General features: G+C 37.2%; 2 long non-coding RNA genes and 1 pseudogene across 2 annotated transcripts, besides 4 other annotated features; 1 reads left to right on the top strand and 2 right to left on the bottom strand.

Annotated features, from left to right (window-relative positions):
* Positions 1-76,318: 76,318 nt before the first annotated feature.
* LOC105369890 (uncharacterized) lies at positions 76,319-268,466 on the bottom strand. Its single transcript, XR_001749246.2, has 13 exons — positions 268,370-268,466; positions 267,439-267,541; positions 260,954-261,208; positions 255,380-255,572; positions 252,621-252,786; positions 251,415-251,515; positions 199,319-199,384; positions 167,052-167,088; positions 121,449-121,612; positions 119,766-119,819; positions 87,767-87,905; positions 81,861-82,032; positions 76,319-80,880 (listed from the first exon to the last, which is right to left on the bottom strand). It is a non-coding gene; the product is annotated as an uncharacterized LOC105369890 (long non-coding RNA).
* Positions 96,927-97,529: an enhancer, noted in NCBI's record as "NANOG-H3K27ac hESC enhancer chr12:90484856-90485458 (GRCh37/hg19 assembly coordinates)". NCBI's record gives its function as "activates a minimal SCP1, AML or CMV promoter by ChIP-STARR-seq in naive H9 embryonic stem cells {active_cell/tissue: H9 hESC(naive)}" and the evidence as "EXISTENCE:reporter gene assay evidence [ECO:0000049][PMID:30033119]".
* Positions 222,147-222,687: an enhancer, noted in NCBI's record as "OCT4-NANOG hESC enhancer chr12:90359698-90360238 (GRCh37/hg19 assembly coordinates)". NCBI's record gives its function as "activates a minimal SCP1, AML or CMV promoter by ChIP-STARR-seq in primed H9 embryonic stem cells {active_cell/tissue: H9 hESC(primed)}" and the evidence as "EXISTENCE:reporter gene assay evidence [ECO:0000049][PMID:30033119]".
* Positions 228,148-228,377: an enhancer, noted in NCBI's record as "active region_6714". NCBI's record gives its function as "activates an Ori minimal core promoter by ATAC-STARR-seq in GM12878 lymphoblastoid cells {active_cell/tissue: GM12878}" and the evidence as "EXISTENCE:reporter gene assay evidence [ECO:0000049][PMID:35858748]".
* Positions 238,882-240,915, bottom strand: LINC02399 (long intergenic non-protein coding RNA 2399). The gene is made up of 3 exons (NR_135019.1): positions 240,856-240,915; positions 240,360-240,447; positions 238,882-239,133 (listed from the first exon to the last, which is right to left on the bottom strand). It is a non-coding gene; the product is annotated as a long intergenic non-protein coding RNA 2399 (long non-coding RNA).
* Positions 268,363-268,862: an enhancer, noted in NCBI's record as "H3K4me1 hESC enhancer chr12:90313523-90314022 (GRCh37/hg19 assembly coordinates)". NCBI's record gives its function as "activates a minimal SCP1, AML or CMV promoter by ChIP-STARR-seq in primed H9 embryonic stem cells {active_cell/tissue: H9 hESC(primed)}" and the evidence as "EXISTENCE:reporter gene assay evidence [ECO:0000049][PMID:30033119]".
* BRWD1P2 (bromodomain and WD repeat domain containing 1 pseudogene 2) lies at positions 268,695-269,387 on the top strand (annotated as a pseudogene).
* The last annotated feature ends 18,971 nt before the right edge of the window (positions 269,388-288,358 follow it).

Here is a 288,358-nt window from a genome sequence, read left to right as displayed (position 1 = left end):
ATACGAAAGCACATATTTGTTTCACTGTGCTTTAAAACCCCATGAAAATAAATGTATAGATAAATACAAATAATTTTTAAAGTGGGATACTGCCTACATAATCAAAAAAACATGAGAGGAGAAAACAGAAGAAGAAAGATGACAACAAAATTTTAAGTATTGAAATAGTAATTGACAGCAGGGTGACCAAAGCTGAAACTAAGTACTTGTATTTATCATTCACCAAATATTCACTGAGCACCTAGTATGTGCCAGGCACTGTTCTAGAAAGAAGCAAGAGAGCAGTGAACAAAACACAAAAACTGTGTCCTCATGGAGCTTAAATAGAAGAATCCAATCAGAAGAAATTTAGTTTGTGACACAGAGAAGCTGAAAACAAATTAAAGGCATATGGTAGCTCTGAAAGTGTAAGTGAGGAAAGGTGCTAAAAATAAAAAGGAGAAAGTAAAAATCCGTTTAAGGGGCAATCAGACTGGTACATCCCTTCTCCTATCCAGCACACCCATGACTGCTCCTCCCTCACCTGAGAACAATGTAATTTACTCTCTGAAGAAACTGAACAAAACAAGAGTGGAGGAGAGAAATGAGATGCCCTACTGAAAGCAGAGGAATTAAATGATCACACATTAAACTGGGACACTCACAGTTATGAATGAATTGTGTCCCCACTCCCCAAATCCATATGTTGAAATCTTAACCCACATTGTGATGAGGCATCTGTGAGGTGATTTTCAATAAGGTCTCATGAGGGTGGGGCCCCATGATGGAATTGGTGTCCTCATAAGAAGAGACACTAGAGAGATCTTTCATTTTCTCTCTGCACAGTCACAGTGAGAGGTCTTGTGGTTATACCATGGGATAAGAAGCCATCTACAAACAAAGATAAGAGTCCTGGCCAGAATTCCAGCATGCTGGCACCCAGATTTCAGACTTCCAGCCTCCATAACTGAGAAAATAGATACCTGTTATTTAAGCCACCCAGTCTATGCGATTTTGTTATGGCAGCCCTAGCAGACTAAGATACTCATCCTCCCCTAGCTGTCTTTCTCTGATTGAAGAGACAGACCACAGAAGCTGTGCTTCTTTTGAGAAGCTGAGTACATTTCAAGACATTGAGGATGTGAGGGAACTTCCTATGAAATAATTACGTATGCACCAACATGCATTATCTATATACTTGGATTCCAATCAATTGTAATGTCTTCTTAAATGTGAAGGGACAGTTGAGAAACAATGTGCTTTCAGAAAAAGACTCTCTCACAAAGATATTTTTTAAAAGCAGAAGAGAAAAAAATTGAGAAAAACAGAAATACTAAAAGACATAATCAATGTTGTCTTACCAGAAATGTGAGAAGATACTGTGTCTTTTAAGAAAAGAACAAATGCCTGAAACATATTTAAAGAATAAGGAAAAACACTTAGACATTAAAGATATAATTGTATAAATATAAAATTCAGAGAAAGAGGGAAGAAACAAAGAAAGTACTTAAACCTCTTAGTAGGCTGAACAAGAAGGTAGAAAGAATTACAGAATCAGTTTAGGAGTTGTAACTTTTCATTAAGAAGTGCAGAACAGACCAGTAGAAAAGATGAAAAAAAATAAAATAAAATAAAAACTTTGCATAATTGAAAAATTGAGTTTCCTGATTACAAAGGATCGCCAAATGTCTATTACAATGAAAAATAAAAGAAGCACAACCAATTATACCATATCAGGGATAAATTTCAGAGAAAAAGTACATACCCTAAAAACTTTTAAAGATGAAAAAAATGTGACAGACATTCAGAAACCAGAATGCCAATCACAAGTCAGAATGGCAAGAGATTCTTGATAGAAAAATTTAAAACTAGAAGATAATGTGTAGTGTTTTCAAATTCTGTGGGAAAAAATCTATTTCTAAACTAATATTGTATGCCCAGGCTTCAATATCAAGATACTGGGGCATAGATATTTTTGGACATGCAAAACTCTAAAAATTTACCTGCTGCATCATCTCCCTGTAAACTACTTGAAGAGTACTCCACCAAAATGCATATATCATTTAGGATATGATCAAAAAGTCAGAAATGTTCTGTGTGATATAGAATAGAGGATTCATTGTAAATATTAGAACATAACATTTTAGGAACTGTTGAAGTAATCTTTGAGGCATCTAATGTTGAGCCTGAAGTTGTATAAGTTAACCAAACCAGTGGCTAGGAAGGAAAGCTTATGTGGAAAAGGAGGACAATGGAGCCAATGAGGATAAATTGGAAGCCATGAGGACAGCTGGAACCTATGAAGACAAACGAGCTTGCAAAGTGAAACCAGAACCCACACCTGGCACTTAGCACCTCCAACCTCTATGCCTTAGATGACCTGCAGGAGAAGTTGGTGTGTTTTGCTATGGAACTCCACTCATGCTAGCCCAGAACTCAAAGATGTTGAAGGAGAAGCCTGGGGGGAGAATTTGTGGCACCAGGCATTGTTCCATGCCACTCAGGTGAGCCAGCATTAGCAATAATATGAAAAGATTCCACAGTGCCTGGTATCTTGCACTAATTCTCTCAAAATAAGAAATAATGGCTCCTGTTTCACTTCCATCCTCCAAACGTTCACCAAAATATCCCATGAAGCCAATGCTAACTTTGAACCACATTGGGAGGAGCATTCTGGGAAATGCAGCTCCACTTTGTCTAACTCAACGCAATACAAAACCACCATCAAGAAAGATTTAGAATTCAGGAAATAGGGAATCCAAGTAAGGAGAAAAGGAAGAGTACTCTGAGAATGATAATGAAAGCAAGCAAATACAAGACAAAACTCAACCAAGCAAAATGCCTAGAAAGAAATCAATCCAATTGGAGAAAGAGGACAGAGAGCTCTAAGAAATATGAATTCAAAAAAAAAGTGAACTAATAGATTAATTGGGGTGTTTGATTATAATTAGAGGTGTTTTTCAGTTCCTGCTGGAGAGTAATTAAAACTACAGAAAAAAATGAATAGCTGTATAAAAAATAAAGAGTAATCAAAATATGCTACACTGCTCAGTTGATAATGATATTTGCATCATTATAATCATCTCTACATTGAACAGTGATTTAACAAAAATGAAGAAGAAATACATGGAGACAGGAGGAAAGGTAGTATGAGAAAACTGAAACAACCTTATTCATAGTGGGAAGTCAAAACAGAATGTGAGGTTATTTTAACCATTAATAATAGAATTTATTTTTAAACAGTTTTAGATTTACAGAAATATTGAGTGTACATTACAGAGAGTTTTCAAGTAACCCTCACATACTTAGTTTTTCTTATCTTGCATTAGTGTAGTACATTTGTTACATTAATGAATGGAAGGTAGTATATAATTATTAACTGAAGTCATAGTTTACATTAAGGCTTACACTTTGTGTTGAATAGTTCTATGGATGAGGGAAGGGGCTAAAATGCATAATTTTATGCATTCACCATTAAAATATCATGGGGAATAGTTTTACTGTCTTAAAAATTTCCTTCATTTCAATTATTTGTTCTTCTCTCCACTCTCTAAAGCCCTGGAAACCACTTATCATTTTATTGTCTCTATATTTCTGTCTTTTTCAGAGCGTCATGTAGCTGGACTTATACAGCAAGTAGCCTCTTCAGATTGGCTTCTTTAACTTAGTAATATTCATGTAACATTGCTCCATGTGTTTTCGTGGCTTAATAGGTCATTCCTTTTCATTACTGATCATTTTATTCTGTGCATGTACCACAATTTGTTCGTCTACTACTGAATGATGTCTTGATTGTTTCGGTTGTTGGTGATTATGAATAAACTTGCTATAAACATTTACTTGTGTGGATGTAAGTTTTCAACTTATTCAGATAATATTTAAAAGAGCAATTGCTGTATAGTATGGTAAGATTATGTTTAGCCTTGTATGGAACTGCCAAAGTGGCTGTACCATTTTGTATTCCTACCAGCAATGAATGAAAACACCTGTTGATCTGCATCCTTACCACTATATGATATTGTCATATTTCAGATTTTAATCCGTCTAATAGATGTGTAGTGGTAGATAGTTGCTTAATTTTCAATTCTCTTATGACATACAATGTTTAACATCTTTTTATATGTATATTTGCTATCTGTATATCCTCTTTGGTGAGGTGTCTGTTCAGATCTTTTTCCCATTTTAAATTGGATTGTTTTCTTATTTTTGAGTTTTAAGTGTTCTTTTTATATTTTAAGTGCAAGCCCTTTATCAGATATGTATTTTGTGCATATTTTCCCACTCTGTGGCTTGTATTTTAATTCTCTTAATAATATCTTTGCAGAAGTTTTTAATTTGAACAAATTTCACTTTTATGGTGTGCTTAAGAAGTTGTATCTAAAAACACAAGGTCACCTATATTTTCTCCTGTTACAGAAGTTTTAGACTGTGGGTTTTTTATTTAGCTCTATGATCCATTTTGAGCTAATTTTTGTGAACTGTGTAAAGTCTATGTCTGGATTCTTTTTTTTTCCAATGTAGATATCCAGTTGTTCCAGCATCACTTGTTGAAAAGATTATCTTTTCTACAGTGAATTGCATTTGTTTCTTTGTCTAAGATCAGTTTACTATATTTGTGTGGGTCTATTTCTAGGCTCTCTATTCTGTTCTATTGGTCTATGTGTTAATTCTTCCATAACATGCTGTTTTGACTATTGCAGCTTTATAGTAAATTTTCCATTTGAATTGTGTCATATTCTTCTTTGTTCTTCTTCTTGTGTATTATGTTGCCTATTCTGAGTCTTTTTGTATTTTAATATAAACTTTCTTGTCAATTTGTTGATACACAGAAAATAACTTGCTTGGATTTTAATGGGAGTTGCAATGAATGTGGAAATTAAGTTGAGAAGAATTGACATCTTAGCAATATAGAGTCTTTCCTGTCCCTATACATAGAATATCTATCTAGATCTTCTTTGATCTCCTTCATCAGACTTTTGTAGTTTTAGCCACATAGATCCTGTACATATTTTGTTTGATCTATACTTAAATATTTTATGTAATCAATTGACTTTTGTATATTAACTTTTTATCCTACAACCTTGCTATAACAGCTTATTAGTTTCAGGGACTTTTTGCCAACTATGGGATTTTCTGCATATAAATCATGCAAAATATGCAATCATGTCATCACCAAACAAATATAGTTCTATCTATGCCTTCCCAATATGTACACCCTTTATTTCTTTTTCTTGTCTTATTGCATTGGCCAGGCCTTCCAGTACAATGTTGAAAAGGAATGGTGAGATACAATATTCTTGCCTCTTTTTTCATTTTACGAGGAAAGCATTCCTTTTAATAGTAGGCAGTCAGAATATAATATGTAATATTTTTAAAGGCAATAAATAGACATCTAAGTGAGTTATTTTAAAATTGAGAGTTTAAAATCAAATAAAACTAAAAGAATTTAATAGTTTGCCTCTGTATCATGGAATGAAGGAGTTAACAAGAGCTGATGAGAGAATCTGCTATTTGTCACTATATCTTTTATTAGCATTTGACTTTTAAAATATGTTACAATGAATATTTTAATAATTTTCTTCATAATATAATGATAATAAATAATGATAAATATAAATATAAATAATGAGAAACTATAAATAATGATAATATTTTGAGGATAGCTAGGATAAGTTATGTAAATCAATTAACATTGTTTCTAGCACATAGAAATTAACCATTGAATGTTGTTGTTTACATAACTCTCCAAAAGAAAAAGATGAGGATATTTTGAAAAGTAAACATATTAGTATTACTTTCAAAGGGAATAATAAGTAGAAAGGAAAAACATAGTAAGTTGAGATACAAAGGTGAATTTCAAAGTGCTGATGGTAAGTGGTTAATGGTTGCTTAGCAGATTTATGCAAACTTACAAAAGACTTATTTATATGACTCGGTCACGAGAACCTATCCTTATTGAAGCAGGTGGACGTTAGCTCTGGAAAGACGGAGGAGTAAAAAGAAAAAGAATAGAATTCAAAGAATATATGGAGAGTAAATTCTTACGGTAGTCATTATGAACAAATTTTTTTAGCTCTTTCCAGTTAGTGTTTGATTATATGTAATTTCTTTAGAGCTAAAAAATGAATTGTCTTTTTCCTTTTTTCAATTTCTCTTTTTGAATATTGAATCAATATAAAGTCAATATGTTAACAACATAAAGTCAATATAACTTACCAAACATCTTTTTCTCATCCAAAACTGCATTTTTTTAGTCAAAGTCTTTTCTTCCAAGAGAAAGTAATATGTTCTTTAGACTCTACATGTCAACCACAAAACACATTTTTTTCTCATTTCAATTATAAGAATTGAATATGAGAACTTCTTCTTATAAAAGTAAGGCAGTCTAGACACTCTGAAAGACCATCTTGCTCAAGACAACTAGGCTTTTGATAAAAAAAAATTAATGCACTTTGGTTATAAAGCAATTAATAGAAAATTTTTATCACCTCTCAAGTTTCTCATCTTAAACACCACCAACCTTTTATGTCTTTCCTAATCCTTTTGAGAGAAAAAAAATAACAGCTGAAACAAGGGCAGAGAGGAGTGAAAAGTAAGCCATCAAAAGGTAGGCTTTTTATAGACAAAAAAAATGATAATATCAGGCTTCGATTTTCTTTTCTATGCTACATAACAAATTATCACAAACCTAGTGACTTAAAGCAAAATACATTTATGACATCAGAGTTTCCATTATTTACGAGTCTTAGTTTAGCTAGGTCCTCTGCATGACTGCAGTCAAGCTGTCAACAAAAGCTGGGTTCTTATCTAGAAGCTTGACTGGGAAAGGTTTGTTTCCAAGCTCACTAGTGTTGAATGAACTTATTTCTTTTTATACACTTATAAGACTCATTGAAGCTTCTTTCTTCAAAGCCAGCAATGAGGTCAAGACTTTAGAACAAGTCTGCTAGTAAGATGGAGTCTCATACATTGAAGCACAATGATAAAAATACCATCCAATCACCCTTGCCACATCCTAGTAGTTAGAACCAAGTTGCAGGTCCTATACATTCTCATCGAGAGGGAATTATATAAGTTTGTTAACAGCAGGAGGCAAGACTTATAGTGGCCATCTTAAAGTGTGTCTATAACAAGACTAATATAGACCAAAACTAAGGACAATGAAATGAAAGAGAGTGAAACTTCAGATTGCTTTGTTTAGGCGACATCTCGAAGGGGCCTAAAGAGGTTACTCACTGTTTATAGCACCATCTGGCTTCTTACAAGAGATAAGCAAGTCTTTCAGATGTTTACCTACATAAAACTTATGTTTCCATGTTATTTCCAAATACATTTCATTTCTTTCTTTTCTTATGAGACAGAATCTTGCTGTTTCACCCAGGCTAGCATGCAGTGGTACAATCACTGCTCACTGCAGCCTTGACCTCATGGGCTAAAGCCATCCTCCTGCCTCACCCTCCCAAGTAGCTGGAACTGCAGGCATGTACCACCATGCCTGGATATATATATATATATATATATATATATATATATATATATATTTTTTTTTTTTGGTAGAAACAGGGTCTCACTTTGTTGCCCAGGCTGGTCTCAAGCTCCAGGCCTTGAGCAATCCTCCTACCTCAGCCTCCCAAAGTTCTGGAATTACAGGCATGAGCTGCCACACCCAGCCTCCAGATATATTTCAAATCTATATATATTTCAAACCAGCTTGTATTTGAAAGTCATCTCTGGATGATAGCATTCTCCATTTAGGTTTCTAGACTTAGTATATACTAAGACCAATAAAATTTAAATTTACCATTTAAAAAATCAAACACACAAGGAAATAAAAATAAATGAGAGTCTGAAAAAGTAACAAACAGCAGCATTATGGCCTCAAGGCATTCAGATATTACAGTTATCAGAAATTGTAAGTTATGAATTAAATGTCTGAAAAGTTAAAAAATGAGATTTCATTTTAAAAATATTCAAAGTGACATTAAAAATAACAAACAAAATTTTAAAAATAAGAAAGTAAATGTTTCAAATATAAATGAAATTGTTGAAATCAGAATTAATGAAGTTAAAAAGCAGATTAGAAACGCTGAAGAGATAATTAGTACATTGGAAGATAGATTGAAAGAAGAAACACAGACTCCTACATAAAGAGAAGATGAAAATGTCAACAAATAGCTTAAATGATATAGAAAACAGAATGAGAATTTTAAAAATACATTTTACCAGAGTCTCAAGAAGAAAAGATAGATCATATGAGGGATAAGTGAATTTGAATAAGTAATGGCTGAGGTTTTGCAGAACTAAGAAATATCAATCTACATTTAAGAGACCAAATTAATTCTAAATAGAATAAACAAAAAGAAATTCATACTGCTATCTACTGTAGTTAAACTTTGGAATATCAAGCTGATTTTCAAATGTATGTGGATGAGCAAAATCCTATTAGTTGTTAAGATGTTGTTCAAGATGAAGTATAAAGAGGAGCTACTTGCTTTACCAGATACCATCTTATTACAATGCTATTGTAAATAATACAGAGGATTAGTTGTGCCGGAGTAAAAAAACAAATAACCTGTGAAACAGAAAAAGAAAAAAAAAAAACAGACAGAGCCCCAAATAGGACCACGTATATATGCAAACTCAGGATATTACAAAAATTACCTTGAAGATTATGACGGAAAGAAGAAAAATTTAATACAATTCATTTATACATATGGATAAAATCAAATAAGATTCCTACCACATACCATAGACAAAAATATATGCAAGATAGATAAATCCTTAAATGTAAGAGGGAAAACTTTAAAATTTTGATAGAAATTACGTGAGAACAAATTTTAAATTTGGGTTAGGGAATTTTTTTAAATGCTAACCATTAGAGATAAGATTGATAAATTTGTATTAAAATTAAGAAATTTTATGTATAAAAAGGCACTGTGATGAAAGTGAAAATCAACCCATTGTGAGAGACAGTATCTGTAACATACATAGCCAATAATGGATTAGCATTCAAAGAATAAATAACTTCTACAACTCAATAAACAGAATAAAATAACCCAAGGAAAAACTGGCATAAAAACCAAGAGTAGGAATATCACAAAATAAGAAGCATGAAGAGCCAATACAAATACAAATATATTGTCGTGTAATTACAGAATTGTAAATTAATACCACAGTGGATCACTGGTTGAAGTATAATTTGACATAACTGCATTGGAAACAATTTGGTCCCATCTTACATAGATGAACATTTCAAAGTTCCCATAGCCCACCCATTTTACTTCAAGGGATGATCTTAGGGAAATCCTTGCATGTACACACTAGTAGGCATGTACAACAATGGTTATAATAACATCATTCATAATAAAAATAACTATTTGAATGGAAGCAACACAAATATCCATCAACAAGAAAATGAATAAATCCTGATGAGGAAAATTATGCGACATGTAAGACGACATTTAGAAACATAATGTTGAGTTCTAAAGTCAGTCACAAAAGAGGACATTAAGATTATTATTCCATTTTTGTAATGCTCAAAAGCAAGCAAAGCCATACAATAGATTGCTTAGTGACATATGTATGTCACTAATAACAATGATGATAATAATAGTTAACAATTAAAACTTACACACTGCCTACTATTTATAAGGCCTCCTTATGTATGCTACAAATATATTAAACAATACAATTCTTACATGAGGAAAATATAATGATCATCAAAATACCAATTTAGAAACTGAGGCAAAGAGGATTCAAAAAACATGCTTATTGCAATTAGTCTGGCTCAGACTGCATTCTTAACCATTATGGTACACTACATAGAAATTATAATTGGGAGGCGTGTGTTAAGGCAGAGAGTTAGGATGAAAAGGAGCACACAGATTGATGCAAAGGCACTGGTACCATTTAAGCTCTTAGGTTCAGTGATGAGTTATAGGTGTTCATTTTGATACTTTCTACACACACACACACATATATAAAATACACATTATTTTGTGTTTTCAAGTTGTATAAAAATATTTTTGAAAGAATACAATATAATAATTAGGTTGTCTCACATGAATGGCTACTTCTAACAGCAAGATCAGATCTACCTTTCTCTACCATTCTACTTAATGATGGGTCTCCTGTAAGTATCACTAGTTTGTTATTTTCCTCCATACTAGCATTGTCCGAAATATTCTTTATGGATTCATTGTCTTATTAGTTACGATAACCCTATGCTTTAGATATTTTTATTCTCAATTTATTGTTGAAAAAAAGTAAAGCGCAGAAAGAGGTTAAGTATAGCAACGTGACACAGCTAGAAAGTGCCCTAATCAGAATTTTAACAATTCTGACAAACCTCTTCTCTGTGAAGCACAAGTTAGTCTCATCCACTTACAGCAGAAAAAGAAAGTAAATTAACTATAAAATGGACTATCTCAAATTCACATACCTGATTTTTTGCTAGTATTAATCCCTTATGCCAGTGGTTTCTAAGCATGAATTTATTTACCTTTTGTTCATAATAAATGTTTACTGAAGCCTAATATATAAGACTGATAAAAGCAAAACTGCTCTGGTTAGAACAAAGATAAAGATTTACCTACATAGACTTCCCAGGGGTTCTACTAAACATATTTAGAAAATTTACAATATTTTATTGGATAATTGAAAGGTGTCAGTGATAGACTGAATTATTGTATCCATTCTCCTATCTCTCTTTCCTATGGAAATGTAACCCATGCAATTGCCAGGATGCTTAGGTATGTCTCCTTTAAAACAGGCAAAGTATATTTTCTCTCCTTGTTGCTGTCAACATTAACCATGTGACTTGCTTTGGCCAGTGGAATAGTAGCAAATGTGACATGAGCACTTTAAGTGCTGTTATGTAATTTGACTTGAATTTTTGTGCTTCCACCATTACAGTTAGAAGAGCATGCTCTAACTTGTGCTTGTTCTACAATGGGATACGTGGAGGAAAGCCCAACCTGAACTGCAGATAAGCCCCCAGCTGAATCCAATCAAGTTCAACCAAGCTCAGAAAAACTTCAGCTGACCTACAGATATTTTCACAAGGAATAAAAATGGTTATGGCAAACCACTGGAATTGGGGATTGTTTGTTATGCAGCATTATTGCAGTAAAAACTGTCCAATACAATAACTGTGTTACAATTCAGAAAACATTGTATTAAAATAACAAAGTATGGAAGTCCAAAATATACCAAGTTCCTCCGAGTTTAAAACACTTCCATGAGACACATTACCACATAGTGAAAGAAGCATGACTTGGCTTCCAGTGTCTGACAGACTTGATTTGTTAGAAGGGAATCTGAAATTACTAAATATCTGGACCTCAGGATTCACAACCAACAAACAAGGTATTTGTCTGGATTAGAAATTATATATAGAAAGAGTTTAGAGCATGTATACATTTTACAAATGGTAGTTTATATTTATTACTACACGTTCTATTAAGCAAGTTAGTGGAAACCCAAGAACTGTTACAGAAAAAAAGCACCCTGAAAGCAGAGATATCTTATATTTTCCCTTGTTTTATTTTCCCATTTCTTATCTCAAAGAAAAGAAAATGGAAAACTCACTATGTCTATGGCATATGTACAAAATAAGGTAGTAACTAATGTAAAATCCCTTTATTTGAGATTTCAAGGCCAAAATTTCAATAATTAAGTTCCTACTATATTCTTTGTTCTGTTTCAATTATATTTTCTCATTTCATCTTCACAACATGGTTAGTCTTTAGAAAAAGCATAAGCTACATATGGTGACAATAGAAACACTCAGAAATTGCTTTGTAACCAGAATATACCTCCCACCAGAGAATTTGAAGCATATTTTGAGTTAATGCAAATATTCTCAGAAGGGATAATACTTTAGGTTATATTAATCATTTCTACATTATGATGAATAATTTTATCTGCTCTATTTATAAAAGCAAAAAGTAATAATTGGAAGTATATAATAATGGAAAAATTATAACTTATTAGATAGCAGATTGTATTATGAAGTAACAATGATCAGAAGGGTGAGACACCAGTGCCAAAATAGAAATAAAATACAAATAGAAATCAACACATAAATCATACAACTGATAAGAGTTTAGTGAATGATAAGTGAAGCATTTTTAAATCAGAAAAAAAAGTAGCGAAAAATTTTGGCTAACTACAATGTGACAAATTTAGATTCTTAGCTTGTACTTCTGTTGTTGCTGTTAGGTAGAGACTGCATTTTGCTATGTTGCTCAGGCTGGTCTTAAACTCCTGGGCTCATGCAGTCTTCCTGCTTCAGCCTCCCGAAGTACTGGGATTACAAGTGTGAGCCAACACATCTGGCTGACCTTGCACCTTAAGTCAAATTAAATTCCAAATGAATTAATGATTTAAATGGAAAAAGTAGAAGGGTAAAAGTCCCAGATTGAAAAAAAAGATAAATATTATATATCTCTGTGTTAAGGAAAGCTAAAAGGTAAGCCAAAAATGAAAAATTAATTGATCTAGCCTTGAAAAAATATAAAATATCCATCAAAAAAGACCCACAAAGTTAAAGACAAGAAACAAACTGAGAAAAATATATAAATTGTGTATGATACATCAATGAATTATATTACTAACACATAAAAAGGTCTTGCAAATGGATCAGAAAGATAATACCACAAATTCAAAACTTGGAAATGCCTGTGAGTAGCCAGTTCATGAAAGAAGAAAAGTAAAGGCTAGGCCTGGTGGCTCATGCCTGTAATCCCAGTGCTGCTTTGGGGGGGATGAGGCAAGAGGATCACTTGAGGCCAGGAGTTTGAGACCAGCGTGGGCAACATAATGAGACCCTATCTAAAAAAAAGAAAAAGAAAGAAAAGAAAGAAAGAAAGAGAAAGATTAATTATCCAGAAAGAAAGAAAGAAAGAAAGAAAGAAAGAAAGAAAGAAAGAAAGAAAGAAAGAAAGAAAGAAAGAAAGAAAAAGAAAGATTGATTAATTATCCAGGGATGGTTGTGCATGCCTATAGTCCCAGCTACTAGGGAGGCTGAGGACGGAGGATCGCTTGAGCCTGGGAGTTTACTATTGCAGTGAGTTATGATCTTGCCACTGCACTCCAGCCTGGGCCACAGAGAGAGACCCAGTCTCTAAAAGAGAGACTCATATTAAAAACAATAATAATTTATCATTTATCACCTATCAGATTAAACAAGAACATAAGAACATAATAATCCCTACTATGGAAACGGATACTCTGCATGGATGTGTCAATTAATACAAACTTTTTCAAATGAATTTGAGCAACTTATATCAGAAGGACCATGACCCAATGGGCCACAGTTTACAATTTATCTGAGGAAAATATCCAATAAAGTTAAATACTTCCACCTCATTTATAATACCGAAAACATGGAAAAAGCTTAACTAAATTGTGCAATGTTAGCCAATGCCTTGATTAAAAATGAAAATGGGCATATATGGATTTAGAAAGCTACTTAAGTGAGCAATATAGGCTACAAAAGTGAGTGCAAAGCAAAATGTTTGTGACTACATATACACAAAAAGCCCAGAATATTATATGCCAAAATGTTAAGAGTAGATATTGCTGGCAATTGGATCACAGATAATTTATTTTCCTTTGCTTATCTGCATTTTCCTGTTTTTTTTTTTTTTTAACAATTGCAATTGCTTGAAGAATCACTTTTAAGATAATTCATTCACTGCAGTCCTGATGAAGCTTGGGAGATAGAAGGGTAAAAAGAAAATCAATTTCCAATTAGTGGAAGCACAAAAGGTGAGAATGCAAGAAACAAACTTTACCTAACTCACAATTTGTTTATAAGCCAGTCTTGATCCCAGAAACACTGTGAGGTGATAGGATAAACCCAGAATATTTCTCAATGGCTCAAGAGCTTCTTCCCTTTGCTTATTTTTTAGAGTGTAATGCTGGCAGAGCAAAGAGCTTTGATTTTTTTTGAACCTTGATTATTAAATGGGGATCCCACAGTGACTATTTAATAACAAACATTTAAGTTTCCATTTTCTTATTGTTTAAGATTCTGAAGATGCCTGACATTTGTTGTCAAAAATTTATTCATCTATTATGCACCACTAAATCTGTGTGGTGTCCTACATTTGAACTCATCTTCTACAACACACAGAACCTGTTGACAAATGTCTGTTTTTTCCACAGCCTTCATGATATGATGACTCATTCCCCGGTGGGTGGTAGGTAACTCTGTCCTTGGTCACTAAGTGAATGATTTGGAAAGCCTTTGTGGCTGAATGTATTTGAGCTAAATGATGCAGTGGGAAAGATGGGGTCACAGAAAGAGCATAGCACTGCAGATTGTCAAATGGTGCATGGCAGGCATCAGAAATGTGGTGCAGATGGAGAAGCTGTGAATACATTTCAGGTACTGCAGCAATTAGAGCAAGCAGAAATCCACACCGGTTCTCCTTGGATATTGGAATATACTGTTAGTGTTCTCAAAAATACAGATGGTGTTTTAATACACATAATAGCCTTAACTCTCACCATCTGGACCCAAAAGAGACTTTTCTGCTTGGATTCCCTAATCAGTGACCATGTTTTACTGCATTAGGAGCAATTAGAAGTGACATTTCTTTATTTCTGTTTTTTTCTCAGCTGATAACCTTAGCATTCCCATTTTTTCTCTGATTTTTTTCCCTCTGCACCCTGTTACTTATTGCCCTCTCTGCTCTGAGTTGATTAGGACATCTGATTCCAGGCAATTCTACTCTGTCTCTCATTCATCATACACAAGCAAATTTATAGATGGGTAGTTTGAGCAGAACTCATTCTCCAAGGAAAGGTGACATGCTCATAACTAATGTGGTTTTGTCAACAAGCAGAGAAAGAAACATCTGACATGGACTTTTATGTTGTCTCTGTTGTACGGTTGGAAAGAGAGGCACCAGTTCCTGAGCTACAGTGAAGAAAATGCAAAGCAATCACTCAAGATACCATTCCATCACAGTGACAGGATAATTTTTTGAGATGCTGATTTGTGTCTTGCTCTCTTTTCCATTTTAAGAAAGAATTGGAGCCTCTTTTGCACACCGTTGCTTCAAAGGACATTGGTATTACCAGGCTGATAGCAGAGGTTACCTACAGACACTTTTATTTCCTACAACTGATTTTCTGAAAAAAAAATTTATAGTGAACTGTTTAAAGTGGAATAGGAAATAAAAGTGTTGTGGTTGAATTGTGTCCCCTAAAAAAAAGATATGAAATCCTAACTCCCAATACTTGTAAATCTTACCTAATTTGGCAATCGTGTTTTGGCAGTAATCAAGTTAAGATGAAGTCATGTTGGATTGGGGTGAGCCTTAAATTCAATAATTGGTATCCATGTGAATACACTGGGACACAGACACACCCAGGGAGAATGCCACATGATGGTGCATGCAGAGAATGGAGTGATGCAACTGCAGGTCAAGAGATGTCAATGAGTTCCAGCAACCAACAGAAAAGAGAGGAAAGAACAGGAGAGAGGGAAGGAGCAGATTCTCCTTCAACCTCCAGAAGAAACCAATCTTATCAACACCTTGGCTATGAATTCTACCTGGTACCACTTCTGCATTCTGCCATTGTATCTAATATTTGAGGAATCTGTGATTTGGTGGGCAGCAGCTTATTAAGGGGAACCAAGCTAGCTTAATAAATAAGACTTGGGAAGATATGTCATTCAATTATGTAAAAAGGTTTTTCATCTCACCTGCATTTACCTTTCTTGAACTTTTGCAGGTGCAAATGATATCAGATTGTACATTGAGCACTCACTATTGACACAGATGGCTTATTTTTAGCAAAATAGCTCCCGGAATACTTTATAGCACCTACACACAGAAAGAAATCTACATCTTGAAAAAATACAGCAAAGCTGTCAATTTGAACATGCAATTGCGTAATCAACGCTATTAAAAACTTATTTTGGGAAGCAGGACTGTACACTAAGAACTTTCCCTTGATGTTTTTCTATTAGACCATTTTAACAAGTCAATTTTTTCCAAAGATATCTAAGTGGATATATATAGCATTTAATATTTCTAGGCATGTACCTAGTATATGTGCCCAATGATTATAGGAAATTTGATGTTTAGAAAAATGTTTTATGGGAGGAAGAGACTGCAACTCTTAGAACTGTTAAGGATGTGATACATTTCTGACCTAAAGAAAGGCACAATTTAATCAGGAAAGGTAAGCACAAATGGCAAATAACACCACAACAAAACATCTACTGAGCTTGTTTAAAGTCATTCTGATATTTCATCTCTTAAGACTTCTGAGATCTATTTGAGCACTTTCAAACTGTGTGCAAATAAATGGAAAATGACAGCTGAAGGGCAAATAGTTTATGTATTTCTTTGAATTCTTTTTAGTACTCCATACCCTGAACCAAACAAACTCATCTCCATAGACAACACCTAGAAAATATTAGGTCACTAGACTGCAGTTGGAAAACTTATACAAAAATACATTTCAAAAATACACTTGGAATTGGTATCTTCCCCTTCACTGCCTTGAAACATTTTATAAACTTAAATTCTAAGAATGTCTTTTCCACTCTTCTCTGAAATGAAAATCCAGCTGATAAAAGAGAGCCCAACTTACTTTTGATTCTTCTATTTCCACAAAACACACATCAAGTTTTATAATGAATACTTCTTATAGCTCCTCTTGAAATTTCCAGAAACTTTGTTCCTTACCCATTCAGAAAGAAGTCAGATTCTCTTGGTTCTAATTCTCAAAGTTTGGTACCTTCGGTTCATTTCCATTTCTTTCAAGATGAGCTTTGCAGTCAGGGAAAATGGTTTCCACTTAATTTTCACTCAATCTATTAATAGGATAAGGTCTAAGCTACTGTAACAAAAACTCCTCAAAATAAAGTAGTTCAAATAAATGGACAGTTATTTTGCCATGTTGTAACAGTTAAAAGGGGTTAAGAGGGTCTGTTCCACAGAGTTATTCAGGCACACAGGCTGATGCAGCAGTTCTGCCATCTCCAAGGGGCCTCCAAGGTTGCTCTGTTCATGGTCTTTCCACCATTAAGATCAATATGAACCTACTCCTGTTTGTCCATTGCAAATGAGGGAAAGAGAAAGGGTCTAAGTCTCGTGATTTTCCTTAGGAATGAGATAAAATTTATGTACATCACTTATGTTGACTCCTCACTAATGAATATTTGTTAATAAGTTTATTTTTATTTTATTTATTTTTTATTTGTTATTCATTAATAATAACATTTAACCTAAGTGGCTACAGCTAACCACTTAGGTTAATACCACTTAGGTTAAACCAGTTAGGTTAACCACTTAGGTAACCACTAATTTAACTTAGGTTAAATGTTAAATAGCCTCACAGGACAGTTATGTGCCCAGAAAGAAAGAGAGAACAGATTGCTTGGAAACAAGAGTTTTCACACTCAAGGGTTACAAATCGTATGGTTCATTTATTTTTAACTTTGCCCACCAAGAATTACTAATAGTAGAGGCAGGTTATTTTGTTAGTTTTTCTTATTGAGGAGAAAATTAGAGAGTACCTCCATGAAAGAATAAAAAAGGAAGGAAGGAAGGAAGGAAAGAAAGAGAGAGAAAGAAAGAAAGAAGAGAGAGAGAGAAAGAAGAAAGAGAAAGAAGAAAGAAAAAGAAAGAAAGAGAAAGAAGAAAGAAAGAAAAGAAAGAAAGAAAAGAAGAAAGAAAGAGAAAGAAAGAAGGGAGGGAGGGAGGGAAGGAAGGAAAGAAAAAGAGAAAGATGAAAGAGAAAGAAGAAAGAAAGCAAAGAAAGAAAAAAGAAAAGAGAGAAAGAAAAAGAAAAAAAGAAGGGAGGGAAAGAAGGAAGGAACGAAGGAAATTGTTCACAAGAAGGTAAACCATAAATCTTGGTACTATTATTGTTCCTTTCTCATTCTGCATTTGCTAAACCAACAGAAATATTTCTAGTACCAGTGTATCAAGTGCTATCAAGTTATTTGGCTGGAAAAAATGACAGAGATTTCTTGCTCAATGGTCAAATTTTCATCTTGTAGAGCTCAGTGGGCTTGCTTGCTCTTATTATCTGCTGAGAACTGAGAGTTCTAGATTCAATTCAAAGAATTAAAGGAGGTTTAGTGCCTACAAATATAAGTTAGACAGATGTGGAAAACTAAACATGCTACACAAGAAAACTGTCACACTAAAGTTAATAGGAAATAAAATTTTTGAATATCTCAGAGGAATAAGAGATGGTCTTCTAAAGGGAAGGGAGAAAGCTAGTTGGGCAAATGGCTAAATATTTTTGAAGAGAGAGAATGACTATAAGTTCAATCTTGTTTACCCTGGCTAGTTCTACCAAGAACAGTGCAAAAACTTGATAGGAATAGTCTGAGGCCATCCACCTAGGGAACCCTATTTACTCAACCCTCTAGTTTTAATTTCTAATAATATCCATGATCTCATACTTGTACTCTGCCAACTGTGGCCCTGGGCCTTTAACTGTAGCCACTATTTCCACTCACAATGGTAGTGAGCACCTGAAATCCAAGAGTCACATATATTGTATGCATGTATTAAGACCAGCCTTTAGCTTAATTTCTGGACCCACTACTCATACTAGCATCTCCATTGCTTGGTGCTATTCTCCGTGCTTATCATCTGCCTCTGTCCCTTGTTCTTGGTTTAGTCTTTGTAGACTTTTATCTCTGGCACACTGTGGGTGACTTTACAAGGCCTAGGCCTGAAGGCATCTGATTTGTCAGACTACTTCCCACCTAACCATCTTTCTTCTACTCTGCCCTGTCCTTCAGGAGAATTGGATCTGACATTTCAGGTTCTGCATTGGCAGAATTGGGGAAAGTAGATTTGGGAAGATTCTGGAAATCTGATAGCAATTAACATTGAATAAACAGTTGTAGTATGTTCTGCAAGGTAATATGAATAATATGAACTGCCATTCCTAGATATACAAGCGGCATATAGTCTAAGTGGAGAGACAGCAGAACTGTGCAAAACACATGCAAATTAAACAAATGTTTACCTGGTACTCACAAAAGCAATGAAAATAAATTTTCTCTGTAATTTAAACCAACAACTCCTTCCTACGATTATGAATAACTAAGTCAGAAGTGTATTTGGGGATGTGAATGATTCATATAATGGTCGAAATATCTTACTTTCAATGCATAAATATATACAGCTTTGTAATAGAATTACATTTTCCATGACATACAATTTTCTATGGTCATCCTATTATCTTCAGGCAAAATATTATTTCCCTTACCTCTTTACTGACACTAGGGACTAAAAACAAATGTGAAATATGAAATAAAATGCTGAAAGTAAGTAGTGGTGCACTGAAGGCACTGATTTCTTTTCAGTCTTTCTCTAATGCATTAGTTTAAATAATGGGACAACACATTGAAGCATGTCCTTGATTTGTCATAAAGTTTAGCATTCTAGGAATTGATTTTGGAGGTACTAATGGAAACAAATGCCATCAAGTATGATGGCCGTGTGTTTATCTGGGAAGTCACCTTATACTTTCAAAAAAAACCAAAGAACATGTCTCTGGTAGTGAGTCAGTATGTTCACTTAAAACAGTAGACTGAACTTGATGTGGGAAGAAGGGGTTGTGTCTGATTATTGTTTTTACTGCAGAACCCAGCATTGTACCTGGTAATTCAGAAGTGCTCAAAAAGTCTTTTTTAAGCTGAGCAGGACTCAGAATAGTTGTGGTAGGCAGAATAATGCCCACCGAGGGATAGGTTTTAATGCCTGGAATCTATAAATAAGTTAGATTATATGGCAAAGAATGACTTTAAAACAAGGAGATTATCTTGGATTATCTGAGTGGGCCCAATGTAATTGAAAAGATTCTGAAATAGAAAAGAAGCAGTCACAACTAAGAAATCTGCAAAAGCAATAGTCCCATACTATGGAGTCCACCAATTGAGTACCACATTGAATATGGTTTGGCTGTGTCCTCTCCACCCAAATCTTGTCTTCAATTGTAGTTCCCATAATCTCCATGTGTCCTGGGAGGTTCCCAGTGAGAGTTAATTGAATCCTGGGGGCAGTTAACCCCATGCTGTTCTCATGATAGTGAGTGAGTTCTCACGAGATCTGATGAATTTAAAGGCATCTGACATTTCCCTTTCTGGCACCCATTCTCTCTCCTGCTGCCCTGTCAGGAGGTGTCTTCTGCCATGATTATAAGTTTCCAGAGGCCTCTTCAACCATGCAGAACTGTGAGTCAATTAAACCTCTTTTCTTTATAAATTACCTAGTCTCAGGTATTTCTTCATGGTAGTGTGAGAACGGACTAATACAACATTCTTAAGATAGAACCCAGTAAGCTTGCTATTCTCTAAACAAAACTACCTACCACCTCTCACATAGCTTCCCAGATGTATGTTCAGTCATTCAGGCTGTCTCGGTCTGCTTCGGTTGCCCTAACAAAATACCATAGACCAGGTAGTTTAAACAACAGAAATTTCTTTTCCCCGCAGTTCTGGAGTCTGGAAGTCTAAGATCAGGATGCCAGCATAGTCAGTTCTCGTGAGGCCTCTCTTCCTGGCTTGTAGGTGGCTGTCTTCTCTCTCTGCACTCCACATGGCCTTTCCTCAGTGTGTCTGCGTGGAGAGAGAGAGGGAAATCTCTGGTATCTCTTCCTCTTCTTATAAGGCCACCAATTCTATCAAATCAGGGCCCTACCCTTTGTGACCTCACTAAAAGTTAATTACCACCTGAAAGCCCCATCTTCATATACAGTCACATTGTGGGCTAAGGCTTCAAGATAAAATTTAAGGGAACATAATTCAGCACATAGCACAGTCTCACTCTCATTTACATTCTCTCCCAGTCTCCCTGGCTAGATATAAATATTTCCTCAGCTACAAGGCTTTCTATTGTGTCCTGCTCCTCCTTAGGCATGCCTGCCTTGAATGACTGAATACTTGCCCGCATAGAGAAATCAATCAACTCTGTGGTATTCCTCAGCTCAGAAAAGTGAACTAACTGAAACCCTGTAGTATGTAGCAAAAACAGGCCTTTCATCCGCAGTTCTCATAAAGAAAGTGGATACGTCGTTCCAGACTTGTCACTTGTAATAAAATATGCTCCTCTCCAAGTTATTAGGAATCTCCTCTCAGCATATGAAAGAACAGACTTTTGAATACAGAAATTTTGATCCCTTAACTTTTTTGAAATTATAATAAATTTTGACTGGAAGACAACTTGATCATGGAGTATGAATTATCTAATTTCCAAGGTATTAGACCTTCTCCTTGATAGTTAAGTGTAGCATCATTTTCAGGTAACCTCACAGTGAACATTCCAAGAACATTTAACATGTTCTTATTATATGTGTTATAATAATATTATTATTATATGTGTACATGTAAAGAACATGCAGAATATTTAAACCCAGCCCCTAAAGGAGCTGCAAATGATAGGTCTTATGTTTGCTTTACTCTTGCCAAAGAGAAAGAAAAAATAACACATACACAGGAGAGAGCAATTTCAGATGATCCTGCCTGAAGCTTCACAATCAATTTACGAATCTAGCAAATATTTCTTGAACACTTACTTCAATAGAACTGGAATTATGAAAATTAGAAAAATGGAAAAACATCCATTCTTACTAAAAAACATAAATAAATGATCAACCATATAATGAGCTCTCAATCTAGTAAAGAGAGAACTGTAAACAGACAGGTACAAGATCAGAGCTATGAACAAACTGTGACAAGCAGGGACAAGTATGAACATTGGAGCAAGATACCGTGAGGCTACTAGGTAACCAAATATTTTTTTCAGAAGAGATAATAATTGAGTGTTTCCCTTCTGCCCATAAGTGAGGAGAGAAGCTTCTGCCCAAGCTTCTGTTTTCCTTTAGCCGTGTCTTAGCAATTTTCTAAGGAAATATTGTTAATCTTATTAGTCAAATCTCAGAATATTCACTGGAACCTACTTTATAGTGGGGCAGTTCCTGAGTTGTAAAAGGCATAAGGCCATGCTCATAGTCTACTCTTCTATTTCTTGCTTTCACTTCCTGCTCCTGTGAGATAAGCATAAGAATGTAGCCACTCTCATCCATGCAACTATTCTGATACTTCGGATATTCTAGATTACATAAGAGGAGTAGGAAGCACCTCTTATGCTGGTCCTAAATCATATACTATATCATAGCTCACCAGAGATTATAGACAATGGAACAACAGAAAGTGCTTTTCTGGCATGTAAAATAATTATAATTCCCCATTTGGCTATAATTCCTTGGTTATAAAGCTCCCTTACTTTCTAATAGGGAACTTCAAGGAGGAGGATGAGTGGGTGTTTGGATTCAGGGACGAAAACTGCATTTTCAAAACTTCATCATCAAAAACAGCTTGAGCTGAGTCTTAAATGATAAGCAGGATTTTCTAAGTGAGGGGTAGGAGGTGGGGGTAGGAGGTATCTGAAACAGGCAGCATAAGGAGAGCATTTGAGAGCAGAGCAAACAGCATCAGCAAAACTGTGATACAACTGCAACATAGATAGGGTACATGGAGGAGAATAAAAGATGGCAAGGCTGCATAGGACTGGGTCCAGGTCAGGAAAGCTTGGTGATCATGCTAATATGATTGGATTGTATTCTGTAGACTGTCAAATGCAATAGAAGAAATTTAAACAAAAGAACGACATAAAATATCAGTATCATTGAAAGGTGTCTTTGGAAGTAGAATGGATAATCACTAGGATTATGACAGCAGCTAGGAGACAATGAAATAATGCAGACAAAGGAAAGCAGTGGCAAAGGAGGAAAGAATGAAGTAAATATTTGAGTGCCTTTGAGATAGATACCACTGTTCTAGGTATTTCATAGCCATTTACTTCTATTTCCCCAAAATAACCCTGTGAAAATGTTGAGACTGAGAGATTGCACGGTACTTACCTCAAAGTCTCAATAGCCATAAAATAAGAGAGCTAGAATTGGAAGCCATATCTGTCTTATTTCAATTCTTACTCTCTTTTTACAATGAACTGTCTTATACACCAGAGAGAATAAAAAAATCAATATTGAGACAAAAGAAACTAATTAAATGTGGTAGAGGGAAGAAGATGAGGGATGGGCCAGTTGATTCATCATTGAGACAATAAACTGAATAGAGGTTATCATGGAACAGCTAAGCGGAAATGCCCCATATAGTTGAATGTTCAATATACGGAACAGCAAAATGGCCTGTGCTATAGGTATAGACTTGAGTGTCACCACCACACAGAATAACATTGCCCAGGGAAAAGAAGACAAAATGAGAAGAGAATAACAGTAAAGATGGTTGTATATATATCAGAAAACCAAATCAGTTTTGTGGGTTTTTTGTGTCCTTTCGAGCATATAAAAGTTAACATAAAGATTCTTAAATTAGTATTGAAGTGCTGAAAATGTCAAAATGGAACACTGTGGTAAATATAGAGGTAGCAATAGCACAAACAGCTGCCAGCACTAGAGCTTAGAGGGCAGGAGAATTGGAGGTTATTAAAACATAGAAGCTTAAAGAATGGATCCTGAGGAAATATAATTTAGACCTCTGAAGAAGATCATGCTGGGTATCTCCAAGACTACCCTCACAATCAATAATTAGCTAGAAGGACTCACAAGACTAAGAAAAGTTCTTATACTCATGGATATCATGTATTAAAATGAGACAATACGGATGAAAATCAGCAAAGGGAAAAGGTATATGTGCAAAATTCTCAACAACTAGGTACAAGTTTGCAAGAGTCTTCTCTGAGTGGAGTCACACAGATCCACTTGATTCTCCTAGCAACAATATGTGATGACACATGTGAGATATTGACAACCAAAGAAGCTTACCTTAGCCATGTGTACAGGGTTTTTATTTAGTGAGTTGGCCCCCACCTCCCTAAAAGTTATATCCAAGTCTTAACCTGTTAGTGCCTGTGTGTGATTCTGAAATAAGGGCTTTGCATATATAATTAAGAATCTCAAGATAATATCACACTCTGGAGGCAGGGCCAAGGGTGTGGAGGACACAAGGCTAAAAGATAGTAGATGTGTGGCTCCAAATTAGTTGGATCATATAAGGTTGATTGGATCCTATCAATCAACTGAGAAGAATCCAGGAATAAAGATGGGATTATCCAGGAATGATCCGTGAAGGAACCTTTGTTCTAATATTGTCTAATGTGTGGATCCTCGTGGCATGTATGGGAAAGCCGCAAGGGTTTGAGAATGCTATCCCACCAAAAACACTTTCAGCTTAGAATGAAGGGGACAGAGACAGGATGAAAAGAAGGAGGGCTGTTGGATATCTGGAATTCTATAGGCAGGAAATAGGCTGACAGTCCTCCTCAGTTTCAAACGTGGGTTATCCTTCAATAAAACAGAAGAATAACACAGAGGCAGGACTGCCATTGGCGAGGGAAGCTTCCATGGGCCTAGAGGGCAGAATAAACCCCTTTTGCCACAAGGGGGTACTGCGTGGCTACTGCTAGTATCTTGAACTCAGAGCCCCAGGCCTCTGGGGAGACAGCAACAATCAGTTGGTGCTGAGATCCAAAAAGGGAATGGTTAAGCTAGTGTGTTAGTTTTTTATTGCTGTATAACAAAATGACTACAAACATAGCAGCTTAAAACAGCACCCATTTATTAGCTTAAAGTTCTGTAGGTCAGAATGGAAGAGTCTGCTCAAAAGGCTAAGATTGAAGTATTGACCAGAGCTACTATCTCATCTGAAGCTGGGTGTTGCTTTTCAAGTTACTTGATTATAGGCAGAGTTCACTTTCTTATAGTCATAGGACTGAGGTTGTCACCTTGCTGGTGGTCAACTGAGGATCATCTCAGCTCCTAGAGACTGTCATTATTCTTTGCCATGTAGCCCCTTTCATCTTCAAAACCATCAACAGAGAATCTCCCTTGCATAAATCCCTTTTAAGTTTCGACTCTTTCTTGCAAGAAAGGATCACATTCTTCTTAAAAGCTCATTTGACTAGGCCAGGTTCACCAAGTGTAATCCCTCTATCTTAAGGACAGCTGATTTGGGACCTTAATTACATTTGCAAAATCCCTTCACAGTGACATCTATATTATTGTTCACTTAACCAACTAAGAAAAAGTATGTTTACATCAGAGGCCAGAAATTTATGTATCAAACAGTAAGAAGCAAGTCCCTTCCCCATCCTTTAGCCTTCCAGTCTTCCCTAGTCCCCCCACTGGTGGCAGAGCCTACCATGAATTTTCTGGCAAAGCAGAAATGTGGTTTGCAATGTCCTGATCCCAGCCTTACCAAACAGGCTACAGCAGCAGGGGTGTGAAGCTGAGAGAAAATAGTTTATAACTACCCCAGATAGTATGCAAGGGAACACAAGCATTGTTGGTGAGGTTGGAGAGAGAGTATGAGACAGAGAAGACAGGATGCAAGATGATTGGCAGAATCATTATTTCCTCAACATAATCAGAAAATTCTGTTGATTTGCACACAAATATGGTTTGGCTCTGTATCTGCACCCAAATCCTATGTTGAATTGTAATCCCCTATGTTGGAGGTGGGGCCTGATGGGAGGTGATTTTAACATGGGGGTTGTTTCTAATGGTTTAGTACCATACCCCCTAGTGCTGTGTCATAATAGAGTTCTCAAGAGATCTGGTTGTTTAAAAGTGTGTAGAACCTCCCCCTTCACTCTCTTCCTGCTTCCACTATGTATGATGTGTTTGCTTCCCCTTTGCTTTCCACCATGATTGTAATTTTCCTGAGGCCTCCCAAGAATCAGAAGCCTATATATACCACAGAATTGTGAGCCAATTAAGCCTCGTTTTAAAATAAATTACCTAGTCCCCAGTACACCTTCATAACAGCACAAGAATGGACTAATACAGAAAATTGGTACCAGAAGTGAGTTATTGCTATAAAGATATCTGAAAAATATGGAAGCAACTTTGCCACTGGGTAATGGGCAGAGATTGGAAGAGTTTGGAGGGCTCAGAAGAAGACAGGAGGATGAAAGAAACTTTGGAAAATCCTAGAGACTTGTTGAATGGTTTTGACCAAAATGCTGATAGTGATATGAACAGTGAAGTCCAGGCTGAGGTGGTCTCAGGTGAAGATGAGGACTTATTGGGAACTGGAGTATAGGTCACTCTTGCTATGCTTTAGCAAAGAGATGGGTAGCATTGTGCCCCTGCTCTGGGGAATCTGTGGAAATTTTAACTTGAGAGAGGTGATTTAGGGTAACGAGCAGAAGAAATTTCTAGGCAGCAAAGCATTCAAGAAGGGACCAGGCTGCTTCTAGCAACTTATTCTCTTATGTGTGAGTGAAGAGATGATCTGAAACTGAAACTTACATTAAAAGGAAAGCAGAGCATCAACGTTTGGAAAACTTGCAGCCTGATCATGTGGTAGAAAAGAAAAACTCATTTTCAGGGGAAGAATTCAAGCCAACTGCAGAAATTTGCATAAGTAAAGAGGAATCAAATGTTAATAGCCAAGACAATTGGTAAAATGCCTTTAAGTCATTTCAGAAAACTTTGTTGAAGCCCCTTCTATCACAGGCTTGGAGGCCTAAGAGGGAAGAATGGTTTTATGGGCCAGACCCAGGCCCCCACTGCCCTATGCAACCTTGTGACACTGTTCTCTGTGTCCCAGCCACTACAGCTCCAGCCATGGCTAAAAGAGCCCCAGATACATCTCAGACCACTTCTCCAGAGGGTGCCAGCCATAAGCTTTGACAGCTTCCACATACTGTTAAGCCTGCAGGTGCACAGATGGCAAGAGATGAGGCTTGGGAGCCTTGCCTAGATTTCAGAGGATGTATGAAAATGCCTGGATGACCAGGCAGAAGTCTGCTGTGGAGCAGAGCCCTCATGGAGAACCTCTCCTAGGGTAGTACAGAGAGGAAATGTGGGGTTGGAGCCCCCACACAGAGTCCCCACTGGGGCACTTCCTAATGGAGCTATGAGAAGAGGGCCACCATCCTCCAGACCCCAGAACGGTAAATCCACCAACAGTTTGCACCATGTGCCTGGAAAAGCCGCAGTCACTCAATGCCAGTCTGTGAAAGCAGCTGCAGGAGTGGTACCCTGCAGAGCCACAGGGATGGAGCTGCCCAAGGCCTTGGGAGCCCACCCCTTTCATCAGTGTGACCTGGATGTGAGACATGAATTCAAAGGAGATTATTTTGAAGTTTGAAATTTGGGGCTGGCAGGCATCCTGTAGCCCCTTTGTTTTGGTCAATTTCTCCCTTTTGGAATGGGAGCATTTACCCAATGCTATATCCCCATGGTATCCTGAAAGTAACTAGCTTGTTTTTCATTTTACAGGCACATAGGCAGAAGGGACTTGCCTTGTCTCAAACGAGACTTTGGACTTGGACTTTTGAGTTAATGCTGGAATGAGTTAAGAGTTTGTGGGACTGTTGAGAAGGCTCGACTGTGTTTTAAAACGTGAGAAAGACATAAGATTTGGGAGAGGCCAGGGGCAGAATGATATGATTTGGCTCTGTGCCCCTACCCAAATCTCATGTTGAATTATAATCCCCAATGTTGTAGGTGGACCAGGTGCTAGGTGATTGGGCCAGTTGTGAGGTGACTGGACCATGAGGAGCTGTTTCTAATGGTTTAGCACCATCCCCACAGTCCTGTCTCATAATAGAGTTCTCATGACATCCGGTTATTTAAAAGTGTGTAGCACCTCCCTTTTCAGTCTCTTCCTCCTGCTCCCGCTACGTAAGACATGTTTGCTTCCCCTTCGTCTTCCACCATGATTGTTAGTTTCCTCAGGCCTCCCCAGAAGCAGAACCCTGTACAGCCAACAGAACCATGAGCCAATTAAACCTATTTTCTATATAAATTACCTAGTCTCAGGTATGTCTTTATAGCAATGCAGAAACAGACTAATTAGTTTAGACATGTTAGTTTATTTTTCTATTGCTATAATGATCCAAAGTAACCCTAATTATCATTATAAAATGAAAATAGTTTAGAATGTTTTCTTTAGATTTCCTACATAACTTCAAGGTAGAAGGATAATCTGTTTATGTTCTTATGTGAGAGGCTCGAATAACACAGAAGTCTTTTAAATGATCAGAACAAAACTGAAGAAGAATATAAAAAGTTGGGACAAAGATTAAAAGCCAAACTAGAAGCAGAAAGAAATCTTAATTCCCAAATTCATTACAAGGTAATGGAGCACACTTTTTAAGGGAATGACAAATTGCCTTTAATTTTGTTATTTTATGTAACAGTTTAAAGCAATAGTTTTTGAAGTTCACACAAATTGTGATTTACAGAGGTTAATATACTTATAGAATACAACCAAAGTAGACAAAGGTATGAGCAGAAAATGGAGAGACATGGAATAATATCCAGGGAAGAGTACCACCTTTTAACATTTCTACTTAGTCAATTTTTAAATTACATGCTTAAACAACCTACAATAAAAGTGTGAAACTACAGAAAAGCTTTGGAGAGCCTACTTCTAATTCTAGGTATTAAACTTAAAAATTGTGCATATCATGATGATGTCACTTTCACCTGGAGATTAATGAATTCCCATTCTTAAGAATTTTTAGATATGATCAAGAAGAAATTCATAAATTTATATCTATTTAATCTTCTACTAGAGTGAAGAAGAGATAGTTTTTTAAGGTAGCAATGTGACCTCCAATTATTTAACCTGCCTTGCCAGGGACAAGTGCTGTGGAACTAAAACGCATCTTTAGATGACTGATTTGAAAGAAAACCACTGGAAGCAAAGTCAACAGTACAATCAGCCACTGATAATGTGATTAAAATCCCAGCTTCCTAGTGCAGATTGTTAGAAATCAAAGATTATTTTAGTGCTTCTCTGATCTTGCCCCCCTCCCGCATCATTGCCTACTCTTTTCCCCAAGAAGAATTAATCATCCTCAGCCATAGTAGCTTCCCTTCTTTTTCCAAATACATCTAGCATGGTGATCTAATGGTTAGGGTACAATGCACTCTCTCAGACACATCTAGCAGACCCTTGCCTCATGGCCTTTGCATCTGTTGTAAGATGTCTGGAGCACATGTAGATTCAGATCTTTATGTAAATGTCACTTTTATACATAGTGCTTGCATTATTATCCTATGTAAAATAGTTGCCCCACTCCTACACTCCTCCCATTATTCTTCATTGTATCACTTGTTAAAGTTTTCTTCATATGTCTTATCACTACCTAACGCATGCCATAGGTTTGTTTATTCATTGTCTTTCTCTTCACCCTAAAATGAAAGTTCTAAGAGGGTAAGAGCTTTTTTGTTTAGTCAATTGTTTTATTCCTAGAACGTGAAATAGTGCCTAACCCTAAGAAGTCCTTCAATAAATATTTGCTGAAAATTGTTCACATGATCTCATTATTATTTTAATCTGTTTCAGCCTTTGTATTTTCCAAAGATCAAATTTAATGCCTTGATGATTATAACAAAGATAGTTAGCTTACCCTTATTAAGGTCTTGCTATGGGTGAAGAACTGGGTGAAGCACTTTGCAAACATCTCACTCCCTACAAGCCTGTGAAAGGGGGTATTAATAAATATTTCCATTGTATACAGTAGAAAACACAGCCATGGAGAGATGATTCAGTTGATCAAGGTCACTCAAGGATCTCAGCCCAGTTCTGGCTGACTCTAACCTTTTGCTTTTTGCACTTATAACGGAATTAAATTCCATTTTAAGTAAATACAAATACAATCATATAAACGCTGTATTCTGTCCTACAGGTCTAAGTGATGTTCTTTATGTGCCTTTTCTTTTCTCAAGGCTTCTGCTAGTCTATATGGCATTTTGGTGTGATTTGCAAGAAGTACCTTCTGGGTGGCCCAGGTGGAAAAAGGTGTATCCAGTGGGCGGTAACAGCCCTAGGAGTAGAAAACACTTTCGTGAAAAGAGAAAGGTGTCCCTTTTCTCCTGGCTGATCCAGCCCTTCTCTAAGAAATATGGCCTGGTTAGTAGCACACAGGTTGGATTTCAGTACCATTTGGCTCTAAGACTGATGCTTGTTTGCACAGCACAGATGCACAAATTCCCACCACCTTCTTCTACCTTTCCTTCTTCTTGACTCTGCTGTGTCTACACTTTCCTTTCTCTTGTTCCTTGAACACTCCAAACCTACTCGCCTCTTAGGGCCTGCACAGTTGCTGCTATTGTTCAGGAAATCTCTTTCCCCAGATACTCTCCTAACTCATTAGTCTCTGTAAATGTTACTTCTCAAAGACTTCTCACCATCTTACATAAAAATAACATACCATAGTCATTTTTTTTTTACATTGTGCTGCTACATTTTTCTTTTAGATAAATCATCACTATCACTTGATATTATGTGATAGGTATTTGTATAATTCTTTCATGGGAGGCACCCCCATGTTATTTTAGGGGTGAGGACCCAGTTCTGCTAACACATTTTTCTTTGTAAACTTTAGCTAACTGATCTATAAAGCTATCTGTGAAGTGATTTAGCTTTCAATTATTGCAAATACGTCATCTATGCTCTAAATTGACATCAGTTCTTGACTCATTAACATAGAAAGTGGAAATAAAATAAAAATAAACTTAGAGTCATAAATACAAATGTACCTGAATATGATAGGTATCTATATAAAGTAGGATGTACTTAAATTAATTTTTAATATCAACATGAAAACACATAATTGTAAAGTGTTCATCAATGACTTATGGATCCCCTCCTCTTAACTTCCCGACAAGAATATATCACATCTCAGTTTTTAAAATACTATCTTTCAGAGTTTTCATGAAGAATAAGAAAGCAAGTGATTGGAACATAGTAAGTGAACAATAAATATGAGTCCTTGGCTTTATTCCCTATAAATTCCCCCCCCCCACACACACACACACATATCATAATATACGTTTACATTTCAATTGATCATAGACCATATTTTAGGAAAGGCTGGCTATTTTACCTCAATGATTGCAAGTCTGTGACTAAAATAATTAAATAAAGCCAGAAATGCTGTCAGTATGCTCAGATATTTTTACTTTGTAGCATTTATCCTAAGGTTATCAATTCTATTTCTTAGTCAACTAGTCAGTTGCTTTCATGTTGAATTCATTGCTTCTAGGTTTATCTAAAAAGAATATTAAAAAAAGGCTATTTGAAATAGCATAAAATTCATTCTTTATTTCTTATATAATAGTGGGAGAAATTTTAATGTAGTTAAAAATAATATAAACAAAAGTTAGACAATATCTGACAAATAAGTTGCTGCATAGCATATTTTTATATCCAATATATCTCAAAACATAAAAACTACATTTTCACAATTTTATAACTGTCACAAATTGGACCAGAGTCTTTTTTTTCCAGATAAATGTAACCCTTTCCATGGTTTAAATTACAAGAAAAAATATGCAGAATAAAGACTCTTTCAGAAAGTTTCTAGAAAAATAGAAAATATTCTTCTAAGAGCACAAAAATATTTTGCAGCTGGTGATGGACAGTTAAATGTTATTATTTCTCATATGTTTTCTGCAATCAAAATCTTTGATTAGCTGATTCTGAAATAATTACCAATTAGTCAAAGACATCAGGACCCTTTAATTATTTAGAACAAAATGGGTTTATGACTTCTAGTGTATAAGCATAGACTTTAATTTTCTGTAGTTTTTGCTGTAATTCTAATGCATTAAAAACTGCAAACATGAATTGTAAAATGGCATCTGGGGAAAAAGAGAAGAGATACATGGAAAGAAGCATAGTTCATAGTAGAATATAATTACTAAATCTTCATTAACTCCCTGAACTAAAATTAATTCTAAGAATAAAACTTACTCCTAGCTTTAGTCATTTACAACAAATCTCCATGAAAATGTTCTCTTTGCACTTAAAGTAAATTTCCATATTACAATATACATTATTGTCATGAATAGTAATGGCACACTTACAAATTTTATCTTGGTAGACAAGCATTGAAATCTAATATAACCAATATTTCAAAGGAGTTGTGACAAATAACTAGGGATGAAGATAGAGTGTCTTGGACCATGTACTACAGATATAAATCAAACCAAGTATTTCTAACTCTTCCTCAGCGGGAACGATACAACTTTTTTGTTTCTGGTTGGAAATGTAAAGAGGAGTTACATTTCATTTTATATAGTCAATAAATAAAGCGTTGTTTTAATGATTGACAATTATATATTATATTTAATACATAAAAGTTATGTTATATATTTAGAGATATATACATGTAATATAATTAAATAACTATATAATATGTTATATATATATATATAAAATTTTATAACATAAGATACCCCAAAATGCAGTGTCTTAAATATGATACTTATGTTTCTCTCACATGGTAGTTCAGAACTGTGTAGATTTGGCAAGGTAGTTTAGTTCCGTAAGGTTATTCAGGGATACAATCGCACTATCTTGTGCCTCCACCATCATCATGAACATTGTCCTTATCTGCAAGGTGGAAGCTTGCCACCCTCACATTCCCATTCTACCATATGGAAAGATAAGAGAGAAGGTCCAGGAATAGAGGAACATCTTCTTTCAGCAGATTAATTAGAAGTTGTTGGTATCACTTATACATGCATATACTAAATGTGATCCCAAGGCCTCACCTAGCTGCAAAGCAGACTAGGAAATATCCATAGCTAAGTGGCCATGTGTCTGTTTTAACTTGAAGGATTCTATTACCAAAAGGAAAGAGGAAATAGAGGCTGCTGATCCACTGTATTTATAATTCCATATATACTTGCACAGTCTATATATGTATAATTCCATATATATGTGTATGTGTGTGCATGTGTTATATATATATAATGTATACAAATAGCTTTCTTGAAAACTATGTATATATGTATATGTGTATGTATATATATATATTTCAAGTCAAATTCAAGAATTAGCTAGTGAAATGTAACAAGGGCTTTAACCTAGAAAAAAAAGTTTTGAATAAAAAGCCATAAATTTTATATTAAATTTAGAAAGTATAGATTTTATTTCATAAAACACATCATAAATGTTTAAATTATGACTAGATCGATAAAGGTTAAGAGATAGGCCTAAAATCCCTGAGGGGCCAAGAAGGTCTACACCATTTATTGAAGCTGTCTTTCACTGAGTCACATGGTAAAGTGGCAGAGCTTTGGTGTTCTTGTCTGAAACCTGTTACACCTACCCACCTACCCTGAGGGATTTTGCGAGAATTATCTAGAATTGATTTTAAAAAACACATCAACAAAGGTATATGTATAATATGTATCTACCCAATGCAATGCCTGGCACATACTAGGTTATCTTATAAATGGTAAAGACTATTATTAGCATTACTTTGAGAAAATATTTCTTTATGAATTGCATTATCAGTCTTTGATATTTACTGATGATGAACAAACATAATAAATATTCCACAAGCACTCAGAATGCAGGGGTAAAGCTAATCAGGAAAGTAAACAATTTCTCTTCATATTTAGTGCTTCTTTCAGGAGCTCTTGCAGGGCAGGCCTGCTGGTAATGAAATCTCTCAGCATTTGCTTGTCTGGAAAGAATTTTATTTCTCCTTCACTTATGAAGCTTAGTTTGGCTGGATATGAAATTCTGAGTTGAAAATTCTTTTCTTTAAGAATGTGGAATATTGGCCCTCAATCTCTTCAGGCTGTAGAGTTTCTTCTGAGAGGTCCACTGGTAGTCTAATGGGCTTCCCTTTGTAGGCGACCTGGCCTTTCTCTCTAGCTGCCCTTAACAGTTTTTACTTCATTTTTGACCTTGGAGAATCTGATGATGATGTGTCTTAGGACTGATCTTCTTGAGGAGAATCTTAGTGGTTTTCTCTGTATTTCCTGAATTTGCATGTTGGCTTGTCTTGCTAGGTTGGGGAAGTTCTCCTGGATAATATCCTGAAGTGTGTTTTCCAGCTTGTTCCCATTCTCCTTGTCTCCTTTAGGTATTCCAATCAATCACAGGTTCATTTGTTCTTTTTACAAAGTCCCATATTTTTTGGAGGTTTTGTTCATTCATTTTCATTCTTTTTTCTCTAGTCTTGTCTGCATGCCTTATTTCAGCAAGGTGGTCTTCAAACTCTTACAACCTTTCTCTGTTTGGTCAATTCAGCTATTGATACTTGTGTATGCTTCATGAAGTTCTCATGCTGTGTTTTTCAGCTCCATCATGTCATTTATTTTCCTCTATAAACTGGTTATTCTAGTTAGCAGCTCCTCTAACGTTTTATCAAGGTTCTTAGCTTCTTTGCATTGGATAGAACATGCTCTTTTAGCTCAACATAGTTTTTTATTACCCATCTTCTGAAGCCTGCTTCTGTCAATTCGTCCATCTCATCCTCCATCAAGTTCTGTGCCCTTGCTGGAGAGATGTTGTGATAATTTGGAGGAGAAGAGGCAGTCTGGCCTTTTGGGTTTTCAGCGTTTCTTCATTGATTCTTTCTCATCTTCGTGAGTTTGTCTAGTTTCCATCTTTGAGGCTGCTGACCCTTGGATGGGATTTTTGTAGGGGCTTTTTTTGTTGTTGATGATGCTATTGTTGTTGCTTTCTGTTTGTTTTTCTTTCAATGGTCAGGTCCCTCTGCCGTAGTGCTGCTGTGGTTTTCTGGGGATTCACTTCAGGCCCTATTCATCTGCTTCACTCCCACACCTGGAGATGTCATTCAAGAAGGCTGGAGAACAGCAAAGATGGGTGCCTGCTCCTTATTCTGGTATCACTGACCTTGAGGTGCACCAACCTGATGCCAGTAGGATCGCTCCTATATAGGGTGCCTGACAACCCCTGTTGGAGGGTCTCACCGAGTTGGGTGGCATAGGGAACAGGATTCGTCATAGGGAACAGCACTTTGCCCCTTGGTGGAGGGGATGTGTTTCACTGGTGGGAAACCCACTTCTCTGGGCTGCCCAGATTCCTCAGAACTACCAGGAGGAAAGGCTAAGTCTGCTGGTCCGCATAGACTGCAGCCACCACTTCCCCTAGGGGCTCAGGCCAAGGGAGATCCAGGTTCTGTCCCTGAGCCTCTGGCTGGAGTTATTGAAGTTCCTTCAGGGACGCCACACCCAGTGAGGAGGGATGAGTCAGGGTCAGGCCTGAAGACACTCTGGCCACAGTCTGCCACTGCTGGTGTGTTGTGCTGTGGGGGACACGTCTGGAGACCAAGTCGTACAGCCTCCCTGGCTCCAGCAGGGGAAAAGCATGGCCTGGAGCTATAAAGATGAATGCTGCCCTTCCCCCACCCAGGAAGCTTAGCAAATTAGGCAGTTGTGAGTCCCAGTGCTGGCTGCTGCCCTTCCCTCAAGGAGTTCAAAGGGCCTAGACAGCACGCAGCTGCAGCTGTGGTGCTGGTTGACACTCCCCACGTGAGCTCAGTAGGCTTAAGCAGATTCCAGCTGAGAGACTGTTGAGAATCTGCATGGCTCTGGGGTTGGGAAGCTAGGCCACAGGGGCATGGGCTCACAAATGGGATTTTCTGATCTGTGGTTTGCACAGTTATGTGGAAAAAGCACAGTTTCCCCGACTTGATAGCCTGCTCACTCACCGCCTCCCTTGGTTTAGGGGTGGGGGCCCCCCTGCCCCGTGTGGTTCTCAGATGGGCTGCCTCACCACACTGCTCTTCCTTCCTCTCTGTGGATCACGCCAGCCTCCTAATCAGTTCTGATGAGAGAACCTGGATACCTTGCTTGCCGGTGAAGCAGTCATACACTTATTATAGTTCTTTTCCATGGGTGCCTCTGATCACAGCTGTTTCTAGTTGGCCATCTTGGCCCTGCCCCCACTAAACATTTACAATTAAAGGTCTCCTTGTTAAGCCTTCTTTGATGCCAAGCTTCAATTCCATTGCATTGTTTGCCAACCTCTGCCTTGATTCCCTGTTTTCTATCAGGATTGTCTTGAGATTTACCCAGTTGCCTGCAATTCACAGGGCTCCACAACAGGGGCTCAGGAGTCTGGGGTACTGCAGGGAACTGGGGATTTGTTGGGCCTAACCAAGGCAGTCAGTCAGTGTGCAGCCCCGCACTCGAGGTCCAGGAGGGAACGATGCTTGATATCAGGACGCAAGCCGCCTCCAGCCCAAGCAGCCCCTCTAGATATTTTATAATGTATTTTAGCACTTTGGAAATAGATATGCCTTTGCCGCTCAGTTTTTTAAAGTTTACTTTCTTTTTTTACATTAAAAGGAAATATTTCATATAAATATACATAAGTACACCTATGTTTTCAATGTATATTTCTGGTAGTCTTAACCAGCCTTAGACATTAAACCAGACCCTAAAGATAAAAGCGTGAATGTAATCAACATAGTTACAGCTTTCATGGAATTAATACCAAAGGGTGGCATGAGATAGTTAGAAAACAGTTAAAACTATAAAAACTAGAGCTAATATCTACATAATTGAGGAGTCTAGCTCCAGGCCATAATCCTATGTGTGATCTTTGAGGCTCAACCATAGGCAATTACAAAGACTTTACCTGGCAGGCCTTGAGAGGGAGAGCTGCCTCCCAACTCCAGACTTCATGCACAGTCATCATCTTTCCGTCTCTGGAAGGAGTTGCAGTCAGGGATTCAGGCTCCTCCAGCTGGCAATGCTCTTAACGCACATCACATTGCTAACAAGGAGCCTCCATTCAGAGGCCATGGCCTTTCCCAGGTGTCTCTGCTTATTTGGGGAGGCTTGAAGACACATTTCCCCACTCTGACTCAGTATTCAGTACTTTCCCTTTCCTAGTCCTTCCCTCTCTCTTCCTTAATCCCCAGCTCCTATGTTCATCACATGGCAGAAGTCTTTTATTTGAGCCAGGGCATAAAGCCAAAAAGTCAAGCTCCAGGACCCTCATTCTTTCAGCCTGTAACAAGAGGCCGAGCCAGGGCATAAAGCCAAAAAGTCAAGCTCCAGGACGCACATACTTAATAGTTATGTTCCACCAACATTTGGTCATTCCAAGAGTGATGGGTGCCATGTAGAAAGTGTAACAGAAAAAAGTGAGCAGCATTACAGATAGTGGCCAAAGAATGGCTCTCTCAGGATGGGACATTTTAGCTAAGATGTGAGCAACATGAAGTAACTGAGACTGGGAACATATGGAAGAAGAATGTTCCAGGCGAAGGGAAGTACAAAAGGCTCTAAAGCTAGAATGAGCCTGGTGTACTCTAGAAACAGAAGCTGGTGGGTGAGACTGCAGCCTGGGAGCACATGATATGGGAAGGAAAGATGGGAGATCCTGGGATTACAGAGGGCCTTGAAGAACATGGTAAGGAGTTTGATTTTATTCTAAGTGCAATAGAAAGTCACTGGTAAGTTTAAATAGGGAGTGTCAAGACATAATTTCTATTTATAACAAGATTACATTGACTGCTGTGAGGAAATTGATGAAATATAAAAAAATTTATTGTAGGGACATCAATGAAATTGCCCAGGAAGGAGAAAAAGGAGGATGCTCATGTTAGGCAGAATAAATGCAACATTCAGAGGCAAAAAGCCAAGAAATAAGCACGGAGAACTGAAAGAGACACAAGCCCTATGGAATGGCTAAATTATTGGGTGCATGCTGGGGAGTGACTAGTGGAAAGGCTGAGAAATTGATCAGCATCCATCCAAATGTGACCCATGCTTTGATAAGGAGCCTGATCTAAGAACAATGGAGGCCCATTGATATTTAAAAGAAAAGTAAAAGTTTCTCACTTATGAAGTCAAATATAGCTCTTATAAAGGGACAGAGAAAATAAAAACATATAGCAACATATAGGTCATATATTTAGATACCCAGAGCTACCCTGAAGCCAATTCCTTATAAATTGGACATTGCCACCCCTGGTCCAGAATTTCTAAAGTCACCCAAAACAGTAAGTAGATGAGCAGGTCTTCTCCATTCAGAGAACCATCTAATCCTGAGCTAGCCTGACAGGATGTTAAGGGTAGATGGGGTGTGTCATGTACCTGGCTGCCCTTAAACTGAAAGTTTGGCTTTTCTGAGGCAAACTTCATACCCTCGTGCATATAGAATTTCAGGCTCATTCCCAATCCTTGCCATGTTTGCAAAGGCAATATGATAAGGCCTCTATCTTGATTTCTCAATTATATTTGCTTCCTCCACTGGGATATAAGTCTTGTCACAAACTTCAGAAAAGGAGAAAGGACTCTGGCCCTGAATTTCCTCTCTGAGGTCTGAATTCTGCAGATAAAAATCCTCCTTTTGTCTAAAGCCCTGTATCAAAACCCATTGTGAAATCACAGTGCTATCTCTGATTCCAAGTATCTCTTCACTGTCTACGTACTTTGTGTCTTAGTCCATTCAGGATGTTATTACAAAATACCATAAACTGGGTAGCTTCTAAGCAAAAGAAATTTGTTTCTCACAATTCTGTAGGCTAAAGGCACTAACAAATTTAATGTCTGGTGACTGCCTGTTTCCTGGTTCATAGATGATGCCTACTTGCTGGAACCTCACATGGTGGAAGGGGCTATCTTTCTCCCTGTGGCCTCTTTAATCCCATCCATGTGGGCAGAGCCCTCAGTACCTAATAATTTTCCAAAAACCCCACTTCCAAATACTCTCAATTTGGAAATTAGGTTTCAACACATGAGTTTCAAGGGGACAAACATTCAGACCGTAGCACACATTACTTTGTACTCTTTAACCCCAAATCAACCTCTTTATACAGCCTTATGTTCCTGTAAATATTCCCACCATTTCCTCTCTCCCCATGAGCTAACTGTTAAGTCCAAGCATTTTAAACAGCAATGCCCCTCAGTCCATTACATTAAGCTGATACCTTTAGAGAATTAAGTACTAAAGAAGTTCAAATCCTTTTCTCTTTAACCCAGAACTCATTCCATTTCCTGGTGGTTTGGGACTTTTAGATATCACAGACTTTATTTTTGGTAACTACTTTATTTGGCATACTTAAAAATAAAACTATTATCTAACCATAAGAAAAAAAATTAGACAAAACTAATTGAGGGACATTGTACAAAATACTGGTACTTCTCAAAACTGTCTAGATCATCAAAAATAAAGAAAATCTCAGAAATTGGACACAACTAAGAGGAGCCTCAGAAGACATGACAAATAACATAATGTGGTATCTTGGATGGGATCCTGGACCAGAAGAAGGACATTAAGAAAAAAAAACTGGGGCGATCTGAATAAAGTGTGGAGTTCAAGAACAATTACCAATATTTGTTCATTAATTATGACAAATATACTAATATAACATGTAAGTAGTAGGAAAACTAGGTGTGATATATAGAAATTGTACTAGCTTTGCAAAAATGCTATAAATATAAAACTGTTTTAAAATTGTTATTAAAAATAAACAACACAATTGACAATGATTCTATATTTTTCTTTATTCCAGAAATTATACTCCTTGCCATGAATTTCATGAACTTAATTTTTAAATTAAATTTAACTCCCTCTTTTCTTTTTAAGAAATAGAAAGATTTCTTTTTTCCTGAGCATTTTGATGAGGTTATTTAAGGTCAGGTTATGTATAAATATTACAATTGGTCTCATTTGGAGTTAAAAGGAGAACACCAAAAACCATTTTTGTTAATTATTTATTCCTAAAGCTACTGATTCTTTCTTTTGTATATTGATTTATATGAGCCAAGCAAAGATCTTGACCACTTTGTAAAGGTTTCATTATGTTTCCTTTCTATATCTCCAAAATGTATATTCTTAGCTGACCCATTTTCTATCATCTAAACACTTGTAGAAAGAAGATAATGCCCTCATCTTCAGCAATGTTGATAAAGGACCTTATGGTAGACTTAGGAAAAATAGATGCTCCCTCCCTTAGTAGCTTTTTGACCTTGGACAAGCTCTGCAATTTAGTTTCCTCTATATTTCCTCTAAAGCAGAAATAATAGTAGTAACTAACACATTGTGTGTTATAATGATTAAATTAAATACTACATTTAAAATGCCTAGCATAGGACCTACCACATAATAAGGTCATAGTAAATGGTAGTAGAGGGAGAAAAGAAGTACTATCTTGTTCTCACCCATCACAAGGTTCAGGCTGAGCCCCCTATAACAAATGGCAGATTAACAAGGAAAAGTATACAAATTTATTTAATGTAAATTTTAGGCAACACAATAGCCTTCACTAGGAAACAAAGACCCAAAGAAACAGGGAAACCTGGGTATTTTTATGCTAAGGTTAATGAGGTCGACAGTTGTGGGAAGTATGATTGGACAAAGGAGGTATGATCTAATGGTAATAAACCGGGGACTTTAACAATGTCTTTTTTTCAGATTCTTCTTGGCACCTCTGTGGCTTCAAGGATAAGAATACTTCTTTTCATTGGGTACAGGGGGCAACTCTAGAATGAAGGTTTTATGACCTGCTTCAGGGTGTTAGTGGCAGTGAATCTGTACGGTTCTGCAGCAACCTCAATTCTTGCCTCCTCAGAAGAAATAATTTGACCAATGGGACATAAGGCAGAGTGAGAGACTGAGGCAAGTTTTAGAGCAGGAGTGAAAGTTTATTAAAAAGTTTCAGGGCAGGAATGAAAGTGTGTCTGGAATTTGTTCCTTCCGGTGGGTTCTTGGTCGCACTGACTTCAAGAATGAAGCTGCGGACCCTTGCGGTGAGTGTTACAGTTCTTAAAGATGGTGTGTCCAGAGTTTGTTCCTTCAGATGTTCAGATGAGTCTGGAGTTTCTTCCTTCTGGTGGGTTTTTGGTCTCGCTGACTTCAGGAGTGAAGCTGCAGACCTTCGCAGTGAGGGTTACAGCTCTCAAAGGTGGTGCATACGGAGTTGTTTGTTCCTTCCGGCAGGTTCGTGATCTCACTGACTTCAGGAATGAAGCCGCAGACCCTCGCAGTGAGTGTTACAGCTCATAAAGGTAGTGTGGACCCAAAGAGTGAGCAGCAGCAAGATTTATTGTGAAGAGCAAAAGAACAAAGCTTCCACAGCATGGAAGGGGACCTGAGCAGGTTGCCGCTGCTGGCTCGGGTGGCCAGCTTTTATTCCCTTATTTGGCCCCACCCACATCCTCCTGATTGTTCTATTTTACAGAGTGCTGATTGGTGCATTTATAATCCTTTAGCTAGATACAGAGCGCTGATTGGTGCATTTACAATCCTTTAGTTAGACACAAAAGTTCTCCAAGTCCCCACCCGACCCAGAAGCCCAGCTGGCTTCACCTCTTAAAAGGAAGTAAAGTACACTTGGAAGAGGGCCAAGTGGGTGACTTGAAAGAGTTAAGTGCCTGGTTTGACCTTTGGCTTGGGGTTTTATATGGTGGCATGCATCCAGGGTCTTGTGTTATGTCTCCCCTGATTCTTCCCTTGAGGTGGGCTGTCTGCATGCACAGCGGCCTGCCAGCACTTGGGAGGGACTGCATGCATGGTGTGTTCACTGGAGTTGTGCACATGCTCACTTGAGGCGCCCTTCCCTTACCAGTTGAATGTCCCTAAAACTTCATGTACCAGTTAAACCTTGCCCTTTTGCCTCTTAGTGCACCTGCTTGAGCCCACTTGCCCAACTCCTGAGATCTTATCAGAAAGCTGCTGTTCACTAGTTTCAGGTTTTTTTCTATCTATTGGGAGACTGCCATTCCTTAGTGCCAGCTGTGACCAACTTTTATTTTGGAGAGACAGTGTAACAACCGCCTGACCATCACCTGATGGTTGCTTGACATTCCTGGTTGTGGAGGGGAGCCCTTTCTTGCCCTGCTCATATCTGCCTATTACCTACTGTAACAAAGGGAGAAGGGTAAGGGGAAGGTGAGAGTGATCTCCCTGTTTCTGCTGTTTGCTCCAAAGCCAAGGTGGCATATTTTAGGGTAGTGTGTCCTGAACCCCATCAAAGGTTATTGTTTTTAGGGCTGTGACCTCCTATGAACCCATGTGTGGCAGAGAATGCAAACCACCTTAGGTGAAACACATGAAATGTATATAAATCTCTGTCAAGGTCTAGATATTCCAAAGACTGGGAATTAGAACAAAACGAGAAATTAGAGAAAAGACCAGACATTGACTAGGCAATGATGGTGATGCTGCAAAGTCAAGGACATATATGGAAGGGTAGAGCAGCTTTTGCTAGGGCTTTATGTCTCTGCAATGCACAGGAGATATTCCTGGCTTATTATCTCTTCATATGCGTAAAGAGATTGCAAAAGTTTAAGAGAATTTCATTATTTTTGAGACTCTGTAGAGGCTAAAGCAAGTCCACTTTGGATGCTAATCCACCATGTTGGCTTCTGATTAACCCTAGTTCTGGGAGGGCCTCTAGGATTTCCAGTTTATCTATGGTTCCTGTGTAATACCAGGTACTTACTACAAATCCTGTTCTTAGGTCAAACAACCTCGAAGTTATCATACTTCAGTTGTCCTATACATCCCTTCTGAACAACCCCTTCTCTGTGGTAGATAAGTCCTGGTTCTGAGGGGTAATGGCATGGAGATCCACCATCTTGTCTCACCACTGCTGGAGACACAAACATAGCTCTTGTTTGTAAGTCTCTGTTAAGTGTTTTCTCCTAAGAAACTGGGTTTGTCAGCCTCTTTCTTCAGCCTTTCAGCTTCCTCAAACTTTGGTGTAAGGTTTGCATAGACCTGCCCTCCTTGAAACAGACCTCCTCCCATAACTGGGGAAGAGAAAAACAAAAGAGAAACAAAATGTCACTATTGTGCATACTAGTTCTCTCTGGAGACCATGGGAAAAATAAATATTGTGTGGGATTATTCAGTAAATAAGTATTTATTGAATAAATGTTGCAAAAGAGGCAACCAATGTTTTTTTATGGAACATCGCATTGAACATTTTATTGAACATTATATATGTGACATGCTTTCTACATATCTCATCTTGTTCATTGTTCACTACAAACCAGAGGTAGATTTGCATTGCCCTCATTTAAAAAAAAATAATACTTTTCTCATTTTAGAGAGCACAAGAGATTCAGTAGCATGTCCATTAGCAAGTCATTAAACTAGAAAAAGTCATTGGATGCCAGGTCTAACTCCAGACAGACATTGGAAGACTTATTCCTTGCACAGGCACTAGAAGTATAATTGCATGCATGATAGAACTCCTGCCCTCAAGGAGCTGACAGTTCTTTGGGGAATACAGATGGAGTAAGTGATGTGTGGGTGCTATGGGATCACATAAGCAAAAGCCCTCACTCAGAATAAAATATTTAGCCTTTATGACACATACTGAGCCTTTTAAGCATAGTGGGAAATGTACTTTGCTCAATATATGAGCAAAGCAATCCTTGCAGCTAAAAACCTCCCATGTCTGAGGTTGTTTTTAGCTGCAAGGATGGCGTCTTGGGAGATGGACCTGGAAGGTTTTTAGCTGCATGGACTGCAGCTTATCTGTGAGCTACACCACAGTGTAAGTAGGTTCAGTACACCTGCTTCAAAGAGAGTACATGGGCCCAAATCCACTTAACACCATGTGACTTTTGGTATTCTGTGCCTCAGCTTTCTCATCTATTAAAGAGAGATGCTAATAATTATACTATTCCTAGGAAAGTATCTTTACAAGGCACTTAGAATAGTGCCTGTCACATAAGTACTCAACTATATATTTGACTTCTTCCTCTTGCCAGCCAGCATGCCTGGCAACAGCAGGCACTCAGTCAATGTTTCTGAGTCAAAACAAAGGTTTTGGAAACTCAGAATGTATTTTAGACAACCCTGTAAATAAACTCAGACTCAATGGAATAAAAAGCCAATCTGGCACAAAATAACTAAAAACAATAAAGTAAAAATATATAAATAATCTCTTCTTCCAGTGCCTGAAGGTGAATGTGAAAATCCAGGCAACTGCCAGAGGCATATATATGGCAGAATTTTATGATGATGCTATCAACCAGTCTTCTTTCAATTTCTTTATCTATGGTTCCCTTCTGTTGCCTCCACCATTACCATCTTACTTTATTCTCAGTTTTGGTAAGGCTGGAACATGCTCCTCTCTTGAGTAGGGATGCTGGGGGTGATAGTTATTGGTCTCCACTGAAACAGATAATTGCCTTGGATATAGGCAAGCAATTCTATACCTGCTGGCATATTATTTAGGTTTCTGTGGATATTTATCTATAGTTAATTGTCTTTTAACTTCTCAATAAAGGAGACCCTTTCTATTCATTACAATAGTAGGGACCAAGAGAAGTAGAAGGTACTGAAATCAGAGACATCTGAATTTGGGAGTTTCATTAGAATAACAGAACACAGTACAAAATCACTTACAAGATTAATTCTCAAACTTCATTCAAGAAGGAACTCGGAAATATGTTAATAAGAAGCACTGTGATAACAAACCAGGATTTTCCAAATTGACCTAGAGGTAACAACAATATAAGAAAAATTTTAATATATCACTTTTAAAATAATAAAAATGATTTCCTTTTCTAGAATGACCCAAACTCTAATTTTCCGTCTGAGGCTCATAAAACTAATCATAATGAATTCATTTAGCATGATTATGGGGTGTGGTACAGCTCTTCAGAAGAAATTTTGTTCTATTATAATTTTATTCCAGAGCACTATATCATTAAAGTGAAATATTAATGATATTTTTATTACAATTGTCAAGAAAATTATGGACAGGATTCCAAAAACATAAAAGCTTGTAATTGTTTTAAAAACCTACATTTTTAAAATGTGCTATTCAAAGACTTTCAACTTCTTCAGAAAATAATGCATAATGGCTCTCATTTATCCTGGGTATTTATTATTCCAAAATTATATAAATGCTCAGTTGAATCAAAGAGCAGCAGTAAAAGAATTTATATGAAAGATTAATTAGAACAGAATATTTCCCTTTGGAACAATTCTAAAGGAGCTCAGTGTGTTGGTGTTCATTTTAATTAGAATGTTCACTTTAAAAAAAGTAATACTTTTTTTACAACTGTATCTACCCTGAGAAAAAGAATCCTTTCAAATCACGGTTCTTTGGGGGATATTAAAGTCGGGTTTTGGCTTCCAAATGACTATGTGTAACCTAAACCACGAAAATGTGTCTTGTTTTAAATTCCCATGGACAAAATTAGTATGAGTCTTGAACCACCGTTTCCTGTGGAAAATACTAGCCCACATTGGGAATAAATTTTCCCCTAAAACCTTGCTGGTATTATGGAACAATTTTGACAATAGTCTTGCTAGTAAGTAAAGATTTTTTTTTTTTTTTGGTTTATTATTATTTACCACTACAAAGTTCAGTAAAGTCATTACCTTAAATCTTGGATGAAAATTTATTCAAAAACGTATTTCAATAATAATAGGCTAAGGGAATTTTGTGGCAAAGGTTTATTTTTCATCATTATTTTTGTATTTCTTTTGTCTTTCTAAGAGTATAGCTAACAGATGAATACAGTAGGTAGATTAAGTAGGTAAATTTTAATAATGGAATGTTTCTCCCAAGGAGACAAAGTTGGCCTCAAGCTTAAAAGAAAAACATACACACTTATCAATTAAGTCAAGACTTGTTGATTTAAACATTTCTGACTTGCTCAGAGTTCTTTTGTCTAATAGCACAAAAGGCGAGCATATAGCTGAAATTAACAAGGAAAAAAATAAAGTATTTTAGTTGTCACAGAATTATTTTACTTAATCACACATAGTCAAAGGGCACCATTTCCGGACTTTTCTCACGGTTTTTTTTGTTTTTTTTTTTAACTACGTTTTTCAAACACAGCTCAAATCATGTGGCGTTACGTCATCTGGGCTATGAAGAATCCAAATGGTGATGGGTGCCGTTTTCCTGTTGTCCAGGATTGTAGAAAAGATGAAATCTCTAGAAAAGGAATCCCAAACAACAACAACAACAACAACAACAAAGGCAAAAGAAATTTGAGTCCATTTAATGCATAACCCAAGTGTTGCAGATCCTCTCAGTTCATGGAAACATCAACCTTCTGCCGAATTGTATAATATGGTATTAGAATATAGTCAAAAGTCTTGTTTAACAGTTTAAGAGTACATGAGATGATAGTTATACTGATATGCCTGAATAAGCTCCTATCTTACTTGACCCCACTGAAGGTAGCATGTGAAACTCTAAGTAAAATATTTCTTAAAGCATTATTTGAATGCATGAGAATAAAAAAATAGGCAGATTCTGGAGGGAATTTGAAAGTTGAAAGAATGGATTGCAAGAAATGAGCTGATGGTTTTTATAACATGCAGCACTAAAATGCCATAAAAATGCCAATAGAAAATCTGTAGTTTTTCTGACTTGAAGATTTAGATAAATCAATTTATCAAAAGGAAAATGATGAGGAAATCCCAGAAAGAAGAGTCGTAGAGAGTTGGAATTTCAAATTTTGTGTGTAAATCTTCCCAATTATCTGACCAATAAGCCATGCATGCATAGAACAGATTCAAAACAGTCCAGGTAAAGATTTTTAAAAATGAACTATGATCTGAGCTCCCACCTACAAAATAAAATTTGTAGTTTGATTCCTAAAAAGTTACTTGCCCAGTAAGACAAGAACAAAAGTACTCTGAAGAAACACATAGTATAACAGAATCCATAGTCTTCATAATATAGCATCAAAATACCTATGATGCAACCCAAAATTATTTGACATATGAAGATCCAGAAAAATGTGACAAATTCCAAAATCTGAGTTGTTTCATGAGGAAAGACAATCAAGACTACTATGAGATAACTCAAATTTTAGAATTACAAGGCAAGAAGTTTTAAGAATTTCTTATACTTATTGAGGTAAATGAGAAATGCTTAAAATGAAGAAACCTCTGTAGAGAAATATAAACTATATTAAAAGTGGAAATTCTAGAATTGCAAAACACAAAAGATAAAAGAAATATTAGCTCGATGGGATTAATAACATAATGAGGATGACATAGGAAATAATTCCTAAATAGAAAAATAAATTAATAGAAAATATTCAACCTGAAGAATGCAGAGAAAAAAAGAGAGAAAATTAGAAAGCTCTAGTGCCCTCTTGGACAATAACAGAAAGTCAAATAGAAATGAACACTTCAATTAAAAGGTGGAGATTATTAGAATAGATTAAAAAGCATTAACAAATACTGTCAATAAGAGATGCATTTTAAATATAAAGACAGATAGGTCTAGAGTAGGTACCTGGCAAAAGATATACTATGAAAATAAACCTAAGATGGATGATTGGTCCAAAATAATATCAGACAATGTAAGCTTTAAGATACATAATATTACCAGAGGATTACTAGAACATCTAGGAGAAAACACTATAGTTCAACAGAGAAGTCTGGGAAACACCTAAAGCACAGGAAGAGAAAAAGGAAGCAGCCAGCTCCTCCAACATCAGCCAGGAGCTCAGAGGGGCTAGGCATTTTAGGGGAAGCATAATTGAGAGAATTTCAGCAGTCCACATTTCCACTGTAGACTGAAGCAATCCAAACCATGAGTGGGCTCCTCTACCCACCTGAACTCTGCTGTAGAGAGCAAGAGAGTCAAAGCTGTGTTCTAGGACCATGGATGGCAAACCCACACCACAGCCACCACCAACACCAGTGCACGCCACTTAGGACCCAGAGGGTCATTCCACAACTGTTACTGCCATTAACCACACCATGCTGACTTCCCAAGGACCAGGGAATCCACTTACATGCCCAGCCCATAGTTGCCGATACCAGTATCCAAGCATACCATCTGGAGACCCAAGAATTAGCCCACCTGGTCCCACTAACACCAGCACCAGCATATGCCACCCTGGAGCCCAAGATCAGGCAAACTCTGCCTATTGCTGCCACTGCTTCTCAGCCCAATAAAGATGGGCAAACCTGGCATCCCTGTCCCAAGGAAAACTTCACCATGACCTCCACTAATAATTACATCCTAAACCATTGAGGAAATCACAGATACCACTGATATTGTTTACAGAAAAAGGAATTATAAGAAATTACACTACCAGTTGCACCCCAAGTTAGTCAAAGTGCCACACCTTACCAACGCCATTGAGGCATCCTCAAGAGAAAATTATCCCTGACAAAATCAAATTAAAAAAACTGAAAGAAGCAACTATTACACCAGAGGCGTAGACATCAACAGAAGGACACAGGAAGCATGAAAATCAGGAAATATAACACCTCCAAAGGAATACCATAATTCTCCAGAAACAGATTCCAATTAAGGAAATTCAGGAAATCCTAAAAAAGAAATTCAAAATTGTGAAACTAAAGAAGCTCAGGGAGAAACAAGAGAATTAAATATACAAAGAAAACAATTGCAGAACACTCAGAATGAGAAATTTGCCAAAGACACACATTTCAAAGGAACTACACACAATTTTAGAAATGAGGCATTCCTTGAATGACATACAAAATACACACAAAAGCTTCAACAATAGACTAGGTCAAACAAAAGAAACAATCTCAGAACTTGAAAACAGACCTTTTTAAATAACCCACCCAGACAAAAACAAAGAAAAAAGAATTTAAAACCTGAACAAATTCTTCATGCTATATGGAATACCATAAAGCAACCAAATATATGTGTTATCATCATCCCCAAAAGTGAGGAGAGAATGGAAGTTTTTCAAAACCTGTTCAGTGAAATAATAGATTAAAAAGTACAAAGTCTAGCAAGAGACTGAGACATCCAGATACAGAAGACCCAGTATTCCTAAACAGTACAATGCAAAAAGGGCTTCTCCATGTCACATTATAGTCAAACTGCATAAAGTCATTGACAATGAGAAAATTCTAAAACCTGCAAGAGAAAAGCATCTACTCACCTATAAATGAGCACCCATCAGATTAACAGTGTACTTCTTAGTAGAAAACTTATAGGCCTGGAGAGAATGGGAGGATATAATCAAAGTGCTGAAAGAAGAAAACTGCCACCCAAAGATACTATATTCAAGAAAATTATCTGTAATAAATGAAGGAGAAATAACTTCTTTCCCAGAAAGGCAAATGCTGAGATAATTCACCACCACTAGACCTACCTTACAAGAAATGCTCAAGGGAGTCCTAAACCTGAACGTGAAACGATGCCAGTTACCATCACAAAAACACACAACAATACAAAACTCACAAACAAAGCAAACACACAAATTAGAAACAAATAGACTCAAATGGTACCACCACAGAAAATCAACAAACCACAAGGACAGACAGTAAGAGAAAAAGACAGGAAAAAGGAGTATAAAAAACAAACAGAAAATAATTAAACCATATGACAGGAACAAAACATAAGCATCAATATTAACCCTAAACATATATGAATTATATTCTTCACTAAAAAGTTATAAACTGGTTGGATAAATTTTTTTTAATAATCCAATGGTATGCTGCCTACAAGAAACTCACTTTGCCTGTAAAAACACATATAGACTCAAAATAAAGGGATAGAAAAAGATACTCCACACAAATGGAAACCAAAAGCAAGCAGCAGTAGCTATACTTATATCAGATAAAATGGACTTTAAGTCAAAAACAGTAAAAACCAAAAAAGACAAAAAAGTTCACAATGTAATGAATATAATGATAAAAATACCAATCTATCAAGAAAATATAACAATTCTAAATACATAGGCACTCAACACTGGAACATGCATATTTATAAAGGAAATATTACTAGATCTAAAAAGATATACTACGATACAATAATGTAAGGGACTGCAACACCCCGCTCTGAGCATTAAATAGATCACCTAGACAAAAAATTAACAAAAAATTAGACTAAAAGTGAAATTTCTACCTATGGACCTAACAGACATTTACAGAACATTTATCCAACACCTGCAGAATACATATTCTTCTCATAAGCACATAAAACATTCTCCAGTACTGAGCATATGGTAAGCTACAAAATAAGTCTCAGCAAATTTTAAAAAATTAAAATCATGTCAAGTGTCTTCTCAAACCATAATAAAATAAAACTAGAAATCAATTTAAAAAATGAAATTTGGAACTATGCAAATGCATGGAAATTAACATGCTACTGAATGAAGAAATTAAAGTGGAAATCAAAAAATTTCTTGGAATAAATTAAAATTTAAAAACCAACATACCAAAACGTGTGTATCTCAGCAAAAGCAGTGCTAAGAAAAAAGTTTTTAGCAATAAGTACCTACATCTGAAAAAACAGAAAGACTTCAAATAAATAATTGAATGATGCACCTCAAGCAACAAGAAAAGCAAGAGCCCAAATTAGAAGCAGAAAATAAAAGACCAGAGCAGAATTAAACAAAATAGAGACTACAAAAATTAAAAGGATGAACAAAATTAAAAATTAATTCTTCAAAAACATAAAAAATTGATAGATCACAACTAGACTAAGTAAATAAAAGAAGACTCAGATAAATAAATTTTGAGATGAAAAAGTAAACATTAAAACTAATACTGCAGAAATAGAAAAGATTTTCAGACTCCATTAGGAACAACTATATGCTAAAAAATAAAACCTGGAAAATCAAGAGGGAATACATAAGATCCTGAAAATATGCAATCTACCAAGATTAAATCAGACATAAATAGAAGATCAGAATAGAACAATAGTGAATAATGAGATTGAACCCATAATAAAAATTCTCACAACAAAGAAAAGCCCAGGATATTGGATTCACTACAGAATTCTACCAAATGTTTATAAAAGAACTAATATCAATCCGCCTCAAACGATTTCAAAAAAATTAAAGTTCTTCCTAACTCATTCTATGAGACCACCATTATTATGATACCAAAACCAGAAAAGGACATAACAACAAAAACTACAGGCCAATATCCTTGATAAACACAGATGCAAAAATCCACAACAAAATACTAGCAAACCATATTCAAAAGTACATCAAAAAGATAACACATGATCAACTGGGATTTCATTGTTGATACAAGCATGGTTCAACATATACAAATAAATAAGTGTGATACATCACATAAACAGAATGAAAGACAAAAACCACATGATCATCTCAATACATGCAGAAAAAGCATTTGACAAAATTCAACACCCTTCATGAAGAAAACTCTCAATAAACGATGCATAGAAGGACCATACATGAATATCTTATGTGGACAGTCCTGTAGACCTCACTATTTCCTTGATGTATGAGGCAGAAAACAGTTTTAGAAATACCTCAGGAAGCAGTTTGAAAAGATTATTCATAGTCCACAAAGAAACAAACAAAAAGAAGCAGACACATAGTCCAATGGAACAGAATAGAAAACCCAGAAATAAATCCATATATTTACAGTCAACTGATCTTCAACAAATCAAGAACATACATTAGGGAAAAACTGGATAACCTCATGAAGAAGAATGAAACTGGACCCCTATCTCTCCTCATATATAAAAACCAACTCAAGATGGATTAAAGACTTAAATGTAAGACCTGAAACTATAAAAACACTAGAAAAATTATAAAGAAAACTCTTCAGGACATTAGGCAATTATTGTACAGGTAAGACTTCAAGAGCAAAATCAACAAGAGCAAAAAACATAGACAAATTGGACTATATTAAACTAAAACAGCTTCTGCACAGCAAAAGTGGCAATCAACAGAGTGAAGAGTCCATCTGTCAAATACGAGAAAATATTTTTAAGTAGCTGCTCTGACAGGAGATTATATCCAGAATATACAAGGAACTCAAATATCTCAACAGAAAAAAAAGATAATCCCATTAATAAATGAGCAAAGATAAATTTCCACATAACCAGAGAATTCTCAAAAGAAGACATACAAATGGCCAATAGATATGTTAAAGAAAAAAAAAAAGCTCAACACTGCTGATCACAAGTGATGTGGTTTGGATCTGTGTCTGTCCAAATTTCATGTTGAATTGTAATCCCCAGTGTTGGCGGTGGAGCCTGATGAGAGGTGAGGTGATTGGACCATGGGAGCAGTTTCTCAAGAATGGCTGAGCACCATCCCATAGTGCTGTTCCCATGATACAGTTCTCATCAGATGTGGTTGTTTAAAAGTGTGTGGCACCTCCTCTCTCTCTTTACTGCTCCTGCTCCTGCCATGTAAGATGTCTGCTCCTGCTTTGCCTTCCATTATGAGTAAAAGCTTCCTAATTCCTGCCCAGAAGCAGAAGCTACTATACTTCCTATATAGCCTGTGCAACTGAGTTAATTAACCTCTTTTCTTTATAAATTACCTAGTCTCAGGTAGTTCTTTATAGCAATGTGAAAACTGACTAATACAATGAGGGAAATACAAATCAAAACCACAATGAGATTTCATCTCACCCTGATAGAATGGCCATTATTAAAGAGACAAAAAATAAGAAGATGTTGGCAAGGATGAAGAAAAAATGGAACTCTCATAAGCTGTTGGTGGAAGTGTAAGTTAGCGCAATTCCTATGGAAAACAGCATGGACATTTCTCGAAAAGCTAACAGTAGAACTACCATGTGATCCGGCAATCTCACTGCTAGATATCTATCCAAAGGAAAAGACAGTATATCAAAGAGATGCCTGTACTTAGATGTTTATTGCAGCACTATTCGCAATAGAAAATGTATGGCATTAAACTAAGTGCTCAACAACAGACAAAGGTATAAGACAAATGTGGTATATATACATAATGGAATACTATTCAGCCATAAAAAAAATGAAATTATGTCATTTGCAAAAATATGAATGGAACTGGAGGTCATTGTGTTAAGTGAAATAAGCCAGGCAAAGAAAGAAAAATACCGCATATATTTTTCCAAGATTGTGAGAGAACAAATTTCTATTGTTTTAATCCACCCAGTTTGCGGTACTTTGTTATGGCAGCTCCAAAAAATCAATTTCCTTGTTCTTATTTCTGACCCACAAAAAGTGAAGATAATAAAGGTTTGCTGTTTCAAGATGCTATGCTGAGTTTTAGACTAAATTGTTATGCAGCAGTAGATAACTAATACACATATTGCTTTGAACTATATAAATGTGTGACAGTTCTAAGAGTAAAAGGTAAGGGAATGATACACAAATTTCAAAGTAGTGTTTACTTGTAGGAGGAAGGCAGACATGAGATAGAGGGGAATATATTTAACTATAGTGAAGATATGATAGCTCTTTTTTGCTTGTATTATTTTTAATTGACACATAATAATCATACATATTTATGGGATACAGTGTGACATTTCAATACATGTATACAATGTGTAATGATCAAATCAGGAGAATTAGAATATTCAGCACCTCAAACACATATCATTTCTTTGTGTATGGGACATTCAAAATTTACTCTTCTCACTATTTGAAAATATACAATAAGTTGTTATTAATAAACTGTAGAACAATATAACCTATTCCTCCTATTTAGTGGTACTTTTGTATTTGTTAACTTACCTTTGGCTATCCTCTCTCCCCCTACCATTCCCCACCTCTAGTAACCACTATTCTTCTATTATACTTCTATGAGATCTACTTTTTAAGCTTCCACGTAAAAGTGAGAACATGAAATATTTGAGATATGCTAATTCTTAAATTTTTGCAGGGTTCAAAGGTGTCCATCTTAATGTTATGCTTTATAATATAGATATATTTATCAATATCATGTTGATTATGTCAATATTAAATTTAAAAAAATGTAACTATGTTGTTTAGAAAAATTAAAAAATTTAATACAGAAAATAACAAATCCTCTCTAGCCACCTGCTTTGTTTATAAAATAAAACTTGCTACATCTCAATTAGTTACTGCATATTGATTCTGAGTACCACAGAAATTAGGCACCATTTCTTATTCATAATGTGCCAGCCTGACTGAATTCCAGATCCTTTAAATATGATATCTGGAATGATTACCAAGATGATAATAACCAATAGTTATTTTTATGGACTCGATGTTTGTGACTACCCAAAATTCATGTGTTCAAGCCCTAAACCCCAACATGATAGTATTTGGAAATGGGGCTTTGGGAAATCAATTAGGATTAGATGATGTTCTGATGGCGGGACCCTGGTCTGATGGAATTAGTGCTTTTATAAGAAGAGACACCAAAGAGTTTCTCCCCCTCCCTCTCTCCCTCCGCCCTCCCCCCACCATTTGAAGATACAGTAAGATGAGAGCCACCAACAAGCCAAGATGAGAGGTCTCATAATAAAACCTACCTTGCCAGCATTTGATCTTCGACTTCCAGCCTCTAGAACTGTAAGAAACAAAAATTTCCATTGTTTAAGCCACACAGTCTGGGATATTTTGTTATGGCGGCCTGAGCAGACTAAGGCAGTTATCCTTAGCCTACACATTATAGATGAAGATGCTCATGCTCAGAGCTGGATTTGGCCAAGGCAACATATTCACTGTCACTGGAACTCCAGCTCAGATCACTCATCAAAGCCAAAGGTCCCCATGGAGCCCTACCCCGGAACCAATATTCAACTTGACGGTGCCTGAAGCATGACATTTCTCCTTTACTATCATAGTTTATCCTTAATTTTGGAAACATGAGACATCATTTTATACAACTGCAGAACAAGTGTAGGAAGGTTCCTGGGTGGACTTGGATATTAAATGTACTTGGCCTTTTCTGACTCTTCCACCCAGGGCCAGCGTCATGGGCATGCAACCAGTGCAGCCACACATGGCCTAGAACTAGAAAGAATCTCTGCACTTGGAGTTTAATACTTTGTGGTCACTATCTTGAAATTCCTAATAACAATTTTCTGTTGAATTTGTGTTTTGTAAGTGAAATCCAATGAGACAATGGAACATGCATGATGGGCTTGGAGCCTTGACTACACACAGTTTGGCATTCTGGTCCCTTCCACCTTCCTGGAGTAGGCTTTGAATAATCCACTTCCACATATCACTCTAGCAACTGCTGCGAGTCTTTGCCTTTGTGGGGTGTTAGAGAGGGTTGAGGTCAGATATTCATGTCCTGAACAGCAAATTATAAGACATGATGTGTGTGACAGTCTATGTCTGCTATGCAAGTATCCCTGTGCTCCAGGAAGGGTGATACTAGAGCATGTAAAAAACACAATGACAGGCCTAGGAAGAAAGAAAAACGCTTTGTATTTTGAACACGGAACCGTGCATTTCTATTCTGCACTCAAGATTCTATGAGTCTCTGATTCAGATTTTCTAGTGCTAAAGGAGACATGGTTCTGTCACATAGAAGATATTCAATTCCAACACAACAGATTGCATTCTAACTTCTGTTTTGAAAACTCTTTGTTTGTATACATGATTTCAGCTCTATCATTTGAAGCTTACACTGTCCAAATGGACAACCAGGAGGCAGCTTGCCAAGATGAAGAACATTCTATCTATTTAATTAGTGCTGGTTGCCAAAGGTTTCACATTCTCTGCCACTTCCAGACCAGGATAGTGTACTTTCTGGTCTTCTTATTCTTGGATTGGAGCATTGGACTTCTTTTAGCCAATAAGTAGAAGATTGAAATAAAGTGCCACTTACAGGATAAGTATATGTCATTGTAATAGCTCTCTTTTCTCTGTCATGGCAACCAGCAACACATAAAACCATGGTAAATTGTATTATTGTGAAAATAATTGTCTGTCTCTTACAGAGTCCCTCCTTAAAGTCCCTTCCTATTAGAGGATTAGAAGTCCTCCCTAATGACGTCAAGCTTGAGCTGAACAATAGCCATGTATCAGTGAAATGTGAGTGGAAGCGATGTGTGCCCCTTCTGAGAAATAGCTTTAAGATCAACTACTTTGTTCAGCTGTTCTTTCTTTTTCTTCCAGGATATTAGCATGCCCAGATTCAAGGTGCTCCTTTAGATTGGGCGCTGGAATGAAGACAAGATGAAGCAGATTATAGTTGGCCAAAATAAGACATTAATGTGAACAAGAAATAAACTGGTTTGCTGTAAATTACTGAGATTTTGAGGATGATTATTACTGCAGCATAATTTAGTGTATACTAACTGATATGAAGAGAGTAGTCATTCCACCCACCTGGATTTCTTAGGATCAGAGTGCAACTGGGGAGCCATGATGGATATGTAGCATAAGCAAGAATAAGTCCATGTTATGTTAAATCACAGAGATTTGGGTTGTTTATAACTTCTGCACAATCTAGATTAAACCAATGGTTATATAATCCATGATGTAAATGGCAATACTTCCATTTTAATAATGCTGCCTTATGAGAAAGTAGAAATATCCACATAAACATAATTATATATAAGAGTCTCAAAAGAAATGACCTACTCTCATTCCACAGGAATTTTCCCAGTGATTTTAAATTGTGCAGCATAATAAATAGGCAATTTTCTTTTCTAAATGAAAGCAGAGAAGAGAAAAGAAGAGAAAGGCAGAGGATGACACAGTATATCACTTATAGTAAGGATAAGTAAATACTACTTTGTGAAATTTTGTTTTAATTGTACATATATGAACAAGTGTGTATATATGACATTACAAGGTAAAGGGTATCTCTTACTGGGGATCATGGTAACGCTTGAAAACACTGATCGTGGATTACAGTATATTTAGACTTTATGTCTGGGAAAATTACAAATTAATAATTTTTTTCTTCTTCTGACTTGATTTCATCTTCTAAACATTAGACAATGAATATGTACTAATTCTGTCAAAAAATAAAGTATATGTAATTTCATGTACATCTTAAGTTTTTGATTACTACATTGCCATTTAGATTGCATCCCTCTTCTCCAGCTTCTCCTCTCTCCCCAATTTAAAAAGTACTGTTCTTGTTTTTTCTTTTATGAATGAAATGCTGCAAAGCATATTATATATCTTTAATCTGTCACTTACCATGATATTGCCCTCTGACAGCATTTATACTCAGGTGAAAAGATTCAGAGCTAGCTACCTAGAGTAACAGATCTCTAACTAGATGTGATAACTCTATCTATTGTGTTCAGATCAGTGGGAAAGAATATAGTGGAGTTACAGCTTATCTGCCTGCAATCACACACATCTTTCAACTGATATCTATGCAACAGTCCTAAAAAGTTAGAAAGTTATCATTCATGTCTGTTGCAACAAAAACTTACTATCATTATCATCATCATCATTATTTTGCTTGGATTGGTGGGCTTAATTTTTATAAATTTGTTTATGGTTAAAAAGAAAACCCTATTCTCATTTGCATATAGTAATCAGGTGCTTGTTCTACTGCACTATCTGAAATACAGATATGAAAAGATGCCAGCATATATTTTTTAAAAAATTGGTCTTCAAAAGAAACTAACTAGAAAAGCACTGACCCTCAATTACTTGGAAAAACAAACAGATATGTCAGTCTACATACTATTGAGAGATGTTTTATGTCTAAATATTGGATAAAAGAGCCAAGTGTCATGTCATAGAGGCAAGAGAAATGAGGAAAGAGATAGATGACTTTTTTGCAGCACTAGAAGCAGTGAAGTGGTGGGTAATAAGCTGTGTATATTGGTTGTTCTATTCATAGCTAGGAATATACACAGCGAAAACAAATCCAGATACACAAAGTTGCAACAGAGCCATTCCATTGGACCAAAACATGCCTTCACAGCCTTTACGACTTTAATATACCTTCAAGAATGTTAAAAAATAATTCCCATATAGATTACTTTTTCCTTTGAGGGGAGGGCATGGAATGTAGTAACGTATTGGTTCATAGTCATCGCTACAATCCATGAGAAATTCTTTTCTGCACTTCTCATCTGCCCACATAATTCAGCACTCTATTTAAACAATCTCTCTTTCCCCACTTGGAGAAGATCCTTGAGTCTTAGATTTGCCTTTGAAGCTTTCAAGCAAGTGATGTATTGAAAAGATATATTGAATGCTGTGTTAATCAGGACAATTTTGACTGCAAAAGACTGAAAGTCAGCCGTCCTCTGGATGGGCGCTAGGCGGGGCAGGCAGGTAGAAGCCACTTATTGGTTCAGGTTTGACTTTGACTGACTGGATTCAGCATTTCAAACGTGTCTCCTCTTCTTTGGTCGTGCTTTCCACATGGCAGGCTGTGCATCTGCAAAACGACTTAGCAGCCCAGGGGTGCTATCTGGCCAGTTTAGTAATACCCTCAAGAGTATTCTTTTTTCCTTGATACTTTCTGCAACTGTGGCCTCGCTTAGGTCCCATGTGCTCTCAAAACAATTACTGTAGCTGAAGGTTATGATTCTGTCATTTACCAGGTCCATCGTCCCTTTGACACCAAATGGCTTCAGACCCTCTTGAAGAACATGTGCCAAGATTGGGGGCTGGTGATTTACCAAAGGAAAATCCTGTTGCTCTTATCAGAATAAGGGCAACAATAATACTAGATGTCCTCCACAGTTAACTTACAACGTTTGAGGCACTGTTTCATCTCTGATTACTCTATTCCACAATCAGCTTGACACTAGCATTCTTCTCTGGATGAAAATCAAGACAAATTTGGCCAGTAGCCCAAAGATCCTTAGAATCAAGGAGCTGGAATAGAACTTTCTCTGGCTTGATCCCTTCAATTACCAATAAAAGGACTGAGACCAACAGAGGTTAAGTGACTTACCCAAAGTTATAGACTTAATTTATCAGGGCTGGGCCTAGGCTTCTACATCTTTTGACCTCCAATCCTCAGTCTTCATCTTTACATTATGTGCAGTTATCACAAAACCACTGGCTAATTTGAGGGGATATATTGGAATGGAGGCTGACAATTGAAATTTTCATAGAATTGGTGAATATTAGATGTGGGAGTAGATGGGACCTAGACAGCTCTGGGAGGCCAGACAGCACAAAGCACATAAACCATCACATAACAAGAATCACCTGGCTCATACCTGGCCATTAAGATAAGTATATTTCAGACATTTTATGCCCCTGTGTCACTTGCTCTGCATTCACAGTCTTGAAGAAAGTTTCCAGCTGAGCAAAGGTAAATCATTTTCCTTCTCCTAGTTGTACCAGGCAGATGGAGAAAGAATTTTGGCCTTTGGACTTCCAAAGGAGCTAAGTTATTTACATCTGGATTTACCATTCTGTAAAAGCAACACAAACTGCAGGTGGGGTGGTTCCCCAAAGGAAGCCGAGGTATATACTGGGATATATGCTGGGGGCCCTCAATCCAACATACAAATGTCCTTTAAAAGGAAGTGTATGAAGAAATAACAAAAATGTCTTTGGTATCATTATAGATCAAAGAAATCAACACTGTCAATATAAAATAAGGAAGTACCTCCCCAGGAACTGACAACTTACGTGAGATGGACCGGCTTTGACTTCTTCCTCAAATTCCTTTCATTAGAATTCTAGGTGTGGCATTCAGCAATTCATGTACAAACAGAGAGGATTAGCAAAAGCAAAGCTTAAATGAAACCACCCTATGCACTCTTTTTTTTTCTTAGAAGCCTTAAAATATTTTGCTTTGGCTACCAGAAAATTTTATTGAGCTGCTCTTTTAGTTACACGCACATACATGCATGGAGTTGATAACACTACAGCAATGAGCAAAAAAAGTAATCAGACTGGTAACACATCCTCCCATCTTAATAAACAGTGTGCTCAAGTACAATATAAATCATTTGTTTTCACTGTATTTGCACAGAGAAGATAACACACATCAGGATTATGCTCACTTCATTACACTGGAGTGAATCTTTTCCTGTCCTTGATAATTGCCATTTCAAGGAGAATTCTTTTTGTTTGTTTGTTTTTTTCAATTTTGTGTGTGTGTGTGTGTGTGCATGCTTGCACATGTGTGCTTCCTATAATAATTAAAGAGCTAAGTAAGCAGCTGAATAAATAATAGAGAGAAAAGGAACAGAGCTTTGTTAAGCTATCTCATAAAGCTTACTACTGGTTCCTTTTCTGAAGTTAAATCATATTAATGTATCACAATCCGCATGTTTCTAAATTCCTGTTGCAACACAGAAAATGGCATTCTGATGAAGGTACCATGCACCCCACACTGGTATGTTCCTGAGGCAGCTGAAGGCTAGCAATTCCATAACCATAACCGCCTGATGTTAATATCCTAAGCCAGTCTTTAAAGGCTTCTTCGCTTGCCTGTCAGCTGCCCACCTCAGGGAACAGGCAGCATCCCACACCCTGGCAGCACAAGTGGATTTGTCAGCTCCAGCAAGTGCCACATTCGGCATTCTCTGCCACAGCCTGTGCATGCACATTGTTCTTTGGAGAGCTTTGCTCTGGGTCTTCAGTCCCTTGAAGGCAACTACAGTTCCGATCATTACCAGACAAAATACTCAGAGAGTGAACAGAGCCTTCTGGAAATGCAGATATCTCACAGAATTAATACAACTCCAAAGAATGGCTTTTTGAAGTAATGGGATACAAAATCCAAACTCTAAGTATTTAGCTGAAAAAGAGCTAAATACTGACCCTTTATTCACTGGGCCTCCAATTTTCATTCTGCACTACTAAAATATAAACATTGTTTTAAAAGTAAAATATTCATTGTCTTCTATAGTTACCATCTGTAGGGTGTTTTAAGAAGAAATTTCAGAAACCCTATGAAGGAATCCAAGAAGAAAATGTATTGGGAAAACATGCAAGGAATTTATTTACTTTAGGAGCAAAAGCCTCACTCAAAATTTTTTAAATTTTGGAAATTGGATAAATAATTATTTAGTTTAGCTCAACAGAAAAACTATTGTCCAGTATATATTTTTTAACTTTTATTATAAGTTCAAGGGTACATGTGCAAGTTTGTTACATAGGTAAACTTGTATCATGGGGGTTTGTGGTACAGATTATTTCATCATCCAGGTATTAAACCTAGTACCCACCAGTTATTTTTTCTGATCATCTCTCTCCTTCCACCTTCCATTCTTTGATAGGCCCCATTGTCTCTTGTTTCCCTCTATGTGTCCATGTGTTCTCCTCATTTATCTCCCACTTATAAGTAAGAACATGTGGTATTTGGTTTTCTGTTCCCGCATTAGTTTGCTAAGGATAATGGCCTCCAGCTCCATCCATGTTCCTGGAAAGGCCATGATCTCATTCTTTTTAATGGCTTCATAGTATTCCATGATATGTGCCACATTTTCTTTATCCAGTCTATCATTTATGGGAATTTAGGTAGATTCTAAGTCTGTGCTATTGTGAACAGTGCTGTAAATGAACATACAGAACATACACATTCATGTGTGTCTTTATGATAGAACGATTCATGTTCTTTTGGGCATCTACCCAGTAATAGGATTGCTGGGCTGAATGGTAGTTATATTTTTAGGTCTTTAAGGAATCACCACACTGTTTTCTACAATGGTCGAACAAATTTACAATTCCACGAACAGTGTATTATAAGCATTTCTTTTTCTCCACAACCTAGATATCACTTTAAAAAAATTTTTTTTTAATTTTTAGTAATAGCCTTTATGATTGGTGTGAGATGGTATCTTATTGTGGTTTTGATTTGCACTTCTCTAATGATCAGTGATGTTGGGCTTTGTAAAACGGGCTTGTTGGCTGTATATGTATCTTGAAAAGTGTCTGTTCATGTCCTTTACCACTTTCTAATGGGGTTCTTTTTTTTTCTCTTGTAAATTTGTTTAAGTTCCTTATAGATGCTGGATATTAGACCTTTAAGAGAAGCATAGTTTGCAAAAATTTTCTCCCATTCTGTAGGTTGTCTGTTTACTCTGTTGATAGTTTCTTTTGCTGTGCAGAAACTCTTTAGTTCAATTAGATCCCATTTGTCCATTTTTACTTTTGTTGCAATTGCTTTTGTCTTCTTCATCATGAAATCTTGCCCATTTCTAAGTCTCAAATGGTATTGCCTAGGTTGTCTTCCAGGGATATTATAGTTTTGGGTTTAACATTTAAGTCTTTAATCCATTTTGAGTTGATTTTTGTATATGGTATAAGGAAGCAGTCAGGTTTCAATCTCCTGTGTATGGCTAGCTAGTTATCCCAGCACCATTTATTGAATAGGAAGTCCTTTTCCCATTGCTTGTTTTTGTCAGCAGCTTTGTCAAAGATCAGATGGTTCTAGGTGGGTGGCCTTCTGTCTGGGTTCTCTATTCTATTCCATTGGTCTATGTATCTGTTTTTGTACGACTGCTATGCTGTTTTTGTTATTGTAGCCCTGTAGTATAGTTTGAAGTTGGGTAGCATGATGCCTCCCACTTTGTTCTTTTTCCTTAGGATTGCCTTGGCTATTCAAGCTCTTTTTTTGTTCCATATGAATTTTAAAATAGTTTTTTTCTAGTTCTGTGAAAAATATCATTGGTAGTTGGATAGGAATAGCATTGAATGTATATATTGCTTGGGCAATATGGCCACTTTAACAATATTGATTCCTCTTATCCATGAGCATGTAATGTTTTTCCATTTGTTCGTGTCATCTCTGATTTCTCTGAGCAGTGTTTTGTAGATCTCCTTGTAGAGATCTTTCACCTCCCTGGTTAGCTGTATTCCTAGGTATTTTATTTGTTTTGTGGCAATTGTGAATGGGATTGCATTCTTGATTTGGCTCTCAGCTTGACTGTTCTTGGTGCATAGGAATGCTAGTTATTTTTGTATGTTGATTTTGTATCCTGAGAATTCACTGAAGTTGTTTATCAACTTGATGAGCTTTAGAGCCAAGTCTATGGAGTTTTCTAGGTATAGGATCATGTCATCTGCGAACAGAGATAGTTTGACTTTCTCTCTTCCTATTTGGATGCCCTTCATTTCTTTCTCTTGCCTGATTGCTCTTGTCCAGTATATTTTAAACAGAGTAATACCCAGTATTTTTCTTCTTGTTTCTTTAAAATCAACATACCTCAAACAAACATAAAAGTATTCCCTATTTCCCCAAACGTGTTTGTTCTATTAACTTCTACCTAAGTTATAAAATCACCATCCCTCAGTAATCCAGTATGAAAATCTCAAATCTATAAAATCATCAAACAAAAATTCTTCATCTCGCTATCAAAAAGGTCATCAAGTTTTTTCAATTCTGCCTCCTTTGCATTCATCCCTCTCTATCTGTGGCTGTCAGTGCTTTAATAAAGGCCCTTCTCATATGTCTCCTGGATTATAGTAATACCCCCCACCGAAAAAAGCATCATACTGCCTCCAATCCTTCCCATCTACAACAATTAATCTTCCACACTGCTTTCAGAGTGAGTTTTCCTAGAACACAGAAGCACACCCATCACTTGCAGCTTGAAATCCTTACCACAATATTCACACCTCTTGATTTCCGAGAGCCAGGCAACCTATCCAATGTTATATTCACCTTTCCACCCACCAACTACACTTCATTAGGATGCAGTATTTCTTTCCTGAATATGCTATGTGTTCTGAAGCCTCTCTGTTTTTGCCTTGTAACAGGAAGAGTCTTACCAAGAAAGAAAAATTTGGACAGGAAAAGTTTAATATAAAGAATGATTAACTATAACAGAGGATTTGAGTTATAGTGGATTGGCTAGAAAAAAGAAAAGCAAACTCTAGAGAATATAGAAATAGCAGCTAAAGGGAAAAGCCATCACCTCCAGGACTGAGATAGAGCAATTAGGAAGCCCACCTCTGCCAAACGCTGAGATCCAGAATTTGTTGGAGAGTGCATGGCAATGAATCAGGGATGGCACAGAAGTCATCGTGCTAGAGAAATTTGCTGGAAATTCACTCTCTGGGACTTGCTGAGTAAGCCACTCATAAGAACGTGTCTCGCCAGAGGCACTGTGCTGTGAAATGACCACAAGGTATTGCTTTGGGGAGCTGCAGGTTTGTGGGTACTGCTGGCTACTGTGCTCTACAGAAGCTGAAAGCTGCAGAAGCCATAAGAGCACCTGTTCGGCCAACCCCCTGGAACTATAAAGCAAAATCTTTTCCCCTTCACAGTTTCTCTAGCATCTACTATTGACAAAGCTTAACGTCTTTCCAGCTGACAATGGAAAATTATTAAAGCACCCATTTCGTTGCTATAAGCAACGAATTGTGAAAAGGCTGCCAAGTATGAACATAGACCCAAGAGGCAATAAGTCAGTAACTGGCATATGCGCTTATCTTTCTCTCAGCATGGAATACCCTTCCCTTATTGTCTAGTTAAAGTGCTCCCTCTTTGCTAAAGCCTTTTCCCACCATCACACTCTGATCCCAAGCAAAATTAAACAATTCTTTGGAATGTTGTCCATATCATTAAAGCAAACTGAATCAAAATTCATTTACGTGACTCTCTCCTACTATTTACTTTTTCTGTGAGATTTTCAAGGACAGGAACTGTGACTTATGCGTCTAGGTGTCACAGCCTCTCACATAAGATCCAAAATCAGAACAAGCTCTCAATGAATTTCACAATACAAAAGAAAATAGAGGAACTAGAAATTGCCAGACAATAAAAATAGTTTCAGTTGCTATTCATCACTCCTTTTAGTTAGATGAACCCAGAGATCTCAAATATTTTTGTCCTTTATCAGCCAAGGCCCAGGGAGGTCAAGTAACTTATAAAATATTATATAATTAGTCAGTGGCAAAGTAAAGACTGCAACCCAATTGACAGATAGGACCTCAATTCCAATGGTTTCTTCATCCTTTCATAATACTTTCTACTAGGAAATAAAATTCACACACTATATTATACTTAGATTTTTATTTCTCCATAATTGGTGATTTAGGTTGCCAGATTTCTATCAATAATTTATTCATCTTCTTGATATTCAAAAATGGGATCATGAAATAGGAAAACATACAGATCATGTCCCTACATACTCTATGCTCTGCTCTACAGATTGGCTTATCACTTTTTCCTCTGTTTGTAATTCTTCCCACACCTTTTCATCTGTCTTCATTAAGGCTCTCTACAGTTGAAATAATAGACAGACATTAACTCTAGCTTAATTAATGGGGATAAAGTAAGTCTCATAATGCAGTGAAAATAAAATCTGAAAAATATATAAAGACCATAACACTCTGTGTGTGTGTCTCTTCTCTTTTCTTTTCATCTACACTTCTTACATATTCTTCACTCTTCTCTTTACATCTAACCAGCCTGCCCTGCCTATCTATGTTCATGACAAAATAATAACAAAGTTGTCCTGAACTCCAAGTTAACATTTTCTAAAAGGATCAGGACCTGCCACTATCTGCCTGGGATTTTGAAATTGCAACTACAAATCTCAGGAGGACAAAATTGATTAGATCATTTTGGATCAGGATGTCAATTCAAATCCAATCAACTGTAGGTGGTGGGCTAATGTGGCAATCTGTTCTGTCTACCTGTCAACACACACATAAATGCAAAGCAAGTGTCTCATCTAACGGAATAGGAAAGGTATCAGTCTGACAGGAGGAGGCTGTGATCTAAGTCAGAACTTCTGTGTTTACTCTATTTTACTATTGAAATCCTATATCGTTTTCAGGCCCAGTTTAAGTGCCTAAAATGATCCCTAGTAACCAGTCTTGCCTGAATCTAGGAAACAAAATTAGTTACTTCTGGTTGTTGTGCCTCTGTTATAAGATTCAATTCATTCTGCAAATTATTATATATTTTTGCCTACATATCTATCTTTTCCAGCCATTTGAATTGTCTTTTTATTCCCCAAAGTACTTAGAACAATACCATTAGATAGTATGTGTGACATAGTATCAATTGCACACTGAAAGAGTCTCTGAGCACATATGATGTATTCATTAATTACTTTAATAATTACTTATTGAGCATATACTATGTTCCAAACCCTGTGGTAGATACCATATACATGCATAGTAATGAACAAAACAGTTCACCTGTATGAAGTTCATTCTCTACTGTAAAGTTTAAACTATCAAAAGGCTTTAAGATAGCTTACTAGAGGCATCTGACACTTGCCTCCTCCACAAAGAAGAACAAAAATAGCAAGTAGCTAATCACACTTTAAATAAAGCATCTAAGAAAGAACACTGGAATTCAAGAGAGAAATGACAGGAAACACCTGACGCACAGAAGGAGCAGGAGTCAAGGCAGCCAGCTTAGCCAAGATTGCCTGGAAGCCAGCAGAGGCTCCCTCGTGCAGGCAAAGTGTAAGTGAGAGATTCCCAGTGGTCTGCCTTCCCACTGTGGACTCCTGCAATGTTGCCACTAGAAAATCCCTTGACGGTTCTGAGAATAGCATAGGGACCTTCCTGGAACCTGCATGATGGCATTGCTCCAGAGAGGGAGCTTATGCCAGATTCCACACACCCCAAGTTATAGGCAGCTGCAGCATGGCACTATTTTGAGAGCCCAGCCCCCACTATACTGCATCCTGCCCTGGAGCCCAACATCCCTGCATCTCCATATTCCTGGAGCCTCAATAACATCCCCTCTATGTTCATCCAGAGGTCTGCACAGCACAATACCTGTCAGACCCAGCAGAGCAGCAGGATCCCCAGGACTCTAGCAAACACAGTGTCCTGCACCATGGGGAATGGATGGTACAGTGTGCTGGGAGGCTACCTCTGGGACAAAGGGAGCCAAATCACATACTCCCTGGACTCAGAGAACCACCCACCTGGGATTACTACCACAGAAAGCAATCCAAACCCACCCCAGCAGCAGTGATGCTGCACACACACTCTGAGGACAGGCTCTACTGTCACCCAACTCAAATGCCACTACTGCTGCTGGGGACCAAAGTGCACATCACTAGCAGCGACCCACCCTCCCCACTAGCAGGACTGCTGTCATCCACTCGCATGTACCTTGAGGACTAGTTTACCCCACTGCTGATGCTTCCACAGGGGGCTAAAGAGCACACCCCAAAGAGCCTGAGAATTATCTGCCCATGGTTACAGTCAAGGTTAGCAACTCTGCTCCCCTTCCCCAAGTAGCAGGACTATAGGGAATTTGCATGCTATCTGAGAACAGACTCCCCCTACATTCCACCAATGCTGCTGCAGCCACATAAGCACTCTGCAGAGGAGCCTGAGATCACCCCAATCAGCCCACCACAGCCAGCATCCAAATGCACCACCAGTGGGCCTAAGGACAGGCTTTCTCAGCCTGGTACTGCTCTCCATCCAGTATCCAAGCACATGGCACAAAGGCTTAGGGATTGCACTGCTCTGTCCACCACCACCAGCATCTGTGCATTCCTCCTGGGGACCTGAGAATGTGTTCACCCAACCTGCCACTACTGTCACAGCAAGATGCTGTCACCCATATGTGCCACCTAGAGACTGGCACACTCAGCAAACTGCAGCTGCTGCTAACACAAACATCTGCTGCTTCAGAGCCCAAGGGTTGACTCACCACCACTACTTCCATCTCTTTATGCCATACACATTATGCAGGAGAACAAAGACCTACCATCTGCCCAGCCCACCACTGCCACTGCCAGCATCCCAGCAATCTAGAAGGCCAAGAGTACGCCCATTTGCACCCACTAAAACTCTGTATGCTGACTAGGGGCCCAAGGTTGCATAGCCCACCACTGTCACCAATGGGGCCCAAAGACCAGCCCGCTTTGCATCTTCATCCTCAGCAAAACCCCAACACAGCCTCCACTAACAACTGCAGCATAAGCCACAAAAAAAATCACAAGCACCACTAACATTGTTTACAGCCAAAGAAATCATACAGAGACTACACTACTGCATGCATCCAGAATTAAAGATAAAATGTCCTACCCAACCAACACCATAGATACATCTCCAGGAAAAATATTTCCCATGAAAACTAATCCTCAAAATTTGTAGAAACAACTATGACACCAGATATCAATGTAGGGACTCAAGAAACACAAAAAAGAAACAAAGAAAATTACACTTCCATAGGAACACAATAATTATTCAGCAACAGATTCTAAAGAAAAAATAATTTTATGAAATCCCAGGAAAAGAATTCAAAATAATAATATTTAAAAAGCCCTGTGAGATACAGAAAAACAAAACAGATAAACAATACAAAGAAATCAGATTAAAAATTCAGGACATGAGTGAGAAATTTATCAGAGAGATAGATATCATTTAAGAAACCAGAAATAAGATATCTTAGAGCTGAAGAATTCAGTGAATGAAACAAGAAATTCATTTGAGAGTTTCAGCAATAGACAAGAGTAAGCAGAAGAATCTCAGAACTTGAAGACAGTCTTTGGAAATAACTCTGTAAAACTAAAAACAAACAAACAAAAAACACCCCAAAACAAACAAAAACAAAGAATAAAATGCATGAAACAGCCTATGTGACATATGGGACACTATAAAGCAATTAAATATGTAAATTTTGGATATTTCAGAAAGTGAAGAGACCAAAGTCATGGAAAATCTATTTAATGAAATGATAACTGAAAACATCCCAAGTCTAGCAAAAGATTTAAACATTCAGATACAGGAAGCTCAGAGATCTCCAAATAGATGCAACCCAAAAAGTTACATTTTGTCCTTTCCCAGACACACTATAATCAAGTTGTCAAAAATCAGGTAAAGAGAGAATTATGAAAATAGCAACAGAAATGTGTCTAGTCATTTATAAGGGAAACCCCATCAGACTAACATCAGATATCTCAGCAGAAACCTTACAGGCCAGGAGTGCTGGAAAAAAAGGCCTACAAACCAAGAATACCATGCCCAGAAACATTTATCGTTCATAAATAAAGGAGAAATAAAGTCTTTCTCAGACAAGCAAAAACTGAGGTAATTCATTACTCCTAGACCAACTCTACAATATATGCTTCAGGGAGTCCTACACCTGAAAGTGAAATGACAGATCAATTATCATGAAAATCCACAAAAGCATAAAATGTACTGCCAAAGCAAACATACAAAAGAAGAAAAGGACATAAATATTACCACCACAGAAAATGACCAAACCACAATGATAAATAAGACAGAAATAAAGAAACAAAGAATATACAAAACAACCATAAAACCAACAACAAAATAATGGGAATAAGTACTCATCTACCAATAATAACCTTGAATGTAAATGAATTTTCCACTTAAAAGATACAGACTGGCTAAATGGATTTTTTTTTTAATGACCCAACTACATGCTGCCTATAAAAAACTCACTTCTCTGTGAAGACACGTAAGACTCAAAGTGAAAGGATGGAAAAAGATACTCCACACAAATGGAAATTAAAAGCAAGCAGGAGTAGCTATACTTATATCAGATAAAACAGACTTTAAGTCAAAAACAGTAAAAAAAAAAAGACAAAAGCTCATTAAATAATGATAAAGTAATCAATTCATTAAGAGGATGTGACTATTCTAAGTTTATAATGCACCCAACACGGAGCACCCATATTCATAAAGCAAATATTACTGGATCTAAAGAAAGAGATATATTTCAATACAGTAACAGTCAGTGACTTCCACACCACATTCTCAGCATTAGACAGATTATCTAAACAGAAAATAAACAAAGAAACATTGGACTTAAATTAGACTTTAGATGAAATGTACCTAATAGACATTTACAGAAAATTTTATCCAAAAACTACAAAAACGTGTTCCTCCTATCGGCACATAGAACACTGTCCAGGATTTATCATACATTAGACCACAAACAAGTCTTAAGTAAAAGAGAGAGAAGACGCAAATAAACAAAATCAGAAACAAAAAAGGTAATATAAAAACTGATACCGGCCAGGCTCAGTGGCTGATGCCTGTAATCCCAGCACTTTGGGAGGCCGAGATGGGTGGATCACGAGGTCTGGAGATGAAGACCATCCTGGCTAACACGGTGAAACCCCATCTCTACTAAAAATACAAAAAATTAGCCGGGTGTGGTGGCAGGCTCCTGTAGTCTCAGCTATTTGGGAGGCTGAGGCAGGAGAACGGCATGAACCCGGGAGGTGGAGCTTGCAGTGAGCCGAGATTGCGCCACTGCACTCCAGCCTGGGTGACAGAGTGAGACTCTGTCTCAAAAAAAAAGAAAAAAAAAAACTGATACCACAGAAACACAAAAGATCATTAGAGACTATTATGAAAAACTATACTCCAGCCAATTGGAAAACCTAGAGGAAATGAGTGAGTTCCTGAACACATACAACCTACAAAGATTGGATCAGGAATAAAAAGAAAACCTGAACAGCCCAACAACTAGTAGCAAGATTGAATCAGTAATAAAAAGTCTCTCAACAAAGAAAAGACCAGGACCAGATGGCTTCACCACGTAATTCTTCCATGTCTTTAAGAAGTAAAACAAATCTCCTCAAACTCTTCCAAAAAATTGAAGATGAGGAAATTCTCCCTAACTCATTCTATGAGGTTAACATCATCCTGATACCAAAACCAGAAAAGGACACAACAACAACAAAAAAACTATAGACCAGTATCCCTGATGAACAGAGATGCAAAAAATCCTCAACAAATTATTAGCAAACCAAATCCAACAGCACATCAAAAAGATAATACTCCATGATCAAGTTGGATTTCATTGTTGATTCAAGGATGGTTCAACATATGCAAATCAATAAATGTGTTACTTCGTATCAACAGAATGAAAGACAAAAACTACATGATCATCTCAATAGATGCAGAAAAAGCACTTGGTAAAATCCAATGTCACTTCCTGATTAAAAAAAGAAACTCTCAACAAACTAGGTATAGAACAAACATAACCCAACATACTAAAGGTAACATAGGCTGGAGTGGTGGCTCACGCCTGTAATCCCAGCACTTTGGGAGGCTGAGGCGGGTGGATCACCTGAGGTCGGGAATTTGAGACCAGTCTGACCAACACGGAGAAACCTCGTCTCTACTAAAAATTCAAAATAGCCAGGCATGGTGGCACATGCCTGTAATCCCAGTTACTTGGGAGGCTGAGACAGGAGAATTGCTTGAACTCACGAGGTGGAGGTTGCGGTGAGCTGAGGCTGCACCACTGCACTTCAGCCTAGGAAACAAGAGCTAAACTCCATCTCCAAAAACAATAAAAAATTTAAAAATAAAAAAAAAAGGTAACATATAATAAACTCACAGCTAACATCATACTAAATGGGGAAAAGCTAAAAAGTTTTCCTCTAAGGACTGGAACAAGACAGAATGCCCACTTTCACCATTACTGTTCAACATAGTACCAGAGATCTTAGCCCAAGCTAATAGGCAAGAAAAAGACATAAAAGGCATCCCAACTACAAAAGAGGAAGTCAAATTGTTCCTATTTTTAGATGACATGATCTTATATTTAGAAAAAAACTAAAAATACTCAAGCAAAACTCTTAGATCTGATAAATTCAGTAAAGTTGCAGGATACAATATTTACATATAAGAATCAGTAAGGCTTCTATATACTAAAAGTAAAATTGCTGAAAAATAAATAAAGAAAGCCATCACATTTACAATAGCTACAAAATTCACCTACGAGTAAATTTAATCCAGAAAGTTAAAGAACTCTACAAGGAAAACTACAAAACCCTAAAGAAACAAAATTGAGAATAACATAAACAAATGGAAATACATCCCTTGCTTGTGGATAAAAAGAATGAATATCGCTGAAATAACCACACTGCACAAAGCAATTTACAGATTCAACGTAATTCCTATCAAACACGCACATCGCTCTTTACAGAAATAGAAAAAACAATCCTAAATCTGTATGGAACCAAAAGAGAGTCTGAATAGCCAAAGAAATACTGAGCAAAAAGAACAAAGCTGGAGGCATCACACTACCTCACTTCAAAATATCTTACAAAGTCTAGTAAGCAAAACAGTATGTGTATGTCCGTTCTCACATTGCTATAAAGAACCACCTGAGATGGGTAATTTATAAATAAAAGAGATTTAATTGACTCAGAGTTCCACAGGAGACATGGCTGGGGAGGACTCAGGAAACTTGCAATGATGGCAGAAGGCAAAGAGGAAGAAAGTATGTCTTACCATGGTGCAGCAGGAGAGAGGGAGAGAGAGGGAGTGAGTGAAGTGGGAGTTGCTACACACTTTTAAACAACCAGATATTGTGAGAACTCATTTACTATCACAAGAACAGCAAGGGGGAAGTCCACCCCCATGATTCAATCACTTCACACCTGTCCTCTCCTCCAATATGTGGGGATTACAATTTGACAGAAGATTTGGGTGGAAACACAGAGCTAAACCATATCAGCACAATAGTGATATAAAACTAGACACAGAGACCAATGGAACAGAACAGAGAACCCAGATAAAAATCCACAGTTACAGCTAACTGATCTTCAACACAGCCACCAAGAATATACCCTGAGTAGTGGACATCCTCTTCAATAAATAGTGCTAGGAAAACTGGATAACCATATGCAGAAGAATGAAGCTTGACCCCTACCTCTCACCATATGCAAAAATCAACCCAAAATGAATTAAAAGCCTAAAGGTAAGATCTAAAACTATAAAACTACTAGAAAAGCAAAACAGGAGAAAAATTATAGGTCATTGGTTTAGGTAAAAATGGGTACATCAAAATCTCACAAATCACCACTAAAGAACTTACTCATGTAACCAAATGCCATCTGTTCCCCAAAAATCTATGGAAATAAAAAATTTAAAATAAATAATAATAATAAAAGTAAAAGATTTTACGGGAAATATTTAAAAAGCACAAGCCACAAAAACAAAAAATAGACAAATTGGGCTATATTAAATTAAAAAGATTCTGCACAGCAAAGAGAACAATCAACAAAATGAAGACTCAGCTAACTGAATGGGAGAAAACATTTGCAAACTATTCATCTGACAGGAGACTAATTTCCGTTATATACAAGAAACACTAACAAATGGACATCAAAAAACACTAATAAACATATTAGAAAGTGGGCAAAGGAATATGAATAAAAAATTCTCAAAAGAAGGCATACAAATGGCCAACAGGTATATGAAAAAATGCTCAACATCAGTAGTTATTAGGGAAATGCAAATTAGAACTATATTGAGGTATCACCTTACCCTAGTAAGAATGGTTATTAATAACACAAAACAACAGATACTGGTTAGGATATAGAGAAAAGGAAATTCCTTTGTACTGTTGATGGGAATGTAAATTAGTACCACCACTATGGAATATAGTATGGAGATTTCTTTAAAAACCAGAAGTAGAACTATCATACCCAGCAATTCCACTACTGGATATATATCAATGCAATTATTATATATAAAATACTATATTATATAATAAATTATTATTTCAAAGGGATACCTTCATCCTCATGTTTATTTCAGCACTATTCATAATAGCCAAGATACAGCATCAACCTAAGTGTTAAACAATAAATGACTGAATAAAGAAAATGTAGTACATACACAATGAAGTACTACTTGGCCAAAAAAAAAAACAAAAAAAAAAAACGAATGAAATCCTGTCATTTGCAGTAACATGAATGGAACTGGAGGTCATTAAGTGAAATACACCAGGCACAGAAAGACAAATATCACATGTCCTCACACATATGTGGGAGCTTAAATAGTTGATCTTCATGGAGGTAGAGAGTAGAATGATAGATACTAGAGGCTGGGAAGGGTGTGTGTTGTGGTAGTCAGGAGAGGGAAATAAGGAGATTTTGGTTAATGGGCAAAAATATATACTTAAGTAGAAGTAGTAAGTTCCTATGTTCAACAGAAGAGTCAGGTGACTATAAGTAACAACAATGTATTATATATTTCAAAATAGCTAGAAGAGAGGATTTGAAATCTTCCCAATACATAGAAATGATAAACACTTGAGGTGATGGATATCTTAAATACCTTGAGTTGATCATTACACATCATATGCATGTAACAAAATACCAAATGTACACCATGACAGTGTACAAATATAATCAATAAAATAATAATTCCCCAAATAATAAATAATCATAAGTAAATATAAAGTTACAAATCACGGTTAGGTTTTTTGTTTGATTTTTGAGACAGGGTCTTGCTCTGTCACCCAAGCTGGAGTGCAGTGACACCATCAAGGCTCACTGCAATGTTGACCTCCTGGACTCTACAGGCATGCACCACCATGTCTGGCTAATTGTTTGTATTTTTTGTAGAGATGGGGTTGTGTCATGTTGCCCAGGCTGGTCTCAAACTCCTGGGCTCATGTGACCCACCTGCCTCGGCCTCCCAAAGTGCTAGGATTATAGGCATGCACCTGGCCTTATGATTAGCTTTATCAAGAAAATATATGGTAACTTGTCATTACAATGCAGGGACCTAAGTTACATTAAATTGTCAGAGAAGTCCTCTCCGAGTAATGACATATCATTTCTGATGTAAGAGATGGCCAGAAATCTGCAGTTGACTAGTGGCAGTGGGCAGAGCTGGAGGAGTGCTGAATGAAATTTTACTAGAAAAATAATATGTTCGAAGGCCCCAGATGGAAAGAAATTTGGCGTATCTCAAGAATGGCAAAAGGTCAGTGTGCCTACAAAGAAAACAGCAATCAGATAAGTGAAGCAAAGTTTAGCTGGACAGGTATGGCAAAATCAGCTTATACAGGACAATGCTTCGTATTTGATTCTGCACGACATAAGAGTGCTACCGGGTGCTTTAAACAAGCCAGAACTATGATTCATATTTGAATTCTTAAAAGTGAACTCTGAATTCAGATTGGAAAATGGATTGTAAATTGGACATGCTGCAAAAATAGAAGCAAAATGTGAGAAGTTCTATAAGGAAGGTGGCACATATTTTGAGTCTCTGCAGAGATTTTTCTCTATTCACACTGATAAATTTCTCTTTCCACTTTCACCTTCAGGACCCCTATTATTCTGTTATGGTTTGAATTTTTGTCTCCTTTGAAGTTCACATTGAAACTTAATCCCCAATGTAACAGTATTAAGAAGTAAGGCCTTTAAGAGGTGATTAGGTCATGAAGGCTCTGCCCTCATGAATGGATTAATCCATTCATGGATTCATGGACTAAAGGGCTCATGTATTAATGGATTATCATGGGAGTGGGTTAGTTATCATGAGAGTGGGTTTGTTGTAAAATAGATTTTGGTTGCCTGTCATGTACCCCCTCACCACGGATGCCCTGCACCACTTCAGGACTCTGCAGAGAGTCCCCACAAGCAAGAAGGCCTTCACCAGATATGGTCCCTAGAACTTGGACTTCCCACCCTACAGAACAGTAAGAAATAAATGTATTTTTTAAACAATTACCCAGTCTGTGGTATTCAATTATAGCAACAGAAAGTGGACTAAGACATACTGTCAAAGACTGCTTTTTTTCTCTTCCTTGTGACTGAACTGTAGATTTTTCTTCTTAGCATTCCTCTCTCTCTATTTTCTCCTATGCCAATTATCTGTCCTCTTAAATGACAATTTCCATATTTCTTTCTTTGGCTTTGGAATTTTAGTCAACTTTAATTTGTTCAAAAACTTTCATATTGATTTATATATTTTTATGAATTATGATAATGCCCAAGTACAACTAGTCATTGGAATAATTTAGGGGACTTTTTCAAACTAAACATTTCTTAGCTGTGCTTCCAAAGATTCTTAATCACAGGCTGGTGGTGAGTCTCAGATATTTATAATTTTAAATAGGTCATTTATGTTTGAGAACCTCTGTTTTTAGGCTATTATCAAATTCAGTCCAAAAGAATTTGGTTCTAAAATTGTTCTAACATGTCAGGTTTGAAAGGCCACTCCAAAGGTATTTTGCTTGTGTAGATTTAGAAATCACAATCCAACCTTTTTCAAAGATTTGTCTAAGGCTAGCAACATCCTTTCTATCAGTAACAACATCCCATTAGTTATATACCTGTCCTCAATAAAAGAGAACTGTCTTTTAGATCTAAGATTACATCATGGATTTTTCCAAATCTTGCTGCCACGTTTTATTAACAATTTGATACCAGTTACACATGATCCCAGCAGGAGCAATAGCATTTTGATACTGTTTCATATTAGGAAAAAAATTGCCTGATTTCTTATTACTCACTCACTTATAAGGTAGATATCAGGTCATATGAGAGAATTGAAGGATATAAGCTTATGTGATCTGCCTACAAACAAAAAGCAAAAGCAAATTCAAAAACCCTGAGCTCCCAAACTTCCAGTCTTCTGTTTCTTGCCCAGAGCCATACTACCTCCCACATTGCACATGTTGTAAACTTTATGTGGCCCATCTGTTAAGGAGTTTGTTTTCCAGATTTGCAGGGGCTTGGCACTTCTGTACTGAGTAGCAGAACTAAATGTGACACCGATTTTTACCTTTTTAATAGTTTTAAATTGCATGGGGCTGGTGTTGAAAAGGGTCAGGGAAACAGAAGAAATACAGAAGCAGTAAGGCAACAATTAAACATCATAGCTTGGGCAAACCTGTACTTAACATCCACCATGATGACAACAGTAGCAATGCTAAGGATATATTGAGTATTCAGGTTCAGTTGTGGGCTGAATGTGGGCACAGCTTGGCATTTGAAATTAGGCAGATTCAGACTATGATGTTTTCTCACAGTTAATGCAGAGACCATAGATAATAATTATGTTGCTGAGCCTACAGTGAATCTTTACGACTGATCTTCTGTTAAACTGGCAAAATAAGAGGATAATGTCTCCAGCACTAACAAGTTGGCAGGGAAGTAGCTGGCAACCCCTCCCACTAATGTTCCATCTGTGCGAACCTTCAGTATGATCCAGGATATTGTTTCCCCACACAGGTTGTGCCTGCAGTGTAATCAAGACAGAGAGACCAAGCACAGATATCTTTATTGTTTTTGAAGACGACTGCCATTGGAGGGTGAGCAGAACCTGGGACTGAGTGCTAATGCTGTTATGTTCTTCTAAGAAGTATCCATGCAGCGATGTCGACAGGAAAATAACCGTTCCTAAGCACTGGCTTGTTGTCCAAGTGACATAAAAGTCACAGAATGAGAAGAACAGTTTCTTTCATTTTAGAAAAGCCTTTTGTTTCTCTTCCTGGAAACTTGGAAAATTGTTTTTGTTTAAAAATATCTTTTCTGTTGATTGCGAACACAGTGCATGTTACTTTCCCAGCCTTGACGCTCCTCCAGCATCCACAGTCTCTGGATCAGATTTTGCTCTAAAAGCTCAGGCGAGACGAAAGAAAGGCTTGTGAATGCAAAGAGGGTGCACAAACCAGCTGAGGCAAATCCTGACTTAAATCCCTGAAATGATGTCTGTCATTGTACACTTCCCATGCCACCCAAGAAGTGTCCCCTGATGTTTCAGGCAGCTGTCACATCTGCCTCCTCTGAGCTCCTAAATATTTGTTTTATATTTAAAATGTACTGCCTTGTGTTGGAATATTGTACTTCACGGTTTATTTATTTCTCCTTTCATATAGTTCACCGTGCCTGAAATAGGGCCTCATTGGACATACTTTTGTATCATGACTAAATAAGCAAATTCTAAGCCATCCCTATTGAAGACCAGGCACAGGGAAGCACCCTCAGGTTACTCACTAATGTAGGGAGGCATATTGCCATTACCTCACCTCGGTGGTGAACTCTCTATGGAATAATAGGTAATAATAACTAATATGCTATTATTTTTAAATGCCAGTGTGCTTTTATGTGCTGGTTCTAGGCACTTTATATGTTTAATACATTTAATTCTCACCATAGGAAGTAGCTATTGTTATCATCTCCATTTTACAGATGAGAAGGCAAAGGCACAAAAAAGTTTAAACTTTTTAAAGATCTTACAACTAGTAGGTGGTGGTGTTAGCTAGCATGTGATCTGTCTTCAAAACTCAAATTCTTAAGCACTCCACACACTGCCTCTGGATGGGAGTCCTAAACGTCTATGAGGGACATGAATCCTATTATATCATTTTTGCAGTATCTCTAAGATCTTATACAAGACAGAAATACAGAGGAGGCAAAGGAGGTTTTAATTATCTGCTTTTTCATGTATTTTCCTTCATGGAATTCACTTTGAATACATTTTAGGGGTTTGAAGAAGCCCAGGAAATTATTTCCTTCTATCTTCTCTTCAATTCATACGCTTAACTCCTACCCAACATTTGTTCACTCCCTTCCTCCTCCTCTAAACAAAGCAGAAGCAAATAAAAATATTAATGCTACAAGAAACATTTGCAATGATCTATGCAACCCTTTCTCCGGAAGGTTCCATCATTATCGGATTCACCTAACAACTCCTATTCATCCAAACATGGTCTCAATGGAGTTTTTCTTTACCTGTAGGCAGCTTAGTTGCCTCCCACTGTCTTTTGTTCATAGACACATCAGAGTGACAGTCTTTTTAGAAGACTGGTATTTATGCAGTATTCCTAGTTCTATACATTACAGTGGGCACTGAAAGTTTATGTTTTGAATGAATTAATGAATCCAATACACAGCCCTCATTTTACAGAGGAGGAAACTGCTGTGAAATTGGAAAGGTAAAGTGACTGATCACAGTCACATATCTAGTCAGTAGAAAAGCTGACCTCAAGTCACTACATTTTCCATTGTGAGAGCAAAGTTGTCCTTTATAGCCTAAACCAAACCTGACGTTATTAATACCTGAAAACAATAGCCCAGCAATAATAGCTATCTTCTTTATATCTTATAATGCTTATAATCTGTAGCACTCATTTAGTTCTGGGTGCATATGTGTATATTTTACTTTTCTCTACCTAGATTATAATTATTTTAAAGTTAGAAATGTACCCTATCTTTTCTTTTCCATTCACGATGCTTTGGTTTCTTGAGTGTTTGAGCTTGTAAAATTAAAAGTTGAGCATCTTATTCACTTTTTTCACTTCTATCATCACCTCTAACTATAGCCCCAAGTACATCCTCAAGTTCCAGCTGTTTGAATAGTCCCACATCTCCATGTCTCCCTTGGAACCTGAAAAATACTCTGGACCACTAGCAACCATCACAAAACTAAAATAAGGCCATTCTGAGATTGGGTTAAGTGGACTTATATTTTCTTTCCCTTAGAAGATCTCTGTGGAACTGCACGGAATAATTTATCATGCATGAAGACTTTTTTTTTTTTTTTTTTTTTTTTTTTTGGTGTGCAAGTTACAAAGACTCATCACAGAGATTATCTTGAGTGATGGTATGTGGAAATGGAAGCAGGCCTCAGAAGGCCTGGAGACAGATCAAAAATCCAAGTAGCTACTCTTTTATCATTTTCTCTCTCTCTTTCTCTCTCTCTCTGTTACTCTCTCCCAACCTACCTCTACCTTTCTCTCTTACACACTCTCTCTCTCAAGGAACACACGGTCTGTCTTTCTTCTATATGGCTGCTTTATCATTCTCTCTCTCCATACCTGTTGTCTCTGCCTATGTACATACAAGACAGCCATTGCCTTATAACTCCCGAGTATACTCATATAAGTCACAGGTCTCTAAATCCCAATTCCAAGATCCTGAAAGAGCCAATATGATTGCACCAACTTGGCTCGGGTGTCCTATCCACCATCCACTCAGTTATGGCCAGGAGTCATGGTCACGGAGAATAGATAAGTTTCTGCAATTTGACATGGCCTCTGCTAGACACCATGGAGAAACATACAGGTGAGAAAAGTGAAAATGCTACCTTCAAAAATTTAATAATAGGTTACAGAGTAAGATCTAGAATTATATATTTTTAATAGTTTATATTATCTTTCCCACTGTGAAAGAAGACAGGAAGTGCCATCATTATTTGGTCAGAAAAATGGAAGAAAGGCTCTTATTTTCTTCTTCAATATTTCACCATTATACACACTTCAAAATTTCTATTGGAGCCCTCTTCTTTCTTATTCAATCTAACCCCTTCACTGAGGATGGAGAAAATAGGGGAAAGATGTATAACTTCTTCAAGGTCCTTGTAATGTTAGGAATGTAGTATCCATCTTCTAGGGCCTACCATGATTGCTGGACCCCTTAGCATGACACCAACATTCCAAGCAACCAACTAAATGAAGGGAGTAAGAAAGAAACGTTCCCCTTTTTTGAGTAGCACTTACCAGGGGCTCCACTCAATATTTCTTGTTTATGTAATTTGTCAGAACTATTCATATGGCCCATAAAGATGCAAAATAGGTGGATATATGTAATTCTTTTACTGGGCAACCTTGTGCTCAGCTAAGAAACAGGAATCCATTTGCTTATAAAAGAAAAGAGCAGAATGGGTCTATTATAGGTCAGTAATCTCTACCACAACCTTCAGTTCCTGTCCTCAATCTATGTCTCTTGTCCATAGCTTTTGTTCCTGGTGACAATCTTTCCTGCCTCTTTTAAATCTTATCTTCCTTGGAATATTGTGATACTGAACTATGCCAGCACTTTTTATTTTCTGGTTACTTTATAACTTTACTTTCCTTGGTTTCTCAATTTCTTCCTGCCCTCTAAGGATAGGTGTCCCAAAGACTGTCATTTCCTCTTTGCGTCTGCTTTCATCCACTCCCACCATTTAAACTATCAGCATTATTTTCTAGCTTGTGCTCCCTCTCTCTCTCTCTCTCTCTCCCCCAACTTCCAGGAAGATATTTTAGATCACTTACTGGTCATTTTTAATTAAAAGCCCAATATCTCCCAAAAATCTATTGAGGTATCAGAAACACATTTATATTCAAAATGTAATGCAGAGAAATTTCAACAGGTAAACTTTCTCTGATTCCCTATATCAGATAAGTTTGCTTATTCCATACCTACATCACATCCTGCAATTCTTCTTGGGTCCCACAATAATTATTAAAGTTAACTACTTGAACAAAGATTTCTTCCATGTCTCTATTTCCTAGTATACTAGGTCTTGAGAACAATAAAAATATGACTCTTGTTATAGCACTGCATCTCCAATGACTTGCACAGTGCTTTGCACATAGTAATCATGAAGAATAGCAAATGGACAAGCAAATGAATGAAGATATCATTTAGTTGCCTTTCCAGAGTTGTCATAGGGTGAAATTACCTTGGTCCTCAATGTATTATCTTAGTTTTTAAGCAGACTAAGAATGAGGTTGTGCTTATTGGTGGAATCAACTGCCACATTCATAAGATCAATGTCTACCAAATAATTTTCCAAGAGACACAGTTCATTGGAGATCAGAGAATCAGAATAAAAAGGCATAGTCAGGTGATTTAAAATTTAGTGTAGTTGGGCCCAGATATGATGACATTTCTATCTTCATAATAAGGGTAATTTTGATCATAGGGGCAAAACACTGGAAATATGTGACTTATTCTTACTCACCCTTCCACAGTCCTTAAGAGTATAATAGATCTGAATTTAAATTCCAGCTCTATGTGACCTTGAGCAAGCTTCTTTTCTTCTCAGTCTTCTGTTTCTTCATGTGAAAAAAAAAATCAACACCGGTTGTAAGGATTAATAAGATAATTATGTAAAATATTTAGCATAGTTCCTGGCATTTCGTGAGCACTCAATCAATGAAGGATATTATTTCCACCCTCCGGGCTTCCATAGATAATCAATGTTTTTTAATTAACAGATTTATTTTTGTTATTTAAAATTTTTTGTCCTTCCAACTTTTATTTTAGGTTCAGGGGGTATATATGCAGCTTTGTTACATGGGTAAATTGCACATCCCCGGGTTTTGGTGTACAGATTATTTCACCACCAAGGTAATAACCATAGTACCTGATAGGTAGTTTTTCGATCTCTATCTTCCTCCCACCCTCTACTTTCCCAGGGTCTATTGTTCTCTTCTTTGTGTTCATGTGTACTCAATATGTAGCTCCCACTTATAAGTGAGAACAAACTGTAGTTGGTTTTGTGTTCCTATAATAATGTGCTTAGGACAATGGCCTCCAGCTCCATGCATGTTGCTGCAAAGGACATGATCTTGTTCCTTTTTATGGCTTTTTAGTATTCCATCATCTATATGTACCACATTTTCTTTATCCAATTAGATATGTCAAGTTATATCCCAGTCCTATGGATCAGGAAACCCATTTTTATATCTTTATTATGATTCATTGTGTGCTGATTTAATAGTTTAACTCTCAAAGTTTCTTATCCAAAGCTCAGATGTCTCCAGTAATCATCACCCTATTGTTTAAAAAAGTCACATTAATAATACAGAAATTTCCGCCTTCTCTATAGTTTTTCTATTTACAGTTTCATTATTCCATGGCCAACTGTGGTACAAAAATATTAAATAGAAAATTCCAGAAATAAGCAATTCATAATTCTTAAATTGCTTGTCATTCTGAGTAGTGTGATGAACTCTTGTGCTAACCCACTCCATTCCACCCAGGATGTGAATCACCCTTTGCCCAGGATATCTATGCTGTCTGTGCCACTTACCTGTTAGTCATTAATATTATCTGCTCCTGACATGCAACCATCAACATTGTCATAGCTTGATAATCCAAGATCACCAGAAGCAGATGATCCTCTTTCTGATGTATGGTCAGAAGGTCAATACTGTAGTAGCCTAACGCTGCATCACAATGCCTATGTCATTCACTTCACTTCACTTCGTATCATCATGGAGACATTTCATCATTTCACATCACCACAAGAAGGATGAGTACAGTACAATAAGATATTTTGAGAGCGAGATACTCCATATTCACATAACTTTTATTATAGTATATTGTTATAATTCTATTATACTATTAATTTATAATCTCTTACTATGCCTAATCTCTTACTGTGCCTTATTATGCCTAATGTATAAACTAAACTTTATCACAGGTATGTATGTATAGGAAAAAATATAGTATATATATATGGTTTGGTACTATCCATGGTTTCAGGCATCCACTGGAAGTCCTGGAACCTACCCCCCATGGATAAGGAGGGACTACTGTAATAATAATAGTAATTTACATTTCCTGATTCCTGTCTCCATTCACTAATGAAAGAGCTTCAGCTCCCAAAAGAGCTCCCCTCCCACACACAAAAATATTACTGAGAGTCCCCAGGGTGAGTTTCACATGGACTAAATGAATATTCCAATTGCAGTGAAGGGTTTCCCTCCCTCTCTTCCTTCTTGCTTTCTTTTATTGATGGGTTTTGCTTGCCCTCTTTCTGTTAAAGATCAACTTAGTCGTAGCATCAAAACCAAAGAAGAAACTCCATCCTGTCCTCTATTTATTCTCTCCAAGTGCATTTTCACCAGCCTTTCCTTCCCTCTTCAGCCAAAACCCCCAAAGCCCACATACTCACGAACACATACCCACGGACCTCTGGTGGTCAGAGAATAGGTTTCCTTGGCTACAAAATTTCAATCCCTGCTTAGATTCATCTGGGGCATCCTGCTGACTTATTTATATTATTTTTAAGTTGTCAGGTCACACAGCACTGCAGCTTCTGTCTAGCTATAATTTCTTTCAAATAACTTCTCTTTCTGTGGTCCATAGTTCTGGTAACAGTACCAGGCTAAAAAAATTCTCACAGTAGTTGCATGTTCTCCGTTTCCTTCCTTTCTCACAATCAATATTAATTTCTGCAGATTTTACCTCCATAATCTCTCTTATTTCTACTTACATCTTTCTCAATTTTCACAGCTGCCAACCAAGGTGAATCATTAACTACTCTTGCCTGTATTGCTAAGTTCTCTTAATTTGTCCCTTTGCCTCCTATCCCCTTACCTTTCATCCATTCAACAGTGTTCTGGTCTACAAAACTTGAACACTGGATGAAATCTTATAGCTCTAAAAGCTACTAAATCCATGAAAATCAAGTTGAACTAAATAGATATTTTTGCACCAATTTATATCACTGTTTCCTCCCATTTTAGGTAAATCTGATGAACTGGGTCATTTTTTTCCAGTTCAGACTGAAAACAAATTGTTAAAAGCCAAGCTATACTCTTCTTTGAAAACCAAAAGTAAATGTCCTAGATTTCAAATGTAGAAGTTGCAAAGAAGTACACCAATTGAAGGGGTTGCTACAGGACTACTTTTATCCTAACTAGAAAAAAAGTTAAGTCTAATAAACACCTGGAATTATCCATAAGCAATTATGAGTAGCTGCTGTAGTGTAGGAGCAAGAGTAATGTTCATGCCATCCTTCCCGAAGCAATAAGCTCTGTAAGAACAGGGTGGTATTTGCCTTGTATCCCCAGCACATAGCATCTAGGACCTGATACATAGCTGATACCAGATAATTATTTATTGAAAATATAAATCAATGGATATCTATCCAAACTGCAATTCTAATGCTCTATATAATTTATAACTTCATGAAATAAGAAGCAGTATTTTGCATATTGTTCTACACCCTGTAGGGTTCTGGACAGTTCTCTGCACAGATAAGGCATTTGAACAGATTTAAATGATCGATTTTTTACAAATATATATATGCACTCATGTATATCACCAAAGGAAGTAATACTCTCAGTATGGCAATGCACAATAGAATCTGAAAATGGAAGAAGTCGTAGAAAGATGTTGGAAAACCTACAAGGTAAAGGCTTCTCAAATTCATTTCCAACCTGGCCAGAAACCCTTCAAATGTACGAGGTCCCTCAGGAGGAAGCAAAGCAATCTCTCTCCAAAGAGATTCCCGTAAAAAAAAAAAAAAAGAGGTAGTAACACCTCCTTCCCAGCTTTGTGCACACTGGCTTCAAACTCCGATATTACTTTGGAACAAAGAAAAGTAGTTTCCCTTCTCTCAAAGAGAATAGAAATACTGCTAATGAAAGCATATTTGCCAAACTTACAGTCAGATGACAAAGAGCTCACTAGCCGAGTACTTGGAAAAGTTCAGACACATTTCAGAACCCAAATGCCACATCTATCAAAGGAGCTGATGCTACCAGCCCTGTCTTCCAAACACCATATTTTGGGAAATAAAATATCACATACATTAAAATGCTTCCAAAACATGAAATGAAGTACATGTTAGGTGTCATTATTTGCTGCTGATGTAGGTGACCCTGCAGCAAACTATAACAATACCTGAGTATCAGTAGTCACCTGAATGCACATTGCTAAGGGGTGGCTGCTCAATATGATTGATTGCAAAGAGTGCCATAATAATAAAATTCCCTAAATAAATTTTCAGTTTGGGATACAGCCCATTTCCATGATTCCAGGTGCAAGTTCAAAAGTATCTCAAGGGAGCCAAAAGGTAATTAAAACTTTGTTAATGAAGAAAAAAAATCAAGAAGGACTATTGGTACTGGAGATATAGGAGGGGAAAAAATGGCAAGGAAAACGAGTTGTACATCTAGGACGTTGGATAGTTCCAATTATATTAAATTGAACAAGGAATATGCCACTCTGGTTTTATTACTTAAAAAACAACAAAAAACTCGAAGTCCCTCCTCCAAGATTAAGCTCTCAGTTCATTCACTTTCTTTCATTCATCATTTTTCTTTATCTCTGTTGGTGTTAGCTATCCCTCTGTCTTTTTATGTTAGGTGATTTCACAATTCCACATATGGTTGTTTTATCATCTTCTGTTACTTGCTTAAAAACAAACAAATCAGAAAGCCCCCTTTCCTTCATGCTGTCTTCTCTTATCTTTGCATCAATTTTTCTATTTTCTTCTATTACCAATAATGTTTAATTTCCACTACTTTTGATCTTTACTTTTCTTCGTCTAATTTACACGACTGTTCTGGTGTTTCTGCCTTATATTGATGTCTCTTCTGTCATTTAACCCTTGTCTTTCCCAATCCTACCATTCTGTCCTCCTTTTTTACTATAATTTTTAAAGCATGTGAGGGGGGCCTTAAAATGTTGCAGGAAGAGTTTGCTACCAGGATATTTGGAGTGAGGAAGAAGCCACAACAAAAGTCACTTATTCTAATTAGTGTATATCTGTGAGTGTGTGGGGGCTGATGGTTGACTTGAATCACTAGGTGGCAGTAGTTCAGATCTGACTCTATTCAGATAGCTGTGTCTTTCTACCTGCTTCCTTAATGTTTATGTCCTTTATACCAATTTTTATTCAAAAACTCATGTGGTCCTCTGCAGCATCTACATTTGAAATCTAGGACATGTCACATCAGTTCTCAAAAATAACATAACTTAACACTTAAGGATTTATGACTGCTGATTGCAGCCGAAACTAGGGAGGAAATGGTTTGGTTGATTTGCTTTTTTTTTTTTTTTTTTTTTTTTTTGCATTTAAAAAAAAGTAAATTTAAAGAACTTTATATGCAAATGTGCTGATGGAATAAAATTCCACTGCCAACATTCAGTTTATGAAGTAGAATGCATTAATGAGCATTTCATAAAAACAAGCCTTCCAATACTTCCAAACCTTGATTATTAGATAATGTGGGTAATCCATAGTGTGATCTATTGAATATATAGTGCGTACCTACTACACTTTGCCTACCCTTCACTTCTTCCTGTTGGGAACTGACCCTGCTATACCATTTACTAGCTACAAGACTTTCAACATATTATGAAAGCTCACTGTGCCTTAATTTTTCCAATTTGAAATTGGGAATGTTAATGGTACATACCTTATGTGGTTACTGTAAAGTTTAAGTGAGTTAAATACGTAAAACATTTAGAATGGTATCTGGCATGAATTTCTCCATGGTAGCTATTTGTCCAAGATATCCTTAGATCACCTGTTATGTTTAAGCATTAGATTGGGGGATGCAGGTTAAAAGGGAACTCTCCCCAAGTACATTTTAAAGCAAAGATGCAGATAAGTAACCACGTTATTAACAATGCAATTTGGTAAGTGGGATTTGTGAGGAGGAGCACAGAATTCTATAGGATGAAAGATCAACTTACACCGTATTTGGGTATGTAAAGGAGAGATGAAAAACCCTCTCAGATAAAATTATATCTCAGTTTAAAATCTAAGGCTGAGAAGTTTTAAATGGATGTATTAGGGGGAAAGAAGGTTAGGAAAGGTGTTTCTGGGAGGGGAAGGAACACATATTCTTCCCACAATCTAACTAAGAAGGTAATACTGGCATTATTCAGAAATTAGGCCATTTTTTCTTAATGCTCACAGGTATCTGAATAATTCATTTTGAGTCTCTATAAAGCAGAAGAAGCAAAGGAAGCATTTCAAAGGCCAAGAAGAAACTATTATAGCATGGCCTACTGAAGTGTGACTGTGAAGTAATGAAACAGATTTTTAAACAAAATGTGGCATGAATCTTTTCTCTGATAATATGCTGATCTCCTCCCTATGAAATGCTACTAAATGTTTTTGAATAAGGAATGCATTCATGAATTATATTTTCTAGGAGTAGTGATGGGTTTATACTGAGTCATCAATTTTCTCTCCTTGGGAACAATTGTGTGAATTTGCAAATCAGCTTGGTGTGGGATGGGAGAAGGGCACAATCTGGAGCCAGTCACAAGATGAATCCACTGAACACAAGAGCAATAAAAGCCTGAATTAAGCTTTTTAAAAAAAAATCCATTTACAATCAACTGACCTGAGGTTTTACTCACTAGAATGAGATCACTAGGGGTTGGTGTTGGAGGGAATGAGTTCTCCACAATTTCTAGTCCCATAAAGATGTGATCTTGATTTCCCAAATGGATAAAACAAACTTCCTACAGTATGCAAAACCTGAGCTGGCCTCTCCTTTTAACAGCAGACAGCAGAAATATAGAACAATGAGTTTAACAGTCCAGAAATTTAGTAGGAAAGCCACCTACAAATCCTTGTAAGAAACATATTTCTGCAAGGCAGAGAATTGTGGACACTTTGTGTGATGAAATTTATGAGAAGCCCCAGGGGTCTCTGTATGGATGCAAAGTGATTAAGTTGAGCACTTACTGTAATTGCTTTCTACCATTTAGTTAAGTAGTGATTCAAATGGCAATGGTACGGTTTGGGTGGCAAAAGGGTCATGTGTATTCCTAGCTAGGGGTGTGTCCTTAGTCTTCAATTTTTTTTTATGTTCCTCCTTATATGCCTCTCTCTTTGTATTATCCCTATCAAACTCCAGAGTCAACACTATCAGGTCTCAGAATTCCTACTCTCTCTACACACACACACACACACACACACACACACACACACACACACACATATACACACATACCCCATCAGAACTCAGATTTAGAAATGAAATATGAAGTATATTCAGGGACCCTATGTAACTTTTCCCTGACCTAGAGCAATGAAGAGCTTTAATAAGTATGGGCAGTTTGAAATGAACCTGAGAGTCATATTTGCCTGTCAGCAGGTTTGTGTACTTCATCTTGAAGGTTAGCTCTTGGCAACCACTTGAGAATTTTTCCTATATGAAGTTTACCAACCAAAGGACTCACCCTTAAAGACAATCTTGTCTTTCAGTGATCTTAATCCAGTAATTACTCCCACACTTCCTCTTCCACCTCCTATTTGAATAATGGAAAATCCTTTCATTTCTTCTGAGTAACTTCTGCCATCTGGTTTTTCAGGGATTTCCTGCAATAGAGAGCAAGGAGCTAGTGAAGTTAGGTTTTTGTTGTTGCTGTTGTTTTCCATTTCCCCCAGCAAACCATACAAAGTCATGAGACTCTGGTACAGTCAGCACAGATGTCTTCTCTCACTTCATAAACCTGATCATAGTATCTCTACTTAAAAAGAAACCTATCAACAACAATCATTACTCTCTTATGATAGTTTTTGCTTCCAATTGGCTGCAATAACCGCATGCCTTTACTATCATGCCCCAAAAAGCTCACATAGTATTAAATATTCAACAATATCCACCAGCAGCACACCAATATGTATATTATCTCATTATTTTGCCCACATTTGCCTATTCTATTATTACTATTTCCTTATTTCCTTACTATTTAAAATAAATCCAATCAACTATTTCTGGGCTCTTCCCTATTTGGATTGTTGCCTTGAGATGCATAGATGAGCCTCCTTTTCTTATTAGGTGCCACTCAGATTGGCTTTTAACTTATTATTTTTTCTGTTTCTCTGGATCTGTTTTTATTCCCCACTGCTATGCTCCTACCTTTGTTGGCTGACTGATGGCTCCATCGGTGACTCCCTTTTCTCTTTTTCATTCCCTAAGCCAGTCACTTAGCATGTAACCACAGTTTAACCATTTCCCATTCACTGCAGCCCCATTCCAAAGCCTATTGAAAAACTTGCCCACATTGGAAAAAAAAAAAAAAACCGAAAGGAGATTCCAAACAAATCAAGTATATTAAAAGAAAAAAAAGGTGAAAATATATATTGAGTGAGGACCTTATGATGTAATCATCCAAGCATCTCTAAAACATTAGGTATTGGAGTTGGAACATGAAAATTCAGAGATAAATGACTGACGCTCATGTACATTTATAGTGTGTGTGGATATGGTGCTGTACATTGAATATTAAAGGATAGCCGATCTGCACCGAACATGTTGAAAGAGTTTTTCAATAGTAGACAATCCACTGTTTACAACTTTACCCTCTGCCTGGGAAAATCAATGTCCATTCTCAAGCAATCTGCTGCCCTGGTTATAGCAGTTCCGGTTCAAAGGAGGTTTGCATTTAGATGCTTGATCTTTCTGTCCCACTCTAGATTTTTGGAATGGTGCATTTTGTGATCATGATTTTTCTCCTGATTCCATTTCCTTATGTCATTTAAGAACATGAGGCTTTTTAGTATGACTCACTGAATAGCAAATATAGCATCTTAGTGAACTGCAGTTTTTCCTAATCAGAACATAAACTTGCTCTGTAATATCAGACTGAGACAGGAAAGAAAACACAAAGAAAAATGGCCACTGAATCACCCTGAGCTCTGAAGGAAAGGTGTCAAGGTACTTATTAAGAATCACACTATACTTCTTTAATATTCTCAATATTATCAGGTAGTTATAACACTTCAATTTTTATCCCAGATCCTAAGTGAACTGAGATACAAATTGTCTTTAATCCCAAACCACCAAAGCCTATTTTAAGTAGAAACTTCGGGGCAGATACATTCTTCAACTGTCTTTATATATCCTGGTAGAAAGGGGTACACAAGAAGAATAACCATGGATCAGCCAGGTGTAGTGGCTCACGCCTGTAATCCCAACACTGAGAGACCGAGGCAGGTGGATCACTTGAGGTCAGGAGTTCAAGACAAGCCTGGCCAACATGATGAAACCCTGTCTCTCCTAAAAATACAAAAATTAGCTGGGCACAGTAGTGCACATCTGTAATCCCAGTTACATGGGAGGCTGAGGCAAGATAATTGCTTGAACCCAGAAGACGGAGTTTTCTGGAGGTTGCAGTGAGCCGAGATCATGTCACTGCACTCCAGCCTGGGTGAGAGGGTGAGACTTCATCTCAAAAAAAAAAAAAGGAATAACCAGAGACTATGTGTAAAGAGGGCTTCCAGGAAGTCAGTAGTATCAGGAGAAGACCTAAACTGGGCAGCTATTCTAGGATATAATTCCAAGAGCCAGTCTAGTCATCTTTCTTTTTGCTCAGCTTCCTCCTCTCTCTCCATCAGCAGGAAGGATTCTAAACCCTGACCAAGCAATTCCAGTCAGGATAAGCTCTGCCTTTAGCCATGGGAGAGAAGCTCAGCTTCTCTGGGCCCTTGCCCTATGGCATTTGCCTGGTAGCAGGATTTCCAAGAATAACTACTGTCTGTGGTTTTCTCAAACCCTACTCCCTAGAGAAACCAGGGAGTGTAAACTTTTTTGGTCTCAAGGTGGTTTTAAGCATCAGCAAATGTTTGCTTTGAACTTTAGCCAGCATCTTATTTTATCCAAATGAACTCTCGAATCTCAATTTATACAAACTAAAATGCCCACCAGACAGATCAGTAAGTTCCTATTCTGTAGCATGAATAGGAACGGAAGTAATTAAGTGGAGGCATGTGACCTCTAGAAACAATCTTTGGTTGAGTGGCAGGTAGAACAAGTAGGATTTAAAGTACTATTTGGAGTCACAATTGATGTTGATTGCTAGTGAAGGGAGCTCTTCTAACACACTCTTCTTTGACTAACTCACAGAGAAATTTAAGAAGGAAAACAGAGTGTCTCTAAACATTCATTTGTAATGGAAAACAAAAAACAGAAGAAGGACACTAAGCAAAAAATTGCTAGCTTCATTCAGCCCTGCACACATAAATAATCTTTTCGAGGAAATGGCTTTTGCCTCTTGATTCAAAATTAGAATTACAGATGGAACATTTATGAATGTCTTCACAAACTTGGCTTGTAAATAGGTCATATAACTTTCATTTCTTAATTCACCAACCTAAGCCTTCACCTGTCATATTAACGGGCAGCTCACTAGAAAGTCAGCATAGGATAGAAGGAACATGCATAGATGCTGGGGCCAAACTGGCTGCTCTATATCTCTCCTCACTTACCAGTTCTATGAAGTAGGGAAGCTTAAAAAGATTAACTCCCAAGATCACACAATGACAGTTAAGATGGGATTGTCTAAGCAGTCAGAGCATGGGGTTGGGTTGATTCACTTGTGTTCGCCTTTCTTTGCCACACAGTACAGTTACGGACACATAGCCTTATAAACTGGACAGAGAAGACTATTGACAAGTCCTAATAATCTGACAGATAAGGCAAGTCTCTGCAGATACAGGACCCTAAACAGGCCACCATGAAAACTTCAGGAGAATGACTCCTCTCCCTCCAAGGCTGTCTCTTTGACAGAAATGGTGTATTTGTTTTCTGTGGCTGCTGTAACACATTACCATAAATTTGGTGTTTTAAAACAACAGAAATATATTCTCTCACAGTCCTGGAGGCCAGAAATCTGAAATCAGTTTCACTGGGCTGAAGTCAAGGTGTTGGTGGGCTTGTGCTCCTTCCAGAGGTTCTAAGGAAGACTCCGTTCCCCACTTTTCCCAGGCTCTGATGGCTGCCAGAGCTTTGGCTTGTGGCTGCTTCACTCCAATATCTGCCTCTGTTTACATCACCTTCTCCTAGTGTGTGTGTGTGTGTATTCTACATCTGATCCCCCCCTTAGAAGGATACCTGTGATGGCATTTAACACCCATCTGGATGATCCAGGATAATCTCCCCATCTTAAGATTCTTAATCACATCTTCAAGAAGCCCCTGTTTCCCCCATATAAATTAACATTCACAGGTTCCAAGGATGAGACATGAATATCTTTTGGGGGTCTATTTTCCAGCCTGACACTAATGGATTATGCACCTTCACCTTGAAGACCTAAATCAGCACCCTATTCTCTGCCCCCAGTGATCTGCACACTATCAGGGCCCAGCAGGTTTTCCTTTTAAGATTTATATAACAAGATTTTTTTTTAAAATCATACTCCCTTTCTGAAAAAGAACAAAGCTATCATTCAGCTTGTTCAGTGTAGTTTTTTGCCTCCAGAAAGCCTCAGACCCTCAAACTCAGAAGGCATAAGATCATTATTCACTTTTCCAATGATATACCTGCCTGCCTGTCCTACTACTTGCAGACACAATATTTACATCTCAGGAAAGATTACATCCGCCTGCACCATTATCTTTGTAAAATGGGAAGATTTTCCAGTGCTTCGAGAATTGTTAATTCCTCTAAGGATATCCAAGGTGACTCTCCAGCTTCTCTCTCACCAAAGCAAAGCAAGTAAAGGAGCAATGTTGTCTATGCAGTGCTGAAACAATATGCAATGCTGAAACAAATAAATAAATAATTTCCAATCTGTGCTGTGAAGTGGTGTGAAAACAGGGGAGCTGACTAAGGAGACTCCTCATCCTGTTCCTCTAAAATATTTTAAGGTAATTGTCCTCTCACTTTCCACTGCAATTTACAGAAGTTTAGTCCCCTACCTTCCTGGTCAATATTCTCTTTCCCCTAGGCTTGTCTGCTCAATTTATATTATGGTTGGCGAGTGTGATTGTTAAGGATGTGGACTCAGGCCCCAGAGGCTATGGTTTGAAGCCATGCTCCAGCCTTTTCCTAGCTGTGTAGTCATGGACAAGTAACTAAATCTCTTCTCTGTGGTTTTTTTCTAACCTGTAAAATAAAAGTGCTCATTGCCTGCTAGGAAGAATAAATACATAAATAAAGTGCTTAGTATCATGCCTGACACATGCTCTACACATGATAGACATTACTATGATTGTCCTCTTTCCCTTCCTTGTTCTTTCCACGTAGAAAGCTACCATTTATTCACCACCCCACCCCACCCCCGCCACTGCCATTCAATGAGGGCTTTGACACATAGTTTAGAGGCTTCCTTTCTACTTCAAGGACTGGAACAATGATAGATGATTTTCTCATCCTCCATGATGATCCATTTCCAAGCTCTAAATCTGCAGGGGGTGAATTTACCTTAAGATTCAAGAGCATCCATTCCCCTCATATATGCCCTGTCCAAGGCCTTAGGAACTACTCTTGTCATTTGCACTTAAAATTTATATTTTGTTTTTAATGATGTCCCTCTCCTATTAATAAAAGCTTCAGACTTCACAAAATCTGAACCTATATCTGCTCTTTGCAGTGATCTTCTGCATCTCAGCCCCATTCTCCAGTGGACACTCTGGAAATTCACAGCAGCCTAACCTATCCCTGCACTGAAAGCACCTTACCCTGAACATAACACTCTAATCTTTGCAGATTTCTTTCCAGCATTCCTGAGGAATTAGTTTTTTGGCTACAACATTTTGATCTTTGTAAATTGTTAACTTTTTAAAAAATTATAGAAACTATGTGATTATACATTTTAAACCACAGTTAATCCAAAACTCAATTATTCTCATATGTAAAATGTGCCCAACACATTTGAAAACCTTGCATTGAAGTTCCTAGCTAAGCCAAGGCACAAACCAAGCGGTCCTTATGAAACATAGATCATCAACTTCAAACTTCTCTATTTTATGTCAGGACTTTCCTTACTATTTTGATATTCAGCAGAGATACTCACAATGAAATTATTTTCAAGAGTTCTCTAACCCCCAAAACATACCTAATTTCACCAATTACTAAGAGCTTTACTTCAGAGAAATAAAAATATAATATAAATGTCTTTATCTGTGTTCTTACTTTAGGCCCCAAACTAATATTTCAGTGCCTTAACCTTCAAAAATCTAAATTAAAATGTTACTGGGTGAAATCAAAGATGATGATATTAATGAGCTCCAATGATCTGTGTGGAGTGTTATTTTTTCTATTGTTCTGTAATAATGTAAAAGTTAAGAGGGACTACACTGTAAGTGTAGCAGAATTCAGACTGCTAGATTTTAATCCCTGACCTACCCATTACCAGCTGTGAGACCATGGCCAATCTCTCCTTGCTTCAGTTTTCCCATCTGTAAAGGAGGGAAACTGCAGTATCTACACAATAGGGTTGTTTTGAGGGTTAAATAAGTTAAAATGTGGAATAGTAAGCACTCAGTAAACGTTAGCTATTGTTATTACCAAATAACACTTCAAATAAGCAGGCCATCTGTTGGAGATTAGAAATATTTCATCATACTAAAAATTTGTCTAGGTTTTTAGTATGATCATATTTTTATATAAGGTTTTACCTTCAAAGTAGACTAGACCAGGATTCACTTCTGAAACAAAAAGTTATCTGAGAAGGACTTTACAATCTTGATCTACAAACTTTAGTAATAATCTAAGGAATGAGTTTCAGATAAATTGTCTTTCAATTATGCATGTACATGTAAGATATAAACCAGAAACTTCAAAGACTAAGGGCATATACAAGACTCTGGTTCTTACCTTGGAAGAATATTCTTGGGAGGAGTAATTCCCTGTTCGAATGTCTATTAAATACAACACAGTGATATAATTAGACTATAAAATAATAGTAATAATAACAAATGCACACTTTCATTAGCTTACAATCTGGTAAGAGAGAACAACTAAATATACCTTTATAATACTGTGAAAACTACTATGATAGATTAATATATAGGGTTTTAGAGTACTTAAGCTTAAGGGTTCACTCAATTGTAAATAGCTCATCCTCTACAAGACCATGCTGGCCATATTAAACAGTTTAGCCATTTGTCTTTATATAAATATATATATTAAATATTTTTATATATAATATATATTTTATATATAACACATATTTTATATATAATATATATTTTACCTAAAATATATAGTTTATATATTATATATTTTACCTATAATATATATTTTATATAATATATATTATACCTATAATATATATTTTATATATTATATACTTTATATATAATATATTATGTACTTTATATATAATATATCTTATAAAATATACAATATATTATATATAATATATATTATATAATATATTATATATATTATATATAATATATAAAATACATACTATATAATATATATTTTATATATAATACATATAATATATAAGATATATATTTTATATATATAATATATATCTTATATAATATTAAACAGTTTAGCCATTTGTCTTTATATATAATATATATAAATTATATATATTATATATATAAATGTATATATTTATATATATAAATTATATATATTAATGTATATATTTATATATATAAATTATATATATTATATGTAAATGTATATCTTTATATATAAATTATATATTATATATAAATGTATACATATATATTACATATAATTTATATATAATATATAAATTATATATATATTTCTATATATAATTTATATATATCATTTCTATATATAATTTATATATATAATATATATTATTTAAATTATATTATATATAACAATATATATAATAATATAATATATATAAATTATATAATATATATAAATATATAAAATAATATATACAAATTATATATTTTATATATATAATTATATATATACAAATTAATATATAAATTATATATATTTATATATAATTTTTATATATATTTATATACAAATATATATAATTATATATATATTTAATATACATAAATATATATAAATTATATATATATTTAATATAATTATATAAATTATATACATAATTTATAAATATATATAAATTAGATATATCTAATTTATATAAATATATGAATTATATATATCTAATTTATATATATGAATTATATATATCTAATTTATATATATGAAGTATATATATAATTTATATAAATATGTATATTATATATATAATTTACATAAACATGTAAATTATATATAATTTACATAAACATGTAAATTATATATATAATTTACATAAACATGTAAATTATATATATAATTTACATAAACATGTAAATTATATATATAATTTACATAAATATGTAAATTATATATATATAATTTCTATAAATATATAAATTATATATATAAAAAGACAAATGGCTAAACTGTTTAATATTATATGTATTAAATATTATATACATATATTATATACATATTATATATAAAATTTATATTTATATTATATATAATATAAATATATATTATATATACATATTATATATGTTATGTATTATATATAACATGCATATATAATATATAATTATATATATAAGATTATATTACATATTATATAAATAATTATATACAATTATATATTTATATAATTGTATATAATATAAATATATATTATAAATATATATTTATATTATATATTAATATTATATATTTATATTATATATTAATATTATATATATTATATATGATATATAATATTTATTATATATCATATATAATATATAATCTATCATCTATCATATATCATATATATGATATATATCATATATAACATATATGATATATAATATAATATATGTTATATATAATATATTTATATATAAAGACAAATGGCTAAACAGTTTAATATTTTATATATAATATATACTATATATTATATATTTATATAGTTTTTATATATTATATACAACATATATAATATATAATGTATATTTTATATATTATATACAACATATATAACATATAATATATATTTTATATATAATATATATTTAAAGACAAACGGCTAAACTGTTTATTATATATAATTGTAATATATATTATATAATAATTATATATTTTTATATATTACATATATTATTATATAATAATTATATATTTTTATATATTATATATATTATTATATCATGTATAAATTATAATATATATATTTTTGAAACAGGGTCTCACGCTGTTGCCCAGGCTAGAGTGTGCTGGTGCCTTCCCAGCTCACTGCAGCCTTGACTTCCTGGGCTCAGGCAGTCCTCCCACCTATGCCTCCTGAGTAACTGAGAGCACAGGCCATTTTCATAATTACCTTCATTTTAGACTTAGGTTACTAGTCAGCTTAATTTATGCCATCACTACGTGAAGCCATGAAAATGTGTTATATTCTATTCTATTCCTCAGATGAAATTTTGGTGTCAAAAATGTTGACATTACGCATTCATTTGCTCCTTTAAAGAGGTTAAATACAAAGCCATTCTCTTTTACTTAATACAGGTACATATCCTAGAGTCTCCTTAGACAGGAAATAATTAAGCCCACTTGTCATCCTTACCAAATTAGTGCCCAGGAAAAGAAGAAATCCCAGGAGAGGATTAGTGCGAATTTAAATCAGATATACAGCTAATCCAGCACCCAAGCTAGGGTTTGCATTTCAATCAATCAAAGCACAGGGACTTGCATTTTGACACCAAATGCAGAAAGTCAGAGAGCTATGGTTAGGTCTTGGAAGGCTGCTGATATGGAAATGTCTCCTGTGAGTCATTCCACTCTGTGGTTTAAAGAAATTGAGGACTTTTCCCAAGGTGCTAAAGGATGTGGAAGTCATTCTCCCACCCACTGGGTGTGGGTGCAATCACCGATGCATCACTGGGTGTGGCTGGGTTATGATGCAACATAAAGTCCTAGCAGTGCAGTTGCTTGGAGTGGGCAAAATTCAGCCTCACTTCAGGATAACAGCATTCAGTAGTGGCTTTCTCCACCTCCCAAGAGCAGAAATAAAAGAGATTGTTAAAACGCAGAAAGCGGGAATGAACAATTTTCTCCCCCTTTTGTTTAAGGAGGGGTCTAGAAGACAGATGTAAGTGAAATGAATTATAAGTCTCAACCTCCTTCACTCTTATCTGGAGTGAATAGACTGCTTTGTCATACAGCTGCCTAAGGCTAATCCTCCACACTCCCACAATCTTCTCAGTCTACTGCCTGAGTACCTTTGAAGCCAGGATTTAAAATCCTATAAATAGAAACAGGATTACTGGTTGCAGACTGCTGAAAAACTTTAAATGCTTCCTGGAAAGTGCAAGGAAGGATGTACAATGGCATGAGAAGAGGTGAATGGGGAGGAGAAATGTAAATTTTTAAGAGAAATAGTAAACTCTAACTTAACACAGTATTTCAATAAATCTGACTTTTCTTTTTGTGACCCTAAGAGATTTTTTTGATTTTCATAATTAGAAATTGCATCCAGGCAAGGCGTAGTGGCTCACGCTTGTAATCTCAGCACTTTGGGAAGCCAAGTTGGGAGGATTGCTTGAGGCCAGCAGTTTAAGACCAGCCTGGACAACAGAGTGAGGCCCTGTCTCTATGAAAAAAAAAAAAAAAACACGACATATTTTAGTTAGCTAGGTATGGTGACACGCACATCAAGTTACAGTTACTCAGGAAGCTGAGGTGGGTAGATCACTGGAGCCCAGGAGTTTGAGGCTGCAGTACGCTATGATTTTACCACTGCACTCCAGCCTGGGTGACAGGGTGAGACTGCTTGTCAAAAGAAAGGAAAGAAAGGGAAGGGTGGGGGGGGGAGAGAGAGAGAGAGAGGGAGAGAGAGAGAGAGGAAGAAAGAGAAAGAAAGAAATTAAAAGGAAGGAAGAGAAAGAAAGAAAGAAAGAAAGAAAGAAAGAAAGAAAGAAAGAAAGAAAGAAAGAAAGAAAGAAAGAAAGAAAAGAAAGAAAGGGAAGGAAGGAAGGAAGAGAAAGAAAGGAAGGAAGGAAGGAAGGAAGGAAGGAAGGAAGGAAGGGAAAAGAAAAAAAAAGAAAACAAAAAGAAAGAGAGGAAAAGAGAAGAGAAAAGAGGCCGGGTGCAGTGGCTCACGCCTGTAATCCCAGCACTTTGGGAGGCCGAGGCAGGTGGATCATGTGGTCAGGAGATCGAGACCATCCTGGCTAACACGATGAAACCCCGTCTCTACTAAAAATACCAAAAATTAACCGGGCGTGGGGGCAGGCACCTGTAGTCCCAGCTACTGGGGAGGCTGAGGCAGGAGAATGGCATGAACCTGGGAGGTGTAGTTTGCAGTGAGTGGAGATCCCACGACTGCACTGCAGCCTGGGCAACAGAGAGAGACTCCATCCCAAAAAAATAAAAATAAAAATAAAAGAGAGAGAGACAGAAAGAAAAGAAATTGCATCCAGTTACCTTGAGTTTTTACTTAGAAAATGTCCAATTGTCTTCCACCTATTGAAATTCACCTCTTCTATAATCCCCACATCACTGCTAAGGCTGGCTTAAGATATCCATCCACAAGAAATAGGAACACTTTTACGCTGTTGGTGGGAGTGTAAATTAGTTCCACCATTGTGAAAGACACTGCGGCAATTCCTTAAGGATCTAGAACCAGAAATACCCTTTGACCCAGCAATCCCATTACTGGGTATATACCCAAAGGATTATAAATCATTCTACCATAAAGACACATGCACACATATATTTATCAGAGCACTATTTACAATACCAAAGACTTGGAACCAACCCAAATGCCCATCAATGATAGACTGGATAAAGAAAATGTGGCACATACACACCATAGAATACTATGCAGCTGTAAAAAAGAATGGGTTCATGTCCTTTGCAGGGACATGGATTAAGCTGGAAACCATCGTTCTCAGCGAACTAACACAGGAACAGAAAATCATACACCACATGTTCTCACTCATAAGTGGGAGCTGACCAGTGAGAATACATGGACACAGAGATGGGAACATCACACACCGGGGCCTGTCAGGGGTTGAGGGGCAAGGGGAGGGGGAGCTTTAGTACAAATACCTAATGCATGTGGGGCTTAAAACCTAGATGACGGGTTGATAAGTGCAGCAAACCACCATGGCACACATATGCCCATGTAACAAACCTGTATGTTCTGCACGTGTATCCCAGAACTTAAAGTAAAATTTAAAAACAAAAGATATCCATCCACAAATTCTACTAGCTCATTCTTGCCTGGGTCCTCTTGTCGGCAGCGCTAGTCTGTCTGCAGATGCACCATAGATAGGGGTACCATTGCCTTAGAGTCAGGGTCCAGCAAAGTACCATCTCCTGTACAGGTCTCAGGCAGACATGTTGGTTGAACAACTAAGCCTTATATACACTTTTTATAAATCAAGGCCCTCTAGGTGAGCACAGAGTAAGGGCTAATAATTACATTTGAGAATTGATTTGGAATTGATAATGAATAAGACTTTTATGGGTACCTGAGGTCTCAGCCTGTTCACAAATATTAATTTTCATACGTTTTCCATTACTTTAGGATGGTACTGCCTCATCCTGATGAATTCACGTGTGACCGTATTATTTTTTTGGGCTAAGAAATGGATGTTAAGTGTCATTTTCAAGCAGAAGCTTGAAGAGATCATGGTGCGCCTTGCCACATGCGCTTTTGCCTCTCCCATACTAAGCAGCAGCATTCTGGATCATGGCTGAATCAGCAAGGACGGAAAACAATGATGTAAGGACAGAGAGCACAGTGAACTATCTGTGGAAAGCAAGAAACCATTTCAGTTTTAAGTGAACAATATCTGAGGGTTGTATGTTTGCAGCATAACCTAACCTCTCTCAAGGAGTACATACCATAAAATGCTTCTTGGGTTCACTAAGTTGTTGAGTATCATGGTCTTCCCTTTTTTTTTTCTGTTTTCTTATGTCCTGCAACTGTGTAAGTCTTCCACTTTTAAACACATCTTTTAAGGAGGCTGGCTGTCATTGAATGTCTTCAGAGCAATTTTATACATCTTAAAATCAGTCAAGGGAAATGAAAGTTAAGTCTAAATCTAATGAAATCCCGGCAGAGCACGAATAGAACTCAAAGCTCCACCTGTCCTCTAGCTTCTATTGGATAAATATTTTCATAGGAAAAAGGTTTGCAGACAAAGCTAAGCACATTCTTCACTCCAATTTTTCACTAGGGCAAAAGCAAATTTTTATTACACACCAAGCATTGGAAAATAAATTTATTCTTAGTTCACCCTCACTAGCCTAAATAGTACTATTAAACTGATAAATAAGCACAAGTACATTTGAAAATAGAAAAGGTAAACAGGTAGAGGTTTCCAGCTCTACTTTAATGAGATTATATACCACAAAGAATTTAATACTACAAGGCATGCTAAGATGACAACATCCTAACATCTAACAACTCTTCTTTTAATCCCAATGGGATTATTGCTGAAATAATTTCCCTTGTCATTAATTGAAAGATTTTTACTCCTTTGGAATTTTTCTCCTGGGTCTATTTTATTTTAAAATTCATCATATTGCAATTTCCTTCTCAAGGTTTTAATAGAGTTAAACAAAACGTCATTTGTTCATTTGCCAGGTATAAATTAAAATTTGAGACTGGTAAACGACAAAAGTATTTCTCCAGAAACAAAAGATTAACTCCAAAAGCCTTTTAAAAGTTGCGTAACTTCTTGATAAACACTATTCTGACAGGTGTGAAATTATATCTCTTTGTGGTTTTAATTTGCATTTCACTAATGATTAGCAATGTTGAACATCTTTTTATATATCAGTTGATGAAAGATAACAAATGTTGGCAAAGATGTGCAGAAAAGGGAATTGTTGTACACTGTTGGTGGGAATGTAAATTAGCACAGCTATTATGGAAAACTGAATGGGCATTCCTCAAGAAACTGAAAATGGAATTATCATGTGATCCAGCAATTCCGCTTCTGGGTATTTATTCAAAAGATTTCAAATCAGTTTGTTGAAGAGACATCTGCATTCTCATGTTCATTGCAGCACTAATCACAATGGCCAAACTATGGAATCAACCTAAGTGTTTATCAATGAAGGAATGGATCAAGAAAATGTGTACTATTCAACCTTAAAAAAGGAAAATTCTGTCATTCACAGCAACATGGATGGAACTGGAGAACATTATCCTAAGTGAAATAAGCCAGGCACAGAAAGACAAAGAGACATGTTCTCACTTATATGTGGAATCTAAAACAATCCACATCACAAGCAGAAAATACAATGGGGGTTACAGAGGCCAAGGATGGGGGTCAAAGGGCACAAAATCTCAGGCAGGAAAGATAATAGATTTTTTTTTCAGTTCTATGCTAATAATAGAGTATTACACACTTAAAAATTGCTAAGAGAATAAATTTCAAATGTTCTCCCCACTAAAAGTATTAAGTATTTGAGGTGATGAATATGTTAATTCATTTGATTAATTATATTTTACATTGTATCCATAAATCATAACCACTTTTATTTCATAAATTTATACAATTATACATTGGCAATTTACAATTTTAAAAAATTATTTTAAAAGTTGCATGACTTAACTCCATAGCACTTAGACTTTATTCAGTATAGAAAACTAAGAGTAACAACCCTTTATCTCATCAAGGCCTCCCTAGCTATTGGACCAAGTGTGAAACCTAGTACTTTCAGCATAGCAGAACTTTCTGTCTACTGCTTAGAAATGCTCTTAGAAATGCTCAAAGAAAGGTAAAGACTGGAGACTTAGTGACTCAGACTAGAACCAGCAATTTTGTAACAGAAAAAAAAAATAAATTGAAGTCTGTGTCATTCTGTATGTCTCATGCACACCAGTTTGCTAGTCTCTGTGAAGCATATCAGTCAAACATTTTCATAATAATAGGGACTTTTCTGTGAGTCTGAAGGCAACCAGCAAGATATTCCATTCATATTTTCTTCAGCTAAGATTCCTAGAAAACGATGCAATCATTATTCTTAGCATCCTACAACTTCTTTCCATATTTTTCAATTTTTGAATGCCTGGCACCTATGTGATAGACACTTTAGTAGTCTTCAAGAATATCATGGTGAGTAGAATTTACATTAGCCCTGTCCTGCAGCAGCACATACTGGAGTGAGAAAGACAACTAAACCAGCAACAGTACAAAGGAGGACAGTGGAGAGTGTTTCAGGGTGAAAAGAACATGCAGCACAAGCACCTTCTCTACTCTAATCCAAGAATGAGAGCAGAGGGTCATGCAAGAAAATTTCCAATGTATCACCACCAGACATGAAATTAGTCATGCAAAAACATGCAAGGCTATCTCAGGGTGTTGGAAGCTGGAGAAAGTAACTCTGAGCACAAAATTATGATCAGAATCTTTAGAAAATAAACGTGGGCTTTCACTGTGCAAAAGTGGACAGTCCTGTCACAGTTTTGGCTCCATAGCTCTAAAAACACAAGAAATAAAGCCAAGGAATGGAGAGAAGCAAGCAGATGACCATCAGGTCAGAAAGGAAAGGATCGCAAATAATTGCAGAAGCCACACAGAAGTACACTATCCTAGGAGTCAGGCGACTCAGCCAAGCTGCTAGTCCCTGTGATCAGCTTTCCAGCTGTGTTCACTCATTCAACTGTCAGTACAAAGCTGTAAGGAAAATATCATATTACCCCATCTTAAAGATGAGTAAAAATGAAGCTTAGATAGGATAAGTAAGCTAACTCTTTCTGCCTTCTAATCCTGAGTTTTAAACCACTAGACTGCTACCCCAATTAGAATTGTCCATTAGAATTATACAACAAGGTTTTAAAAAATCTCAATGGACAGGACAACCCCAGGACAATTAAATCAAGTTCTCTGCAGTAAGCTCAGACATGAGCATTTTAAAAAGCTTTTCAGGTGACTCTAATGTGTAGATGAAATTGCGACCCACTATGGCCTCTGCTACCAGTCACTAGATGACTTTAAAACATACACATAATGTTTCCCCTGAGGCCCTTATCAGTAAATCAGAGAGCTAAAACTAGATGACTCTTCAGGTCCCTTCCAGGTCGAACCTTCCAAAGAACTGACCAGGAATTAGAAGTCACTAAAATGAACGCTTCCCAAAGATTTGAAAATAAGTAAGGAAATGTATGGCCTAAATAGGTCATTAATTACATAGATCTCATTTTGTCAATAGTTATAATCTTGAGGTATATTTATGAATCATCAAAAGCTATGCCTTCCAACATCATAATAAGTCCATTATTGGAATCCAGTAAGTGAGTAAGGTAATCACTCCAGTGTTATCTTTTGTGATGAATTAGAGAAGATGGGAAGAAATGAAAATTAGTTCCAATTAGTGATCTTAAATGCTACATAAGGCATTGCAGTAAAAACTACGTAAAATTATAATGCTCGTTATTTTTAGAATTACAACGTAACCTATATGCTTTTTCTTCCCAGAAGGGCTATTTAACATAGAGTTTCAGAAAGCCGTTAAATTGATGCAGCTACGAAATGGAGTTGGATGTTTGAGGAGACAGAACTAGAAGCTGGGACCTCATAATAAGAAGGTGTCTGCTAAGACCAACAGAACATTTTCCAGATTTAATGGAATGGTCCAAAGAAGAACTGAATGGAAAAGAAGAGCAGAAGAATTAATGTTAAGTGAGTCAGAAATGCACATGGATTTATATTTTGAAAATCAATAAATTAATGTTACCAGGGGAACGGAGTGAGCCAAGAAGAGAGAATTGAAAGAAAGTCATTTCTTGTTTTAAGAACTGAAGAAGAGACCGGACAAACTAAGAAGAATGCAGCAATTCATGCAATTTTTAAGTTTTCATATTTATGGCAAGCTGGAAAGTCGTGTTGTGGTGCCATATTCTATTGCATCAGAATAGCGGCAGAAATATTCATAAAGAAATGCAGGCTCCTTTAATCCTAATAAAACAACAATTGGTCTTTAGGCATAATCAAATACAATCTTGCCAGTTAAAAAATAGCCACAACTGTTCATGAGGTCTAGTCGTACAAAATGGGTTAAAAGGTAAACTGGAATTTGGAACACTTGTGCCTTAGTCATGGGCATTAATGCTGAGTCACTAATAAACAGAATCTGGTGCTTTGAATGGTTCCCATGAATGTTGCTTTCTCAGCCATAAATTGGACATTGAAAAGCATTAAGGAGTCAGCCAACTTTCCTCAATACCTCACCAAGTTTGTAGATTTTTATATTCCTCTTGCCTCCTACACAATAGTATACATATACAAAAATGGTGCATTCTGGCATAGAGCTTAGCTTATCCCACTTCAGATCGACTTCATGACTCAACACAGTGATAACTGTCTATTGACATTTTCACCAAGCCTTCAAGGTAGCAAGTGCATAGAAGAGGCATGGGATGGCCGGGCGCAATGGCTCACGCCTGTAATCCCAACACTTTGGGAGGCCGAGGCAGGTGGATCACAAGGTCAGGAGATCAAGACCATCCTGGCTAACACAGCGAAACCCTGTCTCTACTAAAAATACAAAAAATTAGCCTGGCGTGGTAGCAGGAGCCTATAGTCCCAGCTACTCGGGAGGCTGAGGCAGGAGAATGGTGTGAACCCGGGAGGCGGAACTTGGAGTGAGCCGAGATCGCGCCACTGCACTCTAGCCTGGGCTACGGAGTAAGACTCCATCAAAAAAAAAAAAAAAAAAAGAAGAGGCATGGGATATAAATTATATAAATTAAGTCATTAAAGTGAAAGAATAGAGTGTAATAAAGAAAGATAGGAAAAGAAGAACAGGAATGAAAGGGAAAAGTAAAAAGGACATAGAAATAAAAGGAAGGATGTGATTTGTTTTTTAAAAAAATGGGAGGTGATGTTAGTGAAACACAAGCAGCACTGAACTACATTTGGTAAGAATTTAGTTCAATTAAACAAATATTTAAGTACCAGCAAGGTGTCAGTCACTGTCTGAAGAACTAGGGATATAACGACGTATAGGATCAGGTCCATTATTTAAGGAACTTACAGCTGTTTGGTGCAAGCAGACACTTGTATGTGCATTCAAATATTCAATTGGCAAACTATTTTTTTAGTGACTACTATGTACCACGCACATCTTAGGGGCGTAGCAAACAAAAATCAATGTAGCATCATAAGTTCTATGCTAGCAGTGAGAATAAAATACCATGACAGCACAGAGAAGAGAGTTATGGCTGCCATGATGGGATCATGGAACGCTTCAGCAACTGTTAACATCAGAGGCCTGGCTACTAGTACTGCATCTCACACTTACCAGCTGTGTGACTTTGGACAAGTTTCAAATCACCATCACCCACTGCAATATTGTTAGAAGATGCAGATTTTGTTAATCCTATGAGAATTCTAATAATAGTGCATGCACATCCAAATTCATAGATTAAAACCATTGGAGAAGCAATCCTTTTTACTCCTCTACCCACAAGGGTGACTCTGTAATATTTTTCAAATATAAGACAGTCTACAATTGAGCAACCACTCTATGTAGATCACAGTTTTAGATAACCAGGGTTGAGGACCTAGGGTACATGTAAAGGAAATAGAATACCTGCTCTCTGCCCATCAACCACAGTGATGACAAGCCAATAAACATAATTATGCTGGACATTACTTAATGGGCACTCCATAGCTATTCACTCCCACAACTGTTTATGGTACATTCAAGTGAGTGAATACAAATTTTGCTATTTTGTAGAGGGATAGAGTGTTGAAACTGCTTAAATATTATCTAATCTAACTCCTTCAAACTGAGAGAAAAAGAAGTTGAATGATATTCCCAAATCATAGAACTAGCTAATAAAGTATCTAACATTAATGGCTACTCAACTCAGGCAAGTAGATGATCAGGTTTTGACAGGGAGTTAAAAAGAAAAAGATGATATTCTGCTCCTATGAAAATAGTATGATGATATAGCATTAAGGGAAAGTGTCTCTTGGGACAAAAGTAGGTGATGAGAAATCTAATTACACACACGCACACACACACACATTAGCTTTCAACACTGATAACCCACCTGCTTCTTAAAAATTTTAAAGAAAATATTGAGTGCAAGAGAAGTAGCTCTCAAACTTACACGTTTTCATTTAACAGATAGTTGACTTTTCTACCTTTACAGGAAGGCAACACAATTTCTTCTCCATGCCTGACATGTTACCAGTTCATGACTAAATAATGAATAAATAGCTGCAGACAAGTAATTCTCAAGGGGGCCTCAAGGTACATCTTAGATGTTTGTGTTAATAAGTCTAGTTTCAAAGTAGAACTGGCAATCTCAAAAGAAATCGTTCTGAGCAATTCAAATCTCCAGCCATTGCAACAGGCAGCTCTTCACAAGTGTTTTGTTAATTCTAACCATGATCATATAATGCAAAATGGGATATGGGCATAACAATCTATTTTGGTTGAACATTTCAAAGAATGGCCAAATGTGGCTCATGATGCTGTATTTTACCTACAAAAATTCAAACTAATTATTGCCTCTAATCACACCAGCTCTTCAGCAAAACTAATATTAGAAAACTCTTCATCAGTGTTCCATCTTTCCTGTTTTGCCACATATTTGCAACTTTTCATCAGAAGACCTTTGCTTATTCTATATGTGATGGCAGAAGGGAGAATCAAAGGGTAGATGAGAAGCCTGTAATACCCACTGGGATTCAACTCTTGTTTATGCAAAGCTTGCAATAACTCACCTGTTGGTTAATATAGTTGTTCATTTCTCCCATCATGTGATATTCAAATATGGTGTTTGTGTGTGTGTGTGTGTGTGTGCGTGTGTGTGTGTGTCTGTGTGTTGGGAACTGAAGGCGAGAAGAAGAAAGACAAGTGGTGATGGTAGAATTTAAAAGTAGAATCCTAAAAGGTATGTCTTAAATAATAAAAGCGATTTATATAAAAGTGATAAAGCTTGGTCATGTCTCACCCATTTATAAATGAGTTGAAAGGAGTCCAGAAACCTCAGTGACTTTCCCGGCACAAAATGGACAAATGAACTGTAAGAATTAATGTTTATTATCTCCAGTATTATGAATCACCCTTATACATAATGACTTATCAATTTGTACTTAATTGGCAGCTTTACAGATGTTTTGGATTTACTTTGGCAAATGCTTCATTATTCTAACTACATGATTAGCTCCTACCAGTCACAGTCGATTTGCCCTGTTTTCGCTATTTTTTCTACATGAAGTTTGGGCTTCTAATAAACCCATTGCCCAAGTGGTGAACATAGTACCCAACAGGTAGTTTTTCAACCCTTTCCCTACTCCTTCCCTCCCTCTTTTGGAATTCCCAGCGTTTATTGTTCCCATCTCTGTGTCCCTGTGTACCCATTGTTTGGCTCTCACTTACATGTGAGAACATGTGGTATTTGGATTTCTGTTTCTACACTAATTCACTTAGGATTATAGCCTCCAGCTGCATCTATGTTGCTGCTACAAAGGACATGATCTCATTCTTTGTATGCCTGTGTGATATTCCATGGTGTATATGCACCACATTTTCTTTATCTGATCCACCATTCATGGGGATCTAGTATCAGAGATTATAATGGAAATCTACTTTCTTGACAGATAACAGTTCTGATTCACACCTATTTTATCAGAACATACCATCAGAAAATTCTTCACCTCTCTTCTCAAATGAAATTCTAAAATATTCTACATTTCTGAACTTGCCCTTCTCATTTTTTCTCAGCCTTAAGGATTTTTATTTTGAATACCATAAAGCAGCATTGGACTAAGAGTGAGAAAACATCAGTTAAGTCTTGCTTCTATCTATCTTGGACACTGGAGAAATCTCAGTAAGCCAGTAAGCATGTGCCTTATTCAAGGACTGATGGATGAATTAGCAACTGGGTGGATGAATGTCACCATTTACTCATCCACTTCAGATGGATCGCTGGTCTTTGGAAACTTGATTCCTTCAGGTTTGTAGTCTGTTATCTTAAATTTGTTATAATCTGTTATAATCTGTTATCTTAAAATTAAGAGAAATATTGGGTACTTATACTGTGCCAGGTATTTAAAAGGTATTTTAAATATATAGAGCCGTAAATATACAGATAATTATATGGTTATAATTGAGTCATTAAAACAATTACCATTAACCTCATTTTACATCAGAGGAAAACTGAAATTCATGAATACTTTGTAACTGGCCCAAAGTCACATAGTGGGAAAGTGGCAGAACTTATTTACAATCCCAGTTCTCTGGGATTGAATGCTCTGACCTCTTTGTCACATGACTTCTCATTGTCCTTCTCGTTCTTTATCTCTGTGTGAACTCTGTGCCGCCAATCGGTGCTTGCTTTAAGGTAAAGAATGCATTAAATCTTAGTAGCTTCAAATGCTTTGCAGTGTCTTTAAAGAAAGCATGCAGAATTCAGAAGAGGTAGGGACTATTTTTTATAATTAACAAGCCAAAGGAATAGTTGTGTTACCGAGGACACAGATAGGTATCTCAATTAAAAAGAAAAATTATAGTCCTTCTAAATGTTCATTCACAGTAGACACTTTGGAATGTCTTGCTGAATGGCATTTAAAACTCTGCATAGAGTTATAAATCATGCTTCAAGAGACTTTCCTTCTATCTCTCTGATTCACTGGACTTTCAATTATTCTAATAATCTGACATATATCTGGATTTATAAGTAATCTCTTAAGAGAGTCCTGCAACCATTTGCTATTCCCTGAAGCTTTCCATTTCTGGCTGCTGAAAGAATACAGTTCAGCAGCTATGCTTATTTTAATGCTTCTCTCAACCTACAAACCAAAGGTTAGTGACAAGAGCATAAGTCAGACTGCAGATTCCTTCATTTTTCTGCTTGCACCCCCAAAAAATGTGGTTTTAAAAAATGGTGGCATATTATACTTTTAGGACAGTACTCTAAAGGCCCCAGACATAATATTGATTATTTTCCAAACTCGTTTCACCTAGTTTGCATGTGTTCTTCTTTTATCAGATGAATTTAGAAATGGAATGAATTTAGTCTGCTTGTTTTAAAAGATGATCTCATACAAATATATGACAAATTCTTTAGGGTTTTCTATTTGAATCTAGCTTAAATGTAAACAGGACACATTACTAAAAGTTTTGAAATCAGTTATCAGGAACTTCCTCTGCAGTATAATCCCAGTTAACTAAAACTAAACTACCCTCTGCCCATGCCCTCCAATCCCCATCCCATTTTCCTCAATCCTAGTCCTCAGCCTTGTCTTTTTTCTGCATGTCTACCATGATCTTTAGATTACTGATGTTTGGAATGATCATCTGAGGACGTCATCAAGGAAGATCAAGTAGCATTTAATAACCATATTTCCAATGATAAGAAAGCTAATAACATTTTGTAATGCCAATTAAATAATAAGTACAAAAATAAAAATAGCAATAGAACTCACTCTTAAACAACCAGAGCTCTGGCTAAACAGAACAACCCATTTACCAAGAAATCTGGTTAATCATATTTCTAGTGCATTTCATACTTAATTCACAAGGTCAGGCATATCCTGCTGTCTCTGATGTTAATTTTGGGTTGATTCATGTATAAACAGGTATTACAGGGAAACCAGGCCAAGTGTTCCTGCAGAAAGCCAGTGGATTTTTATGTCTCTTCTGCCCACGTGGAGGGAGGCAGGAGGGGATAGAGAATAAAACGATGCATATAGACCTCTGGGGTTAAATGTCAAATTCTACCAAGGTTCAGTTCACACTGCTCCACTTATTCAACCTGACTACATCATAGCAAAGAGCACGATGCCATGAGCCACATGTAAATACTCTATTTTCGAGCTGTCAGACATTTTTGGTGGTTCACCAGCCTGACCTTCAAAATCATGTTAGTGACATTTATTTCAAGCCTAAAAGTTTCATGCCAGAGAATTTAAACACTGTAAGCATAGAAGTGGTGAGCTCTTACATCAAAGTTCAAATATCTACTTAAAAACAAAAAATAAAAAAAAAAAAACTTGGTCTTACCACTTAATTTTAAAATCTATCATTTTATAACCAGGGAAAAGGGAAAGAAAAAAGCAGAGAAACTAACCTTTTATTTCATGACATCAAATTATATGAAATTTAAAACTGAAGCTAGGGCACTAATTTTTTTTACATATAAATAGATTTCAAAAATTAGTTAAGGTTTAGTTTTACAATGTTGATTGTTCCACATGAGGCAAGTCTTTTTTTTTCTTTTCCTGTATGTGTTTTCCATTTATTTTGTGTTCTCAGAAGCATCTAAAAAACTCGGTCATAAAAGTAAAGTATACAGTGTGGAGTTTTTTCTAAATACCTCAAGTGTTTTTGTAGCCAAAACTGTCTGCCGTCTTTCCTTTGGAGAACCACGAACCCTGAGTTACTCTCTAAATGAGGCAGACAACTATCTTTCTTCAGCGATGCCATTCTAGAAAATTGGGTTATATTTTGTCAAAGTAAACTATATAATACATTTGCAGAGGAAAAAAAGAAAAAAAGAAGACAATGTGGCTGGGCATGGTGGCTCATGCCTGTAATCCCAGCTTTGGGAGGCTGAGGCAGGTGGATCACCTTAGGTCGGGAGTTCGAGACCAGCCTGACCAACATGGAGAAACCCCATCTCTACTAAAAATACATAAATTAGCTAAGCGTGGCGGCACATGCCTGTAATCTCAGCTACTCAGGAGGCTGAGGCAGGAGAATCACTTGAACCCAGGAGATAGAGGTTGCAGTGAGCCGAGATTGTACCACTGCACTCCAGCCTGGGCACAAGAGTGAAACCCAGCTAAAAAAAAAAAAGACAATGCATCTATATCTCAAGTAATGGAAGGTAAGCCCTTCCAAAGATTTCTCCAAATATTTTGTCCCTCTTCAACTTTCAACTCTGATTACACTTCCAAACAGGTCAACAGTAAACATGTAGAGACTTTCTAATGGTTTATATATACCAGTCTACTTAAACAGCTGTATTTTGAGGAAAAAATCTTGTCTTTATCTCCTTTTGTATCTCCTACAGACAGCGCTCTGCCAGGAAGTATTTAAGAAGTACTTGTTGAAGTAATTTTTCTTCAAAACCACAAAGCTACACACACATACATGCATGATACAAAGTTGCCCTACGGAGATAGAAGGGGGCTGATTTTGTCACATAGCAAGGATGATCCATCTAAAAGAAAGAGGCTCAAGAGCTGAAAGTGAATCTAAGAGGTACTTCTCCAGGCACTAAGAAACTGTCACAGTACTATCCATAGAGTGGAAAACAATGAAGTACTCGTTGACAGTTGCACTTAACACCTGCTGGCCCACCCAGCTAAGTGGGCCAGCAGAGTAATGCAATTATCCAGGTGACTCATGGAAATAAGCCATTTTTAGCTGAAATATCTAAGCAGCTCAAGCTAAAGTAGGTTGTTACCTAGGTCATTCAGGCAAAAGCAGGTTGTTTTGTTTAAATTTTCTGGTGGTAGGGGAAAGCGTGGAGGCAAACTGAACAAGAAGTTCAGCAAGAAGCTCTCTCAAAACCTCAGAATTGCTGCTTGTGACATGCCAGGTAGACTCCATGTGATACTAAAAGGAGAAGGAATTAACATTTTAGTTGTCTTTTATTCTACTGCATGCACACACAGACATAGTTTTAATTTGAAACCAGGAGCTTTTGATCTTTAGAAGAAATGAACTTTTATCATCAGTGATCAGTGACAAGAACTCTCTTTTCTGATACAGGGTCTCACTCTCATGCCCAGGCTGGCATACAATGGTGTAATCATAGCTCACTGCAGCCTCAACCTCCTGGGCTCAAATGATCCTCCTGTCTCAGCCTCCCAAATAGCTAGGACTATAGGTGCAAGCCACCATACCCAGCTAATTTTCTAATTTTTGTAGAGGTGGAGACTTGGTATGTTACCCAGGTGGTATTGAACTCCTAGGCTCAAGCAATCTCCCTGCCTCAGCCTTCCAAAATGCTGGGATTACTCTCCTGATTATTAAAATTATGACTGTTCAAGCACTGAAAAGCACTTCAAAGACATCAGTTCATTTAACAACAGGTCCTGACACAAAAACCGTAGTAAAGTTTCTGATCCTTGTGGAAAGAAACATTTAAGGCCAGTGCTGTTCGTGTCGAATACATTTGATGCTCATGAGTCCTTACACATGCTACTAAAAGGGGGATTGATGGCAGCCACTGGGGGAGTTCTGCGCTGGCACAGAGCTTTCCCATCTTAGGGTCTGCCCAACCTGTTTCCCTACTTGTCCATGGTATTTCCTGCCAGGGTCAGAACCATTTTGCTTTTCTGGCTCTCTACAGCAGCATTGCTTGGACTTGTGTCTCAGTAGGATGCTCTATGTTTTATCTGCATGCTCTTCTCACTGTAAGCTCTAAAACCACAGGCTGCACCAAAGAAACCATTGTGCTTTTCCAGACCACAGCAAGCTCAGCTTCAGTGAAAAGGGACAGAGAGTGATACAACAGGGTAGGGCAGTATGAATAAGATGCTCCAAGGAATAAGGACATTCAAGCTCTAGAGACATCTCTTGGCCACAGATCAGTTCTACTGTTAACCCCTTGATAGTTAGTGGTCCACAGTATAGACTCTGGAGTCAGGCTAGACAGACATAGGATTCCACTTCTTTCATTTACTAGTGAAAAAACTTTTTAAAAATTTCTTTAACCTCTCTAAACCTCAATTTTTTCATCTGTAATATCAAAATAACTATAAAAACAGCATTGATTGTTTGTTGAGAAGATCAGATGAGATAATGTCTGTAAAGCACTAAGCATAGGGATGGTACATAATCCACTTTCCAAAATGGTGACTACTTGATCACTACCATCATCACTTCCTTCTCAGTGCTTTAGGACTTGTCCCGCTTATTACTCTTCATGAGTAGCATCCACTCCCTGGAACATCACAAAAGGAAACCCAAGTGAATAGTTTTCCACTTTCTTTTGCAACCCCAAATTAAATTCATGGCATGATTGACATTTTCTAAGATATTTAACTAGTAGTAATATTAAGAAAACCAAGAATAAAATTCCTTCAACCTATGAGCTGGTCTTCATCTTTTTGGTGTTTTTGATCCCTCTGACACAATCATAGCCATTCATGAATTTGTATGGCCAGATTTGGAAAGGCTAAAAGACTAAAGGAAAGAGTCATCTTCAGTGATAAAACAAAGGCAAGTTGTATTGGACATTTAATTAATGGATTGGCATCCTGGGGATTGGAGTTCAGATTATCAAGATGAGATAGAAGGAAGGAGAGAAGGAGGAAGAGGAGGAGGAGGAAGAGAAGGAGGAGGAAGAGGATGAAGGAGGAGTAGGAGGAAGAGAAGGAGGAGGAGGAAGAGAAGGAGGAGGAGGAAGAGAAGGAGGAGGAGGAAGAGAAGGAGGAGGAGGAAGAGAAGGAGGAGGAGGAAGAGAAGGAGGAAGAGGAAGAGAAGGAGGAGGAGAAGAAGGAGAAGGAAGAGAAGGAGGAGGAGAAGGAAGAGGAGGAGGAAGAGAAGGAGGAGGAGGAAGAGAAGGAGGAGGAGGAAGAGAAGGAGGAGGAGGAAGAGAAGGAGGAGGAGGAAGAGAAGGAGGAGGAGGAAGAGAAGGAGGAGGAGGAAGAGAAGGAGGAGGAGGAAGAGAAGGAGGAGAAGGAGGAGGAAGAGGAAGAGAAGGAGGAGGAGGAAGAGAAGGAGGAGGAGGAGAAGGAGGAGGAGGAGGAAGAGGAGGAGAAGGAGGAGGAGGAGGAGATTCTAGATAGTGATAGCAAAGAAGAAATTAGAATCCTGATGCCACTAGACATATTTCTTAAAACAAGAGGGAGACGTGGTTGTCTAGAAAGCATCAATGTATCTAAAATGTAAGAGAGTTATTTTATAAAAAGACTGTCCTGGAAAATCTGGACTTTGGTGTTACTACCATTGCGACAACAAATCCTTTATATATATTAGAGTTTGGACTGCCTGTGTTTAATCTAGTATGAAGCCATTTTCTATGAGACCTCCCTATTCATTTGCATTGAGTCCCCATTGCTAGTTGTCTGAACCAGGTGTTCAGTTAACATTATTAGCCTTTAGAAATTTCACTTCTCTTTTAGAAGTGAAAAATCTGTGATTTATGTTTTTTATTTTTGTACATAGTGGCAAACACATTTTGATATTCACCTCAGTTACATCACGATTATATATTAGGGTATTTTTAATTAAAAAATTATCAGGTTACATTTCTGTTATTTGGTATTTGGTCACTGATAAGAGATCTGCCACTTCTAAATTCCAATATGACAGATAACTAAATCCAGCAGATTTGCTATTTATAAATTCTTATCCATCACAATGACTTCAAGCTAAGAAGAATGCGGTCCTTCAATTACATACAAATTATCTTCTCTACTATCTGCAAAAGAAATTAGAATAAAAAAATTGAAAAACTGTGTCTTCAATTAAAAAAAACCCTGAAGGAAGATTACTTCTATAATCAACAATATAATGCTTTATTAAAATCCCATTAAGCTGTACTGTTTATCATGTTGCTCCACTGCTTAAAGCCTTTCAACTACTCCCACTTTCTTTCTGCCAAGTTCGTGATGCCCAGTAAGATTTAGTCCCTCCATATCTCTCCAAGCTGACATTTTGCCAATCTCTCCCATGCTTCTTCTCTCCCTTTCTCCAGCCACACAAGCCTTCATTTGATTCTATCAAAGAACTAAATCCCTTTCTACCCCAGGCCCTTTGCATGTACAGATATCTTTACTTAGGTGCTTACTTCTCAGTTCATCCCATCCCCTACTTTTCCATTACCCTACTGCACAGGCTCCTAGATCCTGTGCTTACCCATTATAGTAGATGTTCATAATCACAATTAATCCACTATTGGAGTACTATCTCTCTCTCTGATAGACTCAGATTTTCAAGAAAGTAGATACTTTATCCTTCATTACTATATCCTCTGCTCTTAACAAGAAAGCACATAATAGGTGCTCACTAAAAAGCAACCAGCTGATGGAATAAATAATATAAATTTTAGTGAAACCTATCATATTATATTGCCCACATTTACAACTTCTTCCTTGCTTATCTGAAAGTATCATAGCCCTTCTATGTAGCTGGAACTCTTTTATAGGTACCTAGAGGGAGCAAATGTCAATAGTCCTTTTTTTAAGTCCCAAAGGAAATGATTACTGTAACAGATTATAGTGGACAGAACTACCTTGACTCAGATCTGTTTCACATGAAAGGATCCAGTATTTTTACTAAAATTCCTTGGCTCTCTGTCTGTCCATTTCAACTGGAATTCTCTCTACTCACCTAACCAAGCCCATGAAAGATAAAATACTTTTCAAAGTCGAATGTTCATTTTTTTATCTTTAAAAAGGAAAATACTGACAACTGAGAAACTGGTTCCTTATAAAATTCTTATCCATTTTCCCTCTTTCATTCTCTCTATGTAGTTATGATGTCACGAATTCAACTCTAGTGCCCCATCAAGTGCTGTAGCCAAGAACTAGAACTACTTTGCAATTGCTCAAATTATAGTGAACATCAGATAAAGCATTTGCTATCTCCTGTTCTCTATTTTTGGGGGCCACAAATAACTGAGCACAAGCAGTGCTACCCACTGCAAGCAACACAATTCATTCTGGAGGTTTGAATGTGGGGAGAATAGTCTTGCAGTTTCAGGAATGTGCTAGTCACATAAGTTATCTTCTTAACAATCCAAGTTGACCAAAATATCGTGAAACTAGCCAAGATTCTTCTTGTGAACAGCATCTTCCCACCAAAATGTCTACTATACAGTGGTGCTATTATTTGCCATCCATGTCTGGTTAGCACTAAAATAGAAAGGTAAAGCAATCATTTCTTGTGAGACTTCTTAAAACTATTTGCACAATAATCAGACAACTCTCAAATGGCCTGTCCCAAGATTTAAGACACAAGATTCTTTCAAATAAATAAAATGGAAACACTATTTCCGACAGCCCAAAGAGAGGTTTGTTGATACTGGTTTCCTTCAAGCTGTCCTGTGATCAAATCGAGTCACACAGCGTAAGTGTCTTCCTAGCCTCAAGAAAGGGTTAGTTCAGGGAGCAATACAGTTTACACAGGATCAGTTGCCAAAGTGTGAGCTTCGGCTTGGCTCCACTTCTCTTATGAAAGGAAACAATGCAAAGTCTCCTGACGTTGGAGATTCGATTAAACCCGATTCAACTATTTAGAACGTGACTACCCAGAATGAAGTAAAATGGAAATATAGTTAATTTGACTAATGCAATCACTTTTGCTCCTGGGCCTCAATCCCCTCCCTCTCCCACACACACACACACACACACACACTTTTACCTCATTAACTCATATTTAAAGACACAGCTCAGGCTTCTTTTTCTCAGTCCACCTCCTACCCCCTATTCTGGTAGGATGCCTCTACTCGGTGTTCCATAGAACCGTGCTCACTGCTATCACATGACTTACAATTTGTTTTAAGTTACCTGTTTCTTTTCCTTTTGCCTTAAAAACACTGTGAGCTGCTTAATGGCAGAAATCTTATTTCATTCATCCTTATATTTAAGCACTCAGTTTTGTTCCTGGCCAATAACTATTTGATACAAGAATGAATTGAGGAATTATACTAAAAGATTCACTTTGGAGTCTCAAAACAGCTAACAAGGTAACTTTCTTAGAACTGACAATATCTTTTTCCTGTTATCCTGAAATCTACAGCCTGAAAGTACAAACTGAGATTACTGACTCCACTTAACTTTTTGCAGATGCTGTAACTTCCCTCCAATTCTTCCATGGAAAGTGCTGCTCCCTAGTATCCACTTAGCCTGTCACATCAAGGAGTCAGAACATGCTCCTCCTGCTTTCCCACAGCTGTTTCCATGCCTCTCATCCACTGTCTTGTCATTTCCTTGAAACTCTCCATCCACTGGCATTGCTCTTATCCACTGTATCCAGCATCTACCAACATTCAGTGCAGCCCCATATATTCTCTCAGGACATTGTTAATTGGTTTATAGTTGTATTAGTCCATTTTCACACTGCCAATAAAGACATACCCAAGACTGGGTAATTTATAAGAAAAAAGAGGCATAATGGACTCGCAGTTCCATGTGGCTAGGGAAGCCTCACAATCATGGCAAAAAGGTGAAAGAGGAACAAAGGCACATCTCCCATGGTGGCAGGCAAGAGAATGTGTGCAGGGGAACTGCCCTTTATAAAACCATCAGATCTCATGAGACTTGTTCACTATCACAAGAACAGCATAGGAAAAACCCACCTTTGTGATTCAGTTATCTCCCACTGGGTCTCTCCCATGATGTGTGGAGATTATGGTAGCTATAATTTAAGATGAGATTTGGGTAGGCACACAGCCAAACCATATCATAGCTATTCTCTTCTGTAGTCTCCCCCATTATCTTAGGCAACTCCACTACCAACACTGAAAAATCATCTAAGTGCCCAATTCCTCAACCTCCTCTGCTTCGGTGTCTTACATCCCAGCACTAAGTCTTGATTCTTTGATTTACTTGCCTCCTCCTGTCTGTCTTCCCCTGCATAGGAATGCTGATTAGGAAAGGGAGATATGATTGTGTAGATACAGGGCTTTCCCTGAGGCTAAGAATCCTAGGCAAAACAGAAATTGTCTATGAGCCATGGAACAAAGGGAAATAGGTCATTCATCTTGGGCAAGGAATACCAAGAAAGTAAATATGGGTTCAAAATATCAAGTACAGTGAAAAAAGATAAAATTAGTCTGAGTGGTAAAAATCTAGAAAAATAAGGTAGAAGTAGTCATGGTTTTTAGCACTCCCTCAGTTGCCAAAAAGACCTGGTAACTGTCAATTTTTCAACTTACTCTCACATTCGCCCTTTCACCCTCATATCCACCTTTGGAGACAAGCCTGACTCTGCCAGACAGTCTTAAGACTTTTGTGATGCAGAATGAAAGGAAGGGTCTAAAGAGCCAGGAGAAAGAACTGGGGAAAATTGGTAGGAGGAGTATGAATAGGGCTGCTCTCCTTGAGGGCTAGATTGACAGCAGAGAATGGTGGGGTGGGAAGTAGAAGGCTCCAGCAGTAGCCTGGAGAATTGAAAAGGAAAGAAAATAAATGCAAAAATCAGATCCCCATATGTCTTCCGAGGAATGCAAATGGAATTCCTCAGTGTGTGTGTGTGTGTGTGTGTGTGTGTGTATGTGTTTATCTGTACTTCACTTTAGACCTGAACCATGTAGGTCACAACCTCAATTAACTTACTTTGTAATCCAACATGGAGTTTTGGTATCAGACAGTGGACCAGAATGAGTGAGGACATTTAGGATGCAGAGTATTCCATGGAGTGGCCAGCTCCTGAGTGAGCAGAGAGCTGAGAAGGCACAGAACCAACTTGGGCAGACTCAACCTCCCACTACTGCTAGTTTGCAGAGTACTAATCCCTAACCTGGATCAACCCAACCATCTGTTTCTGTGGGCTTGCTCCCAAACTACCAAATGCAATTGGAGAAAATTGGCGGAAAAACAAATTTACAATTTTCAAGCTCAGCTGGACTATCCGTATTGCTCAGCAATTCTTTCACTTATCCATGATTGGTTCCTTTTTCCATTTTCAATAGCAGCATTGCCAATATGTTATCTTCTTTTTCAGGACTCCAACCCACTTTCTCCATTCATGCATACAATTCAACAACCATTTATTGAGCACTTACTATATTCTGAGTACTTTTGTAAGGGTTTGTAGATGATAAAAAATAGTCAAAAATTCTTCATCAAAAAGGCAGAGTCTGTTTCCCTACTTCCCAAATGTGGCCAAGCTACCTGATTTCCTTTGGCCAATACAGTGCATCAGAAATAATGTTGCACTATTTTCAAGAAAGGTCTCAAGAGTCCCTGCAACTTCCTCTCACCCTCTTGGAACTCTGATATCACCAGGCTCTGAAAGCCCCAATATAGGCTCCTTGAGAATGAAAGACAACATAGATGGAGACAAACAGTCAACTCAGCCATCATAGCTAAGCCCAGCCACCAGTCAACCCACCACCTAAATACAGCCACCTGAGGGAGCCGAGGTGAGACCATAGGCTAGGCCACGGAATTCACTATTAGTGATTTATTATGCAGTACTTCACTCTGGCCTGTGAACTCCTCGCCTAGTCCACCAAACGTGAACTTTTGGATGTATGTCTAGTCAATGTGACTTCTGCTATGACAGAAAAACACCGAAATCATAGTGGTTTTACATAATAGCAGTTTCTTTCTTTCCCTTTTAAGTCTAATCAGCTGCTGACTGGCTTCTCAAGATTGCTGCATTCCATCGTTTAGGAACCCAGGGTTTACCATTTGGTGTCTCTATCTTCTCTAAGTCCTCAGAGTCCCTTCCATTCAACCAGAAAATGGGAGATACTTAATGGGAGGCAGGCAATATATGAGAGAGGAAGTAGAAGATTACATGAAAATTTGTTAAGGATCAGGAGTGAAATGCCATACCTCTGCCCACATTCTCTCATCTTGACAAGTGCATCTGAGAAATAGTCTATATGCCTAGGAAGAAAAGAGGACTCGTTTTAGTGAACATATAGCAGTCTCTGCAATTATCTACCCTTTGTCATCAAGTGAGTATTTCACTCTTTATTTCAAACATTAACTGCCTCCCCAGAGAAGACAACCTAGCAATTCATCCAATCATTTTAATCAGCTCAAAGTTCAAGATCCCTGGCCCAGATGCAGTATCTTCCCTTAGGTCTGAGAGAGGTTTTTATGGACCAGCAATTTATATTCTAAAAAAAAATCTCCGAATGATGGAACAGGGAAAGGATAGTTGCAATAAAAATTCACATTTGGGGCCAGACGCGGCGGCTCACGCCTGTAATCCTAGCACTTTGGGAGGCCGAGGCGGGCGGATCACAAGATCAGGAGATCGAGACCAACCTGGCTAACATGGTGAATCCCTGTCTCTACTAAAAATACAAAAAATTAGCTGGGCATGGTGGCGGGTGCCTGTAGTCCCAGCTACTCGGGAAGCTGAGGCAGGGAGAATGGTGTGAACCCGGGAGGCGGAGGTTGCAGTGAGCAGAGATCCTGCCACTGCACTCCAGCCTGGACAACAGAGGAAGACTCCCTCTCAAAAAAAAAAAAAAATTATATTTGAAAAAGGAAAGAGTGAAAAACATACAGCAGTCACCAGTTCCTAGCAATTCTGAAATTCTGCTGGGTGGGCAGGAAAGCCCTTTGCCCTGGAGTAAGGAAACATCCTAGATTAGACTGATTTTATTCTCTGAGAAGAACTCTCTTGTCCATTGTTTTACACTGGCCCTAGATCCACTGTCTCTGGAATATTCTTCCTTGTCCATTATCCTCCACGGCTACATATAAGATAGGCTTTTGGGAATATGCCTTCTTTGACAATGTTAGCCTTTGTAGGAACTTCCTGCTAGGGCAAACATTGAACCCATAGTTTGTATTCAGGTTTGAAAAAATCAAAGTCTTTTATTTTTTACTTTAATCTCAAGAATTTTTAGCAGCACAATTCACATAAAAACTTAGTAAGCTTCTGATCTATTTGCTTTCAGTCCCTTCCAAATAGTAGTAGCCTAACAATTCTTTCCTCCATATAAGTCTACAGCCTACATATTTCTTCGCATCTGTGTATTTCTTTGTTATCTCACTTTCTTGTTATTCTCTTTCATACATTAATGGCAGGTATCTTTAGCTTATCTGAAACAAAAATTTCTCTAAGTGGAATGTTAGCATAAGGCTGAGGCTTTTCTTTGAATGAAAAGCCTTATTGGACCTCTGATGCCCAAACTCTTTCTCAGTTTTCTCTCTCACTATTTGAGATATGAAAGCACTCAACTTTGCTAACCCTCATAAGACCTCTGGTTTCTTCCCATTTCCTTCTAACTTTGCTTTAATATCAGCCTATTCTTGCCTAATCTCATTTCTTTCATGTACCACTTAGGGCAGCTAATAGTGGCCAACATACACTCTCACTTTGACCCTTTTCAACAATTTCCTCTAGCAACAAAGTCAAGGTCCTTCAAGGTCTGGCTCCAACACCCTTTTCTGTGTCACTCTACTCCATTATTTATCATGTCCATCAATCCTGTCTATGATCCAGACCTCTGAGCTGTTCCCTGCTTCCCAGACATCCCATGTCCTTTCACATCACACCTTTGGCTTTGCTGATCTCTGGTGATTAAAAATTCTGACATAAGTTTAAGGTTCTGCTTAAATATATCTTCTCTGAAGTTGTCCACAGCCATGTCTCATCCAATAACTTCAGTCAAAATGAGTTTCTTCATCCTCTGCTGTCCCAAAACAATTTGATTTTAATCCTAGTAGAATATAGAATAACATTATTGTTATAGTTTATAAAATTATTTTTGTCCCTCAACTTAACTCTTTACCATGAGTTACTAAAAAAGAAGCATTTGAGGTTACATAATTTTGTGTCCATGGTATATAATATTGATAGCGGGAGCTCAGTTAATGTTTGTTAAAATTAAATAGATGCATAAAAAGTTAACAGTATTCTAGTCAATTGAATAATTCTGCCCACCCACATATCCTCAATCACCATGACCAAATCAAGTATGCAACAATCTACCCTGATGATTAATTAGGCCAAAATAACCGAGCCAGGATAGGACAATCAGATCATTTTGCAATGAGAGAACCATTCTAATTTTTTTCAGAGTATTAAAAGAGAGAAGTTCCTAACAATGCACAGATGGCCTAAAAAAGCTAATGCACTCCATCTCCAAAGAGCAGACACTTTATTTTCTTGTTGCCACCAAGACAAGACTCATTATCTAATTTTGTGCATCTGTCTTAAAGTTATTTTATAAGTACAGACCGTTACTTTAAAAGGACAATTTTTGGTAACTGTTTAGAACTACTTCATCTAAATGCATGTAATCATGAAAATGTAATGCATTTTCAATGCACAAAATCATTGAGAAATGCAGAGAGGCATAGAAAAATGGATATCTTTAGATGACTCTCATTGATACTGCTTTGGATTCCTGTTCATAACACAAAGTTCTTGAAGAACAAGGAATCTCATTTTGTGATTGTTACAGATATGTATGTAACATATTCCATTATGTATCTTTTATTTTCCACTCATATTTATTTTGATAATATCTTGAATTTTAATAATTTCACATGTGATTTCTGGTTGTGTTTTTCTATTTTTTCTTAGACCAATAGCTTTTCAGAGCTAGAAGAAACCTAAAAATCCTGCAGCCCCATCCCTTTATTTTGTGGAAACTCTAAAAGGTCAAGTAACTTGCCCAAAATTGAGTAATAAGAAAACAGTAAGATTAACAACCAGGTTTCCTGAATCCACTAAAAATGGAAGTGGCATGATAAAACTAACATTTACCAAAGACATGTTAGTATTTGTCTGTTCTACTTTCAGTTCAGTTCAATTAAATAATTTTTTCCATTTATAAGTCATTGGGGAGAAAATATAATACTGCTTTACTAAATTGGCTAAGGACTATGTACAATATATGTTTACCATAATTCTACCAAAGTATCTGTGACTTTTAAAATTCCTGTTCTTAGTCAGACTAGAGATTTAGTTCATATTTCAATACTATTTGCTTACACATACACACACACACATATTTAGTAGCCCAGGTTAATTGGCAGATGCTTCCTTAACTAATGTTCATGACTAACCAACAATCTGTCTGAATGCTTCAGATGCAGCAGTCACTTTTTTCTTGGTGATTTAATCACTTCCTTCCATTTAATTACTTTGAGGATTAACTGTGGGCAAATGTATTCCAATAATAGGCCAATCTACAAAGAGCAGGAAGCTTTCCTTATGGTCCCAAGGGAAATTTAGCACTTCCGATTGTAACTGCGTTACAGCTCTCATGTTTCTTTTAGCCCTTAAGCCATGTGTGTCACCTTGCCTGTTTGAGTGTAAAAAAAAATGTCACAGGTTGCACTGTTTACATGCTAGCATTTGTACACAATTTCTGGCAGAATAAAGATGGCTTTTCTTAATCTGGGCCATACAGGAAGCTATTTCTTTCCAAATCAAGTCATTAATGCTTAAACAAGCAAACACTACAGCCAAGACAAAAATCAATTTGCAAAAAGGGGAGGCTTTTTTCCAAACTCTCCAGCAGTCGCTGGGGAAGATGCTTTTACAATCTAGTGCTTTAGAGTATTACAGTATTAGGTTAGGTCAATCCTATTTTTCTAGTTGGATTTATTTTGAGAGTCAAGGTGATGAGTAGTTTTGAATACTATCAGCAGTGTATCTATCAGCAATGTTTTCACTACCAGAAGAAATAGTTCTTATTCTAAATAACAAGCATAGAAATCTGTCCAGTGACCTTCATTTGACCTCTTGGCCACATGTGTCTGGGTATCTTCCAATGGTTGAATGCTCTATGAGGGTGGTTTCCAAACTTTGCTGCAAATTAGAATTACCCGGGGAGCTTTTTAAAATCCCAGTGTCCGGGTTGCACCCATCCCAATTAAATCAGAATATCTGAAGGGTGGGAGCCAGCATTATTAGTTAATAATCCCTTGAGGATTCCAATATGCAGAAAAAGTTGAGAGCCAATGACTGTGACATTTCTGGCTCATGTTGCTTTCCGGTAGATAGATTCCCAGACTGAAAGATAAAAAGGAATTTTTTTCTCTGTTCTGATTTCCAGATTTGTAAAATCAAGAAATATTAAAGATACAGGTATTTATTTGGGAGATACGTTTATTAAAATAGAGGAAAACATTTACATCAATAGTCATGAAACAGTTTATATTATTTGACCTACCTATTTTAATTCAGAAATTTGTTTGAAAAAGATAATCAAAGATGCATGTCCATAGCAATGTTAAATTTTAAAATATTTAAAGAAATTGTCCTATTAATATGTCATAATTTAATGAATTACAAAATGGCTGTGTGAAGAACTATATTTTTATTAAATGTGTTTCATTACACAGAAAAGCCCTCTAAATATAATGTTAAGTACAAAAACATAACATGTATTTGCATATATCATATATATGGACATATACACCTACACATATACATCCATTTATATATCCTATCTATATATCATATATAAATTACATTTGAAATTATCTGCATGGACAAATATATATAAATGCCTAAATGCAAAAGGACACATCTGGAAGGTCACACTTTAAGTAAGGAAAAGGGTTTATTCTATACAGAGTAGTGGGGCTGGGCAAAGTGAAGAGAGAGTTTTTCTTTGTATTACATATACTTCTTTATTGTTTGCATTGTTACAATATTAGCATGAGATTATTAAAATTTAAAATAAACAGAATTAAAACAAACCGGAGAAGTAAACACACTTTAATACAGAGAAAAAGACTCAGCAAAATGTAAATATAAACGGTACCTCTGATTTATCAGACAGAAACATTTGTTCTCATGATTTTACTAAGCATCTATTATTTTATAATGTGTGAAGTAAAAAATATTGACCCTAAAAATAGATTACTGGATAAATAGATCCTCATGTTTGAAAGGATAAATTCACATTTCAAAGGGGCCCCTGCCTCACTAGCCAGGCCACAAACAATTTTGTTTCTCATTCAGGTTTTTCCGCTAAGGAGTATAAAAGCACATTAGAAAACATTATTCAAATCTTGATAATCCAATCATCATCTTTAGTCTATTTCAAAGGTGCCTTTTCCAGGGCCGTTAGCCTGTATACTTCACAATTCTAAAAAAGGAAGAAAAGTTCACAGTGAAAAGACATCTGAACATTTCATTCTAATATTCCCACAGTTGAAGCATAAAGATTCTTCACATGGGAAAATCAGAACTAAGATAAGTGCCTACCAAATAAGTGAAGTATAAATTACACCGAAATTGTGCTTATTATCAAGAATACTTGATATCTATCAATACTTGAACTTCTATCAAGAATACTTGATTTTGAGGATTTTCAAAAAGGTTTGGTTTAAAGAGGTAAAGGTCCTTTTATTTGCGTGTTAAAATTTACTTAAAATTTGAACATACACTCTCTTGATATAATAATGACTACTCTAATAAACAGTTCAGAAAGTTTTAGTGGTTTAACATGATAGAAATATGTCCTTGTTCATACAATATTTCAACGCAGGTGTTAGAAGGATAGCCTTCCAGGGAGTGATTCAGGTTCCCAGGCTCCTCCCATCCCATAGCCACACCATCTTCTGGGGCCTGGGAATCTTTTACTTCCAGCCAATAGATGGCGAAAGAGAAGGTGGAGAAGGTTCACTGATGAACAGGGGAAACACGTCACCTCGGCTCATATTCTTCAATGGACATACAGTTGCATGTTTGTGTTCCCCTCCCCTAAACTTGTATGTTGAAATTCGAACCCTGAATATGAGAATATCAGGAGACAGGACCTTTGGGAAGTGATTATGTCATGAGGGTGGCACTCTCATAAATGCAATTAGTCACTTTATGAAAGAGATCTCAGAGAAATCTCTCACCCTTTCCACTGTGTTAGGACATGGCTCTTTATGAACCAAGAAGTGAGCCTTCACCAGCCATGGAAACTGCCAGTCCCTTGATCCTGGATTTCCCAGCCTCCAGAACTGTGAATAATACATTTCTGTTTGGGTTTTTTGTTGTTACTGTTTTGTTTGTTTTTTTTGTTTTTTGTTTTTTTGAGACAGAGTATCACTCTTTTGCCCAGGCTGGAGTGCAGTGGCATGATCTCAGCTCATTGCAACCTCTGCCTTCTGGGTTCAAGCGATTCTCGTGCCTCAGCCTCCCAAGGAGCTAGGATTACAGGTGCACACCACCATGCCTGGCTAATTTATTAGTAGAGACAGGGTTTCACCATGTTGGCCAAGCTGGTCTTGAACTCCTGACCTCAAGTGATCCGTCCGCCTTGGCATTGCAAAGTGTTGGGATTACAGGTGTGAGCCACTGCGCCCAGCCCACTTAACTAATATTTTGCAACCAATAATATGTGGCTATCAGACAAGTCATTTATTTGGTTTCCAAAGTTCTTCAATCACAATTATATATTACTTTACAGAATTGCTATCTTCGTAATGGTCACTCAACTTCCCTGTATTTTAATAAAGATAACATTTACATTTAAGATTCTTCTCCATTATAATAATCTCATTGTTCACTCCATACCTGTAGAAATAGGTTTTATAACTTCTTTCCTACCCTTGTACTTCCCGTAAAGCAGTCAAACACTGCCTGTCGCAAAGTCCCAGTAAACACAAATGCCACCAGGGACTATTGCTGGGCAAGAGAGTAGAAATGGATCTGGTCAGACCTATCACTGCTACTGGAAAAGCATATGCCCTCCTGAGGGTGAGTCACACATTAATACCAGTCTATTTTTATGTCTTTAACTTTTATAGCCAAGATGAATCTGGTTTACTTTATTATAATAATTTGAACCCTGTTGTTTAAGTGCATTACCATTCACTGTTGTTGAGATAGAAGTCCTTTGGTGGTATAGAAATATCTAAAAATATTGCCTTTGAATGGAGACCAAAATAAATATAAAATAGTTTTCTATTTCTGTAAGCCATAAAACTGCTCTCTATTATCATACCCTATTTCGTACCAGTGGCTAAGAAAATACAATACTTAGATGTTTCTTTGATCTACATTTGGCTTATGTCTTTTTGCCAGAGCTGCAGGCATTTCTCGATTGTGTTTAAGAGAGAAAGAGAGAGAGAGAGAACCCGTGATCTGTGAACATACTCTTAAGTGATACAATCAAAGCTCTGGTGCTGCTTTATTTAAGTTTACCACAGAACTCAGTAAGATATATGATGCCTCTATTATTTAGCCCCTATCCAAAGCCACGTTATGGCCATCATTTCCTAAAATATTCTTAAAAATTCATTGTCATTAACAGATATGTAATAATCACTTATGTAAGGCACTATGTTAGGTAACAAGGTAGCAATTGGATGTGGGAAGGCCCCAGTCAAAGAAAAGTAAAAGCTGCAGCATTTTAACAACCCAAATTTTAGGGTTAATTGCCAACGTGTAATCTAAACATTGCCCTGTTATTAACATAAGCTGCAGCTTCATAGAAACTTAATTCTCCAGGCACAAATCCATTATTCTATCTACTGCCTCCTTATCACCTGCCACCAATATTGGTCTCCTTGATGGCATAGTTTTAGTGTTTTGCACTGAAATTATCCCTAACTTGAGCCATCTAAACAAGTCTTACAACTTTCCTCTCAGTCTTACAACTTTCCTCATTGTTGTTTCAAATCTTATATAACTTAATCAATTCCATCTTATTGAAGCTGCTATAGACATTCTTCCTTCTATGCGGTTTCCTCACTACAGAATATACCATGTGAAGTTTTAGACTGACTAAATTCTTTTAATGTAAAGAGACCGTTGGCGAGTACGGTGGCTTACGCCTGTAATCCCAGCATTTTGGGAGGCCAAGCCAGGCAGATCACTTGAGCTCAGGAGTTTGAGACCAGCCTGGCCAACATGGTGAAACTCCATCTCTACTAAAAATACAAAAATTAGCCAGGCATGGTGGTGCATGCCTGTAGTCCCAGCTACTCGGAGGCTGAGACACAAGAATTGCTTGAACCCAGGAGGCAGAGGTTGCAGTGAGCCAAGATAGCACTACTGTGCTCCAGCCTGGGCAACAGAGTGAGACTCTGTCTCAAAAAAAAAAAAAAAACACTCATCTTTTCTGATATATTTATAGGGACTGCCATGAAACTGCTATACAAGTCTCTATTATTATCAATGGTAGAGTATTATCTGCTCACAATAATACTAATAAATAATTTTAGAAAATCAGTTCTATTTTCATGCAGGTAGAGCCATCCCTTTATAGATTAATTTACTGGGTAGGACATTTGCAGGGACTGCTGTTTATTGCTGATAAATATAGCTTGCTTATTTAAGCTCTTTACCTTGTTCTAACCCTGCTGAGAGATCTTCTGAAGCAAGAAGCTTTAGAATGGCACAGGCAGGTAATGGGCTGACAGCACTGGACAACCTCTTATTGGAGGCACCATGATAGGTAATTAAGCAACCACCGTCACTCAAGGTCAAATGATCCTTAATCTAAAAACAATCTCTAAATGACATAAGAACAGCTTTAACCATAACATCCACTGCATTTGAGGTCCTATTTCATCTATCTGCAGAGCAAAGTCAGTAATATGAGACTCATAAACCAAGCAGGGTTGCAAATCCTCTTATGCTACCCACAAGAAATGAAGGGAGTGGGGGAAAGCATTGTTTTGAAATTTCACTTATGCAAAGAAATGAGAAAATAGTTCATAAGATGATTGTTCTGTGTAAGCAGTGGTCAAATAATGTTATTTGATGGAAATTGTTTTCTTTGCTTGCTTCCTGAACCCTCCATTTAACATTTCTAGGAAATCATTCTGATGGAAAAGGTCAAATATATACAAAAATAAAATTAGGCCTATTAATCATATTTTGTAATTGGATAACTTGAACATTTTTATTCAAAGAGAAGCTTCCTAATTCTACCCTATACCTTTAGTTCCTCAGAATTTAAAACAGAAATTAACTTCAATGACTCACATTTCTGTATGGAGTTTTATGCCTCAGAATATGTTATACTTATATTTATTTGTGTAACTAAAGGGAAGAAGCAATTATTTGGATAATGTTAAAAAAACTGGAATTTTAACTTCAGTTTGTCAGAGACAAAAGCACTGCAGATTTAATTCTTCTCAAACTTTAATGTGAATACAAATCACCTGGGTATCTTGGTAAAATGCAGATTCCAGTGTAGCAGGTTTGGCGTAAGGCCTGAAAACCAGCATTTCTAACAGGCAACCAAGTGACACCTATTCTCAATCAAGGTTCACACTCTGAACAGTAAGATTATAGAATTTTCTATTATACCTGCAGGGTTTCTAAAGAGCGGATAATGATAGGACAAGTGAAAAATTAATTTTTTAGATCTATTTTCTTATCCTCCACTTTCATTTGCATACATAGACATATCTAATGTTTTAAAATCAACTAATGAATGTGGTTTATCCTTTTGAATGCGTAAAATGATACAAATGCAAAATGATCACTATTATGATTTGTATTAAGCTTTGTATCAACATCTAATGCACTTCTTATTAATTCATGGACTACTAATTTAATCTTCTTACTGTGATCAGTCAACAAGTAAACCATTCTCAGACTGTTGAGGAAATGCAAATTTTAATATAACCAATCAAAACATTCAGTTAGGTTACACTGAATAGTTTATAACTAGTAGAGTAAAAAGATTGTTTTAAATTGGAAATGCACTAAAAGTAACATTTTCTTTGTTGAGCTAAAAAATTAGCATATTTACTTAAAATGCTGACTCAGACCTTGGCCAGGCCATTGACTTCACTGAGGAGTTCAAACTGTGTTAAAGCTTTTAATAAAACTCTGGGGGAAATTCCACTGCTACACAATGAAATTCCATTACGTATGACTTATTTTTGGCTCCCCAGTTGATAATAAAACATATTAAATGGCATTTCCCTTTATTTTTTTCCTGAGGCTCAGTTTTTATACCACTATGTATTCTTCAAGAATGTTTTAACTTAAAAGTATTTTTTATTTTGTTCTTCAAGAAGTACTAAGATATGTAAATTTTGTTATTGTAATTATGTCATAGTGGATCAAAAATTATGTATTGGCAATTACCCTGCTTAACAATTGCCAAAAATATTCTACTGTTTATGGTGTTGAAATGCCAAGGAAGAACTTTATGCAGAAAAGATTCACATTTCTGAAGTGTTGAACATAGTTAGTAACCAATATGTATTTTTGTGCGACCCTGATCCTTCAATGGTTGTTTGAGGATTACTGCAATGGGTCTAAAGACTATCAACTTTAAGAGAAGAAATAACATACATTAAAAAAAAAGTCAGGCCGGGTACCCTGGCTCACTCCTGTAATCCCAGCTCTTCGGGAGGCCAAGGCAAGTGGATCACGAGGCCAGGAGTTCAAGCCCAGCTGGCCAACGTGGTGAAATCCTGTCTCTACTAAAAACACAAAAACTAGCTGGGTGTGGTGACACTTGCCTGTAGTCCCAGGTATTCAGGAGACTAAGGCATGAGAATCGCTTGAACTTGGGAGGTGGAGGTTGCAGTAAGCCAAGATCACACCACTGCACTCCAGCCTGGGTGACAGAGCAAGACTCAGTATCAAAAAAAAAGGAAAGAGAAAAATGTCAGGTTTAATGTTTTTATTTATATCAAGTAGCTATTACACAGTAGACCCTTAATAAAAGTTTGATCATCATATGAATTATAAAATTAACATTTATAGTAAGTTTTACAGTTAGTTTCTCTCACAAAACCAGGTTTAATAGGTAAGAAACACACAAAAAATGTTACCCAGATCCCGTCAAGGAATGACTTTTTGTTCCTACTACTGAGAGAGCCATCAGGAAGCATCCTTCAACTGACAGCCCCTTCAAGGATCAGACCCCCTACATCCTTCCCAGGTGGCACTCATCCAGTGACTGATGGAGGCAGGGGTATGAAGGTCCAGGCATTTCAGATCAATGCAGGACAAACCCGACCTTGACTTTTCCCTACGCCATTCTGATTTTGCCTCCTTAGTTTTCATGGGTGTTGATACCAAGAGCCTTCTCTAATAATTCAGCAAATTAACTTTCTGCTTGCCAGAAACCCAACCTGGCACCACAGGCATTATTGTCCTCATCTTACAGATAATAAAACAAAGGCTCAAAGATGGTAAGTGGCTTACCCAAGATGAGGCTGCTGAGGCACCTCTTGTGCTGAGTCCTACTCAATGAAATTTCTAGTTCCTCTCCCATGGGACTTTCATCCTCATGGTCGGTCTGATCCTTGATACTGATTTTATCTGCACTTCAGGAGATACACTCAACAAAGGCAGCTTGAGGTCCTCTTAATTATCTTCTAAATGTTTGATGCCAGTTCTTCCTCTCCTCTCCTTCTTTACCTCCGCCCCAGGAGGAGCAAAGGAAACTGGTAAACACTTAAAACTGTCTTCAGGCATGCTGCTCTGAAACTCTTATATCACATTCAGAATGCCTTTGTCCTCAGGATCCTTGGCCACAGGGAAAGCGCAGGCCCTGAGGCAGGCGAAGAAGTGGGACAGAGCCAAAGTCAGGCATGAGCCAAATTCAGGCATAAGACAAAGTTGGACCAAGGTTCACAACAAAGGAGCAGAGATGCGGTAAGAGTGGGAGAAATAACCAGACAGAAGCAAGCTTGAGGGCAGGGCAAAGGCAGGAGTACATGTCAGAGACAGAGGCAAGAGAAGGCAAAAATAGAACACCCCCCATCACCACTTCTGGGTTTCTGCAGCTTCTCTATCTGAGCCCTCAGACCTATCAGGTCCTGGTTATGCTATGAAAAAGGTCTACTTTTACTACTGTGAGCCATTTTCCACTTCTCCAGCTACACTTCTTCAGCCCTTAGGGTTAGGAGAGACCTTAAAAGCCCCACATGGAACATGTTCTGTAGATGTGAATAACTTGGAGCATGGTGTGGTATATTTAGTCAAACTGAACAACAGTTCTAAGTCAAACATATTATAGGTATCCATGACAAGAATCATTATAAAAGAATTTTGCAAACCCAATCTATAGGCCCTGTTGTGCTAAATGTCATTTGAAAATACACATTCCCAATATAAAAAAAAAAGAAAAATGAGAATTGTTTCTTTTGCACTGGTTATAATAAGATTTGATCTATTTTCCTAAAGAGAAGAATGCATTCACTGGGGTGTTTTAGAGGATTTAAAATTGAAACAGTGGAAGAAAAAAGGAGGGAAAAGCCCAGGTAAAACTCTAAAGTATGAAGCCAGTGTATAAAGTACCTAGTAATTCACAGCAGAAAATAATTTAAGAGGCAGAAGGACATAGCACTTAGGTTCCTAGCTGTTTAAATACCAATAGGCCAAAAATACAATTTGATGTTTGCACAACAAAATGAACACCCCCACATAAACATCATTGCATCTTCGTGAAATAGAATTCACAAGAAGCATCTTTCATAAAATTTACTACATTGTGCAAAGGGAGTGGTACTCTGTTTCAAGAAGGTATATACCTTTGCAAAAAACCCCAAATCAGGGATGGCAGAATGATAAAGAGCATCTGGGTAGAGACGAAAGGAAAGATTGCCAAAATGATATTATTGTTGGTGATAGGGTTGGGGATGGTTGGTACAACAGCCATTCTGGGAAGAAAGAATGGGCAATCATGTCCTAGCATTGATCACAAAGCTGGCACAGATATAGAGGCAAGATACAGAAGAGATGAAGATTCTGCTTATCTAAACATCTCCAGGAAGTCACTACCAGCTAAGAGCAAAGCATGGGATATATCATTCTAATAACTTCATCTTTTTGAAGACAGAAAAAGTAATGAAGGGAGCTCCTTAGGACACAATTCTGGCCAGGAGAGAAAGTCATCTTTGGCAAAATGAAAATGGTAGAGTTCTTTGCCAGAAGAGGGGTTACCAGTAATAGAATCTTACAGTCCGGAAGCTCTGAACCCTGAGCAAAGCTATATATATGCTCCAAAGTAAAAGAAGATGGCTTTCCAGAGGTTCAGAAAGAAGATATGCATGATCTCATAGCCAGAGAAGCAGAGACCGGAGAAGAAAAAGACTAGGCTTTTAAACACACCGATCTGAGAGTCTAATCATGGAAGATGAGGGGGAGGCGGTAAAGAAACCACTTTGACAGCTCAACCGGCTCTTAGATAAACAGAATAATTTTAAAGATGCCATTTTTAAAACATGGAAGAATGAAAACATAATAAAAACAAGTGAAAACTAATACCAAGAGAATAAAGGAAATATTGTAAAAATTACCAAGAAAGATGAAAATCGGTTTTTTGAAAGTATACAAAAAGCAACAGAAAGGTTTGGGGACAATAGTGTAAAGTCTGCAGAAGACAGGCAGAAAGCAAAACTTTTCATGACCTTTCTCTGCTGTAGCAGACCTCTGTTTCACAGTCCTGGATCCCTCCTCAATCTCATGAGTCTAATGAGCCACAGTGCCCAGCCTGCCTGGCTATGGCCATGAGCATATAAACAAACATACCAGTCAGATTCTCCCCAGGATATTTGATTCATGGATGCTGAGAGAGAAAGAGTTTCTCATCATTTTGGATTTGAATCAAATTCAGTAGTTATCTTCCCTACCAAGTCAAAAGCTTATTCACAGAAGGAATAAGGGCTGAAATATGGCAAGAAAACTGGGCTCCTGGGACATCCCCTGAATCCCTGTATCCAGCCTTGATTGAAATAAGCCTTACCCCTGAATCCCCCAGCTATGTGAGCCAAGGTATTCCTTTTTGTCCTAAGAGAGTTTAAGTTGGATTTCTTGCATTTTTAATTAAGAGATACTTTATTAATATAGTGGTTAAGAAGGTTAATTGTCAGTTTAGAAAAGAGAAAGCAAACACTGGGAGGAGGAAATTAAAGTTTAAGCTAGGTAAGGAGGTTGAAAAAAATGCACATTTCAAAGGACTTTGATGACCAAAGAAGGCTCCATTCCACAAGACCAAAAGATGGCTCAGATGACATCCTGACATCAGGGAACTGCAAATAGTCATCTTTGAAGAACTATGGAAAAGAGAAGTCTTGCTGGCAGGTGGAAAAAGGGCAAATACATGTTTCCATTTTCAAAGAGGTGAAAGCAGTTCAATTTATTAAACTATATGCCAAAGACATTGGATAGATCCCTAGCAAAATGTTAGAGTATAAGGGGCTGGTAAACACTTATAAAGTAAAGAGATGATCACTAAGGACCAACAGGTTCATGAAGTTCAAATCATGCCAGGATTATATCATTTCCTTTATATCTATATTTACCAGAGTGGTTAAGGGAAATATTTATTATACCAGGCACTGTGCAAGACATTGTTCAGATATAGTTGAGTATCATTTGGTGGTTGTGGTCATAGTTTGCCTTATTAATTTAATATCTACTGTTTATTGACAATCTAATATGTTCCAGAATACACATACAGCTACATGCACACATAATCAATATACACATACACACAAACGCACACCTAATATGCAACAACATACACACATATACACACAAACACAAGCACACACATATACACACAAATATAAATACAGCATAACACATATAAACACATATATACACATACATGCACATACCTACACACATAATACACACAGGCATACACATAAACATATGTATATACACACAATGCAAAAACACTAGAATATACATAGAAACACATACACACATGCACATACATACATGTACACACATACACCAGAACAATAATCTAATGTGGCCAATAAATATCCCCATGATATTTAAAATTATTTATTAAATTAAAGTGAGGCAATTTGTTCAACGTCACACAGCTAGTAACAGAAAAACAAGGATTTTAACCTAGGATTTTCTGATTCTTTAATATTCCTTGTCAATAAAGGGTATCTTTGTGCACTTTCACCCAAAGAATGCTAACCAAAAGAGGAATGTCAAGCTGAAGAAAGGTACGAGGTATCTTTGGCCTTTTTCGAAAAGTTGATTGACAATAGAGAAATTATTGCAATGAAATCTGAAAATAATTAAAATTTTATATAATATCTGTAATATGTTGTTGAAACAATTGAAATCTAAGCTGAATAAAATAAGAAGAAATGAAATAGAGATAAAATGAATATTCAGACACAGGCTACACATAACACAAGTAACTTAAGAAGAATTTTACCTGGCTGTGAGTTCAAGAAATTCACATGAGAAGTTGCTGCTAAAAGAGTGAATTCATTACTGGGCTGTGTGAATAGCAGTCTGAAGTTCAGCAGACGGGAAATAAATATCCTTTTTTTAACCCTGTGTGGACTAAATTAACAGACTGGTGCTTGCTCAGAGAGGATTGATTATGATGATGAAAAATCAAAACATCATAGGATATAGATCAGAGAACAATCACTGCTATGTCTGTGTCTACCTGGCAGATGTATGAGAATTCATTGCATATTTCTCCTATTATCCAGAGAGTTTTAAAAGGAGTGATTAAATGTTGTGGAAAGATGATGCTTCCCTCATAAAGGAAGTCAGAGCCACTTCAGTCCTGACAGGAATCAAATAAGTGCACTCTGTGTGTAAATGTAGGTAGAGTTGGCATCCAATGCCCTAATGGGTTCCCCAGCAAACCCATTAAACAATCCCTGTGGAAAGAAGTGAAGCTACTGTCACAAGAAGTCCAAGGTTCTCTGGGAAAGAAAGAACTTGGATCCTGGCCTGTAGATCCCAAGAGCTGAAATTAGGGGAACCTAGAAGTGAGGACTGAAGTGACTTTAACTTCAACGGGAGAATTCATCAGGAGCACAAGGGAGAAACAATTACGGCTTTAAGGTCCCACGTGGAAGTAGGTGTTTACGGAGAAGGTCTAGTGGCGGCACAATATATGGCTTAGGGAGAAAGCCCCTTGGGCTATAGAATCATCCAGGAGAATCTCCCCATTTAAGTTTGCTGGATGTTGTGTTTGAAGAGTAATTAATGAAAACAAGTGCAGCTTCCTTGGCATCCAAGTGTGGCACACCTGCAGGACATGGACCAACAAAAGCATAATGGAGATGAAGCAAACATCAGTTCATCTTTGCAGAACAGTCTTCAGCAGGACACCATGTGGCAGACAGCAGCAAAGGCCATCTTCAGTTCTATGTCCAACTGCCTGTCCTTCTTTGTACTGACTAACCTTTAGAATTCCTAGATAATTGGAGTGGCTGATGATCATTTTGAGGTTGCTGATCAAAGGGGAGATATTATGCTTAAAGACAGGTGAGTGCTTATCTGCCAAACATTATAGGAGCCTTCCCTCTCTAATCAACATAAACTTTAATTCTTAATCACAAAGAAATGGAAACTATAGGACTAGAAAAACAGAAATCAGTGAAAGGCTTTCACACAAATTTTATTTTCTTATTAATTTAATACCATCAACCATACTTAATATTACCCACACTGCTTTGAGACCTGTGCCTAAAATCAGACAATTTTAAGTGTTCTAGAAGTCCTGAGTCTGAGTCCCAGGCCAGTGTTTCTTGCTTACTGGGGCTGATGAACAGGGGAGAGTGTTTGCAGTTGTATTAGTTTCCTATTGTTGCTGTAACAAACGAACATAAACCTGTTGGCTTAAAACAATGCAATTTACTATCTTATAGTTCCAAAAATAAGAATTATTAAATGAATCTCACTGGGTTCAACTCAAGTTGTCAGCAGAGCTGTCTTCCTTCTGGAGGCTCTAGAGGAGAATCCATTTTCTTGCCTTTTCTAGCTTCTAGAGGCTGCCTGCATTCTTTGGCTCATGATCTCCTTCAAGCAATCTCATCACTCTGATCTCTACGTTTAATGTCACATCTTCTGTCACTCGCCTGACTTCTTCTTGCCCTTGTTAAATAAATTTCTGAATACATTGAGCCCACTGGAATAATCCGGGATAAAGTCCCCATTTCAAGGTCTTTGACTTAATTAAATCTGCAAATCTCACAGATTCCAGGGATTTGGGTGTAGATATCTATGGGACATGGGTGGGGGCCATTAATTCTGCCTAACACAGCAGCCTGCTAACCCTTAGCAGGAATTCTGAGTTATCAATACTGGAGGCAACTGAAAGGAGTGTCCTGGTTCCTTTTTTTTTTTTTTTTTTTTTTTTTTACCTCTAGCAAAGATAAAAGAAACAGAGATGTGAGCATTTATTGAAATTTCCACAAAACTTAATCCACTAGACTTTGCAGAGGAGCAAATTTCAGGAAAATCCTTAAAGAAAGACATAGATATCCCAAACTAAATAAAGAAGTAGGGTGCCGAGAGATAACGAGGTCGTTTAAAAAAAAAATTCCCCCTTGGCCAGGAGCGGTGGGTCATGCCTGTAATCCCAGCACTTTGGGAGGCTGAGGCGGGCGGATCACGAGGTCAAGACATCGAGACCATACTGGTCAACATGGTGAAACCCCGTCTCTACTAAAAAAAAAAAATACAAAAATTAGCTGGGTGTGGTGGCACGCCCCTGTAGTCCCAGCTACTTAGGAGGCTGAGGCAGGAGAATCGCTTGAACCCAGGAGGCAGAGGTTGCAGTGAGCCGAAATCACGCCACTGCACTCCAGCCTGGCGACAGAGCGAGACTCCATCTCAAACAAGCAAACAAAAAAATTCTCCCTTTCAGTGTGGATGTGCAACATCATATAGGAAGATAACAATGATCTTTGGCTTACCTGGTTTTGGAAAATTTTAATTTTAATATTTTCTATCACCATAATAAACTAAATTTATTTTTTGGCCGGGCATCAAGTGGCTCAAGACTTCATGGGAGAATTTTCTCCAAATTTTCCTTACTGGTGCTCAAGAAGTTAGTTGGGGAAACAAAAAAGAAGTGGCCTTACTTGAAGCCTAACTTGGTGAAGTGAGTCAAAAAAAAGCTGTTTGAAGGAAAACTTTTAATTTAGTGCAGTTTCCAGTAACACCTGCCTCTTTGACACATTTTTCATTTCTGTTTCTGCCAACACCAAGCAGTAGCCAACCCCAGATTTTGTTCACTTTATTATGATGACAAAAGACTAGTCAATAGTGCCTATTTCTTTCCATGGCCTGACTTGCCTCTTAGAAATTAGAGATGTGATATCCCATGATCAGATCAACCAAAGCCAGAAAGTGGTGGACATTTTGACTGGAACCATAAGAATTATGAAACCAGACTGGCTTAGTCCATTTATACAGCTTTAAAGGAATACCTGAGGCTGGCTAATTTATAAAGAAAAGAGATTTATTTGGCCTATAGTTTTGCAGGCTGTACAAGAAGCATGGTGCCAGCAGCAGCTTCTGGTGAGATCCTCAAGCTCCTTTCATGCATGGTGGGAAGCAAGGGATAGCCACAGGCAAGTAGAGATCATATGATAAAAGAGAAAGCAAGAGAGAAGACAGGGAAGTGTCAGGCCCTTTTTAACAACCAGCTCTTGCAGGAACTAATGAAGAACTCACTCACTCCCCACCACCCCCAGGAATGGCATTAATCTATTCATGAAGGATCTGCCTCCATGACCCAAACACCTCCCATTTGGCTGCACCTCCAATATTAGTAATCACGTTTCAACACGAGGCCAGGCACAATAGCTTATGCCTGTAATCCCAGAACTTTGGGAGGCTGAGGCCAGAAGATTGGTTGAACCCAGGAGTTCAAGAGCAGCCTGGGCAATACAGTAAAACCCCATCTCTACAACAAATAAAAAAAAATCAGCCAGGCATGGTGGCATGTACCTGTGGTCCCAGCTACACAGGAGGCTGAGGTGATAGGATTGCTTGAGCCGAGGAGGTCAAGGCTGCAGTGAGCCGTGATCATGCCACTGCATTCTAGCCTGGGTGACAGAGTGAGACCCTGTCTCCGACCAAAAAAAAAAAAAAAAAAAATTAACCTGAGGTCTGAAAGGGTCAAATATTCAAATCATAGCAGAGACATGTAAGGTTTATATTTTGTGGTCACTTATATGGGAGAAAAAAATTCTACATGTTCCCCAGCCAGTGAAGGCCAATCATTAATCCCTCATCTGGAGCAGCCTAGGAACTCAGTATCATTAGCCATGGAGAATGAATGCCTAAAATGTCAAAATAGATATGTTTTTAACACATAAATACAGTATTCTTCTTATTACTGTATAATCTGCAAATAAAATATAGTATTTTTAATATTACTATCCTATTCTCATGAAACTATTTCTTATTACGTAGGTAGCAAAAAGTTGAGCCTGTTAACTTTCAATTTTGGTAGCCATAAAGTGAGGAAGTCACCTGACATGTCCTTAGAGAATGGCATAAATCTGCTAAATAGGGACATATAAAGTTGCCACACATGAAACAAATAAATCATGAAGCAGTGATTTCTAGGAGCTTTTATAATGCTTTAATAATCTCTCTATGTTACAAGTCTTTCTCATAGAGGCATATATAAGATGGTATGATGTCAATGTAGTGGTTTTTTTCCAGCAGATATAGACCTATTGATTTGAGTATCTTTTTATTTAAGAACACATTTTGGAAATACAAGAGGAATGTGATACCAATGTTAAATTAAACCCAGGCAACTTCCATCCCTGATTTTGCCTAATTGATTCACCCTATAGCATGGGTGAAATTATGACTGAACAAATCTGTACTTCCTTCTGGAATCTAGACAAGGGAGTAAAACCTTACTCATCACCTCAGGGGAAGGAGGGGGATCAGGTTGGGCTCTGAAGGCACATACTCTCTTCATCTTTGGCTGCTAAGTGCCATGAGTGACTACTGAGCTTCAGAAGGTGTCACATTTATCCACTATTTATTTAACAAATAGATATTAGCAGATTACTCTCATAAGAATCTGAAGGACCCCCCCCCACCCACCAAATCCAAGACTTTTAATTATTTGTAGCACTTGGAAGACAAAACTTTACTTTTCAGTTATAGCATAATATTTTTATCCCTATTTTTTTACCCTTATCTTCCTACTTATAAATAGAAAAGAAGTGCCATTTAGTTTTAAAATTGTCCATTCTGTCTTAAAATTAAAAAGAGATATACAAACACATACTGCTATATCTACTACTACTATATTATCTTAGGCAAATGACTTAGCTTTATTAAGCCTCAGTTTCCCAATCTATAAAATAGAGAAAATAGTACTTCTTAGGATACTTTTAGAACTAAATGAGATTATTTATGTTGTCCGCAGCATAAGCACTTGAGTATAGTGGGTCTCAGTGAAGGCTCTGATGTGCCTGTTTGATTCAAATCTCCCTTATTTATTTATTTATTTATTTATTTATTTTCTTTGAGACAGAGTCTCCCTCTGTTGCCCAGGCTGGAGTGCAGTGGCGCGATCTCGGCTCATTGCAAACTCTGCCTCCCAGGTTCACGCCATTCTCCTGCCTCAGCCTCCCAAGTAGCTGGGACCACAGGCGCCACCCACCACACCTGGATAATTTTTTGTATTTTTAGTAGAGACGGGGTTTCACCGTGTTAGCCAGGATGGTCTCAATCTCCTGACCTCGTGATCCGTCCGCCTCGGCCTCCCAAAGTGCTGGGGTTACAGGTGTGAGCCACCGCGCCCAGCCTCAAACCTCCCTTTTACCACTCACCAGCTATGACCATGGACATGTTACTCCTTTTAACTTTAATTCCCTTGTCTATGAAATATAGAAATAAAGTTATTTACTTCACATAACTTTTATGAAAGTCAAGTGAGTATATACATATAAAGTACTTTAAAAAGTGCCCAAAACATAGTAAGTTCTTATTACCATTCAGTTGTAAGTGTCCAAAAACTCAACTAAAAGTAGCTTAAGCACAAAAGGGAATTGCAATTGGGAAATTTAAAAAAGCAATTATGCCTTTAGGCACAGATGGCTCCAGGAGCTCAAACGAAGTCAAGTTTCTGTCTTGCCATATTTTGGCTCTCCTTGTTTCTGCCTGGCTTCATTCTCTAACTGGCTTCTATCCTACCCTAATGGAAAAAGAGGGTTTTCTCAAATTATCCTGGAGGGAAGCTCAAAGAAAGATTCTGATTGGCTTTGTTTGGATCATATGCCCATTTCTGAACCAATCACTATGGCTAGAGAAAAGAATGGCACACTGAAGGACTCCTCATGCCCACTCTTAGATCTTTGGAAAAAAGCTACGTCTGTTACATCATATTTGCAATAAATGAGCTCCTCACAGGAAAGAGGTATTCAAAGCCAAAAAGGGAAAAAGGTGCTAAACAAATAAAAATAACAAATATTCAGTTCAATGGCAACAAATGTTAGCCATGACTTTTATCATTATTAATATTGTTATTGCCATTATTATTTACATAAATAATACATTCGTCTGGATTCTCCAAAGCAGTAGAACCAATGGGATCTATATCTATGTCTATAGAGAGAGATTTATTATAAGGAATTGGCTCATATGATTATGGAGGATAAAAAGTCCCAAGATCTGCTGGGTGAATTGGCAAGCTAAAGACCTAGGAGATCCAATGGTGGAGCTCCAGTCCGAAGGCTGGTGGAATCTACCAGGAAGAGCCAATGTTTTAGTTTGAATTCAAAGGCAGGAAAATACCAATGCCTCAGTTCAAAGGCAGACAGGAGGAATCCTCTGTTATTATGAGGAGCGTCAGCCTTTTTGTTCTATTCAGGCTGTTCTATCCAGCTAAATGGATGAAGCCCACCCACACTAATAATCGCATTAACAAACGTTATAAACCACACAGGAGGAGGGCAATCTGCCTTACTCCGTCCACCAATGTACATGTAAATTCATCCAAAACACCCTCACAGAAACACCCAAATATTGGAGCACCCCATAGCCCAGTCAAATTGACACATAAAATTAACCACCACAAATTAAAAAATAATAGGAGCCTGGGATAAGAAAGTGAATACTGAGTATTTAACACTAAGCTCCAAAGAAACATAGTAGTAGAATCTTCTGACATTTACGGTTTGAGGAAGCCCCCACATGTTTAATATGTCCCCCTCTTTTGAGCACCATTAAGTAGGCCCATCTATTAACGCCTAATGAATTCAGAGACTGTCACCCAAGCTCTCTTTACACAGTCTTGTTGAGCGTTTAAAGTTACTGAAAGACCAAATGAGAACCTGACTTACGCAAAGCTTATTCTAATTAGAAAAGTATAAAACACTACCTAGGTACAAATTTACCAAGGAAGCAATCAAATGTCATCAACAGATGGATATGATAACTATTCACACAAAAAAATAATCATCAGTGTAGTCCTCCATCATCACCAAAGATACATAGTCATATTTTTGGAAATACGACATAAGAGAAAATTGTGATAAAAGCTTTAAGATGGCCGGGCGCAGTGGCTCACGCCTGTAATCTCAGCACTTTGGGAGGCCGAGGCGGGCGGATCACGAGGTCAGGAGATGAGACCATCCTAGCTAACACGGTGAAACCCCGTCTCTACTAAAAATACAAAAAATTAGCTGGGCGTGGTGGCGGGCGCCAATAGTCCCAGCTACTTGGCAGAATGGCGTGAACCCGGGAGGCGGAGTTTACAGTGAGCCCAGATCGCGCCACTGCACTCCAGCCTGAGCGACAGAGCGAGACTCTGTCTAAAAAAAAAAAAAAGGCGAAGCTTGCAGTGAGCCGAGATCACGCCACTGCACTCCAGCCTGGGCGACAGAGTGAGGCTCCGTTTGAAAAAAGAAAAAAGCTTTAAGATAATTTTTCCAATTTTTCCCAAGATTAAGCCAAATGTCAGATCTAGTGACAACCACCACCATGAAACTGAGGCAGTTACTGACTTTTAATGTAAAAATATTAAGTCTATATATTTGGTTCCTGGGTTCAAGAGTCAGCAGATTAGGTTTCAAACATATTCTCTCCAACACAGACTTGGTGAGCAAACCACCTTCTTGGTGTGTTCCAAAGAAGTTCAGGGATGGAAAGAATTTCAGTCATATATTTAAGAGAGACTTCTGGTTTATTTTGAGCAGTGACAGATGTCTTCAAAACTAACATCCAAACAAAGGCATTTCCTCTCAAATTGGTTGGCATGTCTGTTGACATTTTGGGCTGAGGAATTCTTTGTTGTAAGGCACTGGTTTGTGTATTATAAGATAATTTGCAACATCCCTGGTCTCAACTCACTAGATGCCAGTAGCAACTCTCTCCAGTTGTGACAACAAAAATGTCTCCAGACATTGTTAAATGTTTTCTGGGGATCAAAATCACCCCAGGTTAGAGACCATTGATTTAGGCAAAGTGCTGGTTGTGACTATTTTAAAAAAGGGCCCATGTTGCCCAAAAGTTTCTTGGTATTCTTTTTCTATGCTACCTGCTAACTTATAAAACATCTTGCTGTCTTGCTTGAATAAATTACAAAATTTTTATTATCAGAATTTTTTGGAGGAAGCCACAAGAAAGGAAAAGTCTAAGTCTACCAAATAATTCTTTAGGTTTCACTTTTTCATTTGTCAAAACACACACATTCTCACACACACACACACACACACACACACCCCATCTATGGTAATTACCACAGAAATGTTGCCTTTTTACACACAAAGAAATTACAAATCACACACACAAGATCCAAGCTCAAAAACTTTTGAGTTTAGCAAACACTGCATGTTCTCACTCATAAGCGTGAGTTGAACAATGAGAACACATGGACACAGGGAGGGGAACATCACACACTGGGGCCTGTTGTGGGAGTGGGAGGCAATGGGAGGGAAAGCATTAGGACAAATACCTAATGCATGCAGGGCTTAAAACCTAGATGATGGGTTGATACGTGCAGCAAACCACCGTGGCGCATGTATACCTATGTAACAAACCTGCCTGTTCTGCACATGTATTCCAGAACTTTAATTTAAAAAAAAAAAAAAAAACCTTGAATTTAGAGTTCTTTAAATACTGATTAATTTAATGTAATTTGGTACTTGGCACAGTGGCTCATACCTGTAATCTCAGCACTTTGAGAGGATAAAGCAGGAGGAGCACTTGAGGCCAGGGGTTCATGACCAGCCTGGGCAAAATGGTAAGACCTCATCTCTACAAAAAATATTAAAAGTTAGTTGGGCATGGTGGCAAGCAGCTGTAGTCCTACCTACTCAGAAAACTGAGGTGGGAGGATTGCTTGAGCCCAGGAGTTCGAGGCTGCAGTGAGCTATGATTCCATCACTGCACTCCAGCCTGGGCAATTGAGAGAGATTCTATCTGTAAAAATTAATAACAATAATAATTTTATATTTAATTATATAAATTAAAATAATTTTTTTAATTTTAAGAGAGACTTAAAATTTTTTTAACTTATATCATTCCAAAAAAAGTAATGCAATAATATATATCTTTTTAAAAACTATTTCTTGATAATATACTTTCTAAAACTTATAGAAAAGTTATTTATAATATTTGCCATTTTTAGGTCTTGAGTACTTGACTTTGAAGGAGATGATGTTGTACAACTTGCCACTGAATGATTTTCAGCCACAGTGAGTTATTTTGCAATTTCTTTATCTACAGATAAGGTGTTATTTCCCATGAGGCTACTTATCATAAACAATCCAGGAACCTGTTTATCCATCTGATATTCCAGCTTGGCAAGTAAATAAGTTCTTCATTGTTTGTAGAATAAAATCAAAGCCTGCAATCCACTATTCAAAAGATTGGTTAGGTCTAAGAGATATTGTTAAGTGAAATAAGCAATTCTCAAAATATTATGTGCATGTATAGGTTTATTTAGAAAAAAAGTGCGTGCATATGTATAAAAGAATATACATAAGCATGGAAAGATACAAACCTAGCTGAGCTTAGGAGCTAGAGGTGAGAGAGAACACAATAATTTGGTGAAAATTAAAATTTGTTAGAAATTAGTATTTAAAGTTTTTTCATATGTATTTTCTATTTATATGTAATTCATTTAAAGCCAATAATTTCTTCTCTTCCCTACTTATGGTAAGGAAATCGGAACCAATGCAAGTGGTCAAAAACTATCAAGTTGGTTTAATATGGTTACCTATAATAGCATTTAAAGGTGATTCCTACCTACAGATTAAGAAAACATGCATGTAAAAAGGATATTAAAAATATTCAGAGAAACATAATGAATATTTCTGACTGAATCATGAGTGCACTTTATGTTATTTTGCTTGTCTACATTTTACTTTTTTAATGAATATATATTGCTTTTATAATGAAGCACTAAAAGGAAAAGGATTTGAGGAGTGGGGAGTGAGATGAAAAAGCAGCTGACTTTCCAGAACACTGAAAAGTATGTCAGAAAATGCTGTATGAACAGTGGTCTTAAAATGTGTCAGATGGGTTTTGAAATTTGTCTCAGAGATAGTAGTCAAGACCTGCTGGAGGAACTGAGTCATACTTTCACAGAAATCTCTTAGTAAAGGAGAGAGAATGAATTCCAGGAGATAAAAACAGATCAGTGGAAAATGGCTCCTGGGGATTTGTTCTCTTCTGAGCATGAGTTTTATTTCAGTTCAAGATTTTTTATTGTGTGTGGATATGGGAATATACCTTCATATGATTAGAAAGATAATTTATTTGGGATTAAATCCAAGAATTCATTTTCCATTGGAATAAACTTCCTAAAAACTAAGCCACGCTGTTCTGCACTGTGCATAGCCTGAATTGCAAATACACAGGACAAGGGTGGGAAATGTGTGTGTGTGTGCGTGTGTGTGTGCATGTGTGTGTGCGTGCATGCACACACCAGCAAAGCTTTATTTGGAAAATAATTGGTATCCCAGGGATATTAACAAAGCCCTTGACACTGTCCTCAGAATTGGGGTTGATGACTTCCCAGGTTGTTTATTCTCTTGGTGCAAAGGGCGCAGCGGTCAGCCCCTTCCTTGCCTTTAGTTCCCTCTCTTTCTTTTTTTTCCACCACCTCAGAGCTGGAAAATTATACCAAAAGCCATGATTTTTAAGACTGTATATAATATGTGAACCTTCAAGCGCTTTAAAAGGAGGTTTTAATATGACTTAATAAATGTATAGCACATGCTTAATTTGTATTATTATTTCCCATTTTTAAATTGTTTCTTCTGAACACCCTTAATTACAACAAGAATAAAGGGTGAAGCAGTTCAGTCAAGGACATACAGAGGGCCATAAGCGTGTTAACAAAATTTAATTTGATCTTGGGCTGCTTTTAAAAGAAGCACAGATAGGAGGTAAAACTGGGAGTTTTAACTGTGGCAAATTCATAAGATGTTAAATTCCAAAGTGAGCTATTGGACCACTGAGTAAAAGTTTTTAATTAAGTGACCTAGAGCTATTTAAAGGCTCTGAACCCCATAAGAAAGATATGAGAAGGTATAGGAGTAGTAACTAAGGCTAGGTTTGTGAAGAGATGTTTTGGAGAGAACTGCTTCAGTGCTGAGTCTCCCTTCCCCACCCTTACAGCAGGAGATGGGTACTTCCCCCTTAGCTTCAAGCCTAGAGATCAGGGCTTCTCTGAGACTTGCAGAGAGCTTCATTTCTGTCCCTTGGAGTTGGGAGGCACATTGTGCTGATGCCAGAGGAGCCTGAGTGTCTACAGGTGAGATGTCTGAGGGCAGAGCCAGGAGAGAGATGCTGTTGCATTAAGATTCACCTGTACTGAGTTTTGTCAAGATAAAAAGTAAGTGAGAGTTTCCCAGCAATCAGATGTGAGCCACGTGTGTGTATGTGCCCCGAGAGAGAGAGAGACTGGCTGGGGCCATTTTAAATGGAATTCTGCTCAAGAGGGCTTCACTCAGAGAATAATAGAGCTCTATCGAGTGTCTGAGTGGAATAGCAGTCAAACAAGAAACAGCCTACCTTTTTACCTCTTTATCTCCTCACACCTACCTGTCCCATCACTAGAATCAAAAGAGGTCAGAGACAGCAGCTAGTGGGGTTGATGGAGAAGGAAGCGAGCTAGAAACAGTAAGTCCGCCAGGCCACTTCCCAGAAGATAGGCTGCTTGCCTACAGTCAAGCCCTGGCTCGCGGAAGGAAGAGAAGGGAGATTTATCTCTGAATTAGTATATAGGGATTGATATTTTATCAAATTAAGAAGGTATTTGGTGAATTAATGTGAACAGAGTATTCTATATTGCCTAAGAGTAAGTAGAAAATTCAAGAACCTGACAGATTTTTCATCCAAAGGAGAGAAGAACTTCTACCACTGAAACATTTTTAAAAGAGATTTGGATGACTTTTTAAACAAATAAACAAACACATAAATAAACTTGCATTTTGATTGTATCTGATAAGATTTGCTTGTTCAAAATCCTAATGATAATAAGTTTCAAAATAAAGAAGGCTATGCTCATGTTCTTAGCAGAATTCAGAGCAGTGTAATGTTCTTTTCCATGTGATTTTCCTCAAGAGCCATGTTGACAGAGCAACCAAGATGGTGAAGGGTTAGAAAAGCCAAACCACAGAAGGGACGACTCAAGGAACTCAAGCTGTTTAGGTTAAAGGAGCATCGGGTAAAAAAACAATAACTCTTAATTTTTATTCATAAGCTTGCATATAAAGAACGAATTTTTAAAATTAAATGTTGTTCTTGAGGGTTGGATATGAACCAATGGAAACATGTATAATGCAAGTATTTAAAAACAAATTTTTAAATTGTTTTGAATTGCCTTGCATTGCAATATATTTCTCATTACTGGGTGTTCAAGCTGAGGCTGGATGACATTTTTCATGGTTCTTGCACAGAGGATCCATTAATCATTTGGCTCTAGTCTAAACTGCCAAAGACTAATTCTTTGTAAGCCAGTTTGCCAAATAATCAATCCACCTGAATGGCCATTTTACTGAAAACCAATTTACCCAATACCAATTCGCCTCATATACTTATTTTCTTTAACAATGTAATTTTAGTTGACTGGATTTCATTTTGCCTTCATAAGAGAGCACTTTAAAGAATGTTTAATTGATCGCTACCCTAATTTTCTGGAGTCTGCGAAAGGGGAGACCGAGAAGCAGAGAGAGTGCATTCTTGAGTATTTTCTTAAAGTAATCTTGAATATAATTATTATAATTGTGTTCTTTAAAAATGCTATTGTTCCTCTCCCAGACCCTCATTCTCTCTCCTCTCTCCCTCTTTCTGTTAGTCTCCAGCTTCAGCACCAAGGCCTTGACACATGAACAAATGGAGCATTTATTGGATGTAGGAATGTTAAATACAATACCCCTCTCTTTATTTTAGAACCAACTGAGAGATAGATACTGAAGCCAGTCAAGCAGAGATCAAAACACCATCTTTATTCCTGGTAAGCTGTATTGGAGGATATAGCCTAAATCTGGCCAAATGGCTACAAACTGCAGGTTCACGCCTTCTTTCCAGAAGCAGCCAGAATTGAGATTTCTACAGTGCTGTTCCCACACCCACAAAATTATTAGCATGTCAATTCCCAGCCTGTAGAGCATTATAACAGGCAAAAACATCACCCCAGAACCTAGAACCTAAGAAAGTCAGTGGTACCTGAAAGAAAGAGAATATACACAGAGAAAAATGTCTTGGTTTATCCTTGTAGGATATCATCAGTTTAGGCCAGTGGTTTAGAGCCCATGACTTGTGATTTTAAACTCTGTTGAAGAAATTTCCCATCAAGTGGTTTATTTTGACTTTACTTGAAATCTTGTGGTGGCTGCCTATTTTATTCAGGTTAAAAGCCAAAATCCTTACAAAGGCCTGTAGAACTCCCTCATGCTAACACTCCTCCAGCTTTATCTCCTCCTGAACTCCCCTTTGCTTGGAGACTCAGCTACAACTGCACTGACCTCCTTGCTACCCTCAAGCACACCTTTCCTAACTGAAGGCCTTTACATTCAGGTACAGTTAGAGTACCCTCAGTTAGTACACCAATGACCTTTTGTGTGTGCGTGTATGTGTATGTAATATATACATATAATACACATGTATACATGTATTATATGATATAATACATATATGTTAGCATTTATCTCATTCCATTGAAATTATTAGATTATACTTCTAATCTCCTATTAAATGATAAACTCCTAAAAGATAGGAACTATATTTTTAGGCCATCAAGTGTCTTAGTACCATATGAGGTGCAAAGGTAGATAAATTAGTTAATGAATAAGTGAATGAATGAGTCGATGGATAAATGAATGAACTAAAATGCTTTTGTACTACTGGTTGCAAACATCATTATCAAAGTCCCCAGAGGAATCTGTAATTCTCATCTGGACAGTATAAGACACAGTTGTCTAGAAACCCTGGGTCTCACTTATAACCAAACTGATCAAAGCCATTTATGGTTTTGAGTCAGTCTTAACCTGGATGCCTGGTCAACCATGTCCCCTTAGCCCACCATACTGCCATCTGCTACCACCATCCTTCCAGTGTCACTAATTCATCTCAAGTTCTTTTAATATTGCTATTGTGAGCTTCAAATATTGAAAAGAGTTTGTAAAATGTAAAGTATTCTACCCTTTTAAGACATTCATCATATTGCTGCTACTGTGACTGGCAGTCACCGGACCCTAGAGCTACTTGGTTTGACTACTCTCCTGTTTTGATCCAGAAAAATAGTAATTTATCACAAACTCTCCTCAACTGCTAACCATAGGGATCTCCAATTCAAAACTCTCTTCTAGCAGATGGGCCATACCCACCTCAGTCACTGAGATCCACCAATACGACTTGGTCCTTGCCATGTAAGATGACATACCTTCTCAGTAGGTTCAGGAAAGTGGAAAGTAAATTAGTATAATTAGCAAACTAACATGACCATACCTTAGCACACAACCCCAAGCCCTGTCTCCAGTATCATCTGTAAATTAGACTGGGGAAGCCAGTTATCTTTTACCACAGGTAATTCCTCTGTGACAGGGAACAGATGACCTTTTGATTCTCTCTTTCTGTCTTTTTTTATGGTTACAGTACATATATGTGCTAAAGAGACTGCATTTATATATTTATGCATAGGTGCATATATTGTATATGTTTATATGTATGTATACACACATAGATATAAACGCATAGAGATATATATACACAATACATGTATATATACACGCCCCAAGTAAAAAATAAAATCCTGTTAGTTGGCATTTTTAATCTTCTCGCTCCTTTCACCAGATTTGTGAGCCTTATATGTTTTCTCCTTTATAATTCTTTTGAAAAGTTTTATGCCTTATTTAGATCACAAAAATACTCTTCCACAAGTCTAAATTTTGTTTTTAAATGACTGTTTAATTTCTCTATTCATCCATTTGAAATTAATTTATTTTCTCTATCCTTTCCTGAAATGAGTCACTCAAAATTCTGTCAGAGATATTTCTTTTAATCAAAAGCAGAAGCTTCTCACTTCTACCACTTCTCATGGAGCTGATGTAAAGGACAGTGTGGTCTATTATGACAGATAGCATCTACATTTGTAAATTGTCTATATATTTATGGAATTATAGGAAGTTATTATTGGACTCACACAAAGAATCTAAATCTACCCTTCATTTTGCATGGAAGCCAATGAAGCCCAGATAAGTTTATAAGTTTCCCAAGGTCACATGGCAGATATAGATAAAGCCACAACTGAAAGCCAGATATCCTAAGAACTCAATGTTTCCTCTAGTCCAACATGTTGCCTTCCTTAGTATAAACAAATCCCCTTTTCAGAGTTAAATGACAGAAACAGCATATTTTTGGTGCAGGTGGGGCTTTAGGTTAGGATGTATGTGACAAAACAGTAATATTGGGGGCAAAATTCAAAGGTCTCAGGCTTTTGTTGTTTCATTACACTTAAAAGGAAAAATGATTTCATTGAGCTAAATACTATAAAATGTAATTATAGTCCTTAGGAACAACTCAGCAGAACTGGAGCTATATTTTGCTGTCTTAGCTCACCAAAGCCCTGGAAGATGTTCAAAAAGAGATTGTATAACAAGTGGCATACATCATTTCCTTTAGGTTCCAGCACTCAGTCATCAGAAAATGTGACCATTTTGGATTCATTAATAATGTGGTGATTGCCAAAGTTTAATTGATCATGTGTCCATATGTATTGGCTAAATCTGGGCACTAGTTATTTTTCTCTGTATGTATCAGTAAATACTTAACGTTTCTCTTACTGTAGCCTACATATTTCTGTCTTAGGGAGATAAAATTACTGCTCTGAAAACCAGCTTTTCCAATTTAATCTAAATCTGACTTTTTGTCATCTTTATTTTTAGTTTATAAACTGCTTGAGAAGGGCTTTTTTATTTCTTGGTTCCTGGCTGGAGTTAAAACTGAGATTATGGAAATACCTCCAGAGCAGTTATTTCTATCCACACTGAAATGAGAAATTTGGTGATGTTTAGTTGAACATTCAAATGTTTCAGCTTTTACCCTTCACTATTAATAATACCATCATCTGTCTTCCACACAGAAAAAATCTTTCTTTAACTTTGCATTTGAGAATTTCTTTTTCATTTTATTTCCTTATGAAATCTTCCTGGTCTGATTCATAACATATTGAGGTCATGTCAGTTGCATTTCTGTTACACAGGAGGATGTTTTATTCCTAAAATTTACCACGAGATCCACTGACATGTGTATGAGACTTGAAATGGGGCCATTTGTGCTAAAGATCCCAACTGATGGACGACTAGGCTAAGAGACTTCTTCACACTGCTATTCACATACAAAAGGAGATGGAGAGATTTCTTATAGCGTTAGTCTTTGGTACCTATCTCCTCTCCTTTGTAAGTATTCACTTAATTTGATAATGATAGGTGGTGGACAGAAAATAAGTGTTCTCAATTTCTTTTCCCAATGTCTACGTCTCCAAAATTAGCTTTTAAAAGCCTTCTGCTTTTTATCCCAAATGACTTTTCCTTCATTTTAACTAGTTTGAATTAGGATATGAGCAGCTGAAAAAATGAATTACAAATTATATAGCCTAGTAAGGGGTTACTAGCATCCTGCCAAATTATTCAGTATCCTCTCATAAAATGAGCGAGTCATTTCCTGTGTGGGTGGAGATGGGTTAGGGAGGGGTTTCACAGTTTCAATTTCACCCTCTATTTAATATCCTTTCCCTTTCATGGACATGTCCATATCCCATTGTCCATATAAATCTCACTATAGACTTTTATAGATGAAGATTAATCAAAGTACAGAGAACAATCAAAGTTGCCTAAGTTTACTTTCTAATCGAATTTTGATTAAAATATTGAGTCTTCCTGAAACTTAGCAATGCATTTTATGTAGACATCTCAGCTGAAATCAATACATTCAGTTGTGTGTCTCAAATGCCTGGTGTGAATTCACAGCTCATCTTGACTCTTCACTTCCATTCTTTCCTTCCTTTACTACCTCCTGCAATAGTCACAGACTCACATAATTTCAGGCTGAACTAGACCTTAGAGACTGACCATTCAGTCCAGTTCTTCACTTTATAGAAAAGGAAAGCTGAAGCCCACAGCATTAAGAGATGCTCCTGACATGACCCAACCAGCTAGTGGTAGATCAGGAATAGGTAACCAAGATTCTAGACTTCTACTCTACTACTATTCTTTTCCCTCACTTCATTATCCCACTGCTCTGGCTTTGCAGTTGCTCACTCTCTTGCCAACATTCTCAGGTCTCTTGTCTATTGCCTTGTTCTTTCATCATATCCACCTAGCAAAGCAGTAGTTGTTCTTACCAATGCCCAACGTGCTGAGTATTATTAGAGAAAACTACCCAACTGGGCAAATTGCTACTACTTTCATGTCAGGGCCTTGCCCTCATCTGGTATATTAATGCCTAGATGTGATTCTGTAGTTCCATGTTTCCATGAGGAATGATGTTCCATAGTCAACACTCACGTTCTGCACAGCAGTGATTCCAAACTTTCTCCGCTTCTCTCAAACTCTGACCTGCAGGGTACCTTGTATCTTACTTCCCAGAGAAAATACAAGTAATCCAACTTTTTGCCATCTAAACTACAACCTTCTCTTGGCCCTCTTTTCTTTATTTTTTAATTTTTTTTTATTTTTAACTTCTATGGATACATAGTAGGTATATATATTTTGGGGAAATGTGAGATATTTTGATATGAGCATACAATGTGTAATTGTCACATCAGGGTAAATGGTGTACCCATCACCTCAGGCAATTATTTTGTGTGTGTGTGTTATGAACATTCTAGTTATACCTTTTGAGAGGTGTTTCTTACTAAAACGAATGAGGTGTTTTCTATTTAAGCCTAATCCCTGTGATCATGCTTTGGATCACATCCCCTCCAGCATTCCCAAGGCATTTATTCTGCAGTATTCCTTCGTTCCTTAATTTTCGCCACTGCTGCCTCCACCGTCTTCTTTCCACAATTGTGTAAACATATTCAAACATCTTCCTTTGTCCAGCAGCTCCTAATAAGCTTCTCTTTTCATTCGTCTTCCTTTGCCATACCCTTAAATCTCCATGTTCCTAGGAATCTGTCCTGGATAATTTACTTTACTCATCCATTCCCTGAACCATCTCATCTAATCCCATAGTTTGTAACTTCATATTTTTATGCTGCTAATTCCCAAATCTATATCCCCAAACCTGCTCTCCACCCTCTCCACTCTCCCTCACTCTCATTCTCTCTCTGGATCTTCAGACATTTCCACTTATTTCCACTCTCCACCCTCCCCACTCTCCCTCATTCTCTCTCTGGATCTTCAGACCTTTCCACTTATTAGTGGGAGGCCCCAGAGAGGCCCCAGAGACACCTCAAAATCAAAGTGTCTAAAACCAAATGCACGATCTGCCCTCACAAACCTAGTCCTTCTCCTTTGTTCCTTGTTCCATAAAAGGGCGCCATCATCCCAGTTAGTAATTATCTTTAACTCTGAATCACAAAGTATACTATAAAATATTTGGCACAGCAGTTCAGAAAACAGCATTGGTCCTGGCCCTACACCTTAGTTGCTGCATATCTTGAAGAAATTGCTTAAGATCTCTAAGTTTCAGTGTTACCTTTCTATGAAATAGAGACTCTAATAGTAACTATTGAGAATTAAACAAAATAATGCAAATATGACATCCAGCACATGGTAAGCATTCTGCAATTTTCATCTGTCACTATAAATGCTATGATTATTAGGAGTATTATCATAATCAGTACATATCTCAAAACAAAGTCCACTTCTCTACATGCCTTCAGCAACAAGCCCAGCCCGAGACCCTCCTCTGTCTCAGTCAGAAGCTACTCACCAATCTCCCTGGCCTCAGGTATGCCCCTCCAATCTCCTCTTCACATTGCATCCATAAGTGATATGCGAAACTTTTCAAGTTCTTTCTTTCTACAAAGACAATACCTTCTTCTACTTGCTGCTAGGTTGAAGTCCTAATTTCTTGGAATGGTTTAAAAGTTTCTGTATCATCTAGCTCTTCTTTACCTCTCCAACTTCATCTTTTGTTTTCTCCTCTCACTCTTCCTCATTGAACCAAAACGAAATTTTTAAAATATCCCTTAAACTCTTCAGGCCTCTCCCACAAGACCTTCACATATGAGTTTTTCTATCTGGAATACTCTGTGTAATCAATTGGCCTTGTTAATTCCTAATCATATTTCAGATTTCAGTTTATATGCCATCTTTTTCAAGAAAGCTTTAGCGAACCTTTGCTTCAACTACTCTAGATTGGCAACCTACCTATCCGCTTAGAGAGCAACCTAATCACCTATCATAGTACTTACCAAACACATCCTACCCATTTATTTATTTGATGTTATTAGTTTTATAGGCCTGCTCTAACAAAGTCCCACAAACTTGATGGCTTACAAAAACATAGATTTATTTTGTCACAGTTCAGGAGGCCAGAAGACCAAAATCAAGGTTTTACCAGAGCCTCGCTCCCTCCAAAAGCTTTAGGAGAGAATCCTTCCTTGCCTCTTCTAGTTTCTGGTGGTTTCTGATACTCCTTGGTTTGTGGCAGCATAACTCTAATATTTGTCTTAGTCTTAACTTGGCTTTCTTTTCTGCCTCTTCTTCTCTTCTTATAGAACACCCTTATTCTAAGATTTCATCGCAAGATCCTTAAGTATAATTGCAAAGACCCTATTACCAAATAAGGTCACATTCTAAGATTCCTGGTGTACATAAATTTTGAGGAGACACCATTTAATCCATTACACTTGTCAATCATATTCACTAGACTATATTCTGCATGAGGGCAGGGATTTTATCCATGTTGGCCATCACTGAAAGTCAGCTTTACACAGAATCTACATTTAACAAGCAATTGTGGAATGAATATATTATTTCCTCTCAATATTTTTCTAGCCTTTCTACCATATTATCATCTTATCCAGCAACATCAATGATCACTTCCACTTTGTCCATTAAAATTGACTCATGTCTTAGCCTGAAAACTAAATAGAAATGAACAGACCCAGCATGCAGAAAAGAAGAACATAGTTAAACTTAATAATACTATCAATCAGCTGGGTATAATGGACATCTATAGATAATTTCATCAATAGCAGCAGAATACACTTCCTTCTTAAGCTCACATACAACATCACCAAGACAGACTACATTGTGAGCCATAAACACACATCTTAACAAATTTGAAAGAACAGAAATCATATAATATCTGCTCTCAGACTACCATGGTGAGAAACTCAGTGCTTTCCCACTAAGATCAGGAACAAGGTAAGGATGTCTCCTCTCACCACTGCTTTTCAACATTATGCTGGAAAACCTAGCTAATGCAACAAGACAAGGAAAGGAAATTAAAAGTATACAGATTGGGAAGGAGTAAATAAAAATGTCTCTGTTTGGAGATGACATAATTATCTACGTAAAAAATTTTTAAAAATCAGCAAAAAAGAGAAAAGTTTTAAAACTAATAAACAATTAGAGCATGGTTGCAAGACACAATGTTCATGTATAAAAGTCAATTATTTTTCTGTATAGCAGCAATGGACAAATGGAATTTGAAATTAAAAAACAATACCATTTTCATTAGAGACCACCAAATAAAATAAGAATAACATTATTGAAAATAAGAATAACATTATTGTACAAGATTTATATGAGGAAAGCTATACAACTCTGATGAAAGAAAAAAAGAACTAAATAAACAAAGATACATTCCATGTTCATTGGTACGAAGACTCAGTATTATAAAGATGTCAGTTTTCCTCAACTTGATCTATAAATCCAGTGAAATCTCCATAAAATTCCTACAAGTACTTTGTGGGTATTGACCCAGAATAGCCAATACAATACTGAAGGAGAACAAAGTTGGATACTGACATTATTCAGCTTCAGGAATTACTATAAAGCTATAGACAGTGTGGTATTGGTAAAACAATAGACAAATAGATTAATGGAAGAGAATAGAGAGCCCAGAAATAGACCCACATAAATATAGACCTTGGACAAAGAAGCAAAGACAACACTCTGGAGAAAAGATGATCTTTTCAACAAATCATGTTGGAACAACTGAACATACACACACACAAAAATACGAATTTAAACACAGACCTTACACCCTTCCCAAAAGTAAACTCCAATGGTTCACAGTCTTAAATGTAAAATGCAAAACTATAAATCTCCTAGAAGATAGCATAGGAGAAAATCTAGTTGACCTATAGTTTGAGATGACCTTTTAGACACAACACCTGAGGCACAATCCATGAGAGAGAATTGATAAGCTGAACTTCATTAAATTAAAAATTTATAACTTGCAAAAGACATTGTCAAGAGAATAAAAAGAGAAGCCACAGACTGGGAGGAAATACTTGCAAACAACATACCTTCTGAAAGATGAAGCCGGGCACAATTGCTCATGCCTGTAATCTCAGCACTTTGGGAGGCTGAGGTGGGCGGATCACTTGAGGCCTGGAGTTAGAGAACAGCCTGGCCAACGTGGTGAAACACTGTCTCTACTAAAAGTACAAAAATTAGCCAGATGTTCAAAGGTAATAGATGATAGACTAGCTTTGGAAAAGCAAAAAAGGAAATTCCCTCACTCAGAGTGCTTAACAGATTTTTCTGGTCTTTGATTTAAAGTATACTAAAACCTATAAATGCCAAAGTCTCCAAGTCTAAATGATCTACAAGTAGTTTTGTAGGTTGATTTATTTCTTTGGTTCTCTGAGCTTATCTTCAAATTCAGGTAAATTCACTGGCAGCATCCTCACAAATATACGGAAAGTTTGTTATCACTGATTTTTTAAAGCCCCTATTTTTTTTCAAGTTGACATGAGTCCTGCCCAGATAACTATACTTACGTATTTATGACTTAATGTATTATCAGAGTTTTATCAGGAAAACAGAGAGTATTCTAGGCATTTGGGGCAGGAAGAAATTTAACAAAGATAATTTGGTGCTTACAAAACTGTTGGAAGGGCAAAAGCCAGAGAAAGCTACCACTAGCACAGGCTTGCCATTGGATTCAGGCAATCAGAAAATGGCTACTGTAACCCAGAGCAGGAATTCTACTTCAATGCCCCCAATTGAGACAAGTGATAATAATCAGGGGAACATCCAATTGAGACCAGTGATAATAATCAGGAGAATATCCAAAGTCCACTGCAAAATCTCACTTTTCAATGCCTGATTATCTGCCTGCCAATACAGGTAGAGGAATAATATTATTTCTATCCACTGGTATGCAAGAAATATCTAACTGATTCATTGGGCATGAAAAAAGTGCTTATTTGTAGTATTTTCCAATTTCTGTGGTATAAAAATTCCGACTATGGCTGATTTAAAGCTACTGAATGCATAGTTGGAAAATGATGTCCATGATCAGTTCCTTTGAACTTTTATGAGCCAACTTGACACATCACTGTTTCTGACACTCTTCTGCCTTCCAAATATTACACAAATGTATCTCACTGATGGACCCTAATGCCAATTCAGAAGCCTGCTGGCAAAGGAGACTGGGAAACATATAGCTCTCAGATTTCCAGCCCCCACAATGCAGAGTGGAGCAAAGGAGGAGGTGTCAACTGTGCCAAGAGCCAACACAGCTAATGTCCAGATCACATAACATACAGACTGATGTTAAATGTCATGTTCCCTTTTCCTGCAAATAAAAACAAACCAAACAAATCCTTGGTGATTTCATCTGCTTTATGGCTCAATTTCCAAATAATATTCAAGCTCTATATGGGTCATTTGAAAATCACTGTTTAAGCAGGCACAAAAATGCTAATTCAAGTTAACATTGATTAAGCCATTATACTGTGCTAGTTATTGTTTTAGGCTTTGCATACATTACACCACTTAGTCTTCCCAATAATTTCATGTGATAGGTTTACTATTATCTGAATTTTATAGATGAAAAAAACTGAAAAATTTAAGGTTAAGCAAATGCCCCAGATCACATAGCTACTGAGAAGCCAGCAGCATGTTTCAATCTCAATTTTTCTGACTGCAAAGCTGCAAACATATAATATTTTATGATTAGTTTCTGCTTCTCAGCACCATGTTTGGTTTTAGATACCTGATAGCATTGAGAATGTCATAGAATCAAGATCCTGAATTGTTTTTAGGACTTCCTTGGATCTTAGCAATTATCTGCTATTGGAAATACTGTAATAAGAAACTGCCTAAAAAAACAAAATGGTGTAATTTGCAGTTCACAATAATTTGTTCACAGTTCACATAATTTGACCTTGAAGTCCCTCCTTTTCCTCAGTTTCCTTCATTGCCCCTAAAGTTTGAACTCTTCCATTCTTCTGGTTTAAATGAATACCCTCTCTTGTTAATGGTGCCACTGAGCTTAAAGTATAAGAAAGAATAAATAATCTGTATAATTTTCAAAAGGGAAAAAATGTGTGGTAGAAATAGGATCCAATCTTCCTTTTAGCAAATGTAAATTTGCTACATTAAATACTTTGTATGTTTCCAGGTACAGTGACTGGTTTTAATGTATAAGTTGTATTTTTATCCATTGCTTAGAATCACCTCTCTAATTTTTCATGTCTTGCTTAATCTAGTAAAATATCACTCTATGCTTTCATGTCACATTCACATACCTTGCATTCCCTTTTTCAGATTCTGTTTTAAAAGCAAGTAAGCATCTCTCTTTATTAAAAATCATTAAATGATAATTTAGTCACTGTGCTTTTTACCTGTGCGATTTCAAGCTAATCGCATGGCTGCTTATTTGTCCAAACAAAAGCAATTGTGCTTTCTTTTTTATTCAGTCCATCTTAATTTTAAAAATGAATAAATTGAATGGCATATTTGTTGGGGGAGGGGCTGTCCTTTGATGAGCAATGGGCCTGATTTCAAGAGCAGGTGCTGTCTGTGTAGGACATCATATCAGTTCTGGCCATGCTTTTGCCAAGGCAGGCTGAATCCATGCCAACTCATTGCCTCGGATGCTTTCAATGCTTGTCAAATACCAGAACGTAAGATGATTCTCAGCTATGTGATATCTAGTGAAAGCCAAATCAGAATATCAGATGCACCAAAACATAGCAAGATATTGACAACTCTGAGGTTTTTATTTCTTCCACCAACTTTAACCTGAGGATCAACTAACTCAGTTGCCTGGTTGACAGGATAAGAAAAAAAACCTGAGTAGCAGTTACATATTTTTTAAGAAGAAACGAAAGCACTATACTGATTAATCTGCCTATTTATCAAGAGACTTTCAGAATTATAAAATTCAGAGATACTTTTCTCAAGCACTAGAACAAACAAGATGTTCTCTTCTGAAGATATTTTCTTTAACATTTGTTGGGTTTCTCTGATATTTGACATACCCACTAAAGCAATTTTTTCAGCTATATGATATCTGGTTATGTCTAGCTGGTGTTAAACTAGTTAAACCTGATTTGACAGTCATGTTATAAATCATTGTGGAAGGCTGAACAAAACAAGTGTGGATCCTTGGGCAGGAAATCCACTAAGAATAACAAACCTGAAAGTTGACTATCACTAGTGGAGATGACATCAACATTGACTTTGGTTGCTATTAATAAACACACTAAAAATGCAATAGGTTTAATGACTGTAAATGCTGTCTCCCATCTCAGCACAAACTGCTGTGTCTGGGAATAAATGAGTATTTATCATTTCCTGACTTCTGCTCTGGCCAGTGGCCAACAGAGAATGTACATCAAAATTAGAAGAGATGGGAGGTGAGACTTGGTTCCAAATTGATCTGAATGATGATAGCAAGCTTAAAAGCTGCCTCCCTGCTTTTAAGGTTCACTGTCTGTTTTCAAAAGTAAAAGAAAACATTCAAGAAAATAAAACAGGAAACTGGTCTACAGCTTAGAGAGAATCTTGCTCGATTTGATTCTTTTACAGCATTGCATTATCATCTACATTAAAGCAGAGCTTACCCTGCCAAACCCTGAAATGCATAAAATGGAAATGAGGAGGAAAACTGCCTTTGTCACTCATCTGTTTCTGTCTTAGGAGATGTCTCCAGTTTATCTGCTTGCTGTCTCATGAAGAGGTTTTATGTGACCACATTACATAGCACAGATGCCATGGAGGGACAGACCTGGATGCGTGCTGGCTTGACCTATCTCGTAGCAAATCCCAGATACATTTCATCTTAATGAAACACCCACATGGATCTTCATACTCAGAAGTCACTTGCTCCCTAATCATGTTATGTGTTATTTGGAATTTTGAGGCAGCTTCTTGCAAAATGCCATCAAGTTCACTACTGGCAAAGTCAGGAAAATGCATAGGTTTAGATCTTGATCATTGTCCTAGAAGCAATATATAACTAATTAAATTTTTATGAAGGCTGGGCAGAGTGGCTCATGCCTGTAATCTCAGAACTTTGACAGGCTGAGGAGGGTGAATCACTCATGGTCAGGAGTTTGAGAACAGCCTGGCCAACATGCTGAAACCCCATCTCTACCAAAAATACAAAATTTAGCCAGGCATGGTGGCACACGCCTGTAGTCCCAGCTACTTGGGAGGCTGAGTCAGGAGAATCGCTTGAACCCTGGAAGTTGAGGTTGTAGTGAACTGAGATCACACCACCACACTCCAGCCTGGGCCACAGAGCAACTCCATCTCAAAAAAAAAAAAAAAAAAAATATATATATATATATATATATACACAAAGAGTATATATTCCAATAACTACTTTGAACAAGGAGATATATTCTAAGGAGTTTATGAGAGGAATATACTACTATTATAATATTATAATTATTATTAAATATTTATTAAATAATTTCATTCTTTAAAACAATATGAAGTAGCTGGCAGAAATTTGAGGTGATAACTTCTCTCACATATATAATCACATACATACACATGTATTAATATTAATGCACACACACTCAAATGTGTGGACACTATTAGTTTCCTAGGGCTGTAGTAACAAAATGTCATAAACTGGGCAGCCTAAAACAATGGAAATGTATTCTTCTTCTCTCCCAGTTACAGAGGCTAGAAGTCTGAAATCAGGTTGTTCACAGGGTCACAATCCCTCTGAAGTTTCTAAGAAATCCTCTGTCTGCCTCTTCTTACTTTCTGGTGGCTGATAGGCCACCCTCAGCATTCCCTCACTGGCAGATACATCACTATAATCTCTGCCTTCATCTTCACACTGTGTTCTTCCTTGTGTGTGTCTGTGTCTGTGTGTCTTCTCCCCCACTTATAAGTACACCAGTAATTAGATTAGAGCCCATCCTAACCCAGTATGACCTCATTTTAACTTAATAGATCTGCAAAGACTATTTCCAAATAAGGTGATAGTCACAGGTATCAGGGGTTAGGACTTTACTATATCTCTTTGGGGAACACAAGTCAACCCACAACAGACACACATGAAAGAAAAAAAAAATGACAGCAACCATATAAAATGCAACCAAAAAGAAAATTATTGTAAAAATATATGACAAAATTCTCTATACTTTTATAGGTGGGTAATAAATTTAACAATCAACATAAAAAGGGAAATCAGATCATGTACACAATTCAGAGTGTCTATGAATTTTAAAACATATCAAGTGCTACAGAAAAGTTTCTGATGCTAAGACCAGAGACTAATAAATCTCAAATTTAAGAATATGCATAATGACCAGGCGTGGTGGCTCACGCTTGCAATCCCAACACTTTTGGAAGGCCGAGGCAGGCAATCGCCTGAGGTCAGGAGTTCAAAACTAGCCTGGCCAACATGCCAAAACCCTGTGTCTACTAAAATTACAAAAATTAGGCAAGCGTGGTGGCACGTGCCTATAATCCCAGCTACTCATAAGGCTGAAGCACAAGAATCGCTTGAACCTAGGAGGTGGAGATTGCAGTGAGCCAAGATAGCGCCACTGTACTCAAGCCTGAGTGACAGAGTGAGACTCGGTCTCTCTCTCTCTCTCTCTCTCTCTCTCTCTCTTTATATATATATATATATATATATATATATATATATGACGGTTTCCTTATAGGCAAAAATTTGATTATACACAAAATAAAACATCATTTTCCTAGTTGCATATACATCCTTCATTTTAAAATATAGAATTATTAAACAATAATAAATAGGGAGAAAATATGCTTTATAAGTCACTGAAGTCCAAATGTCATATTTAAATATGGTCATACTTAAATATTAATATTGGTGATCATCAAGGAAGTCCAACTTTATTGGAAATTACGACGTCCATTGAGAGGCACTACAAATACACAGTTCAATGATTCCCCAGTCAAGGAGGCACTTCTATAATTTGGGGAAATTTTTAGGAGGGCACAAGAAAAGCACTGTAACATTCAGAATGTCAGTGTCTGAACTGATAACAATGCTATGAGAAGGGTCCCAGCTCTTTGTAAACACAGTTTCAGTTAAGATCACAGAGAAGATTTTTCCACAGATGGATAATTCCAAGGATATAGTCAAAATCAGTAGCAAAATAAGATTTGATTTCTAGGGATTCACTGCAGAGCTAAATGTGTTGGAATAATTTGGAAAGTAAATGATACTGCATTTTTAAAAGATATCATCATTATTTCAAATCTTCTTCTCATTTTTCCAAATGGTGGTATTTTATTTCAGGTGCTCATCTTTTGGCTTCCTTTCTTAAATCTGAAAACTAAGTTCCCCATTTCCATGCGCACCATTTCCTCAGCCCACTTTAAAGGAAAGTCAAACTGTTTTCTAGAACCTTACTTGTTAGGCTGGATTTTTTATAAAATTTTCTTAAAATATTTAAAAAGATTTGCTAGACAGAAAAAAAATAGCCCCTCAAATATATATTCCATTTCTAATCCTCAGAACCTGTGACTATCACTTTATATGAAAAAAGAGTGAGCATTACCTTATATAGCAGAAGACCTGATTAGGAATGTTGAACAGGAGCATTATCCTGTATTATCTGGGTTGGTCCTAAATGCAATCACATGGACTCTTATAAGAGAGAAGCAGGCCGGGAGCGGTGGCTCATGCCTGTAATCTCAGCACTTTGGGTGGCCGAGGCGGGTGGATCATGAGGTCAGGAGATCGAGGCCTTCCTGGCTAACACGGTGAAACCCCATCTCTACTAAAAATACAAAAAAATAGCCGGTCGTGGTGGCGGGCTCCTGTAGTCCCAGCTACTCGGGAGGCTGAGGCAAGAGAATGGCGTGAACCTGGGAGGCGAAGCTTGCAATGAGCCGAGATCACGCCACTGCACTCCAGCCTGGGTGACACAGCGAGACTCTGTCTCAAAAAAAAAAAAAAAGAGAAGCAGAGGGAGATTAGACACAGACACTCAGAGGAGAAGACTATGAAGACAGAGCAGGGAGCGGTGCAGCCACAAACAAAGAAATGCCAACCACCACCAGAGGAAGAAGTAGAGGATTCTCCCCCTCCCCACTCTGGAGGTAGACAACACCTCAATTTTAGACTTCTGGCCTCTCAAACTGTGAGAGAGTAAAATTATTCTTTAAACCACTAGATTTATGGTAATTTGTTACAGCAGCCACAGAAAACTAATACAATAGGTAAAAACACAAGAAACAAAGGAAACAAAAAGACGTAATTAAAAAAAAAGTCCCCCTCCAGAAAAAAATAAATATATCTTTTTCTATTGATAACTATCATTTACCAAGCACCTGCTGGATAGGTGCCAGAGAAGGATTTACATGCTTTATACACATAATCCTAATAATCCTAATGCTTACCAAAACCCAGCAATGTAAATGTGATTATCCCCATTTTGCAGATGAGAAAAATTGACTGGCCCAAGGCCACATACAGTAAGTAAACAGAATTCCTCAGATTCAACCCAGACGCATTCGACTCTAAACTTTCCACTGTTCCGGCAACACTCTGCTGCATCCCATACTTCTCTTTTTAGCCTCCCCTTTCTGTCCCTGTCAGCCCTCTCTCCATCCAATTGCAGAGCATACTTGCAACTGTTTATTTTGCTATTAACCAGCTGCAAATATTTCCTTCCAAATGCCCGGGAGCCAACCAATTGCATTCCTGGCATTTGTAGGAAACACAAATCATAAAAATAAACCATTAGGCAATATGCCTCAAATACCATGGCCTGTAATCTTTTTTTTGAATCTCTTGAATTCCTATATCCGGGCCCTATGCTATCTAGACAGGTTGCTTGCTCCTCTACACCACACCAACCCCGATTTACCCCAGATCAGACACATTTCCAGCAACTCCCTGGCTTCCAGGGCTACAACCTTGTTTGGATAAAAACCGAATTTGAGATTACCAACAAGATCTTATCCATCCTGCTAAGCTCCCTCTTTCTCCCAGTCTCATCTACTCCCCCGTATCCTTTCCACTGGTTCATCCATCCCTGATCCACTATAATTTAGGCCTCAATGTGTTTTCCCAGGGCAAGAAATCACTAATAAAATCTCATTCTCTCCGAGACTTACACATGTATATATATATATATATATATATATATACACAAACCATGGCTTTAGCAGGTATTTATTTCTTGAGGCACAAAAAGACAGCTGAACAAAAATAAAAACATAAATTTCTATATTGTTAGAATAACCTAGGACAAAAACCCCTCTTTCTCCTAATGGTGGGAAAGGAATACTGCTCCTCTCCATCCTCACCCAGCTGCCTTTCTCCTTTCTGCTAGAAGAGATCTAAATTCTCAGGGCTTATGTATCATCCTGGCTTAGGGGCAGGAGCTTCTGGTCTGAGAGTCCTCCTCTGGCCTGGCCTGTGTAGTTCAGCCTCCAGGTCTTAGGTTTTAGCCCAGGAGACAGATGGTAATAGGGCTTTGTCTCCAGACTCAAGCATCCATCAAGCTTTGCTCAAAAAGCTCAGTTGTCTTGCTGCTCTGCTCCCCTTCAGCCCTTGCTAAAACTGCTGATCCTCTGAGACCCTCTAGCCTGGATCTTGACCATTGAGGCCTCACCTCCCAATCACCCCACTAACCCCTGGCAGACAGACATCTCACAGTTTTCAATTATAGTTTAAATCCCCTCAGGCACAATGTTTCAGGTTTCCTAGATGCATCCAGGGAGGAAGGGGTTTGAGGGTGAGGCAGAGGAAGGGGTGACTCAGACCCTTCTGTGTGAAGTAGCACATCACCATCTCCATCTACTAAGGCAGCCCCACATGGATATAGAGTCTGGGAGGTGTCTCCTTCTGGAATTCCAAACAAGAAGCAGAGCAGCATGCCAGTCCCTCCTTTTTTTAGAACCCTTCACCCCTCTGGGGGACTTAATCTCCCGCTCCAGGCTTCAATTGCAGGGCGACAAGGAGGAGGACCCTCTCTAGCATCCACACTCAGGCTTTTCATTGAAAATCCTCCCAGAGCTCCTCCCTTAATTAAGCCTAGCAAGAATTCAAAAGTCCTCTTCATGAGGAAAGGAAAGCTGCCCCAAAGGCGTGGTGAATCCTCCATATTCTCTGGTTCAGGGTAGAAACTCAGCACCTCCACCTACTTGGCTTTGCTCTTGGTTTCTCATATGAAGTTTTTAAATTTCAATGAAACATTTTTTCTTCCAAGTGCCTCCTAAAAGTATATTGGCTTTTAGAGTATTCTGTGTCTGTGGTGGTGGACTTCAAAAAAGGAGACAAAACTTGAGGCCAAGTGAGAACTACTTTGTCCATGTGGTTGTATCTGCATTTATTCAAAAGCAGTAAATGTATTGCTCCAGTGCATGGAGGAACCAGGCATATAATTAGAAATTACTAGCAATGAAAGATGCAGCATTGAGTTTTTTACAGGCACTATTTTGCAACATTATGCAAACACCATAATCTAGGTTTATACTATGGTTTACAATTTTATATATTATTATTGTAATGGTGCGATTTAGCAATATCTTTGAAAAATAGTGCTTACTTTTGTTTAGTTTTGAAATCAAAACTGCACATTTATTTGCTCATTTTTATTTCAAAATTGAACAATTTAAAGTAGTTTACACATTTAAAATCTGATGTGATATGGCATATCAGGACTAGTAACACTGCTCACAAAAAGCATGTGTATTTTGCAGATTACTCTATTATTTTTACATTTTGTCACATTTTATTGTTGAAATGTTATAATAACAATACTTGAGAATGAAATTTTAGAGTTACTCTTGGCTCCATCATCCTATGAGGCTAAGAGGATATGCTATAAATTACTAAACTAATTCCATCTTATTGGATATTAACTTTTTTTTAATTATACATAGTTTTGGATAATGATGCAATAAATAACTTTGCATGCACATATTTTCTTTATTACGTTACTTACTTGAGATCAAATGCCAAGATTTCAATTACTAAGTCAAAGGGCAGAGTTGGCACTAATCAATGTCTTCACAAAGCACAAAGGTTACCTCAATGCCTTTCCTTGCTAAACTCAGTGCCCTTTAATGCTACCTATGAGTTTTTTATGAAGCTAAGATTACTGCAATAAAACAAGTTTTTATAAAAGTCTTTACTTCTTTCATGGTAAAGTGACCTTTTTATGTTTACACAATATATCATAAAACAACCTCAGAAGTTCAATAGATCTAAACTCAGTAACCTATAATGTTATCTGCAATAATTTTTTTCTGACTGTTTCAGGGTTCAGGTGAACTTATGGACACATAATACAAGTCAAAGTGCAATATGAGACATGTTTCGCATGTGGCTTCACATGCAGATAAGGCATTAGTATGAAAATAAGTACACCTTAAAGTAGGTAGCAAATTATAAAATGAGGTTGCTTTTATAATTTATTATATTGAGCTTGTAGCATTATGGTCAATATTAGACCTGAACAACCAAGGAAATCACTGATAGAGAGAGGGGGCGGGGGGGGCTTCAAATAGAAAGACTTCTTAGAAATTTTAAACCTTGCTCTTTATATCAAGGCTTTCGTAGAACTTTAAGAATGTTTTTAAGCTTACCTTCATTATGCAAAATGATTTTCATGTATATCTGAATCTATTGAAAAGAAGTAAAAACCAATGTCACAATGTCATTAACACTGTTATTTCAGAAATATATTTATTGGTTCCTAGTAGTCTATGAAGAACAAAGCAGATCAAACTAGCAAGTTACTAAATTGCTACAATTACTACAGATACTATCCATTTCAGTAGCTAAGAGGCATGTAGATATACTAAACAATATGAAGGAGGTATTTTATGCCCAGTGGAATGAATTCTAGGAAATTGAGCTCAAGAAAACCGAATTAATATCAGAGTTCTACTACCAAGCATGAGACCTTTCCTCTCCCTGCCCTCTAGTTTGGACGTCTACAACATAAGGGACAGGGCTGTGCAAGACCTTTCCAAGCCTTGTAATATTATCATTCCACAGCAAGGGCAGCAGCAGCAGCACTACTCCAGCATGAAGGGATTCAATGACAGTAACCAATGTAACACGTAATTGTCACGTAATTATAATGCAAACCTCTTCACAGTTAACCAAATGAGCAGTATACACAAACGTCCTTTTACCCCTCTCTTAAAGTATGATCAGTGGCAGGTGTAGCTAAATATTCACAGCATAAAAATCTGTATCATGTTTTTATACTTAGTGACCAGCGAATTATTGGATGGCATTACTACCTAGCCCAATCATTACTTTATGACCCTCCAGCAATATTTTTTTCTTTCTTTCTAAGTCTGCTTGCTAGGGAGAGGAATTTTTTTTTAACAAATCCCAGGAATGGAACTCTGAAGACAAAAATTAAATTAAATTAAAAGTTGATTGCAAAATCATAAAATCACATCATTTGCTTTCCTCACCCTTTTTGTTTCATTTCGGATTCTGCCTCCTTTGTGAAGCCTTTTCTGATGTTCCCAAGTCAGAAGTGAGATCTCTCCCCCTCCACCCCCACACCTCTCTTCTGTAATTCTACCTTCTTCAAGGACTTTATCATAACTTCAAAGCACATAGCTCTCTCTCTCTCTTTTTTGGTAACAGTGGGTAAATACTTGTCCTAATGTCTCCTACGAGATTTTAAGCTCTTTCTGAGGATAATTTTTTTCTTTTATTATCCACATATTGCTCACAATACATAGTATCTTAACAGTATTATGTTACTTGTTGACTTGAATCAATGATAATTTAATTAATTAGCTCCACATTATTTTACTTCCTATAACAGTATTTATATGATTGAGGCTGACATCAAGCCACCCTGATAGGTCTAAGTGGTGTGATTATGCAGGAGCCTACAATAAAACCATAGTTTTTTTTTCTTCTTTTATTCTCATGGAACATCTGGACAACATGAGCTGTGGTTTTGAAGTCATGGGAACCATGAAAACACTTGTGCCGATTCACAAAGATGATCCCATGATGGACCTCTCAAAAAGAGTTTATATTCCTAGTACTCCTTACAGATTGTCCCCTTGCAGAAGCACAGGAATAGCAGGTTCTATATAGCTCTACCAGGTTGGAGAAGTGCATATGCCCTAATCTGCTGCTCTCACAACAACAGTTTTGTCTACCCTGAATTTTAGGGTCTACTCTTTTTAGGCCTCTCTGCCCTGTGATATCTGGATGAGCAGGGACCTTGGAGGCACTATTCTCATGAAGAATAGCCCCCAAAAGACCTCAAGGACTACAGGTAGCTTAAAGATAAAATCAGGGCCACTAGTTTCTAATCATAACACCTCTTATAGGAATGTATTATCCTTACATAAGTCAGCACAAGTCAAAGTCATAAAGCATTTTAAGTCATTAAAATTATACTTTGCCTTTAGCTATAGTGTTAGACAAGACTGGATTAAGATATTTTGCTTAAATAACTCTAATAAAGTCATTGATTTAAAATATCCAATTTTTGTTTTGCAGATAAAAGCATATAAGTAGCCAATAAGAACAAAATAACATTTACTATCAAATATAAAATATCATGTTCAAAAATGCTTTCAAAACTCTATGGCTTTACATAAATAATAACTCACCCTGCAGAATTTTGTATGTGTTTTGCACTTAAAGAGTTAATCTATGGTTTTATAAAATCTCTTTTAATCCACTTCAGTTATATTTTAAGTATCACTTTCAACAAGTCAAATAAAAACAAACTCTGACAAACTTGTCTGCCACACTTTACCCAAAAATTAAGCCAGTAAAAGTTTTCAGATTGTTTGAAAACTATTAAACCTACTGTGCATACTTCCCGAGTTGTGAGTTGAGAAAATGCTAGGAAAGTTAGTGCCATATGGTCCATGTACTAATGGAGTTAAAATACAGATAAAACCAAAGTCCTTTGCCATGTATTTGTTGCCAAGTAGCTTGATGAATCTATGTTCTATTGTTCAACTTGATCACATTAGGGGCCATGCTTCTTACTTCTTTTGAATCTTAAAAGCAAAACGAAGTTATCTATAAAGGTTAGATAATGTTGGTTAAATGAAAGAACATAATATAGCTCAGAAAATAGAAAGAAAATCTAATTAAGACTAAGCCACAAAATACTTATAAATATTGAGAAATGTCTCTGATACCTATCTATACCTATATAAATTCTCTTAACCTTCAAAATTCAGCTCAAGCTTACATCTTCTACACATCCCTCCTGACTTCCTCTCTCCAAATTCCTACAACACATAAACTCTCGAAACTATACAACTTAGAAAAATTAGACAAGTGTGATATTAATTGTTCTTCCTTGCTCTGTCTTGTCCTGTCTCCACCTCCAACAGAGATTGTAACTCTCTTGAAGGGAAGCAGTGATTCTTCTGTGTGTCCTCCAAAGTGACTAGTAGTGTACTTAGCACAGAGTGGGTATTCAATTGAATTCAATGAATTACAAAGATGATGTATAACTTAAGATTCCTAAGGAGAGCTCTCATTTTGGTAAAATGCACTCCCTATTATCTCAGTTATTGATATTTTTCAATATTGAAAAAGCATATGCTCAAGGGATACCTATATATTTGCAGTAGATACTAGTAGAATACTCACGTGACTTTAATGACTACCTAAGGTCTATGCCACCTAAGATGCATCATGACACAAACATAAGGGGTGGGAGAGAGATATAATTATAATCTTCAGGTGTTTAGATGCATTTTCTTGTGTGCAGCTGCTATTATCTCTACTTATCATTGATGTGTCATTTTATATTCTGGCAGCAATGATTATTCCTAATTATATATGGGAAAATAAATTGTAATATGTATTTAATACAAACACTCTGTCATTTGGGTAGTTATGTCAAACGGTTAATCATGTTTAAAACTAACAGGAGGACAGATTAGGGGGCAAAAATATGTTATGAAAAGACAACCCTCTTTTTCCATAGTCTTGATTTAAAATTTAACCTAAAGGTTAGAAAAATGGTTTCAAGACGCATATTAGTATTTTTACCAAAGAACAGTTTCTCCTTGGAACATAAAGAATTCTTTTGAATCAGAATATCTCTGCAAACAACAGTCTCTTCCTTGTGAGACTCGTCTCTCATGTTCAACCCCTTACTTCTGCCCCATGGTAGGACAAGGCAAAAGAATCCATCATTTCAGCTACAACTCAGCCGTTTTCTAACTGACAAGATGTTAGGGAGCAGTTCAAAAAAGAAGCTTAGTTTAGTATTTTGTCCCAAATTTCTCTTATAAGTATGATTATTCTGGTTTCTCCCATGCATAACTCTGTCTTGCAAATAAAAACTATTCCATCAGACAAGTCCAATGTAATTAAATAGATTTTAAAAACAAACAAACCTGGATTCTGCAATCAACCTGATAGAATTATTTACCTTGGGCGATGGGACATGTGGCTATTTACAAAATAGGCTTAGATAATATTGTTTCTTAGCTAAATGCCATAACTGTTAATAAATTTAGAAAAAAAAATCAAAGGGAACACAAAAGCAACAATCATATCTATGAGCCCTCAAAATATTTCTAGACTTGTACAAATCTACTTGTGGTCACATGGCAGCTATTTATTTACAAAAGCATATTTCTTTTGTAAGAAAATATTACGGTTTCCTCCAATTATTGCAACATTTCTTTATGAAATAAGATTTCCAGCTGGTAAAATTCAGGGAAGAATTGCCATTCTTAAGAATTTCTCAGTGATTGCAGAGGTCATTCACACCTCTCCAATACTTACAACATCGTGAAAGTCAAGTATTTAACATTATGAGACTCTGTATTGGAAAACAATGGAAATCCATAGCCACCCCATCTAACTGGAAGCTACTATATATATGTTAACCTATACCTGCCACAGATTGGTGCCTCTCCACACCCATCTTGGAGAACACCAAAGAAATATTTAAGGGTGAGTAAATTTTCTAGGATTTCAGGCGAGTGAATGTGCAGACAGGCTAATCTGGGAAGAACAAGTGAAGGAAACCCTGGTGTAGGCTAGGAGAAAGCAGCCAGGATGGGGGGAGAATGACCACAAGTTGTGCTGGAAAGAGGGAAATGATAACAACTGTCTCCAGAGTCTGTTCACAAGGCAGCATTTCTCCAAGGTGTAGAAGACATTTTGCATCCCAAGAACAACTGAGAAGAAAATAGAGGATGATGTTCTAGCGATATGAATTCAAGATCCTGAGGCTTTAGGGTCCTGTTAGTCCCCATGACAACTCACCTATTATTAATAAGCCACAAGTGGAGGAACAGGTACTACATTCTTCATCTTCTATAAGTTAACACAGCTATTCATCTTCAGTGAGAAGGCGGTCATAAGAAAACCTGGTTTTATGAGCAAGAAGAGTCTAGAAATAAACACTCCCAATTTGCCGTTAGCCATTATGAATAAGGCAGCAAAATTAATTTATTTTAATGCTATACCCAAGAGGCACATGTTTTTCTTTCTATGTGATTACAAAAATGCCGAATGTCCCCCGAGGACAGAAGTCCTTTTTTAGACTTTAAGAACAGACAACCCAATTTTCTCTGAGTTTGTTTTTTCCCCTTTGAGAATGCACTTAATTTGTTAATGCAGGAGTGCATTTGTCACCAATAAAATTCATCTTCACTGTACAAACAGATGCCTGAAATTAGTCCTTATAGAGGGAAAGCTAGGGGGAGTGTACTTGGTTGCATGTTATGAAAACATAATTCAATTATTTAATTTGTAATAAGATTTTCTATATCCAACAATTGCATGAACAACACTAAAAAGATCCTGAAAGATCATGATTTTATTCATTTCTACCAAGCATTGGCTTTTATAATTATAGATCAAAAAAGCAAATTCTGTTTTTTAATAGGGGCTTCACTGCTGTTAAGTGAGGCCAAAAGCTGTCAGAGTATATTGCTTTCAACATTGTTATTTATCAAAAAGAGTAAAATTGTGACTATTTGCAAGACACTACGTTAAATGTTTTAAAAGAAAGAAAAAAAATGGATGGAACATGACTGCTGCCCTCAAGTTATGCACAACCTAATAGGGACACCCACGTTGACATAAATAACTGCCTACAAGATAGTGTAGGGAAGTGTCATGAGTGAGTTTGGTCAGAATGTTTTTGGCTGCAAATAACAGAAACTCAAATTAAACTAGCTTAATGATAAAGAAATTTAGTAAAATGCAAAAGAGGAATTACAGAGTTGGGGCAGCTGCAGGGACTCAATCATGTCCTCAGGGACCCATTCCTCCCATCTCTCCAAGCTGCCCATCAGAGCATTGTTTCCTCCTATGGCTGGTTACCTGGTCCTGAAATGGCTGCCAGCAGCAATCAGAGCAACATGCTTCCCTGTTCACATTCAGCAGGAGAGAAAGGCTGAGTTCTTTTTCCCAAGTCCCCTTTCTTGTATGGCACAGGCCCACACTGAGCTCATGCCTGACAAGGTGGGTGAGATTAACCTTGATTGATTTAGACGGATCCAAGGGGTGGGATGGAGGTTGGAGAGCCAGACACAACGTCCACCAAAATGTGGGAAAGAAAACCCTGAAGCAGATCCTGTAATTGCCCAAACTGGGTAGCTTCTTTGGGAGTTGGTGAGTGATCCTGAGGTTCAGAACTGCCAGCAATGGTAGACAATAGGCAACACCTAGTATGGGAAAAATGTTTTTAGAGCCTCTGAGAGATGATTCATTGTGCCTTCATGACATTTCTAAATTTGGATAAGAGGAATACCTCAGTATTCTCCCTTCCTCCTAAAGTCAGATAATCATTCTAAAGTGGTTGCCAAGCATTTTTCCAGCTGATATTTCTAGCTCCTTCCAAAACAGTCTGTCACTAAACTCACCCACTCTACATAGGAGGAGGAGAAGGAGGAGAAGTTGCAGTGATATTACTTTATATAGAGACAAGAATTCTTCAGTTTTGTCAGCTTTTGAAGGGTAATAAAGTGCTTTCAATCTTCTTATGCCTCTTGTTTGTGGGCACCCTGCCCCATTCTGAGTCCACACCTGGTTCTTCACACTTAATTGCAAGACTACTTTTCTCTTTTAAAAATGTTTAATGTTTACAATATGCCTTGTCCTGTTATAAGCTCATTACAGCTGTTATAAGCTCATTGCATGGAAATGTTCATTTAATTTTTATAACAATTCCCAAAATAAGAATTATTACTATCCCTACTTTACAGGTTAGAAAAACTGCACCACAGAGAGATTGAATACCCCAAGTTCACACAGCAGTCAGTGGCAAAGCTGGGATTTGAACCCGACTAATAAATTTCCAAGTCTGAATTCTTATCCAAAATACCACAGTTGCATCTGCAGCCAGTGGATGAGGAGTACAGCAGGACACAAGAAATCTAAAAATGGTCATGCAAGGGAGTTCGAACATTGTCCTAAGAACAGTAGGTATAACCTGAAAGGTAATCAGAAAACTTAGGTAATCAATATTCAAATGAGTCAACAAAGAAGAAGAGGATCTTGTTTCTGAGAAAAGTTGAAGGAGAAAAGGAACTAACATTTATTAAGCATCCACTGTACAGAGTACAGGTACTCGATGCTTTGGGCATGTGATGTCATATAGTAAGAACTTTCTAGGGCTTGGCTTTCCCTGTTATACAGCTCAGAGAAGCTAAAGTTTCCTGCTTATGGTCTCAGGGCAGACCTGGTATTTGAACCTATACCTGATTCCAAAACCCATATATATATATATTTTTTTTCCACTGTCTACTATAAAGATTCCAGAGCTTCTCCAAGTCAAAGGCCAAAAAGGAGAAACAATAGCTACTTACAGATCTTCATTTATCCTGTGAAATAATATTTCCTTTAATATTAATAACTGTGCGTGACAGAACTAAATATCACTCTAAGAAATTTCTCTTCTCTCAGATCTTTTAACTAAAGACACCAGGGAATAACAACCCAAATATATGAACAAAAGCTATTAAGAAGGAATACACACACACACACAGACAACATCTGATATCCAGCCAGGATACACAGGAGAGAGTATAAAGTTTCCTGGAGCTTCATTAAGTTGCTCAGTGCATCACTTTTTTTCCATATTCATAAAGTACACCAATCCTAAAGGATATGATGTCCATTTCTGCTTCTGACAGGGTGACCTTGCAGACTGAGGCCTCCAGCAGGGGAGCAAGCTTCAGGAGAAGAATCCTCATTATTTGGTAAGGCTAAGACTTTGTGTGTTAGGTTCATATGAATAACTTATGGCTGTACAGCCTCATGAACAGAGGCCTGGACACGGCTGACATCACAGCATCATACACCGAATCCTGGTCCACCCTCCCGGGAGAAAATGGAATATTTGCTCATTTCACATTTCACCAAGACAGACTCTTCAACTATTTATAAGTTGAACAGAAATTTCCACCACTTCAGCTGACACAACTGGCTCTACCTAGTAACTGATAAAAGAGATCCAACCAGAGCCTTTAGGAAGCTAGCTTTGGCAAAAGCCAGTAGCAGCAGGGAAAGAGACAAGGTCTGCACCAAGGGACATCCTCCTCCAGTAGGTGCTGCTCTCTTCCTCCTCATTCACTCTTCACCACCACCACCACAACTAAGACCCTACATTTACAGCTTGTCTAGAATAGGTTTTGCTAATAACTTGGCAAACATACCTGTAGATAGATGCCTGTCTCTTATTAATACTTACTAAGGACTCACTGAAATTGACATTGATTAATATCACAGTGTCCTTATTCTGAAATAAAGGCTATCCCTCTAATTCAGTCCTATTCAATTCAAAACAGATGCATTGAGGACCGTCCATGTACTGGTTCTGGCAATTTAAAGATTAATAAAGTTAAGTCCTTGCACTCCAGATGCTTAAAACTTGGAGAAGAGTAGACACATAAAGAGAAAATATTGACTAGGATAATTGCTCTGCCACAGGAAAGCTCAGGGGCCACTAGCAAGCAGAGGAGGGCACTTAACTCAGGCTGGAGGATTATTTTATTGATAACACATGGAGACCCAATGCTGCATACATTTCCCATTTTACTTAATTCTCACAACAATTCTCCCCATGAGGCTACTCCTTATTAGCCTAATTTTTTAGGTAAGGAGACCCGGTTCAGAGAGATTAAATGATTTGCTCAATCTGACACAGCAAGTGGCAGATATAAGAGTCAAACAGTCCAGTCTAACCACAAAGCCAGTCACTTGCTTACAACAGTGTATTGCCTCTCAATGGCAATTTGCAAAGTTTAATGTTCATGGTTATATTTATTTATTATTCAAAAAATATTTGCTGATTGTCTACTATGTTCATGGGATACAAGGCAAGGGTAACAACTGTACTGGTCCTGAACTTCTTGTGCTTGCCTTTCAAGATCATCAAAAACAAAGAGTTTGAAGGAGATACATCAGTCAGTTATTCTGGAAATATTCATAAATATTATAGTGCAGTGTTATGGACCAGAACATGCTTGATTCTGAGACTATGAATTGGTTTAAAAAAGAAAGTCTGTGTCCTCATGGAATTTGTAGTCTAGAAAAATATGCAAATAAATACACATTGCATTGAAGGTGGTAAGGGCTTTAAAGAAAAATAAAATAAAGTATTAGAAATCATGGATGAGGGATTGAGGGTAGAACTTGGCATTTTGAATTGAAAGCTCCTCTGAGAATCCAAGGAAAAACCTGAATAAGGAGAAGAAATCATTATTTATTATTAGGGGATAATCTATGTGAAGAATATGCATAGCCAGGCAGAAGCAACAGCAAGTGCAACAGCTCCAAGGCAGGAACTCATTTAGAGTTTACCAAGAATGGTAAGAGGCCAGATTACAGTCAGAGAGGTTGAAAGCAATACAAGACGGGTGGAAAATCAAAGGCTAAATCATCCAGGACCTTGTTGGCTATGTAAGGGGTTCCATTTTCTTGTCAAGGCAAAGGGAAACCACTGGAGAACTTTGAATAGGGGGAGCGACATGTTCTGATTAACTTTTTAACTTCACTCTGGTTGCCATATGGAGAACCGATTATGGGGGCACATGAGTAGAAGACCAATTAGAAGTCTATTATACAAGCCTAAATTTAAGATGATGGTGGGTTAAACTAAAGAGGAAATGCAGAGGTTGTCAGATTGGGGATCTATTTTTCATAGTAGTGCTGACAGACTAGATTAGATGTGGGCTGTGAGGAAAAGACAGAGGAGCAAATGCACTTGAATTCCTGGAACAGTGCCTATACAGAGTTTATACTCAACATGTGGAAATTCCATCCCTTTCTCTTGAAACTCAACATGGTTTACTTGGGGAAAATAAGTCACACACATAACTAGGCACAGGGTCTATGAGAGTGGCCCTAACATAAGTCAAACTTCAGGGCTACAACACAGCCATGAGAAAGTAGATGAGAATCTACCTCAATTGCTTCAATCAAACTAGTAAGTATCCTCTATTTGCTCTCAAATAAATGAAGTGGAAGAATTCCTAAAAGAATTCTGGTTATACCAAGTGTGAAGGAACTCCTATTCTTGGTGGAAGTGCCTGTTGCTTATTATAGGTAGAAGTTTTACAATAGATAAAATTGTAAAACTTATATTGCTTTCTAAGATAAGTCTTCACAGAATTCCCTGAGGCTAGGACAGATCTTCTTATTAGAGCCTTTTAACACTCCTGTATCTTTCCATCATGGCTCTTTTCAGTTTGAAATTTGATATGCAGTTATGTAATATTTGATTAATATCTGTTCCTCCCTCACCTGCCATCCCATTCTTCCTAACCTTGAAACAGTTTGCCTAGAAAAAAAGCATATAGGCATTCAAAACTTTTTGTTGGAAAACTGAAAAATGTGTTTAAAATATATTTTATTCACAAAGAGAGCAAATAACCTATGAAGAAAAAATGGAATGACATTTCATAAAGGATAGGCATTTAATTCCATTTTTAAAATTCTATTTATAATCACTAGTTATCTTCACAGCAATACATAGGATTCACTTCAAAAGAACCAAAACTGGCATGGGGAAATTACTTCTAAAGAGCCATCTTGAACTTTAGGCCATAATAAAAGTTTGTTTTCTGACCTGACATAGTGGCTTACACTTGTAATCCTAGCACTTTGGGAGGCCGAGGCAGGTGGATCACCTGAGGTCAGGAATTTGAGAACAGCCTGGCCAACATGGTGAAACCCCATCTCTACTAAAAATACAAAAGATTAGCCAGGCATGGTGGCACACACCTGTAATTCCAGCTTGGGAGGCTGAGGCAAGAGAATCACTTGGACCCAGGAGGCAGAGGTTGCAGTTAGCTGGGATGGCATCACTGCACGCCAGCCTGGGCGACAGAGCAAGACTCTGTCTCAACAACAACAACAAAAAAAACAAAAAACAAACAAACAAAAAAGTATGAGATGCATTTAGAATTCATTGGGTATAATCTGGCCTATATAGCCAGATGACATGTGCCTCACCTGGATTACAGTAGTCACCTCCTAACTGTTGTCCTTGCTTCAACCTTACCCTCTTGCTGACTATTGTCAACAGAGCGGCCAGGCTGATACTTTTGGACTAGAAGCTACTTCGCTGCATCTCTCCCCAACTCATTCAGAATAAATGTCAACATCCTTACAGTGGTCTCCAATGCCTTTATCATTTAGGGCCCTGGAAAAAAATAGGTGACACAATTAAACTGGTCATCAAGGAAAGTTTAAGCCTTAGTCCATTCAGGCTGCTGTAACAAATTACCATAGACAGGATATCCTATAAACAATATAAACTCATTTCTTACAGTTCTGGAGACTAGGGGGCCAGGAAATCCAAGATCAAGGAGCTAGCAGATTCTGTGTCTGGTGAGGACTCACCCACTACTTCATAGATGTTGCCTTCTCGCGGCACCCTCACATGGTGAAGGGGAAAACTAGCTTTCTGAGACATCTTTTATAAGGGCAAACTAATCCAATTCATGACAGCTTCACCCTCATGACCTAATCAGCTCCCGAAGTCTCCACCTCTTAATATTTTTGTGTTGGGGATTATGTTTCAACCTATGCACTTTAGGGGGACAAAAACATTCAAACCCTAACAGAGAACGTTTACAAAGGTGAGGATGAGCATTTAAAAAATCATATATACATGGTGTGCTACTCTGAGGCTAGCAACAGTGTGAAGCTTTTATCAATGGCAAAGAGAAATGAATGGATCTGGGGAAGCAAATGAAAAACGTTCAGCATAAAGCCCTATGTGATCTGCCCTCGCCTCTTCTGTGTTCCTTCCGCTGCCGTCGCCCTAGCACCTTGATATATCTTGACACACTCCAGGCACTGTACAACTTGGGAATCTTTACATTTGCTGTTCCCTCTGCTTAGAACACTTTTTCTCTAAATATCCACATAGCACACTAACTTACTTACTTCAAGCTCAAATATCACCTTCTCAATGCAACCTACTTGAAAAGCCTATTTAAAATCATAAAACTTCTCCTCTAACATCCCAATCCCCTTAACCCTCTTCTTTCTACCTTTTCCCCATTTCATTTATCACACACTGTTACACGTATATATAATTTTATACTATATTATTTAATTTTTATTACACCTATTGTCAATTGTCAGCATCCCCTTCTCCCTCAATAAAATATAAGATCCAAAGAAGTGATGTTTGTTTTTTTTTAATTGATACAGTCTAAGTGCCTAGAATTAGGGCAGAATGCATAAACAAATAGAGGAAAATAATCATCTTATGTGCAGTGTCCAAATGTTCTCACATGGAATCTTGTTTATAAACACCAGTAGAAACAGATATATTAAAACCTAACAGTGCTGCTTCCTACCCCATTTTCAAAAGGTCGATTAAGTCCAACCAAATGTTGAATGAATTTCTATCCCACCAAAAGCAGTTTATTGTAAAACCGTACCTGAATGGAAGCTCTTCTTTTACATTTCATTAAACTACCTCCAAATGACAGAGAGCCAAAGACTATGTTCCCTTGAATCTGAGCTCTTTCCTCATAGATGTAATGAGCGTCTGAAACATTTGCTATACTCTATGAAACCTCTAAGAATCCTCAGGAAGGAATACAACAAAGTTCCTATCAGGAGGTGCTTAATTGTGCTGAAGGACAAATAAAATCACATAGTGTGTATTGCATATCTTGGTAATGTCTCAAAGAAAGTCATGGACTTGTACAGTTGGAAGAACTTGAAGAGCTCTCACTTTACAGGCAAGGAAACTGAAGTCTCAAGAAGTCCAGGGTTTTGGTCATAGTCACACTACACAGCAAGCAAGTGGCCTGCATGAAACGTAGAAACCAGGTCCCCACCTGGGTCCAGCCTGGACCAGGACTCTCCGGCCATATGGGGAAGTAAAATTTTAAAAACTGAGAGACCAAAGACCTTTGAAATGATTCTATTTATGCATGTTTTCAATCTATGTTTAACTAGAATGGAAAGACTTGGAACTAAAATAAAATGTTTATCCACATAAATATATGAGAAAGGTATATTACACCAAACATACATGATGAAACAATGATTGTTCTAAAAATTCCTTTATATGGACAAATATGTGTCTAATAGATTTATGAGGGTAATAAAACTGGGTACTGCAGAACTACAGTGAGGAAAAGTACTTTCCAATCAGGCTTCCCACGAATTTAAACAAGGATAGAAGTAGATAATGATCTCATCTTCCCCATCAGATCTTCCCCCACAAAGCGGGGAACTCTGGAGCTTATGCAGATGTACAAATCCTCTAGAGTTCTAAAATGAAGGCATATTTTTATAGTGTCATCGGTAGCCATAAAAGCTTTGCCAACAGTATTTATGTGCATCATGATAACATGTTTAAATGTTAGTTCAGCCTCCAATAGGAAAGTATAAGTATGTAGTGTTTAAAAGCAGAGAATTGGTCTTTTCTAAATATCTAATTTCTTTTCAAGGCAAAGGAAAAGCCTCTCTAAAATTTAGAGACAGTGTCACAATATTATATTTGAAGTCACCCAAAGTGACAAAGGGAAGACCTACCTAAGGAACCGTGGACCTCACAATAGGAAGGAACTTCCTTTAAACTCCCCATTAAAGGAATATTTTTAAAGTCTGTTAGGTATATCCTTGAAAAAGAAAGTCTCTTCAGATGTCTAGTTTTTGTACCCTTCGCTATTATGCCATTCAGCTCCTTTTATCAAATTCACAGGGGTCATGGCTTCTGAGAGGTGATGTTGTTAGATAAAGGGCCACTTCTGTAGCTCTTTGCCTTCATATGTTTCCACCTCAGGCAGTTCTTTTACAAGCCCACTCCTTGGATAAAAATCTATAGAATCAACCCAGAAAATACAAGGTGGCTTGAAACTGGAGGTTTTCTTCCTTTCTTTCTTCTAACATAAACCAGTGAATTACATGTGTGCGAACCTCAAGAACTATGACTGTGCTCATCAAAGTTAGACAATTTCATCTTAGTAAGCTGCTAGGTAGGCAAGGAAGTCACGAGAAGAATAGGTGTCTTTGGCATGAGTGCATAGAATTCAGGCAAGTCCAAATTTCACTTGATTTGGTGTGAATAGGAGGAGAAAGTATAAGATCAAATATTGGTCCAGAGAAATTGGAATATTTTTCTGCATTTAGAAAATTATCCCATAGGCTCATTCTAAACATGGTAAAAGAAGACATAGATCTCAATATTTGATTGTACATTGACCCTTATAAAATAAATGTGTTCATTTTGCAGATACTTTTCAGGTACATTTTTCTGTCACTTTGATTTGTATCGTTATGATGCCTAAGTTTTTAGAGTATGTGCCATCAAAGACTTCAATTCACAATGCTTTAAGCTGTTAGGAAAAACTTTGAGCCATTCTTCCAAAAAAGGTTTTATTAGACACATGCAATATTTTGGTAAACATTTATAGAAAGAAGCACCACAGAAAATAAGGAGCAGTACTACTGAACCAAAGGAAAGAGAAATGTTGTTAATTCATGGAAACAGTAAATGCAGTCCACTAGCGAAACTATGACAATTAAAATATATGTCCCATGCAGACAAAAACGATGTCTGTATTATTTATCATTGTGTTTCTAATGCCTAGCATAATGTTTAGCGCATTATAGTGGCTCAATAAATAATGCTTTAAAAGGAAGTGAATAGTACAATGGATGAATGAACAGTCTTTGCAATCCAAACGTAATATCCCCAGAAAATCGAAGACCAATTCATCAGAAGGCATTTCTAGCTAGATGAGAATTTCTTTAGGAGCAACACTTTCCCTTTGCTCTTAATATGCTTTCACCAAGCAGCCACATAGGCCATGATTAGTTTTCCTGAATTGTTACACTCAGGATAATAATTTGTAACTGATTATAAATTAAGAAGTTGGCTTTCTGAAAGATTAGTCATATAATCTGTGTGGGCTGAAGGAACTAGCTTTCCTAGAGTTTCTTCAGAAAAACCTGACCATATAGGTTCTTACACCCAAGGATACTCCCATTTTCAGACAGCAACATATGATGCCTGGGGTAAACAGCCAGACCACTCACTGTACAACACCATGTAAAAAGTATATTTTGCGCCTTGTAGATAATACTTTCAGCAGGAAAAGTATGTCTTCCATGAGTTCCATGCCCTGATACATTTAGGGAACTTTGGGCACTTCTTATTTCTTTAAATTTTCACAGTATAAGGACTCAATAAATGTATGTATTTGATCATCAGTAAGATACGGTGAAATATGACTTTTATTTCATCACTACAGTTTCTCCTCATAGTTAACATTGTCCAAGGGAAGAATAAAAGGAAGAGTGTATTTTATTCACAAATTATTGTTAAACCCTACTCTAATTCCACATATGCATGCATGCAAGAATTTGTTCCTTCTTTCAACTAGTATATATGATGTGTTTGTGGGCACTTGGTTAGTTTCTGCTCTGTTATTAAGCATATTGATGTGAAGAAGATGTTGGTTAATGACAGTTTACTTAATAAATTCTAGGTAACTGTATTAGGTTGCTAGGGCCGCCACAATAAAAATACCACAGGCTTGGTGGCTTAAACAACAGAAATGTATTTTCTCACAGTTCTTTAGACTAGAAGTCTAATATCAAGGTGCTAACAGGGTTGGTTTCCTCTGTTCTTGGCTTGCAGATAGATGCCTTCTTGCTGCCTCTCCATATGGCCCTTTGGTGTACATGGATCTCTTCTGCATATCCAAATTTTCTTTTCTTGTAAGGACACCAGTCTGATTGACTTAGGGCCTACCCTGGTGGTCTCATTTTAATTTATTTACCTCTTTAAAGGCTTTATCTCTAAACACAGTCACATTCTGAGGTACTGGGTTTTAGGGCTCCACTATATGAATTTGTGGGGGGCATATTTCAGTCCACAACACTAATTTAATGCTACATTAGCCCAAGACAATGTAAAGTATTTATTGGAGATTCAGGCTTGAAGAAGTGACAGAGGTAAAAAGTACAGTCATATCTGTATGAGTTAGGTAGAAGAGAGAATAGAAAATCATTAAGGTAGACAGTAGGATGAATGATTGGTGTTGGAGGAAAGTGACCAATAAAGGCAAAGCCATCTCAACTTTAAAAATATCATGGTGATCCCTGGAGGAACACTGGATCACCAAATGTGGGTAGGTTTTCATCTTGGTCTTGTAGAAGCTAGAATATTTCCCAAGTAGAGGTGCACTTACCACAAAGCAAATGAAGTTCAGCTTCCACGCCCCTCAAGGCTCATTCCAGGGCAGTTGATCTAATCTTAACAGTTTTGTGTTATTTTCCTTTAAGAGGGCTTTGGCTCCACAAAACCTGAATCTGTTCCTGATTGTAAGTATTTTCAACCATTTTCAGAAAGAGAGGTTTGGGACATTTCTTGGGCTGAATGCTTAAAACTGGGTATTTACTTGAAACAAATACTAGCTCACATATTATATAAAATACCATGCTTGAGAAACAGTTTTTTGTTGAAAGAGCAGTTACTACAATCTGCATTCCTGTGAATGTGCATCTTCAACCAATTTTCAAACCACAGGTGCTCAGAAATATCTAGGTTATTCATATACTCATCTCTGTGTAATGTTCTCTCTCACACACACACGTATAATACACACATTTATTTTTATGTTTGCATTCAGATCTGGGCTGCTAATCTGTATAATTATTTTAAAAGTGAATTGTGTATGTTTAATAACTGTAATAGAAAAATATTCCTTAGCATGTTTCTAGTTTCTTTTCATGTGAAACCATCTTTCTCTCACTTCTTCTCCTACAAGTTAGGATTAACTCTTCTCTCTGAGTTTCCTAGGTATGCACATATATAAGCCCAGCCAGTGTGATTTTTTTAAATTTTGACATTAGCCACAAAATGATTCTTTTACTTTATCTGAAACAAACAAGCAAACAAACAAAACCCATGTAAACATCTTAAATGATGCAAAATGCTATTGCAGAGTGAAATTTTCCAAAGGCATACTCATGGTAACAATCAGTTTCATGCTTTTTCCCTTTAGATTGTCTGCATTTTATTTTTAAGTTTTACACATAGCTCTTCCTGAGAACAGCCTTGCAGTTGAAAAGATAAAGGTGGCTCTTCGTTGGAAGCAAAAGAAGGAAGTGAGATGAGATTGGTGAAGCAAGACAGTTCAATTTGCCTAACAAAGCAAAATTCCCGAATTGAGTTACTCTTAACGCACTGTAATCAGCCATGTTTCTTAAATGCCTGGGTTATATCGAGCCCCACTCACACTATGGTAATTATCAGCTGCCACCACACAGAAGTGCTGCATTCCCCGCAACTTTTTTTTTCTTTTTCAAAATGTCAGCTTGTAATCTGAAGGAAAATTACAAACCCTACTTTTTTAAGGAATGTTTAAAATAAACTTACAAAAGTACCAAGCCTTTTATAATTACTGTCCTGCCTAAAGGGAGAAATATCCCAGGTGGTATTTTATCTCTGCAGCATCTATTTCTAAAGGTTAGCCTCAGTGGAAGGAGCAAGAGTGCTTTATATAGCAGACCAATGACAGTGTTTGGAAGAAGCTGAAACTTCTTTGAAAGGCTTTGTGACTTTATTCTGGATAAACATAAGCTACCCTAAGGATTATCACCACTAGTGCTGCTTTAATAAAATATTATTGTGTAGAAAAAATACTTGATCATCTTTTGCATGATTCTGATGTAATGCATAGAGATTTACTCTCTCGTATTTAATAGGAACATAAAGCCCATATCAAGTGGAATGTTTCATGTTAATGGCAATATTTCCAATTAAATTGCCCATATGAATCATTTTGACATGCCATCATTCTTTATTTTAACAACTGCTTTTACACTGTACACCTTAGAGCCCTTGTATCTTTCAGCTTGTAAAATAAAAATGAAATATCAGTCAAAAACATAATGGGCAGAACTCTACTGAGAAAACTTTTTAGCATAACAAAATCCACATGAGTTCAAGGCACCCAAGGTTTACAAGAAGATTCTGCCCAGAATTCTAAGAAGCCTTTTAAATGATGAAAGCAAATCACTGAGAAATCCATAGACTCTCTTTTCTTCACACTTTTTAATGTAGGCCTAGGATAGACTGAAGGCTTAGACACAAAAGCTTCAGTTGTGATTGTGGCTCAGCAGCGAACAATCTAGGTGATGCTGAGCAAATTTCTAGCCTCAGTTTCCAGAAATAAAGTTCCTTTAGTTCTCTTCCAACTCCAACTTTCTGCAACAAGTCCCATAAAAGGTGAAGGAAAACTAGGTCCAACTTCAACTTTCTGCAAAAAATCCCATAAGAGGTGAAGAAAAACTAGGTCACCTCATGAATTCAATGCAATTCAGAACACAATTTCTAGCAGTAGCTTCCTCTTATTCCTTATAAAAGATACACCACTGCTATGTTTGTCCTCTGTTTATATATTCCAAAAGGAGAAAGAAAGTGCAAGGCAGAGCTGGGTTTAGAGCCCATCTGCAATCCCTCATAGCTGTGTGACCTTGGATAATATAAATCTACAATTCCAGTTTCTTCACTTATAAAAACAGGATAATATTTTCTACTTTGTAAGGCTGTGATCATAATTACAGATGATATTTTTAATCTAACTTTCATGATGCCTGCAACCTAGTAATCACTTGGTACTAGTAGTAATTATATGTATATGTATACACATATAACTGCACACATGCATTCATTCATATATAATACACATTCTACCAGCCTTGGAGAATATTGCCTCCAGCTCCAACCATAGATAGAAAAATTCTCAAGTCATTAAACCAAATTTGGAAATGTACATCACTGTGGGCCCATTTATAGTGATATGATCAGACTGCCAACCTAGAATAACAATGCAATGTTATAAATTCTTTGTTATCCTTTTCAGTACCACTAGCAGGATCACAGAATGAGTGTTTTCTGTCTGGTCAGGGTTTACCATATCTAGCAGGTAGAATGGACTGCAACTAGAGGGCCTAGTCTGCCATTCCACAGTCAGTCTGAATAACAGATATGCAGGTATGTTATCTTTCTAGAACAAATCAGAACAGCACAAAGTCTAATACAGTTTTTGATGCATCTGCTCCAATTTCACTGCATGAACTCACCATTTCAGAATATTTAATCTAGCCAAATAATATAACTAAAGCATGCATAATACCTTCATATCTCAAATACAAGCCCGACTTTAGATCTCCTACATTCTAAGAAAACTTTTCTTCACACTTGCAGCTTGTCAGCCTAAATTATTTAATTACTTTGCTCTTAAGTTTCTTTAATTCTCCTGAATTCTCTTCAGAGCAGTCCATACTCACTGCCTTCAGTTCCTGAATATTCTTCAGTATTATAATTTGGTATCCCATACAGCTTTTCTAAAATTTCCCTTGTGATGATTAGCAATGATGCCTTATGGCCAAATCCAACAGACCTTAGCTGCTGCTCAGGCAGTCCCAGGATTTGAAATTGCTATCCCCTAGAATTCCTGTCCTTCTGTGGCTCCACAACACCAGCAACTTTCTGCTTTCCCTTCTCCTTCTCAGTTCCTATTTTTCCCTTCCAACCCCAAATTTTGGGAATTTCCAAGACTCAGTCTTTGTCCTTCTTCTATGGTCTGTCAAAGCTAATTTTATATATCCCAACAGTTTTAACTATAAATCTGTGCAGGTGACTCGCAAATATAAATCTCCAGCTCTAATCACTCTTTGAGACTCTCCACCTGGGAATCTCAACATCTCAACCTCAATGAGTTCAAAGATAATTCCTTATTCCCCTCATGAACCTGCTCTTAACGCTGTGTCCCGAGATTGTTTCAATATCGTCACCTTCTCCAAGGTCTCCCATGCTAGAAGTCTCTGTGATCTTTTCACTTCCTTCAAATTAGTTATTCTACAACAATTCTACCTCCATAACATTTCTAATGTATGTTTCCATCTCTATCTTCTCACTGAAGATGCCCTAAATTATGATATACATAATATGGATTTGAGAGACAACAGATCACCCAATTCTTGTCACTTTCCACTTCAGCTCCTCTGACAAATTAATCTTGGACTAAGCATCAGAAAACATATCTCTGGTCATTTTCATTTTCTTGCTCACTTTTGGTAGCACCCCATATCTTACAGATTAAAAGCTAATTATTAGAATAGCTGATTATTAAACAATTGTTTAGTAAGTGTTAGGTAATATAACAAACACTATACTATGTATCAATTAACTTACTAACTCTTAGATCTGATTTTTACAGTTATTTGTATGATTGTATTGATTAATACATATCTCTTCAATCAGACCATAAACTCCATGAGGTCAAGGACCTGAAATACAGGTACTGATTAAATAAATAATGAAACCTTTTTTTAGTCATCACTACTGAAAGTATTCTTTTCTTTTTTCCCCTCTTAAATTATATAGCAATCTCTTATGTCCTTTAGCATATCGTATATTGTATATTATGCCCATGTTAAATGTAGAGAATGACTGCAAATGAATTTTAGCAAGATGACTTCCATTCCTGCTAAGGAAATATACTAGAATATTTCAGGATTAATAATATTTCTCATCTTCCTGACAGTAAGATTTCCCAGCCTCTATGATCTGTCTTACGTATCTTTCTTAAAGTCCAGTCCCTTTTTTAAAAATCAAAATTGAAATAATAAGTGGGTGCTCTCCTCTTAGAACTTCCAGGGGAATTTGTTCAACCAACTTTTTTTTAATTCAGAACTTACTGAATAGAACGAAATAGGTTATAAGAATACCATGGTGAGTAGTCAGACATGAATCTTGATTTCAATGGATTTGAGGATTAGTAAAGAAAATAAAGCATGTGTTTATGTGGCTGTAATTCCAAGGAAAAATATTTAGGTCGCATAAGAAATATACAGCTAAATTGTGATGGGAGCTCAAGGTAAGAATCTATTGATTTCAGTTGAGAGGATCCCAAAAAGCTTCACAGATAATTTGTATTTCACATGGTTTATGAAAGATGAGTAGGATTTAGGTGTCCAGGGATGAGAATAATATGTATTCCAAGAGAAATAGCATTGAGAAAAATGTAGAAGTCTTAAAAATCATGGAATGTACACAAGAAACTTTAGGTGGTAGAATTTATTTGTAATGATTAATTACATTATGACTATAACATTCTTTTTGAAACATGTAAGTATATAATGCTCTAAAATAATTATTTATGCAGAGTCCATTGGGTTGTTGGGTTGTTATATTGGTAAAATGACATTTTTACTATGATAATACCACTTTCCAAATACTTGTCACTGACCATTGTTTTTGTTTTCAGCAAGTCTACCCTCTGTAACAGAATAAGGCCTAGAGATTTGGACATCTCAAATAGTATTGAGCCACAAGGGGACTGAGTTTGCAGAACTATTTAGTTCTTAGATACAAATTCATAAGTCTGGGCATTGTAGACAACTGAGGTAATTGGAATCCCTCTAAGTCAATTTTTAGTCCAAATCTTGTTTTTAAAATAGTCTGAGAAAACTTGACTTTGGGGCTAAACATCTCTGGTTGATATTTTGTTTTGTTTTCCCTATTGGGTGAGTTGTTATTTTAGTTGATTTTGGTTTAAGTTTCTTCCCCTTGGATGTGTGCTATAAATCAGGCTTATGGCAGTTTGCATTCCAATGATGCCTTATCTTGGCTGTACAACCGTTATCTCATCTAAATCCCACAGCTGTGTCACTTCCTAACGACCACCATCCCTGCAAGACAGCTGTTGCTCTTAATTGGCAGGAATGAAACAGATGAGCATTAAGAAACTAGCCCAGATGATGTGCTACACAAAGAATTTACATTTTTTCCAAACTATTTGAAACTAGAAAAGAAATTTGCATTTTTTTTCTGAACTGTTTGAAACTAGAAATGGCAGGGCAGGAGGCTCCATCATAAATATGTTGGTGGAGTATTTCTTGGTCTCCCACTCAGAATTTTACTACTGAGACTGCATAAAATCAAGCTGCCTCTTGGCTAGTCAAAACTAGAGTCCCACCCGCAAAAACATTGAAAAGCAATTTGAAGTATCTTGCAAAGTTTCCTGATGAGCTGACAAAGAATTCTGTCATAAATCAGTGAAGCTTCTCAAAATCCACTTTTTCCATCTCACCTTCCATAGCACACAGATCACAGCAGCTACCTCAGTATCTAGTGACTTGCTACTCTCAAAAGTGTGGTTCACAGACCAGCAGCATTGGCATTATTTGGGAACTTGTTAGAAACATGCTCTCAGGCCCCACTTCAGGCCTACTGAATCAGAATCTGTATGTTAGCAAGGTCTCCAGGTGCTTTATATGCAATTTATTTATATTTAATTTTAAAACATTGCTTTTGTCTATTAATCTCTTGCTATAGTATACTGTATATAAGAATCACCTGAAGGCACTGTTATAATGAAGATTCCTGGGCCCCACCCTAAGAGTTTCTGAGCCAGTAAGTCAAGTATTTGGATACCACCCTGCTTTGATAACCAGAACCTCCAGTGGACCACACTTTTGATCTTAGTTCATGAAAGCTAAAATCTCATCAATTCACCCTGCTCTGTTTTTTCTCAATCCCTTCCTTCTCTATTTTCTTTCTAAACTTTTTAAATGTAACTCAATCTAGCATATCACAACTTGTATGTGTTTATTTGTTACTAGCTTATAATTGTCTGCTGATTAATCTCCCTATAACTACTCTTAACCCTGGAACTCTTTTAGATAAGTCTCTATTAAACTTAAAACTTATCAAAAGTATACAAGCCAAAGACAAAGTGGTGGCTAATTTCTTAGTGAAGAGTAATATAATCATTTAATTGTTCTGGCCTCCCTTCTGCTATGGCTATTGAATCGGGATAAAGGTTAAAAGGTCAATTCAGGGTTAAGCAAGCAGGAGAGATAGAAGCAAAGAGAAATGGAAATATGTAAGGAGAGTGGTGATGAACACACCCATGAGCCTATGACAATAAAAAATGTAAATATACGCACAGAGGTAATGTAGTTTCAGAAGAAAGACCACTGGACTTGGAGTCATGGAATGCAAATTCAAGTTCTTTGTCCAATCCTGATAATAACCACTATGGCTGTGAGTGTATAATAACCTCTAGTGACTTCAAGTTCTTGTCTATAAAATACAAATAACATGTACACTACCTGTCTCACAAGGCATTTGGTGAAATAAAATTCTAAAGAAAATATTAATTGCATAAACTTTTGCTGAATGAATTAAGCTGGTGCTATGGAGAAGAAGGAATGAATAAGGCATAGTCCTACTTTCAGGGAATTCACTACCTAGTAATGGATACAGATACACAGACAACAAGCTGTATCACTGAATTAATTAATGTTGCATTAAAAGTACATGTAAAATGCTAAGAGAACTCTGAAGAATGAACCAATTATTTAAAAGAAAGAAGGGATGCTCATGACGAATTGGCAAGTTAGCTTTTAGGTATTATGCTAATATTCTCTATACCATCCTCATATAAGGGTTAACTCAGCTGGAATGATGATAATGACAATGTTTATAATTAGTCCAACAAAAATTGTTATGGTGTTAATTTAGTTTAAAAAAAAATGTGTCCTAGTAAGTGGGAAGTGCTACAATTTGACAAGAAAAGAATAAGACAAAATCATAGTGCCTAAGAGGTATTTTCCCATTCCACAGAATCTACACTCAGAGGTGTGTACATTATTAAATATTTAGTTAAGCATTCACTCTAGTTTTATTACAAAGTAAGAAAATACTAAGCCTTTCATTAGAATATAAATTCTCATTACAAGCAAAGGGAGTGTCTATGTTGTTCACCGCTAAATGTTACCTGACAACATCAATGGGGCTTAATAGCATTTGTCGAGTGAATGAATGAAGGACTAAGTAAAGTCTGCATGGAGCTAATAATTGGCCAGTTACACATGCATACATGTTGCTATCTATGTGAGCAGCATATTTGAAGTCAATAAATGGCATTCTGAGTTTAAACTATGGAATGACTTTTACAAATTGGGAACGTTTCCAAATATAATTTGTACCTGAAACAATGACTCCTTATGTAGCTATTATTTAGAACTAAAGGCAGCCAGAACTTTAGACTCTCTTGCTAAAGGTATTCAGTTAGCCACTGCGTATTTAATTGTCTTAATATATACCTCCTTCAAATTTTTTTCCAGAAGTACTGGTAATATATGGACTTAAATAACATTTCAAAGATGGATTTCTGTGACTTTTCAGCTTAACACCTTCTCTAAGTAATAGTTTTTTCTGAATTTTAATATATTGCATTATGTAACTTCCAGAGCCATCTCTTGTCTACAGAACGAAGGTGTTGGACAAGATGATGATAGGGACCTCTTTCTCCAACTCTAACATTCTATGAATCCTGTAGCCTCCTCTACTTTTAAAGAAATTATGTTATTAAAAGGCTTTGGAGAACAAATAGCTTAAGTAGACAGTGCAGTGCAGTAATTATGTAATTGTTTTCTCTTATCTTAATGTTATGTACTATTTCATTTAAAAAAATAAGAAATTACAAAACAGCTTTTCTTTAAAAGAAAAGGATATAATGATTACTTTGGTGGGGGGAAATCATTGCATATAATGGCAAAAATAAAATATAGGGGAGAATACCTATAATTAATACCATAGATGCTCCCCTTTATCTACTATTAAAAAGAACCTTCTCTTTGAATACCAATTTAAAGAATACTTTATTTCATATGACTTCTCACAACTTGACTGTTCTCAAAAGCCCAAGGATACATATGTAAAGAAATCATCATAAAAGGCAGTTATTATTTCTTCTTTTCAAAAGCAATTAACCTAGAAATGTTGTCACAAGAGATTTTCAGAAAAAAGTCAAATAACCACAATAATACCCCCTGACACACACAAATACATACACATACTCAAAATAACTAATGAAAAATAATATTTCTAAAATCTTCTACATGAAGATTTTATATATGGAAAATAATTTAGGGCAAGAGAGTAGGCCCTCGTCCTCAGCAAAGCTCTTAGATCTGAGGTAGCAAGCATAGAATGTCTGCGAAGATGGCCACCAACAACTGCTTCCATTGCCGTCCAGTCCATTTCCCCCTCCCCGTGAATCTGGATTAACCACGTGTGACTTGTCTGAACAACAGAATGGGAGAAAAGTGGCAGTTCTTGCTTTAAGAGGCCTATCAGTGTTCACTTTCACCCTCTTGGATCCTGAGTTACCTCATAAGAAGTCAGTCATTTTACTAGCAAAAAAGACTACATGCAGAGAGGCCCCTGAGGATTTGAGGGTAAGAGGACCACCTAAACCCCAGACTTTTTGTCGATACCAGCTGAGGCCACGTTGGATCTTCCAGCCCCATCAGAGCTGCCCCAGCCAAATCACATAGAATGGAAGGGCTTCCCCATCAAGCCCTGCTCAAATAGCAGAATCACAAGCAAATAACTGAAATGCCCAATTCCTAAAACAACAAATACATTTCAATTCCTTGGTCAGTGAAATATATTAAACCACTATATCCCAATCCTTGGGCTACTGGCTGGGAACACAGGACTGAATAGAATGCCTGCTTTCAAAGGGCTCATCATACCATGGTAGTGACACTCACATAAACAAACCTCTGGCAGAGAGTGTGACAGGAGCTGCATCAGAGGCACACATGGTGCTGTGGGAGGGTGTGGACCCAACTTTCTCTCCTGGAAGTTGATCTGGGGCATGGTCCAGGGAAGAGGAGGTGACACTTCAGCCGTATTTTAAAATCTGAGTAGGAGTTTTCCTAGCCAGGATGTGTGGCTGAGAAAGAGGAACATTCCAGAAAATCAGATTTATCTGTACAAAAAGTGTAAGCTCCTTCTTAAAACCTCAAACTACAGTTATTGAGTCTCTGTGAGTATCACCTGCTAAGAGTTTTCTCTTTTTCCTAAGTTAGATAGGAGAAAGAGCATTTTTTGTAGTAAAAACATGTTTGTTGTTTACCCATTTTGCCTCCAACTTTGTAACCTATACACGGCTGAGAGAAAGGAACTCATGTGACAAGCAGAGAAACTGTTAAAAACAAGAATGTATGTGTTCGCTCTTCTCTCTCTCACATCTTGCTATAGACAAATGCTAAATAAAGAAGATTGTTTTCTTTATCTTTGTTCAAAATCAGTTCTCAAGGTTCTTAATGAGAGGTCTAGAATCATTTTGCTTTTTTTTATGGAATGGAAAAAAGGAGAATTTTTTTACTGGCATTTGTGATGTTAAAGGTCAAACACATAAGACGATTTCTATACAATTTTTATAGCTTACATTCAGTATGAAGTGAGCTGGCAGATGAAGAAAACTAGAATTGGGTAAACTAGTTGATCTCATAGGTGGCTGGAATGTTTATAGACATTTGTTTCCACTTTTGTATTAAATCTCAGTGGATTTGCAACTACAAAGTTCAAGTTTTTGAAGACATCTGCAATCCAGAAGAAGCTACTAAAAAATGTAGGCACCAGAACCCAAACTTGGGAATGAATATTTTTTTTCTCCTCTCTTCATGCCCTACCATGCCTACTTCCTTTTTTCTTTGAGTTGAGACATGAGGATCATGTGAAGTTGAAAAATGCCTCAACCTGCCATATGCTACTTGGATTAGAGCCATGGCTCTTGAAGGGAGCACACAGTTTGAGGACTCACACTGAACGCTTTATATGTATCACTCATATCATCCTCAAAAGCCCTTCTTGGTTAGGTATTAATATCCCCATTTTACAGATAAACAAAGGGTAGGAAAGATGACTATAAATCTTTTCCAGAGATGCTCATAATCACATCTGCCTGATTCCAAATTCCATGCTTTTACACTCATGCCACAATTTCTCCCTAAGGTCTTGTGAGATTTATTTTACCTCTAGAATACAGGTTAAATCTCTGCACTCAAAAAAAGGGAAATATTTTTAACAAAGTTAGAAACATTGGCATAAAAGAATGTGCACCATTTGACCTGTGCTTTAAGATAACTAGAGTATGTGATGAAAATAATCAAAAGCATATAATATAGAAGAGGCAGGGAATCAGGTAGAAAATAGCATGACTTTGGGACCTTGTAGAACTCTGTTTGAATCCTAGTTTGGGCTCTTGCTATTTTGTGACCTAGAGCAATTTATTCAGGTTCTCTGAGCCACAGTTTTCTGAGTTATAAAATAAAAATATTAATACTTGCTACATCCCCCAGGTTATGAAAAGTCCTAAATTGTGTAATTTATGTAAAAGCACCTAGCACAGCACTGCCTCATTTTCAGTACTCAGAAATGGCAGCTTCTTTCTTTTGCTACAGAAACTGGGAAAAGAAAGAAAATTGTTAAATGTCACCTGCAAGCAGAGATCTCTGGTTTGAAAGATGGAAAAGCAATGAAAAGTCAGGAATTCTTTTCTGTAGCCATCAAAATATTTTCCAGCAATAGTTGAAGAAGGATATTTGATCTCAATTTTGCTAAGACCATATTTGGAACATCACGTTGAGGATAATAAGCAAGTTTGTTAATGGGTAAGGAAGGGAGACAGATGGGATTGGTTCAAGCGGGAAGACTGAGAGGAACACCCAGGTCTGGTCAAAACTCTGGGCAGAATAAAGAAAAATGTACAAGTTAAAACAGCACATTTCCCTCGTCAGCCAGAGTGGGGACAGGCTGTGTCATTGATACCACCCAGCAGGACCAAGCAGCTGCCCAGTTCCCAGACAACCCATCAGTCAGTTGATTAGACAACAAATATTCATTAGGTATCTACTATGGGTCAGGTTCTTTGGGGGCACTGAGGAATCCTGATGAGCAAAACCAGGTCAAATACACCTGTGATGATATGTATTTCTGTTCACTGAGTAAGTGAAGATGAGTCATGAGAAGCTGGGTAACCTATGACATTGATCCCTGAAGTATGACATTCCCCCTGCAATTTCTTGCCTACAAGCTAGAAAGGAGAAAATACTTTCTTTAAGAGATAACAGGTTTTGAGCACTTATCGTGTGACAGGCATTATACTCAGTGCTTTACATATATTCTCCTATTTAACTCCCCCAAGTCTGTCAGGTAGTTGCTATTACTTCCCATTTTATAGATGCATAAACCAAGGCTTAGAGATATGCAGTGACTTGCCAAAGCCTCAAGATATTGAAGTCCTGGAACTGAGACTGATCTCAGAAATATACAACTCCAGAGTCTGAACTCATGGTGGAGGACTTAAGACTGGTTTTAACACTCTAATGAGATTTTTCTATTTTAATTGCATCTGTTCCCCATAAAGGATTCTTTATCTTTTTACTCAAAAATCAAGAATTAGCTACACTTCATGTTGGCCAATGACCATATGGTATAACAGAATCTGTGCTCTTTCTCTCAAGTTAATTTATGAAAGTCTTTTGGCAAGGTCACCATGCTTTTTGAATGTACACACTGCTCCTTTGCTACTCTGTATAAAGGCATTTGTAAATTATTCTAGTTATCTTTAGAATACTTAAAATTACTCTCTGGCATTTATATAATCAGCAAGAGATAATCAGATGATCTCTCTTTTTTTTTAACAATGAGCCACTTCCTGTTCATTATACTTATGTTTATTTATGGCATAAAACCCATTTTCTCTGTAGAAGGTCACCTGTGGGTTGATGTGGAGGATTTATTTCCTCCTATTTAAACAATTTTACCAGTTTTTGGCATTTGTATGACTGTTGATTAATTATGGCCCTGTCTCAATCATTATAGAAAAAATAATAGCCTATGCTATGGTTCCTTTTATGCGCCACTGGGTTATTCATTAGCTGTAAAAATGCAAATTTTTTTAAATTTTTGCATATTTAGAGGCTTCTAACAGATAATCCACACCTATGCTATGTGCAGCCACCCATCTCAGAGGAAGGCCAAATGTTTAAAGTCAGAAGCCACCTGACCCAAGAGGCCCAAAGAACTAACAGTCTTGAGTCACATGTAAAATTTGTGGTTCCCCTTCTTTGGGAATCAGAGCCTTCCTAAATACCAGTACAAACGCCCCCAGGCTGCCTCCTCACCTTCATGTACTAAACTTTTTGACTATTCCACAGGAGAAGCAATTACTTCCTTTATTAAACTAAACTAAGAGGCCATGCCTTTCATTCTACTTGCACCTACTATAAGAAGTTGAAAAAACTGCAGACACCTTCTATCCCAATGTGAAAGAGCTTATTGCCCATTGCAGATGATTTTGCTGAGTTTTGATGCCCTGTATCTGTTTCTTTTCTGTTTAATAATAGCATCCTGAGTTTTTTTTTTTTTTTTCAAATATAAGCTGCTTCCTCATTCAGTCAATGTGCTTCAAGAGGAAACGGATCTCTCTCTGCTTTGGCAATGGACTTTGGATGGCTTCAGCTAAACAAGAGAGCCTACTCCAATGTCCATAGTGATTGAGTTAGACATGGGACTGGTACCCAATGCAGAGCAATAATAAGTAAGGAGATAATTAGATGGAGACCACTAAAAAGAAGATCCCTTGCTCTTCCATTGACATACTCTTTAAGTGTGAACACTTAGAGCCTCCAGAAGAATTGACAGCCATCCTGCATTGATAGAACCCAGCTATCTATTCAATATATTTTCCTGAGTCACGCAACCTTTGTTACCTTAGCAGTTTGAGTTATGTGTTCTGTTATTTGCAACGAGAAGATTCCCAACAATACATCTACCACTGCGACCACAATTACACAGTAATCATGAAACCATGCTGCATTACGGAACTTCTTTGTGCGCTTTCTTCATCTAGTACCTCCTCCTATAGTCATAACTTTTTGTTTACTCTTTCCTGAGTTCCATAAGCAAATATAATGAATTACACCAAGAAGCTTATTAGACAAGTTTAGAATTTTCTGTATGCTAAAAACATCATCATTTTTATTATCTTCATGTTGTTGGTTATCGGATAATTATATTCATATTTCAAGGCTTTCTATAAACCTGCCAGTATTAAGTAGAGATCTTATCAGCTTCTAGGCAGAAATAGAGAAAAAGACTGCCTGTGTTGGCACCTATAGCTTCCTGATTTTTGTTCTTCCTCTCTTGCTCTGCATCCTTTTTGTCTACTCTCAGAAACATCAGCTTTGCATACACTTCTGCCAATGAGACTATCCTAATCTGAAATTATAGGGTCCTCTCTTTTTTATGTTTTTTCTTATTTTCATAGCCAGGACCTAGAGGTGACTGCTAAGGACCAGCTGTAGTGTCTACTGCACACTTGCTTCCCACATTGCTTTGAGGCAGCACCGCAACTTTTTTATTATATCTAACTCTAGGAAATTTCGCAGCCTTTGCTCTCAGGAATAATTTCTACACTGCCAACCACTTTATGTCCTTTTTCTCGATTAAAAAAAGTTCTTTGTCCCCCAGTTGAGTAAACTTTCACCTTCTTCATTTTTCAATCACCCTTTTCAGTGACATTTTATCACCTTTCACTATGTGATCATTGGATGCATCCATCCAGTACCATGGCTCTAAGCTTTTTTACCATGACTTTTTTCAGGGATTTCAAGTTTAAGTTAACTCTTGGTGCTATTTCACACTGATGCTTTTGTAGAACTCCAGGACCTCAGACTCTTGGGAGAGATAATAAGGATTGTGGTCAGAGCACAGTAAAGATTGAGTTTGATGCCAGGAAAATAAATACACACATACTGCCATCTTCATATAACTCAACTACATGCTTTGATGGGAGTGGCCTTCACAATTACTACATAGTTGACCTCTGACAGTTTATTTTTTCCCCTTAAAAATAGGGTGGGGAGAGGCAGGGATAATAAACAATCATGTTTGCTCTTGTGACACTCTCAGGTTCCCAGCCATGTGTAATTTAACAAATAATCATAGAAATGTCTTCCTGCATTACAGAGACATGGCATCCGCAGGTGGGGGTTGGGAGGAAGAACACAGAGAAATCGGCACTCAACACAAATTTAGTACAAGATAGGTAAAATGACATATACTCCAGAATCGCTTACTTAACAAAGAAAAGCTTTTGAGCGTCAGCAGATGGCCTATGTATTTGTCTTTTTTAGGGATATTCTCAAATGCTATGTATCACATTATAGTAAGAAACATAGCTGTCTAGATGGCAGGATACCTTCTAGGGACAGAATTCTCTCCCAGCTGACATACTTAATAGGCAACCAAATTAAAATAATTCCACTCACACTTCGTAGTTTGGGAAGGCTTTCACTGATAACCAATCTCTCCCAGAAATAGCTCAAGACCCTCTGTCATGTTTCCAGAGTACTCTTTATATTTATTTTATGTCACTCATTTGTTCAATGTTTGTACCCGCCGTGAGCATGTAAGCCCAGCGAATACAGTCATCACTACATTTCTTAGCCAGTCTTCCATGCCCAGTACTGCATTCACAATGCCTAACCATAGTACCTAGCTCACAGAAGATGCCTAACCTACATCTGAAAGACCAAGAGGTGGAAGGAAGGAAGAAAAGGAGGAATGAGGGGGAAGGATTGGTTTATGGCTTGGTGTATTAGCTATTTGCTGCTGTATGCCAAATTACCCCAAAATTTAGCCACTTAAAACAGCACACATCTATATAGCTTCTATGACTTACAATTCTAGGTGTGGTTTAACTAGGTTTTCCAGCTCAAAAGAGTCTCTCACAAGACTACAAACTATCGGTCAGGGCCATGTCATCTCAAGATTCAACTGGGGCAGGATACACGTCCAAGCCCACTCAGTAGTTGTTGGCAAGATCCAATTCCTTGAAGCTTGTTTAACTACGAGCCTCAGTGACTGCTTGGCTGTTGACCAAAGGCTGCTCACCATCACATCCTGGCCACATGGACAACTCCACAGTGCAACTCACAACATAGGAGCTGGCTTCATCAGAGTGAGATAGTCAGAGAGTACAAGATAGACAGAAGTCACAGTCTTTCATAACCTAATCTCAGAAGTGATCATCCCATCACTTTTGCTATATTCTATTTGTTAAAAGCCAGCCTTTTAACAAATTACAAATTGTTATTAGGTCCAGTCTACACTCGAGGGGAGGAGATTACACAGAGCATGAATGCCAAGACATGGGAATAATTTGGAGGCCATCTAAGAAAGGCAGCTTAGCACACATAAGCATGCAATCAAAACAAGAGGAGTTGGTTAAAAGAGTCACCTGTTAATAGAATTGGGCTAAGCTAGACTATTGTATCTTTCTCCACAATAGGGAAAACTACTTTCAATATGGCTATAATAATAAATCCATTTGGAAAATGTATTTTAAAGAAATTATTATGTATTCAAATGCTACCTGACATATCAGTATCCTTTGGAAGTGATTTTAACAAATCTGACTTATATTTTTAGGTGAGCGTTTTCTATTTCATCCAAAAAAACTGAAATAATCAGACTTTGCAACTGAAGGAAATCTGGAAAGAAAATACCTACTTCAGTAGGAAGCAAGTGTGCTGCATTCTCCATATTTCTCCAGTCCCACAGGACATGCTGTGTGGCCTGTAAGAGAAAAACATGTAAACGTAGGCAAAAGTCCTGAATAAATCAAGGAAAGTATTTGTGGGTGGCTCAAAATGGGTGAGTTTCTTTCCATGAAGGGCTAGGTGTGCCACAGTCTTGACCAACAAGTACATGCTAATGGATCCATCTATAGCTCTTAAAAGTCTAATTCCTGCATTCTAAATAGGCAACCAGGATATTATCATATACACTCTAGTCTTAAAACCTTTTAACATCGTTGCTCCTTTTGATTTTCTCTTGAATCTGTTATATATTTGGATTGGGCCAAAACAAGCAGTTCCATGTAAGTCTGTAAAGCTTTCTGATGGTGCACCTCTTTAATTATTAAGCTACTTCAGAGGTCATAAGCCAGAGAGAAAAGTATTAGAGCTGATTACTGTGTCCCTGTGGCCCTGAAAATCCTTTGGCTGCTGTAGAGGTGCTTGCAGCATTCGGAAAGCTTTAACATAATCCAACCATCCTCCCAAATTCCGAGTTGCTTTTATTCAGGCACATTCAGATGTCAGTCTATAATCCTGTGTCATTGCAAAGAGAAAAGGCATGATCTGCTATCTGCTTTTTAAAGCCCAAACTAAACCTCTAACCTGGTAATTCATGTAGAGCATAAGGATCATGAGCTGCCAGAAAGCAAAATCCAACACGCCAAGTAATCTCTCACGATTTTCACAAACACATTCTGTTTACAAAGGCTAAATTATATCCAAATAGTTGATGCCACACTATCCATGAGACTGCAACATGGTATGTACTACAGTAAAGAAAACATTATTATTTTACTAACAGCTTTGATTTTTAAAGGGCTTGTCTTATCCATGATTACTGCTGCTATGCAACAGTATGAGTTATAAGCTGAACATCCTTTTATATATACTCTGCACTCAGAGGAGCAATTTCATGGATAAATCACAAGGCGACAGCCAAACTATTAACTTAATGACTCAGGGTGAAGTTCCTACAGGGTGAAAACATCTGTAAACAGCTGGGCAACAGCAGTGCCATCAGCCTTTGAGATGAGAAGATACCATTTTCAGGAAGTGGTTCGAGCAGAATCTATTCTATGGAAAACAGTCTTTCAGGTACCAAGGTGCTCCATATTCAAACCTAAATGCTGGAAATCTATTTCCAATGAAGCAGGCACTTATTGTCCTGTTTTGTTTTTCCCTCTCATACCAAAGACCCGGTGTGTATTAAAGGTAAATTTTCAAAAACATAAAGGACTCCTTGATTACATTAAGTAATGAACATTTAAATTTTGAGTCCCAAAATAATATTTTAGAAGGGGCCTTGTCCACCACTCTCTAACTTCATACTTTCCCCTATTTCATAATTTCTCCTATGCACCCTCTCCAAATTCTTCTTGTCTGGGATTTAAAAAAATGAACATCCATATGTTCACAAACCAAGTCATGAAAACTCATGTAGTATACCATGGCTGAAGTAATCTATAGCTATTTAGGAATTATCACCAAGTAAAATCTTAGGTGTAGAAAGTTGGATACGATTTATTCACAATTTCTAAGTCTCAGTTTGTTCATCTATAAATGGGAACAGTAACACCCATCTTTTAGAGCTGTTGAGAAAAGTTAAAAACAACTCTGAGGCCAGGCGCGGTGGCTCATGCCTGTAATCTCAGCATTTTGGGAGCCTGAGGTGGGCGGATCACCTGAGTTCAGGAGTTCGAGACCAGCCTGCCCAACATGGTGAAACCCCATCTCTACTAAAAATACAAAAGTTATCCGGGCATGGTGCTGGATGCCTGTAACACCAGCTACTCAGGAGGCTGAGGCAAGAGAATCACTTGAACCTGAGAGCCGGAGGTTGCAGTGAGCCGAGATTGTGCCACTACACTCCAGCCCGGGCAGCAGAGTGAGACTCCCTCTCAAAACAAACAAACAAACAAACAAACATAAAGAAACTCTGTACAGCACATGACACTCAATTTATCTCCTTCGTCTCTCCATACCCACACTACAAAACTGAATGGCATGTTAGCGGACTCACAGGCACTGTCATCAGGCATTGCTGAATAGAATCTTTGTGCTGCCACTTACTAGCTTAGCAAACTTGAACAATTTACTTAACCTCTCTGGGCTTTGATATTTTATCTATAATGGTGGATAATTATTTCTACCCAATTAGGTTTAGGGGAAAATCAGAGTTCAAGCAAGTAAGGAGCTTACCCTCTAACTGCCATGTAGGAGATGTTCAATGAAAGCAGCCCCTCTTTATTGCTGGTAAGATGATTCCCTTTGCCACGTGGCTGGGATAGAAATTTGGAAGTCATAGAGGCAGCATTTCAGCTGTTCCCCAACATTATTTCATTCTTTTGTGTTCACATGACACTCAGCAATCCAGGGAAACTAACAGAATGAGCATGCCTGAACTTATACCTCAGCGTGGGACCAAGAGATGTATGAAACCTCAAAATCTGAGAGCATTGTACCTGAGATGATAAAGTGCAGATCGTAAAGGCTTTCCAGACAGCAGTGATGCATGCTCATCACCATTAAAGGTATATGTTTCCATGCTTCTATTTGTTTTAGCATCCCACAAATAATTACTGACAACTTATTATCTTATTATGTACTCAACAATACACTCTAGAATTTTTTGTTTTGTTTTGTTTGAAGAGACAGGGTCTTGTTGTGTCACTTAGGCTGGAGGGCAGTGGTGTGATCATAGCTCACTGCAGCCTCGAAGTCCTGAGCTCAAAGGATCCTCCCACCTCAGCCTCCCAAGTAGCTAGGATTACAGGCAGCATCACTGCTATGCATTCTTCTCAAGAAAAGGTGACACTGGCATCTGTATCAAAGCAGATCCCTCTCTCCTATGACTGTAGTAAGCAATCATGGCTGTGGCAAGGTAATAATAAAATAATAATGGTGCATCCTGGTTGGAATTATTTTGAAACAATTACTTTTAGCTACAAATGCCCAAACATTAGCTCCATGCCTCAGCCTCTGAGTGCCTCAATGCTCAATAGATAAGACATTCTTAATATGTCTAAATAGACATAGATATGACATTCTTACATCATTCTTATGTTACGACAGAATGGCATGTCATTCTCATGTCATGCTTATGTCATGACATAGATATGACATGTCTAAATATATAATAGATATGACATTCTTAACATGTCTAAAAAGCTTAGAGAACACCTGGAGTCTGTCTGCATTGCCAAGGGAGTAAGACAAGCTCAAATGGTCAGTTTAGAATAGTCTATCTACTTAGCAACAATGGGAAAAGAATAGAGAATCTTGGGCTAGTGTAATATAATTCAGGTCCCTGAGTTACTATTCAAAGTCCGTACATTTTACAAATGGATATCAAAATGATGCTCTTTAGAATTCCTAAGTGTTCATGAAGAGGGTTCTGAGGCCTGCTCAAGGCTCCCAAATGTGTGCTAGCATATCTTACAGCTTGGTTTCCTCATGTGAGGGACGGGAATAATAAGCTTGTTATAATAATCAAAATGAATGCTCTTTAAAATTAATAAGGTCCAATAAAACCACACAATAGTATTGCTACTGTAATCATTCATTGACACAGAAAGAAAGCTGCTAGAACCAGTTGTATGACTCAAATAAGCACAGAGCCTTGAATGCCAGACTTAAGGAGTTAGTTAGCTCATGTTCAGTCAGTAATTGGTAGTTTTTTGTTTTGTTTGTTTTTAGCAGAGTATCGTATTCTTTGGGCTGGGTTTTTATAAAAATTAGCAATTATTGGCAGAAACATAGGAATGGTGGGAAAGAGGTATGGAGGCTGAGAGATCAGGAATGAGGACTTAAAAAAATATATTTTTTTAATGTCCCTGGAGAAGCCAACCCCTAAGGTAGCTTGTGACAGTGACACCTGGATATATGTCAAATTCTCATGCAACTTACTGAGCCACTTCATTAGTATCCCAACATGCCATACCCCTTATTAATCAGAAACGAACTTCAGCCTCCGTGTCAGTGGCCAAATGGTCAACAGAAGGGGCAGAGTAACTGTGGCCAGGGTGGGCAGCTACCCGGAGGTGCAGCACAACTGCTGAGAAGCAACAGCCATGCCGTCCAACCCGGTTTGCAGCAAGCAGAAAAGGAACAGCGTCTTTGGAGCAAATGAAGCTTGCAGACTGTGAGGAGAACAGGCAGCGACACAAGCAGGAGGCACAACCAGGGACAGCAGAGAGTCACTTGAGGGCTCGGTGTCCAGCAGGGAGGACGCAGAGCGCAGAGTGTGTTTCAGTCTTCTCAGTGACACTTATCCACATGGATGGGCACACCATCTGGGGCAGCATTTTTTTTTTTTTTTTTTTTTTTTTGGTGGTGGTGTTTTGTTCTTTTTGCTTTTTTAAATGTAAGAAGCAAAGATCCATATATGGTATAGATGTAGATATAGATATAGAAACACACATACATATCACAAATTTTACCATTCAAAAACACAGATTTCATGCCTCCACTGCACCCTGAAAAGTTTTCTCAAATTTCTAGCTGATTTCTTTCCCAAAGAATCATTTGCTTTCATAACTTGGTGGAATATTTTCAGATCACAATGTATCCTTTTGTTTTAAGGACCACTTCATTACTTACATCAGTGAGGTGGCATGTTTTCACTTTCTGTGCTTGAAAGAAGCTGAATTTTTAATAAAGAAAAAAATAGAAAAGTAGGACACCTTTAAAATACAGAATTCCTTTCCTGCTTGGTTTCTAACATTTCCTCACCCCACCTGAGGAACTGTCCCTTGCAAAGGAATAGATTTTAGTTTCTCTTAGGTGGGTGGGGGGAAGGCAGGAGACTTAGCAACGACCAGGTTTGTAAAAACCAAATAAATATGTGCTCCCATTGAATCAGAAAAATCAAAATGGTATTTTTTACACTCTTCTGCTCACTTATGCTGAAATACTGTACCAGCCTTATGCCAAACTTTGGCAGATAGACATGTGACATTTCCTTTGCCACATAGACAGCAGTGACTCTGCCGAATTATCTAAGGTTATTAGTAGTATCAGAACATTCAACACTTCATTTCCCTGGCCTTTATTATGCAGTGGTAACTTTGAATACTCATAAAATATATATGTTACTGTGTATGTTTTCTCAGTCTATAGATTTGCTTTATCAATAGAAAGATACCAGAAAAAAATCTCCAATGCCTCATTTCTTTAGAGAAATGCCTCTCTTTAAAAATCAAATAATTTAATAAATGAAGGCAAACCTTGGTAGAATAATCTAATTATACTGTCTTAATCCATTTGGGTGCTATAAAAAATACCATAAGTTGGGTGGCTTATAAACAACAGAAATTCATTTATCACAGTTCTGGAGACTGGGAAGCCCCAGATCAAGGTGATGGCAAGTTTGGTGTCTGGTGAAGGCCCATATCCTCATAGACTGCAACTTCTCCTTTTGTCTTCACATGATGAAAGAGATGAAGTAGCTCTCTGGGGTCTGCCCTATAAGAACATTAACCTTAATCTTGAAGGCTCTGCTTTATGATCTAATCACCCCCAAAGGCCCTACCTTCTAATACCACCATTTTAGGGGTTTAGGTTTCAATATACGAATTTCAGGAAAAACACAGCCACTCAGATCATAGAACATATATAATCCAAGTGTCTTCCTTTTCAGACCTAAGTGATCTTAGGAACATGGTTAATGCCTTTATGTTTGACTGACCTTGATAATTACTGATTTATCTTGACTATTTGATCAAGATCCTGGTTTTGCCTCACAGCACATGCTCACCAATTTACCAGGAAACTGTCTTAGTCAGTGGTACCAAAACCTGCTTTTCAGTCTTCTAACCCTTTGTCATAAAGAGATAGAAGCCAAAAACCTAAATTCTCATTATCCTTTTTTCAAAAATATTTTGAAGATGCTCCATTTCAGTCTTGGGGTAACTCTGTTATCATCATCACTCTTATCATGAACAATGATGATAGCTGTGTACCAGCTACCACTCTGAAGAAGCAAACGTATTTGTTGACAGCTTCGTTTTTCTTGGGATATTCATCCATTAATTTATTTAACCAATAAGCATTTATTGAATCACTGTTGTGTACCAGGCATTGTTCTAAATGTTAGGGGATATAGAGACTAATAAGTTACCATACTTCCCTTGAGTTGCTTATAGTTTAGGAAGAAAGATATCAAGGAACTCTATGAAAATGTATGCCATAAATCAATAATATAAAATATGTAAATCCAAAGTGCTCCATTTAAAAGGAAGGGATATGTAGCTGGCTATAACTGCTGAGAAGCCTTGACAGCCTCATATTCCAGGTGGGACTTAAAGGATGCATAAGGCAGCAGAACATTCATTCTTTCATTCCACAAATTTTTATTCAGTGTCTACTACATTCCAGGAGCTTTTCTAAACACCAAGGATTCTGCAGTGAAAAAATAAAAAATTCCTGCTCTTAGGGGGCTTTTATCTTACCAGGAGGGGACTAATTTAAAAAAATAACTAAATAGGTCAAATAAATGGTTTTTCAGATGATTATAAATATTATGTTTATGAAGCTTTTTAAAAATGAAGAGAAGGGATCAAGAGTGTCACACAGAGGTTGAGCATGGTGGCTCACGCCTAGAATCCCAGCAAATTTTGGAGGCTGAGGCAGGTGCTTGAGGTCAGGAGTATGAGACCAGTCTGGGCAACACAGTGAGACCCCCATCTCTACAAAAATAATTTAAAAATCAGTCAGGCATGGTGGTACACCTGTAGTCCCAGCTACTTGAGAGGCTAAGGCAGCAAGATCATTGGAACTCATGCGTTCAAGGCTACAGTGAGCTGTGATCAGACCACTGCACTCCAACCTGAGTGACAAAGCAAGACCCTGTCTCAAAAAAAAAAAAAAAAAAAAAAAAAGAGTGTCAGGCAGGGGTGAGAGGGGTTGTAATTTTAAATATGGTGGCCAAAGAAGCCTCCTCTGAAATAATGACATCTGAGCAGAATCCCAAAGGAAGTAAAGGAACAATTCATGCAGATATCAAGGAAAAGAGCCTTCAAGGCAGAAAACATTATGTGCAAAATCCCTGAGGTTGGGACATGGCTCTTATTCTTGAGAAACAGCAAGGAAGCCAGCATGGCTAAGGCAGTGTGAAACAAGATCTTGAGGCTTATGCTGAGAGTTGAGTAGGACCTTGGAGTTTACTCTAAGGACTCAGACTTTCACTCTGGATTATTTAGGAAGCCAGCAGAAGCTTGGAGTAGAGTGACTCCATCTGCTTTCCATACTGAAGGTACTGAGAATAGACTACCAAGGAGCAAGGGTGGAAGTGAGGGGCCCAATCAGGAGGCTACTGAAATAATTCAGGCTGGAGATGAATTTTGATTCAGAAAGGCAGCAGTGAAGGCAGTGAGAATTGGCCAGCTTCTAGGTATGTTTTGAAGGTAGAACCTACAGGAATTATTGATAGAGAAGATGAGGGCTATGAGAAGAAGAGATTCAAGTATGTCTCCAAGGGTTTTAGCCAGAGCTAGAAAAATGGAGTTGCCTCTTTAAGAGCCCACTCAATTATGAGAGTGAGAGAAAATTTTAAGCATCTCTATGTGTTAGGGTCTGCACAGAGGAGAGAGAGTAACTGAACAACACTATTTATCATGACCACTTGCACCACAAAGAGGCTTTTCTCTAAAATTTAGTAAGAACAAAACTCCATCCTCAGCAGAGAAAGAAACAAAATGAAAGATCAACGTTTCTGATCAGGGGCTCACTGATTCAGGGCCAAGGGAGAGAAAATGCTAAGTGATGTCAGGAATTAGATGCAATCTTCCCTCCCTAAATTTCCAGATGATTCCAAACTAAAAGGTAAGAACTAAATCCTGAGGTTAGACTACAATCCTATAACAATGAATTGGAGAAGTAGTCATAGCTCAAATAAAGCTAGGAGGGAACATAATGTATAAACAGAAAAATAACAATGTAGGTAAAGTTAATTATATTAGGAATGCCTAAAATGGAAGAGTGGGAGAAAAAGTTTCAAAGTAGATTATAATAGTAAGAGGTAAATGCAAAAGAATATTGTGCATGAGAAGGAAAACACCCTGAACTAGAAAGTGAAAAGTCTGGGTTTTTTTCCTAACATTAACAATGGGGCAAATTAGTGAACTTGTAACTTCCAAACAAGGATATTTTTGCCCCCAGGGAATGTACTAATATGCTAAAGATTAAAGGTTTAATATTGCATTTAAAATGTCATTTAAATTCTGCTGAGGATAAAAGGTTTTCTTTAAAAAAAAAAAAAAGACAAGTATGACTATATTATGGAATAGAAAAATAATTCTTAGATTTTTTCCCATTCATTTTTTTTTTTATTGAGTACTTACTATGCACCAGCAATTATTATAGGCAATGGGCATATAACACTGAACAAGATAGTCACACTCTGATTCTACGGAGCTTATTATTTTACAGTGAAGACAGACATTGGACAAGTAATTGTGGGACAAAGCATGAACTTCCAACAAATCTCTTAGTTGTGGCAGGCCCCAGACCATCATGGGTGGAGAGTACATATTTATTCTTTTCTAACACCAGGAGTGTTTTGAGGAAATGTCTGATGAAAACTCACTTAAGCTATGAATCGCAGCTTGGAATGGGAAAAGTATTTAGAACTGTGTTCATTGGGTTTGCTATAAAGCAGCTCCCAAGAGTGGATTAAATGTGCAAGCATTTTATTAGGGGAAATGCCTACAAGAGAAAATAGAGAGGAAGTTGGAGGAGGCTGGAAGAGTCATTGGATCATGATGCAATCTGACCCCAGTGAAAGAGCCAGACTGTGTGGAAAGTTGAGTGGAACCATCCTAGACTGTCATGAGGCCTAGGGAAGATTTGCCCCTAAGCCAAAGGCGAACTGCTCATTATTCCTGCTGCCCTCAGTTCCTGGCTGGAAGCTGCCTGTGGGAGGCATGGCCTCTGTGAAGAGTGGAGACAGCTGTGTTAAAAGTGGGGAGCACAGCAGCTGCGTCTTTGGCCAATGCTGCTGGGGCTTTTTGGTCAATTATACTACTTACAGTAGGAGGTCTTTGGGGTGCATTGTCATGGCTGCTGAAACAATTTTTTTTTTCTTAATGAGCATAGTCTTTGGAATCAGAAATAACCTTAATTGATTCCAGTTTCAGCCACTTAATAATTTTGTGACATTGGGCAAATTAGTTACAAGTTGATTATAAATGTTAAATGAAATAATAGCTGTAACATGCACCATGCAGTGCCTAGAACATAAAAGATGATCCATAGAGGTTAGGGTTGCTTTCTTTTCCCTTTAGCTATAAAATACTCTCATTTGTTCAACATGCATTTTTGAGGAACTACTATATGCGAAGTAAGGAAACTGATTATGCAAAGGGCCCAACATATAGTCTCTGCCCTCAAAGTTGAATTTATTTAAAAAATGTAGAAGCATAAGGCACTACTAAATACAAAAATGCAACGAGAAGAAAGGATCTTCAAACAGGAGAAAGGAACATTTTCATTTTACATGAATTATTACTGAATTTGACAGCTTAAAAATTCTTAAAGACAATTCCACCCTCTCAAATGTGATTTTCTGATACTTGGATGAACATGTAGGTGTACAATGTGGGTTTATAAATGCAACTCTGGCAAGACCCTTAATGAAGTACTGATGATGCATCTTCATTTACCCAGCCCCTTGCCATATGGATATCTGGCTTTTCCAGGGCATTATGTTGTGCCTGCCAGCCCTCCTATCTGAATTATCTGCATGTTACGCTGGAGAAGGTGCTGTATGTCAGTTTGCCCCTCAGAATGCTTCCCAAAAGCCCTTTCAAGACCCTTTTATTGTCAGGGCAGAGAACTTGCCTCATCGCTCCAGGCATGTGAATTTGTACTTAGCACATCCAGACGGTACCCAATCAAAATCAATTTAGATATGACTTGATTATACTTCAGTGATGTAAGAACTTTCTTTCCAAGAATATAGATAACTCGGTGAATATTCTAGGAAAATATTTGTAATAATAATCAATCAAATAAGGCTCAGTTGGAGCTGAGAGAACCTGCTTCAATTTTTAAGAGGGTTATAGACTTGCTATACGACACCAGGAGAGTCATTTGCCCTGTCTTGGCCCGTGAAGTCTGTGTGTCCTAGACAGTGGGGGAAGCAGGGGTGGAGAAAGACAGCCGTCATTTACTGAACACCTCAAATGTGCCAAGTACTAAGATAGAAGTTTTGCAGTCATCACCTCAATTAATCAACAAACAACCCTTTGAGGGAGAATCATTCATTCCTCTATGCATTCATTCACTAAATCCTCATTAAGAGCTTACTCTATGCTAGTCACTGTATTAGGTGCAGAGTAGAAGACAGTGAAGTGAATAAAGTTGCTCGCCTCTGTGTATTATGATCACGGTTTCAGATGGAAGATGTTTGAAACAGAGAGATAAGCTACACTGGTGGTTAGTGGGCTGAGACTCCTAATAAAGTCCTTCTGACTCCAAAAACCAGGACTTTTTTCTCCATAGCCAACAGTGTTTCCCAAATATTTTGTCATAATAATGAAAGTCTCCCTTACCCACAAACCCTTTCTGAACATTTATTTCCTATTCACCCCTATGAAATAAATGCTATATTTTGTAACAGAGGTTTCAGCTTTGGAGGATCACAAACCATTTTGGCATCTAAGGTATTTTCACGCTGCTCCCAAAATTCATTTTTTCACCTGGTTCAATGTGTTATTCCCCTGTTGAGATGCAAGCTCTATACGATTTCCTTTATATCTTTAGAGACACTATTTTTCAGGCTCTGTGAGCATTGCAGTAAAATTTTTTTAAAAATTGTGTGAGATATTACCCCTACCTTCAATCACATCAGGCTTACAAAACACCCAGCCACAGGATCCCATAGTTCCAATTCTTGATATATTTAGGATTACTTAACATGAATTACAAAGAGAAAATGAGTTATCTATTCAGTAAACAAGAAAAGGTTTTGTCAGCATAGTTACTGAGTAATCATGTAGTGATCTCTGAATCTGGAGCCTTTAAAAATAAGGTAGATTCTTACTTATCATGGCAAGCCAAGAGAATGGATCTGTTAGCAGCCACTCCAATGGGTTTTCATTGCCTCCTCTCTGTATCTTTTATATCATCACTATCAGCTAGAAGACCTTATTGAAATTCATTTGGCTCATGATTCAGCTCATCATAAATAATATAGACTCCTCTCGTATAGCTCACCTCCTCCACATTAATGACACAGAATGAGTACCATTAGGGGATCTTCTTTTATTCAGAAGAAAGGATTTTGATGAATCCATTGCTTACAGGCAGAAGAAAAAAAATAGCAATTCAAAACCACATTTTGAAATTAAACCTTCTGTGGTCTGAACAAGCATGATTGTCAGTTCTTTTATGCGTTTCCAACGTTGCCACAATTAATATTTTAAAAAGGAGCTTCATCAGTGACATATTTAGAAACAGAAATCTTATTCTTTTCCCGGTAGCCACATTCCATTGCTCAGCAAAGTGAAGGAAGCCCCGTGGAAGCAGCTGCAGCCCTGCCAGTGGAAATTGGGGATATGACTGCAAGGGCTTATACTTGAGCCTCTGCAAGTCCTTTCTGCTGCTCACCTCCGGAGAGATGCCCAGGTTGCAGAGGAAATAGGTCTCCTCTCCGCCCCTCCACCAAGCTTATGCCTAGCACCCTCGGGATAACCGCAGTTATTTATAGATAATCCCCTCTTGGAAAGGTCAGATTTTATGATGTGTTTATGACCCTCTCTGGGCAAATATGTTCGCTTGCATTGAATTATCTGGGGCAGGGCAGGGGGGACTAGTTTTAAGCAGATTCAATTAATTTCCACAGCTCTGTGCCTAAAGGAGGTTTGGCTCTGTAGCCAGCACCACAAACTAAGAAGGAGCTGACACTTTAAGGCCCACTTTCACTCCATCTCCTTTTTTCCTGTTTTAGAGATATTTATCTGTCTCCATCCACTGACTTTTATTCACACAAAAAGATCCTGAGATTTGACTCTTTGCTCACCAGTCACTTGCCAAATGTTTACTGAGCAATGAAGAAGTCCAGTGTCACAAATCAGCCAGCGAGTATGGATCAGGCGTGGACTGCAGTTTCCCTTTGGCCAGTCCTTTCTCAGGCTGAGTTGAGAACCAGACTGTGGGACCGACTAATCCTGTATTGCTTCCTAAATGCCACGCCTTTGACTTCAATCTTCATCTCTAGGCAGATGACTTCCACATGTTTATCTCCAGTGCCCATCTCTAGCCCAAGCTCCAGGGCCACATTTCCTACTCATTGCTCAAGGTTTGGGAAGTATCAGAATCTTTATATTTAAAACTAAATCTGCAAATTCACACCCCAAAAAGCAAATCTGCCCACTTTGTTTCTATAAATGGCATCATCATTCCTCTAAGTCATCTAAGCTCAAGAACTTGGAGTCTTCTTTGAATTCTCCTTTAACAGTTTTCCTAACCCTGCTTACCTCCGGCTCAGCTAATGCTTTTGTTTCCCTCCTCTCCCCTCACATTTACCCTCTGTTGTCTGTGTTGTTGCAGGACAGCAGTCAAAGACCTTCCCTTGTGTTTTTGTTCCAGTTCCTCTCCCATCTCCTCCAGGACTTCACTCCATTCATTACCCTCATCTCTTTACATTCTACCTCTCCCCCCAGCTCCCCATTAAACAGAGCTTGGAAGTCTCTATCTTGCTCTGTCATTTACTCTCAGAGCCCCTGCAAATTCACTAAAATTAGAAATAATACCTTCCTCACATGGGAGTTATGAGGATAACCCCAAAGAGCCAATTCCAAGTGCCTGGCTCATTAGCGGCCCTTAAATTCACTCATTCAACACAAATCTTTTTAGTTCCCAAACACTTAGCTAGGCACTAGAAATAATAATCAATAACATTTATGGGCCTTCACTACTTGCCAGCCACTAAGTGCTTTTCACACATTAAATCATTTAATAACCACAACAAATGGTTACAATTGTCATTAATTGTAGAAGGAGTTATAATTATTAGGCCCAGGCATCTTGAAACCAAGACATCAAGAGGGTAAGATCAAAAAGGGGTCAATGGTGGTGATTAGAGTTAATAGTTTTAAGTGTTCTTACCACACACACACAAAAACAGATAAGTATGTAAGGTAATGCATATGTTAATTATCTCAATTTAGCCATTCCACAATATATACATCTTGCAAAACATCATGCTGTATAGGATAAATATATAAAATTCTGTCAATTAAAAATAAATAAGCAAAAAAACTTTTAAAAAAATTTAAACAAACTGATTATTAAACCCAGACAAATCTTAATCACTGCACCATATTTTCTGTAAGAGTGTCACAGTTTCTGGCCTCTCATGTTCTATCGACAAGTAATAAGTGTCCTAATTCAAGGCGTGCTAGGGTGTGATGGGAACATGAAGGAAGGATGAATATTTGCTGAGTCAGCAAAGCTAAGCTTTGAAAAAAACAAATGTTAGTTTCCTTTTCTCTTTTGGACTCTTCCTCATTCAACTGACTCTGATCTTATTGCCAGAGTAACCAAAGTACAGCTTCTGCTCAAACCCCTCAGGTTTACAATGCCTATTAAGTAGTCTAAGCTCCGAAAGTTGGCATTCCTGTCTTCTCTCCACCCGGTCTCCAGATCTCTGTCTTTGCTTCTGCACCCTCCCATCAATCCTTTGTGCTCAAGTCCTCCCTATTCTTCAAAACTCAAATGATTCCTCTTCCTGTAAGCTTTCATTAAACTTTCAACAAAACATCATCCTCTCTCACCCCTGAAATTTCATGACCTCGTATTCAAACTGGTATTAAATACTTTTATGTACACATGTTATCTCTTCTACTGGAGGTGAAGCTCCTTGAGGACAAAGACAGTTTCCTTTCACATCTTTGTGCAAGACACAATGCTAAAACTATTTTAAATGGAGATCCAGAAACTGGGAAAACCTGCAAGATCCTTTTGTCTCCCACATCTCTGCCCTTCCCTCCAACCCAATCATTCACGAAATTCTATTCTCTCTTCCTCCTCAGTAGTTCCTGCCCCAGTGTTAGTTCAAGCCATTATATTCTATTACTTCAACTCATGCACTATTTAAATTGGGAAACTTTTACTGCAAAAGGTCAGATGGTAAACATTTTTGGCTTTGCAGGCCTGTGTTACAACTACAGTCAGCCCTCCATATCCGCAGGTTCTGCATTTGTGGATCCAACAAACCTGGGATAGAAAATATTCTAAAAAATAAAAAAAAACAAGAAGAAATTATTCAAATAAAAAAATACAGTACAGTCATGTGCCACATAATGTTTTGGTCAACAATGGATCGCATATATAATTGTAGTTCCATAAGATTATAATGGAGCTGAAAATTTCCTATCACCTAGTGACATCATAGCCATGTTAACATCATGGCACAACACATTCCTCAGGTGTTTGTGGTGATGCTAGTTGAAACAAAGCTCCTGCACTGCCATATAAAAGTATAGCACATACACTCATTTATGGTACATAATACTTCATAATGATATTAAACAACTATTTTACTGGTTTATGTATTCACTATAATTTTAATCTTTATTTTAGAGTGTATACCTTCTACTTACTTTTTTTAAGTTAACTGTAAAAACAGTCTCAGGAAGGTGCTTCAGGAAGTATTACAGAAGAAGGCATTGTTATCATAGGAGGTGACAGCTCCATGTGTGTTACTGCCCCTAAAGACTTTCTGGTGGGGCAAGACATGAAGGTAGAAGACAGTGGTAATGATGATCCTGACCCTGTGTTGGCCTAAAATAATGTGTGTGTTTGTATTTTAGGTCTGAGCAAAAAAATTTCAAAAGTAAAAATAAATACATAAAAATAGAAAAAACTTTATAGAGTAAGGATATAAGGAAAAATTATTTTTGTACAGCTATCCAATACGTATCCAAAGCTAAGTGTTATTACAAGAGTCAAAAAATTAAAAAAAAATTTTTTTAATGTGTAAAGTTAAAAAGTTATAGTAAGCTAAGGTTAATTTATTATTGAAGAAAGAAAATTTTTTCTATAAATTTAGCATAGCCTAGATGTACAGCATTTATAAAGTCTACAGTAGTGTACAGTGATATCATAGGCCTTCAGATTCTCTCCATTCACTCACTGACTCACCCAGAGAAACTTCCAGTCCTGCAAGCTCCATTTGTAGTTAAGTGTACTACAACATTTTTTTACTTTTTGTACTATACCTTTACTGTACCTTTTCTATGTTTAGATATATTTAGGTACACAATATTTATTGTGTTAAATTGCTATTCAGTACAGTCACATGCAGTACGTACAGGTTCGTAGCCTATGAGCAATAGGCTATACCACACAGCCTAGGTGTGTAGAAAGCTATGCCATCTAGGTTTTTGTGAATACAATTTGTGATGTTCACACAAGAATAAAATAGCTTGTCTCAGAACATATTCATATTGTTAAGTAATGCATGACAGCATAAAAACTATTTACATAGTATTTACATTCTGTTAGATATTATAAGCAATCTAGAGATGAATTTAAAGTATACAGAAGGATGTGCACCCATTATATGCAAATACTATGCCATTTTATACAAGAGACTTGAGCATCTGCAGATTTTGGTATTCGTGTGGGTCTTGGAACCAACTGTACTCAACTCTTTCCCGGTAGTATAAAAGCAGCCACAGAAAACACATAAACAAATGTGTGTTGCTGTGTTCCAATAAAACTTTATTTACAAAAACAGATATTTGTGGGCCAGATTTGGCCCTGGCAGTAGCTTATCAAGCCCTTATTTAAATAGATACCTAATTGGTCCCAGCGCTGGCATTTGAATTCATCATCTAGGCTAAGTCAAAGTGATGTTTCTAACTGCAAATCTGATCATGTTCCCCAAAGACCCATATGAACTGACATTTGCCTTTGTTACAAATCTCATTTCCTTCCTTTCCCTCCCCCACCATCCCACCTCCATTTTCCCTGTATCCATCTGACAAACGCCTACTCATCTTTCTTTTTTTCTTTTTCTTTTTTTTGTTTTTTGTTTGTGTTTTTGAGACGGACTCTTGCTCTGTTGCCCAGGCTGGAGTGCAGGTGTGCAATCTCGGCTCACTGCAACCTCTGCCTCCTGGGTTCAAGCGATTCTCCTGCCTCAGCCTCCCCAGTAGCTGGGCTTAACATGCACCCACCACCACACTCAGCTAATTTTTTGTATTTTTAGTAGAGACGGGGTTTCATCGTGTTAGCCAGGATGGTCTCAATCTCCTGACCTCGTGATCCAGCCACCTTGGCCTCCCAAAGTGCAGGGATTACAGGTGTGAGCCACCAAGCCCAGCTCATCTTTCAAGATCTAGCTCAAAGAGCTCAACTCTTCCAGAAATTCTTCCCTACCCACCACCCCCAAAGCTAGTTACAGACTCTTTTTCTCTATCCTAAACTTAGTGTAAGCTTCTTTTGATTTGAGAGTCTCACAAAATTGAAATTGCAATATTTGTTTTGTTTTTGTTTTTGTTTTTGATACAGTGTCTTGTCATGTTGCCCAGGCTGGAATACAGCAGGGCGATCTTGGCTCACTGCAACCTCCACCTCCGGGGTTCAAGTGATTCTCCTGCCTCAGCCTCCTGAGTAGCTGGGATTACAGGTGCCCACCACCATACCCACTGTTTTTGTTTGTTTGTTTGTTTGTTTTAATTTTTTTAGTGGAGATGAGGTTTCATCATGTTGGGTAGGCTGGTCTCGAACTCCTGAACTCAAGTGATCCACCTGCCTCATTCTCCCAAAGTGCTGGGATTACAGGCATGAGCCACCACACCCAGCCTGAAATTGCAATATTTATTTACATGATAGTCCCACTTACTACATAGGGAACTCTTTGCAAAGAGCAGAGACCATCTCATCTACTTCTATATCCTTCAGTTCCTGGCATATATTGAGCATTTGACAAATGTTTTCCTGCTTGTACAATGGTTGCTCCCAACAGAGAAACACAGCCACTTCCCAAGACCCAAAGACATGCTTGCCTCAGTGCTGGTCAGATAACATCAGGCCAAGAAGTCAGGGAGTGGCTGAAGATAAAAGGCAGTAGCCAAGGATTCTGTTCAGGAAGTAGAGAAGAGGTTCTTTGTGGAATACTCAGAACAGTGTGAGGCAATAATTGCCTTTTCATTCATTTTCACAAAGAATGGAAAATCTCATGTCTTGCCAAGTGGCCTTGCAGATATTTCCTTATCCAGATTACCTACTCAGCAAATTGTGGGTAGGCACTAAAAAAGGCCAGCCTGAATGGGGATGGCAAGCAGATCATGTTTGAGAGGGAGGGGGTGGAGTCAAGGAAAGAACAATGAGATAAAACAGAATGGGAGAAAAGCATTTTGTTCCTATATAAAGGCTGTAATTTTCTCCATGTACATTCATAAAAGGACAAGGAAAAGACAATGAGTCTCTCTCTCTCTCTCTCTCGTGTGTGTGTGTTTGTGTGTGTCTGTGTGTGTGTGTTTGTGTGTGTGTGTGGTAGATCAGTTGGATAAGGGCATGATAGCATGACCTTGGGAGCAAGATCAAGTCTCTTTATGTATGAGATGGATATATCATAATCTGGTCACAGATGTATTCCTCTTTCCTTTGAGAAATGCCTGTGAAGAGAAAAAGAATAGCCAGGGGCAAGATCGGAGGACCCACAGTGAAAACAGTCAAAACCAACTTGTAAACCACAAGCCCACAGCCCCTGAAACAGGTTCATTTGAAGATTTCTATCCATAGAAGTTACATTTTTGGACAGCTTTTCTTTTTTAAGTTATGAATTCTATGTATCTCTAAAATCTAAATGTCAAAACTTAAAATCTAACTCCAACACTGCTCTTAGATTACAGAAAGAAAAAAAAAGTCAGAAAAATAAAAAGTCATGTCTATCTTTGGGTATGCATTTTTTCTTTATGAATTGTTTGGTTTGTAGGGCATGGGATATCCATGTTCTACAGCACCTTCTCTCTGGAGCACTGTGAAGGGCAAGCTCAGCAGATGGCTCATCAGTTTGACCAGGACAGAGAATTGTATGGAGAATTCAAGCCAAAGGAAAGCCTACTCAACAGGCTGACATATCCTGACTGACTTTCCATAGTGGTTAAATTACCCAGAAGACTCTTCAATCTTTCTCCTAAATGCTATAAAATAGTGGTTAAATTACCCAGAAGACTCTTTAATCTCTCTCTTAAATGCTATAAAAACAGAACTCTGTCACCATTTTATCCAGCTTCAAAGGCGAGCTCACTCACTTAAATAAGCAACACTTATTTCTTAATCTCTACTGCAAGCCAGGGAATGTGGTCCAAATTACAGGTAACTGACATACAAAGGACTCTTGGGCATGGCCCATCTTTACTGTTAGATTCCACCAGAAGAGATATAAATCTTGAATGCATTCTTTGAGGATTACTGCAGAATTGAAGAAGCAAGCTTTACATAAAACAAAGTGAGGAAAAGGGAAAGACCAGTACACAAGATTATATAATCATCTATCTAATGGTACTGTGATTAAAAGAAGGTTAGTTATCGGAGCTGATTTTTTTCTTCTGCCCTGATTAATTAACCTTTAAGAGACCTGAAGTTAATTTACATTAACCTCAATGAACTTTTGTTTGCTCATCTGTAAAATGGAGCTGTTTATTTCTGTGTCTCATTCACAAGCTTGAGGAGAGAATCAAACCATAAATATGTATGAAAGAGCACTGAAACCTACAAGATACCTCAAAAATGATACAAATTTGGAAATGTTTATTGTTTTGTTATTACTGATATATTCTAAAGAGCAAATGGTCACGTAAACAAGAAAAGACAGGTGTCTTCTAGCCCTCTAACCTAAGTGATATCAGGAATAAGTTTCTTGTATACTCGGATGGGCAAGTTTGGGCATAAGTATACAACTAGTTCATCCACTACATAAAGGTGACTGGTAAGGTATCTTCCAACTTAGAGATTCCAATAGAATTCCTGAGATCAGTGTTCCCTGAAATATCTTGTTCCCATTGGATGGCCAGTCTACTTGCAAGAATGTTTTTTTAAAAAAATTGATTGGGAATAATTGCCTTTAATAATATCCACCCATCACTTACTGGAATGGAGATGGGAGAACTTATATTACTGAAGCTTAATTGCCTGTGATCTTCTCCTGAAGCATTTTAACTGCCACCTTTAGGCTGAAATTCTAAACTCTTTGGCTTCCATCTCCTACTCTTTCCTAACTCTCTGGTCACTCTTCCTCAGTCTCTTTTCTCTGGTTCCTTTTCCATGAATATTCCTTAATTATTGGTGTTCTTCAAGCTTTGTTTTGGCCTTCTCCCTTCTCACCCTGAATGGTATCATTGGATGACTGTGACTACAGATATGTGATGAATACAACCAGTAGGATGATAACTATCAAATTGTTTATTACCCGCCAAATCATCTCTACTTTGGCCTTGTTTCCAACTGTCCACTGCACACAGGGATCCTACTATCAGGCACTGCCTAAATTTGAACCTTATCTCCTGCCATGGCCTAGACGTAACCTAAGATTCAGATATGAATTATGTTTTAGTGAGAAAGCCTGAATATTAGCTCAAACTAACCCAGATTCAAATCCTAGCTCCACTGTTTACTTGCTGTGCCAAAACAGCCAAATTTTCCATTCCATTTGAACCGCATATTCTTAATCTTTGAATTTTGGGGAGAATTAAATAATTAAATCAATCTAGCTCAGCTCCTAACACAACTTAGTTGTTCAACAAATGTTGGTTCCTTTCTCTTCCTCTCCAAAAATGTTACACTACTTAGATTTTCTTAATCATGCCATGATTTATTTTCTACTTAACTGCGTTATTGCATGCGCTGTTCCCTTAGCCTAGAAGGCCCTCTCTTCACCTCCCCAACCCTCATGCCTGCCAGGTAAACTATTACACAACTTTAAAGAATGCAATTATCAGGAAATATTTCCTCAACAAGACCACACTGCAGTCAGAGCCAGGTACTCCTTCCTCCACGCCTTGGAAGCATTTTATTTTTGTGTCTATCACTTTATATCATAAATGTTTATTTATAGCTGTCTCCCCGACTAAGCTGTGAGCTCATTAAGAGTTCTAAGTAATCCAAATTGAGCAACAGAATGTTATAATTCCGAAGATATTTCAAACCACTGAGTTAATACAAGCAATCTAAATACATAATAATAAATACTATATTAATTAAACTAAATTTTGTAGAGACAAATTATTCAATTTCCATAGTAGGTACTGGAAACAGAAAGTAAACCTAGATATTGTCCCCACCCTCTGGTGTTGAGAGTGAATCTATTGTGTACAAATTTAAATTTTCAAGTGAAATAATATTTTAATCTGTATTTACTTGTTTTTTACAGAAAGTGATGCAAATGTTTCATGAATTTTAAGTTTCTCTTTAGATCCACTATGTTCATCACCAAGACTTGTACTATTTGTGTATGTCATCACATTTTTTAAACAAGTAATTAAAAAGCCAATAAGGAAATTTATTGGATCAAATAAATGAATGTGCAGCGAAGAATAAACATAACAGCTTCTCAAGCAAGTCAATAATATGATTGAGGACGTATACTCTTTTCTTCTCTCCAGTTTTGTGATTGCAAGATGATTGCCAGTGATAAGCCAGGCTACATGTTCCCCTTCCTCACATCTAAAGGGAAATAAAGCGTGCATCTTCCCCAACCACGGAACATAAGTCCTTCCTCAATCTGGTTTGGCCAAAAGGTCTCACATATTCAACCCTGAGCCATTAACTGGCTCCAGAGGAAAGTTATGAAATAATTGGCTTACTTCTGGGTTCTTAAGCAGTTGCTAGCAAGGGGAGTAGGATTCTACGATTGGATACAGCAAATCAAAGTTCACCTGGAAGCTGAGGTCAAAGTACACTAAAGCCACATACTGGGGGAGGGTAGAAAAGATGTTGGGAAGTCAAAGGCAACATCCACGTGCTACACTGTCATAATTAAGTCATAAGAGAAAAGGGTGGTGAATCTTGAGCACACACAGAAGCCCAGGGAAAATTATTGTGTTTTAACAGTTTATTAATGGTTCTTTATTATGGAGAAAAATGAACTGCATTTATATTATTTTACTTGATTAATTCATTTAGTATTTCTTCCTTACAATAAAATACATTTGCAGAGTGAATGTTTGTATCTTCCCTCCAACCAATTCACAGGTTGAAGCTCTGCCCTCTAGCCCTCTAATGTGATAATATTCAGAGGTAGAGTTCTGGGGAGGTAATTAGGTTTAGATGAGGTCATGGAGGTGGGGACCAAGATGGGATCTGTGCCCTGTCGTTTAAGTGATAGATTCTTTTTTTTTTTTTTTTTTTTTTGAGACGGAGTCTCGCTCTGTTGCCCAGGCTGGAGTGCAGTGGCTCGATCGCAGCTCACCACAACCTTTGCCTCCCAGGTTCAAGAGATTCTCCTGCCTCAGCCTCCCGAGTAGCTGGGACTATAAGCATGCACCACCAAGCCTAGCTAATTTTTGTGTTTTTAGTAGAGATGGGGTTTCTCCATGTTGGTCAGGCTGGTCTCAAACTCCTGACCTCGTGATCCACCTGCCTTGGACTCCCAAAGTGCTGGGATTACAGGTGGGAGCCACCATGCCCAGCCTTAAGTGATCAATTCTATGGTATTTTGTTATAGCAGCCAGAACATACTAAGACACAGAATGTGTGAAGTTTTTCTTTTTTTTTTAAACTAAAATTGACTTCGAGTGTTCAACATCACTTTGGCTACAGGGTTATCTGTCTCTCCTCTATTGTCAATACATTGAACATTTAAAAAATAAGATTAATCAGTTGTTTTGATTTCTCAGGAATACTGCTAGTGAAAAGAAAAACTGTACTTTTAAAGAAATTAAGTGAATTAAATGATAGAATCAAAAAAATAAAAATTTACTCCTAACATGGAGAAGTAGCCTTTTCCCTACGCCAACCCACACCCTCCTTTACCTCCTCCACCACCAAATATGCACACACACACACACCCTTCTAGAATTGAGAAGACAATATACCATTAGAAAAAACAAGGTATTGGTTCTCCAAATTAGACTTTTAGCATGGCATTTTACTGAGCAAATGAGTATGCAATTCTCAGTTCTTCCTTGGCAGAAGAGGCATGCAACACCAGGACAGTCTCAGTTACCTGATTTGACACATGTGTATTCCACGGCTGAGGTCCCAGGGTTACAGGGTTGAGGAGTTAGAATGAAGAGGAGATCAAATATCTCAAGAGTTTCTCTTTTCTATTAAATGTCTTTGGAAATTTGCTGTTAAATATAGGCTGTGACCTTCACCCCCATAAAGGTCTCGATAAATGTCCTAGAGTTTATTTTTTAACTTTCATTCTCCCTATGACTGTTTAATTATCATCAATTATCAGTTCTCGTTGTTCCCTTGAACAATCCTTCTGTTTCTTAAAAAGAACTTTTACTGATAAGGTCAAAGGGTGCCACGTTTCAGTTTTCTGGCTGAGGGCTGTCACTCACTTGTTCCATTTTCTGCTGTTCATGTTCTACCTTGATCCAGGCTAGTATGTCAAGGAAGGGGCCATCTCAGCTTTTTCACATCTTGAGGTAACAGAGGCAGACTTAGCTGTGAGATTGATTCTCCAGTGATCTAGCCAGGCTACTACTGCTATAGAAGGAACACAGAGCTGTGTTTTTGAGGAGGAGATTTCAACTATGGACAGTGCTAATCTTTCTTCTCCTTTCGGAAGAAGGAATGTTCCTTTCCACTGTTAATATCACATCAGGTTGGAAAGACTTTCCTGTTCCAAGCCCCCACCTCTTACCTCCAGTGTGCAGATTCATTAATTATAGAATTGAATGTCCTCAGAGAAGGTAATATCAAGCTAAGAAAAGTCTGCCAACGTGTGTCAAAGGACATCACTCTACTTCAACATACAGCCTAGTACTTCACAAAGGCAATACAGGATATACCTTGCAGGAGTTTGTTGTAAAGGCTGAATAAGCTAATTCATGTAAGCACTCAGAACAATGTCTGGCATGAAGTGCTCAGCTATTATTATCATGATAATGATGGTGATTGAGGCAGCCTGGTGTTGCAGAAAGAATGGTGTTCGGAAGAGCAAGAGATTTGGGTTTCAGTCCTGATGCTTCTGCCCACTGTGTGGTATTGGACAAGTCACTCAAGCTCTGAGCCTCAAACTCCTGATCTGAAAAACAAGAATAATTTTACCTCCCATGCAGGTTTCTCAAGGGATGATAGAACCACATGTGATAAAGGTTTTTAGAGCCTTTCATGAGCCATGAAATGTGGTACAAATCATAAGGGTCACGGACTGCAAGCACATGAGGACAGAGACCACATATAGAATCTGGTCAGATATCTATTACAGAATAGGCACTCAACAATATGTGATTCACAGATCGAAGTATCCACAGTAGAATCACCATTATGGCTGTCATTATTTCCTCTCACTCAAATGTGTCCTTCCTTTACTAATATGTTTTCATTTATTCATTCAGGGCTGACATATATCTGCTAATATCGCAAAGGCTGTACCCATTGGTAAACAGTGACAACTCAAGCTTTTCCTTATTTGAACACTTGTTTCATATTTACTACTTGAACACAATACTCATAATGCCATGTGGCACATTTCAAAGCAATTTGAAGTAAACTTTCAAAACAATTTCCCATGTATTCTCTTATCTGATCCTCACTACAACTCTGTCAGGTAGGTATTTTATTATTACTCTTACTTTACAGGTGAGGGAACTGACGAAGAAAAGAAAAGAAAAAAGAAAAACTAAGCCCAACAGCAAAATGGGTCCTGATGGCCTGAAGAATAAAGTTGAAATCATTTCACAGTGTAGCATCACGGTCAAAAACACATTGTAAAACCACATTCCCTGGAATTCAAATTCTAACTCTGCCAGGCACTGAGAGATTAAAAAACTTGCCCAGGGTCTCAGTGCCTTGGTTTCCTTACCTATAATAAGGAGGTAATAATAGCACTTACCTCTAAGGTAGTTGAAAGAATTCAGTCAGTATACAAAAATCATTTAGAAAAGCCAAGCACTAAATGAATGAATATTAGTTATTATCATAATTTAGTCTGACATTCAGTATTGTCGGCAGTCTAAACTGAGCCTATCTTTTCAGATGCTTCTCCTCTGCCTTTGGATATATTCTCTTGTCCAGCCATCCTCATCCACAGAAGACCTAACACAATCATAGATGCTTGAGAAATGTTTGTTGAAAAATAAATGAAGGAGGCCAGGTGCGGTGGCTCACGCCTGTAATCCCAGCACTTTGGGAGGCCGAGGCAGGTGGACCATGAGGTCAGGAGATCGAGACTATCCTGACTAACACAGTGAAACCCCGTCTCTACTAAAAATATAAAAAATTAGCCAGGCGTGATGGCACATGCTTGTAGTCCCAGCTACCTGGGAGGTTGAGGCAGGAGAATCGCTTGAACCCAGGAGGCAGAGGTTGCAGTGAGCCGAGATTGTGCCACTGCACTCCGGTCTGGGCAACAGAGCGAGACTCTGTCTCAAAATAAATAAATAAATAAATAAATAAATAAATAAATAAATAAATAAATGAAAAAAGGCAAGAAGGAAGACAAGCCATGTTACACCTTTCTCACTTTTATGCCCTATTCCCTTCATCAAAGCCACTGCTGGCTTTTTAGTTTCTTCAAAGAGTGTATAGTATAATGACTTTTATAGTCAGCAAATCCAAGATGTTTTTTTGTGTCTGGTCTGACTTGCTTTTTCTGAATTACTTCTGCTTATCTATATATTGCCATCATAAAGGTTTCTTTTCCCCATCATAAACCACCTTTGAATATTTTGCAAGATAGTTTGTATACATTGCAATATGATGAGATGCCATTAAATTTATTTAATTTTTATTCTTGGTATATATCTATAAACAGAAATTATAGCACTGAAAGTATTTTTAGAAGTTTTCAAGCCTAGAAAAGAATTGCATTCCATCTCCCTGCAGGGTTGAGGGTGATTGTGCTTCTCAGCACTGAAAAACAAGGGCGGAAGAATAAAATTCCTGAACACTGTAATTTGCCTACTCCTTCTGCCAATTTTTTTTAATTTATAGCCTTGCAAAAACTGATTTTGATCAGATCCTTTAAGAAAACATTTATAAAATTTTCATTATTATCTCTTCTTCCTTAGTATAATCCCTGCCCTTTATGTAATACAGAACCAGTATGTCAATAAATAGTGTTATTAGTGTTTCAAAGTAAGATGAATGAGTATTCGATATTTTTGTACAGTGATTTTTAATAGCATGCTTGTATGTTTAACAAATGTTGTGTTTATAGATACAAAACCTGACTATCCATTTGAATTTTTAAATATTTGTATTCGGACTATCAGTGAGAAGCTTATGTTACCGCACTGTTTTCATAGTATCTCAGACCCAGGCCTAGGTTTTGGTTTGTGCCTCTGTTTTAGTTGGATATTACATTACCCCAGGAAGAAAATGTCTCTGTAGGTAGAAAGAAAGGGAGGAATTTCTATGTTTTATTCATTTCCTCTCCCATATATGAGATGGCATTAGTTTCTACTTTACTACCTCAAACAAATTTGGGTACATGCACAATACTCAAGACAGCATCCTAGGAATTAGTTGAAGGAAATCAATATAAAGTTTTTTTTTTCTTTTTTGGCGGGGAGCAGGGAGAGCTAGTATTTCTTATACCACAGCTCAGTAAAGTAAATATTCTTGCCCCAAGACTTGGACTTAAGACTTAAATCATAGTCACTATGTTCCCATTATTTCTAATTCTAATATATTTTATTTTATGGTTATTTTTCATACTTTTCAAGCCAAGCCCCAAGACTGGAGTCTTACTACCATCAAAAACATGGGAGTTTTGCCCACAGTAAAATTTTCAGCAAGGGGGGAATAATTTTTTTTTCTTTTTCCCTACTGTCTATGCTTTTTTTTTCATTCCTAAACCAAAATTTCAATGATAGAGCTACCCAATATTTTGTGCCTAGCTATTTTCCAAAATGGGACATATTTGATCCTATAAAAAGACATTCTATTTATTCAAAGTGCTTATTTTAAATGTTCCTTCATTCAAGGTGGTATTTTTCTCAGGCATCCTACAGAGAAATTAAGTAAAATTTAATCATGTTCCTATGGCAAAGGAGAAATTCTCCGCTGTTGGCAGAATTGAAATTGTGAGTGTAAAATCACTATTGTATGATGATTGGTGATTCCATTGTTCTCCAGTAGAGGGGTGGAAAAGTTCTTTTTCATAGTCACTTCGTTTATTGACTAGTTAACACAGTCATAAAATCCTTTGGCAAGGAACTGATTTTCTTCCTTTAAAAGTAATCAAGAATCTATGGTTTTAAGTGGGTAAGAGGGGAGGAGAAAGGGTCACTTCCTGGAGGCCTGTCTGGTTAAACTGGTTAGGCAGTCTAATTTTTCCAACAGTAACCAGAGTGTGAAGGTAATGAGGTATCATGGTTCAACGGTTCACGCCCATGGCAGAGAGAGTTTGGACTTTTTCTCATAAGCTCTGTGCATTATTTGCAGGATACATTCAGTCATCTGAATTCAATTGGAAGTTCAGGTCCCAAGTGTGGGAACTATCCTTATATATGAGGTGGGAGGTTTAAATGGAATTTTTCTAAAAAGTCAGTTTAAAATTGAATGTAATTTTTAATTTAAATAATATTTATCATCCCCAGAAGTGTAGCAGCTTCCTAAATTACAAAACAGAAGAATCACACTAAGAAACTCAAAGAGATCACATCACAAATTAAAAAACAAAAACAAACAAACAAAAAGAACCTCAAGAACAGAGACTCTTGAGTCTTGAGTTGAGAGCCACCTTTACAGGGCAGGTAAATGGCTACTGGAAGACAACAGAGCTAGAATTTCCACTCTTCCTTTCCATTAGTAGGTGCCAGTCTCCCATATACTCCTAACACAGACAATATGTGTAAAGGCTCATTCTTATGAGTTTTTAGTGTGTAACGGAGTGTTTTATTGTCTCATTCTTGTCAGTTCTTAGTGTGTAACAGAGGTAGCCTGTCTCTTCTGCCCACAGATCTCTCAAGGTGTACAAAAGTGCCCCATTTCCCCCCCATCCCACCCATATTTAAGATAAACAAGCTCCTTCTATAGCCCTTCGGGGGTCTACTTGTCATTAAGTGCTCTCTCCCCAGTGCTACTGGAGTTTGTCATCCAGGGTATGATGGTTCACAGGGGGCTTCCAGAAACCCAGATCAGAGTAGGATTCTGCTGTTATGTTGGGACAGCCAGAACTACTAATAGGTCTCCAAGAAGGGGTATAAAGATGGATTTTCTAATCAAGTTGCTCTAGGCATTCATAAGAGGACCTTCGATGCAGCCCTTTTCTGGAGTCAGTGATCCTAGAAACTCTGAAACTACTGACGATATCAGAATTAACTTAGGGATAGGACTCAAGTATTAGAAGTGTCCCACTACCCGAGCTCTGCCCGTCTTTCCCTTCTCTCCCCAACCCCTCCCCCTCTTTTCAATAACAACAAAAAAACAAAATTGACAAAAACTTTCAATTCTCCTCAGAATCCAGCTCCTCTCTTTCATTCCAACACAAAAGAGATCATGCTATTTCTCATCACCAATATTAGAACTTAAGGGCCCCTCAGGATGTACCCAGGCCATAGAACATCGAAGACCTGTACATTCTTTAGAAGAGCAAGAAGGATGCATGCCATTTCTTTTGGCCAATAACTCCCTTTTCATCTACCTCCTTTGATGCAAGATACTCAGGGAGACTTCTTGGTACGGAAATGAAAACAAAACTCTAGTTAAGGTCTCAGCAAGTCACCCTCCTAGCTTAAGTTTTTGAGAAGATGCATGTGACAGGGAAGGAGAGTTGCATCTGAAGAGAATCAAAATCCCCTCTTCCTTCAAAAAGGAAGAAAGGATAAAAGAAAGTGGAGAGGATAGATGGAGGGAGAAAGGGAAAGAAAAAGAGAAAGGAAGACAGAGAGGTAGAAAAAAGAAAAGAAAAAAGAAAGAAAAAAAGAAAAATAAAGAAGGGCTCTCAAGGGAGGAAAAAAGGAAAAGTGAAAAGAAGAATAAAATTTTAATTATGTGACAAAATATTTGAAAAAGCAACTCTCTAAGTTATTGACATTTTTATAGTGGTGATGTGATGGACAAGGCTTGTCATAAAACGTTAAGGTGACACTATAAGTTTCAAAATAATAAAAGGGTGCTCTTGCTGAAGCATGTGATAAGCCCCATACCCATGAGCTGTAAAAGAGTACATTAAACCTGGTCACCCTGCCCAGGCATTATAGGATTGCACACCCAGGACTGTTCTAGTGATGACGAGGTTGTTGAAACTCTGCCAGCTGACTTTTGAACATGGTGCCTGTGTAACCTAATTCCTTATTCATTAAACAGTCTGCTCCCTCACAAGCAGTTTGTGTGCCCATTATCTTGATGGGACCCATGCAGGATTGCCTCTGTCTTCACACTTGAGTTTGCAAGATCCCTGATGACAACATGGATTCCTACCACACAAGAAAACAAAGCAAATTTATTGAACTCCCAATTGAAAACAGTAGCAAATCAAGCTTGCTTAACCAAAATATTTCTCATAGAAGATTAGGTTATCATTTTTAGGGTGATGCTCATGAATATTAATTTCTCAACAAGGACTGACTAGGAATCCCCCAGTTCCCTAATGGAAATTAGCAATTCTCCAAACCAGCAGAAACTTATGTGGTCAACCATTTCAGTTTGCCAGGGACTAAGGGATCACCTAGGATGTGGGACTTTTAGTACTAAAACTGGGGAAGTCCCAGGCAAACCAGACAAGCTGGTCACCCCTAGGGAAACTCCCATTACTCACCATTCTCCTTTCGGCTTCCTCAGACTTGCAGCTCACAGGCTATCCTCAGAGTTCTCTAGGACTGAGCTTCTACTTTGATTTTCACAAACATCTATTTATGTAACCTGCCCCTCCACTGGACACAAGGGCGGAGAGATGTCTCAATCATTTTTATGTTCCAACCTCTGGCTTAGAAGAGCTTGCTGAACTGAGATAGCCAAACAACTGAGTTGATCTTCTGCTGAATGTCAACTGAATGGGGACTGTGATACCCTCAGGTAAGAACTGTATTTTCTGCACAGTGTACACACTCCCTGCCTCCCTAAATTAAACTTAGCTTGGAAAGGACTAGAATCTCTTTTAAAGCTTCACTTTCTCACATTAAACTATGTGGTTTTCTGAAGACTCTTTCATACACTGGCATAGAATGCAGTTCAGGAGTCAGACTAACCTAGATTCAAACCCAGGCTCCACAATTCACCATCTCTGTGACCTTAAACAAGTCATCTAACATCTCTGTACATTACTTTCCTCACATATGTCTTTCATCGTGCTGTTGGGAAGACCAAATGAGACACCTATATGTAGACTGCTTAGCTCTTAGCTTTATGGTAAGAACCAACATATGGTAGTTATCATTATTCTACTTGGAGTTTTCTTTCTAAGCACCAAGGGAGCAAAGATGAGACTAGTTGGAAAACAATACGTTTAATAAGATATCCCAAGTTTTTTTTTTTAAGCCCGGAGGCTCTACCATCATGTATTTTTTTTATTTTTTACACCAAACTTGCACTTTTATAATTATGATAATCTGTCTATGCCTATAATGAGCACAGTACTATAACCTAAGGCAAAAATCACCAGCAACTCTACTATGTACACGGCAGGGAAGGGGGAAAGCCTCATCTCCCCACCCTACCCCCCATTTTATTACTTAAACTTCCCATTATGTGAGCCATTTATTCAATTTTTACTGAACTTTTCACAAACCAGAAAGCCACTGGAGTTGGTCCAACCACTATAAAATTTTACTGCTCTTTGTTATTGCATAATAATTCCTAAGAGTTAACATTTTACTTTTCTTCTAAAATAAGGGATTTGCTTAAAGCAAGAAATCTCATTATTACTACTAATGATACTAAACCCAGTACATTATTGCTCTACTAAGAACTGATAAATTATCAGAACAAAGTTTAAAGTTTGTTCTTTATATTATAAGAGAAAATATTATATTTTCTCTTTCTCCTTCCCCTTCTCTTCTTCCTCCTCTTTCTCCTTATTTCTAATTACATATTTATGTTTATGTACCCAAGGAGTATGTCATTCTCTGAGGATGCAAATTGAAACAACACAGAAATAATACTTATTCAATCATAAGTGCTTAACGTGCTTTATAATGATGTCTCTTTCAAAATGCTCCGTTTAAGTCTGTTTATGAGATGCTGCCACAATAGGTATTTCTGATAAAATACCGCATATACATTCCCCAGAACAACACATCCTGCAAAAGCATGCACTAAAAATAATGCAGCTTATATAAAATAAAGAGTTAAGAGAAAACCACTCAACACTCATGCAATTTTGAGAATTCTGAGAAGGTGGTGGTAATGGTATAGTTTTTGAAGCCCCCTAAATAAATCTTTCTTCAAAATAAAAAGCAATTAAGATCCCAAAACATATACAACAAAATCAGATGACAAGATATCCTCTGAATTCCAAAATCCAAACAGGAGAAGACAAAATACCATATATATTCACAATCTTATGACAAAATGAAGTTTGTAAGAAATATATATATAGTATATAATTATATTTGCTGTGACAATATACCTATATTACAACTATAAAAATGGCAGAATGGGGACGCTATCAGAAAAGTAGAATAATCTTGATGATTATCTTATAGTTACTAAAATAAATCCAATTATTTTAATACTGATTAAATTGATGCAGAATACTAGCTAATATCAATATATCTCATAGAATGGACTCAATAGACAACAAAGGCAGGGGCAGAACAGGAATGGGTAATTTTTTTAATGTTAGCATAAAAATTAAAACAAAAGAGCAAGCCTTTATTAATACCAAAAATATATACTTTAAAAATAGAAGAAACAAATAAAATGAACCACCTAGAGAAAGACACATTCTTCAGTGAAAAAGGGAGAGCAGAGAAAATTGTGTAGTATGTGCAATATTTTAATTTAATTGTTTCTGACAACCTTGAGAACCAGGATTCTCAGGAACCAAAAAAAAAAGAAGACATAAGTGAAAGATAGAAGAAGTTAAATTTAAAAAACTTGTGCGCCTAAATTTGAACTGGAAGTGTCAGTAGGAATCATAATATAGCTTATCTTTTTAAAAGATATATTTCTTAAAATATGTATATTATGTGTATATGTATATATACATAAATGCATACACATACATACATACATGATATACATAGATCCATTAGCATTCCTATGTCTGGATTATAATTTCTAATACCATTCTCGAAAAACTAAAAGGACTGGGATAGAAAATATACAAGATGAGTCTGCAGCATCTTGTCAAACCGGATAGCAAGGAAACTATCATATACTACAAGGTTCATATCAGCAGGATGCAAGAGTCAACTTGAAGAAACTCCTGTTCCATTTCACAAAAACTGGGACAATTTGAGCGTTAATAATTTTACAAAAGGCAAAAAGTTTAACAAAAAATATGTTTGAATTCATGGGGCATAATTATACTTACAAAAACATATACTTGGTGACCACTGGGTAAAAAAAGGCAAAAAATAAAAAAAAAATCAAGCCTTTATCCAGGATTCCATATGTGAATTGAATTACTATATAATCAATAAGGAAAATTTCACTTATAAAAATGTTTCAGGTAATAAGTGAAGAAGAAATCATAGAATTAGAATATCACAATTTTGCAAATTGTAGTGAATTAATGGTTCATTAATTGAACATCAGTAGCTGCTGAGATCACCAAAAGAGAGTCAACTAAACATCTCATGCCTGATGATAGAAAAAGCACAGAATCAGGCCAGGTGCAGTGGTTCATGCCAGTAATCCCAGCACTTTGGGAGGCAGTGGCAGGGGATCACTTGAGGCCAGGAGTTCAAGACCAGCCTGGACAACGTAGCAAGATCGTGTCTATATTAAAAAATTAAAAATTAGCTTAGTGTGGTGGTGAGAACCTGTAATCCCAGTTACTCAGGAGACAGGGGCAAGAGGATCCCTTGAGTTCAGGAGTTCAAGGCTACAGTGAGCTATGATTGCACCATTGCATTCCAGTCTAGGCAACAGAGAGAGACCTTGTTTTGGAAAGTAGAAAGAAAAGGAAAGGGAAAGAAAGGGAAAGGAAAAGGGAAGGAGGAGAGGAGAGGAGAGGAGAGGAGAGGAAGGAAGGAAGTTCATAGCATCACTATGAAGTAGTCACATCAAAAAAAAGTATCTAACCTGAATTTAATCAAGCTCATATATGCAACTACCAACTTGCAAGAAAGATGTAATGCTTGTTATACGAAAGATGTAGAAACTTGTTAATATACTCTGCAGGCATACAATCAGCACAATCAAGACTGTGGGAAACATTGCAAGACAAATAACCCAGTTTGTTCTACAAAGAAACCAGAAGGGGTAAAAAGGATGGAGAGAGAATCTACAATTTAGTAAACATTTAAAAGACATATCAACCAATCACACTGTGTGGCTTTGGCTTCCATTTTAATTTTTAGAAAAAGAATCATAAAATAAATTATGGCATTGATAATATAATCGAAAACTTGAACACTTACTGGATATGAATATTTTATGATATTAAGGAATTATTTTAATTTCTGGCTTTGATGATGGTATTGTGATTATAATAACAACAAGCCTTTATCTTTTAAAGATACATACTTAATACTTTATTTTATGAATAAAATCATATCATGTCCAGGACTTGCTTCAAAATAATATGGGAGGTGAAGTAGATAGGGAATTAGATGAAAATTTATTGTCTATGCGTGGATAATTGTTGACCCCAGGTGATAAGTAATGGCAGTCAATTATACAATTCTACCAACTTTTATATAAGTTTAAAATTTTTCACAATGAAAGGTTTTATTTTTAAAATGAGGTACACCTTGATACATATTATCTAGGTATACATGTTCCAAGTTCCAGGGACTACAAATACCTGAAAATATAACATAGTATAAAATTATTTATCACAATATTATTCACCCTTGCGAAAAACACAGAAATCTCTGCCAAATTGTGTGATATTATCAGTTTAAAAGAAACAGAACCATACAAAGTAATGTTTCTATAGTTGGTTTCTGATATTATCAGTTTAAAAGAAAAAGAACCATACAAAGTAGTGTTTCTATAGTTGGTCTCTGAACTTCAGGAGAAAAAAAAAGTGGTTTTATACATTAATAGCTGTGCCTGATAGACTCACCTCATCTTTTTGGGGGCAATCTGTCCTGGAAAGATAATTTAGCAAATAACTCCAGAATGTATATAATGGGCCGTTCCCACCTGTATCCTCTTAAAGGATGTGGATTATGTTTCTGCACCTTTTACCCTAGAGTTTCCATGACCTTAAGCTTCTTTGGGAAAACTATGGCAATTTAGTCTCTGTGGCTGAGGAGACTGCTTCAACAATGGAACTGGCATCAGCAAGGTTTCCATGACATCTGAGTGAGAACTTAAGGGCAGTGGGTGGTGTTTGTGCCAGGCCAGATGGGTACTCTCAGGAAGCCTCATGGTGTCCCTGCTGCCTGTGTGCCAAGAACTGGGGGAAGGTAATGCAACAAATGCCCTGAGATAGAGCCACAGGCAGAAAGCTCAGCAGAGTCCCTGGTCTGCTCCTATCAGCCAGGGAGATGCTGAGAGCCCAGAAACACTTTCCAAAGGTCTCTAAAACATGTGTCCGTATATATAAAGCATTTCTATAAGGAGAATCTCTTTTAACAGGCATATTTTCTTAATACTGATTCTATTTCCATAGCTTAATTTACAATTCAGATTCTAGAGGGGAAATAAAATTCTGTTTTCTGTATTTGAGTTTGTAGACCAGAAAAATGCATAGAATATTTGGCTTATTCTGTATGTGGTTTTTATGGCAAAACATCTCAATAAAACACTGCCAGGGTTGCATTGCCAGTAGCATTGTTCCAAGGCACTTTTCTCATCATCATCATCATCATCACCATTATCATCATCATCTTAATTGCTATTCACTTAGCACTAACTACATGCTAGGCCAACATCTATTGTTTCTAGGGAGATATATTCTTCCACAGTGTTTCCACTTCCACTTCTTTGCAGGGAAAAATGGCATTGTGGACAATAAATAAATGAAAGTAAAATTATACTATTACCTCGAATACATTACTTAAATTTAAAAATAAATTTTTCTCAGGATTTAGTACCATAATGCTTACAAGTTATTTGGAAACTAATGCATCTCACTGTATTGTAATTAATGTTTGCAGGTCTGTCATTTGCCTCCATGATTTTGTACTTCAGTAAGGATAGGGACCATGTCTATCTAACACAGACTTGTAGACTCAGAATCTAGCACATAGCAGGGGCTCAATTCATATTTTTCAAATGAGTAAATAATTAAATAAATTAATAAAAGAGCAAATAGAGCTCACAACTGATCACATACAAATTGCACCAAGATATGATGTTCAGTTATTCTATAATACTAGAAATAGTTTACTTATTGTCTCATTTAATCCTTATGAAAACTCCTACAAGGAAGATACTACTATTTCTACATTACAGATAAGGAAATTAGGTCTCAGAGGGCCTATGAGACTGACCCAAGGTCACGTAACGAAATAGTAAAGAGTGAGTTCATCAAGGCTGACAGATTCCAGAACCCTTGGTCTTTCCACTGCCCCAGACCCCTTCCTTTGAGTGTTAGGCTGTCTCCCTAAGGGTGAAGAAAACTGGAGACTGGTAAAAGATTCCCACATTTACGAATTGGATAAGGTGACCTCACAGCCACATCCCAGAGCAAGGACACTGTCCCCTTAAGCAGAGCAACTGCCATCAAAGTCTAATTTTAAGAAAAATGTTAAAATGTGTTCACATTCACACACATTTGCCTGTGTGTGGCTTTGGGCTGTGCTCTTTATTTTGTTCTAAACAGAACTTTTTTTCTCTCTTTTTAGTCACATTTCTGGAATAACAGAACATTGTGTTCCGTATCAAATCTCATCACAGCTGCACATTAAAAAGTGTACCTCAAAGTTTCTTATTTAAAATATAAAAATGCAAGATTATAATAAGATTAAATATTTCTTTATTATGCCCTTGAGTGGGGAGAAACAGTTTATTTATTTCCTCCTTCTTCTCCTAGGGCTTGATAGTAACCCTGTCCTCTTTTAAGTTCATGGCTTTTCTGGAATTTCAAATTGTCCACAGAGCCAACCTCAGGATTATCTATCTTTCATAGGATATATTTGGCAAAAATAGACTTATTTTCAGTGGGATGAAGGGTAAAGGAAAGAAATGGTAATGATTTAGTCCCTTGTTAGTGTGGTATTTTTTTAAAAGCAACTTGCTTTTTACCAGTGATTAATATTTCCAAGATATTTTTGTTCAAGAAATATTTTTTAGGCTTTAAAGGCAGATACAATATCACAAAAATATCCAGAATTCATTGTTCTCATCAGCTGGTAAATTATTTGTTACCTACACCTAAAACAATCAAACTGGTGCCCCTAAAGATGCAAAAATAATCCTGGATTCAAAAACTAGAAATTAAAAACCAAATACCCATTTGTTCTGAAGTATATGAGTATCTTTAAACACTTTAATTGGAAAAAGCTTCTATTCACAAACAGAAGTTATCACCAAAATTTTATTTTCAATCAGATAAAGATATATTTTTAAAGGTTTATTTACAATTGAGTAGATGTTTGTCCCTGATTGAAGGATGAGGAAAGGGTTTCTGTACATAACAAACATAATGTTATTCCTTTTCTTTATTTTTTAATGAATGAAACAGCCTCAGAATTATACTTTGGCTATCAAATATATTCTAACATTTATTCTATAGCAGTTGGACAGTTAAATGAGCATACAAAAGTACCAGAATGTTACCAAAAATGTTCCTCTTATCAACTCCTCCATAAACTATCATCATCAACTGGTAATCATATTATTTTCTAATTATTAAACTTGTACAGTAATCAAAGGACCCCTTTGGGTATTTACATGCTCTATCTTTATTCCTCTTTCTTTTATAATCTTCTTTCTATCTCTAGCCCTCCGTGAAGCACTTTATCAGATAATAAGAAAATCACTCTCCCACATAAAATAATTATTTTTAAAAACTATGGCAAAGTTAATGATCCTTATTTGCTCTGTCAGATCCCTTACACTAGAACTATATTTTGTCTGTTTTGCACAGTACTTTTGCCAAGCACACAGGGGAGTTGAAGAGACAGTAGTTGATGGTAATTATCATGCACCCTTTGTTTGTTCACAAGGGACATTTGCTGAAGATTAAAAATAAATTCACAACTAATTGACTGTCAGCCATAAGCTATACTGCTGGGACTTCCAAACTACCAACTGAAAAGAAAACAACTGAGCAAATCTTGCCAAGGCCCAACTCAAAGATTAAAAACAGCCTCCCTATTTAACTTGCCTACAGCACAACTCATCAGATGAAAGGTAACTTCAGTAGTTCTGCAATTCCCTTCCCCAAAGAGCCCACTTTGGGAAATAAACCTTTAATTACAAATGCTATACGGCCGGGCGCGGTGGCTCACGCCTGTAATCCCAGCACTTTGGGAGGCCGAGGCGGGCGGATCACGAGGTCAGGAGATCGAGACCATCCCGGCTAAAAACGGTGAAACCCCGTCTCTACTAAAAATACAAAAAATTAGCCGGGCGTAGTGGCGGGCGCCTGTAGTCCCAGCTACTTGGGAGGCTGAGGCAGGAGAATGGCGTGAACCCGGGAGGTGGAGCTTGCAATGACCCGAGATCCCGCCACTGCACTCCAGCCTGGGCAACAGAGCGAGACTCCGTCTCAAAAAAAAAAAAAAAAAAAAAAAAAAAAATGCTATAACTGGGCCTGCTAAGCTGCCCCTTTCAAGCCACCAATGAGCAGTTATCTACTGAGCACTACCTATTTGCCTGGTACTTGTAGACTCTGAGAATACAATGATAAATAAGATATTCACAACTCTTTCCTCTGTGGTATTCAACCCCAGCAAGGAAGGAGTATAGTTAGAAACTTTACTTAGTGAAAGAAAGATGAGGAAGACAGTAATGACGCATTCCAATGGCAAACACACCTCTACTTCTTAGTTTTATTTCTTTGTCACACCTACCTCAAGTTGAAGGCAGCAATCTTTATAGTTCTATACCTCATGCATGAAAGACAATCCAGGAAACCTTAAAAATTGTCTGTCCCAATGAACCATGACCCACAATGGTATAAGAACATCGACAAAATATGAACAACAATGGTAAAATATAATCAACTCACTAATGAGTCATGTGCATGATCCGGAGGCACAGGTAAGACAAGACTGGTTTATTTAAGGGCTTAGTTCTCCTTTGGAAATGGAGCTAATCTTGTCAGAATAGCAGTTGAGCTATTCCTCTCTCCTTTCCCTATCCATCTTTCCCCCTCCCAGATCTTCTCTCTTTTTTTTCCCCCTTTGGCTTCCTATCTGCATCTACCTTCTTTCTTTCACAAAGCCTGACTCCATAGATGATGGTTGTATGATAGGCATTGTTAATGTCCACCAATTTCTAATTATTTACTTTTGGTTAGAAAGGAGATTACATTTCCATGTTCCCTTGAAGTTAGATGCTGCCATGTGACTCATTTTGCCCAAAGGCATGTGAATGACACTCTGGACTAAGGCTTCTATGGCTTGTGTTTGACTTGCCAGCTCTTTCTCATCCCCTGCTGGGGTGAACCCTGAAGCCTGACGTCATTAGATGGCAGTGTCATAAAATGACAGAGTCTCCTTCAGCCTTACTCCGTATGTGACAGTGATAAGCAAAGCTCTCCCTGACACCATGAATGAGAAATAACCTGAAATTTTAGAGTTGTTATCACAGGATAACCTACACTATTCTGACACAAGTAAAAGAAGAAAGATACTAACCAGCACATGCAGTCATAAGGATGTTGGCAACAGGATTCATTTAGCACACATTTACTGAATTGGCATGTAAGTGAAAGAATCCAACATGAGAAAATAGAGAAAAGATAAAGTTGTTGCCCTCAAAGAGAGGGCAAAAAAAGAAAAAAAATTGACAAATGTAAAAACAATTATGGTAGAATTTTACATATATATTTTTTAAATCAGTCAAATATGGTAAGGAAAAGTTTGGGAAATCTTTGTCTAAAGAGCGTGCAGCTGGAAGCTAGGAGTCCAGTCCTGCCATGTTTTTGTAAGTCATTACCATTGTTATCATCATCAACCTATTTATTATTACAGAGCATGTGTGACTTCAGGCAAGACACTAAACTCTTTTTTTGCATCTTTAAAGTAGAGGGAAAATACTATTTCTCTTTTTTAGATTACTGAAATGTGATTAATACCCAAGAGGATAGAATGTCTATGTACTCTGAATTCTTAAGACAAAACAACATCTCAGGCAGAGTGTTTAGTGAAAAGCCCCTGGCTGAGGTTTCAATACTTGTGTACAATTGAGCAAAAGTCAGAAAGCCTTGGTCTTTTTATATCTCAGCCAAAGGTGTCTACTGAGCTTTCACTGTGTGCCAGCTACCATGCCAGGCTCTAGAGATGGGCCAGTGAACAAGGCATTGTGCTTGTCTCACTCTAAAAACTGGCAGAGAACATGAACATTAAACTTTAAGTATTATGATCATTAATTGCATAATTACAAACGTTCTAAGAGCTCCACAGGATTCCACTGGACCATTTGACTGAGAGACCTAAGTGGCTTATCAGGGATGGCTGATAAACTGAGTTTGGAAGAATCTGTAAAATTAGTATCACAATGTACTTTTAAGGTGGCTATAATGGTTTTTAAAACTAAATGTAAAATTTTGGCAAATAGTTGGTTCTCAATAGATGTTAGTTATTGAACAGTGTCATAGAAATCTGTGCATATGTAATCAAAGGCAAAGTTCTAAAAGGAAAGAAAAAGGCCGCAGCTTTTACCACATATTAATCCATATGCTACTGCTATCATTATCACAATCAATATTAACACATCGCACTGAGCTGTTTCATAATTGTATTTCTATGTTTCCCCTGACAACTCTTAATTCAACCGCTAGGGAAGCCCCTGTCTTCCTGTCTGCCTTGTTTTGGTTTTGTTTCATGTACCTTTCCTGGCAACGGGGTCCATTTACTTCACTGGTTACCATAGAAGCCTGCTTGTTCTGAAGGGCAGTAAGTGTTCTAGGGAAATCAGCAAACTACAGGAAGGGAAAGACTAAAAGTCTCTTGCCCAGATTATGAGTCAACCACTAAATTCAATTCACTCTATTCCAAATTTCTTCTAGGTGGGGTCCAATCTGGGATGCAAGTGGAAGCTTAAAGGTTGTATTACTTCAATATCTGTTTTCTATAAAATCATTTTTATTTTTATTTGAAAGATTGTAAACAGTTTGAATAAGTAAGTCTCTTGATTTTACCATTTTATTTTATTTGATGACTAACTTTCTTTTATTGCTTCATAAAATGAACCTCATGGAATGTTTGCTTACTTCCCATTGCATGAGGAATAAAAAGGAATTGCTTAAGTGTGTTTGACGATCATTGTAAATAGCATATAAACAGGACTGAAAATATAGACCTGCTCAATAGTGGGCATAGATACAGTGAAAGATACTGAATATTTATATTCATGAATCACAGTAAGATTTTCAAGATGGACCTATAAAAAGAAAAAAAAAAGTTATTCATCAGTGTCTAATCCGGAGCTGAAGTTTGGCCAACATGGATTTCAATTGAGTAAATCATTTCATTCATTTGTACAAAAGGGACAACTAACATATACTTTCTCAGACACATATTATTTCATTTACCCCTCCCAATAACCCTTTGAAGTAATATTGTTATTGTCATTTTTGAATGAGGAAATTAAAATTAAAATCACAGAGAGAGAGACAGTAAGTGCTTTTTAAAAGGGCCCTTAGTCCCTCAAGAACAGAAAAATAGGAATTTTATTATTTCAGTTGTTTATGAAGTAAACTAAAATGTATATAGTTCCTAGCAACTTAGCAAAAGTATGATTTTTTAAAACATAAAGAAGAGGACAACTGTGCCATTCATTGCACCACAAAAGCAAAGTTATGTAGAGACAAGAGTACAAAAACAAGGGCCTTTGCTCTGTTGTTTGTTGAAAAGGAAGTGTCATTATATTGGTAAAAACAGCCCTGTCCTTTCATTCAATGGAAAGAAATCAGAAATCCAACCTGGAACAGGCTTGGGCTCAGTGGAAAAATCATGTCCCAGTGCAAAAGTAATGGCTGTTGTAGATTAATAACCATTTACAGCTTTTTATCTTGGTTAAACTGCTATCTTCCAGACTGTAAAAGATAACCTGGGCTTGTTGCAGAGCTTTTTAAAGAAAACACTCTGCCTCTTAGGAAATCCGTCTCCCTATGCTTTGCTCAGGAGTTTGAAGTCATTCTGTCAATATCTTGGAAATAACATTTCTGAAAAGCAGATTATTAGCCCTGAGTTACATCTTCCACCAGTGGAATATTTGCCTTGCCTAAATAGCAGGTGGGGCTTAAAAGTGAGAGAATATCTCTGTAGAGAATTTCTGAGCTTTCCATTACTGAAACACAAAGATGTATTTTAGGAAATTGCAGAACTGCTGCATCCAAATCAACTCAACACTTAATAAGAAAAGCACAGAATCTATCATTATTCCTATTAGCAATGAGTATATATGAGTGGATTTCACCTTGGAGATTCTCAGAGCAAAAAATTTACAAGCTGTTCTCTATATACAACAAGACTTTGCCCACACTAATAACTGGAGACTTCATAAACTGTAAGGCACAAAACCTATCACAGTATAGCTGGGGAGATTTTAAGATCAAATATAATTATTCAACAAGCAGAATCAAAAGACTCCATGTCTATACACACTTGGTAAACAGCCAGGATGTAAACTGTCAGCCCCAGGATTCAGTGTTTCCCTGTATCTTGCATACTCTACGCAGTTTGCTCTGAATCACTGTTTAAAAAAAAAAAAAAATTCCAATGATTCATTCTCCTCTAATCTTAGTAGAAAGCATTTCCACACCAAAGTGGACTTTATTTTTTCTTCCACTCTCAGTCAGCATGGAGTGAGACAGAAGGTCAGGAGCCTGTTTGCTAATCCTTTCTCTGCCACAAATCACAAATCACCTCTAAGACCTGGAGTAAGTAACTTCTCATCTTGGCCTTCCTGCCTTCCTTCATCTGTAGAGTGTGGGGGTTGAGCAGGAGGATTTTGAAAGCCCCTTCCAACTTGAGGATTCCGTGATAATATAAAGCTGTTCCCCGGTGTCTGGCAAAACTCCTAGTTTCTGTCTCTCTTGTTTCCTGACGTACAGTTAAATTATGGGTCCCTCAACTGAATTTCAATAAAAAAGGCTCTTACCCAGGGTTAATTGCAAGTTTTGAAAGGGGGAAGGGAAGAGCCCACATGAAGAGTTGCTGAGAGCCCAGCAATTGCTACCAGGACTAGAATCAGCATATCTGTTTTGCCAAAATTCTTCTCTGAGGTCACAAAGCCCAATCCTCTTAATAAAAGAAGCAGGTTCAGCTAGAATTTTCCCACCCAGTCTAACAATGATGGAATTTCAAGACATTGTTCAGTTGCTGTCATAGGAAATTGAAGTTTTTAGATCGAAGCTGGTATTACTAGTATCTCTTGTTGAGAGGCAAACCAGAAACAATAAACTTTTATCCAGAAAAGAAAAAGTGTTTATTTAAACCCAGAAGTATCTATTGCTGTATCTCAATATGCCCAGCCGCAGGGCCACAGTAAGAGGTTCATAGCTGAGCCCTTCCTGCTCTGCCCACATCATACCAAACATGTTAATACATACATACATACCCAATCTCATCCTAAACATAACATTTTTCTTTATGCTGCAAAAGGATTTTTATAATTTTGTTTTTGAAACTTTCATTTTGCAGTGTATTTCTATTTTGTAGCCTATAATTTTTTCCAGTTTTCAAATATTTTCATCAGCTTTTAAAAAGTTTCACGTCTATAGTGCCCAATAAATTAAAATCTCCCTGATTAACCTTACGTTCAACATTCTTCTGAAAATACACCAGACCATCAGAACTGGCCACATAGTAAAAGTCACAATCAAAGAAGCCTCTTCCAGATACCGCACAAGGCAGCTACATTCCCTGAAGCCAAACTATATTCTGGAGACTTCAACGTCAAGTAGGCTGGGTTCCAATTTGACACCAGGATCCTTAACATCTGGGAAGACCAAATTTGGGAAAAGAAACAAAAGTAATAAGTTTCCCTTCAGAATATAAGTTTGAGAACCATTCAAATATGGACTTCATACCCTTCTAGAAGCTGATTCTTCCTATCTCATTATACATTGACCTTTGAAATGGAGCTTTGCCCTGTATACTGTAGCTGTATTGAATGGTGCTTCAAGTTCCTGGGATGGGAGTTTTCAGGCAAAGCAACCTGGCACCAGGGAAGGCGGGGATTGTAAACCAGAAACTGTACTGTACTTGGTATTGGAAAAATAATCAGTCTGCCAGAACAGACATCTTCTGTATTCCGACACCTAGTATCTAATCTAGAAAACATTCTGATTGTTCTCACTCATTTTTTTCCATGACAAAACCGTTGCCTCAAGAGGGGGAAAAAAATCCCTGATAATCTTGATTACATTAAGGGGTCAAAGATCCATTTAGGACAGCTATTCTTATCCAGCGTCATTTTCAACATCAATAACATATTTCAATAAGGCTCTCTTTGAGTGTTTCAAAGCAAAATCACCTTGAGCCTTCATGCAATGGACTAAGTCAATAAAGTCCATTGAAAATTGAGATGGAAAACCTGTTTAAGAATGTGCAGTTTAGAATCACATGTGTGAGAAATTTCTTCTTAATATGTCCTGGCCCCGTGATTAATGCTACATTTTTCCCAGATCTTTCATGGCTGAGTCTTGGTTAGCACCCAAAAATGTACTATCATGCTTAGAGACCTACCCGGAGTAAGTGGGTATTCTACCCCTAACCCAAAACCAGTACACATGCCTGACAGAGGAATAGAATATGTGAAATTCACACTTTCCTGGAATATCCAAAACATATGATCTCCATGCCAGAGAAGAATCCTCTATGAAATGATATTTAGGGGACAAATGGTAAAATGCTTTCCACAGCCACATTCAGTTTCTACTGATAAATCTGCCTTCTTTTATCCAGGATGGAGGGAAATGGCAGAGAGGGGTGAGGGTACTGGGAACCAGCATTGTCAGCCTACACAACTCTTCTCTTCCAAGGAAAGAACAGCACAAACTGCAAAGAAAGGAGAGAGACTTGCGGACAAACTAATTTCAGTTTTTCACGTCTACTCACTCTTGAAATGAAAATCATAGCACATCGATCCAGTTCTGTATTTCAGAAATGTGCTGCCTGGCCTTTTCCTGAGTTGTCTATTATTCCATTAGACAAAATGATAGAAATTTCTATAATTTAAAAGTGACTGGCCCAACCTACCTTTTTTATGGTGATGGGTTTTTTTAATTCAATTGGAAGTAGTACCAGGTAAAATAGAAGCTCTTATCCCTGATTTAATAGCAAATGGATAGTAGTCTGCATATTTGTTTGGTAAGTTATTTTTTAAATATTTACACTCATACAGTCTTATGTGGGTATCACTGACTATGTGATATATTAATTGTGTCATGTCTTTTCTATTAATTGTACATTGGGTTAGACAAAATTCCTGGTAAAAGAAAACATTGTGGTTAGGGTACTAAAGCTTTCAAGTAGGATATGACAAAAAGCAGGTAATAATATTCTCCAAGAAGAGGATTATGTTGGAAGAAAATTGAGTTAGGTGGCTTATTAGGATTCTTATTGAATTTTAAGAACTTTCTGATTTGTTTTGCTCTTAGAAGGGGCTCATGTACTGTCCTTTGAAAGCATATTATGTAGTCTGTAACCATATCTGCCATGATTAACATTTCTGAGAGAGTTTAACTTTTAAATGAACTTGGGAGATTTACCACTGAGGCTGTTTTGAAAACCGATTAAGTATTTCATAACCTTATAAAATTATAAAAATTTTAGCTATTTTCTCTGGCTTCTGATTAGAAGTATGTATAGAACCCCATCATTTTAACTAATATTTTTCTTACTAATTTAGAAATTGAGGCCCAAAGTTACGAAATGACCGGCTTCACTGCTACTTACTGGCAAGAGACCTAACATAAAGAGTTCTTTCTATCACATTCTGGTATTTCGATTTATTTCAATAATTTGTATTAATTTGGTTAGATCTTTGGAAGAAAAGTAAATGTCCTTTAGTGCAGCTATTCATGTTTGTCCTCGAACAAGGTATTTGAGAATCTTGAAATTAATAATGTATTCATTCATTCAACAGACATTATTGAACCAATACTACATACAAGAGATTTTAAGTGAGTAAGGTAGAAGGGGAGTACAAAGTACATAACTCTCAAGAAGGTTTTGGTCTTGCAGAAAATAGATTGTGCCTTGACAATTCTCAAGCCTGACTCATCCAGCAGGAACAGTGCCTAAGGCCTACAATATTTTTAGGGGCTATGAAAGGTTTTAATATTAATATCTCTTCAAATCAGAAGAAAAAATGAATATATTCAGCCTAGATTATATTTGTCTTTATACAAATACAGTCATAAAATATAACTGTCAATAATTTTTTTATGGAAAAAGGGTCCCACAGAGGAAAAAGTGCCTGGTGCCCATGAAAGTCATATTGTAGCTCTGAAAACAATACTCCAAATATCTACCCCCAAAATTTTACCCTAAAACATTGAGAAAGCTGAATTTTCAGAAACAGTCTCAGAAAGCTGAATGTATCATTTACTCCAGTTACCATCTTAGAGGCCTTATAAATCTACCACCGATCTCTATTTCTGAATAGAACTCTTGGGAATTTTACTTCACACTAAAATTTCCTTCACAGAGGTCAGGGGACAAAGACAGCTCAGGTGATTCACCAGCAGTTAATGGTTTTCTGATCTCTGGAACCAAGCAGGCTTTCTACACAGACCTCCTAGAATTAAAACTCCATGGCTTCAAGTTTATACCATTTTATGACCCTGGCAAAGCCTTCCAAACAGACTAATTTAAGATTTTCCAAACTATATGACGTTAATAGATGTTGCTGAGAAAAAAAAAAATCTATGACCAGATAATTTGGGAGCATGCTATATATAATAAACCCTGCTCTTGTAGGTTATCAATTAACATAGTAAATGTTATCAGATGTCCTACTGGAAAGAAACCCTGGTTAACTTTAATTCAGCATTTTCCAAACTTGTTTGAATACAAGGCTCTTGTTCAAGAAAGTTTATTAACATTTCACAGGAAACCAATGTGTCATGGGACATAATTTGGAAAACATTAGTCTATACAAGGCATAAGCAAACTTTTTATGTAAAGAGGCATATCATAAATATTTTAGGCTTTATGAGCCAGATAGTCTCTGTCACAATTACTCAAATCTGAAGCTGTGGCAGGAAAACAGCCATAGACATTACATAAACAAATGGGTGTAGCTGTGTATTCCAGTACAACTTTACTTAGAACACAAGCAGTGGGCTGGATTTAGCCCAAGGGCTCTAGTATGCTAACCCTTGGTCTATGCTTTCCACTAAACCTTTTCAAAGCAGCTATAGCTATACCAAAAATGTTACAAAGTCATCTTTCTACATGTTAAGATTCAAAAACAATCAATTCAACCTAAAGTTTTTTTTGCAAAGTATCTTTTTGGTCTGAAACTAATGTCAACTCCCATAAATGGCTACTCTTTCCATCAAAGTTCTTGAAAGTGTTTGCCAAAAGACAGGAAGGATACCCACTAAAAAATAAACAGTGGATATTATTGGATGTGAGACCACAAAGGATTTTTTTTTTCTTCATTGTACTTTTCTGTAACATTTTTGTAATTAGAAACTAAAACAGTGGAAGTGAGGTAGGAGGTGGGACTCCACTCCAGAGACAGGGCTCAGACACGAGACCAAATTGAGGACTAGCTAAAATAGTATACCCAGCAGAAGCACCTCTCAATAACACAGGCCCACCAGTGTGCCATGGCAGTTGCCATGGCAACACCCAGAAATTACTGTCCCTTTCCATGGCAATGACCTGACAACCTGAAAGTTACCACCTCTTTCCTAGAAATTTCTGCATAAACCATCCCTTAATTTGCATAGAATTAAAAGTGGTGTAAATGTGACTGTAGAATTGCCTCTGACCTGTGCTCTGGGCACACTGCCTATGGAGTAGCCCTGCTCCACAATGAGCAGTACCTCTGCTGCTGCTGTGCACTGACGTTTCAATAAAAGTTGTTGTTTTAGGCCACCAGCTCACCCTTGAATTCTTTCCTGGGTGGAGTCAAGAACCCTCCTGTGCTAAACCCCAATTTTGGGGCTTTCTTGTCATGCATCGGAAGTTATTTTTTTAAATAGTCTTCCTATAGTTCAGCATTTTTTAAAGCCTTTCTCCATAACACCCCTTTATATTTGCATGGCACTGGGAAGTTCCCACAGCCTTATTTATTTATTTATTTATTTATTTATTTATTTATTTATTGTATTTATTTCATCTCCCCCTCCCAGCTCCCCTTCTAAGTAAAATAGGACAAATATCGGTTCTGCTCTCAGTTTTCCTCAGTCTCATCTCCAAGTTCTACCTCTCTCTTACAACTTAAATTCTCACCTCTTTAAGGCTATTTCCTAAATGTACATTCCTAGTCCTAATTCATCTCATCATAATCACCTTGGAATTTACTTAATATGCAAAACCCTGGCTGGCTCCATCTGAGACCTAATTAATCAAAATATTCAAGGATATAGAACCTGGGTGTATTTCAAAAAATTCCATAGGAATTTAGATGTGTACTCCTTGTTTGTAAAAAAAAAAAAAAAAAAAAATTGTAAACAATTCTTTTGAGAGACTTAATCATATGATACCTTTTTCCTTGGTTTATCTTCTGTACCAGATTCTTAAAAGCAAGGAATATGGCTTATTTACCTTTTTACACTTTTTATAACTATTTAGCAGCTCTATGCTCATTGACATGCAAGATGGATTTTATTTTGGCCAGCAAAACAAATAAATATGTGGTAAACTTAAAAGATATATCTGCATTTACTAACTCTATTTTCTTACCTTTTGTGTACTCCCTAATCTACTACATTTGGGTTTCTTTTTTCTGCCACACCACTGCCATTCTTTCCAAGGTCACCAATAGTTCTTTGGTTGCTAAATCAAAGAAACGCATAAGCACTCATCTTTTTTGTTCTGTCTCCAGCTTTTGACAACTGATGACCATTCCCTTGCTGTTGAAATGCTGCTACTTGATATCTACGTAAATGTCCCATAAATACTGCTAGTGCAGACTCCAAACTGAACACATCTTTATAGCTTCAAACCTGCATTTTCTGCTTTGTACCCCTCTCTTGGAATGGTGCCATCATTCAGCTAGCTTCCCCCAAAAAATACCCAAGTATCAGCCTGAAGTCACTGTTTTGTTTATTCCATTTGCCTCATACAATTATCAACAGTTACCCACAATTCCAAAACAAACTGCTCGCTTGGCAGCAAAACCTCTCTGAAGTGATTGAGAATTACTAACAGTCTTGATACATCTAATTTACTGTGAATATGTGACTTTTACTGTGCAAATATTGATGTCTTGATTATTGCCCAGCCCTCCCTAAGGGTGTGATATAACATACTTTATATACATCATACTGCCTTTCTAGGAATATCAAAAAGATTTCTAAACCCCAAAGCATTCCATCTCAGCAAGTCCTGGAGATTGTGGATTTGTACCTCCTATATCCTAACTAGCTCTCAAGGTCTTCCAATTTTATCCAACTCCTTAGAGAAGGCAACTAGTATCTCTTGCCTGGATTGCAGCAAAAGCACCCCAACTGCTTCCATTGTCCAAAATCTTGCCTCCTCAAATCCTTTTTCCACTTGCAGTCAGAATAATCAAAAAAGGTCAATCTTCTCTCCCATTTTGCTCCTATCATACAGTCCAAAGGCAGAACATGACCTAGAAAGCCCCAGATGACCAGGGCCCTGCCTAACTCTTCAACCTTATTGCTCATCACTTCCTATTCCCAATTCTGCCATACCAAGCACCTTTAAGTGCCTCCATGTCCTGCTCTCTTTCATGTTCAGCCTCGAGGACTGGACTTCTAAGTATTTGTTGAATCAATGAATAAATTCTTACTTTCAGGGCTACTAAGAGAAAACTGATAGGTATTTTTTCTGAGCAGAGACCTGCTATTTTTTAATTCTTCTCCTTTTGGTGTGAGAAATGGGAGGTGGAGGCAGCAATGGCTACAAGTAATAGTATTAGTTAATAAATATAATGGTAAAGGGCTGCAGGGCATGGTGGTTCACACCTGTAAGCCCATCACTTTGGGAGGTGGAGATGGGAGAATCACTTGAGCCTAGAAGTTCGAGATCAGCCTGGGAAACATAGCGAAACTCCATTCTCCCAAAATAAAAATTAAAAATTAAAAATTAGCTGGGTGTGGTGGTGCACACCTGTAGTCTCAGCTATTTGGGAGGCTGAGGTGAAAGGATCAACTAAGCCTGGGGAGATTGAGGCTGCAGGAAGCAATGGTTGTGCCACCGCACTCCAGCCTGGACAACAGAGTGAGATCCTGACTCTAAATAAATTAATTATTTAAATTAAATAAAAATATTGGTATGGACACAAGCAACTTAAATGTTATGACCAGACACAAATGTCCTGTTGCCCTAATAACATTTCAAAAGTATTTCCTGGAATTTGAGCCATTTTCTGCTAAGTGCTTCTTTAGCTGACATTTAACATTGGCAGCAGTTGTATCTCTAGTTTAAATTATTAAACATCCACCATGCACACAACATTTGATATACCTTGTATAAATTATTACTAATCTTTGTAATAAACATATAAGGTGGGCATAATTATCTCAGTTTTAAGGATAAAGAAACTGAGTCTCTTAGAATTTGAATGATTTTCCCCAAGGTCACAATTTTAACAAGTGACAAAAATACTCTTCATCTGCAAATCCTTTTCTACCCTCCACACTGAGAATGGGCCATACTGCTAAGCAATCCTGAAGAGATGATGAATCATGGGTGACAGGGAAGGGAAAGCAGTCAGGGAGGCCAATGGGAGAGTCAGAGTTAACTGGAAAGGAGGAGGGAGGAGGAAAATGCATACAACTTATAAACTCCTTAATTATTAATATATCTGGCTAGATTGTAAATTCTATCAAGGAAGGGTCCAAATTCTTTTACTTGCTTCTTTATCTATTATACTGCCTGGGATAAGGCTGGAAACAGAGTGGGTACTTAATGAACACTTAGGAACTAACTACTTATTAATAACATGTTGACTAAGTATTGCCAATATTAATCAGTGCCTACTTCTCCCCACCCTTAAGATAGAATGTAGATGAGATCAGAGCAAGGTGTGGCAGGTGTAGTGAGGCTTATCAGGAGAAGGAATTGCAATACCTATAAAGACTTCCTCATTAAACCCTCTGACCTCAGATAATTTTGAAAAAGTACTAGTTGCCAATGAGCCAAAGTCCGGAGTTTGACTTTCAAGGAATTGAGTTGATGAGGAACAAGTTGGATTTCCATCAATGAACTGTTTAGACATTGGTTCTCATATTGACAAATATTTACTAAGAACTCTGTAGCCAGGTAATGGGTAGACACTATGCATGGAGATATCCAAACCTCCAGATATAGCCAACTGGTATAAATATGCCTTAAAATGGCTTTTATTTTGTTTGCCTAAAAAGCCCAAACAAAAATTTTCTAAACTATCAGATATGTAAACCATCATCTTTTTACCTCCAATATGCCTGAAAAAGGGCCTGGAGAATGTTCTTGACCAAAATGAGGGAGCAAAACATGGAAAGCAGAGAATCCAGCGCAGGAAAGAAAATAAAGGAACACCCAGGGTGACGATGAGGAGTTGTCTCAGGATGCTAGCTGCAGAGCAGGTCTGGAGAACAATGAGTTTACATTTTAAACAAGAGAAAGGAGGGCTCCAGGGGGGAATGCTTCTATTACAAAATAATAATAATAATAAGACATAAGCTTACTAGTGTGTTAGAAGATACTGAAAAGAGGTAACCAGAGTTGGAAGGTCACTATGTGATAGGTACACAGAAAAACTGAGCAAATGAAAACTTTAGCAAATTAAGTCCAACAAAACTAAAGTTGTTCAAAAAAGAAAATAAAATCACAGTCTACTAAGTGGCTCAGTTGAGAATAACATGTACATAGTCTTCATAAATAGGGAATATTTATTTTACTGTAAAATAGAGCCTTTTTTTTGAGATGGAGTCTCACTCTGTCACCCAGGGTTGCCCAGCTATTTTTTTTTTTTTTCAGTAGAGATAGGGTTTTGCCATGTTGGCCAGGCTGGTCTCGAACTCCTGACCTCAGGTGATCCACCCACCTCGGCCTCCCAAAGTGCTGGGATTACAAGTGTGAGCCACTGTGCCCAGGCAGTAGAGCTTTTTAGAAAGAAAAAACTTTAGTACAGGTTGGAGAGGTAAACTCAGAAGGGTATAACAGAGATTACATCCTCGAAAATATATTCCTTATCACATGCTCAGAAATAACAATGCATATGCCCAAACTTCCAGATGAGACATTTGAAGACCTGCTGCCTTCTCTCTTCTAGATACACAAGCAAGGGAAAGTCATATGACTACTACCTAACTCCTTAAATACATAAATAGAAACACCTACCATGTCTGAAACATAGGTGTGTTCAATGTGTTTAAAGCTGCCCATGCCTCAGTTTTCTCACCTATAAAATAGAGACACTCACATTAATCCCCTAAAGACTGTTTTTCCCTTTCTGGAACTGGAATTGAAGGAAGTTCTTTTTCCTCTTAGGGAGTGAGCCTTTACGATAGAGACACTGGTTCATTTAAAAAAAAAAAAATTAAGTAAAACATGTAAATTTTGGCCTGCTGTCCTACAGAGACCCTGTGGGGGAGAAAGTGATCCCTATTCAAAGAGAGTTTGTGTTACATTTTCTTCCCATTCCAGGCTCAGTTCATTGTACAGCAAAGTGGGAGACAGGTGTGTTTTAGGTTGGTTTCTGTCCTACCACAAAAGATATGTTGAAGTCCTAACTCCTAGAATCTGTGAATGTGACCTTTATCGGAAATAGGCTCTTCACAGCTTTAATCAAATTAAGATGAGGTCTTTAGGGTGGGTCATAGCCCAATATGACTGTGTCCTTGAAAGAAGAGGGAAATTTGGACACACAGAGAGAGAGGAGGAAGGCAGGTGAAGACATCCACAGAGGGACAAGAATGCAGCAGCTGCAAACCAAGGGACACTGAGGATTGGCAATCACCACCAGAAGCTAGGAGAGCCAGGGATGGGTGCTAACCAGGCTCTCAGAGGGAGCGTGGCCCTGCTGACATCCTGATTTCAGATTTCTAGCCTCCAGAACTGTGAGACAGTGAGATTCTGTTGTTTCAAGTCACCCAGCTCGTTGCACTTTGTTAGGGCAGCCCCAGGAAACTAAGTCAGTGATGTCTTCCAGATCCTCAACAAAACCAAGTCCCTCTTGTCCACTTCCAACCGCAGTGGTGCAGCTTGGGGGCACATTCTTCTGATGCCCAGAGAAAGACACATCGAGCCTTCCCAGAGTACAGTCCTGACACCTGGAGGGGCCAGTTGGCAGGCACCTCATTCACTGACCACAACGAAGGTGGCCAAGCATTCCAAAGGTGGGCTGTCAGGGACAAAGTAACTCTCTATTAAAAGCAAAATAAAACTAAACACAGAATTAAAAGCTGTAACACGCACCTATTTCAAATACGATAATTGTACCACTGGTATCTACACATTAAAGTGCTGAATTATACTCATCTCATCTGTTAGCTTTGTATTTAGAAAGCTATAAGCTTCACATACCTTATGGGACAATTTGGTGCCATTTGTTTGGGACGACCAAGGCCTCATAGAAGAAATTGTGCCAGGAATGCCTTTCTAAGATACTGCCTTGCAGTGTTCCTCTAAAGATAAAATATTAAAATAGCAAAAAGCATTACTCTCAATGTGGGCATTGTTGCTTGTTTCTTATCAACACGGTTTTGAAAAATAAAAATAAGGAAAGTTTTTTTTTTTAATCCTCATTAGTTCACCGGTGGAAATTAAATAACAGAGCCAAGAGAAAAGCAACATATATTTTGACTGCCAGAAATGCAAATGGAGTGTGTGAAGAACTGCCCCATTAGCTGCCTGTCTGCCTGTAGAACCAGGCCTTGCATCTGACATGCCTTACAGGTTAATTGGGGACAGCTGCTTGTTTGAAGAGTCTAGCAGTTATTCTGAGGAACCGGCTAGCCAAATCTATCCTATTTGATTATGAGTAAAAATGCAGAGCTTAAGTCTTCTCAAGAGAAACCAAAAAAAAAAAAAAAGAAAAAAAGCATGTTTTGAAGATGGGAGGAAAGAAATCTGAATTTTTCCCAACAGTTGATGCTGACATTTAATATTGTCAAGAATACTAAATTGTCTCATTCAGACTGCTTTTTAAGCCTTATATTACAAATAGGTAAGCTAGGCCCTTAATTTGATGCAGTTTCTGAACCAGCTGGGGAACTCAATGATTCTAAAATATTCTAGGATTATCATTTACTTCCCTGTCCCTGTAGAATCTTCTGATTAAGTGAGGAAGCCCAGAAATATAGACATGAAAGGAAGATTTTATTTTTAGTTGTTGCTTTTGGCAAAAGTTCTCTGCCTAAAGGGAGGGAATTTATTCTGAAAAAAAATGGAGTTTTCTTCCCTGCCACATAAAGAAATAAAAATAGCAAAGGCCTCATAAATTACCATTCCACAGTGTCAGGATGTCTAGTTGCGGAGCTGATTGGTTAGGTGAGGGCTGTTGTAAAGTCACTCTGCAGGCAAGAGTCCCCTGCCTACTCCCTAACACTAAAATGACAACTGGGAACAGGCGAATAGACCTTTGGGCAAAAACACATATTTTTTTCTTCCATGAACAAGTACAGGTTTTAGAGAAGGCCAGAAATGACTAGACTTCCTCATCATTATCATACACCTCCCTTCCAGTCACAAAATTCTCAATGTCAGGAAGTAGTCAAACATCTCTCATACCATTCGTAAAGGATGTCAGAAGTGAATGTGTTCCACATGCGTAAAAGCTTGGGCAGCTTTCTTCTCACTCTCCTAAGTCACCCTGCCAGTGAGCCGAGACTCACGATGGGTCAAGATTGGTGGTTTGGCTGCAGGCATCCTATATCCACAGTTTGATCTAATTGACCTAAAGCAAAAGAAGTTTAAACAGTTCAACACACTGGAACTCAGAATCCCCATTTTTGCCTTTTCTCAAATCCTGATGGTTGCCTTGCCTGCTAGGCTGAATTTTAATATGTCCCCACCCCAGAGGCCACAGTCCCTACTCCCCAGGACTGTGAAGATGATGATGTATCATGCTTCTGATTGTGTTACTTAACACGAAAAAAAAAAAAGTGATTTCGAAATACAATTAATGGGTACTAATCAGTTACTTTGAAATAGGGAGATTCTTCAAGTGAAACTATTCTAATCACATGAGCCCTTTTAATCCAACCAGTAGTAGAAGAGGAATCCAGACAGATTCAAAGTGTGAGAAGAATTTGATGCAAAGGAGGTTTGCATTTTCCCATTGCTGAGTAGAGGGAACCACAGGGCAGGACCTGAACACAGACTCAAGGAGCTGAGGGTGGTCCCCAGATAACAACCAGCAAGAAAATAGGAACTGCAGTCATACAAGCACAAGACCTGGATGCCACCAACAAGCTGAATAAGCCTGGAAGTACACTCTTCCCCAGAGCTCCCACTAAGAGCCTTAATCAATACTTTTAGGCTTTGTGAGATCCTAGGTAGAGGACTCAGCAGACCCTGCATGGACTTCTGACCTCCAGAACTGTGGGTGTTTTTCAAGCTGCTAAATTTGTAGTAATTTGTTACTCAATAGTAGAAAACATATATCCCTGCACCAGAGACACTATCCTTGTGGCCTGTCCAGTTTCCCAATTCTTCTAAGATGAGGGTCCTTCCTTCCTCTTACCAGATCCTCCTGCCTCTTCACCAAAATTTCCAGCCCAGTAACTGGGTCCCTGCTACCTGCTCAAAAGATTCCCCACGTCTTGAAGGATTAGATTATGGGCCTACCTAGATTCCTGAACTCCCTGGCCTCTGACTTACATACTCTGAGGATAACTGGTCACTGGGCTCCCCTGCCTCCTCCTATTATGTGCCCACATCCAATGCCTATTATCCACACACATTTATGAAAAGAGCATGAACTTTAAAAGCAGCCAGTATTTTTCATCTCAACTCTACCATTTTACTACTTATGTGATATTAGGAAACTAATTAAACCTCCAGGGACTCATTTGTCACATTGTAAAATGGAGACACTGCCATCTAGTTTGTAAGATTTTGTGCAGATTAATCCTACTGTGCAAAAAGTATATAGCAACTTATTGTCATTACTATCACTTTTTGTATCCATCTATACAACTAAATCATGTGTTCTCCCTGTTGAAATGGACATTTCCCCAGAGCATTGAAGCCAGGCCTTGTCCTAAAATTTCTGCTTTGGTAGGTGGCATAGTTCCAAGTCCTCATCACTCCCAGTTGGCATGCCATGCTAACCTCACCATGTCCCAGAACAGGACCATTCATTCATTCATTCGTTCATTCAATAAACAGTTATCAGGGCCCTACCTTCTATATACTTCCTAAGTATTGTAGAAGACACAAGAATGTATTAGTGAGTTAAACAGGTAAAACTTCAGAGTTTACATTCTAGTGTGAGCCTTGCATGATAAAGTCATTGCATAAGATGTGTGAATGTATTGCCACTTTCAAGTTATCTCAGGACCTTGAGAGTCATAATAACAACCATCATTGCCCCAAAAATGTGTGGGAATCTGATCAACATTTTTCTTGCATGAAAAAACAGCAGGCATTGTGTTTCATAGCTGATAGCTAAGATTTAATATTCCTTCTGCCAGAGAAAAGAACAAAGGTAGTAAATTTTATGTGGTAGTGAAATGCTCGTGTTATGCCTCAGTGAGTTAATGAAAAAAAATCACTTCATTTCAGAGATTTGGGTAATGAGTCCATAAAGAGAAAGCAAGGCTGCAGCCAAGGCTGGGAGTACTATAGAAGTATGTGAACAACCTGCTGGTTGGAGATCAGACTAGCTGCTTAAAAGAAAAAAAAAAATCCACTTAACTTCCCATTGGAAGCAAGCCCTGACTCTCTCTGGAGGCCATTTTGTAACCCTAAAGAGCTTATTCCAGAGAATCACTGAATTTATCTCAACGGCAGTTCATCACGGTGGGTGTCAAGCCTGAACAGCAGAACTGCATGAAAAGCCTGTCTGTATTGGACCCATCCAACACCACAGGTTTTATTAAAGAGAGTCCTTCACTGAGGTGTTGGCCGAACATCATCAATGTTACCGTTTACAGTTTGTGTTGCAAAGAAGTAAATAAAAAGTGAGGCTAAAAGGAAAACAGAGTCCTCATTGAGTTGCCTCCTATTTACCAGTAATCACACCAAGTGTTTTTTGGATTGGCAAAACCGAGCTCTTTATTTTTATACTGGTAACATTTTCCAGTAGGCTCTACCAAAAGGTATCTGAGCACCTTGTGTTGTGAAATTCAGAGAAATGGAAAACATTAAAACAAATAAGCCTTGTCTTCCAGTACAGCCTACTGGAAAAGAAATTCTACCTTTCCAAGGGCATCAGCCTAAATGGGGCCTCAGTTCTTAGAATCCTTAATCAGTTGCCTTAGAAACCACGAGAATGTGGTGAGTGCCTCCAGTCTGCAAGGTAATACTGTGATAGGTTTAATCACCTGTTACTGTTCAAGCACACACTTGAGTGAAGGTGAAATTGTTATTCATTATGACTCGATGGGCTGCGTTTTGTAGATCCTTTTGGCGCTGAAATAAAAGTCTATCTCCTGCCTCAGAAGGAATGTTAGGTCCTCTAGTATTAGGAATTCTTGTTGGTCAGCCTTTGGTGATTTATCTCAGCTGGAAAGCACTCTTGAAAAAAAAAGTGGAATTCAATCCTGTTCAACAGATTATTTATTTAATTCCTACTATGTGTAAGGCACATGGTGAAAAACAGTAGCAAATTATATTCATTCTCATTTCTGAAGAACGCCAGGAATTTACAAAATAAATATGATACACCATGATGTAAATATTAAAATGGTGAGAGAAAAATGTTCTTCTTATCATTTATTTAATCTTACCAGACAAATACAGACTTTGGATTTACAGGTAAATTAAAAAATTATTACTTTTTAATATTATTTGAGACCTCCAAAACATTACCCAAATACATAAAATTGAAAGTAAAGATTACAGTGTGGGTTCTAAAATTAGTCCCAATTTCTGCTATGGAAATTAGATTTAACTCTTAAGTAACATAGCTAAATGGAAGTTCTGGTAGTTTCCTAAATTCTCTTGTGTGTGTGTGACTCTAGGTCTATTCCAACCCTATAATGGTATCTTCTCCAATCAGGGAATTTAATTCCAAACTCTTAGAAGTTTTTGTTTCTTTGCTATTGTTGTTTTTCTTTTTTTCTCATGTTCTTGCTCAAAGATGACTCTTTATATATTGTTTTTTTTTCTTTCTTCTCCCTGTCTTTTCCTTCTGCCCCTTTTCACCTCTCATCTAGATAACAAATGTTAAACGTATAGTTTCACATTTTTCCATACTCATAGACACATGCAGGGGTAAAGGGATCATTGTCATTATTTGTTTTACCAAAATGACATTATATGCAAGAATTACATCTTGCTTTTTTTCACTTAACAATACAGAATATCCATTCAACTTAGATGATACAGGTCTAACTTATTCTTTTTAGTAGACTTATAATGCTCTATGTTACAAATATAGCACAGTTTATTCACCCATTCTTCTATTAATGGTTATTCACCTTTTCAGTGTTGTGCTGCTAGAAACAGAGATGAAATAAACATCCTTTATATTATTTGCACTTTTATTTCTATAGTCCAGAATCATAGGAATAGAACTGCTGAGTCAAATGATGTGTATATTTTTAAAAAAATAAATCGCCAGGTTGTTTTTCAAAAAGTACATTCTTCGAACCATGCATGTGAATATTCTCTTTCACAAATATCCACCTATAGTTGGTATAAATCTTCCTTTAAAATTTTTCAAACTGATGTGTAAAAAGAATGATTTCATTTTCCCTTTCATCTGTATTTTCCTAACTAGTAAAAAATTTGAACAGCTTTTTACTTGTTTATTGTTCATCTGGGCTTACTTCCCTATGAATTAACTATTCAAATTTTTCATTCCTTTTTCTGTAGTATGCTTGTCTTATTGTTATCAATTTGCAAGCTCTCATTGTATATTATAGGTAATAGCACTTTGTCATTTGTGTTGCAAATGTTTTCTCAACTGTTGATTTTTACATATAGCCCCCTGAATTTTCTTATTCTATTTTTTATAAGTAGTGATTTAATCTATCCAGAATTGACAAGGCCAAAGGTAAGGGCCTAATTTTATTTTATTTTTTTCAGGTAGAAAGCCAGTTTTTACCAGCACCATATATGAACAAACAATCTTTTCCCATTGAATTTTAAAATACGATGTCTTTTTTTCTGCTCCTAATCAGTTTGTCAATTTCCATGCCAATTGCCTCCCCATTTGGTTTATGGTAATTTTACAGAATGGTTTATTGTCTATTATGCTTAATCTCTCCTCACTATTCTTGCTTTTTAAATTTTATTGGTAATACTGAATATTTATTCTTCAATATGATTTTTTAAATAATCTTGTCAAATTTTCCCCCTAAGTACACTCCAGCATTGTGTTGAATTTGTATATTAATTTTGAGAGCGTGGATGTTTTTACAATTTTAACTGTTCTCATCTAAAATATGGCATCTTGATCTATTTGGTTAGGGAGTTCTATATATTTACATGAAAATGTATGAGTTTTTTTCATGTAGGTCCTATATATTTCTTGATGAATTTAATCCTAACTATTAAATAGCTTTTTTTTTAGCAAGTAAGTGGTTATTGCCACCCCCCCAACAGACACACACAAAACTATTGCTTTTTAAATATCTATCTTATATCATCAATTCTGAAACACACATTTTTAACATCTTTGAAAATGGGACATATTCTATAATAATGACCTCTTAATTCTGACACTGTTTTTTCCTTCTTGGTGGTTCATAAAGTAACAGATATCTTAAAATATATAATATCTTAGGTTCTTTGAAATATTATATACCCAGTCAACTTACCAAATTTTCTTCTTCTAATTCATAATAGTGGAATTTTTTTTAGGTTTTCTAAGTACAGAAGTATATTATCTGCAATACGATGTCATTTTATCTCTTTTCCAAATTTATACCAATTATTTTACTTTCTTATTGAAGGTAAATATTGCTTTCTTCTTTTTATATTAGTGAATAGTTAGCACAAACAATTTTAATTGTTTGCTGTTGGTTTTTGGTAGGTTTTAATCATAGATAAGGCATTTTTTCCTTTTTCCTATTTTACATAGTTTTTATTAGGAATGCCTGAAAATTTTTAACAAATTCCTTCTAAGAATCTTGTCTTTATTGATAAAACATGATTTTTCTCTTGCAACATATAAAATCATGCTAATAATTTTCTTGATTTTCTACCATTCTTGCATTCCTGGAATTAATCCTACTTAGTGATAGTGTATTATAGTTTCCATTTTTTTGATACAATGCTGAGTTCCATTTCTTTATATTTGAATTTGAATTTTTGCCACTATGTTCACAGGAAGTTGGACTGTAGTGTTTTATCTGCACTACCCTTACTAAGCATTAAGATTATGCTGGCTTTTTATGAGGTTTAAATATTTAGCTTACATGATCTCTAAGGATTTGATCAAACTCAGCCACAAAGACATCGGGTCCTATTAATTTCTTTAATGGTTTATTTTTATTCATTTTTCAGTATTTTATATAGCATTTAGCATACGAAAGTTGTTCTTTTAGATCAATTTTAGTGAATTACATTTAGTATAATATTCATTTTCTCTAAGTTATCAATCGTGTTACAATCGAGTTTCATGAAGATTTTCTCATGTCTTTTACTGTCTTCCACATGTTACTGTCATTTTTCTCTTTTTTCTAATATTTTATTATTTATTTTGCATCTTTTTTGTTTTTCCTTTAACCAGGCTTATGAGAGATTTATCTATTTTATATAGCCTTATCAAATAACCAAGTTCCAGGTTTATTTAGTCTTTCTAGATTTTCCATTTATTTTCTTGTTCATAAGTTTTTGATTTTATCTTTATTAATACATTCTGATTTATATTATGGGTCCTTACATTTCTTTCTTTTTTTTTTTTTTTTTTTGTGAGACAGAGTCTCACTCTGTCGCCTGTCGCCCAAGCTGGAGTACAGTGGCACAATCTTGGTTCACTGCAAGCTCTGCCTCCCAGGTTCAAGTGATTCTCCTGTCTCAGCCTCCAAAGTAGCTGGGATTACAGGCGTGTGCCACCATGCCTGGCTAATTTTTGTATTTTTTTGGTAGAGACGGGGCTTCACCATGTTGGACAGGCTGGTCTCGAACTCCTGACTTCAGGTGATCCACCAGCCTAGGCCTTCCAGAGTGCTGAGATAACAGGCGTGAGCCACCAAGCCCGGCTTCATGGGTCCTTAAATTTCTTAGGATGAGTACAAAAAAACCCTATTTTTAGCCATCTCTTAATAATGGTGCCACTTAAAGCTATAAATTGCATCTAAGTACAATGTTTCCGAACTTTTACTATGTTTCATAAGTTTTGAGTTACATAGCTATTTGAGAACATGGATTGTAAAATCTCCACTTTTGGTTTTAAGTTTTTCTGTGTTTGTTTTTGTTTGGCTATGAACATGATCAATTTTTGTGAATATTCCAGAGATATTTAAAAAATAATATTATCTATTTGAAGGATGAAAAATTCTGTATTTGGCTAGTAGTCAATGTTATTGATTATAACATTTATTTCTTCTGTGTCATTACTTTTGTGTTCTCTATGTGATCTGATTTTGAATATGTATATTGGAATCTCTCTTTTTTTGCTTTATAGTTTTTGCTTTATACATTTAGTAGTATGCTATTTGGTGACTTCAGGTTAAAAGAAGTAACTGAATAAAAATATATTGCCTGGCTTCGGAGAGATCAAGGGCAGGGGTGGGGGTTCTGATCACCTTTTGACTATCATCCAAGGATTATATTAACCTACAGAAAATATTCTACTGAGTACTGCAGAGCAAGTTCAGCAAATATGCCCCCTTCTATCTGAGCAATATAAGTAGACAAGAATTTGACTATCTGTCCAATTGTTTTTGCAACTACCTATGCTGCTGAGGAGGCAGTGTGTTTAATGGTTTAGACTAGGGGATCTTAAGGTAAACTGTATGCTCTTGAGTCAGACTGCAGCTCTTAAAATAACTTTGTTCAGCTCTGTTTTCACACCTGGTAAATAGGAGATGATAATAACACAGCCTACTTTATAGAATTGTTGTGATAATTCGGTGATGGGATTCATGTGAAGCTCAGAGTCACACATGAATCAAACACTCAAAAAATTCTATTAATATTATACTAAGTTCTTGAGGCTCTCCTAGAACCATATACATAAATAGGCTTTGAAAAGAACATGATATTATATATGAATATAAATCAGCAATAGCATTATTAAAGCAGATGAGAGCAATGCAAATGTTCCAGAAATATAATTATAGAGTGTAAAATTATATGAAGTAACATGTAAAACAATGCCAAAAATTAAGTGCAAGTAAAATACAGTTAAGTTCTTCAAGGATAAGGATCGTGTTCCATTCCATTGAAATAGATCCACAGTTTTAAGCACAGAGATAGGTACACTGCAGATTAAATCAAGCTATTTTTTGATTCTCTGTGAAGAGGTACTGTCTCAAATTCTTGGATTAAATTAAATAAAAATTCTAATTTACTATCTCATGTCTCTTTCCTACAAAAGAGACACCTCTAAAACATCTTATAAAAATACTTTTAAAAATATCACTGGAGTAGTATCAGTCAAGGTTCATCATCCAAAACCTCAAAAAATAATAAATCAAAAACCATGAAACCTGACAAACTTTGAAAGACTTTAAAACTCTACCTCCATTTTCTCATACAGAAAATAGGCTTATATTTTTAAAATATTAAGTATCTCATTTTCTTTGGTACTTTGAATCTCTATGAGTCAATAACTTTGTTGCACTATGCAAAGTTGTCTAAGGAGATTAAAAAAACAAAAACCGGGTATTACAATTCCTGCTTTGAGTGAGTTTCCATCTAGCTTCAGATTCACAGCACACACTTAAAAACCTTTCTGAACCAATATATAAAGAGTACAATCTAATATTATGCAAATTGAGTACCTGAGCACTGAGGGGAAGAAAACTGAAGAAGCTAGTAATGTGAGATAAAATTCACCATTGGTCATCTGAACTCTCCAGCACCAGTAGTTCTCCAATGTTAGAATGCTAAAAATCACCAGACTTATTTGTTAAAATGCAGATTTCCAGTTCTAGCTCCAGAGATTCTCATTCAATAGGCCCACGATACCATCCAGGAATCAGGATTTTAATTAAATTCACAATCAGAAGAATGACATAATGTCTCTTTTTCTTCTCCTATAAAAGTGAAACACAAAATAATGCTTGACATGCAAAGATAAGACATGCTCTTACTTCATGGTGACCTGCTTACCAGGAAAGAGGAAGTGAAACAATCTATGAGGACTCTTTTAGCTCTAGGAGGCATATGTTTGTCAAAAGTCAAGCCATGTGAATCACGTAAACAAATTTAAAATGTACTAAAGATCTGTACTATCTGGATTTTCCACCTCTTTTTACCATAGATAAGTCTTTATGTATAGTGGACTATAGTATAATAACATAATATTCCTAATACCATTAAATATTGTCATCATCACAAATAAATTAAAAATCTACTAGCCAACTAGAAAATATTTGCCAACCATATCACATTAAAGGACGATACAGACCAGGCATGGTGGCTCACGCCTGTAATCCCAGCACTTTGGGAGGTTGAGGTGGGTGGATCACCTGAGGTCAGGAGTTCGAGACCAGCCTGGCCAACATGGTGAAACCCTGTCTCTACTTAAAATACAAAAATTAGCCAGGCATGGTGGCAGGCACCTGTAATCCCAACTACTCAGGAGGCTGAGGCAGGAGAATCACTTGAACCCTGGAGGCGGAGGTTGCAGTGAGCCAAGATCAGACCACTGCACTCCAGCCTGGGCAACAGAGTGAGACTCTGAAAAAAAAATTTTATATATATATATAATTAACACATAAAAGCTTTAACCATCTAATAGGAAAAGATGGAAAAAGACTATAAGACAATTTACAGTATAAGACATATAATTGACTCAAGTAAGGAAACTCTTCAACTTCACTAATGTTTAATGAAAAGCAAGTTATGAACACCAAGAATTTCAATTAGCAAAGATTGTTTTCAATGACAATAACTATTAAAAATAGTATTAAGAAAAATGGACTCATTCAGTCCTGTTATTGATTTTTTTTAATTTTCTGAAAAGTAGTTTATAATACATATTAAGAACCTTTAAAAATTCAGATTGTTTCAGTAATTCTTGTTTAGGAGAAAATGCCAAGGTAATAGTAAGAAATGCAGATAAGAATCATTTCTGGAAATGTTCATTATAGCATTATTATAAGAGCAGTAAGTTAAAAACCATCTACATATAAAAATGAGAAGGTGATTGCATGAATTATGGTCTATTCATATTATAGAAATAGTATATAACCATTAAAACTGTTTGTTTTTAAGAAAAATAACATACGAAAATGTTCAATATAAAATGTTAAGTGGAAAAAGAATAATTAAAATTACATATTTGGAAAATATCCCAAATATTTATTTTTTGTATGCTTGTATAACTAGAAAAAATGTGCTGAAATATTGAATGTTGTTTCTGAGTAATGAGATTATGGGTAATTTCCATTTTTCTCCTTGTAATTTTTTTTTCTTTTTTTTTGAAACGGAGTCTCACTCTGTCACCCAGGCTGGAGTGCAGTGGCGTGATCTCGGCTCACTGCAACCTTGCCACCTGGGTTCAAGCAATTCTCCTGCCTCAGCCTACCGAGTAGCTGGGATTACAGGCACCTGCCACTGTGCCCAGCTAATTTTTGTAGTTTTTAGTAGAGATGGGGTTTCACCATGTTGGCCAGGCTGGTCTTGACCTCCTGACCTCGTGATCCACCCACCTCAGCCTCCCAAAGTGCTGGGATTACAGGCCTGAGCCACCGCCCCAGCCTTCTCCTTATAATTTTTTATGCTCCCTAAATATTCTACAATAAGAGCTTATTTTTTAAGCTATCCTTTTGAGAGCTTAAAAAACTTAATACCATAGCATGTCAAAGATTAATAGGATAGAATCAGTTCCCAAAATCAATTAAACACATCATTTCCAACCAAAGGCAATTGAAAAGCAATTTTTAACAGGTATATGTGATCGGAACAGGGGCTAAATCAAGTCAAGGCACGATATCATTAGGAGTAATACAATCGGTTATGAATACTGCCATACACTTTTAATACTTATGTATTTGGGAAAACTTTAAGCAACAATTCTTTAAAGCTAATTTGTTTCTCTTAAGAACTGAGAAAGAATTGATATCTGAGAAAGTTGGAGGCTACCCAAGGAGAGAATTCAATGCCAACAAGGAAATCAAATTACTTGATTCACAAAATTGTTTTTTTATTAAGCTTCTCCTATAGCCCAGATTGTCACTTGAAGGCTGGGAGAGCAACCACCTCCATAGTACTTAAAAGCCTAGTTGAAAGTAAAAAATCTGAAAGAGACTTCAAATCTGCAGGCAAGGAAGATTTGGAAAGACTTCACTGGTTTCTAAACCCAGTTACTACTCAGAAGCACCTACAGAGCTTGTTAACCCTAGATTCCTGACCCCATTCCTAGCGATTCAGAAGGTGGAAGGTAGGTTCGGAAATGTGATTTTAAAGATATATCCCTGGTAATTCTAATGAAGTCCAAGTCCTGAGACCAGCATCTGAGAACTGCTGATATAGAACCAACAAGGAATTTAGGCCCAAAGAAGTAAAGATCAATTACATAATTTAGTTAGTAACAAAGCAAGAAATGCATTTGGATGCCTTGTCTAGAAACCAATGCTTTTTCTACTATATTTTATATTTCTAAACCACTCTCCCAACAGAACAATAATAATATAGGTTAGGTTTAGGTAAAGTACCAGGCAGCCTCAGCACCTGAGTTTCAATCTTACAATGAAAACTGGGAGGACCCACTTAAACTACAAAAGGAGTTTGTGTGGCTCTTACAAAAATCCTCAATTTCAGAACATTTTCTATAGTAGCTTAGATAACTCAAAACCCAGCTTAAAAACTAAGTAGCAGATATAGTGAGACTTTTTGCTAGTTCACACTTTTTCATTTTTTTTGAAGATCACGCACCAAAAATCACTGCATATTTGTTGTGTGATATTACAGCTATAAAATAAACAAATGTTGATTCCTTAGCTCTTTTATCCTTGGATGTTTTCACTAGCTGAGATTTTGAAATGGGGAATTATTAAAAGAAGAAGTCATACAATTATGTCATACGAACTTTCACAACTGCAAGTAAAGGGATATTCTCTTTTTACTAGGCATCTATTATGTGCCAAGTACATTTAGTTAATCTGCATAAACCTTGTTAAGCAATCATTATTGGTCCTCATTTTACAGACCAAGAAATAAAAGGAAGAAAAATCTGAGTAAATATTTTATTCAAGGCCACAAAGCCAGAAAGTGGCAAAGTGGGAATTTGAGTTCAGAACTCACAGTAATCTCAAGCTCTTTCTGTTTCCCCCAAACTCTCCCTTCCCCTTCACAACCAAAAATGTCTTTGTCAATAGAGGATATTTGAATGAAAGAGACAAATGTAAATGTTACTCTATATGCTAAACTTTTTCTATACTTTACCAATAACTGTAATTATTGATTCACTATGTTCTTCCCCAAGAGAAATAAAAAAGTACACCCTGCTTACTCTTTTTAAGTTATTATTATATAACTTATAGGAAGACATTACAGATCTAAAATCATCTCCTTAGTATTTTAGTCCTTGAGTGACAATCTAAATTGTGTACTTGTTTTTTTTAAACGGCCATTGATTGCAGGGTTGAAAAGGCTTTGTTCTATCAGAGTGGTCTAAATTTTTGAAATTTCCCTGTGGGTCACTGTATTCTCTCAAGTGACACAACCTTTGCTACAGAGTTATGCTGAAATTGCAGTGGAAGTTACAACAAGAATTTTACCAGTTGCCAGTTTATTTCTGGATCCAAGAGCTACCTAGGAAATCTTCCTCTTGAAAATTAATCTAGTTTGAAACTGAAGAAGGCCAGTGGCATGGTGGCTGTAACCAAGAGGGTATGAAGTGGGGACAGTGCTAATATGTGTTGTCTTATCAGACTACTGCCTCTTCCCAATTTAAAGCAGCGGCATGTTCTAATTAAAATGTGAGAAGAGTAGAGGAACAATTGTATCATCAAGGAGACAATTTCTAACACATAGGATTATTATTTATAATTATTAGCTTCATTATCCTCATCACCATTCATAAAACATCTGAGTTCTAGAGAAGAGTTCTAAAGCATATTTCTTTGCAAGAGCAAGAGTCACTTCACATTAACACCAGATTCCACAGATTTTGAATTTGTTCCCAATGGTCTATTTTTACTGGAACTAAAGACAATAAGCTGCCTGAGTGTGGTGTGAAATATCTATAGATATGCATCCCCTGGGCCCTCTCAAATTTTTCTCATTACTCTTTACTAGGTCTTTTGAAACAGAAAGAGAGATGCTGTCTTCAGTCATCAGATTAAAAAAAAACAAAAAGAAATAAAAAAGATGATGAGTTTAACTGTCCACTGACATAATATACTACCCCCATCCAGAGGGATTCAGGTCTTGACATAGAAATACAATGAGAATTTACCCCAAATCTAAGTATGTAGAAAATAGAGTGGGGGGATGGGGTGGAATAGGAGGAGAAAATCCAGGAGATGTCACCTATTCTCCCCTCGCACCCTTGACTTTCCCATTCCACTTTCCCAAAGAAGGAATGAGGGAATTCTAAAGAGCCAAAGTTCAATGGAGGATCCATGGAGAAAGAGGTTATCTTTCCTAGCTTGGTATAGTGTTAAATTAACAAAACAGGCTGTCTTTTGGGTAAACTAGCATATATCCTCCAATTTCCATTCAGATGTAATGAAATCTTTAAACATAACTCTAGTGGTCTTAATTTCCCATTTTCAGTTATTTTCTCTCTATATTATATTTCCATTCTTAAGAATGCATCTATTTCCATTGCTTAAGTTCTCATGTCTACCAATCCAAACTTTGTATCTCCAACACTAATTTTTCAGTCAGCCTTGTTCCATATTTCCAGGACATTTCCATCAGAACACCCTGCTTTAATTCTAAGTGTCCAAAAATCAAACTGAGGCACATTCCCACCTGAATAAACTTTTCTTGCTTTAAGTTCAGCTTCATTGTTTTCCATTACATTTTCCAAGTCACTCAAGCTTAAACCTTAGACCTATTTTTGAGTCTTTTCTCTATTCCTCCCCTAATAATCAGTACCATCTTTTCTTGTTATGATCGCTAGTGTTCATTTCTACATTGCCATTCCCTCAAATCTAGAGTTTTATTCTTGTACAGACTTGCAGTTTCCAACACATTTTCAGCCTCTGTCTGTCACAGTTAATTCTCTGACACTAAAGCTAAGTAAGTCTTTACAGAACCTCCAGTAACACACCATTTGCTTAAAAATGTATGCTTTTTCACTGCAGCCTTTCTAATCAAGCCCAAATTACTTAGCCCAGCATTTGAGATGGTCCATTCATTATCTGACCCTACCTTGCCTATCCAACCGGATAGAACCCCATTAGAACATAATTCCTGGACCCATACCTTTTGCTTTAGTCAAAGAATTCCCCCTAATGCCACCTTCTTTCCCCAAAGCACACCAAGTATTCAGAATGTTTGACTTTCCATTATCTAGGTGCTACAGCTTTCTGGACTCAATTTCAATTTCAACTTTGCAGTGAAGCATTTCCTGGTAACTTCAGAACAGAATTCTTATCCACTTTTCTAAATGTCTACAACATAAGTCATGTGAATCTAATTATACACTATCACTTTTTAATAATTTTTTTCTACTGCTTTGTGTTATAAAGTTGCCTCCCGCTGCATTGCAAGTAGTTGGAGGACCTTGATAATGAGAAGTGGTTTTATTTGTTTCTTTAGTAAAAGTCAGATAACAGAACAGTTATAAAACTATACACTATGTTTGGTGTTGAGTCTTAATTATCACTACTTAAAATCTCTTTTTATAATTTTAAGGGTCTTAAATGTGTAACCGCATTTCTAATAGGGAAATTTCAATGGCCCTATCTAAGGCCTGAGGTCATTTAGTTGAAGACAAATTGAAACAGAGTCACAGATTCTCCCTTAAGTATGTCAGTTTTGTTCAGTTCTTTGTGTACTTTCCCTGTGCTGAGTTTCCCACCAGCAGACCCTGAGACAAGGATTTATATGCAGGTGATAGGAAGAAAGTGCTGCAAAGAAACTTGTAGAGAGGAGGGCCAATAGGACAGGGAAGAGGAAATCAAACAAGGGTGCAATTTGAGACAAAGTCCCAGCCTCAGCCAAATCCCAGAAGAGCTCTGGAGGTGAATTCTTCATGCACCAGTCATTGACTACAGACTGATCTAGTGGGACATCAATTCCCAAGTACTTCCATCCCCTGTGCACTGCAAAACTCCTCCAGGAGCCCAAGGACAGACAGACTTACAGCAAACACGTTGAGGCTGGAGGATGAGCCCAGAAACAGCGCATAGACTCAAAGGGCATCTGAGTAGAGTGCAGACAGTGTCTTTATCCGGATCTTCCTGGTTCTGTAACAGAAATAACATAAAGGGCTCCTTTATTTCAAATGCCTGTATGTACATAGAAAAAAATGTTAAAGGATACAAATCTAATTATTAATGGTCGACTGTGAGATTCGTGAAGGGAGACTTTCACAATTGACTTTCCACATTTCTATATTATTAGACTTTTATAGCAAGCATTACTGTCGTAAGAAAAAAACCTGAGCCAAACAGATTTTTCCACCAAAAAATTAATGATGTACTGGTTTATTTATTATGACATGTTTTGTTGTTTGTGTTGCAAATAACTCTAGGAAAGTAACACCATCTGAATAAAAATTGATTATCTAGGCTGTTAAAATGCTCAAGTCCATTCATTAACAAATTGCATTCTCACCAAGCATAAATGATTACCATTGTAAGCCCAGAAAGAAATAAACCTTGTTAAGACTTCCATAAGAAGCGGTATTTAACTGGTTTTGTAGTCTGTGGCCACTAGAATTTTGGCTTTAATTCTAAAATATGGTCCACTAATCATATATAGCCTAATCTATATCAAAAAATATCGCAGCAAAAAATTTAAATTGTCTTTAGAAGTGTAATTTAAAAGTACTTTGGAAATACAGATGAAAGGTAGAGTCACATTTGGTTATAAGGAATGTCTTGACTGCTTTGAACATAATTGGGTAATAGCAATTGGTCAGACCTGTGCATCGAAAAGAGTAATCTGATAGCTACATGTCATATAAATTGGAAGGGCAAAAGAATGGTAGAAGTCAGAATTCTGCCAGAATAAATCAGCTGAAAGGCAATGAAGATGATAACTAATGAGAAAGAATCAAGCACTTGTCCTACCTTTCATATAGAAGCTGTACTACTGATAATGAAATAGTAGATGAGGACAATGATGATTTAAAAACATTAGAGGTCATATGATCGTGATAGTGGAGATAAGAATGAGCAGAAACTACTTAGATAGAGGGGCTGAGGAGAAAGCATAGTCAAAGATGACTGAGATCGTTCTTGTTTCAGGGACATAACATTGAAATTTTAAGAAAATACTGATTTTTTTAAAAAATTATAGAATTTTACATTTTATATCTATTAAGTATATCTCAATAAATCTGGGAGAAAAATAAAAGCTTCCCAGTTGATTCTAATGTGAAAAAAAAAGCATTAGGGCGGCGCGCACGGCATGATGGCGGCGGCGGCGCACGTGCCTCAGGAAAAGGGACGCCGGCCTCGTCAAGCCTCAGCGCGGCCCACATGCTTGGCTAGCACGCTCGCTCCCGCCTCCCGCCCAGCGCCCGGCCAAGGAGGAGGCCTTGTCCACCTGAGGCCCGGTGCCTCTCATGGAGTTGGAGCTGTACTTCCTCATCGCCCAGTACCTCTCACCGGGTCTGTGTTGGAGAAGGGCCCAGGTGCTGGTGCAGGAGCTGGAGCAGTACCAGTTGTTGCCGAACAGGTTGGACTGGGAGGGCAATGAGCATAACAGGAGCTACGAGGAACTGGTCTTGTCCAATAAGCATGTGGCTCCTGATCATCTGTTGTAAATCTGCCAGCGCATTGGTAATATGTTGGATAAAGAAATTCCACCCAGTATTTGAAGAGTCACTTCTTTACTTACTGCAGGAAGGCAGTCTTTGCTACTTACAGCGAAAGGTACCTTAATTTGAGGAAGTGTTCTGCTTCATATCAATAGCTTAATAATTATTATAATGTGAAGTAATGTAAGCATTGTGGAAGAAATGTGATAATGTAACTATAAATCATGATGTGGACTATAAAATTCTCTTCGTTTAGCATAGAACACTGAATTTTATTACCTAAGTGTTTAATGGGTCCTTCTGCATTAAAAAGTTGATAAAGATATAGATGTTAAACTAAAAAGGTTGAATTTATTCTGAGATGTATTTGAGGTTTTATCATGGTGAGTTCTTAATTTTCCATTTTGTAGCTCACTCATAATTTCATTGAATGTGATTGCATGTGTCTAATAAACTCTAAATGCTAGAATTTCATTTGATATTTAGATTCTGAAAGCCCTTTGTTATAAAGGGAAGTGATTTTCTAAATTTGGTAGCAGCTTGAAAACAAGCACCAAACATGTAAAATTGCATGGTTCTTTTTTTTACTAATTTAATTTTTTGCAAAGTTTTATTTTTTGCAAAATGTTTGGAATTGCTATTCTTTTTCTGTTAGCTTGGTGATATATGACTTAGACTAAGTGTTTGTATGTGATATAATCTTTGTGTACATGTGACTAAACTGCTAATGGCCAAATATTGTTGGTTCTTCTGATCCTGAGCATACATCAATTTCATTCCATGATTTTTTTTTTATTATGAGCTATTGCTGATGCGATGCTATCTCTTAGGTGCACCACCAATATAAAGGTTAACTGAGAAAGAACAACCCTCCCTCTTGGTTCTGTGCCAAACCGGTTTGTTAGCTTTAGTTGTTTCTTAGTGCTCTAGCCATGCCACACTGTGGCACTAATCAGGAAACTGTTTATATTCTTCCTCTTCTGTGTCCCTGTTCACTTTGTAATTATTCTATTTTAGCTGGTTATATGGTAGTTATTTGGTGGCCTGTTTTCCTTTGTTTTCTTTACTTGTGTCAAGTTCCATATCATTGTTTTGTGACAAGAGCCGTGATCTAGAAGTGGCAGACCTTAGAAGAGACTTCAGCAAGCTGCTCTAGGGTAAAGGCCACATTCTCTATTTGTTTTGTACTAGTACCACAAGAGGATGCCTTGTAACTGCTCTTTGGTCATGATTGTGGTAACAAATCCATCCATGTAAAATGCAATATGCCTGTTAGTTTGGGGCACCCGAAGCTCAATAGAGGTTTAGTATAATGCCTTTCCTCTCTTTGAGTTGTGAAGAAACTAATTGTTCGCATAGTGTGACTGCTTATAACCTATGTTCTGCTGCTATCTCCTATAGAAAACAGACTTTATTTTCTTAGTGCATTTGCTGGTAGGTCAAGGAGGGATGGAATTTGAATTAGTGTTCAGATTCACAGATCCTACCTATGTGTTCTTCAGTAGAGGATTTTCTGTGATCCTAAAACAAACGGAAAGCTATATAATTTATCAGTACTTCCGAAAGAGAGAGACTAAAGTCATGGCAGTGTTGGCCAAATTAATTTTAAAACTGAACAAGTCATGAATTTTCATATAAATCGAAGAAATTAAATTTTTCCTTATAAAAGCTTCCATTTTTGAAAAGTTGGATCAGTTGTAAGACCTTTTATCTTTAATATTATATTGTATAATTCTACATTGAGAAATAAACACTTGGCATTAAATGGGACTATGCGTCAAAAGATCTGGTTTTATGGTCCGTCTTTACCAATCGTTTGCTGTGGATATCTTTAAAGGTCCTGGAACTTTTGAGCCTCAGTTACCTCACTTGTAAATTGGCAAAAATACCTACCTCAATTCTGGTTGCTGTGAGGATTCAATGAGATAATGTAAGTTGAAAGCACATTGTGAATTGTAAAGTGCTATACAAAAGTTGTTGTTGCTGCTGTATCTGAGATGTGTTAATTTTTTTTTCCTTTGGAAATAGTTTAATAAACTTACAGGGCTTTTCTATTAAATTATATTAGTTGGTAAACAGTTTATTACAAAATAAAAAGGAACTAATATGTGAATACAAAATTTTGATATTTTAAAAGCACAGTTGCAGCAGTATTGGAAACTAAAACGATGGCATAGGAAAACATGGCTGGAAAAGAAAAAAATACCTAGAAGGGCAAATATTAACAGAATCAAACTTTATCAGAGAAAAAAAAAATGGCCTCAGATTCTTACTTTGATGTTTCTGACCCAATTTTATACCTTTTCAATCGGCATTTCTAAGGAGTTTGGCACAAATTTGAGGAATGCCAAATTTGTCAGACTCCTGAAAGACTGGGCAGTACCTATATCCGAGTTTAAGTTAGCCAGAAAGCAGAGTTACCCATAATATCATTTTCTTTTTCCTTTCCCTTCCAACTTTTATTTTAGATTCAGGGAATACACGTGCAGGTTTGTTACATGAGTAAATTGCATGTCACGGGGATTTGCTGTACAGATTATTTCATCACCCAGGTAATAACCATAGTACCTGATTCGTTTTTCTATCCTCACTCTCTTCCCGCTCTCCACCTGCAAGCTGACGCCGGTGTCTGTTGTTTCCTTCTTTGTGTCCATGTGAAATACTAAATTTTAAATATAGGTGGATTTAGACATAAGGATATTTGGCAGGCAGTGGAAATAGGTGCCTGGAACTTTGAAAAGGTCGAAAATATAGATTTGAGCCATCACTAAAAGGGTGATGATAGAAGCTACAAGAGTAAATAAGATAAGCAAAGGACAAACAAAACTGGAGAGAAAGAACAGGGAATGCAATCATGGATAGTATTTGGAAGACAATTGGGAGAGGTTACTTAGGGGTGGGGAGGATTTAAAAAAGTAAAGCATCCCTGAAACCAAGAAATGAAGCTGATGTTGGAAAATGTAAAGGAAGATAATGACAGAATATTTTGTTGATTTTTCACTGTAAAAAGTTGACTTATAAAACCTTATTTTCCATCCATTTTCACAGCTCGAGAATCAGTCCGAGAAGAGATAAAAATTATTTTTCTGCCGGGCACAGCAGTTCACACCTGTAATCCCAGCACTTTGGGAGGCCAAGGCAGGCAGAACACGAGGTCAGGAGATCGAGACCATCCTGGCTAACACGGTGAAACCCTGTCTTTACTAAAAATACAGAAACAAAATTAGCCGGGCGTGGTGGTGGGCGCCTGTAGTCCCAGCTACTCGGGAGGCTGAGCGACAGTGAGACTCTATCTCAAAAAAAAAAAAAAGAAAATTTCATTCTACATCATTGAGAATTAAAATTACTCAAAGAAATATATTGCATTTTATCTGGCTAAATTCCCCCCAGAGAATACAACTCTTGTTCAAAATGTATTCAAATTACCCCTTTGTCATCAATGACAAAATTTCGAATTCTGCAATCTTTGGTCTACCCAGGAAGGAATTAAACCTTTTCTTTTGAGTTACTAAAGATTTCATGGGCTTAAAGTATAAGCTAACATAAACCCACCAAATGTAGCAAGCAATTGTGAATCAAGTAATTTGAGTCAAGTAACCAAGCTAGAAAACACAAACTGGTGTAAGCAAATATAAGAAATTATATAAGGATCCAGAGGTGTGCACCAGTTGGCAAGCCATGTTTAGGTACAGGGAGGAATACAGACTTGAGAAAGAAGAGAAAATTTCACAGGTTAGAGCGTACAAGCAGAGTCTAGCACGTGAATGACACTCACAGCCTTGGGATCATGGTATCCTGTTGCTCTCGCCTGATCTATGCCTCACTCAAGGGCTTACGTACTTTTCTACAGTCTTGACCTGAGTCGTCCTCCATCTTTTAGCATCTTTAGATGCTAAAACTTCCAGAAGCCTTTAAATTCAAGTATTCAATTTATTACTCATCTTCAGATTACTAATATTTGTTCCTGTCTCATGCTTTTTCCTAGCAGCTCATACCCTGATCCAAAATTCATATTATACATATTTTTTTCTTTTTGGCACTTTATAGATTGTGCTATTAGCTATTTTCAGAAATCCGATTAAACCTTAGACCCTGTATTTGAAGTTTAATGTTTTTATCATCACCACTAAATTATTCCGTGGTGACTCAAATTTTCAAAGTGAAATATATTTGTTATCCTGCCTATTTGCAGTTTGGGAAATCATTTTCACTGCTCAATGACTTGTATCATATAGGTGCCATTTGTATTATTTTAAGCACCTATATGCATCCCTGGTATTAAAGTGATTAAAATAAATATAGTTACTAAATGTTTGAAGGAACTTTATAACATTGCTCCAGAAATATCTGTTCAATGCCACTAGATTCTGTGTTTGCACCACATAGAGCACGCCATAGGATACTTGAGAGTTGAATCATGCCATTGATTTCGTATAGTTTTTGTACATGGACTGATCTTTCTAGAACTTTAGAGTCATTTTATCCTCCTTGTCATTCAACATTTTGAAGGATCCATCAGCAATAGCTTTGCATAATTTGCTCTTTTTGAGAAGTAAAAGAAAAAATTGGATATGTCTGTGTTGTCATCCTAAAATAAATAGAAAATTAATTCTATGTAAATCTGATAATATGTGTCAGGATAATAGTTCTTAGTGTATTTAAATTATTGACTGTTTTGGTAAGGACTATGTATCAATTTTTCATAAAGCATATTGACATGTTACTGATTTGTATGCCAATCCCTTGTTACTTGGCACCATAGAAAAGTTATTTGTGTAAGATAAGGAATAAGGAGGAGTATGAAATCAGAGCCTGCTCAGTATGCTAAAACTTCAGTTGATCTATTTATATAAGTAAAGTAATTCAGAGCAAACAGCAAATCCCTGCTAATTTTCTTCCCTTGCCCACTAACAATCTCACATACTCACCAGCATGTATTCCACCTTTGCATATGTGACAAATTCAGGACAGTTTAATATAATTCTGCAAACATGGATTGAATTCACTGTATATGTGCATTGTTCTTTGCACTATGAGAAGGCAGAGATAATTGGTACGGCCTCTACCCTCAAATAGCTTATAATCTTATAAGGGCAGATGGATAGCTAACTATATATAATCCAAGCAGAATAAAATAAATCTTTACACAGATGTAGAAACAAAATAAAAAACAGAAACAGAGACTAATTCTTGTTGAGAAAAAGGAATCACTGTAGGCTGTCTAATCATTGAAGAGTACTTGCTTTTCTAATAGGAACCTTCAATATTGATTTTTCTATAAGTCATTGCAAATGACCAAAACGACAAACTGATTTTATATATTTCACCTGATATGCCACTGATCTCTGAATTCATTAATTCAACAAATAAATATTAAGCATCTATTATGTGACAGTTGTGTTACTAGGAATGCAATGATGGAGATGATTCAGTTTTTTTGTTTGTTTCTTTGTTTTGAGATGGAGTCTCACTCTGTCACCCCAGGCTGAAGTGCAGTGGGGGCAATCTCAGCTTACTGCAACCTCTGCCTCTTGAGTTCAAGCAATGCTCCCTGCCTCAGACTCCCATGTAGCTGCCCACCACCACACCTGGCTAATCTTTGTGTTTTTTAGTAGAGATGGGGTTTCACCATGTTGGCCAGGCTAGTCTTGAATTCTTGTCCTCAGGTGATCTGCCCACCTTGGCCTCCCAAAATGCTGGGATTACAGGCATGAGCCACCATGCCCAGCCTCAGTCTTGCCCTCAAGGAGACTACATTCTAATGGATAGAGAAAAGACATGAAAACTAATAAATCTTATAAATCTTAGATGTTTTGGAGTAGAACATAACCAAGGCATAAAGGAAACAAAAACATACATAGCAGTCAATTCTTTTTCCTAAGAGTGTGAAGTTAAACGTCACTAATTATCAGGAGAATGCAAATTAAAAACCACAATGAAATACCACCTTACAGCCAGTTGTGGCTCACACCTGTAATCCCAGCACTTTGGGAGGCTGAGGCCGGCAGATTGCCTGAGGTTAGGAGTTCGAGACCAACCTGGCCAACATGGAGAAACCCCCCCCTCTACTAAAAATACAAAATTAGCCACGCACGATGGCTCATGCCTGTAATCCCAGCACTTTGGGAGGCTGAGGCCGGCAGATTGCCTGAGGTTAGGAGTTCGAGACCAACCTGGCCAACATGGAGAAACCCCCCCCTCTACTAAAAATACAAAATTAGCCACGCACGATGGCTCATGCCTGTAATCCCAGCTACTCAGGAGGCTGAGGCAGGAGAATCGTTTGAACCCGGAAGGCAGAGGTTGTGGTGAGCCAAGATTGTGCCATTGCACTCCAGCCTGGGCAACAAGAGTGAAACTCCATCTCAAAAAAAAAAAAAAAAAAGAAAGAAAAAGAAATACTAACTTACTCCTGCAAGAATGGCCATAATTAAAAAAACCAAAAAATAAATGTTGGCATGGATGTGGTGAAAAGAGAACACTTTACTTTTACACTGCTGGTGGGAATGTGAACTGGTACAACCACTACAGAAAACAGTATGGAGATTCCTTAAAGAACTAAAAGTAGAACTACCATTCAATCAAGCAATCCCACTACTGGGTTTCTACACAAAGGAAAAGAAGTAATATGAAAAAGACACGTGCACACACATGTCTATAGAGCACAATTCACAATTGCAAAAATAAGGAACCAACCTAAATGCCCATCAACCAATGAGTAGATAAAGAAAATGCAGTAAATAAACACCATGGAATACTACTCAGCCATAAAATGGAACAAAATAATGGCCTTTATAGCAACTTGGATGGAGTTGGAGGCCATTACTCTAAGTGAAGCAAATCAGGAATGGAAAAACCAAGTATTGTATGTTCTTACTTATAAGTAAGAGCTAAGCTATGAGGACACAAAAGCATAAGAATGATATAATAAACTTTGGGGACTTAGGGAGAAGAGTGGGAGTAGGTGGGAAATAAAAGACTACATATTGGATACAGTGTACACTGTTCGGGTGAGGAGTATACCAAAACCTCAGAAATCGCCCCTAACGAATTTATCCATGTAACCAAAAAACAACTGTTCCTCAAAAACTATCAAAATTAATTTTTTTAAGCTGAAAGATAATAGAGACTCTGTTTGTTTCATTCCCTTTGTTGACTACCAAAACTTCAAACTAACAGGACAATGATCGCACAAAATCGAAGGTACAGGTGAGCACAAGCTGCTCCTGATGCATTGCTAGTTGCTCAAGTGGTGTCCCTGAAGCTCACTGTGCTTGGTGAGAAGAAACTGTGAGGTCAGAGGATTCAGAACCCCAGGTTCTCAGACATTTAAACTTTTAGGTTGTGGAAGGGACTGTGTCGTCACCCACAAGTCTGCCTATTTAGCAAACAAGAAATTCTTGCTGTACCACAACTATATACCTCCTAACTGCAGCATCAGGCCTATAGCAGACTTGCCCCTGGCCTACCAAGAAAGGGTTCATAGAACATGGTAAATTGAACACACACACACACACACACACACACACACACACACACACACATGCACTTACTTATCACCATCACCACTCAAACTTGGCCAGAATAACAGTAAAGAAAAATTTTTAAGTAAAATGTAAAAACAAAAACAAAACATACACACAAGGACAAAGAGAGAAAATGGAGACAACAGTATATAAGGCTTATCAGCAAAATTTTGGAAAATGGAAAGAGTATGATGCTATGGTTTGAAAGTGTCCTCCAAAATTCATATGGTGCAACAGTGGTGGGTGGTAAGGCCTAATAAGAGACAACTGGGTCATGAGGTCTCTGCCCTCATGAATGGATGAATACAGTTATCTCAGGAGCTAGTCAGTTACCACAACAGCAGGTGATTTATAAAAGCTAGCCTGGCCCCTCCTGCTCTGTCTCTCATGCTTGCTTCCACCTTCCATCATGACAAGACCCTGGCCAGATGCTGGTGCCATTCTCTTGGACTTCCCAGCCTCCAGAATTATGAGCCAAATAAACTCCCATTGTTTGTAATTTACCCAGTTTATGGTGTTCTGTTATGACAACAGAAAATGTACTAAACAGATGGATATGTGCTAGCTGACATTGCAGAAAAGTGAAATAGAAATGCTTATGAAGAAGATCAATGAGTAGGCCACACCCCAGAAAAACTCAGGGAAGTAGGTATCAGCAACCAGGAATCAGCAAGCTGAATGGGAGAAAGAGTTGCCACACTGAATACAGAGGAATTCCACACTGGGGATGATGAGATTCCCCAACCCCCTTTCTCTGATCACCTCCCAGTGTGCTGGTAGTAGGGCTTATACAACCAAGATATCTCCTTTTATCCCCAGGATATAAGAATAGAGTGTTTGTTCCTCTGTAGGAAACATAGCAAACCCAAGAGAAAACACCCTAAAGACACTAATGTTTGCACAGGTCCACTCACCCTGAAGCAAAGCTCTTCATTCAACAAACACCAACCACCGCCAGTCCAAACACACACCCCACAAACACACAATCACAGAGCCTCTCATCAACTTTTTTCAGTGTCTCACTTTGAGATAGGAATAGACATTCAAAACTCAACAGATACATGTGGGAAACCTCTCACATGAGCAGAGAAACCAAAACAGATCAACAGAAAAGGGGATCTCTAGGAAACAGAAATGATGCAGGGAATATGAGGTAAAACCTAAATCAGCAAACAGAAATGAAACTCTCCCTCATAGTCTCATAAAGACAGTTCATCCGTAAATTAAGAACAGATGGATTAATTTTTTTAAACGGAGCATTGAGAGGATGGAGAACAGCTCTTGGAAATTAAAAATACAATTTTGGAAGAATGTCTTAAAGTCAATAAATATTTAGAAGGGTATATTGAGGAAATCTAGTAAATAAAATAAATAACAAAGATTGGAAAAATAGAAAAATAAAGACAGAAAGATTAAGGTAGCAATCCAGGGGATCTGATATCCAAAGAGGAGGAGTTCAAGAAAGAATGAATAGAGAAAAAGGAATGGAAGAAATTACCAAGGGAATCATAAATTTCCCCACTTCTAAAGGAAATTAGTTTCTCGATTGAAAGATTCACAAGATCTCTAGCAAAATGAATGAAAAAAGTCCCACACCAGGATATATCACAGTGATATTTTTTATCACCAGGGATAAAACCTTAAAAGCTTTCAGGGAAAGAAGGGGGAAAAACCCCAAAACATAAAAACAAGCCATCTACAAAGAATCAGAAATCAAAATGGCATCAGACTTCCCATCTGCATCTCTAAAGTAAGAAGACAGTGGAGCTATGCTTTTAAGGTTTGAAAGGGAAAAGATGTCCAACTTGGAATTCTATAGGCAAACTATGTATTAATTAAGTGTGAGGGGCAAATAAAGACGTGTGAGAGGGTGGTGACTATATTCCAGGTGGAGAGAGCAGTGAATGCAAAACTTTGACGTCTGAAGCAGCGTGGCTTGTTATAGATTTAATACCTGGAGATGGGGGGCAAGGTCATATGAAATAAGGCCTTCAGCCTTGTCGAAGAGCTATCCATTTTCCTAACTAGCCTAAAGGGAGTCGCTGAGGAACTTCAAGAAGGAAAGTGACATCATCAGATTTCTATTTGGGAACTCTAGTCTGGTAACACTGGAAAAACTGGGAAAAGAGGAGAGGTATGTAGGGGTAGAGGAAAAGTATATCTAGATAAGAATTGATGTGGGCCTGATCTAAGACAATAGCAAAGGGGAAGGAGATATAAGGACTGACTTCCAGGCAGTTTCAGAATTAGAATCACCATTACGTGTCTGATTAGATGTGGATGTTCAATGAAAGTATCTAGGATGACTCCCAAGTTTGCACTGCAGGGAATTGGATGAATGATAATGTCTTTCCCTAGCAAAAGGGAAGGATCTGGGGAAAAGAAGATGTCTATTTGGAACATGTTGAGTTGTCATGACCCTACATGCAACTTTCTTTCAACCTGAGCATCTATACTGGTTCTATACTCTGCTTGGAATTCTACCTAACCCCTCCCTGGATTATACTAATAAAAGCATGGATGAAAGTAAGAATAAATAATTTACAACTACAGCCAAATTCACCTTTTACTGCATTTTTGTGTTCCCTTCCAATCTCTCTCTACCTATATAATTTTACATAGTTATAGCCATAATAGAGATACAGTTTTATACTCAGCTCCTTTCACTTAAAATATTTTAAGTATGCTTCTTTGTTATTCCATAGTCTTTATAATTATTGCTTTAGTGGCTGCATAATATTAAATCAGGTGGTACATTTTTATTTTACTTATCATCTCCACTATTGTCAAACATTAGGCAGTTCCAATTCTTTGACTATTTCATTGGATAATGCTACAATGAGAATCTTTGTGCACATATCTTTGCATTTTGTCTTTGTGGATATTAGGAAACAGTAATTTTTCTTTAGTGCCAATGTAGTACAATGACTCAAAAATATAAGAGAATTTTATGGATGCCTTTGGTTTGCACAGTCTCTGGAACTTTTTTTTATGCCAAATCGATGTCCCTCCTAGGTTCCTTTGTGCTCACTGCCAATGCCACCACATAACAAATGATGGCACTGCATTCCATTGACCTCAGTCCTTACTCCAGGCTCTTTCACCCACCCACCTCTGCCACCATGTCCTGCTGTAGACACGCATCTTCCCATCCCTCAGCCCTTCAAATCGATGACACAGCTGAACTATCCATTTGGTTTGGGTCTAGTGTTTGGAGGTGGGAGTGTGTGGGCATCACACTGGTCTGCAGATTGCCTCGACTCTAGCCATCCAGCAATCCTAACCTGCACCTAGGCCTGAGACATCCTACCCCGTGCGGGTTCAACTACCTGGAATGCAATATGTTTAAGAGGAGGAATCAGACATAATGAAAACAGTGAGGGTAGTTCAAAATGTTAGGACCACTTATTTAAAACTGCCCTTCCTACATTTTCCTCACCACAGTGGTTCAGAGCGTGAACTCCACAGTCAGATTTGAAGATGTGTCCCCCGGAAAATTTTGCTTAGCCTCTGTATACCTCAGTTTCCTCATCTCCAAATTGGGGGTAAATATATTGTATATATATATGCTTGGAGTGTGGCACAAAGGAAGCCTTCATAAAGGTTTACTATGATTATTTTCCTCACAACTCTGGGGAATTAATGTAATTAGCAAGGTCTCCTAGAAAGACATAACGCTCAATAGAAAATAATAATAACTAGATATGGAGAGCACATATGAGAGATGTCATTCTAAGGACTTTACACATGTCGTCTGTTTAAATGTCTCAACACCACCTGGTGCAGATGCTATGACTCCCATTTTAAAGATGAGTAAACTGAGGCACGGAGTGTTAATCACCTGCCTGATATCCCACAGTAGGGTCAAAATACTGCAACTCAAACCTAGGAATATAATTCCAAGGATATACTCCTAACCACTAGCCATACAGCCTCTCTGAATAAAGCAACAGAAATTTAGTGGCTCACGGAGAGGAAAGTGGCTAACAAATTACCTAATTTTTAACCGATTAGATTGCTCTGTTGCTGCTCCAAGGGAAAATTTAGTTGAGTTCCAGGACAATAAAAACTATTTACAACCTTCCACCTCCCACTTTACTTAGTGCTTTGAACCACATCCAAATTGAATTCAGCACTTATGATCTTTCTTCTAATGCCATTGTGAGTTAATGGTTCTTTTAATCTACATCTTATCTCTCAGCTGTTGTCTTTGTGGCTGTTCCTAATTCTTAAAGTGTCAGATCAAGGGATATGAGACTTCAGTAATTCCTTCAGAGTTTAAGATTAATGAGAAGAAAAAACATGTCTGGTGTTAGTTAAATGATAATGTTCCATGGTTCTGTTTTAAATTTTAGGATGCAGAAATTTGCTTTAAATAAAAGGGAAAAAAGAAAAAACACTTTGTCTTGTGCTCATTATGCAGATCAGAAACAGTAAGGAAACAGCTGTATACTTAGATGATGAGTGCCCAGGAAGGACCTCTTAGGATAAAAAAAAATTGATAGTAATATTCTTTATATCTGAACATATTGTTACCAAATCACCATTGGTAAGGGCTGTGCTGTGAGGGTGTTCAGTTTCTCATACTGATAATGTGAAAAAAGCAGAAAATGCGATCATGTGGAGAGGACAGATGATCGAGATAAATTTGGAGGGCATTCTGCCTTTGAAGACAGCATCTCAGAAGTTCAAGAATATACTGGAAGGGGGGAAGGAGAGAAGAGAGAAGATGAAAAGGTAAGGAAAGGTCGGATGATAGAAGGTCTTTAAAGCAATTCAACGTGCTAAAGAATGTGACTAGTTTTTTCTGTAGACAATAGGAAGCCGCTAAATGATTTGATGCTGGAGTGACCAGCATTTTTGTTTTTTAATGGATTTCTGGTTAAGAAATATATTTCTGGTTTCCTAGGTAGGATGGCAGGAGGGGGAGGGACAGAATGAGATTAGATGCCAAAAGAGTGTCTGCAAATAGTATAATTGACCAGGGAAAGGATACTGCCGAGGGGCCTGGCATTCCAGCAACAGCAACGGAAATGGAAGGGTGGGAGATAAACTTGAGAAAGATCTGGAAGGCAGAAAGGACGAGTACTAGTAGAAGGTTACATGTGCTTTTTGAGAAGTTGGGGGTATTCTAGGAGAATGTTTCTTTATTTTTAAACCCATGATCCCTTTTTAATAAAACCCTCACACTGCCCCTAGGAAACATTCTTATGTGTGCCTCTAGCAGAACATGCCCTATCCCACCACACTTAAAAACCACTTCTCTTTAGTTTATCCCTATTAGTCAGGAGACACTTTGTCAAACTTTATTTCTGTAATGTGTATTAAAAACAATAAAAATAGTTTTCAAATATAAAATTACATTTAATGTAAAATATAAATATTCACTCTACAGAGTAATCAAGACAGACTAATCTACTTTCCCAGGAGCTATCCCAGCACAGTGACTCTAGTAGGTTAACAAGCATTAACTTATTTCTCAACCTACTAGAGTCATGTGCCAGAGTAGCTCCTAGGCTTCTGATTTGGGCAGAAAGCTCAGTTGTGGTTCTTAAATAAAATGGTGAAAACAAGAGAAGAGGTTTAGAAAAACAAATACTGAGTTTAAAATGAATCAATACAATTCACTGAACTATAAAGCATTGGAGATAAGAGACCATTTCTTAGCTCTGAATGACCTAAAACAGTAGGTAAGTGGCCTATAACTTCATAAAAGTGCATTCATCTGAACTAAAGTGCCTGTGAGACCTCTGGAAGCAGATGGAGAGACTGGGAAAGGCAGGGTTAGAGCTAAGGAGACAGGCCTGAAGGGACACAGTTCTTTGGGGATGATAATGGCATAAGTAACGATGGCTTTAAACTTTTACTCCTGATTCATTTGGAAAAACTAATGACAGTTATCAATTTTTCTTCATATACATATGTGCACCATATGTGCATACAATCTCTGGGAGATTCTTCAACACTCTGAAGTCTACTTGGATACTTTAAGGGATTGTAGAGCCTAGATCAAGAATCCCCGGACCAGTGATAGTTGAATCTTGGCTTAGGTCAACAAACTCCAGGAGCGAATAGGAAGAGAACAAAGGTAAGAACAGAGCCCTGGGGAAACCAATGCTTAAGTCACAGACAGAGGGAGATGATCTCCCAAAGATGAGCACAACAGTCATAGAGGTACCAAGAAACGGATGAGAGTGGTTTAATTAAATGAAGAAATGAGATTTCTTCAAAAAGGAAATGGGGTCACATAATGCAGAGAGACAAAGTAAGTGGCTTATTAGTAGATAGCACTTGGATTTGGGCATTTGTGAAGGCTTGCTTTTGTTGCCCAGTTTTTATTCTTCTGCCTTCTGGTAAGAGAATTCCAGATTTTCTCTGTTTCCAGGAAGATTTTCTGCTTTACTCATTCTCAGCCATATTAATTGTGTAGGATTGACCACAGCACTAGTTACATAGGGCTGCGTCTCCCTGCCATGAGTAATGGGTTCAGAGATGGGCACGTAAACTTAAGATGGTTTAGGTGAACCTTAGGATTTTATTGGAAATCTCAGGACACAGATGTTCCAGATTGTGAACAAGGAAGCAAATGGCCATGGAAGTTGATGGCAGCCTTCTCAAGACAGAAAGTCAGCAAGAAACCAGGTCATCAGTCACCTTGATACGTTACCAAATCAAGCCTTTTCTAGAGCTAGATCTACATCTGGACTTTTCCATTTCATGAGCTCATTTGAATAAGATCTCCTGATAGTTTTAGCAGAAAGCATCCTAGCTGATAACATCTCTTTGCAAAAACTGTCTCAGTAAAATGATGGTGTCAAAAACAAGAAAGCTGTCAGCTAAGGAACGCTTGGGAGATAATAACGCTTCAACCACCCAAAATACATGTATTATTCCTGCAGCAGATTTATTGTGGTCATTTAACACATAATATTAGTGTCTTTATTTTGTTTTAAATTTCTTTCCTTATATGGGCTTTTGGGAACATCAAAGAACAATGTATTCTTTTTTTATTCCTTTTCTAGGCCACAGGTGATAGAAGAACAGCTTAAGTGGGTCTTCCCCCAATTTATTAACATACATTGGTCAGTCAGCATTTAATTTTTTATCCACCACTTTTCCTTTCTCCTTATGCGATGTTATACAGTGTAGCCCTGTTGACTTCAGATTTCCAACTCAAAAAAGCACAGGTAGACATTCTAGTGGAAGTTCCCTATCCAAACCTCAGCTCCCCCCTGGACCAATGAAACTGCACGCACACCAATATGCTTCTTTATTTTCATTCTTGCCCACTTTCAGTTGGTCTCTGCACAAGTAGAGTGATCGCTCTTTAAAATGGAAAGAGGTCATATTCAGAATCACCCAGCTACTTTCCCCTAAACTTGGAATTAAATATTTAACAGGATTTTTTGAGAATCAAATTAGGTTATACTTGTAAAGAGCCAGGAGTGGTGGCTATGCCTGCAATCCCAGCACTTTGGGATGCTGGGGTGGGAGGATCACTTGAGCCCAGGAGTTCAAGTCTGCAATGAGCTCTGACCACACCACTGCACTCCACAGTCTGGGCAACAGAGATACCCTGTCTCAAAAAAAAAAAAAAAAATGAGAGAGCGAGCTTAGAAATGATGCCCATCATGCTCTAAAACAGTGTTAGCCTCATTATTACCTGCTGTTTGCTCTGCCTGAAATAACCTTCTCCCACCTTGTCTGCTTAATGGCACACATCTTTTTCAAGACTCAATTCAAGTATCTCCTCCGCTTTCCTTAGCAAAGCTAAGGAAGTTCTCCTCTGCGCTCCCACAGACCCTAGTTTGTAGCTCTGTAATGGAACTTCCTGAATGGAGGTACAATTATCTATTTACTGGTCGGCATCAGGAAGCTCTGGAGAACTTTGTGTACCCAACACAATGTCTATCATTATGTGACTAACATGTTCTATGAATAAGTGGAATTATGTTCACTACTGTCTCTTTGTCCACAGCTTCTAGATTCCAAATATTAGCAAATTATCTTGTCCTCTTACAAAACCCACATTCCCGTTTATTGTAATGGATTGCTGATCATTTTACCTGCTCTCAGTTATGATTTCCAACAACTGGCCAAATGTAAAGATAATCTGCTTACCTGTCAGAAATAGTAATATTTGTTTTCTAGAGCACCTATTGTGCTGAAGAGACCCCAAAGGGATGTGGATCTCCTGGACATGAGTAACTGGAAGGCAGTAAACCTGAAAGAATGTGTCTCTGCCAGGATTTTGGTAATGCACTTAATATCATTAATCACTTTCTTCACCTCTAAAACCACTCTCAGAGTTGCTATGCAATTCAAGTGGAATAACAGAAATAAGAACTATTTATAAACACCAAAGGACTACATAACTTATATCAGCCATAATGAAACTTGACTGTCTAGTGCTATACTGTCCAATATGGTGGACACTCACCACATGTGATACTGAGCACTTGAAATGTGGCTGGTCCAAAATAAGATGTGCTGTATGTGTAAAATTCATTACAGGTCTCAAAGACTTAGTATGAAACAATGAATGCAAAATATTTCATTAATAATTTTTAAGGCTGGGTGCAGTGGCTCACGCCTGTAATCCCAGCGCTTTGGGAGGCTGAGGTGGGCAGATCACCTGAGGTGAGGAGTTAGAGAACAGCCTGGCCAACATGGCGAAACCCTGTCACTACTAAAAATACAAAAATTAGCTGGGCATGGTGGCGGGCACCTGTAGTCCCAGCTACTTGGGAGGCTGAGGTGAGAGAATTGCTTGAACCCAGGAGGCAGAGGTGGCAGTGAGCCGAGATCATGCCACTGCACTCCAGACTGGGAGACAGAGTGAGACTCTGTCTCAAAAATAATAATAATAATAATTTTTACATTGAGAATATGTTGAAGCAATTTTGGATATAGGAGACTAAATAAATATTAAAATCAATTTAATCTCTTTTAATCTGGCTGTTAGAAACTTTAAATTACATATTTGGCATACATTATATTTCTATTTCTACTGATCTAGACAAGAATTCTCAACTTCTTATGCGTTTAAAAACATATTGTCATGGACCTTAGTGCCAAGAATGCCTTGAAAAAAAGCATTTCAGATGACTTTTCCAACTCTTTGACCAAAGGGGTTGAAATATTTGTGATTTTTCATACTTGTAGGGACCAACATTACATTTTTTAAAAAGCTAATCAAAAATAGAAACAATGGCAGTACCATGAAAGTCAACCCAGAGTTGACCTCATTTACTCACTAACCTAATGTTTTTACTCCCTTCCTTGGTTTCTATAGTATTTCTATCATGTCTATGTCCTTGAAGCTATAAAATTATTTCTAATTCAGAGTAGAGATTTATCTAGGTCTTGCTCTAAATATGTGCAATTAATATTACAAATGTTGGTATGAGTAACAAAAGTAAAGTTTATTACTTATTCTACCAGAACTCCCTAAAATGTCAGCTGAAACAGATTTGTTTTCTGGTGGCTACTCTGGGAATTTCTCCATGAGCTACCTGCCTTTCATACCCATACAATCTCTTCTCAGAGCATTAACTTGTTTCTTAACCACCAGTGAAATGGAAATCTAGTCACTTCTCCATTTCTCTGTTGGACACAGAAGTGAAAATAACCTTCCTATAAAAGCAATGGAATGATGGTTCAAAAGGCAGAAAATCAGTTACTCTGTGGTTTGAACAGTAAAGGGTAAAATGTGGGGCCATGCTGATTAAAGGTGGGGCCATTCTGATGAAAGGTAGGGCCTCATCAGCTGTCACTGCAATTCTACTTTAAAGGAATTATAATCTTTTAATTAAAATGTAAGCAGAGAAGCATGACTACAGAGGAGCTGATGGCATCTCAATGACCAAAAAAAATGCAGGCTTTTAGTCATCTCTGTTATGACGTTATTACCTGAGCCACTGAGGGGAGAGGAGATTAAGTGTGGCAGGAGATGAGTATGTGTTCTGGGTGTTTTGGGTTTGTTTTGGTGTGTATATATGTGAGTTCTTAAACCTGGACCATTTCATTCATTTATTCATTTACTCAATAAATATTTACTGACATCCTCTATGTACCAGGGGAGTATCCTAAGCCTAGGAGACACAGTACTGAACAAAGTCCCCAACCCCAAGGAATTTACATTCTGGTCAAAATTCCATGGAGACAGCCATTTACCTATGCCTATAATCTAAATTTCTCTTAATATCCTGCTCCAGTGGCCTGCATTTTTCACCTTCCATCAGCTCCATACCAACACTGGGGCCATATGAATTAACATGGCATACACACAGAATCCATTTTTAGAATTCACAGGGAACTGGGGATGAGGGAGATTTAATTCTGGAACCCCCTTCCCAACTGGCAAAGCCTTCAGAGTTTTATAAATAACTCCTACTGAAAGGAACACTCTGTCCTTTCTTAGGGCTGATAAGAAAAGAGAGCCCTTGTTACCTTTGGGTAAACAGCAATCGCCTTGTTCTTTATCATCCTCCCTCCTCTCTTATTCACTCTAATTGCTCTTTTTGGTGCCTGCCTCCCTGGGAAGGGAGAGGGAGGGAACAGAGTGCTAGAGGACACAGTGTTGGACTGTGGTGATGCTTCAGTGTGAAAGGGGCATTCTATATGTGGGACAGAAGTCCACTTAAGGAGGTCAAGTCCTGATCCTATCACGAACTAACTGGGTGACATTGGGCAAGCCACTAAATGTCCTTGGGCCTGATTTCTGTAAAGTGAAGATATTGGAGTAGAAAAACCTCTAAGACTCTTCTCAGTCTTATTAGGCCTTTAAAAAATTTATGTAGCACAAGAATAAGTGAAGACAGAGAAATTAGAAAGTAGAGAACTAGGCCAAGAAGGAATTTGTGGGCCGTACTTAATATTTATTGATAGCAATGGAAGATCAGTAAGAAGAGACAAACCAGCGTGCCCTCCAAAAAGGGACTTAAATAAGGTCACTCAGTGAATAAAGGAACAGAATTTTTCCTACAACATCTCTTGGCTTTATTTTTTAGTAAGACTCACCTTATTACACTGGGCAATTTCTCACCTGGAAGTTTCATATCTGTATTAGTCCGTTTTCATACTGCCATAAAGAACTGCCCGAGACTGAGTAATTTTTAAAGAAGGTTTAATTGACTCACAGTTCAGCATGGTTGGAGAGGCCTCAGGAAACTTACAATCATGGCAGAAGGTGAAGGGGAAGCAAGGCACCTTCTTCACAAGGCGGCAGGGGGGAGAATTGCCAAGTGAAGGGGGGAGAGCCTCTTATAAAACCATCAGCTCTTATGAGAATTCACTCACTATCACAAGAATAGCATGGGGGGAAACCACCCCCATGATTCAGTTACCTCCACCTGGTCTCTCCCTTGACATGTGGGGATTATGGGGATTATAATTCAAGATGAGATTATCAATATCTACAGTAGTCTCCCCCATATATTGTTATAGTCATTCTATTTTATTACTAGTTATTGTCATTAATCTCTTACTGAGCCTAATTTATACATTTAATTTTATGATACACATGTATAGAAAAAAATATAGTATATACAGTGCTCAGTGGTATCTTCTGTTTCAGGTCTCCACTGGGGGTCTTGGAATGTATCCTCCTACACGTAAGAGGGGATTATCAAATATAGATTTGTCTACAGCTGTAGCCAACTGTTTTGTTGGAAGTAACAGAATCTCTGAGCCTATTTTCTATCAACCAATATAAACCCTGAATCTGGTATTTTCCAAAAACAGCTTTTTGCCCTGAAACCACAAGCCTA

The sequence above is a fragment of the Homo sapiens genome, chromosome 12, assembly GCF_000001405.40.
Source record: "Homo sapiens chromosome 12, GRCh38.p14 Primary Assembly".
Taxonomy (NCBI): domain Eukaryota; kingdom Metazoa; phylum Chordata; class Mammalia; order Primates; family Hominidae; genus Homo; species Homo sapiens.
Note: the sequence above shows the minus strand (reverse complement) of the source record. Positions and strands in the feature narration are given on the sequence as shown.